This window comes from Prorops nasuta, unplaced genomic scaffold, assembly GCF_024137725.1.
Source record: "Prorops nasuta isolate Cenicafe-Biocafe unplaced genomic scaffold, Cenicafe_Pnas_1.2 PNAS00002, whole genome shotgun sequence".
NCBI lineage: Eukaryota > Metazoa > Arthropoda > Insecta > Hymenoptera > Bethylidae > Prorops > Prorops nasuta.
In genome coordinates this window covers 6,581,158-6,791,401 of record NW_027116799.1, presented here as the reverse complement: position 1 = coordinate 6,791,401, position 210,244 = coordinate 6,581,158, and the positions used below count along the sequence as shown (strand labels likewise).

The window sequence follows — 210,244 nt, the reverse complement described above, 5'->3', positions numbered from 1 at the left end:
TCTCCTTTTAAAAACTTTCTCTTTTTCTTAGTCCCACGCGCACGGTATACATATTGACAATCAGCGAGAAAGAATATTGCACGAACAGTACTATTAATTTTTCTTTTTTTTTTAGTAGTTCAATTCTACCAACTAACATAGCCAGTAAAATACACTTCTAGCCCTCTCGTTCCCTTGGCCTTGAAAAATCATCGTTTCGTTAATAGAAGAAATGATAAAAATAATATGGAGGATTTTCCACTTCCCAAGAACGTTAAGAGTAATAGGATGAGAGGTTAGTACCTTCGTTTTTTTTTTACTGTAATAGTTTTGAAAAACAGGAGTACGCTGATTGGCAGAGGTCATTGGTTTTCTCAGTTCGACTGGTGGAAAGTTGTTTTCAGTGTTTCAATTTTACCAACTACCACATAACCAGTAATATTAATTTTCAGACCCTTCATTCCCTTGGCGTTAAAAAATCATCGTTTCGTTAATTCAGAAAATGAATAATAATCACAGAAGATTTTCCACTATATACCCAAGGCCATTCGGGGTAATAATATGAGAGGTTGGTATCTTCGTTTTTCTACAGTAATAGTTTTGAAAAACAGAAGTGCGCTGATTGGCAGAGGTCAGTTGGTTTTCCCAGTTCGCCCAGTGGAAAGTTAAAGGGTGAGGGGGGTACCAGTAATGGAAATTTGTTCGTCGTAGCGTCGAACATACGTCGTGTCATATGACATATCGCCTCTTCCACCCCCCCCCCCCCCCTCCTCTCCCAATCTCCACCCTGCTCGTCCTTGTCCTGATCATCCTGCCTAGCTTCCCAATTCCTGCCAGCCCTACGGCTGACTTTTTTTCATCAACGCACACATAATGTACAACGCGCATCAACACCACTCAAACTCATGTATATATGCATTTCGATTACCGAGGAATATTTGCTGCGACAGCGCTTCCTTTCCACTGGGATCTCTTTCCCTTCGCAGTTGGCCCCACAACCGAAGAAAAACAATACTCCCCCCTCCTTCTCCATTAGAATTTATAAAAGATTTATTTATCAACCAAAACACTCAAATTCGTTCCTCTGCAAAATTGAAAAATATAGGTATAAGCACTGGTCGAGTAGGGGAATGATAAGAAAATTTAGGGGGTAATAGGAAGGGGAAATGGGGATGATGCAATTGTGAATATGAATTTCGATTATGGAGGAACGTTCACCAGGGTGTCTTTTTCCCCTTGCAGATATGTTCGGAGCAATTCACCGTGCGATTAGGTGGCCCCGTTGGGAGGTAGGGCTTCTATTTTGGCTCCTTTTTTACTTTAATGCCATTACTCGGCAAGATAAGAGAGGCGTGGGAAGATGAGCATGGCAGAATTTCCCAACGAAGCCACTGACTCCTACCTATCCATGGGACTATCACGATGGTTTAGCATGAGATTATTGCTGCTGTTGCTTACTCGATTATAGCCAGGGAAGCTTCTCACCTAATGCTGTACAATGGTTTCCTATATATACCTTTAAAATTCCACTCACACTACTTATTTCCTGCGGAAGATAAAAATCTGTACAGCCCCGATCGAGATTCCATTCGTTTAATAATACCGATTTCGAATTTTTAAATTTTTCAGTAGTATAAGCGAGAAATAAATGAGCCTGGACGTGGAATTTTAAAAAACGAGATTACCAAATGGAAATTCAGCTTTGGTAGCGTTCCAAAGGAGAATAAAATGAAAGTAGAGGAGGGGGTGTAATTGGATAAAGAGATTTTTAAGTCGTGGTATAGCGATGGATAATTGGCGGTGTTTCGTGGGATCCCGAAGGATAATTGAAACGTGCAATTACATGGCACAGCGAAGTCTGGATTGAAGGGGTTGGTACGAGGAGGGGGGAGGAGTAGATGAGAGACTTTGGGAATATTATGCCGGTGTGTTGGAAGCGGTAACGTTTAACGAAGAATTCACTGTGGTCCATTCGATACGCTTCCGAGCAATAGGTGGATAATCATCGATATGCATTCATGGTGACAGAGTAGATACAGAGCCATACGCCGAGTGAAATATTGATGAACGCTCTCGCGTATGTCAGTGTACCAATCGCCTTCTATCCCCTTTCAGCCCCCTGGCTACCCTCCTCCACCCCCTAACCTCCCCCCATATCTCCATCGCGTCATCGACAATCAATCCGATAGGATACAGAGTGTCCTGTTAAATGGCCACTATGCAAATCCATGGAGGGCATGGTTTACGAACTAATCTAGTGGCCATACACATATAGCAACAAGTATCAAACTTTATTGAATCTTGCTTGAATAATTTATCCAACGCTACACGGGGACCCTCTCTCCAGCCATACAAAACTTAAAAGCAAAATGATAACGGGTCCGCATCGACTGCACTCCAAATTCAATTTTGACCTAGCATAATCGTGAAAGAAACGTGGCTGAAATAAAAAGCAACAAGGTTCAATTTGCAAACTGGGAAAGTTGGAGAAATCGAGGGACTCGTAAAGTTTATTAAAAACGAGGGAAAAGTCGATAGCGTCGCGAGCTCGCTAGTCCGGGGGGGGGGGGTATAGGTATGTTGGAAGGGGGTGCAAAACTTCGAGTGAAAAGCGTCACGAGCACCAGGAAGATGGGTAGAATTTCTTGTGACCGATTCCCAGCCCGTGCTTCGGCATACGAGACTGACATTTGCTGTATTTTTCGATCGCTTGTGGTCGTGAACTCACACACACATTTCTAAGAGAGAATACAGAGTTCAAGTAAAATGTATTAAAAGTGTTGTGAAACGAGATAATGCCTAGGAAAATATAATAAAGGGCCAAGAAATAAATAGGAATGGAGAAGAATAGGGGATGAAAAGAAGAAAAGAAAGAAAATAAAGAAAATGGAGTAAGAGAGAGAAAGACGAGGGGTATTTGTGAGAGTCGGTGTGTAAACCAATATTGGCTACCAAGTGAGGGATGCGGCACATGCTGTGCGTTCTATTTGGTGGGCTTGAGATGAGGCAGGGGGGGGGGGGAGCTCCTCCTCGTAGAGCAAGCAGACTTCACCACACGAAAACGTCCAGGCTGTTTCCACTGCTCACGTTGTCCGATAATGGGCCACCGTGTCGATACCCTGCGACTTTTAGAAAAATGCTCTCCCAACGTTTGCTCGATAGAATGAAACCACCTATGGGTACGCCAAGTTGGTTTTATATATTTAGCTTCGCTTCTTCAGCGTTTTAACCTTCGTTGCGTAACCCTCCCATAAATTTTCATGCAAATTTAATTATTTTCGGAAAAACTTTCCCGCCAAAATTCTCAAGATCAATCGCCGCGAATCTACTGGAGTTAGCTGAAAGAAAAGCTTACCTAAACGAGAGACTTTGAATTTCTTATTCAGATTTCAATACAGCTCACCCCCTTAATCGATCGAATCCTGTTTTTTCGTGGAATCGTAAATCGATATTGATATAAACGTTGCGGGGCTTTGTGTTGTGGAAAAGTTCAGTAGAACGATGAAAATTCCGTTTGACAAGTTCTTTTAACCGACTTTGGGTACGAATCGTTTCTCCTCTAAGTTTATACACCATCGCATAACTAAAGATCCCACGACTCAACGCACGAGATGGACTACTGATCTTCTTTAAGTAGAACAAGTGGATTCGAGTCAGACTCGACTGGCATTTTTCAGCTCCGCCGTAAAATTTGAAATAAATAAAGGAAAAATAGAAGAGCGAGCGGATGAGAAGACGGATTGTCAAAGTAAATTTCGTGAGTTTACTTTGAAACAGTGGAGTGTAAAGTAGAGAGAGCTTAGTGGAAGTGGAAGACGAATCGTGCGTGTATCGAGAGTCGACCTTTCCTGGGAGTAAATGGCCATATCGACCTTTTAGTACCCATTGTGCGAAAGGGCACGCGGTGGATTTGTTCGTTGGCACATCTTTCAAAAAGTTTGAGCAATAAAAGGCCCGCGATTCCCACAGGACGTTTCACTCAGAAGGGAGCAGGAACGTTCTGAATCGCGGAGAGTCTTAGAGGACTATATCCCTCGCAAAATTTAGACTTTGATTTAATATCGACGTTTTCCTACGCGTGTAGGTAATTCGCTGCAGGATCTCTAGTTCGTGGGAGATTTAGTACATGGTGGTGAGAAGGGGGGAGGGGGGGGGATGAAAGGAATGAAAAAAAATCGAAGGAGAAAGTGTGACACTGAGAGAGGTAGCGAATGGGATTGGCGAATATAAAATTGAAAAGTGGTATTTAGGGGGTGATGGGGATGCCAGAGGCTTGAACTTTGGCAATCTCAGTAACTCAAGCGCGGAGCTACCGTTTCTTGAAACTCACCTAGAGGAGGCAACGGCGAGTACTGCGGGGATGTGATTGGTTTTGAGAACAGTTGACCTACCTAGCCTTACCCAGTAGCTCCCCGGGGAGCGGTCAGAATCATTATAACGCGCCGGTATCACGCGGCCAAACTTCCCTCCAAGCTATGCTATATATAGAATCACACAGTTTTCCTTTTTCCCCAAACTTTCCCAGGCGACGAAGTTGCTGACAAATGGGGAAATTCATACTATATATTGCCTATTCTAATAACAGTCCAGCACAGGAGAGCTCTTTGCGTCACTTGGCGCATAAAAGCTCCCTGGACGAAACTGATGATTATTTCGGAAATTCAGTGGAAAAGTCGCGACATAGCCAGACGCGGACCAAAAGCGGCTTTGCGCAACAAAACGGCAGGCAAGTGGCTGGGCAACGTCGAATGAAACGATATTAAAATCGATGCGGCAACAGATGTGCGAGGATAGCTTTACGGTGTTCGAGCCAATAACGAAAGTCATTAAATTATCTCTAACCGGTCCGGTGCGCACTGCGGTATTAACGGCCTGCTAATTTTATTATTTAACGATTAAATAAAAATTCGTATGGACACTTGGCTTGCTCTTTGAGTTTTTTACCTCGGTGTTACTAATATATTCTCCAAAGCAAAAAGTATAAGAGGGGGGGGGGGGTTGAAGGAGAAAAGAAGAGTGATACTTCGAGTTGAACTTTTCCCTTTCTCTCTACAGACTCTCCTTGCTGCAGCTTTTGCAATAATTCCTTTGCCTTGTCTATTTCTCGTTTTCTCCTTAGTAAGTCACTTTTCGTGACAATAACGAAAATCAGTAAATTACCTTTACCCGGTAAGCTACCAACAGCTGTATTAATGATTTGTTAATTTTATTATTTAGCATTTACATACGACTTCTTACAGGCACTTGATTCACTCTTTGAATTTTTCACCTCCGTGTAACTGGTCGACTTTCCAAAGCATAAGATGTAAGGGGGGGGGGGAAGAGAGTGATACTTGCAACCGAACTTTTCCCTTTCGCTCTGCTGACTCTTCTCGCAGCTTTCGCAATAATTCCTTTGCCTTGTCTATCTCTCGTTTTCTCCTTCTTGCCGGCCTAGCTAGGTCACTCTGCAGGTTGGATTAAAACTTGGAAAAGTTGAAGTTCTAGCTGTGTCGACGCGACGTGCCAAGAGTCGACTCGCTTCTCTCTAACTGTGGAGGAGATCGAGCTGGAAAATGGGGAGAGTGACTCGGTGCCCAGATTACATTGAAATGCGAGATGCCAGCTGCAGGGGCTTTCGCCAGATTGAAACAAGCATATTCGAAATAATTATTCGAATATAGATCCCCTGTCTACGTGGCAAAAACATTCGGTGATTTGGTATACGTATGAAAGAGTATCTATATTTAGAACACCAAAAAACAAAAAAAAATTACTAAATCGAATAAAATTGAAAACTTTTGTCCAGATCCTCAAACTCTTGGAATAATAACTGATTCACAACTGTATATCAATATAAATGATACGATAAATCAATAGACGTTGTTCTAACGATACGATAAGTAGAAAAATCCAAAATAAGTCAGACGAAGAAAAGTTCAAAACCGTATTATTCGACTGCTCGCACAACTTCCGAAGAAAGCAGCGGAAGTCAATGAGATACGTTCAAAGAGATTTAGATTTTAGATATGGGAGCGGAGATACTTGGCTCCCGCCGTGTGTGAAAACACAAAACCGTAAACAGGGGCTTAAATCACCGTGCACGCCTCCGGAAGGATCGACACACGTTACGCCAGGCGTTGGAAACGTTGGATACCCGGTGAACGTGGTGGAATGATGAGGTGTCGCATCGTATAGAGAAAGAGTGCTTTCGATCCGCCATCCCATCTGATTCTGTAATCCATTCCAAGGGATACCTAACCCATCCCCTTCCGGTCCCCCCATTCTCCCCCCTCCCCCTTCCATTCTCTCCTCACACCCTCGAATCTCAAAAATTTCTTCTCGATCATTTTTCCATCTCCTGCTCGAATCATTCGTTAAACTCGAAGAGGTGCATTTGAAACGCCGTCTTTTTATCTCGGTTTATTGTGAAAGATTCTCATTTCTCCATTCACTCCCCCCCCCTCTATCTCTCTTCCCCTTCTACCAGTGTTTATTTGTTACCATCCGGGTGTGAACGGGACATCAGTCTTCTCTGTCTTCGGCTTGGCATTGCTGCAGATTCCTCGAAGAAATTCCTGACTCGATTCGCTCTCTCGCCTAATACAAATACTGTCCTCCTCCCATACTTCCTCCCTCGCTGGCCTCCCTATATCCAATCCCATCCCCCAGGTCGCATTTTCCCTCGCGAAAAGCGTCGGTAAGGTGGAATCTTCGAAATTCAAATATCCCTCCGGGAGTGTTGGGTGGGGGTAACAGTCTGGGTGCGAACGGGACCAGGCTTGAATCGTGGAACGTTGGAAAATGCGAAAAACGAACGATCTGAGGACAGCCCTATATATATAGCAACGATATCAGGCCGTTAAAGTCTTTTCCAACAAAAAATTGCACAATTTTATACCGTACTCGAATACTGTCGTTGGCATATGCGGAAATCAACTGTAATACGCGAAACAACACGCTGTATTTATAGAAACTATCGTGCCACTTGTCACTTTGCACGATGTCGCTATACCTGCGAAACGACTTGTCTCGAAAAAGTAGCAGTGAAAAAAGAATACAAAGCTTGCTGAGAAAACTAGCGTCGAGAGAGTATACAGCGGGTGTGAAGGGTGCAAGGGCTCGGAATACTTTGCAAATGAAGAAGGCGCTGCCTGCTTGAGTAATACCTTTTCTGGGCTGGAACGTGTAACGAGCATAAACACCTTCCTTAATCAGTCTCTACGTTATTTCTCTCCAACTATTTTTAAACTCAACCTACAAACGTGTGAAAAATTATGTTTGCAAAGAAATCTGTGCTCGAGGTAATTCTGATTGGATCGAGTGAACAGGAAACTCATCGATTTCTCGTTTCCTTCCAAAATACATCAGATTATTTTTATGTTAACTAGATCTCACTTTAGTTTCACTAGAATTATTTCAAATCGTGGAGATAATACTTTATGCTTATGCTATATATGTCTGTGTATATATATAATTGTATAATAAAAGACTCTTGCGCTCGGGAGGAAGTACCACCCAAAGAGACGAATGTAAAAGGCCGAGCTAAGAACACTGTGAAATCTTGGTAAATAAAAAGGTTGAGGAAAAACAGTGGCAAATTCTAGAAAATTAAAGTAGAAATTAGTGGAAGTAGAGGAAACGTTGATGATGAGAAATTAGTAGACAAATGTAGAGGAAATAAAACGTAGTAATATTGTGACGAGTTATATATAATAAAATACAAAGCATTGAAAGAGGATCTATAATATATAATTTCTTTACAAAAATACAGAAAGAAATCATTGATCCAACAGTGCTTATCAAACAGAATTTCTAAGGAGAAAAATTGTAATGCAACGTTCCAGGCTATTAGAGGGAAAGAGGATCCCGTATAAGGCTAGCAGTATTTTCCTTGAAGAACTTGGTAGGACTTATTGAATGGGAAGTACAGTAAAATGAAAGGATGTAGAAAGAAGGGGAGGAGCTTTGGAAGGAAAAGCAATAAGCAACCTATCAGGGGGAGGTAAAACTGTGCCGGAAACGCGGCCTCTAAAATTTGCCAAATCTATATTCTAACCTGCTACAACAATCTGCCATAATTTTGCATTTCAATTTTTCCATACTGGAAGAAAATAAGGCCACGTTTTCTTCAAACTACGCATTACAATCAGCAAACACAATATTTCTAAAAATTGTTCAAATTCTCTTCCTGATAAATATGACCTTATGAAAATTGCAAGGTGATAAACCGAAGGAGAAAGAATTAGGAGGAGAAAAATGGGATGAGACTTAAAGAAACTGAAGTGCAGGCATAAGAATACGTATATGTTTAATAAATTAGAAGCTAAGTACACTGCGCTATAAGCGATTCCACTCGACGATGAATTCATAAGGAAAGTTTTGCATGGTCAATTGGCCCCCTCCCCTTCTATTCGAAGCTCCCACAACTCTAGGCAGCTTTTACCTAGCCATGTCTGTCTCATTCAGCTATCTCAGTGTACACTACGCTTGTTACAAACTTAAATTGCTCCACATCGAAAGTTAAGTCGCTCGTTCTTCGTCGTGGATCTGCCCCTTGCAAGCTCCCCCCCCCCCCCCCCCATTCCCACCTCGACATTAACAAGCAAGCAATATTTAACATTAAATTGAGATTTATAGGAAAAAGAAAAAAAGTAGAAAAAAAACGAAGAATTTTTCATGTTGACGTAACGTAAGATACGAGAGGGTTAAACACCCATGCAGTTCATTTAGCGAGTGGTCTTTCGTGACAGTGCAATAATATCTGCCCCTGACAAGTTTAAACCGTACACAGCTGCGGCTTGTGAGCCAGTAATTCAGTCAGATAAACGACCGCGTGAAACACTCGAATATCCCAAATTACTATTTCACGACCTTGAAATCACTCGATTATTATATCGTGTTGGTAAACTCGAGAAATTCCTCAAGTTTTACGAAACTTAGATTTTATGCATATATACATATAAATTTGAGAAGGGTTTGGCATTCTTGAAAGTCATATATATATATATATATAGGAACACAGTTTAGTATGCATTTATATAACGCAACACTAGCGATACACAGAGGGCCTCTGTTGATAATTGTGTTTTGCTCTTGACGTCTGACAACTGGTTAGGCCTTGCTTACATAACACTCACACACCAACCCACGCACACACGTAACCACTCACGAACGATCGGCCGCGAATTGTCAAATCGATTCCCGTTCCAATTCGGGCCAACGAATGTGCTAATCATGGCTTTGCCAGCCGGCATTGATCACCGTTCCACCATTGAACGATCCTACGACTCTTCGCCAAAGTATAATTACTCCACTGCGTTTCTACCCTATCCTCGCTTTATAGTCGTACAAATCCCTCGGTGAACCGTGCTTTCCAAACTGTACTATATGTATATATCAATTTATTCATACGTTCGCGCATTATCGTAGAATCGAAACCGCTAAGCTACTTCTACGCTGATGAGAAGTGTTTTTGGTAATCGTCTTACTACGAACCTATGGTGGACATCCTAGGAACATTCAGAACATGTTAGCATGATTCTCAGGAATAAACCTTTGTTATGTTAGGTAATAGAGGTTATCCTGACTAGAAAATTAAAATAGATGTATTTGATGATTATCGTAATACGAATCTACGGTGAACATCCCTGAAACATCCCGAGCATGTCAGTGATTCTCAGAAATAAACACTCGACATGCTAGATAATAAAGGTTATCTTGGCTGGAAAATTGAAACAGATGTATTTGATAATTATCGTACTACGAATCTACGTTGGACATCTCTGGAACATTCAGAACATGTTAGCATGATTCTCAGGAATAAACCTTTGTTATGTTAGGTAATAGAGGTTATCCTGACTGGAAAATTAAAACAGATGTATTTGATGATTATCGTAATACGAATCTACGGTGAACATCCCTGGAACATCCCGAGCATGTCAAAGTGATTCTCAGAAGTTAAATGCTCGACATGCTAGATAATAAAGGTTATCTTGTGTTTAGAGTATGAACTCTGATAGGGTAGAAATTACTCTAACACCAGGTTAATTTTTTTCTTTGTGTGTGTTCTATCGTGTGTTGGCACGTGATGTAACGTTTTCGTATCCTTGCGAAAACCGACTGACTGTCCGCTTACGCGACCACCCTTCTCGTCCCCACGGTATACAAAAGCTAGATGCTTATTGGTTCCGAACGCGTTATCTCCGTAGTCCCGAAGTGTACACGACGCGGACAGCCAATCAGGATCACCAAGTCAACGGACCATTTGTATATTATATTGTAGAGTCGTGCACGACTTGTATGTTGAATTGAATAGCCATGAGATATGTTAGTGTAGGTATAGCCTGTTTTGTATTTATATATCTAGATTCAAATTTTATATGGGTGTATCCCAACTATTGTTTTGCTATCCTACGTAACAGACTCCCCCGTTGAGAGGAACGATCAATCACTGCCCTTTGACACACTGTTTATTGAGGAACATATTTGTTGCTTTATTTATTAATTTTCATATCAAGTACAATCAAATTTTAAATATATGTGATGTAATGTTGTTACTTGTTAATAATCCAAAAAAAACTTAGTACTAAATACAAATATATGACTATAAATCAGGTAGTATACATATATATTTCGTGGATCGCTTAAGCATCCCACTATTGGTTTTCAATGTGACAGCACGTATCACTTCGTCAGAGCCTGGATGTAATTCATGCACTCGACCTAAAGCCCATTGTGAACAAGGCAATGTTTTGTCCTTGATAAGTGCGAGTGATCCAAGTTTTACTTTAGATTCTTCCTTTGTCCATTTATTTCGAACTTGTAATTCATTGAGGTATTCCAACCTCCAGCGTGTCCAGAAGTCTTGTCTCATTTTCGTCAAATGTTGCCATGTTGATAGTCGATTATCTGGAATAGAAGACAAATCTCCCTCTGGCAAGGTAGTAAATGTTCTGCCTATTAAATAATGTGCTGGTGTTATGGCTTGAAGGTCATTTGGGTCAGAGGACAGAGATGCTATAGGCCTTGAATTTAGAATTCCTTCTACTTCTATAGCAAAGGTGTTCAATTCTTCGAAGGTAACCAGCATCTCACCGATCACTCTTTTAAAGTGATGTTTAAACACTTTGACTGTTGCTTCCCAAAGCCCTCCAAAATGAGGAGCTAAAGGTGGAATGAAGTGCCAAGTGATACGACGATCGCTTGCAAACCTTTCTATAACATTTCGATGATTATCAGAGTTAAACAAAACATATAATTCCTTGAGCTGATTGTTTGCCCCGATGAAATTTGTCCCATTATCCGAATGAATATGTTCAGGCATGCCCCTTCGAGCTATAAAACGTCGCAACGCCGCTAGAAAACCTTCGGTAGTTAAGTCGCTTACCACTTCAAAGTGTACTGCTTTGATTACTAAACACACAAACACACATATATAAACCTTTAGTTTATTACGATTGCGGAATTTTTTCTCTTTTATGTGGAATGGTCCGCAATAATCAATTCCGGTGTGTGTAAAAGGTGTTGTTTGATTTACCCGGTAACTTGGTAAATTCGCCATTTTATATTGGGTCACATTAGAACGAAATCTGAAGCACCGCATGCAGCCCTTTATGATCCTTCGAATTTGATTTTTACCATCTATCAACCAAAATTTTTGGCGCATATTGTATAAAGTCGCTTGTATGCTTGTATGATAGTGCTTAAGATGACTTTCTCGTATTATGCAATCGGTTAAAGGATGTTTATTGGGAAGTAGGATTGGATGCTTTTGTGAGAACTTCAGATTTGCTTGTGTTAATCGACCACCGACTCTAATAATATCGTTTTCGTCCAGGAAAGGGTTCAGACCTGCTAGTTTTCCCTTATACGGTGTGGTGCTCTTCAAAGAATGCAGATCACTTTTAAAACATGTGATTTGTAACAGTCTTAATATACAGATCTCTGCCATGTTCAACTCGTTTGGCGATATAGCTCCCGTCGATTTATTGGATGGCAACCATCTGCGACAATTCGCTATAATACGAATTAATTTTGTATAGGATGAATATCTACTAAGAATTTCCGCGTCAACCATTCTAACATTAAAACAAACATTTCGCTTTATTTCGGGAGTCTCTTTTATTTCGATTCTAAGATTTGGCCACTGTTTTTCATCGCTTAGAAGCCATGAAGGACCTGAGAACCATATTTTATTTTTTACGAATTCATCTGGAAGTTGACCTCGTGATATGGCGTCGGCTGGATTGTCATCCGTTCTCACGTGTCTCCAACTATGTCTACTAGTCATTTCTTGTATACTCGCAACACGGTTTGATACATATGTTTGTAAGAGGTGAGGCGGCGTTCTAATCCAACAAAGTGCTATCGTAGAATCGCTCCAAAGAACTGTTTTACTGATAGATTTAATACCGAGCGACCTGGTGATTTCGTGACATAATTTGGCCAATAATAGAGAACCGCAGAGTTCTAATCTAGGTATAGTCGTAGGTTTTATGGGAGCTACTCGAGATTTTGCGCTGACTAAATGACAAACAACCTTTCCGTATTTATTTTGTGTTCGTAAATAAACGCATGCACCATATCCACTATTACTAGCATCGCAAAAACCATGGAGTTGGAAATCAGTACATTCAGATACGATTATATTGCGTTTAATTGTTATTTCGCCTAAGGATTCCCATTGCTTTACAAAATTTAACCACTTAAAATGTATGCTCGGTGGTATAGTTTGGTCCCAGTGAATGTTTGATTTCCATATGTCTTGCATTAACCTTTTCGCGAAAAATATTATTGGTCCAAGTAAACCCAATGGGTCAAAGATCCTTGCAATATCAGATAGTATCATCCTTTTCGTAAACCTTTCATTTTGGGAAATCGGAGATGGATTATAGCAAATCGCGTCATCGATAGTGCGCCAAGTTAGTCCTAATGTTCTTGATGTCGTTTCGGTTTTTAAGATAAATTCTGCTGTATTTTCGTTTGACGCTAAATCGTGTATCACATTGGTGTCGTTAGACGCCCATTGTCTTATTTCAAATCCTCCTGACTTTAACAGTGCAATAATTTCATCTCTTATTTCCCTTAATTCGCTTATAGAATCCGCGCCTGTCAGCAAATCGTCTACGTACATGTGTGTTTTTATAACCTCAGCAGCCCGCGGATAACTGCCCCTTTCATCATCCGCCAACCGATGTAGCGTTCTAATTGCCAAAAACGGTGATGATGCTACCCCAAATGTCAACGTATTTAGATCGAATGACTTTATTTCATCATTGTGGCGCCATAAGATGCGTTGATATTTCCTATCGTCTTGATGTACCCTAACCTGACGGTACATTTTTTCTATGTCTGCAGTGATAACATAAGCGTAGGTTCTGAATCTGATTAAATGGGTTGTTAGAGGTTCCTGAATCGTCGGCCCTGTTAACAATAAGTCATTTAAGGATTTACCTCCACTCACTTTGGCCGATGCGTCGAAGACGATTCTAACTTTTGTAGTTTGACTATTTTGTTTTATGACAGCATGATGAGGCATAAAATATTCTGAACCTTTATTTACTTTGGTTAATGACATATGACCTAAGCTAATATATTCATCAACGATACGTGTGTATTCGTTCTGTAAAATTTTATTTTTGCTAAACTTACGTTCTAGTAATAATAAACGTTTGAGAGCTATTGTACGAGAATCGTGTATGATATTGTTATTGTCCTTGAACGGTAGTCGAACTGTATATCGACCATCACTTTCTCGTGATGTGGTCATTGTGTAATGATTCTCGCAAAATATGTCTCCAGCTGATCGTGATTTACGATCAGGTAATTCTTCAACAACCCAAAATTGATTCATTAGTTTTTCTAAATTCATCAGATTACAAACATGGCCTATATCCCTTTGTTCACTAATGTTCCCAGCTACTAACCATCCTAGGCGTGTTTTTTGTAAATAAAGGTCTTCCTTGCCTACTGATAAATCGATTTGTCCTAATGCGAAAAGCGACATTGTCGTGCCTGCCCCGATTATTAAATCGATTGTTCGCGGTCGATGAAATTCCGGGTCGGCTAACTTCAAATTCGGCGGAATATTTATATGATCGCGAGGAAAAACATTTGCTGGTACTAAATCTGCTATCAACGGTAATACTAGACATGTAATTTCTCTTTGAAAGCATTCATGAATTGACTGAATCGTTATTTTCGTTATCCCTTTCGTATGGGTTCGCTGATTGTTAATTGTGCCGATAATCATTGAGTTCGTTGTTATCGGTAAATTCAGCTTCTGGATTAGAGTCTCAGACACAAAATTTGTCGTTGCCCCCGTATCAAGCAATGCGCGACATTTGATTAGGATCCCCTTGTAATTTTTCACGTGAAGTACTGCCGTAGTTAATAATTGTGGGGCGATTGGATATAGCGTAGCTATACTGTGTGCCGATAAGTTTGTCGGTCAACTATTCAACGCCCTTTTATCTTGCCGTTCTCTTTCATTCTCTTGTTTAGTTTCTTGGATCTCGTGAGTGAAGTGAATAAGCGTGTTATGACGCTTCTGACAGATTACACACCCAGACGATCTACAAGGTTTACCGCGGTGTGAACGCAAACAATTGTAACAAACCTTCGCCATTTTTACCGCTTCGATACGTTTAGGTATTGTTAGTTGCTTAAATGTTTCGCACTTAAATAATGGATGCGCGTTTTTATGACATACAAGACATTCATTTGTCGCGGTTAACATGAATCCCTTATTCGTGAAATTGTGTCGTTTTTTCTTTGTCGGTGAAGGGTTAACAATCGAGCTGTTCTCGGGAGGTCGAATTCGCTCCTGTCTCGACGCACAAACTGCTGCTTTATATAAGAATTCATACAATTTATCTAAACATGGCATTTCGTCTCTACTTAATGTCGATTCCCATTCCATCAATGATTCCTTTGGCAATTTATTCTCTATTAAGTGAATAGCTATCTCCGGAGAAAATATGACACCTAACGAATTTAATGATGCAATATGTTGTTGCATGTCATCCGCGAGTTTTGCTAAACCTATTGACGATACTTTGCTTAATATAGGTAATTCGAATATCATTGAGATGTGTTGTGAGACTAGTACCCTTTTTACTTCGTATGACCGTATCAATAAGTCCCAGGCTCTTTTGTAGTTGTCGGCATGAACTGAAAAAACTTCCAATTTCTTTGCAGCTTCCCCTACAACTACTGACTTCAAATAATGAAACTTATCGAGGTCTGTTAAATCAGGTCGCACGTCGATTACGTTAATAAACATGTTTTTAAACGAGAGCCAATTCTCATATTTACCGTCAAAGCTTTGAAGAGATATTTTGGGCAATTTTACTTTAGGTAATTGATTGCTATTCTCACTTATAACTCCGCTATCACGTTGTGATGTATTTGATGTCGAAGCCGTACTTGTGTTGTCTCTACCGCCCTGCAGTTTTTCTGCCTTATTTACAACGTCAAAATAACGATCTTGTATCGTTTGAAATTCTACGGTATGATCTTCATTTGCATCTAAGATCATAAGTTCGTCCGTCAAATCTTCTAGTGTTTTGTATAACTCTGACAATCTTTTAACGCGTAAATTAATAGTTCCTAAATCTATGTTATCTTTTTCAACAAGATTGCTTATTATTGTTAGTTGCGACTTGAACGCTGTGCGCTTTTGTATTATTAATTTGACTCTTTCAACCATTTTGCTATGATTTGGTATATTTTGAACTGACCCAAATGACTTACCAGCGTGTGGCACAAATACTCCTTGGGGGCGTTTTTGATTTCCTTCCTTTATCGTCTGAATCTGGATCTGCCTTTCTGAGTTTTCTCGTTGAATTTCTGATCCACACCTCACAGGAGGCACCAAATTTGTTTAGAGTATGAACTCTGATAGGGTAGAAATTACTCTAACACCAGGTTAATTTTTTTCTTTGTGTGTGTTCTATCGTGTGTTGGCACGTGATGTAACGTTTTCGTATCCTTGCGAAAACCGACTGACTGTCCGCTTACGCGACCACCCTTCTCGTCCCCACGGTATACAAAAGCTAGATGCTTATTGGTTCCGAACGCGTTATCTCCGTAGTCCCGAAGTGTACACGACGCGGACAGCCAATCAGGATCACCAAGTCAACGGACCATTTGTATATTATATTGTAGAGTCGTGCACGACTTGTATGTTGAATTGAATAGCCATGAGATATGTTAGTGTAGGTATAGCCTGTTTTGTATTTATATATCTAGATTCAAATTTTATATGGGTGTATCCCAACTATTGTTTTGCTATCCTACGTAACATCTTGGCTGGAAAATTGAAACAGATGTATTTGATAACTATCGTGCTACGAATCTACGTTGGACATCCCGAGCATGTCAGAGTGATTTTCAGGAGTAAACGCTCGACATGATAGATAATAAAGGTTATCTTGGCTGGAAAAAATTGAAATAAATGTCTTTGATAACTATCATACTATATAAAGTTACGGTGGACATTCCTAGAACATCCCGAACATGTCAGCGTAGTTTCCAAAAACAAACATTCGTCACGCTAGACAATAGAGAGGTTATCCTCGCTAGAAAATAGAAATAAATAACACGACTTCGTTTCGATTAGTGATTTATGGTTCGTGAAACGAAAATACGTCTCAAGTCCAAGGGAGATCAGGCGAGAGCAGTTGAGCTATACTTCTTCGAGGACCAGCTTTCCAATAATCCCACAGTGTATCGTAAAGAACGCGAGTGCTCGTTTTCAACGCTTCAGGGGTTGATAAACGCGAGTGGAGTGCTCTTCCGTAAAAAAATATAGAGGGATGTTCAAAAATGGGTCATCGAATAATTTCGTAATGAAGAGAACCGAGGGGGGGGGGGGGGGGGTAGGAAGCGGCGCGTGACGGACGACTCAAGGAAACGCGTACGCCGATCGTCGGCCGTTTTAACAATTCGTAGCGCGTCCGCGTTAACAGCGTTACGACAACAAGCCAGAGTTGTAGAAACTTATAACGAGAAAATAATGAACCCGGTTCAACGGGTCTGCTTGGAATGCTAGTCTGGGTACCTTTACGCCACCCTCATCCCCTTCCACCGTCTCCAACCATATCACCCCAGACCGATTCTCCACTTTACCTTTTCTTCGTCTCCATATCCATCCCTCCTTCCTTTCAACTCGATTCATCCTCGATCTAATCTACCAGTGCAGCTCTCTCGTGTCATCAATCCGTCTTCAACGCCCATTCCTTCCCTATTTCGCAAATCCCCTCCTATTCCATTGAAATAACAGACTTTTCTAAATCAGAGATTCAACATTTTTCAACAGATATATATCGAGCTTTAAATAAAAATTTTTCATTCGTGCAATTTTGTTTAGTGGGATTTATATTTTTTAGCAGGTATATCGAGCTATGAGTAAAAATATTTAATTCGTTGATCTTTTTTTCATTAGGATTCAATATTTTCTAACAGCTACATCGAGCTAGCGTAAAGTAAAAATATATTGATTTTTATTCAAGGTTTTTTTATATTTTCATTAAAATTCTTTCTTCGGATTCGTGTGTCGTGGTTTCAGCGTGTTTCACCACATGGCCGAGCGTTCTTTTTTGCAGAATTTTGAAGGACGAGACCGGAAGTTTGTGACCGAGCCTCTCGAAGGAAAACGTGGAAACTTCCTGAAGTACCCTTCGCATTCCACGAGATATAAGGGAGGATCTATACTATTACTTTGATCTTGGAAAGTTGTAGCTGCGCGTGTGGGACCAGGACGACCAAGTCGATGATATATTTAAGTTTGAAGTATGAGGAAAAGCTGAGCAGCAAGAAGAAATTTTCGTAGACCGACCAGCAAACGTTAATGCGATGCAAATTGAAGCTGCACTGGATCCTCCTGTATATAGAGCGCTATGTATATTTTTTTCTAACCTATATATATATATATACATCCTTATTGTAAATGCAATCGACTTTTATATACTGTAATTTGACATTACGTGGGAAAAAGGAAAACGATTCTCGAGGTCGGTAGATTTCCTAAAGCAGCGTGGGAGAAACGAATAGTCTGAGGATGAAATCGAATGGAGTAACGTTGAAGAAGGAATTGAGAACAAGAGGAAGGCATCATCAGTATAAGGAGGCTGCTGGCGGGTTTTCCGGTGGGCCGCCACGCCCGTAGTGCCATGCTGTAATAATACGTAATATCTTTACTGTTTTAGGCAGCCGCTCGCGTTATTCGGATGCCGGGCGTGCCTCGGAAGTTTAATTTCGAATCGTATTATATCCGCTGCGCGCGCGCTGCAACAGTGTAGCCCCTCAGGAGAAACACCGTTTAACGAAAAGAATTTAAAGACGGAAAACGATAAGCAGAGACAATAAGAAATATCGGAAGAAAATTCGAGGGAAAATCTAAAAACAAGTTATAAAAACTTGGCTGCGCGATTAGAAATTTGTAAAATGAGACATTAAAAGTATATTTTATGTAGGAAAATCGTGGGAGACAAAAAGGTAGTCTTAGGAAAATCGAGTGTCACTTGATAATTATAAGTTTAAAAGTTATAAAATAAAAAATCGCCATAAATAAAAAGTAATTTGAAAAAACAATGGTCTCGCGTGGACAATTTTCATTTAGCAACATTACCACCCCTCCCCAAGAGTCCAAGTATGAATCATCCCCCTGACTGACGAGTCCCTTCGAGGATTTCGAGAGGCAACCGTGAAAGAGAATTTTTTCACAGTGAATAAGTTTTGGCGATACTAAATAATTCAGTTTAACGTTTGATCAAATTCGTCGGTGTCCTCTGCTTTGAATATAGCACGAAGCGAGGGTCTCGTAAATTAGTTTTTAATAGAGTCGAAAGGCGATTTCAGGTTTGGGGAGATGGCACTAAAGGAAAGATGGCAACATTGCGTGGCATAAAATTTCGCTTAAAATATCCTGGGGAGCGTATAGAACAGGATGAAATGAGATTTGAATATCACGAGTAGCCAGGATAACGCGCGATGGTTAGGGAGTAGAAGGGAGGGGGGGGGGGGGTTAGCGTAGGTACGTATGTCTCGACCTGAAATTGGCCAGCGAGCAGGAGGCAGTTTCTCCTCGCGCGAGATATCCCTGGACTGCCGGCAAGCAGCAACCAGCAGCCAACCAGCCAGACAGTTTGTCCCCGACTACTTAATTAATTTTGCTAGCGCGCCGAAACGGACGTGAGTCCTGCCCTCTATGCTAGATCTCGTTTGAGAACCTGCCCATAAATTTGCACCGAGGACTTTATGTTACTGACAACGTAAATTCGCTCTCCTAGCAAAATTACAAAATGCATCGAGAAGCTCGACCAAACTTCTCTCCACTTTTACCTCATTGACCTGTTTTTCTCACAAATGTTAATAATACTCTTGACAATGATGTTGTATTAATGATAATGATGACGTGGTGCATCGTGAGCCCAATTGGATAATCGACGAATGTATTCGTTAAAGAATATTATTGTTGTGCTATATATGTGTGCGATTGGAAATTTAATCGTGACAGCGCAAAAGTCTTTGTGGCTTTATAAATTTGAACGATGTTGCTAGTGCTGCTGGGATTTCGAATTAATTTACTGGCAGAATGGCGCTCTCGATTTTATTTGACGTAACGCAATTACTGGCCATCGCTAAAATACCTGTTCATTTGGCTACTTGTAAATTGACTCATGCTGCAATTTCTCGCGCATTTATATTTATTATTTAAATTGGCCCATTACCTGTACCGCTCTGCATTACTTTTTACCGCGAATAGCTTTAACGTTCGTTCTCAGTGTGAATATCTTGTTGCTAGAAATATGTATACTTACATTTTAATACTCGTCATAAAAAGTGCTTTTTATACGAAATGCAACCTTGTTGCGTTTTTCAAAAAATACTCCGACCTCGATATGATCCACGAAACTAAATTCTTTCGCATAATTTTCCTGCCTTGCTGGTATGAAGGTTCTGACTGTAAGAATAATGTCAACTTATTTTTGTACATCGACTCTATGTATTAAACTGTGAAGTGTAAACAAATATTTAATAAAATTCAACTAAGACAAAATAGGTTATTTTTGATAAACAGAAATTAATACAAAGTTATAGTTTATGATAATGTGTTAATTTATAGGAATATATTGAGTGAAAATAATTTATGCATTTTTTAACATAATGAACAAAACATAGGAATTGCTGTACTCGATTTCATTGGGTTAATGGGTTCTTAATTTTCTCGGTTGCAAATCAAGAGATTTATAGGCAGGCCGCAAAGTCAGTCTATGGAAGTTGGACATGCGAGAGCGTTTCGTTCACTGTGATATTGCCTCGATTCGGTGGCTTTAAACGAGCAAAGCGTTAATGCACTTTGATCCATTATTGGGAACGCTATTGTGCAGAACAGAGCGTGTAAATAATTTCTACAATCTACCTCTGCTCTAGCAGGACGTACGAGTGTATATATGGTTTTTAAGGCCCCATATATAAATCCCCCCCCCCCCCTAGCTCTATTTCACTTCCTGTCAATGCAACATTTTAAAATTATTCTCCAGTTATTTTCCAAAGGAAAAAATTTAAGTATTTACAATTTTTTCTAATTTATTTTTCATAAATTTTAAAGAAACTATCGATGGACAAAGTAAGAATAAATATGGAAACTGTCAAATGATAGTGAAAGAGCGGAAGCTAATCCGAGTCAGCGATAAATGTGTCTCTTTAAAATTATTTGAAAAGGGAAAACAACAAGTGTAATTTTTCATTACAGATAAATACAACAATGTGGATTCATGAATTTTGTTTATGGTCGAGAATAAACAGTCATTGCGTAGAATTGAGCATGTAAATAATTTTCACAATAATATATCTCTCTGTTCTAACAAAACGTAATCCCCCTTTCCCCTCCACAACGATTTTATTCCATTCACTGTCAACAAAATGTTTCAAATTTGTCCGAAAAATTTCTCAAACAAATTAACATAATTATTAAAAATACAAAATTATTTCTATTTTATTTTTCACAACCTTTAAAAAAACGATCGATGAGAAAGGTAAGGATGACTATAAGGAAACTGTTAAGTGCCGGTGAAAAGAATGGAAGCTAATCCGGGTAAAGGGGGTAGGTGCATGGGTTTCCACGAGATATTTTGAAAAAAAGATAGATCGACGCCCGGTGTAAGTTTTCGTTGGGCAAAGTTGGCAATGTGGATTCATGGATTTCGGATATGGCTGAGAGTAAATGGTCGCTGCCGAACTGTAAGAAAGTCGAGTGTTGGTGGAGGGAAGGTGGTAGGGGGGAAGCGTGGAAAGGCTCAAAGCGGCGGAAGTGGAGGTAAGTGTAGTTTCCGGTACCATTACCGGGCCAGGCCGGTCCGTTACCCCCGTCCGAGTATTTCTTCTTGCCAACGAGATCGTGACTGGCTCACTCTGGTTACCCTGCAAAAGTCTCAACTACGTTCCATTATCTATCACGTGCAAGATTTCAACGTGCCATTATTCCTTCTTCGACGCGTGCTCCTAAAAGCTACATTTTTTCCAAAAATCAATCCACTCCAGCACTCGATGGCCATTTCTTCACCAATTATTTTCAAGATTGGCACTCTGTTCATCGAAGAGCGTATAGTTCAATGAGTTATGATACCGATGAGTGTTTAATTAGGCGGCCAGTACATGGTATACACTAGGAACAGATTTGAGAAATTTTATACAGCACGAGATAAAGACGATGACATTTAAATCCTGTGTGTGACTATTAGTTTTTTTTAGCACAATAATTTTTCTTCGACTCGTACTACTAAAAGCTACATTTTTCCAAAAATCAATCTACTTCAGCACTCGGTAGCTATTTCTCCATCAATTATTTTTACAATTGGCTCTCCATTGACGTATAGCATAATTTTGTTTCAATGAAAAGTTTGTAATTAGACGACCAGTACAGGGTATACATACCAGAATCAGGTTCAAGGAATGTATACTACAGTAGTATACAGCATGAGATAGAGGCGGTGCCATCTACATTCTGACTAATGGCCTTTTGGCCCGGAATTACTTTGAAGCTGTCGGCATGGCACAGAGGAAAATCAAAAGCTACGCCAGCCAACTCATAATCACTCAAGGTCTTCCACTTTTGCGTTTACTGGGCCAACCTGTGCAAACAAATTCAAAACGAACAGCCTCTGCCACCTGAAATTAGCAAGTCTATATTACCACTCGCCATTACCGATGTCAATTTCCCTCCGTTTGAATTTTTAACACCCTCGCTGCGCCCTGCTTCCCATTTCCCAAAAATTCAATATATTGTAAAATATCCAATTTCAAATTGATTTGTACTTCAGGTTGATAATTATCGTTAAAATCGAAATTCTATTAAAAAGAAACACCAGTAGGTGATTTATTTATAAAAATGATGCAAATAAAAATGTGGTAATAATTATTGAAGTAAAATGAGTATACATTGAGTTTATTTAAAAAAAGAGTAATTGGTTCTTTTTGTGAAGCAACCAAATAAAAATGTGGTAATAAGCATTCGAAAAAATGAGTGCAAATCAAGTTTACGTAAAAAGAGCAGTGATTGGATATGTTTCTGAAAAGCATCAAAATAAAAATATGACAGTAAGATAAAAAGAGAGCAGTGGTACCATTAATGTTATAAGGGATTTAAATATAAGAATGTAGTAATAAGTGTCTGAGTGGAGTGACTATACATCGAGTTTCATCCCTCTCAACCCCTCTTCATCCAGCTAATCAACGAACCACTACTGACTCGTCTAACCAAAACACTCTCTGGTTCCCTTACTTCCAAGAAACAGTTTCTTCCCATTTCCATCGCGGGATAAAGGATACGGGATCTACAAGACATTCCGATTTGATCACTTTCGCCGAATCCACCCCCCCCCCCCCCCCCCCATGAGAATATCGCATTACACTAAAGAATTCGGTGCAACTTGCAAAAAGAAGCAAAAAATATTGCTTCTTTATCGCTTATTTCTCAGAATGAGTTTCTTTTACGAAGAGAGGGACCAACCAAGGCAAATCCAGTTGTCCTTGAACGATAAATAGACGAGCAGGGGCAAGAGAGACTCTCTGGCAAATTCTCAAAGCGTAATGGCTTTAAACGAACGTGCTTTTATTATGGAGCGAATAAGGGACAAAGTAGAGGTTCTTTGTACGATGCAATCTGATTGGGCTAGAGGGACAGACAGTTTCGTGTAATGAGCCGGTCGGTAATGAGCGGCTTACCAAATCTAACGAAATTTCAAACAAACGCCCCATCGTCAAAGACTTTAATTGACCCTACTGAAATTCTGCAGACATCGATACCAAGTGCATCTGTGTTTAATTCTTGCTGACCAGTGAATACGTGTGTTATTTAGTTATCTAAAGGATTTAACCAAAAGATGTTTATATATAAATAAAATTATATTGAATTTTTTATTTGAGCTATATAAAGGTAAATGGACGTTGAGGATAAATCAGTGAAACGTTTCGTATATGCCATATCAGTGCTTAATTATTGCTGATCATGGAGACACGTATGCTATTATCGAAACGATTCAGCTAATAAAAGTTGATATATAAATAGAATTATATGCTTAAATTTATATCAAAGATAAAGGTGAATGGATATCAAGAATAATTCAACGATAATTTGTTCTATGTGCAATACCTGTATTTAATTCTTGCTGATCAATGAAACACATATGCTATTATATAAATAATTTAACCTAAAAGCGTTTACATTATTATTAATATATTGAAATTTTTATTTTAACAAAAATCGAAAGGATGTCAAAGATAATTCAGTGACACGTTTTTGTAAATGCAATATCGCACAGTTACAAGGGGCTTCTTGCCAGTCACGTTCACAGCTCGTTTTGCTCTCATCGTAATGGGAGCCAGTAACACTTCAAGCCAATAAACTGGCCAGGAAAATTTAAGATTACGAACTGGCGCGACAGTGCGCAGCTTTAATGCTTCGAGTTATTAAACACTTGGTGTATTAAATAGAAAGCTCTCTCAAGTGTTCCCTCAGTTTCGTGGTATCATCATTCGTATACACTTGCCACTGGTTATTCATTCACTTCGTCTCAGTCGATAATTTATTCTTCATTTTCTTTTATTTTCATCGGTCCAGTCCCTTTTCGAATCTCGCTCGATCTCTGCTATCGTGTCCCTTCATTTATCTTCTTTTAGCCAATTTTCCCCAAACGTCACTGATTTAGGCCCTCGCGACACTCAAAATCAATGTGAGATTGTGTTATAATGAATTATATGCGAGATGAAAAGCCACGTTTATCTTTGTCGTTGAGTTAATTAAATTAGTGAGATGAAGTGGGTTTTATTTATTAATCACAAATATAATACGTAAATAACTATTTTTAATACTATCGACATTCAAAATAAATGAAAGATTCATTTAATGAATTATACCCGCCATAAAAAGCCACGTTTATTTTTGTCGCTGAGTTAATTAAATTAGTCAGATGGGGTGGTTTTTATTTATTAACGACAAATATAATATGTAATACAACTATTTTTAATACTATCGACATTCAAAATAAATGTAAGATTCATTTAATGAATTATACCCGCCATGAAAAGCCACGTTTATTTTTGTCGCTGAGTTAATTAAATTAGTCAGATGGGGTGGTTTTTATTTATTAACGACAAATATAATATGTAATACAACTATTTTTAATACTATCGACATTCAAAATAAATGTAAGATTCATTTGATGAATTATAGGCGCGATGAAAAACCACGTCTATTTTTATCACTGCGACGATTAAATCAGTCGGATTAGGCAGTTTTTATTCTGTTCTAACTAATGTAATGCATAATACGATTCTTTTAAATATAATTGGCACTTGGAATCAATGTAAAATTGAATTAATGAATTATATGCACGATGAAAAGCCAACGTTTACTTTTGTCGCTGCAGCGATTAAATCAGTCGGATAGGGCAGTTTTTATTCTGTTCTAACTAATTTAATGCGTAATATAATTCTTTTAAATATAATCGACACTTGAAATCAATGTAAAATTGAATTAATGAATTATATGCACGATGAAAAGCCAACGTTTACTTTTGTCACTGCAGCGATTGAATCAGTTGGATAGGGTAGTTTTTATTTTTTTCATAATTAATTTAATACATAAAATTACTCTTTTAATTACTATCGACACTCAAAATTAATCTAAGATAAAATTGATGAATTTTTTAATATGTTAAAAATGCGAGGTGAAAGAATAGCACTTGCATTTTCCACCGCGGCTGTTAAATTAATTTAGAAGAAATGGTTTTCCGTCATGATCGTCGCGAAGGCTTCCGGTGAAGAATTCAACAAGAGGGGCCAATTCGTAATTCGTATTACAGACCAGTTGGAACGAAGTGGTGAGAAGCAGGAAAATAGTATAAGGGAAAAAGTTTATCGTCGCTCTACACGCTTCCCTTTTTACCTACACCCCTTTAATCCGCCATTTTTACGTCTACACTGATTTTCCTATGCCGGAAATGTAATATTCTTCTTCCTCCTCGTAGAAAGCGTCTTTCCGAGAATTCTTATTCGTAGAACTGAAAAACCACACTGTGGTCTGCAGAATTATCACTCAGGAGTCTCCCCCCCCCCCCCTCCCCTCAACCCTCCAAGGAAGAAGGAATAGTTTTTGGCACGTGTGTGTTCCGCATTTCCAACTGATACGAACTGAAAGAAAAATGCAGAAAAATCCGATACAACATTTATGCGAGATTCAGTGGCTTTAATCTATACCCTCCACTAGAAAAATAAATCTTACCCTTGAGACAAAATCAAAACTAAAGCTTTCTGAAAAATTCACGCGAATTATAATTGAACTTCCTTTATTTAATTTTCATAAATATTATCGGACTATTAATAAAGATGAAAGACTCAATTTTAGTTATTTATAATTAATCCTATACAATAAATTAATAATAAGTGAATGTCTGGGTGGATGAATTCTCACTGTGTCCGGTGGATTCACGTTATTTATATTTATGCAGCCTCGTAGACGCATATATATAGAATAAACTTAAGTTTTAGGATGGCGTGAGAGACTTGTAGGCCGAAACAACGCGCACTGTTCCGCTCTTACATTCCTGGGGGACAAACGGCGAATAATATCATGGCAAGGTATCCCTGGAGACGCTTCAATGCTAGCAACGTGGGATAACTTTAATACATGCGAAAAAAACTTTTCACCTCTCGCACAACTCCGCCCTTATTATACTTCTTTGTTATCTTAGCTGGTCTTCTTATAAATATTACCACCTTTTTCCCATTTTTTGTCTTAGTTATACTTCGTTTTCTTATATTTTGCTGGTTACTCTATTCTATTGCATATTCTTCTCACTTAGTTTTAACGTTTGTTTTTATAGGCTTTTCTATTTTTAATAAGATATGTGTTTTGCCAGAAAGAGAAATTAGAAATAAATAAAGTGTATTATTTAATTTTAAATGGCGCTACTCTTTAGTGCCAAAAATATCGAGAAGCGTGAGTGTTCGATCATCGACTCAATGAATCGGCAATTTCGTGTTTTACGAACTTCAAATTTGCGTCTCTAACCTAAAAAGTGACTCAATATTTATTCGTTTTTAAACAGTTCTATACATGTTTGTAAGACAATTGAAGGATTTTTAATAAAAAAATATGGTTAGGCATGCTTGTTCAATTGTTATAAACGATAATTCCACTGATATTGTCGTGCAAAAATACAGTAATCGCATTTTTTTAATCATAACCCAATATAAGAAATTTGGTACATTGCTATCAGTGAATCGTGAAGCCGCGATTAATCAATTTAATGGCACAACTTTTAGAATAAAGTAAAGATCTCTTCATATATCTTAATATTAGATTTTGTGATTTAACATAATTTGTATTTTTTAGAACTCTGTTTGGAAAAGAATCTTTAGAAATTCATGCTGCTGCCAGATTTATTGCTGACCACTTTGAAACTGAAAAACCGTTATTAATGTCAATTGGTCTAAAAGACTATGAATCAAAAACTTTGAAAGCCATTGTTGCTGCTATAAAAGAAATGAAAGCATTTGACGATAATTAATTTAGCTAAAAAATGAGTTTAATTTTTGGGCAATTAGTAATTGGGCCACCAGGAAGTGGAAAAACTACTTATTGCAATGCCATGTCCAAATTCTTAGAGAAAATTGGGCGAAAAGTTGCAATTATTAATATTGGTATACCTATAACTTTTAAGAAGTATTGGTAAAGTTGCTCAAGTATATTATAGTTAATTATCTATTTACCTTTTTTAGATCCTGCTAATGAGAATATGGAATATATCCCAAAAGCTGATATTTCTGAATTAATTAAGCATGAAGAAGTAATGTCAGTTTATGGTCTTGGCCCAAATGGGGCTTTGATGTATTGTATGGAATTTCTAGAAACTAATGTACATTGGCTAATTTCAAAAATTCTAGATTTCAAAGATTGCTACCTTATAATTGATTGTCCTGGACAAGTAAGTTAATCTTTATACAATTTTACATACAATATTGTTACCAATGCTTTCTTCATAGGTAGAATTATACACTCATCATAAAGCTGTGAGCAATATTGCTGAAAAATTAGGACAGAATTTGGTCAGACTGTGTAGTGTACAGCTAATAGATTCACATCACTGTAGTGATCCAGGTAAGCATGTTCCTTCAGTGTAAATTAAAATAATATTAACAAAATCCTTGATACTTTCCAGGAAAATATTTATCCTCTTTGATTCTATGTACCACCTCCATGCTTCAATTAGGACTACCACATATTAATGTAATGTCAAAGTTGGATGAACTGGTAAAGTTCAAAGACCGTTTGGACTTCAATATAGATTTTTACACCGAAGTACTGGACCTGAGGTATTTACTTGAAAAGCTGGATGAGCATCCATTAACTGCAAAGTAAGACCCTTATTGCACCTTAGATTATCACTAATAACTTTGTAAAATGGCCATTATTATTTTAGATATAAAAAACTTAATGCAGCTTTTGTATCATTGATTGAAGACTATAGTTTAGTGAGTTTTATCCCATTGGATGTATCCAATGAAGCTTTACTACTAAAAGTAAAAAATGCAGTAGACAAAGCAAATGGATATATTTTTGGAGGAAATGAGCCAAAGGATGTGCAAACTTTGCTTGCATGTGCAGTTGGTGCTACAAGTGAAACAGAAAAAATGTCAACAATCGATAGTTATTTTTAAATAAAATATATTTTGGTAAAGAAAATTTAAAATCTTACGACTATGTCAACATTTATATAATTTATATTTTAATTGAAATAAGAAATGGCTAAGCATTCTGATTAACAAAAATCTGAATTAAATCATCATAGTCATATGTTCTGTTTAAAAATGTGTCCGTCAATTTTAATCCCGAGATTGTCTGAAAAATAATATGTTTTAAAGGTATAATCAATGTTAAATAACAAAATTTACTTCAATTACTTACTATAATACCAGCTACCATTGATATTAAACATAGCGGGATATCAATAGAAGAGCCGGGCTTTAAAGTACCTATCATCGTATTTGATATTCCACACCAAGCTATAGAACTATTTGAATGTAAGCTTAATTCAAGATCCATATTGCGCTCCCTGTAAACAAATTAGCTTACAATATTTATACATGTTCAAGACGACGGAGGTATATTTTTATACTCACGAAGTATTAATTACATGGCATTTAAAATTGATGGGTTTTTCGAGATACACGTGCATAGGAATATCATTCATGGTAACCCTTAAGTCTCCATATTCAGGTGCCTAAAATTATACTGTTTAAACTAATTTCTGTGATAGAAACTTCATTTCGAAATTGAAATAATGTCGCAGAGATAAAATATAATTATTATTTTGTACAAGACAAACCATTCTCTGTAATTGGCTTGTTTGCAGCCTTCCTCTTTCTCCTAAATTACTTCTCCAAACAATATCTAATTTACCGACATTAGTAGCATTTTGCATCATTTTTAAATCTTTTAATAAAGTAGCTTGTGGAGTTAAACAATATAAATATTGTCGACTGCAGCCACTATCCAGCAGGTTAACTGAGCCATAAATTGATTCATTTTTATCATTGGTATTTAATGTAGATACTAAAAAAATTAAATAAATGGTAGACTTCAAGTTATATATAAAAAGACACAATGGTCTTGTGCCAAGTAGTAAAAGCAAGCTATACCTGAACGATATATAGAAGTAAAAACCTACCGCTAAATAAGTGCGAAGACTCTAGGGATACTTTTTCTAAACAAATTGGACCAGCAGTTAAATTTTGTATCTGAGCTTCAAGATATACTTCGTCTGACTATATTTTAAAAAATAGCAGCTATTAATGTATAATTTACTCTCTTGTAAGAGGATTATCAAATAATTTACCTCTGCATTGTAGAATTTTGTTTTTACATCTAATGGTTTAAGTACTTGAAATTTGAAATATTTTCTAAATGATTGTGGCGTAGAAGATGGATTTGTTGGGGTATAAATAACCTCACATACTAGACTGATAAAAGTATTTCTATAATAATTATCTTAAATTGCTAAAACTCAAAAAATTTAAAGTTGCAACTCACATATGAGTTCCGGTTTCTTTCACCTCATGATGAATTACTTCATCAACTGTATTATCAGGTGCTAGCTCTTTTACTTCAGTTTTATTGTTAGACAAAGAGATGGTTTGTGTGCCAGTCTGTAAATTAGCTGTAACTGATACATTTTTTACTATCTGACTACTACCATTATGGACACAAAGATAACTTGAAAAAATTTCTCCCAAGTAAATATTACTGCAATGTAAATTAAGCATTTATCTATTAAGCAAAAAATAATTGTAAAATTAATATTTACCAGCTCTTACCCAAAGCTTTGTGGTAATACCATAAATTGTCCAACAGCTAGGGTTTCCATACCCTGTAGGGCTGTACAATCATTTTTTAAATGATCATTTAACGCATTACCTGGTAAATCTGTTGACTCGCAAGGGACAATTATAGGAGTTGCTATTGTAGGTCTGGTTAGCCTCATAACTAAAATACATCAAAGAACGTATATTAAACAAGCAACACATATAGGAAATACTTATTATTGTTTCACTAAATATAAAGAAACCTAATATGTTTGGACTTTTTTAACCTATAAATACCTATTGAATCTCAAAAAAGCTTTATTTCAAGTACCTTTTAAAGCTAATAAATGTTCGCTTTTCGGCTTTGTGTCCATTGTTCATAAATTTCAACAATACCATTTAAAAAGTAAAAGGTTTATAAGTAGAAATGTCAGTTCGATATATGACATTTGACAGTACTAGGCTGCCATCAGCTGCCATACCACGAGCGGGCATGCATGATGCAATCATGCAAGCAGAAAGTTAGGTAAATAGCCTAAGAAACAACCAGATAATACAAAAAATTTTATTTGAGATATTATTATTATAAAAAAATAATAAAATGTTCATAAAAGAGTATATCAAGTAGGGGATTAGTCTTCCAGTTTTTATTCTGACAATAATAAATCTATATAGGCAACAGAAATTAAATCCTCGGTTTTCACGTTTAATTTTACCATTAGATCATCAGCAATTTGTTGCCCATATTCTTGAGTCTCGTCATCTTTTAATACAACCTAAACAGTTTTGGTTTATCTAATAAGCTTAACTTTATCAATTATATACTGTTGTTATTAATTTAAAAATAGTGAAAAAAACCTCTAGTTCCATGAAAATTCCATCCAAGCCTTCAACTTGGTCAACGTGAATTCGAGTTTGACCAACGAGAAATAATCTTCTAGTTTTTTTAACCACGCCAACTATTCCGTTAGATACAGTTAAAATTTCTTTTAATTCTACAGCCGTTTTAGAATCTAATGACAGCTTTTTAAAATCGCACAATTTCGGTCCTGCTATATTGGACCTATTATAGCAAATAAGTTCTCCATCGCCGTTCTATAATAAATTAAAATAAATAAATAAACATAAACAGTTTGGAAGTTAAGATATTTTTAACTTTTTTGCTTAATAAATATTTAATATTTTTAAGAAAATAAAGAAAAGTGAAATGTTTTAGGTTAAGCTATTAATAATGTACATAATGTGTATAAAAAAAATCATTAATGAAATTAACAAAGAAGTTCAAATACTATTTTATAAATTCTATACAAATCCTTACCTCAAATATACGCAACTTTAATCTACCGTGTTCAACTTTAAAAAAAGTATCACATTGACGAATAATCACGCCCTCGCTATTACTTAATTCCTCTGCTTTCTTTAAAATTATCTCTGGATTATAAGCCTTGGCTTTTATTTCAATGTTTCGCATTTTACTTATTAATATTGGAATGAACGTTTGAACGAAATAAAAGATCTTTTCACTTCTTATCAAAACATCGACTGAGAAACGAATAACATGCAAATTGCCGATCCAAATCATTCAGTCACATTTTCATCAACACGTGGTTATAAAGATTGGACAAGATCATACCGTAAATTGTATAACGCCATTATAATAATATAATATGAAATAAAATACAATACAATTTACTTCTTGAAAATATCCCAGTAAATTCAATAGTTCGTAGAATATTAAAAGAATATTTATAAAACATTGTATGTATTAAAATAAATAATCTTATAATATTCTACACACACACAAACTTTTGTATAATGGAATGCGGTTAATTTGATAATATGATGGTATTGCATGAAAAAACTGAATTTTACGAAATTTATTTATTATTTCATTGCTGTTGCTTGTTATAAATTGATATGAATAATTAAACCATATTTTTATCAAATGTGTATAAAATCAATATGTGAGATATATCCTGACTATTTTGAATATAAAATGTGCCATAAAAGTTAAAATTCCTCAAAAATGTAATATATACGATATCAATAAATAAAATGACTTCTTAAATGAAACATTAGTTATAGAGATTTGTGAGTAGATAGATTCTTATAATGCGAATATTATATACACGCTTAAAAATGATTGCAACAGAATATACAATTTAATAAGTATTTTAATGCAATAATGATAATAATATAATAATATTAACTTATAATGTTATTAAATATTTTATACATATACATAATGCTGTATTTATAAATGTTTCGTAGCTCATCATTAGGTAGGGAATTATTAGTGTTCAATAGTAGCCAAGATTTTATGTAAGTAGACAAGTTTTCCTCTGAAGGACTTAAAAAATACAAAGATGCTTTTAAATGTATGATATATTTTGGAGATAATAGATAGGCGACAGTATCTTGTTTATTACATTCCGATAATAATTGCCTCGCGTCGTGTCACATTTTATTGAATATGAATATACGTTATAATAAAACTAGCATTTATTAAAAGTTCAGTTTTAAAGTATATGCGCATATAAAAAAATGTGAAATATAAGGAACTCTTTCATATATTTAGTCTAAATAGCACCAAGCGGCGAGTATATAATTCTCTGCAATGTGATGATGTTAGTACGTATTTCGATAAGCACAAAAGTGAATAGTTTAAGGGTATTTCTTTATTCCTATTTTTGCCAAATATATCCTTTAAGTACCTTTGCCGGAATATTGTCAAAAATTTAACTTTCCACTCCGAATTAGATTGTGATAATTAGAATTATTACTTTCCTTTTGCGTCCATAGGTCTATTTACATAAAATCTTTGGTAAAGGCATTATTAATCATTGACCCATGATTTTTGTAAATAGATATCTAACATTATTGTAATCAGTAAACAGCTACCAGTCATCTGTAATTATTTTTTTACACAATTTTGATTTCTTTATGTACGACGATCCGAAAAAAGCGGATTCACTCCTGAAATGCACCAGATCAAATTATTATGAATTAATACGATGTCTTTCTTCAACCAACGCTATCGCCCATTACTGCTATTTCACCATCAACTTGAACGCGCTCCACTATGTTATCTATGTCCGTATCGCCACGAGCGTCAACAAATTCCTATAAGCAAATAATTACACCGATAAATTAATAATCTAAAAATAAATTAAAAAACATTCAACAATAAGATCTATTCTTACTTCATTATTAAGATCGTCGGTGCAACTTTCCTTATGTGTAGTTTCACCTGTATAATAAAGAATTTTTTCACTGAATCCAGAATGATCTGAGTAAATAAATTTATTATGAATTGAAACTTATTAACCAACCGGGTTCTGTTTGAGTATACATCGTGGTAGTAGGTGCATCAGAAAATTCTCGACGTTGTGCGTCAGAATCCAAAGCGTGTAGGCGCTCTCTACTTCTACGTAGCTCTTTCCTCAGTTTGTCTCGTTCATCTTCTATTTTCTTTATTACTTCCTGTATAAAAATATCAATACCAAATAATTAATACATAAATTATTTCTTTTCATAAAACATACAAATGCTTCATTAAATATTAACCAAAAGTTGCGAAAGCTGAGACGTTAATGAATGACAAACTGGTTGGATTGAAGCAACTGGTACCAATGGTTGCGTGGGAAGAGAATGGCTTCGTGGTACAGGACACCCTGTAGCTTCGCAAGCCGGTGAAACTGGAGTCGACGATGAACCACGTGACACAAGAACGCTTTCTATCTCAGTTACATTCAGTGCAGAGTTTAACATTGCAGCTAATTGATTTGCTAAATATTGAAAAAGTGACATTATTAATAGTTCTCTCAAACATACTAGTTTCTAAAATAAATTTGTGTCCTCGCACCTTGATTAATAGCCGCAAGAATCAATTCTGCTGGTTCTTTCTCTACACTCGATGGTTCTGCTGCTATATCCGCGACTTGTTCAAAATCTTCTTTCGGTATATTTAAAATATCTGCTACCAATAATTGCTTTTCCTCCAATGCCTTCTTTATTACTTCGTCTTTTCGCCTTAAGCATTCTGTAAATTAGGTATTTGAGCACGTCAATATCTCTTCAAATATACAACATATCATTGTAAATCACGAAATTATTTAAAACAAAAATTAATTTACCCATTGGTGTGAGGATCGGTTCAGCAATGTGTACAGGAGGCACTTCAGCATGAACTTCCACCGGATCTGCCAGTACAAATTGCGTACAAGTAGTTATACGCAAAGAATCAGCCATTGCACCTCCACCTGGAGATTCCGCCTGTGCTGGCTGTTGCTGTAACCGTTGCTGAGGGGAAGATTGCTGAGGAACGGAAGGTTCAGGAGCGGAAGATTCTGGCGTAGAGGCTTCAGCAGCTGCCTCTTCGTTTTCAATATTTGCAGAGTCATCTACGATATCTTTGTCAGGCTCCTGCTCTGCTTTCTCAGAAATGTGATCAGGTTCGGTAGAAGATTCTTCTATCGTAGGTATAGGCTCTTCTGGCAGTGTTGTGGAAGGCGTGGATCTTCTGCCATGCCTATCGCGAGACTTATAGGCCTCGGCAGCCTCAGAAATGTGCTTGCACCACAGTATTCTCTCAGCAGGCGAAGCTGCCACCAAATCGTAAATCTGAGCTTGATTTTGGGAAGTATTTACCAAATACAACGAATTCTTATCGACCGCGTTATGTCTAACCAAAACTGTGGACACCTTAACTATAGGGCTCAGGACCGAATTTGCCTGACTCGTATTGATGAACTTGAGAAGATACTTCTCGTCCTGGCGATGCAAAAGGAATATCGTGTCGTCCAGCAGAACAACGTGCAGATCCACAGGCTTTGCTCTGTTCTGCTCGGTTCTTCGCCATTGTAAGGGGCCTTCGTAGATCAGCTTGCGCTTCGTGATATCAAGATTCTTGAATTCTTGCACCGTTGGATGATCGAACTTGTCGAAGGCTGATCTATCAATGGTTCTCTGGATCTCAGCAAGACGTTGATAGTCTTCGGCTTCTCTGACAGCCTGATTAACCCTGCTAACAATCTCTTTGCTACGTTCCAGACTTCTCAGCACAGCAGCCCTCTCCTTTTCATTGTTCTCAGACGTATACTTCACTAGTTTCTCGAACAATAAGGGGTATTTAGTCAGCCTTAACATTCCAGTTAAAATATGGTCTTTCAATTGCAGTCTTCTGCACAAGGGATTAGCCTCGACGTCATTGAGGAACGCATTGAGCTTCGGGTCCTTCTTTCGTCTCTCTCGAAGAGCATCCAAAGCCACTTGCTGCTTCGCGCAATAAATCGATGCTGCACGTTCAAATGCCTCGCCAGTATCTCCATCGAACATTTCCAGCAGCAGATCACTCACGTCACCAACGCAAGGGTTCTCCTTCTTCTTACATTTCATCGCCTGATTGAATCGAGAGTGGATTGTCACCATCTCGTCCAAATTTGAGAACAGTAATTGTATCTGGTCTAGGGGAAGTACTTGTGATTCCAATAGGGGTTTATGGAAGACGTAGGAGAGGACACGTAGAGCTCGTACGTGAGATCTTTCAGTATGGAACAATTCTGAGAAAAAAAATTGCAATTTAATTCTTTTCCATCAACAATCTTATCGTTATTAAAAATAATACCAACCGTTAATCACTTCTTGCCTCTTCTTCTCAGCGACACTGAGTCGCGCAAGAACTTCCTCAGGAACCCCAACGCTCCATTCCGGAGGATCTGGTTCCACATCAACGTCGCTATCCCAAGAAGTTGAAGCGTTTGCGGCTCCTGCAGTGGGATGAACCTGTTCCAGACTCGTACTTGGACTATCCAAACTTCTCGTGGACAAACTACTGTTTGACGAACTACCAGCAGAATTACCCGGGAACGAACCAGGTGGCTCTCCACAGTCACTGGAAAAGGTATTAAAAAGTTAAAAATTCTGCATCTCGCTTCACGACAATTACCCTCCTACGTATTACTAACAAGAGCTTTAAACTTTCATATCACGAATGATTTATAATCTCAGGCTGACTTTTTTAACTGGGATGAACTTGAAGCTAATTGGTTTGAATAAAGAATAAACTCTCATTAGGAATGGTACCTTTCCGAGCGAGTGCGTCGTTCAGAAACCAGAAGCCTGTCATTATTCCCACTATCGGTTAGGACATCCAGAACGTTATCATCGGTATTGGAGTAAGTTTTAAGGATTCCGTCGGATGATTCAAAGGGCGATGAGGACTCCGTGTGTGAAACGGGGCTGGTTACGCTTTCGTCATTGCGAGAATGGGGCCGAGGTCGAATTCGTCGAGAGCTTCGTTGCCTCATTCTTGTATCTTGTTAGCCGGAACGGCTTCTACCGGGGGTTGAAAGGGATGAAATCGACTCGCATTATATTCACCCGTTACGTCTCAAATACTTGTGTAATGCACTTGCGCAATTTTCTACAGAATAGACACGTTTTTCCCATTAACATCCATCAAATTTATTGGAATAAGGTTTCTCAGGGCTGAAACTTTATAGACCAAGTTGTAAAACGATCCTTCAGTGTCTTATTCAAGGATTTAACAGAATGAATTATTCGCTTATGGTCTCCGTTCTCATCTTTTTTAATTATGAAGTATAACAGAGAGTAGATAAAAGTTTGCGCAATGATTTTCCTGACTTTTTCCAACACAATGATTATAGCAGTACGAACGGGTGGAAATTTCAGACCTAAAGGTTAATATTTTTCGGAGTGAAATAACAACCCAATGACATTTCAAGCTACCCTGACTTTCACTCCAAACGATACACAACCAGGAATATATTATGAATATATAAGTGACCTTGTTAAAAGTTCCTAAAATATTGATTTTATCATTCATTCACGCGGTGGTTGTCGCAGAGTTTCATCAATGACATTTTCTTCCGAAATAGAACTGAAAAATTCGAGTGCAACACCACGTGAATCGCGTCTACGTAAATCGATTTCTATTAAGGTACTGTTTAATCAAAGCCACTCCTTTACTATCGTCGTTATTGCAGTATTCAATTACTGTTACTCGCTTTATAAATTGTTTTCCAATTTCTCATGATCTACCAGCTGTATTTTACACGATAATTACCGAAGATTATGCTGTTAATTAACCTTGAATGACTCTCAAAGATTGAATTAATCATTACACCCAATTAAATTATTCAGTTCGAATGATTCTTCGCGACTGACATTTATCGCGGAATAATAATTGACTTTTGAACATTTTAAAGGAATTTTTCGTATTAAATACACAAAGAAAAAATTTTTTCATTCATTCCATCGTAATTCTTGAAGGATCGTGAAACTCTTGATCGTGGGGCATCAATGTTAATAAAGCAATATTGAGTCTGCGACGAATTTAATTCTTACACGATTAATGAAAGTTACGTGATTCGTGCCAGACTTTCGTCGCAGAATAACAATTGACTTTCGAGTATTTTGAAGAAATTGTAACAATGAATATACAAAAGAACGTTCTCATTTATTTTTTTCTATTCATTGCATCGTTAATCCGGAAGAATCACGAGACTCTTAATTGTGGGGCATCAATATTAATAAACCAATATTGAGATTGCAACAAATTAAATTCTTACACGATTAATGATTCATTACAAATTTTCATCAAAAAATAACAATCGACTTTGGAACATTTTGAATAAATTCTAACAACAAATGCACAAAAAAGAACATTTTCATTCAATTCTTTCCAGTCATTTCATCGTGATTCCGGAAGGATCGTGAGACTCTTGATTGTAGGGCATCAATGTTAATAAAGCAATATTGAGTCTGCGACGAGTTAAGTTCTTACACGGTTAATGAAAGTTTCGTGATTCGCGTGTAGATCGGTTTGGGGAGTGAAATATTTCTTGGAGAAGTAAACGAACTGGATAGGGAATGCGAGTGTCGTGGCTTAATCGGTGTCGATCGAGCCGAAGCTTATCGAAGCCGCTCCTTCATCACTTTAATCAACCCTAGGTATAGACACGGCGTCCAACTATGGTGTACGCGCGCCTGTGCACACAGCCATACTGCTTTAAAAACGCCAGAGTCATAGCTTGCGTGGGCGACCTGCCTAGAATCGCAATGGAGCTAAAAGTCGACTATTTTTAATACACTATATACCTTGATATATATCCTTTGCAAAACCCTCGCAAAAAACCAGTTAATTAAAAAAATCATCCTACACAGTGTTTCCCCTTCGAATTCGAAAAATTCGATAATCGATGGAGTTTAATTCCTGGAGTTTATTCCGTACGGAGTATCCAAACCCGAGGCGATTTTTTCATTTATACACTGCAAGATAAATAAGGTAATCCGTTGTACAGAATTTTACAGGTCCAATTATATAATTATACAAAAGACACGATATAAATTTTTACAATAATAAAAGATACTAAATTAAATATTTATCTCTCGTAGCTATCGATACGAGTCAATCTTTTCCTCAAAGAATTTTATATCCACTATCTCAAGCTCTGCCGAGTACCATTAAATTTTGAAATAATTCTTCATTTTCAAGCTGATTGGATTTTCTCGAGGAGGGAATCTTGAAAGAGAGAGAAAGAGGGGGGATGGAAAAAATTAGAGAAGGTTTTGTAATTTATCGGTGGGTTTAGTTTGTTTGCTCAATGGTGGAAATAAATATGGTTAGTATTCCTTGAAGAGCAAACGTTCAGCCGTAGAATCTAGCTCTACGCGTCAGGGACATGTGGGCTCTCCTCGCAGGCTCCAAAAATAGAGCAGCGATTATTATGTGGTTTTTGTACGTGTCAGTCAACCAGCGAGTCCCTCGAAGGTGCGGAAAAAGGAGAAAGAAGAGCGAGAAGTATCGAAGAGCCAGGAAGGATGGATGGGAGCTTAGGTTTTTCAATCATCGCTGATTGAATTTAATTGCAATCGACATGACCCGTATAGCGCTACTTCTTCGTGGAAACATTTCTATCCCAGTCCATTAAGCGAATGACGTATACACCCGTCTCCCTTCGCCAAATTAATCAATTGCAACTGCTCGATTCACCTCTGTATTCTTCCAAGTCTGAATCCCTAGCAACTTTCACCAGCAGCTCGAGAAAAATTTCTCCAAGACTCAACAAAAGAAACGTAAATAATCAGCGAGATGAAAAAAAATTTTTGGCTTTTTCTTTCTTTTATTTGGACAATCTTTCTCAGACCCATCGGGTCCGATCCGATTGTGGGGAAGAACGAAGCAGAGTTAAGCCGTTATTCGTCATTTACCGCAAAGCCGTGGCTCGTGTGCCACACACAGCAGCGCCAAATATGCGTGAATGTGACGCGTGGATAGCTGTACAACACGTGTGTCTCGAGTTTACCTATTATTACCCGGCTCAGGCTCAGCACGGGCGCTTGAACTTGAAAGGTCAAAGGTGATCCGACATTCGAACCGACGACAAATAATTCGACCATGTGTCATTGTCCCCGAGGAGCGGCTAAGAAAATCTTGTTATATTTCATAGAACCCTCGCTGAGATGTCAAGTGGAGAACGAAGAGATTGGGAGTATTTGCAGTGGAACGAATTTTTTTTTAATCGACCTAGGCGTTTCTGTTAGATTCTTTTTGTAGGATGAGTTAGCTGGGCAATGATTCTTTGGTACGGGCAACCCACGACAAGCTGGATTAACGTGAAATGAATTTTGTTTTTTTAAGAAAATTAGGAGTCTAAAGCTTGAAGCTTGTAATATTTTACGTGACAATGTTTTTCAGAGGAATCTTTACGATATAAAAGAAAGAATTTTGCAATCAAATCGAGAGGTACATGAATTTTTCTTTAATTAATTGAGACATTAGTGTTTTATGTTCTTATATAAAATAAGGTAAATATATAAGGGTTATTGGTGCAGTAAACTCATGACAAGCTAAATTAACGTGCACTGATTTGTTTGTTTATTTAAGAAAAGCAGGAATTTAAAGCATGAAGCTTGTAATATTTTACGTGACAATCCGTTTCCTGAGGGATCTCCAATTCACGAAAAAGACAATTTTGCAATCAAATTGAAGGGGACACGAATTTTTTTCTAATTAACCCAGAGACTAGTGTCTTATGTTTTTACATAAAATAAACTAAATATACAACAGTTACTAGTGCAGGAAACCCACGACAAGCTAGACCAACGTGCACAGAATGGTTTGTTTATTTAAGAAAGTCAGGAGTCTAAAGCACGAAGCTTGTAATATATTTTACGTAGCAACGCGTTTTCATTGGGGCCTCCAATTTACAAAGGGTCAATAATCTCAAAGACACTCGAGGTAAATCGAAAGTTCGACTTACGTACGTAGGTTCAATTAGCTTATGGATTAATCACTTGGTGAGTCCTATATATAAAGAAATTAGCTCGAATGAATTTAATTAATTCTTGGTAAGTCTTAATTGCGACTGGGTAATTTTTTCAGTTTACGAGAATAGAAAACTTTGAAGCTTTTATCGATCGGTCACACTAGTCCTGTGCACTATAAACCATCCGCTCTGTTGGTACTTTTTCATCATTGGGGGACTACTCGTGTGAGTCACCCATTTCGCGATGGAAACAGCGTCCACACATTCTACGCCTTCGCACTTTGTTTATATCTTCCTTGTACATTGTTTACGCCGTGTTAACATTAACTTCCCAATAAAACCAGACGCATCATCGATTTCCCTGAGACTACGAAGGAAAGCAGAGAAAATTCAACGATATCGCACATTCCCTTTCGATACATCCAGGAGTATAACCCTGAAGAACAAAAATCTTTGTAAAAACAGTGATAGGGTGCTGGAGAGGATATCCTGGCTCTGGGAGAGGATCGACGGAATTTGAATAATAAAAATATCGAAGGGAAGCACGAAGAGTCGTTTTTCTCTCCCAGGGAACCGGAAATTTGCATATTATTTTGTTTATACGGGAAACGTGACGCTATCGATGAACTTCCGGAGAGAAGAACTCGTTGATGGATCTTTGGCAAAATCAAATTCCTATGCTATCTCTACACTGAAATAAGAAGACTCACAAGGAACCAACACTCGACGTAGGAAAAATCAGAAAAATGAGAAATCCACACACTTTTGTATCTTCATGGTTTTTTCTTATCGTGCCACGGGTCGTTCATTGATTATACTTATAGTAATTATTTAATTACCGTGAATCACGTTTACAAATTATCGCGGTTGAACGGTTTAAAGAGTGAAATTTCAAGGTAGGTAAATATTCGGCTAAAATTGTCTAGAGTGACTAAATTAAGGTTGGAAGGAAATTTTTCTTTTTCCACAGGATAACAGTCGTTGGAGGTTCTCGACAACCGGAAGATAACGGTCTCGTTTAGGAATGATTCTGGCGGGTTGCAAGAAGGTTTCAGAGATGGTGGGACGGATTTTGGATCGAAGTTGGTCGCGTGGGCGTTTAGACCGATGAAGCGACGCAATAGCCATCCGCGAAATTGAACGTTGAGCGTCACACTGAAGGCCTGCTGGCTCCGATACACACCTTTACGAAACACAGCAAGTACCGAGGGATTCTGGCGAGTTTGCGCCGTTCGCACGTGCTTCTCTCCGGCGTGGCGTGGCGACAAAAAACCCCAGAAGAAGTTCGGGAATCTTTCAAACGCGTCCAAACCAATGCCAAAAATCTATAAGTACAAGTTTCGCGGTACGCGGGCAGTCGTAACTGTCATGCCAGATGACGATGACGCACCAAGGTCACCGGAATCAGCGAGATTCGCTACTACAAACGGCAAGCCGAACATCGCAATTTTTCGCTCGAGAACGATCATTTATTTCCCTGCAGACTACAATCATAATAATTTCGCTCGAAAATAAACGGAATTTCTCCTGAAAACTCTCCTCCAAACGTACCGATGAATTTGCCATTTTGCGAGAATAATAATAAAAAGCAGGAGCGATAAATCAGATTGATTTAATTTCGTTGTGGCAGATAAACAAGTCTCGCTTGAAATAATGTAACGGCAACTTTCTGCTAAATGTCGTACCAATTTATCAAAAGGGTGAATCAACCAGCTTGACGCTTGCCAGAAAACTGACCATTATCAGATCGTATTATAACGTTGCGAGCAGGATGATAATTGAGAATTATTACGGTCCTAGTAAGATTGAACAGTCTTCTGGCTGCCTTCTCTGCAATGTCGTTTACTATTTTAGTCCCTTGGACGAAAAAAGACAATTTTTTAACCAAGGTCGTTCGATCATTTTTAAATACAATAGTTTTACCGAAAAATACTCGTTGAATAAAACAGTTCAGTTTCAGGTAAGAGAACAAATGTCGTATTAATCATGATTTAATTTGAGAAACGATTGCGTCAAATTTTCGTATGATAGTTTCATCGAGTTATCGAAGGAGCTTCGTGGGAAAATTATTTTTTCTTATTTGTCAGCCTGAGACCATTCGTGTACCTAGTGCTGCATCTTAGGTGAATATTGCTCATATTAGTTCTGCGAAAATGTTATTCTAGGATCCAATGAAGCAGAAGCACTGAAGTGCTATTGCAATGGACCAAGAATATTTGTCTCGTGAGTTTTCCCACAGATTTGTCAAGAAACAAACACAACCAGGTACACAACACAAACAGCCCAAAACAGCACATCCTACTCACTTTGTTTTCGAGAGATTTGGATCGCTGGTCTTTCGTTTCTCTCGTAGCTGCCGCTGAAAATGAAATATTCCCATGAGTGAGACGTTCGATGAAGGAAAAATCAAGAATATCTTTAATAACAAAAACTATTGTTCTCTTACTTTATGATGTATCCGCTCCTTGTAACTTTCAGATCTGTTAATGTTTGACGTCTTTGGCTTATTGGAAATATTTTGTTGTACCCTGTGGATCGATAATACTCCAATTAAAGGTGAATATTGTGAAGTAGAATAATGAAGGAAAAGTGCTTGGATAAATAATACTTGCATTTCGGAAATGTCTTCTCTCGAGGAAGGATCGTCCATACTATCGGCGTGATCGCCGGAACCGTAAGCGGAAATGCGACCTCTTTCACTGTTGCTGCGAGAGTTTCCGGTTATGCCGCCTCCACGATGGTCTCCTAAAACCAGGAAAAATGTCAGTTACGCGATATAACTAAAATTGAAGAATAACGAGCAAATATTGCCAATATATAAAAATTACATTTTTCAATGGTTTATAAATAAAAACGAATGATCGATACGAGCCAGTATATATATATATATATATATATATATAAGAAAAATGCTATAGAAATATTTGAAATATCCAAGTGAACTGGGGCATGAGAATTATTTAGATTGAGATTGGCAAACAGGACATATTTGATTAGGGGAATACACGAAAGAAGAATTCCAGGAAAATCTCGAGTGGTGCACGAGCCAATATTTTTCGCCGCGTTATGTATATGCAGTTCGAGAGCTGCGATTCGCTCTAGATATTTAAGTGGCTGCACACCATCAGCCTGCTGCTGCTTCTTCGTTTGGCTTATGATCGAGCGTTTTGACTTTGCATTCGCTGCAATTATGTGTGCAAGGAACGTTAATCGATTTCGAAACTTTTACAAAAGTTTTAATTCACTGCTGAGATTTTTTTGCTATCACTTATTTTAACAGTGTTATTCCTGGAGAATCTCGAAAGTACCATTGTATTAGTATCCACGCTAGGGAATTCAAATGTAATTGCTATTTGGTTTAATATACCAATAGTCGATCATGCAAATTCGTGTAAAATTAGAAAACTTTTCTTTGGAGTAGATTGTGAGAAATAGGGAAAAAAGTAACCATTTTTTATTAATCGGAGTTGTAGAACGAGTATCGGTGTCACTATCATCGATGGTAGATCATTGAACCTTACTTAAATTTAAGAAACATTTTATGGAGTAGAATTTGAAAAATTGGATGAAAAAATAAATAAATATTTTTAATTGATAAGGAGTTTTAAGTGGAATCTGAAGGGAGTAACACAATCACTTTCACCAACGGTAGTTCATTCAGCCTCGCTTAAATTCAAATAACATTTTTATGGTGTAAATTTTGAAAAATTGAATGAAAAATAATTAAATACTTTAAATTAATAAGAATTTTGAAGAAGAACTTGAAGGGAGTAACGATCACTTTCACCAATAATGGACCCTTCAACCTCACTTAAATTAAAAAAACATGTTTATTCAGTAAATTTTTAAAAATTAGATGAAAAAATAATTAAACATTTTAAATTTATAAGAATTTTTAAAAGGAATCTAAAGGGAGTAACAATCACTTTCACCAACGATAGATCGTTCAACCTCGCACATAGATACAAAAAATCTATATTTGGAATAGATTTAAAAAAAAAGGGAGAAAAAATAAGCAAGAGTGAATTTGTGTGTGTGTGTGTGTGTGTGTGATTGATTGGAATATTTAGGATGAGTCTGAGGGGGGTCGGGGATAAATTTGGAGGGTTGGAATGCAGGAGGGATGAGGGTTGACTAGAGTGAGGAGTATTTTTAGCCGCGATGCGGTGTAGGCGCGTGTCGCGCAGGCCGGAAACTGCCTAGCGAGTTTTCTCTTCTCCTTCTGCTGGCTCGTGCCATGAAATTTTTTTTATTTTCCTTCCCCTTATGTCTGGTTCCCTCGCCCTCCAAAACTCTACCGGCATCCCCTCCCTGTCTGCTGCTATGCCATACTCCAACGACACGCTCCACGTTAATCTACCTTAAGGTGATGCTCCGGCTATAGTTAGAACGTCCTTTAGCCAACTTCCACTACGCTAACGCACTTCTCTGATAAGAAACTCCAGACTGATCCCCGGGCAACGGGAAAATTCACGTATACTCGTCGGTCCACAAAAATCTCGAACTACGCTCAACTAAAATTACCTCTAGGTATCGAGTTATGTGCGAGTAAAGCAATTATTAAAAAAATGTAAATTCTTTCTTACTTTCTTACCAATTTATCAATTGTAACAAATCTCGTTTTAAATTAAACTTACTAGAATAATAATAATTTTTAAAAACCTAAAATGTTTAATTTCTGGTTAACGAGGAATTTTCAAAATTATTATTAAAAATTCTAAACAGTTTCTTTTTAATAGAAATATTTTTTATTATTGAAAAAGATAATTGTTCGCCAAGTGTTCATATGCTACAGTTTTCGAATTTCCATGGGTTTATTATAGTACAGACCACCCGGTGCATATGCTACTTACCAGACACGGATTCATAAATTTTATTGGCAGAAAAAACTAAATTAAAAAATGTGAATGATAGGAATTTTTTCCGAATGAATTATTTATCATTACGGAAAGGAATAATTATTCGCCAGATGTTCGAGTCGTACAGTATTCGAGTTTCCACCGGTTTATTATAGTATAGACCACCCGGTGGATATGCTACTTACCAGACACGGATTCATAAATTGTCTCGGGAACAAAATATCCGGCCGTGCAAATCGCGAATATTGGAATAATTATTGGGCGATGCGCATGCACCTTACACACCTATCTAAACGTAATTTTCCATGTAAACAGAACCTTGGGCTCTTGGTCCGAGCTACTCCGGTTCTAATTCGAGCTTTACTACCGAAAGGCACGCGTGCTGCACTGGCGGCCACGCGTCAACTATTTCCACATGGAGAACACGTATTATAATCCCACAATCCAACTATCAATTCAACCATCATTTGCTTTGCATAAATGTGATAATGGAAAGTTACATTTTATGGGTATTATTAAAGAGAAAATTGTATTACAAAGTAAGGAAATTTTGCGTTTTACTGAATGAACTCTTTTTTTAAACTTTAATGTTAATTATTAATCGACTCAACTATTTTTACATATGGAGAACGCGTATTTTAATCCCATAATCTAACTATCAATCCAACCATAATTTGCTTTGCATAAATGTGCTAATGGAAAATTACACTGAATGGGTGTTATTAAAGGGAAAATTGTATTGCAAAGCGAGGAAAATTTTGCATTTTACTGAATGAACTTTTTTCAAACTTTAATATTGATAATTAATTGACTCAACTATTTCCGTATGGAACGCACATAGTGTAATCCTACAATCCAACTATCAATTCAACCATAATTTGCTTTGCATAAATGTGATAATGGAAAATTACATTTCATGAGTATTATTAAGGAGAAAATTGCATTAAAATGTAAGGAAAATTTTACGTTTGACTGAATGGAATAATTTCTAGATTATAAAATGTAAAATTGATTGATTAAATTATTTCCACGTGAAGAACACGTATTATAATCCCACAATCCAACTATAAATTCAACCATCATTTTGTTTGCTTAATGTGATTATGAAAAATTACATTTCATGGGTATTATTAAAGAGAATATTGTATTACGAAGGGAGGAAAATTTTGCATTTTACTGACTGAACTTTTTTCCGAGTTTAATATTGATAATGAATTGACTCAACTATTTCCACATATGGAGAACGCGTACTATAATCCTACAATCCAACTGTCAATTCAACCATCATTTGCTTTGCATAAATGTGATAATGGAAAATTACGTTTCATAGGTATTATTAAAAAGAAAATTGCATTAAACAGAGAGGAAAATTTTAGATTTTACTGGAGATAGAGTATTTCTTGGAATATAAAATGTATAATTGATTGATCCAACTGTTTCCACGTGGAGAACATGTATTATATTCCTATAATCACATCATGTTCGATAGCCATCTTAGCTATAACCAATAAAGAAATAAATAAAAATAATCCTACACAATCCAACTATCAGATCAACCATCATTTTACCTTACCTAAACATGATAATGGAAAACTACATGTTATACTCGTAATTAAATCGAGAACTGCAATTAAACAGTGAGGAAAATTTTGTCATATAACTAGATCAGCCTTTTTTGCACTTTAACATTGATGATCAATTTGTTGAACTACAATTAACAAAAAAAATGTTAGATTATATTCCCAAGAGTTCCTACGCTGAAAAAACTTGTTTTTTTCCAAAAGTGAATTAAATGAAAGCAAAGAAAATATTTGTGTACCAATAGATTGATCGATTGGTGAAATCGTTGGAAATTGGGTTTTGTAAATACAGAAATAAATCAAATAATTGATTATTAAGTAGTTGAAGGAATAATTTTTTAAGAGTCCAATTGATCGATAATGATATTTATTGGACGAGTGGAGATGATATTTAGGTCAATAATGATAGAATTTTACCAGCTACACTTGTTCCATTCTGTGGGATTTCTTCTTCGTGAGTTTTGATATTCTCGTTAGGAACAGAAACGTCAAGCCTGTCCAAACGCACGATTAAATCGGAATCAACGTTTTCCCGATTTTTTCTCACTGCCACTATGCTTTCCCAAACTTTTCCTGCTAGAGATGCTTTCGAGACACTGGAAGTTGGTGCAGATGATCTGGTTTTGGTGCTTTTTGATTTAGCCTTCTTGGCGACCTTGTCCTTGCTCACCTTCTCCAACAGGACAGGTGGACCTGAATTTTCACATTTTCCACACTTTTCACTAATCATTAATTCCATCAAGGATTCTCCTTCTTTTTTACGATTTGGATAAGCTGCACTTGCTAAATGGAGATTTCGTGTCGAGCCTAAAGCTCGTATAGTTTCAGAGAGTAGTAAGAGTGGGAAGCAGACCGTGAAGCAACGATCAAACCAGTCATTTACCTATTCTCCATACACTTAAATTTTCTCTGGAGAAAAAGTTCTAGTGAAAACTAGTAAAACTGAACTTCCGAGAGCTTCAATAATTTTCGTTATCAGATAAAATCTTTCATCTTTTCAACTATGACCTCCTTAAAATTTAATTTAATATTTTATTATAAAAAGATAAAAAGTATAGGAGCACAAAGAAAAAAAATTGACGAGTAAATATCAAAGCTTATTTGAATTACAAATACATGATAAAATTAAAAAATAACTGGACAAGTTCACGTGTGCACAGAGATAATATATAAATTCTAAACATGTAATATTCAATTGCAGAAAATAAGTAAATCAGAAAAAATGAGAAATCACAAAGAAAAAAATTGACGAGTAGAAAAGTAAATTTCAAATCATGTTTTAATTACAGTTACTGCAAAGAATCAGTACTTAATAACTCATCTAGTTCCCGCGCACATTGACGTGACACATTCACTGATAGGAAACACCGGTTACTGGATAGCGGTCAACGAGTTACGTTCGCAGCACATAAATGGCGTCCCTATTATTCATTTCACACGATAATTCCCACTGTACTTATTACGAAGACCACAATTGTTGCATCAATTCGAGTTAAAGTAGCCGAAACTAATTGATCATAAAACCGTCCGATCCTTTCCTATCGAGCCAGTGACACGAGTCGATTATACAATTAGAAAAAAAAATAAAAAGGATTAGCAGTGAAAGAGCGACGAGTTTTGGGCAAACCTAAGTAGGGTTCAGGAGTGAAGAAGCACCCTGTTGAAGAGCCCTCAAGGCCAACACATTTACAGGAGCAAATACAAGTACAGCAAAAACTCTTCCACCACACTCCAATACTGTCCACCAATCCCCATTGAGAATCGTCCAAGCGAATTTCAAGTGCAGCTTATCCAAGGCCAGCCAGTAGGGTCCGTGTATATATATATATATATATATATATATATATATATATATATTAAGAGGAGAAAAAATAGTAAAAAATTTCTGCGAGTGATAAAAAAATGGTAAATTCTATACCATCGTTTTTGAACTTCCGGTTGAATCTGTTCCTGTAGCGATCGGAGGACAGTCTGAGGTTGACGAAGCTGATCAGGGGCGAAAGGTTATTGGAGGTGGGGTAGCTGGAGGAAGCAGCTTCCCCCTCCAAGGGATCTAGCAACTGTTGCACCTCGACCATGTGCGATCCTTCTTTCTCCCCCTTCTTTTTAAAATCCCCCCTCCCCAAACGTTCTCTCTCCTCACAATCTATTATCAACCAACCAGCACAATTTTCACTCTCACCTCACCTTAATCCTCTCAACGACATTTCACACATTTTTTTTTTAACTTTCTAAAACTACAGGGGCTTGCAAAATAATCGTTGTCCCTTCGTTTGAATATTCTCTCTGTTCCAGTCCCCTCTCGAGATGCGCCGGCAGCTCTGCAACAGCAGCCGGCTAGACACTAATTTCTCCACCGCGAGTCCCTCCAACAGAACTGCTCTATGTACTCCGTTCATCAGTTTCCGGTCTGATCCCTCCCAACCTCCACCAACTCAACGCACACGCACTCTGGATGAGATTCCTTCTCTCACACATTTTTTATCCTAATTTTTTGCTAGTAGATACTGTATTTTGTACACTATATACTTTCGAAATTTATCAAGGAAGCAGAGGCAAGCTCGCGAATAATGAATTTCCTCTATTAAATATTCCCTCGTAATACATCGAAAGAAAGCAAACACGTCGTGTTGCGTAAAATAATTGAAGCCAGAGATAAGGGAATTTTTAGAACACGTTAAGCGTAGATAAGATGGAAATTGTTATTAGGTCTATACCAATATCAAATTCTCGGTAGTTGTAAAAAGTGTGTAACATTGTCGAAGGCAAAGTTCGTGTTTTAAAGGAAATTTTTAAAAATAGATTATTGGAATATAGAACTCGTTTAATCTTCTGATAAGAATTATATGCATGTGTGATATATCTATTAGAGACTAATTAGGAATGTATAATGATTTTTCTCGCAGCTGCTTCGCTAATGCTACGATCAGACAGGGTAGGTCGCAGTGGAGAAAAATCAAAAGAGTCGAGAGTTCAGTGTTTCGTAGGGGGTCAGTCACACTTTTCTTGATTTCCTTCCGTTCTTTTCTATGCTGGCGGATGGAAGGACGCGGCGCAACTGTTGCCAACGCGTGTGCAAAGTTTTACTATCGCTGGTTCTGCGCTGATTACGACGACACGAAAATGATAAAGATGCCCACGCTCGACACGCGCGTCCTCCAAGCTGGCCATCGACGATCGATCACTCACGAGTGCCGAGTGCTCATTTTCCCTTCTCGTCTTCCACGTTTCTCTCCCATCTCTCCGCAGCCAACTAGACACTTATTTTCGTTAACCACTCTATTTTTAAGTGGATCTACTCTAATTGATCGCTGAAGCCCTCGTGTGCACTGATCCATCTTCCTCTTCCAATGTAAAATCCAACGTGATCTGCGTACAATTGCGAGTAGAATCTTCTGAAATGGAATTTTATTAGAAAGAAGATTCATGAATCGAAATTAAAAGGTTCGAGGGATTATGAGAGAGAATATCGAGTAACCATTGCTGAGAACGACGCCAGCTGTTGCGAAAGACGCGGAAGGCAAACTCCCTTAATTGTCCCGATGATATTTCTATTAGCACTCGAAGCATTGACGTGTTTCATGACGTTATCTCTTTGCACGTCGATCTTCGCTGGTAAAAACAGTCTTGGGTGATTCCTCTTGCCAAAATCTCTCGACGATACATCTGTACTATCCTTGTATTGGAATTCCCTGGACGAAGACTCCTCTTTTCCCGTGCAATTGTGGTTTAGTTGGTTATGAATTTTTCGTGTGTCTTTGTTGCGATGATCGATGAGTAGCTTGATTGCAGTGAAATAATTCTATAGTTAGGATTAGAATTTCCTTGACGAAGACTCTTCTTTCTGTAACGGTAATTCAGTTGATTATCAATTTTTCAAGTATCTTTGCAGTGGTGATCGATGAATAGCTCGATTGTAGTAGAATAATTAAATGTAGAAGAGTAGAGTGAAGAGAGAGAGGGAGGGAAAGAGAGAATTATTCAGGAAAATTCGTTGTTGATATACATTGAGAGTTTCGTTTGAACTGCTACTCGGAGCAAAGTCTGCTGCAATTGGTGATATTGCTAGGCGGTGCGTGGACACGCGTCAGGGCCGTAACGATAAATTTGGTGGTCAGAGCAAACAGCGCATGTTTAATTAGAAAGAGATCAGAGATAAACCACATTCTGCCTACGCAGTGAAAATTTGATTATTTAACATTGGTTTTGATACATATGTAGATTTCCAAGGTCCTTTCTATTATCACTCCTTTTATTTCCATTGAAAATTGTATAAAGAATATTCCCATTAGTTTCACGATAATCTGTAGGATAATAATAATTTTGTTGACTCGAAAGCAAAAATGTTTACCGAGCTAAGAGAGCTTGACAAGTGAAGAGTCTCGAGAGAATATTTGAATACGATGAGTCATAGAAACTTTGCGATGAATTATTAATATTTCTAATATACTACAGGCCTAACGGGACCAACGGAACATTTCTAGTTGCACGGAATGAAAATGAATGGCCAACTTATACTAGGAATTGAGTATTTACACTAGGGAGTAACCTTGCGATACACTCGAATATACATATTTCATAAGTACTACGATACATAAACTAGGAATAATAGAGCGTAACGCCAGCTGACAATAATCCTGCCATGGTCAATTAGATTAATTAAATTAGTGTCAGCTAATTTACAATGATGAAAACACTGGAAACGGAGTTGGTAATTCAGTCGTTCACAGCAAATTTCTGGCCTTTTCCGGACGAATTAAACGTGAATCTTAAAAGACTGGCAGGCTCGAGAAGCTTGACATCTCGATTATCGACGATTGGTAAACAACCAAAATTTCACTAGTACGTTAAAAATAGCTTCGTTCTCATTCACAATTTTTAACTTGCTGCGAGTGAAATTCGTAAGGTGTCCAGCTTTATTAATGGTAAAATCTTGCGAATTGATGCGACGTGTAATCTTCTTGGCGGAGAGCTAAAAAACTGCGATTCCTGTGTTTCTTCAAGTTTATAAATCACAGTTGGAAATAAAAGTCTTGAGAGAGCCACCTCGCGACTCATTTCTTTATTAATCGTACAATTTTATAACATGGTCGTACGTACATTAACACGTCCGGATGTATCTCATGAAAGTAATCACAAGTTGGCACTGGACCAAAAATGATTTAACAGTTAGATCAGACGTATCCGACCATGTCAGGGAGATATAAACACCGGTAAATAAGACGCTAAAATGAGGCCATACGTTAGGTAAGACAGCATGTACTTCTGTCTACCCACACTTGCCCCTTCCTCACTTTTTAAGAAACATCTCGAGAAAAGTATGGCTCGTATCAACCTCGTTCATTCTTAATTGCACAAACGCGTGTAACTTAATTGGCATTTTGAGGCTCGAGAAAAACTCACCGTTTTCTCCATCTGTGAGTACAGCGCTTTCCTCCTCGCTTCGTTTGATCCTTTCAACTAAAATGACAAGAAACACATTTTAGAAACATTCGAATCGTAACACAATTATTTTGTAACAATAGAGAACATTTTCTTGTTGAATCTTAAACTTACTATGATGCATATGATTCTGGGAATGATGATGCGATGATGGAGGCTTTCTCTCAGGCCGAATTTTCTCCATTAGTTTGCTGATTCGATCCCCTTTTTCCTTCCTGACCAATGGACCTAGACAATTTTCATCGACTACACGTACACACTGGCGATGAACACTCAAAATACAGTCTGTAACAAATTTGGAGAATTAAACAAAGTATAAATATTGTATTGCTGTACGGAATACACCAAGAGGCTAAATCGCATTTCTCTTGCTTCAAAAGCTCTTGGTAAGTAATTTTGAAATGTCTTACGAAACTTACCACTGCATTGATATCCTTGAGGACTAATGCCGCCAATAATCAATTGACAATGATTACAGTATGTTACGGTAAAATATTGTTGAGCTAAAAAATGGTGGCCCCTAATCGTCATCTTCCTCGTTTTTCCTGTGAGCAGTCTTGCTCTTATATTTGATTTATCTTTTGCAACAAACGTCGGCACTCGCTCGAGAGATACTGGTCGAACTTGAAAAATTTTTGTGAGTATTGTGGCTAAACCCGCTGCTATTGTAAATTGTCGAAGCTCAACATTTTCTTTCTCTATGTCTTCTCTGTTAAAGAAAGTATAATTAATATCATTAATACACTTTACTGGAGGATGCTTGAGTTTTTATAAAACATAAACAAATACTTACAAAAAAGGCTCCATTTTAGGCAAGAGAAACGTTTCGATAATTTTGGTCTCTCTTGTCTTGTCGTTGACACTTTCGTCTAATTGAGCATCGCACGGGCCAAATAATGTACCTAAACCTGCAGTTCTCTTTTGCTGAAAATCAGCAAGTTGTTCGTTCAGCTCTTTGTTTGCACGCGTACGTGCTTTCACAAATATTGTACGCAAAATTTCTTCTTTATCAGATTCGTGTGAAAGAACGTCGTCTATTTCGCGTACAACACATTCATCTACATTGTGCAGACGTAACGGCTGAAAGAAACCGATTCATTAATATTTGTTGTTATCGAAATAAATCATAGAAAACGTTAAGATGATTTTTGATAACTTACTGCACCAGGTACTAGAAAACTAGAATGAATTTCATAAGCCCACTTTCTCATCTCTTTGGCGTTGCCATCTCTATATAAATCCGTTATTAAATAGAATAACTGTAAAATATGAGACATTAATATTCACGAAAATAAAAGCTACTCTTACGAAAAGCAAAAAGCTTACCAGACTGGAAGGATCACTGTTTGATAAAACATAATTAATAAATACAGCGAGATGTCCATGGTGCTCCTTTAGCCTGGTCAATGATTTAAATGGACCATGATCCTCTAGCTGTCCCTGTAAGACATAAATAATAAGTTTTATGACAATAATCAAATATTACAAATTAAGAAAAAAAGACATCGACTCACGACTTCTTGATCACTCATATCATCGTCTTCCATCGACATAATGGATTGTTGTATTGTTAATAAACCAGGAATGCTTTCATTCATATGAGTCTGTGGAAAAATACAATTAAAACATTGCAATGAATAGAAACCAAATGCAATCACTGAAAAAATGATGATTACATCGTTCAAAGTTGGAGAAGTGGAATCATTTCCTGGGCTAGGCGCTGGATAAGGTGGAGGTGGAGTTCCTGGAGGCGTGATGTGAGAGCGTTCGTCCATATCATTATCATTGTGACTGATAACGTGTCCAGGAGGTGAAAGGTCACTCATTGATTCACTTGCAATTAAACGTCTACTGGCTTCAGCAGGTGATATCATGGTTGCCCCCAATTGCTCTGGGCTTGATTTTGTTCTCTGATGCTTATTAAGAGAATTGGCTGAGCTCAAATTGGCGCCCTGTGAAAACTATTAAAAAAAAACTTTTTACAAAATTTAAACATACAAACCACTCAACAATTTACAATTATACTAAAAATTCTTAAACATATTTAATCAACAATTATACTATACAGTATACTTATAACTAAATAGATGGAAACTGAAAAGATATTGATACAAAACAGGCGTTTCTACGAATGTGGGCGAAATGCGTTATGCATAAAGAAAATAAACTAAAAAGCTGAAATAAAGTAACTGGATAAACGAAAATGGTAGGTAGATACAGTTTCCAGTCAGATTATGCATAACGAAGATCAATTGATAATGTTAATACAATTGCGTATTATCGTGTATTAGAGCACACGTAACGTGTTCCTGAGGTTTGATTCTAAAAGACGTTCGCATTGAAAGATGTTGTGGTCTAATGCGAACATGTTGAAGAATTGGATGACCTAACGCGAAGAGAGACAGAAGATAGAGAGTAGTAAGAGAGGGAGAACGAGAAAGAAGAAGAAAGAGATTGGGCGATTAGACTACTTACAGAGTTAGGTATGCCATGACTGGTGGCTGAGGGCGTTAAATGAGTCAGCAGTTGTCGCTCCAGCTCCGACTGGGCTACGTTGTGCGTGTTTGCGGTAGGTGGAGGTCTAGGAGGCAGCGGCGGTGGAGATAGGCTTTGCATGGATAAGGACTTACGAGAGGGTAGCGGTGGCGGTACATCACCGCTGCTATTACCCGAAGCTGGATAATAACCCGGGGAACACGAGGTGCTTGTTACCAACGAGTTAAGCTGTAAGACACAACAAAAGCTGGTTAGGCGCAGTTAGCCAAAGCCTAAAAACACCCTTGCGCAGCTGAAACTTTACACTTTTGGTTTGTTAATAATGTTATGCGCTTAATCTATTATCTATTCTTCGTGAACCATTGACGTATTCGTTATGCTCGACTGGGGGACCCGAGACAATAAAATATAACGTGAACAAATCGGTACGTTATCAAAAACAGAATTGAACTGAAGCTTGAGCGACTGGAGCAAACAAAAGTAGAACAAATACAATTGTATACAAAATTATGGCTAAATTCTTTCATCAGGCAGTCTATAAATTACATGAAGAGTACTAAGAGGTATTTCTTGCTGGTTGCGAATTCTGGTAAATCAGACGAGGCAGTACTCGACCATGAAGCCACTAATCTATGATTCGAAGCATAATTGTGATCGTGGAGACAACGGACCTGCTCGCTGTTCGTAATGGCCGCGAGTTGGTCTTGCAAAGTGCGAACCCTTCTCTCTGCGTTTGCTAATTCCGCTTGCACCGCCGTGATGTTATTTGCATATCCAGCTCCGGCTTTGGCCAAATCACTGCGCAACTTGTCCACGTAGCTCTGCTCTTTCTCCAACATCAGCTGGAATGTGTGAACCCGTTGGGTTTCCAGTTGCCGTTTCTTCTCGTGCTACAAAAATTCAATGCTCATCAAAATTTTACAAAACAACATGTATATATATATATATATATATATATATTTCTATAGATACAAGCATACACACATACATTCAATATGTTTATATCTATATACAGTACACAGTATTAATTTTAGCGTGTATAGAGAACTGAATATGTGAATATGTCTGGTGTATACACCGAATAAAGAAAAAGAAATTGTGAGCGTATCTTCGGAAGACTGTTCATCGACGTAGTGAAATGAACACTCTGTTAGATAGCTTTTGAACAGATCAATGCGGGACAGAAAGGAGATTCTAAGAGATTAAAGGCTTCGCTCTTACTTTTCGCGTCTTCGGTGTCGAGGTTTGAGGCATCCTGTGCGTTGTCTGCGGTAAGAAACAAAAGAAAAGAAAGAGAAATGAAATAATAAACGTGTAAGCGGGTGAGTGAGTGCGAGCTGCAAGAAAATCGAAGCAAACTCTTGTTATTTGAGAGTACAGAGTGGTGTCGACGAATTGGGTGGGGTTAAAAACCAGGTAAATATTGCAGAATTATGGAGTGTAATGTACTAATAATTATCACACATTTTTGGCCGATAAGAAACTTACGTCGACGGGTTGTGGGCCGGTGATGCGAGTGTTGCACGGTAGCGCACCACCTGCGGGGGCTGTGGAAGCTCTGTGGAGGGAAGTGGCGCTGCTTGTTTGGGGCGACGGTGGCGCCACCATAGCTGCTGCAGCTGAGAGGCTAGCCGGCCGCTGGTGCTGCTGCTGACCGGCCGCCATGCCAATCTGTAACGACGTTGCTGCGGCTGCTGCTGACTTGTTCGACCCAACTGGCTTCTGCTGCACCGTCAGTACCACTTGTGTCGAGGCTACAATAGTTCAAGGTCCTTGATTAGTCACTTGCTTGCCACGTTTTCAGCGCACCTTTCACGCCCGGCCCATCGCAATTTTCTCAGACGCCCATTTACTCGCCAAACAATCCCATCCTTAATACGCTCTTGAAAAACCTTCATCCTCCATTAATCATCCTGTCCCGAGCCACAACTGTAAACCCTCCGCCATCGCTGCTGCGGCTCAACTTTTCCTTCATTTATCTCCATAACAATGTGCTACTTTTTTGTTTTTATGTATATACGAGTGTACAGTATATAATAAACCACCGGTCCACTTTATTAAACGAGCTCCACTCAGCGTCTGCTTCCAAATGGTAATGGTAATTTTGTAATCGAGTCAGTCTGATGTTTCTTTTCAAAACTTGGAACGAAATGGGATGATATTTTATTATTCTTATGTGTGTATGTATGTGTGTACTTGGATCGAGATACCTGCGTTTACGCAACGATCCACGACAGAGAATTATCAACTGCACTCACCGTAGAACAGAAATACTCGAAAATTCATCTCTCATGAAATGCAATTCTGTGAGTCACCTGTGAATGACTCGTGCTTTCAAGATAAATCTAAATTGTTTGTGGAATATTTGAAACTCTTACATACAAGGTTTTTCCGAAGAAGTGGTGTTTAATAATCATGTTCTTGTATAAATAAAGCTCTACTGGTTCTTTCGAGCCATGAGTCGTTCGGGATTTCGTTGAATGATATAATATATTGTTAAAGGTTAATAATACTATTTGATTGAATCGAGCAGTGTCAAACAATGCGTAAACTTTTGATTGGAATTGTATACAATTTTGGTGAACAAAGCATGGATGATCAAGCCATTACCTAAATAAAGCTCCACTGGTTCTTGCTCCCAGGCTTCTTTCAGGTCGTAAGCTGTTCGGGTTTTCATCGAATGAAAAAATCTGTTATAACACGTTACTAATACTAATCAACTGAACCTAGCACAGTATCGAACACTACTTAAAAATTGATTGGAACTGTATAAAATTGTAGTTCACGAAGCAAAGATAACCAAGTTGTTATCTAAATAAAGCACCACAGCTTTTTTCAGGTCGTAGGTCGTTCGAGTTTTCATAGAATACTTCACTGAAAAAATCTATTGTAACTCGTTGAGTTCAACTGAATACAACAACACTGCTCAGAATATTAATTGGAACTGTTGTATAAAATTGTGGTTCACGAAACAAGGATAACCAAGTCGTTATCTAAATGAAGCTCCACAGTTTTTTTTCAGGTCGTAAGTCGTTCGAGTTTTCATGGAACATGACTGAAAAAATGTATTGTAACTCATTGAGTTCAAATGAACACAATGACACAGCTCAGAATTTTGATTTAAACTGTTGTGTAAAATTATGGCTCACAAAGTAAGGATAGCCAAGTCGTTATCTAAATAAAGCTCCACAACTTTTTCAGGTCGTAAGCCTTCAAGTTTTCATGGAATACTTAACTAAAAAAAATCTATTGTAAATAAATGGATTCAACCGAACACAGTAATTAATGCTCTTCAGAGTCTTGATTGAAACTGTTGTATAAAGTTGTGGTTTACGAAGCAAGGATAACCAAGTCGTTATCTAAATAAAGCTTCGCTGGTTCTTGCTCCCAGGTTTCTTTTAGGTCGTAAGTTATTCGAGTTCTCATCAAATGCCTGACTACAAAAATCTATTGTGACACGTTACTAATACTAATCGATTTAACTGAACGCAGCATCGAACGCTGCTCAAAGTCTTGGTTGGAACTGCGTAAAATTGTGATGCGCAAAGCAAGGTAAAGATTTCTCTGGCGACCCGAGACGGGGGATATTCGTGTAGCGAGAAACGCTCTCCCAGGTGTATATTAATATGAATGACGAGGTCCAGTGTTTACAGAACGCTGACGACTATCTTACCATGCTACGTGACCGGACCATGTGGATACTCGTTTTTCGCCCCTCTCGATTAACATAATTGCCAATCGATCAAAGATAGGATATCCTCGAGTGAGATCTAACACTGGAGAAATAAATGTGAAAGAGTTGTATGTAAACACGAAAAGAGTGCTTAACTGAAAGTTTACATGGGAAGGGATATTAATGACGATTGAGAATGTGTCATCTAATATAAATAAGAATGCATCGACCTTTGAGTGTTTTATATATATCTATATATATATATATATTACTGAGAATATATATCAAGCGATTCTTATAAATATTGTTCGAAAATTGCCAATGAAATATTTACTTGATATTAATGGAATAAAATACATGGAAATTGATTTAACTAGAATAATTTTCATTCAATTCAATCAGTTGTTTATTAAATAAACAAACCCCTTGTTGATCAAGTGGTCTATGCAATAAAATGGATTTTAAGAATTGCAAATTGACCGTTATCAAGGGAATGTTTACTGTATTGCTGTTTCGAATCGAAGTAGACAAAGCAGCAGCAGACGAAGAGTGGAAACGGTACGTATATAAACAGTCACCGCTATAAACTCCTGTGCTTACATCACTGGAGTCAGTCCGCGGCTAAAGCTTCTAATACTTACACTTTATGAGCTCGACAACATCCGTGTGCGTGGATTGCATAACGTTCACCCCGTTAACCTGTAAGGTCGATGCTGCTTATAAACTCTGTCTTCTATATATACTATATTAAGTACATATTCTATTGTCGTGTGTATTCGAAACGAACTCACCTTGATTATTTTGTCGCCCGCGTGAAGACCAGCCCTCGCCGCTGCACCGCCTACAATTAATAGCGGACACAAAATAGAGACTATTTTACAAATAGTTACGGTATAAGCCGTTGGCGCCTCGTTCATTCATCAGAGGACGCCGGAAATGAATATTTAGGAATCACAGGACTGTAAAGGATAATTGCTGGAAAGAAAGAACATCAGGGGGCAGTTTTGAGGTTCCATATATGTATCTACTATTGATCGGTTATTAGAGTGTAAACTCGGTTGGATAGATATGCAGAATAAGAAATTGGTTGTCGGTAAAGAAGAATACAGTAGTAGTAAGTATAATAGAGCGTACCTTCTTTGACAGAATTGACGTAAACGGGATTGTCGCCAGACACCTTCATCCCGTAGCCGGCAACGTCCTTATAGATGACGAGGGTGACGACGGGTGCTGCCTCAGCGACTCCACCCCCGACGCTGCGTCGCAACGCCGCCGTTCCATTCATCCCTTCTTCGATCTCCTCCTAGCCGCGCCTCACCTCTGCCTCTGATACTCCCAAACCACCGTATTACCTATCCAACAATTTTTCAATCAAATCGTGCGTTTTTTACTGCAGTGTCAGGCATTGCATTGCACTGCTGACTCCCTCCTACGCTAAAACTAGTAATTCTAATTTTTAATCATTCTAGTGGGTTTATGCCAGTTTAATATTAGTCGACGCGTAATCGATGCGATCATCCAAGATAAAGAGTAAGATGCAACTTCAGGAAGATACTTGTCTTTTACTGGTTTCAATCGACCTTAGTCAACTGTCTTACCTTCGGATTTTTGGTAGACGCGATCACGCAAAGCTGCTTCTTCTCTCTTTTTCTTTTGGCTATTATAATTAAATTAATACGTACGTCGGGTACAAGCATAGTTTCGATAAGGTTAAGATAAGAGAAGAATGAAGTACGGTAATAGTCTATAATAATAATAACACTTGTTTCTTTCAGGGGCTTATCAAGATCAGCAGGTGTTTCCTACGATAAGCGGCCAACTCTCATCTTGCGGCATTAGTCGAATGCAAATAGCTTTGCAGTTTATGCAGAGAAATCGTAGCACTAATCCAGTAACGCGAAGCATTTGAATCGTTGCCAAATATCTAATACGGTGCAGTTAATGTATTATCGCGAGTGAAAAATTCGCTTGCCTTCCTTCCAAAATATAACCTGCATTATCCACAGTTTTCGTATTTATTTAGTTTTTTCTCAAGTTTTAGAAAAGTTCAAGAATTTCAAATGATAATACTTTTGTAAAGTAAACAGAATTAACAGGTGTGGCGGCGTCGCTTCGAATCTTTTGAGAGAAAACCGGTGCCTTCTTTTATTCTATTTGCTTTGAATTTTTCATGCTCCTAACCTCAATATCTCGAACTCATTATTGACGAATGTTGCAAATGTCAATTTAATCAAATATGCAAATTCATCTCGTATACATCTCAATCTCCATAAAAAGACCAACAAACGTTCAAAACTTAAACTTACATTTTTTCGTGTTGTTGTAAATTTATTCAAAGTGATATCTCAAAGAGAAGAAAGACTAGATCATTTTACGCGAGCACTTGACATGCATTGCTTCTTCCAATCTGTTCTAATAACGAAACATTTTACAGCTTTATTTATAGAAAAAGCTGTGTCTGTAGCGCAAGAATTGTCGTTAATTTAATATCCAGAGAATCGCCAATTAATCTTGATTGGAAAAAAAATTTCCGCTGATTCCAAGAATTGTTCGCTATATAAATAACGAAGAGGTAGAATAAAAAAATTGACAGAATGAGAAACAGAGTGTTATATGTATATACATATATATGTATAGGTGTATTAGAAAGATAAAAGTGGGAGAAAAGTTGTTTGAGCATTGACTAATTAAGATTTGAACTAAGGGGATTACTATCGAGAATAAAGATATGTCTGATAATCGACGAGATAATAAACACAGCGAGAAAAATTGTTAGGTTTCTAAGAATCTTGAAGGAGTCGGCGGTATAAGGAAGAAAAAAGTTAAGCAAATGCGTACCTTTCATTTAATCCACTTTAAGGGTAAACACTTGCTGGATGAAAATCATCGAGCAGGTAAAATTGCAATAAAGCACAATATCACTTCACCTTGGCACTATGTCTTACAGGAATTATATCACAATTGTCATAACAAAAGAACACACATGAACATAGCTGGTGACGGGTAATTATTCTGCCTCTCGCACTTTCACAGCACATTCTGGTAACGCCTGATAATACATCATATAAAAAGGTCAATATAAAAAAGGGAGGCTTACTTATACATTATCCATAAAAAAGCATACAAATTCTACGACCGTTCAAAGGCACTGATACTTTTCTTACAAAATGCACATTGGATTGAACAAAAATACACTACTAACAAGTGTCAGCCATCTTGTATCGAGGCCGAAGCACAACCCAAATCCCATAGTGCATCGGGACGGCTGTGTCGCTGTCGAGTTCAGTATTTGACAAAACTAAAGAGAAAGGAGAGGCCGGACATTGGTGGTTTCATTCTCGTCAGCATTCCCATTGGCTACGATACTAGGCCATTCGTCTCTACGCAAAGAGATTCCGGAACAGGATTATGCCAATCGGCTTCCACTTTCTCCTTATTCAGCCTCCCCATAGTTCCCATTGGTTGAATTTCAAGAAACCTCACCAATAACTTGTCCACAAACTTCATTCAAATTTCAAAAATATATTTGTAACATTACAAGATACTTAGATTGCTGAGTTTAACAAATTCATTTTATTCACTTGTACAAATTGATGCACGAGAATCACACGATTATATAAAAAACAGTTGTAAAAATAAAATTTACAACATAAAATTGTGCTTTGTGACTAAAATTGAATAATACTGATTGTGCAGAGACAAACATTTCACGTGAAGGCACTCAACTCTTAAAACTATTCTTAGGCACTAGTAAATTATAATAATCATATAATATATTAATAATAAATATATTAATTTTACTGGTGAAGTAGCTGTTCCGAAACTACCCAAAAAAGGGTAGAAAAAGTCATAAGGCAAACTTATATCTAAATAAGGACCCCCAACAAAGTAATATTTGGACGGCTTTGATATATCGTGGAACGATACATAACTATAAATCTTATGGTTCAAAATATTAGTACAGTTGTGCTTGTTGCATTTTAACCAAGATGAGCTAGATATTTCGGAAAAAGTGATACCTATGCCTAATATTTTGTAATTGGTTAATGATTCTGGCTCTAATAATACTGAATAAAGCACATCAATATTAATAGATTTTAATAATCCTGTGCACTGAAACTCCTCATGAGTATTTAATCCCTTTATTTCAGTCTCAGGAATTTTATTTAACAAAATTTCTATCCAATTTGATGTACTGTTATCTGTAATATTACCGAATTTCGATACAAAAAACTTAGATTGACTAATTTGAGTAATGTTACGTAAATTATCACTGAACCAATAATGAAGAGTCTTATTGTATAATTCCTGGCAAAAATTAGTTGTCAAAGTATTACCTATGGCAATAAGCGAGCACTGCAGTTTAACATTTTCTCCAAAACGAATAATGTACCTATTAGTTTGCCCACACTCGCCATTTGCTTGAGCCAATGGCAAAGTTAAATAATGACTAGTTTTATTAAAAACAATCAGCCGAGTCTCTATATTTTTAGTTTTATTAAATTGAAACCAGCCAAAAAGTATTGGTTTTCCTAGAGTGTACCCAGGATTACCACTTCTGACAAATGAATTTTCTTCAGTCTTGTCAATCCATTCATGAATAACTTCAAATCTTTGATAAAAACTGCGAGTTACATTACCAATATCAAAGTAAGCTGTAACATTCTTGATCCCCATTGTACCATTATGATGAAAAATGTAACGTACACCTTTAACAATATTTGTACAAATATTGTTTACAGTACAAAATCCAGCTAAACTTGTATTCTTACAGAAATTCCATGAATCTTTGCAATAATAATTATCTATTAATAAACAAATAGTTTTAGGACACGTCTGCAATAATAATATGGAATTATCACTAAAAATGTAATTGAAAGCTGTTTAATATATTATTATTTTGTATCATTACTTACCATATTAGGCCAAAGATACGTCTCATTCAATAAAAATGGCATTGAAATTATGGAAAAGTTATTATATGTGGTAGGAAACAATCCCAAATTCTCATTGGACAATTCAGTTTGCATACATGAACTTTTCCAATCTTTAAGATACCGCAGCTTTTTGTTTAGCGAACAGATTCCTGTGAAGCCAGACTGTGGTACTTCTGTAAATAAGAGAATTAAATTCAGTAAAAATAAATAATATAGATTAGCAGTCATCTGAGAATCTATAACCTAATGGTTCTAATATTTTCTCTTGTAATTTCCATATGATATCTCCATCATGATAAGTATTACTTATATTATATTCAGAATATAAATTTGAATCATCAGCTGTCCACCTAGGTGCCCTTGATGTAACTTTGTTTTGTAGATCCTTGTAGCCTTTTATTACCTGTAAACAATTTAATATCTTTAGAAAATTTTCCTATACATTAGATAATATATAAAACATCTTACCATAGTATCGCTTGATGCATAAGTTGGAGGAAGATTGTCATATAAAATACAAAACAAATTACTAGCTAGCTTTTCCAATAAGAATGGGGTATTATTTCTTGCAATAAAATTTCTGTTATAGCAATACCGACTGTCATACAGTTCTGGATAATGGTCTTTACAGTGTGAAAAGGCCTCTAGCTGATATTGTTTGCAATCATTATCACAACAGCAATTTATGTCACATGATGATACTTTTACATCACAATCGCAGATCTCATTATTTCTTTTGGATAGAGTTTGATTATTTCTTAAATTATTAAAAATAAACATTTTTGTTGATAAAATTGGAGCTGAAGCTGCAGTTTCTATTGTTGTTGACTCTGATACTGTTTCTTCAATAACCAAATTACTAGTAACATTACTAGCTAAATTAATAGCATCTTCAGTTGCCATATCCTCATTTAATAATGTTGTAACCTCAATATTTGTACTTGAAGGAAATGACTCCTCACAATCAGTTTCATTTATACATGAAAATATTGTAACATCCTCCAATCTTACTGCTTGTACTGACTTTATTACAGTCAATCCAAAAATAACAAATAGTAAACATTTTGTCCTTGTGCTCATTTTGTATCACTATTTAATACTTTCTAATAACTAGAGATATAAATTATAATTGGCAACCAAACTTATCAAAGCTTCTTGAAATTATATGTATCTCTATATTAACCATACCCATACTCTCTGTAAGTAGTTCAAATCTATCTAAAGTGTTTACTAAAACACTTGGTGACTTAAGCTGCAGTGTCATTCCCAAAAATTTATCTTGAAGCCTATCTTTCCAGTTACCTAAGTCAGAAAATTATTTTAAATCAAAATAATCTTTTCAATCTAGAGGATTAAAAAATATTTACCAATCGGCTTCCAAGTGTGACATTTTACAGAATGATAGCCTGGAGATAAAGGAATACTACATACACCATAAGCATGAAATAGCAATCTTCCATAATTATCTCTGGAAAAAATTTGTAGTAATAGCTTTGGTGAATTCTGAAGCGAATGAGTAGTGTAATGTATATCTATAGGGTGATCCCACACTGGTATATTTTTATATAAGTCACAGCTTTCCTGAGTTTGTCCTTCTTCAGAACCACTGATAACTTTCCATGCATTACCTATGGAAAATTTTCAAAATAAATTATTTATCATTAATTACATGTTTATTACCAAATTATATACCAGCATGAAAACTCCATTTGCACGACAGACTCGAATGTTTGAAATTCCTCGCAGACGCAATTTGTCCGATTATATGCAATTCAGCCATGCCACAAATACATATTTAGAAAATAAATTTAAAATAATTATTGTTCTTTTATATTAATATAAAAATTATTACACTGGGTAAAAGCACACCCAATATAAGAACAGATAAAAGTAGTAAATAAACTATCGAATTAGTGTTGTTTGTGTTGAAACTTGGAAATGTCTTCAGTTACTTTTACCTAGTCTAGTAAAAACTAAAGGGAAGAAATCTAGATTCTAGGGGAAAGCTTCCCCCTACCTTACGAAAGTATGGAGTGAAGTTTGCTGAAATATGAATTAGAGGTAGTTTGATTTTACCATTTTACCAAGTAAATTTATTGCATCCTCTTTTACATCTCTTTACGGTTGTAAATGTCACTTATTAAATTACTAAAAACTAATAATGATGAATGATCAATCATTACAGATTATAAAAATTAAAAATATTTATTTGATGGTATACTACATTTTTATACAGATTTATATCACTCCTAGAATTCAAACCTCAGTGTATTCATCAGTCTTTTCATACAAGATTTGACTATCTAAACTAAGAAACTCGTTGCATTAAAAAAACAATCGAATTCGACAAATTAAAATAAAATCCTTAATTTAAAAGAAATAAAATAAGCTTTACTGAACAGCATCTGCTAATAAAATAAAAAAAAGATTGTGCGTAAGAATTTTTAATTATATTCGAATTCCTCAATATTGATATTTTTACTAATAAAACAATTCTCCGTTTTAGTAACACTTTTTACATTCAATGTGTTATAATACACATTACATTACTGCAAAGTTTTAAAATAAAATGCAAGCTGAGATGCCATTTTCTTACATTTTTCATTTGTTTCTTATCCATTTTTATACATTTGCCTAAGAATAGAAACAAATAAACAAAGAAAATTGTAAGAAAAATACATTTTAACTTGCATTTCATTAAAAAACTAGAGAAAGCATAACGCGTATTATATTATTTTAAATGTAAAAGGAATAAGCAAAACAAGTAAATTTAATCATTATTAATTATTACACATGTACACCTTATGATATTTACAACACTATATATATACTTATATACATGATATCCTGTTCTATCAAATGATAGAAATAAATTAAGCGTACATACAAACAAATACGAGAAAATACTGCTCCGGTTTGAATTGTTAATTTTCTTCGCGATTATACGACGGATTAAAATATAATAAAATAAAATTGCAGTAGAAATTCTAAAAGCAAATGAGAAAATAATTATGCGCCAAAAATTTTTGTCTTAAGTGTATACTTTGTAATGTAAACATCCATTAATCGCACAAAAACCTAAGGTGAAATTCTCGTCGCGCAATGCAAATATCCATTACCCTCCACTATTTTCTGTTATGAAAATGCTAATGCTGCTTTAATTTTTCTGAATACTTTACATCATATTTCAGATCTGTAATTCCTAATGTAGGATTAATATTCATGAATTGAGTAAGCGTAGTACAATTCACTTTCATTCTGTGTCCACCAACTACCATATACGTATTTATTTTAGCTAAATTAACCGGTTCTATAGGTGTTTTGTAGTAGCTGAATTGTTTGTTCTTATTATCAGGATCATGTTGATTTTCTAGATTGAATTTTGTATCTGACGAATATCTTGGAAATGAATTTGTAGATTTACGAGCGACAGCTTTACATCTTTGCTTCAAACTCGACTTAGTTGTAGACTTACGGGCTACTCTCCTGATCTCGCCTTTTCCTTTAGAACTCTCTCCAGAAGAACAAGATGTCCTTTCTTTCATGATTTTCTCCACTTCAACATCCAATTTCTGGGTATTTTTTTTTATTTCTTGATCCGAATGTTCCTTAGTACTGTGAGCTACTAAAAGTCCGGCTTTTTTAAACGTCTTTTCACAGTACTTACAGGTGAACGGATCTTGTGAACTAACGCTTCCCGTTTTCTTAAATTTAGATGGCAAATGGGAATGGAACATATTTTGATGGGTCGTCATTTTACTCTCCGAATCACAAAACTCTTCACACCACTGACATATCCAGCCCTCTTGTTCGGGATCACTTTTTATATTTATAGCGCTGCTCTGTTCAATATAAGCTTTTAATGTAGACTCAACGTTGTTCTCTGACTTAGCTAATTTAACAAAAGGTACCTGCACTTTTTTATACTTGAAAGGCAAATCTGATTTTTGATGCATCACTCGCCAGTGCTGCTCCAACATATTCAAATGCTCACTTCGCAAATTACAGTAAATACAGCTGTAAAATAATTTTTTTTCAGTGTTCGACGAACTGGTGGTTTGTACAAGCTCCTCTTCGATATCATTACTGTAATCTTCGATACGTTGTTTCTTTATTGAGCCCTCAATTATCTCTTCCTTTAAAAGCATATGAGGATGATTTAACTCCCAGTGCTCATATAATTCAGCTTTTTCAGAAGTAGCGAAGGTGCATTGGGTACATTTAAGATTTTTCGCTACATGTATGCGCATGTGAGATTTCAGCCCTGCATAGCTCAAAGCAGAAAATCCACAAATCTTGCATTTTTGAGAGCCTTCCTCGGTCTCACCATCATCCTCCCTGATATCGCTCATACTCTGCTTACGCTTGCGCTTTTTAGAACGTTTAGGACAGACGATACCGTATTCCTTTTCCCAAAATTCGTCGGTCAATTCTGGACCTCCTGCTGCTGGATTCTCTATAATTGTCTCTGGCTGTCCTGGATGCCTAAATTTAATATGCTGGCTCATCAAGTGCTCAGAATTCGTGCTACGATCACAATACGGACACAAATATCCTAAACGTTTTAAATGAAATATTTGAACGTGTAACTTAAATCCCCGCCATCTTGTAAATTTCATGTTACAATGTTTACATTGCAATGGCTTTTCCAGCTTATCTTTTACTTTCGAAGAACCAGCCTTTATGCTTCCGTCAGCACTCGAAAATGATTCCTTGTCATCTTCAGGCAAATCAATTACAAGGTCATCTTCATCTTTACTGTCATAATCATTATCCGAATCAGTTTTTATTTTTAAAATTTTAGTGTCTTTAATATCAGGACTTGTTGCATTCGATTTCGGTATTTTTGTTGGGGATTTAATCAAGGAAGACTTTGTGGATGATGCTTTTTGAGGAGACTGTTGACTCGTCAGTAATTTTAGCAGGCTGGTTTGTTTCACTAATAATGTATTAACCTGTTGAAAAATTATGATACAATTATTACTCAAAATATAATATTGTAAATAAAAGCTGAGAAATTTAATCACAAAAATTATACCCATTGCTCAATTGCATTATCTGGGGAAAGAGGTTTATGATTCAATGCTAGCCCTTCGTGACGTTTGCCAAAATGTTTTAATAAAGCAGTTCTGCTCACTGACAAATATCCACATTCGTTGCAATGCCATCTAAAAAAGTAAAATAAATTACAAAATTATAATTTATAATACCATCAACGTTACTGTAATTGTTTAAGACTATATTTACCTAGTATAATTTAACTCTCTGTACAAGTGGTCTCTCATGTCGTGCTTATATTTAGTTTTAAACTGGTTACACAACGTGCACGCATACATATTGCCAATAGGTTTCCCATAAGGACCAAATAATCCAACATCGGATTCAGCCAAGTTCGAAATATTTGCGGAAGTGTCACTAGCTTTAGCTTTTTCCTTTTCAGTTGTTTTACTTGTTTCAGAAATTTTCTCGCAGGACAACGATCTTTTGATTTTTTCTTTACACTGTTTATTTTCTTCTAGAGAACCTGATTTACTGGCCTTGACTTTTGCTGGTTTACCAGAAAGCTGCTCCTCGCTTTTTCTTTTGTTAGATTTAGAAGATTCTGCGTCTTCCTCCTCTAGAAGTATTCCACGAATGTGTCTGATTCTTGGCATATCTCTGCGCCAAAGCGGAGTCGTATCGAAAGGTTCGTCTTGCACTATTGGCTCAGTTGCTTCAGTAGACTTTTTATTAACACCTTTTATTCTTTGATAGACGATTATGTAATCAGCGTTGGGGTTATCCGCATGCTTGCTACTAATGTGCTGATCAAATATGATTTTTCCACCGTTTTTAAAATTGCACAGGGTACATTTGAATTGACATTTTTCATCGTGCGTATTTGTTGCATGCGACATCATATCGGCCTTATAAACGCATTTGTAATCGCACATGTTACATTTCCAATGATTCCCGTCGGGATCAGGAACCTCATCCTCGTTTTCATCTCGTTCTGAAACTTGTTGAACGTTGTCCGTACTTTCCATTTCCCGAATTACTTTAACGAAAGGACGGTTTTCCGGGTGCTTATCCGAAAGATGCCGTTCCACAACGTGCCTGGATAATAATTTGCTAATATCAAATAGTATAATATTAAGTTTCACTTAAAGATTTTTTAAAGTTCTACGTCAATTAATTGAGCTATGGCTCAACAATAGCAATTAATGGAAATAGAACACTCAAATAATTAGCGCAGAGCTTGTAGAGAATGTATGCAAGTGATTTATGCATAGCAAGGGAAGAAAGTGTGTTATATATTGAATTATTGTTATAAACCTGTGATAATGATGGTGATTACAGTGAGAACACTTATAAAGCCTTGCGTCGTGCATTTTCAAGTGAATACCCATTTTATCAATTGCTATATTTTGGCCTTCTTGACCCGGTGTCGGTGGAGGACAATGTGGACATCTAAAGTAAGGTTCTTCAGAGTGTAATGCTTTCAAATGGTACCTTAACATTGCTTCATCCACAGTCAAATAATTGCATCCAGCGACTCCGCATACATATCTAATAAATAGATGAATGTTTTCACAAAAAACTAGAATTATATAATTATTAAAAAAAATGTAAGAAACAAAGTTACCTTTTGTGTTCTGGCACAAATTTCGGTACAGCATCCTCTTCGGTATTGATAACGGGTTCTTTCAATTTTGCACCCATCCTTCCATTCTGGTGTGAGCTACTAGCTAGATTCACCATTTTATCAAACATCCTCTCTTTTTTATCTAAACATGGCACGGGATTCACAGGACCACTCTCCGGCACACTTTCATCTTTAGCATGCAACTGCAAATGTCTAATAATGTTTGTTCGAACCTTAGTTGTATAAGGACAAACGGCACATTGAACTTCACGATTATATATCGCTTGTCTTGGAAGTAAATCTATTTCATCTGGATTAAAGGTGAATTTTTCAACATCTTCTTTCTTATCAGAGTTCTTATCACTCGTCTTAGATTTTCTTTTCTTCTTCTTTTTATCCCCAGAATCATTCTGTTATAAAATGAAGAAATATTATAATCCATCTTAGATGGTTATACAAATTTTATGCGAATTTATATATTAAATATACTCACGACAGGTTGAATAATAAATAGACCGTCGGCTGAAGGATTTTTGGGATCTGCCGGAACCATTTTATGAAGGCTGTATTTATGTTTTGTTTTAATATGGGATATTGCTTGATAAGCCATTGCAAATCTAGTAACGCACAGTGAGCAACCAAATCTTCTCAATCCATGAATCTTTATGTGTTCCAATAAAAACCCAATTTTGAGAAAACTTTTGCCGCAATGCACACAAATGGCACTTTTGTTTGCATTGCTGTTTGCACATTCTTTAAGATGTTCTTTTAATGATGCAGCAGTCAAAGCTTTAAACGTACAATTCTCATTCCCACATTTATACAAGTCTTCTCCGAAGAATCCAGTACCTTTAATATCGTCTAAAGTTAAAGGCTTCTTCGACGTGGACTCAGCTTCCGGTGGATTGCTGCTGACGTCATTGGATGCATTAGAGTTTTCTGTACTGCAGCTAATAGACTGTGCACTTTCATTTTTGTCTATATCCGGCAACGAATCTTTATTCGTACTATTGTCGTCGTCACTTTTTATTTTTATCTTAACATCTTCCTTGGTTTTATTTTTTTCGAGTTTATTCTTAACTGGAGATTCAATATTTTCTAGGATCTCAATGTCGCTGTCGGAATTTTTGTCATTGACGTAAGATTTTGAAAAAGATTGATCGTAGAATCGATTGATATTTTTTAAGAAACCAGGATTGTCAAGAACATTAATACTCACAAATTCATCACAATAATTTACATTATCCGCCGGCGCCAAAGGATCTACCGCATCAGTCTCCTTGTACGAAACTAATTGCAATTCTGGCTCGGGTAAAATTTGGGAAGATTTCTGGTCTGTTTTTGCACTATCTGGAGAATCACCTTTTGCCTTCAACCTGTTTCCTTGAGATAATATAGCTTTACTGCCACTGGGGTTACTCATTACTGGATTATTGGTTTCAATTTTTACATCCTTAGCTAAAACTTTTCTTTTTTCAGTACTTTTTTCTTCCTTCTCTACCTCGCTATCAATTTCAACCACTGCTTCCGGAGTATAGTGCTCTTCCAAATTTTTAACAGCTAACTGATCAAGCACATCTACGGTTAACGAAATTTTCTGCACAAAAAAAAATGCTTTAGATTCAAAGCAACAAAATCGTAACAAATTTTAACTTATTTTAAAATAACTACCTTAGAAGTGAAATTACGTTCCAGTATCTGAGGTAGACGATTGGGATGAAGCAAACTCAAGTGTTTATGTATGTCATCAATACTATCCGTACCATTCAAACAATACAAACACTGATACCTGCCGAGACCATGCACCTTGTAATGCTACAAAAACATAATGACATTATAGATATAAATATTATCAGGAAATGGTATTCTTTTGTTTCCATTGTTTATCACATACCCCAATCAGTCGCTCATAAGTTGGAAAAGACAGTTCACAGATATGACATTGATATGCATTTAATTTTGGGTAATGAGATCTCAAATGAGTAGCGAATGTGTCAGCTACGTAAAAAGCTCGTCTGCAATCCACTGGAATAACAAAAAGAAATTATATATCAAATAGATAATTCTATTTTTTTAAATACTAACCATTATGGCAAATGAATGGTAACACAAAATCGCGACGTTTAATGATTTCTATCACTGGTGCTGTTTTTACATTCTTTCCTGTTAAAATACAAATTACACTACCCGGATGGGCTAATTTCTGAAAAAAAAAAAAAAAATTTTATATGATTGCAAAAATAATTACTGATGTAAATATGAAACAAAAACTGATTCGTACTTGATGAACAGTCACATAAGACTGAGCAACGGCCCTGTAAAAGCAATAATTACACTGATATCTACAATGACCATGACTTTCCTCTATATGCTGTGTAAGCTGTAGTAAATTTTCATGAATCACATAACAATATGGACACTTCTGATAATCATAAGGTGGAGGCATATTATTCTTCTGATATTCGACAGCATGATTGAGATAATGTTGATGAAAATTCACTGAGAAGTTTGTACTGAAGCTGCAATCTTTGCTCATACACTTGAAGAGTTTCAACAGTTTCCAAGGCTTCAACATTTCAGCATAAGCACACGAAGACTTTAATTTCTTTGCTGAAACCGTATCAACATTTTCCTTAGGCTTGAGAATATTAGCCTTTTTGAGGACTTTTACAATTTTATAATTCAAATTTGCCGGATTTATCTTGGGCGATTTAGATCCTGTTATCTTACCGATGGTAGTTTGTTGGCTGTCTAAGTGAATGGGTTTTGGAATTATTGGAACGTAACTGGTAGTTGCTTGAGACACTGAGGGGATTTTCACGGGATATAATTTTATTCCTTCTGCTGTAGTGGCGATTGGCTGTAGGCTTTTATTTGAAAAGTTTTTCACCATTTTAGGACTAATCCTCTTTAAGAAAAGCTGATTGGAATTCGTTTTGAGTATGGATATATTTTTTACTGGTGATTTCTCTACCGCTTTCCGTATGTTAGTAATCTAGGATAATATTTAAATATTATAAGTAATTAATTACTATAAATTCTTATTGTAAACTATTAATCGTAATCCTAGCTATACGTACAATCGGAGTGTTTAGTGGACTCGTTCCAGCAGCGGGAGCTAAACTGACTACATTTTCTATTTTAAGAAACGAGCATTCTTCGTCAGTATCAGTATGTAGTACGCCTCCTGTAGTACTGGAGTTACTTTCATCTGTATAAAAATCATGTATTAGCTATCTGAACTTTTCTCATTAAATTTTTAATAAAGCTTACCAACGCTAGAAGAACCAGCATCTTCTTGCTCTGGTAACGTGGGTATGGAAAGCATATCTCCACTCAAGCGTCTCAACCTTATAAAATTCTTAGGTGAGCTCTTATCATCGATTTCCTTTTGCTTCTGATCAGAACCTAACAATTTTTCAAGATTCTCTACTGTAGAAATTGGTACAACACTCGGTGGTTCTGGTATAATAGAGGGTGCATCGAAATCTGGCTCCTGTTTGATTTTAACCGCAGCAGGACAAGGCGGACAAGGAAGATTTTCCGATGCTGTCTCCAGTGGCTTTACGTTTTTCAATTGAGCCGCCAATCTCTGTATAGTCGTCATCATCGGATCTTTCGATGATGCATTGATACCGGAAGTCTCCTTTAAAATCATATTCACATCCGCCGATTCGGATTCGGATTGCTCGCTGCTCGAATCAGAATCATACATCGGGACCAAGCTTACAGTGTTCTCATTGTCACTCGCCTCATGCTCGCTATCCACATCCATTGATTCCTTAAAGGTCTCCACCTCTTCTTTCTTAGGAACATCAGTAGTATCTATCTTAATCGCAGAATCCAACGAAGGAACTGATTCAACCGAATTTTCAACATTAACCTCGGTAGTAGCCACACTTGTTTTTTCCTCTTCAAAAGTTTCAAGAACCGATGTTGAAGCCAGAGGAGGATCTGAACTTTCCTCTGGTTCTTCGCTCTCATTCAAATCCGTCTGCATTATATCCTTCAACTTGTCAGTTATAGAGAAGCCTCTGATGCTGGAATCCTTTCTAAATTTCATTCCAATATCTTCAATAATCTCTTGCATCTTCTTCTTGCGTTCCAGCTGCAACTCAACTTCCGTGTGCTCCAATTCTGGAGGACATACAAATGCATTGAGGTTCTCTGTAGGAATCGCTGCCTCGTTATCAATATTTATCATTTTCTGCGGGATCTTAGGTTGGTTCCTCTCACGCATCAGTGGTCCCGCATTGTCAGCCATGCGACGCTTTGGTCCAGGTCGTTTATCCTGTTTCTGTTTATCGCTCTTAGTCGGATCCCACTTGTACTCGGTCTCTTCGATCTTATCCTCCTCTATTTCTCCATCCACTCTCGCCACCTCTTCTTCAGCTTCCACTTTCACTTCCGGATGTTCAGTCGTGCTCAAATCGGAAGTCTCCGATGGTTTTTCAGTAGTAATAGTCTTAGAAATTATTTCGGTCATTTTCGACATATTAATTTTCACTATTTTCGCATTAGGATCGTTAGCGTGCCACCTGTTCAGGTGCAACTGCGTATTATCCATCTTTAGCTGTACAAAATTACAAGCAGAGCACAAGTACCCAAAAACCCCGTTTTCTTTGGGTATGGAGGCTTCGTAGATTGAATCGGCAAAAGATTGATTAGGTCTTCTACAAACTTTATAATAATGAGTCTTCATTGAATTTCTTGCTACGGATTCATAGTTACAACTAAGACATTTGAATCGATATTCCCCGGTATGAGTGGTCAAATGTTCGTACAAACTTTCTTTAGCCTCCCTAGCTTTGCCATCTGTTGTAAAAGTACAGAACCTACAGTACAACTTAATTACATCTGTATCTATCAACTCTTCTTCCTTCAAAGTACCCGTAACATTTAAAGCAATTTCAGCATCAGTTTTGGTCAATCTAGAAATCATGATCTCTTTTCCAGAGTGACTCATTTTATAGTGGTGAACGATATTTTTACCAACAAACAGACACAGTAAACAGGTATATTTTTGGTGACCCGACCATGTGTAGTCCATTAGTTGTTCTGGACCAAGAGTACTGATCACTTTTTCTATATCCTCAAAACTCTTAGTTTTCTTGGGGCTTCCATTATTAGATTTCGTTGGACTTGAAACTTCTTGCTTCACCTCGTCAACTATATGAATCTCTGATTTCTCAATAGTCAATTGTTCAGGAGCTGTAGAGTTGGGCTCGTTTGTTTCTGCAGGTTTCTCAGCTGACTCTTCCACATTCAGTTTAAACTCTTCTACCTCTATCGTAGACTCTAGAAGATGCGAAGCAGGATCTACGGTAGATTCGGCCTCTGCCTTTACAGTAGAGTCTTCTGCTTTTACAGCAGCATCCTCTGGTTTAACGGTAGCACCCTCCATTTTCATAGTAGTTGTGTGCAACATCGTTATAATGTCATCTTGTTTTACAATAGAAGTGTCCACTTCCTCTTTAACTTCATTCGTTTTATCAGGTTCACCCTCCTTTCCAGCTTCCGACTGAGAAGACTCCACCTGATTAGGGGTAGCAGCCTTCTTTCTCTTCTTCTTCGACACGATACCCAATTGCCAGCTTCCCCTCTTCTTCTTCTTTCTGGTAGGCTTTCTGGCACTGCTACTGGCCGTAGGGGACTCGTTAAGGTCATCATCGCCATCAACATCACTACCCTTCTCTCCTACAGAATTCTTATCCTGTCTATCGACCAAACCTACCAAAATATTACTCAACAATTCTTCGTTGGTACCAGGTGTGGCTTTAGTTGATCGTTTGCTAAACGTGGCGTTGCTGATCATGGAAATGTCAGAGGTCATGCTGGTATCGTCCGTAAAGGAAGCTGTATCGTCCATCTTGTCTTCGGACAAAGATGCTGCCTTCCTACCCCTCTTTGACTTCTGTTTATTTAATTTTGTCGTTGCCTTCTTGAGTCGGTCAGTTTGCTTTAGAGACTCGGCTTGTTTTTCAGGGTGCAGAGAAATGTCGACCGCAGCTGCCAGCTCAGATACATCAATGCCGAAGCTTTCATCGGATGAGCTGTCGAACATCATTCTTGAGTCCACTTTGCCTGCATCTGCCTTTTCCAGTAAAACTTTTGGCTCCTTAGACACGTCTTTTCCTGAACCCTTGCGACGTCCCGTTTCAACACTATTCTTTGAGACGTTAACATCCGAATTAGGACTATCAGTATCCTCCATAAGTAGTTCTGATCTCAGAGCCAGTGGCTGATCTTCCTCACTATCCGAAGAAATGATTTCCTTAGACTTAGCTTTGTTACTCTTCCTGCCTCTTCCTCTAGGCTTGTCGGAAGTTGCAGCTTTTGGAGCTTTATTCTTCTGTTTTGTGTTAGTTATTATTTGTTCTTCAGGCTGAGAAACTTTCTCAACTACCTTGTCCGAATAGTACAAATCTTTCTTTTTCGTAGGTGGCGAATTGGTTATAGCATTCGAAGACGAGCTTCCATTTTCTTTTACCTGCCTGCACATCCTGTGTCCAGTAGCATTTACCACATCTTCGCAAATAAACATTTCTCGAACATCTTCCTGTAACATTTCCAATGAATTTCTACGCCTAATCCTAGATTTATTGGATCTAGACTGTAATGATTTATCTTCATGAGAATAATCGTCCACGATCTCTTTGGAAACACCAACTTTCTCGACAACCTTTTCATTCTTATTGTACAAACCTCCTGTTTTAGAGCCTACCATAACCACGTCATCCTCCTTATCATACATGTTAATGACATTGTCAGTATTAGGTAATGGCAAAGTGTCTTTATTTTTAGAAATAGCATTACTTCTTTTGGAGGAGGATTTCTTACTTTTCTTATGACTTTTAACTGGTTTTTCCAACGAGCTTAGATTGCCAATTCTGTTAGCCAAAGGTTCTTCTTCAGAACTATCGTCAGAAACGATGACTCTTCTCTTTTTCTTCGGGTTCGATTTCTTCGCCTCAACTGCTCCTTCCTCATCAGAACTACTACTCTCAGACTCGGATTCGATAATCCTTTTAATTTTCTTCAGGGTCTTACGTTTCAGAGTTTTGCTCAACGTCTGGAAGAACGGTGTCTGCTCGAATAGCTTCTTGCCTTCGCCAGACTGCAGTGACTTTCTTATCAAAGCTTCTATTAATTCCTGTGTCACCTCTTCCACCTTCTTTGCTCCTCCAGCACTTACATTTTTAACAGAAGAAGAACTCTCTACCTCCATAGAAACATTAGAAATAGAATCAGCCTCAACATCGATAGTTTTATTAGTTTCCTCAGTAGTCACTGATGAAACAATTTCCTCCTCGGACTCCCATCGTTCGTGGAAGCCGCTGCTTCCCATTCGCTTAGTAATTCTACCATCGCTACTACTTGTTACTTCAGCAGTGGCCTCTTCCTTATCACTCCTCGAATGCGACGATTTACTCTTGGATTTACTACTACTACTCTTTTTAGAGGAGTGTCTGGAATTATCAGTGTCAATCGACGGTGCTGGAGTCCTATTTAACTTTGGAATCTTAAATCTTTGCAACCCAGACCCTTGAGGAGCCTTAGCTTTAGTGTCTATAACACCATAGAGACTCTCCAGAGGGGACCGCATTTCATCAAAACCTTTCTCCCTCTCCCTCTCCTTCACCTTTCTATTACTCTTTTCAGTAGCATGTTTATGAGATTCCTTAGGCTTAGGAACCTTCTTCTTCACATTAATATGCGGACGTTTCCTAGGATCTTTCTCCACTTCGTGCTTATCTTTGGAACTCTTGACAACTTTTATTTCCTTGATATCTCTAGAGACCTTAAAATCCTTCACAATTTTGGGAACTCTAGGATCTTTCTCCTTAACCTCTTTAGGAATACTGACAGGGACTGGTTTATCTTTGGCCAGCCGAGGATCTCTAACAATAGTAATATCCTTTGGTTGAACCGGAGGCTTCACAGGAACAGGGGGAGGGTGATCAGCTCGAAGTCGTGGATCTCTTTCGGACAAAGCTCGTACTTCCCTGATGAACCTCACATCTGAGGTATCGCGAGACCATTCGGCTCTGCGAGCACCTTGGCTCGCAGCAGTCCTAACAACCTCTATCCTATTTCTATCGTAAGTTGGTGCTCTTTGTTGACCATAATGCCTACCCCACAAACTAGGTGCACTGGACGAATCGCAACTTGCAACATTTTTTGCTGTCTCGCTTTCTCGACTAGGATTCTCATTTATCCTATTAGACGCATCCCACAATTGTCTGTTATGGGTAAAATCCTGTCTCTCGTAACCTGCCTCGTAAGGAATATTCTCTTGAAAATTCCTGAACTGAGGTCCAATAGGATATTGCGTTGGAGAGATTACCGGAGGAGTTATAAGAGTTGGAATAGTATTAGAGGTCAAACTAGCGGTTTGCTGATTGAACTCCTGAGGCTGACTAATCAGAGGGATTACCGGGGTAGTAGTTGGGAATCGGGGAGCCAAGTGGTTCTCGGGTATTTGTCCAGTAACGTTCCACAACTCCTGGTGCATCGGCATAGGAGGCGGCACGGGAAGAATAGGCACGTTTGATATGGCAGGATTCGGTGGTACCGTATAAGCAGGAGGCCAGGAGTTGGTGAACTCAGTGGTAACACTGGACTGCGGCATTTGTTGCCATTTATAAAAGTCATTGGTATCCACTCTAAAATCTGCTTCGGTTCTCCCTGCTGCGTGCGAATCGATATTATTCGCTACCTGAGCTCTCCGTTGATACAGAGGATTACCATGTTTCTCATAATTGTCTGCAAAACGCAATTCCGCTTTCGAAGTGGAAGCTGCCATTTGCGTTACAGGAGGAACCAATGTCGGTATTGGTTTTCGGCACTCCTTATCAGCATCATTAAGCGGGAATAAAACATTCTTCGCCGACTTTGGGTCTTTCTTAGCCTCTCTATCCTTTGCCAATTTCAACACTTCGTCCATTTTAGATCTTCTTTTCTCGCCATCCTTATCGCTCGCCTTCTCCCCCACCTCATCCTGAAGTAACTCCGCCAAATCCTCCATCGACAATGGCGGCTCAGTTAGAACTGGAGGCGGAGACACCAACAGAGATTTCGGAGGCTTACTTTTTGGAGTAAGAAATTCTTTTGGAGTGGGAAACTCTTTTGGTTTCGGCGAAGGCATTTGCTTTCTAGGAGACAGGACTTCGATATCCGGGGATTGCAGACTCATGTCAGGAACGTTCGTGGTGGATTCTAGGTCAGATTCATCGCCATAATCTACATTCATTCCTGACAATCCGTTCTTTTCCAGAACCGAAGTTAGTCTCCTAGAACAGCCTAGCGAGGGAATTGGCACTGTTGGTATATTTCTAGAATGCGACGCTGAGATCGACACATCGTTCAATCTCTGCGGTAAATTATCGCAAATTAATTTAACGGCACTCGCGACGTCGAATTTGGGCCAGCTTGACCTATTGCCCAGAACCTTCTCAGATTCTTCCAGTAAGTCCCATTCTGTAAACTCTTCATCAGTCCTGAAGTCGCTGTATTTATCCTCCATGCGTTCGGTCGGTATGATGATCGGCTCCCTGATGGTCAGGACTTCTGTTTCTTCCGGAGCGAAAGACTTGTCGTCATTAGCTCGATCTTCCGGAAAATCGTCATTGCGCTCGGTCGGAATTATGATCGGTGCACATTGCGTGGCCGAATCAGGACTGACCGGTGGACTAGGGCTTGCTGGAGTTTCCTCCAGGTTGTTTACCCTCTCTTCCTCGTCCTCAGTACTATGTCCAGCCCTCGAAGTGCTGTAAGACATATTTCATTTTGTAGCAGCGTACTCATGGTACATTATTTTGTGTATGTAAACCTTATTTGTGTGTTCTTCATCGTGTTCATAATCGAAATAAAAATAACCCTAGGTAGACGTTTATTAGTTTGAAGAGTCAAATGATTTTGTTTAAAAACCCGAACACTGATTAATTTTATAGTCGTGTTTCTCATTTGCTAATTGCTTTTTTATTCCAATCCTCCGCAAATTTTACTACGTCACAGTGTTACTTACCTTTTGGGATTTTCAAGTAGTATAAAAATAGTCTAGAAATTTAAGTGCAGTAGAACGTTACTGGTCTGTAAATTTGTAGGTCTTGTCCGACTCTTGTAAGTTCGTAAGTGTCCAAAACTGAGGTGTCTACCTAGTGTTAAGCTAACGATAACAGTCGCAGCTTACCTCGCGTGATTGGACGAATTATTTCTGGATCTTCTTCGATCGTTCTCACTGGTATTGTTTCCCTGAAACTCGTGTAAGATTAGAACAATTAAAGCACTAAGTAAAGCATGCACTACGAAAGCCTGAAAATGAAACCAAATGAACAAAATAACATTGATCGAGGTATAAGAGGAAAACTGCGACTACGAGCATTCGTAAAAAGCCAGTGAGGAAAACGAGTATAGTGAAACGTCTTTCTGTTTAGTGCAGTGAGTGATACTTTTGGATAAACCTCACCGAGTAATCGTGCCTGTGGTTGTTGTAAGTGTATGCATAATAAAAGATACCAAGTTTGCAAAAGAAATGAAGAAGCTGTTAACCTTTAGAAGGTATGATTCTTTTTTAAATCCCTATTAAGAATTACCCGAAAGTACCTAATAAATCATAGATGTATATGTATATATATAGATCCCTCCTGAGTAGAATCAAAATATTTACCGTTTTCGGTCTAGCGCGATACGGAGTACCTAATTTTTGATTCATTACTTCACGTAACGTTATAGGCAGTGCATATAAAGATATTTTAAACAAAAGCTGTATAATTTTTTATGAGCGATTTTAGTTGATATTACTGGTTTGACCTTGAGAGTCATTTCAAGGTCACATTAAATTTCCTAAGTGGTATTCTCTATTTTTAATTCCACGTCCTTGTAGCTGATCTCACGAGTTTTTCAAAAAACTATATGAATTTATTATTTCTTCCAGTGGCTCACTGGATATTTCGATTTGAAATTGAGGCAGACGATTGCTGAAGAGTGCCTCGACGCTTGGTTTACAGATAATATATTAAATTAAATAATGTTAAATAATAATATTGAACTGATTCAGAAAATAATTCAATTCTTTACAGCATCATATAATTTTTTTTCACTTTGTTGATTTTCAAAATTTATTAATCGTCGCAGCCATCGCCATTTTGGTTTATATATCGACTAAGCCGAACATATAAGCGACTCTGTAAACTGCTGCTTCTATCATAAACAGGTGAGCGATTCTGCGTAACAGTCCACGCACTACTTCAGTCAAACCTACAACTTTGTGCAATTTTAAATCGAGATATCTAGCGAAGGACTGGATGAAAGGATGAAGAGGATTCTTAAATTCCGTGATTCTTTTATCGATTTTAAGTCTTTAATTTTGAAGTAGATAGTTCAATTAAATTATAGCGTATAAAGTTTTATTAGATTAAGAGTTTCCCATGAAGTATATATATACGTCCGGTTGTATAAAAGGCTGTCTATTTAGGATTTCTGGTACCACTGAAACGCATATTTCCTAAGTCAGGTAATCATTTTGGCATTAGAGCGTCGAGTACTCGAAATAATCGGTAATGTACAATAAGAAATAATAATAAACCTAGCCAATACCATGTTTCTTCATGTAACCTTCAAACAGGTACTGAATGTTAATACAGTAACACTTCTGTATATATTTTCAAAAAGCATGAAGCCTTTGGTTTAATATTATCATTGTCATATTTACTACATTTCTTATGCTTTTACCTGCTGAAATTGTGAGTAAGACGCTTTGTATCTCAGAAACCAGGCATATATATATATATATATATAGACTAAATAGAAAACTTTTATTCTAATAATGTTTCATTATATAAAGGATATCGGGGAAAAACAGGGTTTTATAAAGATTTTTCTGTTTTTGACTTTATCTATTTAATTCTAAAGTAGTCTTATGATTTTTTATTAGTAGTTAACCCGTTCACTTGAAGTGTACAGTATACTGTACATGAAATAAATAGTTACGTTGTAAAAATAGATGATTCTCCTACCGACTTAAACCCTAAGTAAATTTTTCAAGTATAGACTAAAAAAGAAGAGAAAATAAATATTTACATTAAACTAATAGTAAAAGTGGTTATATTGGAACATATTTCTCACTTTCTTAATAAAAACACATTATATATTTTAAGGTTCTTATATAATTTCAAATGAACGGGTTAAATCAAAGTTTTTTTTTTAAATAAAAATAATTTCATTTATCATTTTATTCAAATCGTTTTATGTTATAAATTTTAATTTTTAGAGTCAAGAATTCGGTTTTATTCCGCTCTACCTAACGAAGCCCGTATATGTAGAGTAAATTTTCAAAGAGAGGGAGGGGGTGAGGGGATTTCAGAATTAAAAGCGATACCAGAAAGTATTAAAAATACCTATTTTGATAAGACATGCGATTATTTCTCTCATTATTTAAATATAACTCAACCATTCAACAAAATTAAAACAAAATATCTTCATTTACAATACTATTACGTTAAAGTTTAATAGTATTTCGGGGGGAGTGTACCACTCCTCCCAGATATCGCTGTATTCCTTATCATTTCCCATATTAATTGATTTTAAAGTTTAGGTTCTAAAACATCTAGTGTTTGCTCTCTCCTTATTAAGGCCGATTTTTATTATATGGCACCGGACCAGCACGGCACGGCACAACACATTGGTTGAAGGAGTATAGAAAATCATTTTCCTTAGCGACCAACTTCAGCCCGAGACACACTCTGGCTGGAGAAGAAGATTATGAAGGAAAATTTTATTTTCGATATATATATAGCTAACAGAGTATGAGATCTCTGGATTGTGTGAACCGATTTTGATGTTCTTAGGCGCAAATGAAAGCTTTTTCAAAACCATTTTTAAAAAAGCTTTACTTAAATAATGGCAATGGATTATTCGTGGAAAAAAATCGGTTTGAAAATTAGGACGCCCTAACTAGCTGTATAAGAGAGTAGTGCCTCGACGGCGGTATAGGCATGACTTTTTCTACTTTTATGTACTTGCCGTCGAGACACTACCGTGTCTCTTGATACTTTTCATTAAGCTTATGCTCTTTTAACTAATGTGCCGTGCCGTGCCGTGCTGGTCCGGTGCCGTATAGTATAAATCCAGCTTTATTCGTGTTTGGAAACTTTTTAGATCAGTTATAAGAATATGCAATAAAAAAGAGGAAGGTTTCACTTAAAAAACTGAATATAACATTCATGCAACCTTCCAATAATCTTTCATTGTTAAATTAATAATGCCTTCTTTTCCCCTTTCAAGATATACAACGTTTGTTTAAAATATTTCTTTCAGTGGATTTCTTCTTAAAGTTAGGGGGGGGGGGGGGTGAAATATTGAAATTGGTCACTTTGTATAAAAAAAGTGTCATATCGTTTTTTAACTGTTCTTGAGATTTTAAATATATATTAACAAGATTAAATTTGGGATATTTGAAGAATAGAAATTCTAAACATTATAAGTACACATTTCCTCAAAACTATAATTTTTTCTTAACACAGCGCCACGTTGATTTTTAACATTAAACGTACAGAGGATTTTTTATACACGCATGTTTATATTTAAAAAGGATCATTTGATCGCTAAAAAATAGCTTTAGTGTAAGGAAGTCTTTGTTAGGTTACGCGCGTCGCTTAGAAGTGCTGAAATTGTAGAGCCAATGCTTCTTATCGCAGTAGAAGATAGTTTACTTTTAGAACATGATCCCTGAAATTACTCACGCAACACAATACGCGCCAAGTCTGTTATCTTTTCTCTACCCTTTGTCCCGTTAGATAGAATTTTATCGAAATGAATCCGTGGCCAGTATTCCTAATGTTACACGCTATCAGCAAGCGGTGGTTGACGCGACCTAAACGGAAACTCTAGTATCATCCACCCATGGCTGACGAGGCGCTCAACGTGTTAAAAACTATTTCTTATTTATTAACATCTAAGCTACCATTTGGTGGTAAAATTAAACTTTTTAATTGTAAATTATACATATATCTACAAAATTTCTTGGTTTGTTTACTGTTAATACTTTGATACACGTTGTTGCATACATGAAACACTTTTTTTGCGGTTTTCTATATTCCACCGTTTTACTTACAAGATTTATTTTTTAAATTTCATTTTTATGATTCTAATATATTATTTTATATACCAGTGGTATTAGAATTTTTTATTCTGCAATTGGTATTAGCTGTATACTAAAAAAAATTAAACCGTGCATTTTATGAAAGAAAAGTCGTGTACCAAAGGACCAAGAAGTTCGTTTATAATAACACAGATTGCAAGCAAATATGCCATTCTTGGCCATTATAAAACACTTTCAAAAAATTACATAAAAAGTATACTAAGTGTGGGCATTTAACACATTAAATGTTTCAAGGATTTTTATACACACGTGTTTACATTTAAAAAGATCATTTTGACCGGCAAATGATAGCTTTGGTGTTAATACAATTTTAGAGTTACCACTTGACTTACACAGTGTGCCTGTTTTTATAAAAAAAAAAATAATGGCAAAAGACAAATACAACGTTTAGAACTTCTACTCTTCATTTATATTCATAATTCATGAAATTATGGTAATTAGTCCCATTTAAAATACAATTCTCACTCAGCGTTATCTATTATGTGATGTTTTATTTGAATTATCCTTCTATTTATGTTAATTTAGCAATTGTATATCATAACTCAAAACAAAGTGATACACATGATAAATTGATCTATGTCAACGTCTATGATTAGGTTTCCCGGCCCTCTAAAGGTTAAAATAAATGGATTGAAAGAGTAGATTTTTCTAATTATACATATGACAACATAAAATTGCGGCTGGCTTATAGAATTTCGAGCAGAATATTTATCGTATTTGTTGTAAAGATGAAAATAATCAGAAAGACAATAACATACATAAAGAGAGCTGCCGCTCAATATACCAAGTTTATTTACAATATTAATAAAAAAAATACCAGTGTTTTATCGAAAAATTCTTTTTATTGCACTTAATTAGAATTATCAAGCAAATTTTTGTAATCAAGCAGTATAATAAGTTTCTTGGACATAAATGTATCCATTAAATCTGAATACTATTTAATTTGTCCCGTAATGCATTAAAGGAATCTTAGCAAAAATAAAAAAAATCGCAACCGCATTTCACTGATGTCGAAACGTTGCATTGCAAAATTAAGTGCGTACTAGCAAATACAATATGTAGGATGATTATAGGTTTTTTCCAACATCAACAAAACCGTTCGTGGAATTGTCACATCCATGCGCAGAATTTGAAACCGCATACTGGCGCAGAAAATTGACCTTTTCGTGAACGATTTTTCGAGTTATTTCGTGATATTGGAACAAATACATCATATTAATAATTGGTTCATTTAATTTCAGGCTTAACACTAAGACCGTATTTAAAAATTCACTGCCAATAATATCGGTACTCAAATTTCTACATTTTATGTCGCATATCTTATAGAAATGACAGTACTGACAGTACTGCAAGTGAATTTTGAAACATAGCCCAAACCTACCAATGGATTTTATGTATACACGCTTTTATATATTTAAAAAGATTTATTTGAACGTTAAATGGTAGTTTTAGTATTAAACATCTATTGTGTCAAACAGAAAAACTTCAACAAATTTGAGTTAAATTAAATGAACCAAAGTCTAAATTATAAAACTTATTATTATATTTACCTGTTCCACTTTGGTATGCAGTTTCTGCAGGACATCTTCGCAACGTTGCAAGGTATCAATTCTCAACCTATATTTATCGTAACAAGACAACAAATTTATTTAAAGTCAAAAAAGGTAATTTACATGCAAATACTTATTTATTAATGACATTTACTTTCTTCTGCTGTTTGATAGAATTCCATGGAGGCTCTGCATTTTTTGCAATTGCGTTTCCCGCGATCTGTCCCTAACATTTTGCAGTCTATCAATCATTGCCTCCAGAAACGGAATGTATTTTTGCATTTCTGCAAACTTCTTGTCGTATTCATCCATGTCCATGAGTGGTTTGATTGGTCCACCTGCATCCACACAGAAAGCGAAACTTTTATATTGGCGTTTTAACTATAAAATTTCGTCTAAATCAAATGCAGGAAGGATTAGGTAGAAGGGAAATGAAAGCGCATAGAGAACGAAATTATTTTTATTACAGATTATATATATATATATATATATATATATATATATGTAAACAAATTTTTAATTAACGGAAGCCTCTGTTTATTCGTTTATTCCTCATGTACTTTTAAGGTTTAAAATAAACTCGCTGTATCCCTTTGAATTATTGTGATAATTTATTTTTATCAGAAAATGGTATGAAGTATTATAGATTTTTAAGGTGATGTCGATTATCTCAAAATATGCAAGATGTATTAGTATATCTCATTCATTAGTTCAAAATATGAAGGTTTGTAAATTGAAAAATTTTAAACTCGCTTCAATAGCTTAAATTACTTCACATCGAAACAATATCATATCTTCAGTAACATTCGTTAATTTTAATAATTATATTTTTTTTAATTTTCCAAGCAAAACTTACTTGAAACTTTATGATTGAATTAAAATGAAAACAAATTTATTACTCAAAATTCACTAATGGATGAAATTTGAATTTCGTACCAAACAAAATGGCCGCCTAACGGTAACTTCAGAGAGAAACCGGTAAAGCGTCATAACCTCCACAAAGGAAGACTAAAATTTACTTTGATGTTCCATGTGGAGAATTATTACTTTCCATCGTTAGATTGGTAATTTATCTTTATATTATTTATAATGGGAAAGGGTCTAAATAGTACCACATAGTTCCCATTGTTCTGTTTGTAAAACAGAAGTATACTTAATTAGGACGCACACTACACGTGAATAGTCACAAGAAAAAATATCTTGTAAATCAAATGCAAAAAGCATTTGTTTTATGGCTAGCACCAAACATATAAATGGACGCTCGACATAACGGACTTATAAAATGTAACATTTTGCACGAAACACGCATAACCCGGAAACCCATAAGTTTTACAAACAATTGTCAGTCTCATACAGGATCGAAAATGACTTATACAGATAAAAACTGTACATTTACAGATATTTGTCGTTAATTATGGCTAACGATACCAAAATTTGGCAGTAAGAAGTTGAAAGGTAGCCCTATTGCTCATGGCCGTTGAGCATACGATACGTACCTAACATTAAAAGAGTTATTCTTGAAGTATATAAAATAATAGGAATTCGCGGCTGGAAAGCAAAAAACTACGTAGTAAACACGGAAATTCCCTCTTAAATATTCTTAATCACTTTTTACTGCGCAGTTCCATGCGCGGGTTCACAATGCCGGATATGTTAGAACAGACACGACTGAATTCGCAGCAAGAGCTTTGGCTTGTATGAGCCTGTATAAGCCATGATGCTATAATGCTCGATAGCAACGAAGTCAAGCCGATAGATGGCAGGCCGAAAAGTGGCCAATACGAACCCTACCTCTTTCCTCTGGAATTAACCGCCTCAAGACTTTTACACTGATTTGCGTCTATTTCTCAGAAAAGATAACTATCATAAAGCAAAACTTAGCTGAAACAATTTGGAGCAATGCTGAAAATACTTGCATCACACAATTTTGTAAGCCTGCAGGTTCACGAGATTACAAACAAATAAGCCTTCCTTCTCTAGTGATAATGTTATAATTTTTATCCTATTTTAAGTTAATAATTTTTTTGAACTCCGTATTTCTAGTTATGTAGACTTCTTATTAAAATATTCTCTTTCCGAGCTATGTGTACTTGTAATAACTGAATCATTTAAACTTCCAAGATTTCTTTAGTTTAAGATGAACGTGACATCGGACAATTCCAAAATGGAGGAAGGGTAATACCGCCACGTGTAGAACAAAGAGCTGGCGTCGCATCTACACCGATATACCAAGCGAACTTAACGTGGTAGCATATCGTTCTTCCTTACTCTTCACCACATATCATAATCACAAAACAATTCGCCGAAATTTTGATCTTACCTAAGCACAATAAAATTGCTGCAACGATATCTTGAACTTGTTATGGACATTTCACGGAAGAAAAAAATTTGTAACACAGATTTTTGATTTAACCCAAATTTGATGTGACATGTTGTTCATAATATTAGTCACCTAACAATCTTTTGAGTCTACAAACACTCACACTTAGTTTCACTATTTGGCCTGCTTATAATTACAGGTCGTAACTGAATATCAACTTCCTACATCGTCCCTTTTTGCACTCTACATTTCTCAACTGACAAAAAAATGGCCGGAATACGATATATAGGATACTCACGCTTTTTAAATTGATTACAAATACTATTGTTTAATCGAGTACCCATTCCAAATGACTAAATTATCAATAACTTTCATTACAAATTAAGAAATCGATTATGTGGAGAAAAAACCAATTAATAACGTAAATGGCTCAAATTTCACCAAATGTATGCAGCTTTCCTAAAATTTTGTCTACATCTCACATTCGGGAGATAACTATGTAATGCGTTAGACGTTCTAATACGGAGAAATTAAAAACTCGCATGGATAGACACGTTATATTAAACGCAATTTAGTTGTCACATGAATAGCAATACCTTAACTTCTTTAAGTTAAATGATTTTCATCCTAGCCTCATACGAAAGAAAAGAGGATTACGTATACGCTTAATAATTAATGCTTTACCAGGTTCGTTTGACCACTTGATATTTACGAATTAAGAGCACACGAGATGTAGACGAGAATCTAAGCACATCGTAAAGTTTACAAGTTAGCAAGAGCTCTAGCGAAGAACGCTTGGACAGACGTTGTAGTAATACGTGCAAAGCTTACATGAACTGAACTTTCCGCAAGGCCAGCAATCGCGTCTCTCAGATGCACAGAAGCTACACAATTCCTCTAGCCATAGCAGTTTCGTGCTACGAGCTCACAGACTGGCACAGACAAAGAAATGGTGGCCCGAAGGGCGCCCTATCCACAATGGCTACCGCTTGTGGCGCCTGGTAAAATAATTTCGCAGCAACGAATATGTCGATATACTTCCTGTACCTCTTACCATCCACAAAACCTGAAAGGTTGGAAGCAGGTAGCTTAGGTTTTCCCTGCTCCTATTTGTTTTAATGGTTCGGGCTAAAAGGAATCTCTCATACGAGATGCCAATCCAGCTTATTCAATGCAATCTAACAAATTATTCTTTACTAAAACTTCTCCTTCTAGTGATCATTTCACAGACTAAAATGCCTACAGTTTCGAAAGGATTGGAAAATGACTATGAATAGTTTAGGTCTCAATCGTAACTTTTTTCTTCTCGGTAATCTGAGGTAATCCAATATTTTGTAAATTTGTTGGACCAAAGCTTTGTCTTGCAAAAATATATTGCCTTTATACGACATCGTAAGCCATGCCTATTACGAGTTGAATAAATAGCTGTTCTATCGTAATGGCGGAAGACATCGTCAATACGTTATTAATCAAAGCTTTAGCTAAACTTTCTATACACGATATTTATTAAGATTGAGACTGGACGAGGTAGAGAAAAATCACACTTTAGTTTGCACATTTTATTATAAGACAAATGCTACTATGGTTTGGGGATTATTATATTTTTTTTTCTCGAAAATGACGCATTAACCATTAAACTGAAGTTCCATAGCGTGACTTCTTTGTGTAGTCTCAAATTTTTAATAACTCTATTTGCACAACTTTTAAAGAGAAATTTATTTTCGAATAACAGTCAGTTATACACATCTGCTCTCCTCCTTCGTTGCTTATGCTTGCTTATGTTCTTCTGATTTTCCTCTGTAGTAGGCAGTAGGTAAACCGTCCCGTCCAATTCCTTGTAGCGTCTCGCGTTACAGTTCACCTACCTAGCAATACCTGAACTGAACCGTTCGGTTTCTATTTGCTGAATTTGCTCGGCTCTCTCGGCAGTCTTCGGTTTGGTTCGTGAATCATTCGGTTACTACGGAGATAACCGACCTTCAAACTTCGAATAAAAATATGAACTTACCGTTTTATCACTTCACTTGTTTCAAATAAAAGCAAATCGATTCTAAAAATCCTAGATCTATTAATAAATTATTAAAAATCAGTCACAATGCAGATGTGAATATATATTATCATGCAAATAAATTGGATATGATATAATTACACCTTTGCCTTTATTTGTGACAATTTTCTCGATTTAATACGACATTATAACTAATAATTTTATTTACATATTATCGGTCCGACGGACTAATAAACTTTATTCGTTTACGACTCTGCCTATTTACAAAAACTTTATCTCATGAAACAACTTTTAGTGCACAAATACTCGGAACACGATTTTCTTTGTGTAGCATTTTTAATTAACCGTAAGCAGAATTGTTTTGAGTAATTGTAAAATCTTCAGAATCAAAAATTGTATACATCGTCATAAAGAATTCTCCTTTTCCAAAGATATTATGCAATTTTAAATGCTGGTAATGAGAAATGGTTAATGAATTCCGTTAATGTCTTATAGTCAAAGCCCCTGACTGCAACAATGTTGTCAAAGTAATTTTTATAAGAGCCATTTGTTTTGAATATTGTTTGCTATTGATATATTTTTTTATGTTTTTCTCAATCGCGCTAAAGATGTACTTGATACATCTACGTGCGCAAATTTGCAATCTACGACCAAAGAATTTTATCAGTCAGAAATACAATATATGATTAGGAGTGCTCTCTGATTGGAATTAGAACAAATCCATTCTATATAAATGATAAAACGAGATTTCTTTGTTAAAATATTCACTCTGTGACTAGTGTTCTAATATTAGCAATGTCCGTTGATATTTAAATATTAGTGTATATTAATATATAACAAATTAATGTTACATTTTTCTACACTGTTGAACGAGAGAATTTGATTCTTTTTTCTCTACCTAGATAATGTTTCATTAAAGATATCTCGTTTAACTAATTCATTTGTAAGAGCTGGAATGTCCTGTCATTTTCTTATTTAGTTCATTAAAATGGTTTATCTAGAAATTTTCCAAAGTTCATTTGGAAAGAATTTATTCTAGCCCCACTCTTGATCATGATAATGATACTGTACTCTCACACTTCTACAAAGTATATATTATATATTTATTTGTATAATATATGCATGGTGACCTGACGAGTACTTATTCTCATATTTGTTTCACCTGTCCATTTAGTAAATGAAGTCGAAGCTCCTGTGGAATACAATTATAATATTTAACACTTCACTCAGTGTATTTAATCAAATGTAAAATATTAACGATTTATTTTCAATCAAAGTCGTATGTTTTATACGTTTGAAAAGATCTCTTGCGGGATACACAATAAATAAGCAGCTATACGGTACATAGAACAAAATCACGAATGGTCTGCACTAATACAACTGTTTTGGAGTATTAAATACGTATGTGTCCATGAAGTTTAGCAACATAACGTTGCTTCAATAACTATAGTACAGCCGTTAACAAATGAAAGTTGACGAGACGCTCCGCGTTATTTAACCTTTTAGTATCCAATGAGACGTCTATAAAGTATCTCAGTGATCCAGTAACTATCAGCACCTGTTACCCTTCGAACCATATACGATTTGAACTTGAACTGTGAACAGGCACTATTCAATAAATATATTTATTTGCGTGTATATATTTATATACTTCTTTTGTTACGATATGATTTCTTTGATCAAAAACATTTCAAAAATAATAATTCTTAACTGTAGAAAATATGTATACGTGTAATTAATGTTAAACCAAATTAAGCTCTTTTATAGATTTACTTAATCGAGGACAGTGACGGCTGAAATTAATATAATTCGAATTTTTTCTCAGTCTTGTTGGCAATAAATCTTAAAAGCTGCTTGAAACCTGACCTTCGCATATTTAATGGTATACTCTTTTTTTTCATATTTTCATGGTCATTCTAAGATTCTATTAATCCTGTACTTTATGCAATTCGCGAAGAACACAGTACAATACAGTTTTTATGTCTGTAAATCGCAATGGGCATCCTGAATACCTCCGTTTAATGCGTCAACACATTATCTAGAAAGAAAGCAATTATTTGCAGTAACGGATGCTCTTGTCACATATCTAACAAAGTGAAGACTACTTTTTCCTCATTTATTTTGTATCGCTCTTCCCCAGTCATCTATCATTCCTGCTTACATTATTAGGCTACGATTCCAAATGGACCTTCTTTGTTACAGACGAAACTCCTCAGGAATCCTGTCTCCCTCCTTTTCCTCTACTCTTTTTGTTTCTTACTCAGTAAGAATCGAAGAGACAGTCAGTTTTGTCACATGAGTAAACGTTCGAGAATCAATGACTAATATATCGAGAAGAAATTTCGACGAAGAAATTGAAATAAATACAAGAAATGTAGGATCCTCGTGCTTACGATCAAAATTACAACATCTCAGCCTAATTGTGCACTGTAGTTGAGGCATGTTGAAGTCTTTCTAATTCCTCTAAAGACAAAACGTTCGTCTGGCCGAGCTCTGGCAATTTACCAGCGCGAGCCTGTGCAAGCAGCTCCGGACTAAACCATCTCGCTAACTGATTGGACGTCGGTGAAAGATCCCCACCGTTGCTGCCTACGAATCCCATGGCCGAAGAGTTTTGTCGGCCAACTGTCATGTTCAGCTGCTGTGAGCGCATTACTCGTGCATCTGTGAAAATTATTTATTCAATTCGTACATTGTCTAACATCAAGGTCTAAACGCAAACACGCCCATACAAAAATTAACATCAAGATCCAGTAAAGGATGTAATAAATGATTAAAGCGCAAGGGCTCTCTTTGTCTTCCTTTCTCGCACTTATTTTTTACATTCTTAATATTAGGAAACAGGGGCAATAGTTAAAGAAGCTAGATTGTTACTGCTTATATTATATCCAACGTTCATGCCAATTAGAAGAAAAATTAAAGTTGCGATTAATTCAACTTTTGAACACCATTGCATATGTTTTGATTAGCTAGGGAAACACCTGCAAATCACGTCTGTTTTAGTAAGAGATTAAGGACTGGAAGGATAGTTTTCCAATGATATGGTGCATATCTATCAATGTTATTTTTAGGGTGTTTTAAGTCACAACAGAATCAACTCATCTTTCACCTGTTCGAGTAGAATTGAAGTTTTGATTCATCACAAGTTGCTGTGCCTGTGAGTTAACGTTTCGTTGTTGCTGTTGCATATTAGTAAGATGCGATTGAACCTGCTGCATTTTCATTTGACTATTAATAGTGTTTGGCTTCTGGTTCATCATCAGCTTTAGAGCAAGGTTATATTGAGGAAGATTAGGATGTGATAAAGGTGGGGTTGCTATCGTGTGTTTCGAACGGGCTGGATTTCCATAAGCGTTTGGAGGATTTCTGTGTTGTTGTTGAAAGTCAGCACTCCCACCACTGTAGTCAAATTGATTACCGGCGGTTCCAGTTCCACTTCCACCACCATTTCCCCCCTTTACTATTGGTCGTCCTAAAATAAACACATTTATGTAAATATTTTTTTTTGGTTAAACTCTTACTAGTTGAATGTAATATGTATAGATAAAACCATCTCAGTCATACCAGGATGTTGCTTTGCAGTAGGTGTATTCCACAGAGGCTGCTGCATGGGTTGTTGCTGTTGAGGCCGAATTGCATTTTGTCGAGAAAGAGAACCCTGTTGCGTAAGCAATTGAACAGCAGACTGCATTTGTTGAATTTGGCTAGCTTGACTTTGGCTAACCATTTTTGATGGCTCGTTGTTGCCTGTATATAACATATTTAGACATACATTTTATTGTGTGTCAAATAAAAAAATAATATAATGTAAAATAATATTGTTAATCTATACATGGCAATGGAAGCATCGAAAAACTATTACACATTTTTATCTGCTAAATTACATCATTATAAAGCTAAGCATGCCATGCTACTAACGTGCACGATTAAAAAATCGTTGTATTTGAAAAACAGCTTAAAAGTAATGAGAAGCATTTGGATGTTGGATTTGAAGGATTAATTTTATTATTTGTGCTAGGATCATGCAATTTATGTAGCAAAGCACATCATAAGAGAGAAAAAGATATTATATTACAATGGAAAGCAGAGTAGAAAAAGTTTCAAGCAAACGAATATACAATGATTTTTATTATAAAATCTATTTCAACACAATCATTGATTGAAATAAATTCATGCGATTAACAGCCATGGTTAAATTATAGTAAAAATACTAGTGAAAAATAAAAAAATGTTAATTATCGCATAGAGTGCAAAAATTTGATGTTAACATCAAGCAAAAACAAAAATCTAGTTTATTTCTTTTTGTATTCTAAGTATGCAGAAAATTAAGAGAGTTAAGAGAAAGATTTTTTAATTGAGGCAAATGATTTTGTGTATTAGTTCAAAGTGGTTGCAAACCCCTTAATATCATTCTATGGATCAACAGTTTCATCTTCTTCTGGAATTACCGACTCTATAAGGCTAGTTTTTTCTATTGCTACTGTATCTGCCTCATTCTTTCTCGGTAGAACATCGCAAATAATTCGCGAACTATTTTTATTGTCATTCGCGTTAGTCATGATACCGTTAATATTATTATAAGTAAGACCATTTACCTCCTTTTTCAAAGGAGAGTTATTGTTAGTATCTATATTGGGTACAACGACACCCAACATTTCAAATGCTTTAGCAACGCTAGTGTTATTGGAAGTTACGGTTTGAAATAATATATCATTAGTAACTTTAGGATCATATGGAACAAGCTGATTAAAGCGATTTCTCTCAAGCATTTTAAGATCATCCTTAGGCTTTTCGGAATATTTTATTTCTACTTTAATTTTGCAATGCTTCCGAGGAGAAGAAGTGATTTCTACTTGACGATTGGACTGATTCGCACCCTCAGAATCTTTTTCAGCGGTCATTTTCCGTAGAACCGATGTCGGAGTGAATGCAAGAGGCGTTGGACTCATGGTTTGCTTAGCTGGCGAGATCACAGGACTAGACGATCTCTGCTGCACTTGTTGTTGATGTTGTTGTTGCTGCTGCTCCTGTCGCTTACGGAAGTTCTCTCTCTGTTCTTCTAACTTCTTTTTTATCAGAGCATTTTGCATTATTGACTGTGTATGCATTACTAGCTCGCGCGGCGAGGGCACTCTGTGCTGTATCACTGTTAAAAGTACAAAGTGAAAAACATCGTAAAACTTCCAAAAATCCTGTAGCAATTTTTTTATGTTAAAATTTTCTAGCACAAGTTAAAAGGAAATTAAAACGTTCCTCGAGAAGTGAATCTATTTTAATAATAAAAAAAGGCAAATAAAAAAGTACTTGCAAAACGACTTTTCTCTTCTGGCCCTAGCTAATTTAAGACTACCTATCGTTCATCATCCCCCATTAATCCTGCTGCAACCATTTTCGCTACTACGTTACCTGGATGTTGCACACCTAATGTATTCGAGCTAGTTGCTAAGTTTGGTGATATGATTGGTGCTGGACAATAAGCTGCATTCCAAATAGCACAAGAACTCGTTAAAATGTATCAAAACTACTGAGTATTTACGCTAAAAAATTTCAAGAAGCCTCATATTTGATTATAACACACAGAGTTACAGAGAGAATGCGGAAAAGACTGTTAAGAGCTCCAATGGAATATGAATAAAAGAATAATACAGATTCTCATAATAAGATTCTATCGAAACAAACCAAAGTCTATTGATATCAAACACAGTCACTTACCATTGTTCATAGGAGATGGAATTCTTTGCTGTTGCTGTTGTTGCTGCTGCTGGAAAAGCATCTGCTGCAAAATGTGGTCTTGTGGCGTTGGTGCTGTAGGATGTGGACTAATTGTACGTGGAGTTGTACTCCCGTACATCTTTAAAATATTTACCAAGACTTCTCGATGGCGGTGCTGCATTACTGGATTCTATAGTAGCGAAAGATACAGTTAATTTGCCGAGTAAAAATAATGAACAAAGAAATAATTGTCTACTAATGAACCTGCAATTGTTGCATGAGATGTTGCTTAGTTATCTCTCCTTGTCGAAGACCTTGAATTATCGCCTGTGCTTCTGGTCTTTGTAAAAGTTCATGGCTGGATGGAGCATTATTCAGCACCATTTGCATTTCCGGTGGAACAGGGCTAACTCCCATAATTCTTTGACCTCCCATCATCATCGAGAACATATCGGAGTGTTGTCGCTGCTTCTGCTGTTGCTGCTGTTGTTGTTGTTGTTGCTGTTGAATTTGTAGTACTTTCATTAAATTCTCATGTTGAACTTGAGCTTGATGTGGATGTTGCGTAGGACCTAATGGACCAACGTGATTAAATGCTGGTGGATGATCCGCGATATGCTGCTGAGTCGTGACTGGGGGCATTTGTTTCATTTGCGAGTTCAACAACTAAACAAATAAGCATTTTATAATACGAATATATATAAAAAATGGATATGTCCGTACATGGCAATTATTTACCTGCATAAGTTTAATTGGTTGTTGTTTCTGGGGAATAGGTCCATTTGCTGCTGGAACAGCTTGACCACCTGTGACTTGAGCGAGCTATAAACAATACAAAAATTAATTTATATAACAAACGATAAAGTATTAATAATTATAAAGAAAATAAACACTAATACATAGTTACCAGTTTTTTAAATGCAGATAGATCTTCTTCAGTCTTATTTACACGAGTTGGCTCGGTCGAGGTTGTGGGAGGAGGGACACCACCTCTCATTCGAGCCTCCAATTCCTCCAAACTATGAATAACCTTACCACCTACTTCTGAATGAAACGACAATGTCATTAAATTCAAAATAAAGTAAAGATATATAGACACAAGAATAGAAAAAATAAGAAATAAATTTTACCCATATCCTTGATGTTGGAATTTTTCATCATCGGCACAACTGTCTCTACGGAATCTCCTTGTCCATTTTGATTAGGTTTATTTCCTCCACGTTGCAGCATTTCCAAGAGTTTCACTCCAGTAGCTGATGTAGCTTTATTTGTGGTCGTCGTCGCGGGTGAGATAGGCGCAAAGTACGTGTTTGACTCAGAAACAGAAGGAATTTGGATATTGGGCTCAGTTATATCGTTTAATAAATTATTTAGCAGTTCGTCCTGGATAGAGGTTCTTCGACTATCCAACTGTTGGACTGGACTTTCTCTCTTGAACCATTGGCTGAATCGTGAACAGGAACCACCATTTGAACCAACTCCATTCTTCAAGAAAAACATTAATTTTAAAATTAGGATAAATTAATCAATAAAAAAAGCAAGAGACTTCAGTATACTCACCGAAAGCAAGCCAGGAACACCAGGGAACGTATCAGATTTGAGGAACTCGTCGAGATTAAAATCAGTATGATTCTCTTCTTCATTCTTGCTAACATTATTATTCTCGACGTTCTCAACCGTGCTTTCGTTAATATCAGAGGTTTCCTTGGGAGATGGAGAGGCTGGCTCTTTTCTCTCAGAAATAGGCGAGTGAGGAACGGGAGCAACGTTAAGCGGTTGATCCATAGCTGTAGGAGTGCTTCGACCTTTGGGAGCTGCTGAATTGTTATCGCTTTTGACTTCTTCCTTCTCCGAATTTTTCTTTCCACGTTTTTTCTGAGCGGGTGATTGCTTCTTACTCTTATTGCTAATATTCAGAGCCTTTTCCTCGGGAATATCTTCGAATCCTCGAAGCTCTATGGTGTCGTGCTGGGAGGTAGGTCCAGAGCTGAACCATTCGGGCTCATCCAAGTCACGATTGTCACTATAAGTCCTTCTGCGATCGTTGTTGTATCTCCTATCACGTACGCGATCCTTATCACGGTCAACAAGATGATTTCTTTCATTCCTATCGAGTCCCCTGTCCCTGTCGCCAAAATCTCTACCAAATGAACGTCTCTCGTATCTATCTCTATCTTCCCTATCTCCTCCTCGTACATTCTCCCTCTCTCTTTCTCTATCCCGGTCTCGAAGATTATCCCTGTCCTTCAGGTCCCTGTTGTCCCTACTATCCCTATCTCGAATGTTACTTCCTGCTCCAGACCTGAAATTGAACTCTGTACGCTCTGGCTCGAGTTTCTCATTCTCCGATCTAAAGTCCCAAATGTCTCGAGTCAAAATCCTTCCGCTACCGATTCGACGAACAGGTTCTCGATGGCTCACCTGCAAATCCAATAATTTTAAATATCTTTCAATAGTTAACCCGAGCATAATACAATTTCATTCGTATAATTAATACATACGTTTACTTCAGTCTTCCCTATGGGACTTTCAGGGCGTCTCGGTGGTGGCTGACTAACGTTCACAAAACAGCCAGAATTGAAACTCCTACGCTGAGGACTCAGTACAATCCCGTCCTGCTCCTTACGTATCCTCTCTCGCGGATCCCCACTCCTTCGTTTATTATGACTATCTGCCACTTGATCGTTCCTTCCTGCTCGTTCATCCTTCGGTGGTGTCTCACTCCGTTTTCTATCCGAATGCCAACGCTCAGGATCTCGCATCTCTCTTATACTGAAAAGTGCAAAAGACCAGTCAATACCAAATTTATTCCTTCTTGAACGTTAATTCAAACGCAAATCAAATCTCTTTCTTGTATTTACCAACTGCAGGAGAAATCCAAGTCAGGTCTGCGCCTCGATAACGGTAAATTTTTAATATCCATTAATTCCTCCTACAATCAGATTTCAACTGTTAGCATCGTTATAATTTACGAATATTTGGATATCGATGGAGATATAATTACCCTTGAATACTGAAATTGCGGCCTCGTACGCCCTACTTCCATGATGGAGGTATCAGTCACCTCTCCCGCCACCGACATCGATATAATAGCTTCATCTCCTAAAAAAATAAGAAAATAAGTAAACTTCCTTAAAATTTCAATTTTAATTTCAAATGATTATAGAATAGTCTATGGATACAAGGAAGACAAATGTGTTTAAACAAAACTATTAATTCAACTCGCTTTAATTACAAAAATTTCCAAATTGTTTCAAATTATTCTTCTGAGAAATCGCAGTGTTTATCGTTACTTACTAAAAGCTAGCTTTTTCCAGGGATTCGAAGATTTATTTTTTCGAAACCATTTACAGGCCCTTGTTTGCGATACAAGGGTAGCATCCAAGTAAGGAGAACCAGTAGGTCCAACCAGTGGACGCTTACGCGGTCGCCGATACCAATTGGAGCCCCTGGAATTTTGAGAAGTCTCCAATTTCATTGCACCGAAGAAGTAGCGAAACTTGGAAAATTTTTGAATCTACGCTGCCCAAAACAACTCTCTTTATGTCGTAGTACGAGTAACCGATTCGGCTCAGTCCGGGCCAAAATATTTACGCTACAAAGGACGAAGCGGTCGAGCGAAAACTCGTTATAGATGCAGAATTAACGTAGAAATTGTCGATGGATTATTCACTATGATAAATGAGAGAATCGATGATTTTTCATCACCAAGAATACGTTCGAAACTCAAGTGATTTTTGAGTCAATTTAATATTATAATAAAAAAATACTGCTTCTCGTGAAAATTTCTTTGTATATCTTGTAGTTGACGGTTTTCTATTGGTTCGATTGGAACCCGAGTGTTGGCTGTACACTAGTTTTTCACAAATATTCTAATAAGATTTGCACAATTTTCGCCTAACTGGTGAAAGGTAACAATTGCCGATAGTTACTGATAGTTCGGATGGTTAAAGTCAAATGCGTGATACCCGCGATGCGACCCGATACAGTTCCCCGACCTGGCCGTCAAGCTCTGGCCCGACCTGATCCAATCAACGCTCGAGATTCGTTTTACTGCGCGAGATAACCTGCTATAGGTCGAATTTCAAAATTCAAAAAAATTTAAAGCCCTAGAATCAAACTGACTGAATAAGTCAAGGCTAAGTGTAAGCGAACGAGTTAAGAAGCTTTTAATCATTTGACGTCAAACATAAAATTTGTTTAAGCTTCATCATTAAGAGATTTCGCCAATTTTATTAATGTAATAAAAAAAATGTCGCACTTTCACGCAGAATGGTAAATAGATTCCTTTTAATAATATTACTCGAGTCGAATTTGTTTTTCCAAACATATGTGACGAAACATCTGGTCAAAAATATGATTGGATCCGGATACGGTTATATATACGAAACAATATTGTCAATAACCTAAGCAGATTTAAAGATTGTGTCGAGCATAAGGTACACTTGAAGATTTTAATAAGTAAGATCAAAAAGAGGTTTTCAGCTTTTACAAGTCATGCATGTAACAAATGAAGCGTTGAGAAAAACAATATGAATGAAATTAATAATTTACACTTTGTCTTCCTTATATCAATTTTTCGTTTGGCATCAATGAGAAATAAGTATATGGGTCCGATTTATACAAACAATAAACATAAAGGATATTATCTGTAGTTTAGTGAAATATAAAAGACCATTGTGTACCTTCATTCTTTGGAACTGGTAATTGCTTGTCACTTGACACAGATTCCACTGACATTCTTCACTGCCTTCTGACTTTTCCGAAAGTTCGATCTCTTCCCAAATTTTTGTATAACACTTACGCACCAGCAATCACTCCCGTACACACACACACGCACAAAAAACGCGACAAATATAATTGGAAATTTTTTAACTAAAATCCTTTTAATGTGACTTATCTACGACTGGTTCGCCATACACACGCACACACACGTATAATCTTATTGTACAGAGTTTACACCTAGCTATGTATACCTTACTACTGTTTAGTATCACAGACTGGTTAGCTTTTCTATATATCTTGTTTCGTTTCTCTCGCGAGAGATGAATATATGTGCAGATATATGTGTATATATATGTGTATATATATGCGTGTATATATATGTATATGTACACTATATATTACACATATATAAATATATTATAGAAATCGGTTGTATCAGGCGGGATCGTGTTGTTTCTCTGCGTACCGATCGTCTTGTTTTCCTCTCTCGTTTTTTGGAAGGAAAAAACGAGGAAAATGTAATTATTTGTGATGATCCAGAAACGAGCTTACTCCGAGTGATGCGAGGAACAATTCGGATGGGATTGCTGGTGCGATGGATTAGACCACGTGCAACCAAAAATCATCTCTCAGTAATACGGTGCGTTCTCTCTCGATTATCGTTAAAACCCCGATTTATCACACAAAACGTATACATACAACACTAATTCACTGCTATGCAAAAATAGAAAATGGCGCACGATCCCCACTTCCGTCGTTGTTCTCACTGCTTCCTTGATCCACACGAAGCGCGTTCTCTGAGAGGAACCTAGAACTCTCACCCCTACGCGTCTGCTCGTCCACCTTTCCTCTATTTTCAAATTGGTGTCGCTGCCCTTGCGGTGAAATTGCCAACTAAAAAAACCTTAAGCTCTATCACAATTCACAATGCTCTGCGTATGTAGAATTTCTCCAATATTGCACATATTTGATTTGCGTATTATTCGAATTAAAAATTTTTGTGTAATTTTTGTTTTCTCAATTCTGTTTTATTTTATCGTAATGTAAAATTTATATTGATATGTTTTATAGATTGAATATAATTATATATTTTAATCTTAAATTCGCCTTAATAATTGAAACTTTCCAATAAACACAATCTGACACAAATGGTACATTGCAGGTCACACAAACTGTATATTTGTGTCCGATGTGTCGATTTTTAAGGCCAATTGGAAAGCATCCAATATGATCCAATATTAACAGTTTTTACGAACACTATAGGGCGCGTTCACGGAGACGCTATCAACGCTACTCTGCGCACACACACATTTCAATCATTTTTCTATGCGCAGTAGCGTTGGCACTGCCAACTTGGCAGTGCTAAAAGCGTGCTCCGTGAACGCGCCTATAGGGACCGTGCACATCAACACAATGATAGAGAAGTGTCAATGTGTAACTATATATAAATTACACTCAAAAACTGCGAAAATTGACCGATAGTTTGCGCTGATAGTATGCATATACACCAATACACATTCTCATCTCACTGTCATTGTGTTCGACGGTCCCTTAGACGACCGCTAAACTATTTTCTCATCGCTTTAGGAACACCCGCGAACTTTTATACAAGAAAATTAAACAATAATTTAGTTTTACATACGTAACTTACATAGTACATAACATACACATGTATATGTAAAATGTGTATGAGTTTGGTATGAAGTTATTTAGCAGTATGTATGTTTATTTATTAAAATTTTCAAGGTCATTGTTATTTTTTAGATAATGGTCCAGTACAATATGAACAATTGAATTCCGTGGTTCACTTACGGTAATACACCAGAAGACGTTGCAAAATTTATATACAAAAATAAAAGCTTAAAAAACTATTAATATATTGTTCATAGTTATTTTTTTATCATAATGTCTCAAGGAAAAGGTACGTTCATTTTAAAATACAATTGCCAAAGTACAACTAAGTAAAAATAATTTATCTTTTAATTGTATTATGAAATAGATTTTTATTTTAAAGGTGAGGTTAATAATTTTCAAATTGTATTTGTGCTCTTATCATTAAATAACAGGTAGGAGAAGTCGTGGACATTTTTATAATAAGAATAAAATTAATGTTGGAGATAAAGGAAGAGAAATTCTGGAAAACATAGATGAGAATAATCCAGTTATCCTGCAGTTCAGGTCATATGCATCAGAGTTGGATGAAAAGCATGATCGCTTTGAGAGGCTGGTTAAAACTGGTCGTGATGTAACCATCGAGAGCAAGAGAATAATCTTTTTGCTTCATTCTATTGATAAGGAAAGTAAGAAGGATAGTGTATTAGCTGAAGCAAAAGCTAGATTAGAAAATTTAGAAAAAACTTTGTTCAAAAGTATTGCATTGGAGTTACAAAATGAGGACTTTTACCAATACCAAAGAGCATACCGTGCTGGTGTGGAAGAATACATAGAAGCAATTACATTTTATCAGTATCTACAAAATGGGAATATGCAAGACTGGATGGAATTGGAAAAATCATTAATTTATACAGTTTTAGACAAGACAAAAGCTATCTCCGATAATAATTCTGTGCCAATGAAAAACATAGAGATGTTAATTTTTCCCAATGAATATATTTTAGGAATAGCTGATTTAACTGGAGAGCTTATGAGAAAATGTATAAACAATTTAGCTACTGGAGATATAGCTAGCTGTTATCAAACTTGCAATTTTGTTAGAAACATGTATAAAGGTTTCTTAGGATGCTCTAGCTCAGCTGGAAAAGAGGTTTATAAAAAGCTTTATACCCTTAAACAGAGCTTAGCGAAAATGGAAAATGTTTGTTATACAATAAAAGTGAGGGGATCTGAAATACCTAAACATAGATTAGCAGATGTTGCTATAGTTGCCACCGAGGAATATAACGCAGATGACGAAGGTTACCAAGGCTACTGAACCATCAAAATGTTACATTCAAATACTTATGAATATCTATGTAAGATTGAATATATAGTATTATTAAGATAAATTTTTTAATATTAATACAAAATTGTTTTTTAGTTAACTTTTTATAATTTATTATAAAAATATATTTTCATGTAAAATATTTCTATGACTTACATATATAGTGTAATACAAACATATTTTTATTTATCTTACACTTAAATTTAACATTTAATCAGTCTCCCAATCATCACTTTCATATTTCCAGTCATCTGACATGTAAAGTTCATCATCATCTGAACTATCTGAAGAATCAAAATCAAATATAAATTCTAAATCAGAAGCATCAATTGATTCTGACAAACCATCAGATGATTCTTCTGTAGTGTAATATTCTTCTTCCCTAGGCCTAATATCTGGTCTTAATTCTGTGTGCTTATAAGTTTTCTTATGCTCTTCACTTCTGCGATAACACTTTATACCATAGTAACACTCAGGCCTGTTATCTGGTACTGCATAATCGGAGTCACCAGGATGACTAAATTTTTCCTTGTGAGATTGGTTTTTTCTATAACAGTAATTACTCAAATTATTGATGAAATTTTAAGTCACATATGTACTATACACATCTGAACATTATAAAGTAATTTGTCACATATCAGAAAAAGTTACACTATGATGTGTTCTTAGTTGGCCCAACCATGCTAGAATAACGCACATCTCTTTTATGTAATGACAAACTGTCAACAGTAACTGTGAGATTGCAAAGTTATGGTATTCCTGACATTGTCCAAACTTGATAAGTGACATAGTTATGTTAGTATGTTCAATTACATATCTATACCCAGGCTGATGTCTATATAATAATTATATATTGGTACCTGTAACATTTTATGCCATAAGCGCATTTATCTCTTGGTATAACTTTAGATTCACTTGTTGAGCAAGAAGCAATTATTTGATTTTTATTTGAAGAAGTACATGGTTGTTTAGATTCTGATGAATCATTTAAATCTACAATAGATACTGAAGTATCTTGTATAGCTCGTTCTTCATTCAGCTCAATTCCACTATTACTGACAAAATTATCAACAACTGTTACTTCATTACTCTGCATATTAGCCACTGAATCAGGTACTTGAGGCTTATTGGCTTCATTATTTTGTTCCATTGGCTGTAAATGCTCCTCTTCCTCTGGCAAACTTTAAAAAATATAAAAATAAGATCTACGTTTTGCATTTAATTTGTTTTTTAGATTAAAAGTAAACCTTGCTGCATAAATATCTTTGATTAATTCAGATAGCTGACTGCTGGAAAATTCCTTTCTTTCTTTGCTTGAATCTTCAGTTGAAGTAATGTTAAAAGAATTTTCATTTTCCAGACTGAATTCATTATCAGAACATAGTTTCTTTTCTGGAGGTACTTCATTTAAGTCGGAAGTATCAACCATGTCCTATAAAAGAAAAAAAAAATAAAATAATTGCATAAAGAAATGTACAATATGTATAAAGGAATGAATTACTTTTCTTTTCAAATTACTCTTGTTAGTTTCCATGACATATATAGAAGCAACTTTAAGTAAACATGTAATAGGTAGCAGAGAGCAAATATCACCAGACTTAATTGGCATTGTTTCTCCTAACTTAAGAAATTTCCATCTTGCACATCCCACAGATTTGATATAACATGGTAAAACCTGCAATACTAAAAAGCATTACCTCCGCAAAACAATGATTTATCTCACATTTCTTAAGGTTAGAATCTGCCATGTTTATATACAGATATATGTAGTTATTAGCCGGCTCGTTCAAGTTCAAGCTATTCAAACAACACGAGATATGTGTACAACACGAAAAAAGAAAGTACAGAATATAATATTTGAGTTTATGAAAAAACACAGTATTTTACATACAGAACTAATTGTCGTCTCTCCGTGCGAAGATAAATTTATGGTAACAGCACCCTTAATGTTTTCCACATCGTCCTACAAAAAAATGAGCGCTACCGTTTACCATTTTCTACTGAAAGTATATTATTACCTCAAACGTTAATTTAAACAAACTTGAGCAGTTTTTCTTCTTCTGATAATATTAATAATGTTGTTCCCTACATTCAAGTCAATTTTTTCCACCGTATCATCCTCGATCTTCATTATTTGCAATTTTTCCAGCATCTTCAACTAAAACTTTAGGAACGAAACAAGGGAAGAATGAAGAAATTAATACATGTATATATAATTAACAATGTAATGTTTCTTCATTTACAGTTACAAAGAATGTACAGTTTTATAAACAAACGAAGAGAGACATGCGCGTAAAATACAATAATATATATATTAAGTCCACGTGACGCCAGAAATTCTTTATGATATATTGATGAATTAGTTATTTTATTAATGAGGGTGTAACCAGCCAGAAATTAATTAATTAATGTTGATACAACATTTTAAGATTAGTTTTAATCCCGTCTCGTAACAAGGTATAGAAGTGAGGTTTTAAATAATTATGAAATCAAGTTCTGAAAATGAACGCGCCAAATTATGTGAAGAAATAGGAACTTTATCCGAAGCTGCGTTTTCAAATAAAACTTTTAAATTACTTTAATTATACAATATACATCGATAGAATAAAAAGAAACTACAAGATGAAAGACATAAAGAGTTGCATGTCGCCAAACGCTATTATAATAGCTGATACAATAATATTTGCGTAATCATTCAGTTGCGAAATTTGAGTACTTTTAAAGTCAATAGATCAAGTGCTTTTATCACAGTATATCTTTTATTAGGGATATTGCACGAAGGATATTTCAGTTTTTCTACTATAACGTAAAAACGAATCTCGGCCGATCGACTAAAATGTACGATATTATAATGCACAGTTATGTACACAAAGTGATCATCATAGAAATGATTTTATAAGAGCGGATATATTAACAGCGTTAATATGTTTTTTATTCTCGAATGAAAAATCAATCGTGAAAGTCAACAGCACAAGGATCACTGAAATTAGTATAAATGTATTATATAAAAAGAAAGTTCATATAATATTAAAAATTTGTTGGGAATGTAATCTCGTTGTGCCAGTTTCGTTAGAAAAATCTGTAATCCTTCAAAGGACAACGACGAATAAACTGCAAAATATTTGCATTATTTGTATAACAATCTAATGCAAAGTGAAAAAGCTTATTAATTCCATTTACATATATACATCGTTGTTTAAAGATGCTAATGCACTCTGGCCAATTCAATGAATGATTTTCCGCTTTTAAGTTCTTTTTTCTTGATTTTCAATATTTCAGTAAATGCCCACGATAAGAGTTCATATAAATGCCGCTATTTTAAGCTACTTCAAGGTTATTGATAACTATATGGACTAATAATGTTACATTTCACTTTCAATATTTTAACCACTACTCATAAATTAATAGATAGTATTGCCTTGTGGAATAGCTTTACTTGGAATACCGCGTATATGCTTATAATATTTAGTAAGTATCCATTTATATAATGATAATAATATTCATAATCTTCATCTTACAATATATCGCTGTGTACCCGAGAGCCAATAAAAAACAATTTACCTATCATGAATGAATAAATATCATATATTAGGCGACTGCGTGAAGCTTCCCCTTACAAGTAAGAAAAATCTATTCGTACCTCACCAGTAACTAATTTAAATTATCCTAATTTATGAGCTATGATTTTACTCATGCTCGGATTTGGCTCAGTCTTTTCACATTATTTTTAAAACGAGATAAGAAATTGTCACTTGATAAAAAATCATTACAAAAGTAGTGTCTTTTCATCGTCTTTCGCTATGCGAGGAACGATCAATTCTATACATATTTGAAGCTCTCAGGCGTGAATTATTAGTTTTATTTTCTTGTATTTATTTATCATCCAACGTGTCGTACACCAGTGGTGTACCTATAAAGATTTTGAATAAAGCAATACGAATCTTTTTAACCTACTTTGCCATATAAAAACTTATGAAACGTTTAAATATATTACTTTAGATATTAACAAAGATTTAAATTAATAAATAAGTTGCTCTAAAATTTAGATATAGTTATTATTAGAAAAAATAAAGACGATTGTAGATAGAGGTGGGTTGAGAAGACAGGGTAATAATACAAGATTCGCGGTGTTCAACTACCACAGTATTAAAGTTTCATAGAAAGTAGTAAGGGTGAAACAATTAACGTGGGCATTGATAATTAGATTTTCGAGTATTCATTGTTCTATTAGAGCTAGATTAAAGTATACCAACGGTGGTTGGTCACGCAAATCAAATACAGTTCCACTGACTTAATATTTACAATGTCTGACTGATTACAGTAATGATGTATCTCTAATTTTATCTATCGCGCGTAAAAATGAAAGCTCTCCGTATTCTGTCGCACACGCCTTTCTCTCGACCACTTTGCTACAGTGTAAAAGTATTTAATAGCTTAAAAAATTTCACGCGCCTCCAAATTGAAACTCGTGCGATGACTTACTCATTTAATACAGTTTTACTGGAATGATGCAACTAGTCCTGCTGCGCATGTTTAAATACAAGTATAATATGCTTAGATGGTAATATTTTTGTACACATAGGTACCTTCGCATTTGTATAAGTTCTTTTTTAAACTTTCAGTTGTAATTTTCTTAAGAAACAGATTTATAAATTTTTATATAATAACCCCTTTATTGTACAATGAAATCGTAAAGACGAAAAAATTTCATGCGCTTGGACCTATCGAATAATTTAAGGGGAGAGTAAGTCGTCTATTGGCTTTAATGAGAGAGGGGAGGGAATTGTTTTAAAAAATTTACACGGTACTGGAATAATTCTCGCTCGGCCAAACGTAATACAGGTGACGGTGATTGGTGCATGACTGAAATTCCATTTCTGGTGACTCAAGATCGTGCAGACTCTCCACGTACTCCTCAACTTCTTCGGCGATTTCCGCTTCTGGCTATACTATAGTTCCACCGCCTTCCGCTGGAGTAACAACATGAAGTGCATTTCCTATCTGTCCGATGCCTGGCTGCAATTAAATATCATATTATTCTGCATTCTATGAAATTAAAAAATAAACATACAAACAAAAAATAAAAATTACTTATGCCTGAATAATGCATAATATCTCGTCTCAAACTTGTGAAGCATATTGACAAAAAGCTTAGGCTAAGAATAAATCATTCGAGCGTTTGTTCTATTCTACTAATTCAATCTATGAAACGACAAAGAAATAAAAAGAAACAATAAGTCATACGTACCATGCGAAAACTCAGGACAGTTCTATCCACGATTCTCTCGCATCAGCCAAAGCATGGTACAGAACATTAATCTTTCCAATAGAAATAAAAAATTAATGTCCCGTTGGCTTAAAAAAATAAGCGCAAGCATCTTCTCGTTAATTAAATTATAATACAAATATATTTATTTGTTGTAAGAAGCAACGTATTCTAAATAAGGAGCTCGCGCAAATCGTAATACAAGTCAATAGGATCTCCGAAAAATGTGATCCTTATGCAGAGGATTAACTTCATATTTTTTTAATCTTATAACTGAATCGACGTAAAAATATAAAAATATAAATGATTCTGCTAATCCCCTGCATAAAAATTGTGAAAAAAATACAAGCAGGAAGCAAGCAGTAATTTTTCATTCATCTTTTTGCTTTATTATACAACAAGGCAACTTATTGTTTTCAACAAAGGATTTACTGTCACATTAAGATAATCTAGGGCAATAGTTTGGCTATGCAACGTGATAGCTCTCTATATTGACTGGCTAAGCTAGTAACATTTTTCTGGGAGAGCAAAAAGGGATTGAGGGGCCTGCCCTTTTACAAGATCCTCTGGGTAAATGTCACTCCCAAGATCCAAATTAAACATAAATATACTTTACTTATAGTTAATCTAACATATCTCTTCAATATCCATTCTGAATATATCTTGACCAGATAATAATTAGGCACAGATATGATTATAGACCCATACTATGAATGGACGTATCACAAACACACTCAAAATAACATGCACAATAGATTACTATTCTCATAACTCATTAGTCACTTTCTATCAGGAACTCGACAGTGTGTGTAAAAAAAATTTTCTAATAGTAATAGGCTCGGTTTCTAAGGCTTTAAAAATTGTCTACTATTGTATATATACAATAATATATGCTGATTAACTAATTTTATTAATACTGCGATAAATGAACGTTTGATCATGCTTATGGCGCGGTTCAATCTAGTATTAAATTTATTAATAAGATAAAAGTGCTTAGATTATAGAATGATCGAACAGTAAAAGTTAGTCAATTCATAGTATCGGTCTTCTTTCAATTTTCTGTAATCCCTATAAAATACATACTTTAAACAAAAATTACTAAGACCTCTAATGCTCTTATCAATGATACTTTCTATGAAAGACAGAAAACAAAAACAATAAAAATAAATTTTTACGGCCATACGAATTTTTGGCAATGATTTTCTCCTACGCCAATTGAATAAATACAAATTTTAACATCGCCGATAAAGTTCTTTTGATCTTATAAATAAAAATTAATTTTTTAAAAGTACGATTTTCTCAATTGGAGCAAAGCTTCATAGTCTTCCACAATTTCCTCCTAATAATTTTTCTATGTTCTATCTCTAATTATATATACAGTCAATGAATCCATAACTCTTAAAATCTACTTTACAGTGCTGTAATAATAATTGAAGATAGGCTACATCAGAGATCGTTAGAGCGTAGGGAATTGATATTGGTGTAGGGGATGCTGTGATGGTGTGGCCTGTGCACAGAGTTGCTTATGGTATAAGGACCTACCATGGGATCGGGTCTCGCCCAAGTGTATACGTATCCATCTTGGCATGCTGTCACAAAGCAATCTTTCCTAAACACTAATTCAGTCAATCTTTCGTGCGCCAGTTTTTTGCACACTAATGGCTCAAGAACTGGACACTCATCAAATCTGGGACACCAAGCTGTTCCTATTAATCTCATAGGATCATCCATCGTTGAACTAACTTTTTTGTTTGCACCAACCAAACTCCCACTAACACTGTTCATATTACTGCTTGAATTCGAATTGGTATTAGATTTATCTCCAACACTGTTTTGTATAATTGTGCTATTGGATGCACCACTACTCCTTATCGTCAAGCTAAAGTTCCTTTTATGATTATCACCCTTTTTTTCACCAAAGCCCAGTCCTAGCCTCTGTGTCAATGAATTTACAGTAGACACTGCTGCGTTCGTACCTGTACTATTATTACTACTTTCATTATTACCACTCACACTTTCTTTGATATTAATATTGTTTGAATTATTGTGTTTAGAATTGTTCAAATGGTGATTCGATGTCGCTCCATTGCCACTGCCGAATGAACCAACAGGGGGAAAGTTACTACTGCCTGCTACTGAAGGCCTTTGCTTGGCACATACAGGTTGCCTTAGAATATCTTCTGTGATATCCCAAAGGCATAATTGAGTGTCTTGGGACACACTACCCAGTCTATAGCATGTTCCTCCTGACATTCTCAATTCTGAGCTGCAGGAATTTCGATTCGAGTGAACTGTTTGGGATGTTGTTGACAGCCTATTAGTTTTTTCATGAAAATGGTCGTGATTGTTATGAGGCATAGTTTCATCATCCGATCCACTGAAATCCTGATCATGATCTCCATAAGATGTTGTGTAAGGATCAAAAGCTACCACGCTCACCCAGCTATGATGACCTTGACCTCTGGCTACTACACGTTTCTCGTGGAAGCTCCAAATTGTGACAAGATCATCTTCTCCTCCAACCACTACATACCTCCCATCAGGTGACCAACAGACGCATAAAAATCCACCAAAGTAACTCCTAGCAACACCTACAAGCTCCATTCTATTATATTGGAATACTCTTAAAAAGCCATCTTGGGAAACCACTGCTAAATTTGTGCCACATGGACTAAAGGCAAATTCATTTATACAACATCCTTCAGCTCCTATCACCCATCTATACAGAGGATTCCTAGTTGACTTTGTCTTACAAGTATATATGGCAAATCCATCTCCTGCTTTGAAAGATTGGTAATGTGGAGCTGTTGTACCACAAAGCAGTTCCTCATTATACAAATACAATTGGCCCGAACTATGAGAAACCAAAAATAAATTGTTTGATCCAGGAACCCACTTTATACATGTTACTTTACTTTTATCTATCAGTCTCTGAAAATGAAAAAATTTCAATTAGTCATTAAATATGAAAAAATGTATTAGTTGATTAATTTAAAGTTATGTAGAACTAACTGCAATGTCTAGAGCTCTAAACTAATGAACTATTATGAATTGCCTTGTTTATCATGCTCCAACAAGATAACACACTCATATCAAAAAGATTGGATAAGTACTGACAGCTTTTGTACACATTACTCAGAAATATCTTAGTATAGAGAAACTTATAAGTAATATGGAATACTGTGTAAGCTATTATGATTATCATAGTTAGAGATTAAAGGAAAAAAGTTTTATCAAGAATATATAAGAGTAACTATACATACATCCTCGTTGTACACTTTGCTCAGTTCCTTTTTTATTGGATCTATCAATTGTATTTGCCCTGTTGAAAAACCAACTAACAATGGTGCACTGTCAGCTGTAGCTGTCGTTTGATTAAAATTGTGGCAAGTTGGATTAGCTCCCTTGTATAATTTTTTGTCTACTGGTTTATTCAAATCCAAAGCCTAGAAAAATAAAATTTTGAAGTTACTGAAAATTACAAGTATTTGCACTGTAGAAGCATAGATATTTTATAAAAGAATACAAGAGCAGTAAAATTCAGAAGGAATACAAGAGAGGTTGTCAGTAAAGTTTCCATGTTTCCAGAGACTTGGAAGAAAAATCAGGAGGAGGTAATAAATCATTTCTGTGCAGTGGAGAACAAATAAGGCGCTTTGTGCGTATTATAAATAAAGATGTAGCATAGAGAGATGAGAAACTGTGACAATCTTGAAAGGTGTGGTAACTATTGGCAAAGATGGAGTCTGATTGGGGAATTTTTAGGTTAGGTCACGGCATGAAAATGAATTACGATAATTGCGGAGGGTTGACAAGATAAATAAATGAATTGCCAGAGGAAAAAGTTACCTTTTTAACACCTCTATAAACATAAACGTAAAGCTCCTTGCCAAAGTTGAAGCACATTCGATCGCCGAGACCCTGGGAGCCCGTGGGATCTGCTGGATCCGGTAAAGTAACGAAGGATACCCTGACGGACACGCTACCCTGGCTATTTGTATAGCCGACCCTGTTCGACCTGGAGTACTCCGACAGAGTCATCAGTTTGTACGCTCCTTCCCGCGTAACAAATTGTGTTTTCAAGTCCTCCTTCCCTCCACCATCCAGCTGCACAGCCATCTTACCACTAGCGGTGCGACGAAGGAGCTCATCAGACACGAGAAAAAGCTTCGTCGAGAACCGCTGTACTACACGTCTCTGCGAAATTCAGTCGGCAATCCCTTCTCTAGCTCTTTCCTCAACTCTCCTTCGAAATTTCCACAGCGAGCTGATTCCGGAAATTCCTTCTTCACCGGTGCTCTTTACACCTCTACGCTGTCTCTGCGCTGCGCTATCACAGCTAAGCTAAGGGCGCTTGCCGCTTCTGCCTTCTCCTTCTACTCAATGCTCAGCTCACTGTTCAACTGCTCAAGTCCCAAGTCCCAACACTCCCAACCCAAGTTCCCAACCCAACACGAAACGCACGAAACTATTCTCTCCCTCTCTCTTTTTCTCTCTGTACGAGTGACTGCGACTGTCTGCGAGTGACTAGTGAGTAGTGAGTCAGTTTGTAGTGTGTGTTGCGTGATTCTGTTTCTCTGTGTGTATCGTGTGACTGCATTTACTAGCCGCAACGCGCGCTTTCTCACCTACGTAACCATAAACCAACAAACCCTGTTACTTTACCCTATCTTTATAAAAATTCTCTTTACATCTACGTTCACAGTTCATTTTCTTTTTTTGTTCAATTATCAAATCGGAACCTCTTTTTAGTATGAGAAAGTAGAAAAATGTTAGGTTTGTACTTTAAATTTGTTTAACACTGAACCTACCAGAGCGGTCAAATGACCGCTTTTGAGGTCCGAAAAATAAATGTTTTTTAATTATTATATGATAATTATTTTGTGTTTATTGTTTATGCTAAATTCTGCATTAATTACAATCAACTGAAAAAGACTATAATGTTTATTTCAAAAGCGGTCATTTGACCGCCATCGGTAGAAATAGGTATATATAATATGTCGCTAGGTTTAGTGTTAATACTGCACCTTAATAGGAGAACTAATTCATTTATACGTCATCCTATTAATTATATAATTAACGCTCCATTTCTTATAAATTATTATCATTGAATTTTAATTCTATACAAATTCTATTTACAAATTTTTGAACTTAATTTAACGTAAAGTAGAAACAGTATTTTTATAAAGGAAAAGTAAGTGAAATAAGAAAATTTTATTTCAAAAGAAAGAATGCTTATCGAAATTTTTAGAGACGGTCCTGGGAGCGCCTTGTTTTTGATGCGTGCGCATCGCTGCTCGTCTGCTTACGAGCCCTGTCATAAACCGGATATTTTATAAACAACCGACTAAAGGGTTAATTAATTTTGCCTACTCACTCATTCGGTCTTACTTCCTGTCTTCCCTTTCTCCCCATATCACGCGCTCTTATGTAGTAGCTCTGTCATACGCAACTATTGACATCCTCGCCGGTAGATATAACAACTATTATACATTATTTGATAATCGCGGCTACGTTGAAAAATATTCAACAAACATATTTTATACAAAATAGCTGTTTTCCGGTTTAAAACACAATAACAACAATCTCATGATTCCTATTATTACTTAATAGAAACATATTGTAATGAAGTAGTTCAAATTGTGAGAAGGCTATAAGTTAAGGGGATTTGCGTGTTTTCTTCTGTGTATACATTATTGGAGTCCAAATCCATTTACATTCACTCGTTCATAATTCAATAGGACAACTTTTCTCTTTGCCAAGGGCCGCAGGCCCAAGCTTGTATATATAGTATATAATACAAGTTACGTGTATAGTTTGTAAATGTTACGTGCTGGCTCAAGGCTGGCTCACGCTCAAGCAGCACCATCTATGGTCCGAACCATTAAACAGAGCTAAGCTAGAATTTCAGCTTCAGCTTTAGTATTTTTCAAATGAAGATCAAGCTAAGGCAAGTATTAAAGGTTAAAGTGAGACAACTTGATATTAGCGGCGAAGACAAGACTTAAGGCCTGTGTACTACATACTACATACACGATCCGAGAAATGTGTCCGAGTTCTCGGACACAGGAAAAGTTACTAGAACTTGGATCGTGTACACGACGAAATGGGATCAACATCTCGGACAGAATCTTTGGATGAAAAATGCTGCAGGTACCATTTTTCCATAAAAGTTGCTAACTTCATACTTAATAAAAATCAGAAGGCCAACCTTTTTCAAAATAATTTATTATAGTATGTCTTCGCGCGGGTGCCGCAGGTTTGAAATAGTTCATTTTCTTTAAGATGTGTAACAAACGTAATAGGATCATCTATATAAACTATTTTGGATTTTAATTATTTTCAGGATTACTAAAAGCAAGTTTAAATTATTAATTTACTGTTTATATTGTTATTGTCTCATATTAATGACTTCTTTTCATAGGTTTTTAAATTATTCTGAAAAAACCTGTTCATAAGTTATTAAAATTTGTTATAAAAATCAATAAGGAACAAACAAAAATATTATTAACACTATATGAACAACATCCCTGCTTGTATGTTACAAAATCTGTTGATTATCATAATCGCAATAAACGTGATCAAGCACTAAAATTAATTTGTAACAGTTACCAAGAATTAACAAATGAAGTAATTACTGTAGATATTGTGAAAAAAAAATTAATAGCTTAAGGTCTCAGTATATTGAACAAATCAATAAGATTAAACAGTCGCGTATTAGTGGAGCATCGGCTGATGAAGTATACAAGCCTACATGGTGGTTATACGAAGACATGTCATTTCTAAACAGCCATATAGCAAGTAGATGTGGTGAATCTTCATTGCAGGTATAAGTCACTGAGTATTTTATTCATTTAAATAACACTGGTGTAAAGGAGAGGATTTAATTTGGATTTTTTATTTGATTTTAGACTTCTGATTTTCTACATAAGTCTGTTGAAAAGCAAACGTCAAATATTATGGATATTATAACAGAGTCATCAATGGATAAGCTAGAATACATAGATATGCAGAATCTTGTAAATAATAAAAACAATGGTCAGTACAAATAATTATAAGCAAATATTTTGCAATTATTTATACTAGTAAATATATTAATTTATTACTTTTTCTAGATGCCTGTGATAATAATTGCTCTTCTGCAACATCAAATTCTAGTAAATCAAGTCTGATACAGCGTAATAGTAAAAAGAGACGTACTTCACTTGAATTGTCCAGTGACCGATCAGATTTCTGGAAAAATGCATCTGAAGCAATAAAAAATTTATCAAATAACAAAGAAAATATTCAAGATGGGTTACATTTTTGGATCCTACATGTAGAAAGCGAATTGCGTAAAAAAGATAAAAAACGATTGAAATACTTAAAAGTAAGAATTATGAGTTTAATCGATAGTGATGATAGCGAATAAAGAGCTTTGTATGCCCTTTTTAAAAGATATTCTTATGAAGAATAACTATGTCGCCTTTAAGTACATTATAAACAATTAAAGATAAAATTGAAACGTTTAAAAACTTTATAAACATTTTTGAAAAACTAAATTAAATATCTTAATTATATTTGTGTTTGTTTACGTTACGTTGAATGTTTCAGTATATACTAATATTCATTATAGAAGGTACATGCTTTACTGAACTGTGTTATTAGATAGTTATTAAAAATATGTTCAATTTATATAAAAGATATTTATTTTTAAAACATGCAATGTCTACAATTTGATGTTACTTATATAAGTTAAAAGCAATTTATAAATGTTTTGAAACAGAATTATACGGAATTTTTTGAAAAAGCTAACTCATATCTTCCTGCCATTCAACTCTTCCATGTGTGTTAAAATAACGCTTAAATTCATCACGGATATAAATTGCATTTCTGGTAGGTCTAACATTAATAACATCCAAATTACGCAACTGAGTATTAATTCTGTCTGAAATATCTTCCAATGACTCTACCATCTATTTCTGTATGTAAATAAGCAGCATTTTCATGACAAAGAAAATTGTGTAAGGCACAACATGCAAGTGTGACAATTTGAACCTTGTCTACTGGTAAATACATTGGCGATAGAAGAACACGGAATCGATTTGCAAGTATGCCAAAAGTATTTTCCACAACGTGCCTTCCTCTACTAAGTCGATAGTTAAATATTTATTCATGGTATGACATATTCCGCAATGAATAAGGCTTTAATATGTGCCGCTGTAGTGGAAAGGCATTATCACCCAATATAACATACGGCATTGATTCGTGCATACAAGGTAAAGCAGTATCATCTGGTGTACTCAATGGATTTTCAGAATTATTTAATAATTTTGCAAAATCACTGTCGCGAAAAACACCCCCGTCACTCACTCTACCATTGATGCCAACATTTATATACAAGAATTGATGAAAAGCATTGACTATTGCTAATAAAACAATACTGTTCGATCCTTTGTAGTTAAAATATAACGACCCATCCTTTATTGGTGCCTTAAACTCTATATGTTGACCATCAATGCTGCCAATACAATTCGGTACGTTCCACAGTCTAAAATAACATTCAGCAATTTCTATCCATTCTTCTTTAATATTTGGTGTCTAAAAAATGTTTTATATTTAATATTTTTGGTAATTTTAAAAATTCTTATATTATATTTACCTTTAAATAGTCCTTGCGTAAACATTCATATAGAATTCTGCAGGTCTCTGGAATAATACGAGAGATTGTGCATGCTGCAATTCTGGTTGTATATTCAAGGCTTCTATAAGATTCACCACTTGCCAAAAATCGTAAAGTTAATGATAATCTCTCTCTTGGGCTGATACTTTCCCTCATATTTGTATTTTGACGTGTTACATATGGCTCTACTACTTGAACAAGTCGGTCAAACAAATCAATCTGCATCCTAAAAAACATTTTAAAAGAATCAGCATCTTCAAATCGTAATTCCTTGTGTGCTAAATTAATTGTCCCTCGTAGTTCAATATTTCTTCGAAGTATCCATTGTCGTGTCCAGATTGATCGTTTTCACTTTTGCTTTATGTACCTTTCTATTTCTTCTTCATGTTCTACAATTTCAGCTAATAATATGAGGGAAATTATTTTCTTCAGTTTTCTTCTCTTATAAATGTCCATGATACTTACAGGTCTTTTAATCTACACTTGTTAATACCATTAATATAATAACTTGTTTTATAAGACTTTCAATTGAATAGAATTGACTCTAACGATATCTGTAATTTATAAATATATAAATTATAAAAAAGATATGCAAATTATGTGTGTACAAAAAGTCAATTATAAATAAATACAAACATATTGAGTTTGATTATTTAGATATATCCGTGAAACTGGATGACACTTGACATAATTTAGAAATTAAAATTTAATAAGCACCACAGAACTAATTAACATATTCAACCAAGATATTCCTTTTTGCATAGTTTATATTAATACAAAAGTAAAATTTGATCTATGTGTATATAATATCGAAATTAATTTTCTTTTATGACTTTAGAAAATGTTTATCGGTACATAACCTTTCAGTTAACTCAGAATAAAAAGAATCTTCTTTATTTAAAAGTGAGAGTTGGTACTCCGTAAAAATTGTAAAGCTAACATCACAGTATGTTCTACAGCACCATCTGCATTCATCCGAGAATAAAAGTCTAGTGAAAGAAATTATGTCCGAGAACTTGGACACATTTCTCGGATCGTGTATGTGTACACAGCTACACAGGCCTTACTACACTAGTATGTAAACACTTCTCCACTCCAAAATGGCGGATGGGTCTCATTTTTCTTATTCATCTATTGGTAACGGACCATTTCATGTTGGCACTACATGATATTGACCAATCAGCGTTCTCAGAAACCATCATCCTGAGCGCTGTAGTCAACTAACACGAACCTCCTATATGCCGCCGTTAGAGAACCTCCCTGAATGTAGCCATTAACTTACTAGATTTGATAATAAATACAAAAAATGCGTTCTTATAATATCAAATGAGTTGAGGTATAATAAACTCAATGTTTATGTATTAATCTGTTAACAAATGAATTTTTATATTTATTATTGAGTTCAATAAGTTAATGGTTATTAAAAAAAAATCCTTGTAATTAAAAAAAAAATGAAAAAATTTTAAACTTCGCCAAGACCTGAACCCGAGCTCGCCGCGTGAGAAACGGAAACCTTATCGTCTGCGCTACAGCGCTCACTTGATGGATTAAAAGCAAATCGGCCTTTTAAGACTGACTACAATTCTTTCATTAACTCGTCATAAACGATCAAGAATTAACTGCAATAAAAAATACATTTATTTATACAGCATTATTGCACTAAATTTATTATGTTTTTAATTTGAAGCATATATTTTGCATGAAGATACGATAGTTTAATAGTGTTCATGCAGTACTTTAAATACAAAACTCTATTCATATGCTCCATTGTCATAAATTAATTAAATAATATTATATTTATGAGAGATTTGACCCGGTATTATTAGGAAATGAGAGCTCAGAAGAGGAAGAAATTGATCCTTTAAAAATTTTGTTAAGTACATTTTCCAATTCCAGTGATTTTAGGAGAACTGCTATAGAATCTGAGTCAGAATTTGAATCTGAGGAAGAAAAGAACAATAAAGATAAACTATCTTCTCCTGAAAATAAAACTGAAGATGAAAAAGAAGATATTTCAGAAGAGAACAAAACAGAAGAAATTGTTATAGAAGCAAAAGAAGTTGACGAAGAAGATGCTGAAACTGCGAAAGAAGATGCAGGTCATCTGAGTGATCCATTTTCTTTACACTTAAGAAATGATTTAAGTGATAACCTTTATGAAGCAGTTTCAAGTATACCTCAAATTATGGAAACCAATAAATTAAATTGGCCGACTCTTGGTAATATAGTTGTACAATTACCTAACCCAATTAGAAGCAATAATAATAATAGCAATGGTCAACAGAATTCTATATCATCTCTTATGGAGAAGAAGGAATTTGCCAAAAAAGGCAGTATACCTAATTTAATCACTAACTTTGATTGGAATAAATTACATGTTAAATCACAAATTCAGAATAATATCACTAGAGCAAATTATAAAATTATTAAAGCTTCTCCACATAAGAACCCTAATCCTTTAACACATCTCCAGCAGGAATTATTTTCAATCATGAATAATTATCAAGATGTGTTTTATCCAGAAAGGACATTTTCCAATTCTGAAGAGATTCGATTTGTTTATTGCTTGCATGCTATCAATCATGTATTAAAAATGAGGACAAAAGTGTTGCATCATAATGCAAAAATTCTAAAATCCAAATTTTCAGATATGTCTGATATCCCTGATGAGTACAGGGATCAGGGACTGGTTAGGCCAAAAGTATTGATCATTGTACCATTCAAGCATTCTTGTTTAAAAATTGTAGAACTGCTAATTGCAATTCTAATAGGAGAAGACAAAGGAGGATCAGTGATGAACAAGAATAGATTTATGAAAGATTTTAGTGGGAACGAGATTGCAGTGCCCAAAAGAAATCCTAAGCCTGAGGATTATGAACTTACATTTCAAGGAAATACATATGACACTTTTAAAATTGGAATATCAGTAACAAAAAAGACATTAAAATTATATTCAGAATTTTATTCTTCGGACATTATAATATCTTCTGTTTTGGGTCTGAGATTGTTAATAGGTGCAGAGGGTGAAGAAGAAAGAGATTATGATTTTCTAGCATCTATAGAATTGCTGATTTTGGATCAAACAGAATTATTTCACATGCAAAACTGGGATCACCTGATACACATGTTTGATCATTTGCATTTACAGCCTAAAAATCCTCATGGTACAGATTTTTCTGGGGTAAGGAGTTGGTGCATCAATGGCTGTGCAAAATATTACAGGCAGACTTTAATATTCTCCAGTATTCAGTTACCTGAGATACATGCAATCTTTAATAAAATATGCTACAATTATGCTGGCAAAGCAAAAATTGTAAATCCTATGTTAGGATTGATTTGCCAAGTGGTAGCCCAGATACCACAAATTTTTCATAAGTTCCCAGTGAATAACCATACTGAAGCTATCGAAGCCAGGCTGAAATATTTTATCAACAAAATTTTGCCACAGTATAAGGACAGTATTATGAATCATACATTAATCTTTATACCATCTTATTTTGACTATGTAAAGTTGAGGAATTACTTTAGGAAGGAAGAATTGCGTTTTGTACAAATCTACGAGTATTCAAAAGATGCAAAGGTTGCAAGAGCAAGAGATATATTTTTTCACAATGATGCGCATTTTTTGTTATACTCCGAACGCTTCCATTTCTTTCGGAGGATACGTGTGAAAGGCATCAGGCACATTATATTCTATGCTCCCCCTACGTTTCCGCATTTCTATAGCGAAATGTGCAATTTGATGCAGGAAGGATATCAAAATCCACGCTCAGGATCATCTAGCAATATGACTGTTACCGTTATTTATTCAAAGTACGACATACAGCAATTATCAGCTATAGCTGGTACTGAAAGGGCCAGCAATATGATAAACTCTGACAAATCTCTTCATATGGTCATGACTGGCAATTAAAAGTTTTTTACATTGCGTGTATAGATTGTTAGTATATTGTTGCGTTACACTTTGATTATTTTTGTAACTATTAATTGTAATAGTCAATTAAATTACGGGCTACAAATAATATAAGCGTCTTTTTTATTAACTCCCCTATATAGTTATAAACATTTTACTTCAACTATTATGTTAATAAACTCTGTAGCTATATGAAACAACTGGAATAACTGTGTATAATATACCTACACGAAATATTTTCTTTAAAGATTTCGTCGTTTTGTTTACATATGGATAAACTTTATAGTTTTTTTATCGCTTATCGTCTGGTATTGTCCTGTTCCACATAAAGACGTACGTTCAACAATGTCCTCTTTTCGTAATTCTGAAAGAAAAGTACAAATATTAGGAAAACATTGACAAGCTTTTATCAGTTTCAAGATTTATTATATACGCGAGTGGTATGAAATTAAATGATTGAAAGTTCAATATTTAGTTTTTTACTTGCTATTTGAGTGAAAAAAAGTATAGGTAGATGTAATTTACCCCTTTTGTTTAAAGAACGTCAAGTTATGATGCTTTAGATCGTCAGTTCAGTAAACATCAAAGTCAGTCGATTGTTTAACATTTCTCGAATGTGTTTTATGCTTTATGTATATATATATATATATATAAGTAATGTAAGCTGAGAGAGCAAGTGGCTCCGGCTGAACTTCGTGTATCAACAAAAAATAATTCAACTATTTATGGACTGTTTTGAAGTTCCCTATTGTTTTTGGGCCCGACCCAAGACCAAGAGTTTTTTTTTCAATTTCTTTTCGTAGTAATAAAAGAATCATTGTCGAGAATCTGTGTATACTATATACATATAATATGTAGACATAGCTTGACGTAACCTGAAGGAAGCCATAACGAACCGGAGTGACCCTGTTTCACTCATTACGAGAATCTAGGCAATAGGGATAATCGCCCATAGATAGATCTTAGCTTATTCATTAGTTCTACGGCTTTAATAATCGCGCCTCGTTGCATAGCCCTCTGAACCGCCACCCTATCTCAATTAAAAGAAAACTCGATTCAATCGAAGCGCGCTCCACTGAGATGAAACAAACAACTCCTCTTGAGCGCGGAAGCGCTAAATCAGCAAACAAACCTAAATTCTACACTCTTTTTCCAACCTTCCTGATCTCACCAAAAATTCTTGCTGTATATAAATGAAACAGAAAATTTATATTTTCAAATAAGTCTATTTTCTATATACAAATATAAGAAACTTTTGCTTTACCTCTTGATTGATAATATTATTTATCGTCGGTAGTTTGATTGACATTCGATTTGTTTGTCGAGGCTTGAATGACTGGCAACGTTGTAAATTTCTGACTTCGCGCTGTAACAGAGGTCGTTGTTTTGGTTGATTTCCGAGTAGAGAAGCGCGAACCATTCACGCGTCTCCCATCATTCCTCCAAATGTAATCAGTAGTCCCAGTTAAATTTCTTTTTCCCGAAATATCGCTTGCCGTTGGCAATGTTGGGATCGGATTGTGCAGAAAATTCGTGCTTCGCTGTGAAGTCATCGAGTTTCCTTCTTCCTTTCCTATTTGGGATTTTGATTGGTTTTTTCGACCACGAAGTATTTGTGTCAAGGTGTACTTTAGGGATACCAGAGACTGGTTAATTTGATCATCGTTTCCACTATCGTCGATAGCCGAAAAACTCTCAACGTCCACATTTTTTCTCATTTGTGTATGATTTGTGGAAAAATTCTGGAGCAAAAGATTCCTCAGTATTTCCTGAAGATGAGGTCGAGAATAATTTATTTGTGGGGAGGCTATCAGATGCTCGGCGTGAGGCTCGTTTATCAAATAATTATGATGGAGCAGCCTGGGATTCGGTGGGTGCCACAGGAATAAATAGTAAGCGCTCAATAGTACCGCAACAAAACTCACTGACGACATGTATGCCATTACTGTGGCAATTCTGATAAGCTTTTTCGATTTTTGACCTTCGAATAAGCTTTCTTTCTTTGCATCCGCACCTGCAGCACCATCTTGAGTATTCGCCGCGTCTCCCGCTCCACCACTTTCTTCCTTACTCATATTCTTTATTATATTTGTCTCTGATCAAATTATAATTTTTTTAAGCTCTCCTCATATTTATCAAAATAATTGGACGATACAACCGTACAACGCATGGCGTGAGAAATCCTGCGAGACTGTTCGAAGCTTTGAAAGCTTCGCCTTGAAGAAGCTCACCACGTGTTCAAAATCTGCGCACGCGTTCTTCATCGCTTCATTTTTATATGCTTAGAAATTATTATTGGTAAAATAAAATAATAGATCTGAACGAGTGTGGGCTTTGTGTAGTAAAGTTTAATATAGTTTCATTTTTTATTTAACTATTCTTTAATCTGTGGATTAAAAGAATAAAACATACTGAGCTTCGGGTATAATTAAAATATTTTTGTATAAAACTTCAAATTATAATTTGTACATTTACCGATATACTAAAGAATGCTTCGATTGTAGAAGCCTATGTCCTATACGTATAACTATGAAATTTGAGCTCTTAGTGTGTGTGCCGTTATGCCATATGTGTTTTATGATGTGAGATTTCTGGCATTACTGTGTGAGAGTGAGAGGCGAGAGCGAATGAGAATGTGGTGAGCGTGGTGAGCAACAGTGAGGCGAGCAAGTAGTGAGTGAGGCGCAACAGAAAGCTCATTCTGATATTATGTGTCATCGTACGAGTTCATGCAAGTCTTTGCACGTCAACATCGATGACAATTATTATAAACACTTGGAACGTTTGGAGTAAAAAACTCTAATATGTATATGTGATTAGAACTTATCCTTGACTGCTGAACTTTCACTTACAAGCTGAGATCATTCAGGGAATGGTCAGTTTGAATAGGAATTTGAATACTTCTGGTAGTGTGAGTAAACTAATTATCAAACTAATGTAATCTTAACTTGGTTCTGATCTCTTTAGTGACGTTAGTCATGAATGTATCAAACATAACCTTACCAAATCGTCATTTGGAGCATTAAATTCATTGGATTTAATTAAATTTTTCTGACATTTGTTCAGGGTGCTGTATTTTTTGATGCTTCTTTAAACATGGACGAGGAAGAAACTCTTCAGCCTGTTCTAACTTCGCAAGAGCCAGACAATTTTCAAAAGCTGAATACGGTTCCAATTGTGGCATTACCAATGATACTTGGAGTAAGTTTGTCGTGTGTCAAGAAAGTTGGCATTTTATAATCGTTTTTGTTTTTACAGATAGCTTTGGAAGTCATTGGGATCATATTCATATCAATTTGGCATGAAGAAGAAAGCAAATGCAATACATACTTCATATATTTGTATCTTCATTGCGCATATTGGCTAGTTGTTATGGGAATAGATCACATAATCAAGTCTAAGCACCATGATCTACGCATTTGTGGCTACCTTGATTTCTACCAATCGACCTATCAACACATTAGGGCTCCTCTCTTCATAGCTTCCTTGTGGAATACAACATATTTACTATTGGCCGTGATTCTGCATCATACCCATAAACAAGACTATGAACAATATTGTAGATCTTCTGAGTGGTTTACACCTCTAAACTATATCTACTTTTTAACCACCTTAGAGCTCATAATAATAGTGCCTGTATACATCAATTATATAAGTAAGTATTATGATCTGCTTCATTAATTAATTAAAATTCATTCATTGTAATTTTTGTTCCTAGAGAGAGTGATAAAATTTAACAGATTACGCTCACCGCCTGATGTTACGCGCGAAGAATGGTTAACTTCCTTTACCCAGGATTCTTATGCTGGAACTGGGGAGATTGGGTTCCAGAGCAGAGGATCCAATTTGAAAGAACTTCTGGAAAAACAAGCGGATTTAATTAGATATTTAAGAGATCATAATGTTAAGTTAAGTCATAGGATGATGGTACTTGCAACACAACATAGTAGAGGTACAGATGCATAATTGGTGAGCTAATTCTTTAAGATTTATAATAACATAATTCTACATAATTGAACATGAAGTACAGTTATGTAAGAATTTTTTTTTACTCCTATAATTCTATGATCAAGTTTTGCTTTTTGATAACAAAGGTGAGATAATACTTACAAAAAAAAAATTTTTTACAATGAGTGAATCATGGAACTGAGAAGAGTATGCTTAGTTGGTAACATTGAAATGTTTGCAATATCTACCAATGTGTCTTTGAGCGAAAGGCTGAATTTCTAATAAGAGAATTGTTACCAAAATTGTGAATAAATGGTTCACAATTTTTCTGTTTATATTTCTTAATGAATAGTCTGATTAGTTGAATGTTTGAAAGAAAGTTTTTTCTGGTTTGTTGCAAGCTTATTTTTTTTTTTATTATAAGAGATTAAATAAGAGAGCCAATTATTAAATATTAATTGGGCAGTCTTTCCTGTATCTTACTAATTGTAATTTTGTAAACAGTAGTACTAACTACATTTTCCCCTAGCATTATACATATGAACTGAGTATTTTCAATTGTCTGCTATTGGTTTGAACCAATGGAATATTTTATAATAGGAGTGATTTTCTTTTAATCTGCGTGACTTTAAACTATCATAAGATTGTCTTGACGTATTTACCAAAAGCAAGACTCGTAACATTTTAATAGAATTAGAATGTTAATAAAAATAAATAAGGAATTTAGAGTTCTAGGAGTTTTCTGTGATAGAGAGCTGGTTTGTGAACTCAATAAAATATAAGTATATTTTTGTCGATTTACACCAGTGATCATTATTTTACGCAATACATATCTCTTACAGCCTATATGCATATATAAATGCTAAACCATACAATTTATTTAACAAAGCAAAGATTTGCCCTAAAACTCAACAATGCTTAATGGTAATATAATACTAGACTTTATAAAAAATAACAGTACATTACATGTACGTATCTAGTATAATGCAGAACTAACAGTAACTTGTGCTGAGTTTTACAGAAGCAATCGAGCTCAGAAATGAAAGAGTATAACACTTTGCGAAGATGTCTCAAGTAGTTCTTCACTGCTGAGATCGTCATTGGAAAATAACTACAGTTGTTACTTATTTTTTTGTTTTTTGGCTTTTTTTTGGTTGTTGTTGCTTTTTACAAACATCCCATTACAAAATTGATAAATTGCATAATACATCGCAGTTATAATCGTATCTAATCTGAGGATAATTATAACGGTAATGATGAACAGTATCATTGCCTTCTAATACTTATAATCATAATGATCATAGGAATATTGCGATAGTAAGACCCTCAGCTTACACAAATGATTTAAATTTGTCTTACAGTCTTTCTCAATGCATCTAAAATATTTATTGCCTTACCGTATCGCTTCCTGTTTCCACTGCTTATTCATTTTAATTTATCTCTACGACTCTAAACAGTATACTGTCCAATTATACTCGTGTTAAGCCCCTCTCTAGCTACGTATTCTCTAATCTACCATCTAATTTTAAGTATAGACGATAAATGATTACTTATTTTTTCTCCCGTGCGTCAAGACTTCGTTTCAAATCGCAATCGAAGTCTGTTTGAGTCGCTAGATAGATACAGACACCGGGGAAATGCTTATCTAGATTTTACTCTGGCAATCATCAGACCTGATGCGATGCACATAGAGAATAGCTAGCAAGCGTTCAATAAGATTATTATCATGACTTATTGTCAATCTAGAGTCTCTTAACAAAAGGTTTCGACTAAAATTGCGAAAAATTGTACTTGCTTATACCTTGTTTCTTTGTATGTATGTATTTATGCGTTCAGTGTCTCGTAGAAACGTAGAAAGAAATTTATTTACAATGATGAGTGCTGCATATTACGACAGGTCTGAAGCCATACTGATCGTTATATATTTTTTTGCTCATTTATAATATATAAAATACACAGATCTCGATATACAATGCTAACTTGTGTTTCTGTAACACACCATTCTACTTGGCTACGAACGTAGAAGCTCGCGAACATCGCTAGATCGACTTTAGCTCTATCCTATCCATGCCTTAAACATTGTATTTCCCAAGCAAGGTATATATGTATGTATTACATCTGCCTATTACGTTTCTCTTACACGTGTACGATCCCTAAGCGATCTTTACGCCTCAATTACCTTGCCCAATCCCCCTCGTCTCGTACCCACCTTTCGCTTCTCATCAATCGAGTGCCTGTTAACGAATTCACTTGCAAAATTTGTACTATTCTTAGGCCAGGTGTTTCCAATAGAGTTTTAATCAGTTTAGTCTCTGATCATAGTTATCTCTTTGCATACCTGGCTATTTATTTTTCGCTTTAAACTTATCGCAAGCGCAAAGTTCAATTGTTATTGTCACGTCTTGAAAGTTCTCAGACTTTATTGTTCAAGATTTTTCTTTTTTTTTAGGATAAACTCGGAGGGAGAGTGAGAAAAAGAGAAACAGCAAGAGAGAGAGAGAGAGAGAGAGAGAGAGAGAGAGAGAGAGAGAGAGAGAGAGAGAGAGAGAGCAACTCGTCACAAGACTCTGGTTTACAACACCAGGAGTGGCGCAAATTGGGTCCTTGGAGGAGATACAGATAGAGAAGAGAGAAAAGAGGGATCAGAGTTACAGCAAGGGATTGGCCAGAATTCGAGAGGTGTTTTCGAAACGGCGCCAAGCATTGTATCTCGTGGGTTTTTAAAAGACCACGAGATTTGGATTACCAAACGGATGAGCTACGTGATCGAGGAAGCATCGGCCTCGTAGTGGATCACGAGGTCCGAGGATTCCCGTAGAGCATCGGCGTTGATGCGCACTGGTCCCAAGCCTAAGAACCGCTGGACGAGTTCCTCCGGGAATCACGCCTGCGTCGAGCCAATAACCGGGCCACCCGCACCGGTTGGCGAGGACAGCTGTTCCTCGGCCTCCATCATCTTCAGCTTTCTCACGACCTGCGCGTGTTCTTCCAGTAGACGCGCGAATTCGCCTCTTCTCGTTTCTGCTTCCACTTGGATCTGCTTGATCCTCTCGCCGGGACCACCCGGACTGTCCAACGGCGTCTCCGAGGAAGGAGTTTGCGAGCTGCTCTCGCTAGACATACCGTCCAAATCGTGTCTCTGCCTCAGCGTTGGATGCGAATCTACGTCATCTACGATAAAGCTGCAACAGGATAGTTTCTTCGTTATTATCAACCCTATTGTCAACAGGAGCTTGCATATGCATACCTGAATGCTCCGTGAATCTCTCGTCCAGATGCCATGGTTACCGCGATATCTGGCAGCGACCCTGCGAATCAATTATTTTATCCTCTGTATTTATGTGTTTGTATAAGTGTTAAGATTTATTTTAATTCGAGTAGAATCGAGCTAAAATTGTACTGCGAATTGGCTTTAGCCACTTGGGGTTTCTAGTTATTTGGCTAAACTACTGAAAATTATCCTGGCTGAAGGAGAGAGATAGATAGACAGAGGGGTATGTTCTCTTTCAAGGTTCTCTAGAACCAGAGAGGCAAAGAGGAAGCTTGACATTAACCGTATGACCTCTTTATACACATAGATAAATTCCATCGCGAATCATTGTGCGTCATCGTAAACTGTAAAGCGGTCTGTACTACTGGCCAACACGCATCTGCGACTCGTAAATCGCGCGACATTGCATCCGGAATAGCATTGATCAACCACTCGAATCTTTATCCATCGACGGACTGTCAATAAAAAGTGTATCGCTCAAATGGCACTTTCCACGAGATCACCGTGACCCAAATTTATTTTACCACAGAAACACAAGTAAAATTAATCGAAGTTTCTCGTGGAAGGAGCTACGAAAAATTGTAAGACACGAATATTATTTATCGATAAGAATAATTCGTTCTTCAAAATGTCACACGTACTTTAGATCGATCACGAATTTTAATCTAACGAACGACGTCGCCTACGTCAATGTACAGTATTGATAAGGTTCGAGTGACAGTTTCGGATGCTTTATCGCGTTATCGGATTTCCGGAGCTTCTGACTTTCCGGCTTGGCGAGGTTCAGCGGCCAAACCTCGACACCGGCACAATTGACAAACTCGCGCCTTCGTTCTTACCTCTGACCATTTGTATCCAGTTGAACGTAAGCTCGCTGCACTGTCGACGGTTGATTCTCGATTCGATTGATCAGAGCACGCGAGCCTTTCACACTGTACAGGATTCGCGTATCGCAGAGAGTGCAATGTAACGAACGGAAAATTTAACGGGAGGTGCTCGCACCACGAGAGCCTTACGCCGACTGATCCAGACGTCGTCCACTCTCCCTCTACTCTCTGTCTCTCTTGCTCTCTCACCCCTTCCCCTCTCGCTCTCTTACACTTACACCGTTCCCTCCGAACTATGGCGTCGCGATCTTCAAGCTCAAGTGCAGGGGGTGCAACGAATTTTACAACCACTCGCTTTTTTCCTGGATAATTCAACAAAATTCTATCACCCCCTCTCACTGTCTATCGAGCTTTCGACGATCAATGATTTTCCCTGGCTGAAAGAGAACACATGTCAGCGAGATTCGGATAAATCAGCCATTGAGAAACCTAGCTTCTCTCTTAACGTGTAATATTGTAAAATTTCGACTGTCAACCGGTGTCGATGAATTATTGAAGAAATTATCTGATGAATTTTCGCGACGATGCGCACACGTGGTGGTGGTGGTAGTGGGTGGTGGTGGTCTTGCGAGCTGGTATCGATTTCGGGAGATTCGTTCATAAAGGAATGGTCGATAAGGCTTGGCCAGACAAAGTCGCACGGAAAGTCTACAAGCTGCCGAAGGGTATTTTTGTCCGTGGATGTTATCGATTGCATATATACTCTTGTTCCTTCTCCGTTGCTCCTTGGTAAAAGCAGACGTACTAGAAATCGAGCAGCCTGCGCTACTCTCCCGGCTCAGAGTCCCGACTATTTCGTAACGACAGCGCACGAGGTAAACACGCATTGCCACGAGTAAACAGCCTCACTAAAATTGGAAGCTACCTCTATCCCGGAAGATCGATCTGTTATTATTTCTCACCCGAGTTTGGACGATGGGGTGGGTGCTACCGGAAGTCTTTGGCCGGTTTGCTAATAATCACCTTATTCAGGGTGATTTTAATAAAGGACTAAGGTAACCTAGCGAGCGGTACAAAGTCGAGATCGATATAAATATCCTGCTAATTATTCATCCATCGCTTTTAGGTACATCGCATTACGGGACGACGCCGTGAGACCTTAAAGCTGCACGAGGCGGATGTAAAGTGCAACGAGGAGTATAAGCCGATCGACGGAGAAGTTCGCGTGACTGCTGCTGACGATAGGAATGACGTCTGGTGATTCACCGCAATGCGTCACGCTCGATCGTCAAGACGATTAACGCGGCCGTTGTTGCTCCTTTGTCCACGTATCTTCCGCCGGAAGCTCGTCGCTTCTCCAGGAATTTTGGAGTCGCCCTGGTACTTGACCGCAACGCTTGGCCAAAAATATCCCAAGCCAATGGCGGCTCTCACTGAACCCGCTACTCTCGCTTGCTTTAGACTTATTAGCATAGCTGTATACACTCTCTCGCCTATAAATAAATAGCGCGAGCTGTAACGTGCACCATTTTCGAATACCGATGGGAATACGCTTCAAGTTCAGCGGTGTTTGGAGTTTGGAGAACGGAAGTCCTCTTCCGGTTGCGATCGTTTCATCGATATATATATATATATATATATATATATATATGTACATATGTTTCTTCGATCATAGAGCAGAGCTTTTAGATTTCTGGCGCGAAATTTTCTCTGCTCGTGCGTGCGCCAGTGGAGGTTTGATTATTTATCGAGAAGACCCTGCTCGGCAATCAGCCATTGTTTTTCAAGCGCAAATGGCCTCGTGATGTACCGGCCTAACGATGCTCAATCGTTTCCCCCACGTCTTCTGCCCCATCAGACTTGTTAAATTCGTTCAGCTTGTGTGTATAAAGCTGCAGCAGTACCGTGCTCGGCCATTATTACTGAGAATCTGTATCCTCGTTCGAGGGAGAATATTTTTTTTGTAACACACACGATGGGAGTTGGTTTGATTGGTCGAGGAGAAGAGCTCATTGATCGGCCAATTGTTTGAAAGAGACGGAGGAACGAGGGAGCCGAAGGAGAGATGAGATTACAGGAAGGTGGGTGGTGGTGGTGGGTGGTGGTAGTGGGTGGTAGTGCGGATGGTCTAAACTCGGCTCGTCACCAAAATGGCGGTGGCCCGGAGGGTTGGTAGGGCGCGTGTTTCACAGGCCAAAGCCAGTGGCGTAACGGCCGTTTCTACTTAAGACCAACTTGTTTCTCTAGTCCCTCGCTAGCCAAAGCCCATTATCCCCTGACAAATATGCTCGTCCAGTCGAACGAAGAGCTTGGCCTGGAAAGATCCTGAATTCTCGAGTAACGGACTATAACTCGAACAAGCTCGCTCTGCTCCGTACTTTCTCCATTTTCTCCACCAATTTTCTCTCCCCGAGAATCTCCTTCTGTTCCAGTTCGTATATCCAACCATGGAAATTTGCGAGAAAGCTGAAGAGAGAGAATAAAGTTCCCCCACAGCCAGGTTTGCTCGAGGGATAATCGTGTCGTGTTAAGCCTTGGAGAGATTATAGTCCCCGTGACATGAATTATCGTTCCCCGCGACAGGACAGAATGCTTCATTGTCAGCTCCTAAACGCTCTTCAAGGTCGCATCTCGTGTGCGATCCATAATCCGGTTATCTCGAAATTTCAAGCCAGCTTCAGGCACGCACCTACACCGCCGGCAGCTTCTCCGAGAATAGCCGATCCCTGGTGTTTCAAGGTCATCCGGGTGCGAGTAGATGGACGGCCGCGGGATTACGGGTCTCCGTGGATGACCTACAAAAATTAGAAACGCCTAAGAAAAATAAGCAATAGAGCGAGGGGTCCTTGACGCGTTTTCTTGATGGGCTCGAGTCTCCGGCCAGAGGGGTGAACTTCAAGGCTGGACGTGTAAAAATTGTGGATTAGTCTGGAAGATTTATCGTTCGGGCCTACGCCTGTGGTTGCTCGACTCACTCTATTGCCTCTCTTTCTCTGCTGCTGCCTACCCCCGGAGCCACTCTGCTGCTCGTTCCTCGTCGCTGCTCGGCCACATAGCTATAAGCCCAATGACGTCATAGCACGGCACAGTCGCGGTGCCGCAAGCTCTGCACTGACGTCAGCAACTACATTCTCCCCCACCCACCCCCCCTCTCCCTATATCTATCTCTCTCTCCGCCTATAGCCCCACAAGAATTCAAAACTCACCCTGTGCTGCTGCAGCGAAACTTGCAACCTACGACCACGAGTCTTATCGATTATCCCTGTTGACGAAAACGTCGATGATGATTTTCTTCCCACTATTATATATATATATAGCTATTCATACGTGACCTACCCACGTATATCTATATACGTTAGAACTATTCCGCTGAGCAGATGCAAATTTACACAATGGCGAGAGAGTGCAAATCCGGTGGAAGAAGTCTTGGAAAGCGCCCGATCATCCCCAACTTGTATCACCCCCCCCCCCCCCTTTTTCTTTCTCTCTCGCATGGACGACTTCTGAAGAAAATCTACGCCAGAAGGAAAAACAAGCATAATTATGCGGACTGTCTGAAAGTTTCGCCCCTGGAAAATAGAGTTTGCTGGGAAAAACTCTAAGACCGAGTGGATCGACTGGAATTTTATCCTCGGGAGCTTCTTGGCTCCCTCGCAGAGAGCTGGATTTACTTCTGTTAACACGCCGAGTCCACAGTCTAGACTATTTTGGAAAAGCACGCATCATTGACAGTGATCAACCTTCGAGCTCAACGCGGAGTTTAACTGGTGTCTGCGAGCGTCGATAAGGCCACTCGCACTTCTAGCTTGATTTAAATGAAAAGTTGCCGATGGGATGACGCTAGATATTTCTGCAGCGATGGCAAAAGTTTCCGATCCCTTCGTTTTTGCGCCCCACCAATCCGTAATCGAATTCAACCAAGGCTGAGAAACTTTTTCCACTCCAGCCAATTTCTTCATTGTTCCAGCGGTTCTCGCTCTTTGCTCTATAATTAGCAACAGTATCGATCAATCTACCAATAACTTTCCTGCCAACTTTCAGATCCCCCCCAAGAGCTCTTCAGCTCCTCATCCGCGTGTTCTTTTCAGCTACTCCCAAACGTGAAATATCGCGCTTGTTTTTCAACGCTCCGGGTTTCGGGGATCGACTCGAAAACCGAGCGTGTGTACTTTGATCCATCGCAGCTGTTCATTGATTAATGACAGTTATTGCGAATCAACGTGAAACGCGCAATGATCTTTTTATTGTCCGCTTGACGTCAATCCTCGACAGGCTTAAATTCCAGTTTCAAAAATGATCCACCGTCGAGAGAATTTAGCGTATAGCGAGGCTCTGTTCAAGCTTATGATGAATATAGAAGATCGATCCGAATGGGTGAAAATTGTGACTAGTGCGAGCGAAACGGTGAAGTTGCGATACGTCACAAACCGCGGCTGAAATTCGATTGGCCAGATTTCTTGTGACGCAATAGCTGCCTCGGCCTTTATGCTCGCGTCATTATTCCCAAGTTTTTCCTATCGACTATACAGTTACCGGAGCAGACCTCTCGAACCTATTATCTCCATCTCCTATGCGTAATAGATCTCAAGGTCAAATTAGGTGCACAGAGAGCGAAGAAATTTAATAATCAACATTTCCATTGGTTTGTAATAAGAGTGAAACAATTTTCAAGGGTGAAAATTCGCTCGGTGATTCAAGACCGACTCTCGACGACTTTCAACAACCTCAGCGTTCACTTAAGCTTGAGGAGAGGAAATATTTATTGCTCTCGAGCTATAGCTACTTATTATTGTTTCAGCGCGTATCGCGGTTTTCATCGCGTGCTTAATCGACTGTTTACATCGAACCGTAGAAAATTGCTCGCCACGAATTGCGGAAATATAAAATGCATCGTGCAGCCCTTAAAAATAGAACGGTTACGTTCACCGATGAAATTCTCAATACGAAGCACATTGTGTATACACGTGGTAAATCCGGCGCATTAATCTTTTCTACGTTGATCGGTTTAACTTTTAAAAAATTGATGGGAGCGACTAATCAAGTGCGCAATTCCTGTACTTTTGTTCTATTTGATTTATTGTTATACAATAGATAAAAAGAAGGCGTTTTGTGAATAAAGTGCACGCTACGTATATGCATAGTGCTAGAATATAGAAAGATGAGTAGAATTAACATTTATTCGTGGGTGTGTGCAATGCGTTTTTTGTATCTAGGTGATTTGCTTATCACATAATACAACGTGCGAGTGTTTGCGGCTATCGGAGCTCTTTCGTAGCTTCGCGTATCGACTTATAAATAACGCTAAATCCATTCTGGCGATAAGTATTCTTATACGAATCATTACAATCATTATTAAAATTCATTTTCTCTCACGCTCGTTTACAATAAATAATACTACGATCAAAAAGTATGTATATATGTATGTGTGTGTGTGCGTGTGCGCTTATAACAAATACACAAAATTAGAGTAGAAATAAATCTTCCCTGGGTTTCTCTGTTCAGTGAAACGAAAGAAGAAGAAGAACGGCAGACCCTGAAGAATCGCAAGTACATCGATAAAAAGGTTGCCAAATGAGGGACTGTTTATTCACAGTAAAGTTTAAATAAGAGAAGCATCGCATGCCACGCGCAGTTACAAAGACAACTCGATTGGTCGTTGAATGATCGATGAGGGTCGATCGTGGAAAATCCAGAGGACCTGGTCACGCTTGAAGCAACGATCGTTTGTTCAAGCTGACGTAAAAGCCCCGGAGAAAGCTCCTTGGTGAACCAAAAAACCCGGGATTATCCCATTTACGCAAAATAATAACAATAATAACAACAATAACAACGAGCGAAGTATAATGAGAAAAAGTTGCCGATCTTCGACAACCGATTCTTCCTCATAATCAACAGCAACTTCCTCCGCCGATGCAACTTCTTCGTGCATTACGTCCTCCTCCCCCACCTCCTCGTTCACAAATACCAAGTCACCGTAAATGACGAGGGGGAGAAGGAGGGAACGAACGAGTCGGATGAATTACGAGTCCTGGTCGCCCCAGCTGAATTCTTCCTCGACTTCCGGTTCGTCAAGGGTCATTGCAGGTTCATCGTTGGCCACGGGGGCAGCGTCGATGTGTTCCTCCTGCTCCTCTGTCACCTCGATCGTCACTGACTGCTCGCCTCCATCAGCAGCCGACTCTTCTTCAGCATCCGTAGCAACTTCCGGTGCAGCTGCAGCCTCTTCTTGCGTTATTTCTTCCTCAATCGCTGCTTCCTCCTCGATCGCTACTTCCTCCTCGACGGCCTTCTTTTCCTCCTCCTCCACTACCTCCTTTTCTTCCGTTACCACGACAGCCTCCTCGACTTGTGGCTCATCTTCGACCGTCGCGTTATCGTCAACAACCACCGAGTGAATCCCCTCGTGCTCCTCTATCAACGGCTCGTTGCAGCAATCCTTTGGTTCTTCTTCAGCGCAAACGTTCTCCTCCTCCACCTATAAATTATAAAATCTCTTTCTTATTTTATTCCCTCCAATTAAAAATATTTCCTCCTTTTCATCACTTTACCTTAGTATCCTCCTGCGTGATGACCTCGTATGGTTTCTCCTCCCTCTCCTGATCAGTTATCTCTTCGACATCGGCTGGTTCATCCTCGCAAACTTTAGGCTCTTCAGTAACGTCAGCTGCCGCAGCCACTTCAGCTAATTTCGTTGCCTCCAATTCCTGACGTTTGCTCTGTTCCTCCAACGATTTTTCGATTGCGATTCGTTCCTCCTCAGCTGCCTCCGCTGCAGCCACAGCAGCCTCTGCAGCCTCCCTGAAATATAAATCACACTCTGTAGCATTCGATTGGTGATTTTATTCGCAATAATATAATTTACGGTGTCACTCGGACCCTCCTCTCGAAGACGAGTGCGTCTCTTCGTCAATTAACCTAACCTATTCTGACCGTTCATGGCATCACTCCTTCCAGTGGCCTTTATTAGCTTAATGTCACCCCCCCCCCCCTCTACCCAAGAAAGACTCTCAGTGAACATTCCAAGAGCCTTCCGTATTATTTACTCTCGCTCCGCTTCACCAGCTGTTTCCTCCATTACTCATGAACTAATTTTGTATGCTTCGAGTCAGATCCATCGCGTCAAACAATTATTCACTTTGTTTTCTTTTTCTTGTTATTTCCAATGCACCTCGCACGTCAAGCCTCCCACCCTCTTTTTTATTTCTCATTTCTTCAAAATAGACGTTACAATTCCATCAGGTAAAGTACCTCTCTTCCCGCGCGATCCTTTCAGCTTCTCGGTGCTCCTCTTCCAGTTTTTCCTCCTCTGCTTTTCTCTCGGCCTCCCTCCGTTCCTGCTCGTTTATTTCCTCGGCGCGTTCTCGCATTTCCTGAGCCAACTTCAACGCCTCCCAAGCTTTCTGCTCTTCCAACTCCATCGCCAGTCGCTCTTCATCCGCTTTCTTCTGCCTCTCTTCCTCATACCTGTCGAACAAACCGAAATTAATCTTCGACAACTCTTCTCGATTCTGTAGAAAGAGAATTTTCTAATGGTACTTACAAGGCCTCTGCTGCCTGCTTCGCGAGAGCTCGACCAGCGGCTTTCAAAACCTCTTCCTTATCCGCTTTCCTCACTAAAATCGATAAAACAAACGTTTAATTACGGCTGCTCCAACAGCTAACCAATCAAATGTATAATTTTGTTTGTATATGTTCTTCTAATAAATTTATTACACTGTACAGACTGTTATTATTATTTTACAATACGAGTACACACAACGAATTTCGAAATCTACCAACGAGAGACACATCGAGGAATACGGTGGGTTATCGTTAAGAAACAACATTGAAGACGACTCGGGCCATCAGATGATCGTGCAGAAGCTTTCGTTACTCTCATTTGCGAATTGGTTCCTTGTCGCAATTTTACCACTCTTTTTCTATAGAAGCTTTTTTCACGGTCGATGATTATCCCGTCGATACATACCATCCTCTTCCTTGTCCTTGTGCTTTTTCGACTTCTTCTCTTTCTTTTTCTCGGCTGGTGCCTCCTGAACCGTTTCCGGTTCTGGTTCTGGTTCTGGCTGCACTTCCGGTTCTGGCTCAGCTTCCGGTTCTGGTTCTCTCACCGGTTCTGGCTCTTTCACCGGTTCCACTACCGCTTCCTGTTTCGCTTCGGGAGCTAAGCGAACATGGAAGATATACATCGACCACTACTCGTGTTAACCAGACTTATTAGTCCATATTGTATACTCTATCCATCATGACCAGTTAGCGAATCTTACCTTTCTTCGGCGTGGCAGCACTGTACTCGGTTTCTAAAGCGCGGGCTAAAATTAGATTAACATTTTTATTATTAACCGACCAATTCTCCGCTGCCGGTTAACTATAAAATGTAAACAACGCGATTTACAAAATGCTCTCTAATAGTGTCTAGCTAGCTGATTGATCGAGTCTTTAAAAGGACTAATCCAGTTGTGATCCTAACCTTTCCTGAGCTCTCTTTCCGTCATCGGTTGACCCGGTGCTGTGGAAAACATGAAAGAAGAACATGAGAACTACGAGTTCAGTCGCAGGCATTATGTGCTTTTAACCGGAGAAAAAAATAAAGTAAGGTTAGAAGCCAGTGCAGATACAGGGGGGCGTGATAGATGTGAACAAGGACGCAGCAAAACTTGAAAGCACAGTGTTAATATTCACCCTTGATTGATTTATGCAGATTCGAGTCTTATTTGCTCTTATTCTTGTTTATTGCTCATCCAATAGAAACCAGAGGATTAATGTGCGTGATTCGATGATGCTCCTTCGTCGCGAAGTCTGTCCTTGATTTGACCAAAGACTTATGTGGTTACGGCAAGATTATCGTTAAGATTTATATATGTGAGTGATCCAAAAAGGGATAAATCCTCGTAACGGTTCTTCTCGCTCTTGTAGGATTAGAACGGAGTTTTGAACGGGATTGATTATGGAATTAGAAAGCACGCAAGTAATAAGCTTACCTCATATAAATGAAAAGCCTATGCTTTAGGCCGTGGACTTAATGGTCTATGCAGGAGATAATGAAACATCCAACTTTCTACAACGGACATTATTTATTTTCAACTCTTGTTTTGTTTTTCTTTCTTTTCGTATGTTTGTTTGTTCGGGCAAATCAATATTCCGTTTCGTCCTTTTTAGTAAGTCCTAAGAAAATTTACGTATTGAATTAGAAGGGTTTGCGAGTTTTGTAATCACGAGAGCAGTCCCTCGCGAGAAATCAATGGGTGCACTGGTGTCTGTGTGTTTGTGTGGTATTTATATTGGGGAACGCGCAAAGTTCATCTGATCCGTGGTGCAGGGTGTTTTTTGGATGGTTTTATGTATCGTTTTGTACTATTGGTCGCGCGAATCAGAGAATGGATTGGCGTGGTAGATAGTCCGAGACGATTGTGCGTAGATGTCGCCACTCGTTCGGTGAATCCCCGTGCTACTCTTCCCCCTCCTCCTCCTCGTCGTCTCCCTTCTTGGCTTTCGTCGGATCCTCGTAGAGTTCCGGCACCCGGTCCCTCCAACCCTTGCCTGCAAATTTTCACAAAAGTTCCAGGACTCGTGCCATTCTTTTTCCCCATCGAAATTCCCGCGTTTTTGACGAAAAACTTGTGCGTGTCCACTGTTCGTCCTGGTCCTTCCGACCGAAACCTCTTGTGCCTCGCGCGCATTCCCCTTTATTTCTCGCTTTTCCTTCATTCGCTCGTCCCCTTTATTTCGCTTCTCTCTCGGGTTTCTCTTTTTTTCTCTCTTTCTCAATCTCTTACATAATTAAACATAAAAAATTAAAATTTTCTTTTTCCTTCGTTCCTCTATTTTTCACTTATATCCTTATTTTTTCTCTTTCTCTCTCTCTCTCTCACTCTCTCACTCCCCCACCCTCTTTCTCTGTTTCTTTCTCTTTCTCGATCTCGCTTCGTTTTATCATATTTATATCTTGATCGTTTTGCGCCAGTGGCCGACGTCGCTACGTAATTAGGCACAGTAAACAGAGAGGCAACAACAGAGAATTGTTTACGAAAAAAGGACACAAAAAAGAGAGAAAAAAGATAGTCAGGTACAATAGAGGAGGAGACTACAACGAACGAGGAAAAAAAACAGCAAAAATAAGATAAGCACACGTGATTGCGCACAACAAAAATACCCAGACAGTGTGTGTGAACAGAGTGTTGTCAAATCCAGAAAAAAATCAAAATAGACAGTGAAACGAGCCAGGGACAAAAACCAAAATAAGATGCACACTACGGCGTCGCGAGGCCGTTTTTTCTCCTACAGATCTAATTCTTTCGATTCCTCCCTTCGTCTCTTGCAAGGAAAACATATAACAATCAGTTGGAATTACTTTGCAAAAACCAAAATAAACATGGATATCGATTTTTCCTTGCAAGTGTACATAAACATATATCTACATAGGTGTTTCGTGTAAAGGTAAACGTGGTATGTTGTGTCTGCTACGTGTCTGTGTTGTTTGTTTTTATTTTCGAGAAAATCACATCTCCGAAATATACACAAGATTTATCTTAATTAAACGATGGTATTTCTCTTGTTCTATCGAGGGGATGGATTTTCCTACTTACAGGCGTTGGCTGCAGCCTGGCGGTTTTTGCTGTAGTAGCTGAGGAAATTGACGTCGTTCTTAATGTCAGAGGGTCGAAGGTCAGCGACCTTGTAATAAGGCCTTCTAACCGAATGGGGCTTGCCAGCGACGTACTTGACACAGGCCAGGTTACCGAAGTCAGCCCTGTCGGGCACCTCGTACCAAGAAAGCGCATCGAGGTCCTTTTTCGTGTTGTTTCTTCCGGAAAGCAGCCGGTGAACGTAATCGCCACACCGCAGTCGTTCCGGTACGATTTCCTCGGCAAAATCACTGAAGCAGAAGACAAATCTTTACGGTTAGAGTCTTGAAGAATTTTTTCGCTCCAACCAAAATCTTCGATATTACCTGGGAGAAGCACGAGGTACGTAAACGTGGATTCTGCGAAGAAGGGAGTCGACCCTGGCACGAATCTCCCTGGCCTCGTCGTCAAAATACTGTGAGGAACGAGACAACTTTTAGTATACGAAAAGTAACATTTTATATACCAACCCAAGTTTTTATTTATTTCCAAGAATTTACATATATTTATATAAACGTGTAATTCATTCTCGTTGTTTTTCAGTATTACAGAAATTCTTACAAAAATTTCTTCTGAATTCCGCTTCCACGATACAACTTTATTGAAAGATCAAGATTTTCGGATGAAGAACAAAAATAGATGTCAGAATTTGATGATCGAAGATGAGATTATGGCTCAGCTGATTATTTCTCTTTACGATTTTGCAACGATTGATCGTTTGATGATGATGATGATGATGATGAAGAAGAAGAAGTAGTAGTAGTGGTAAAAAGTAATTAAATGAATGATACTTAGCAAGGTAATTATCGCTGGTTTCCCTTTAGAGTTGATAAGGCGTGAGAAGAACGAAGAGTGAGATGATTGGAATGCAGATGAAGACGAAGCAGAAGAAGAGGAGCAATATAGAAAGTGTATTTTACCGAAAAACTTACGATGTTGTCCTTGGAGTTAAGGAACCTTTCGAGATGAGAGACGTAGGTTGGCCTTGGCAGAGAACGTATCCTTGCGAGTTCAGCTGCGAGAATCGACGGTCTGACTCGCGAGCGAACTCTTATCGGTATCAGCTCGCCCGCGTGATAAACGCTGTACGGCACGCTGTGCACGGGTGTATGGACTATGGTGACGAGCCTCTTGTGAGCCACGTATGGCATGTAAGGCGAGGATCTCAACTGGGGAGCAATCTGTGCTTTACTCTTTGTTGCTCGAACACAAAAAAAACTCGCGATTCTTCGCATGAATTATTTAATGATCCATGAAATCCCACGTGAGTCTTCCAAGCGCAGCCAAGCTCGCTACAGTAGATATTAACAGCACAGCTCTCCGATGTTAGAAACGAGCGTTCCCCAAAATGATATGCCGCTGATGATGATGATGATGATGGTGGTGAAGTTTGTTATTATACCAGCAAAGCGATCGTTAGAGCAGAATGAACGAGCAAAAGCGTTACAAGAATTTTTGAAGCATCTCGAATTTGTCTGTACACAGCACTATTGAACTCTAATTTCGCTTACCTGAATGAGCGTTGATAATGGAATAACGGCAGGGCCCTGATTATCGTATTGGATTGGCAGAGATTGATCCGGCGGCGGTGGGGGAGGAGTCACATGGGAGGCAGAATAGAATAGAAAGAATAAGAACACTCGGTTAGTGCTCCGATGTCTCAAATCTTTAGTCATACAATAAACTTCCGCTTAAGGAAACAGAGAAACGTGTCCCTAGACTAATCCAGAACGTTGTGTGTCTAAGACTGTAATCGTGCCGTTCCCCACTTCGGTTCCTGCATTCTTCTACATACTGAAAAGCCTCCAGATACGCCGGAGCACTCGCACTTTAAATAATCCAAAGCTTTACTACGTTTAAATGCAACACAAAGTCCTATTATAAAAAAGCTTGTCTACTTGAAAATTCGTCCAAGAAACTATATATGTATATAAATATACTATAAGCAACCGCGTCTTGGAGAATAAGACAGTTCAGTTGAGATAAATACTAGCTTAATCTACTATAAGTAAAACGTGAAAAAATCCGTAGCACTCACAATTGTATTAATAATAGAGGGAGGGGGGGGGGGGAGTGAAAGATCGTTTTGTTATCCAAGAAGAAACGCTAATAGAGCAGGGGTAAGATTGGTTAGAAGCAAAAGTGCAAGAGGGATAGGGGGAGGGGTGGGTGTATTTTTATTAAACGCGATAGGAGAAATGACGATAACTGGTACCACCGGGTAAACGACCGGAAGTGTGGGTCTCGTAGGAGGATCGATAACCGCCGGGGCCGCCGCCGGATGTCGATCTTGAGGATCTCTCGGTGGAGTAGGATCCGTATGGGCCGCTCTCCCTTTTAACGACGCTCTCCTCGGTGTGGCTCGTTCTCTGTGGACGCCGACTGTACGGGTCCAACGAGGATGAGCTAGTGCTGCTGCTATTCGTGTACGAGTAGCTGTACTGCTCCTGGGCCGATCTCATCCCCGTATCCGGATAGTCGCGCACCACGTAGTGCCGGGGTGTCTAGATTCGGGGTTGTACAACGTTTCAACCATTTTCGAGAATCTCCCCAAAGATCGACCAGATCAAACCATCCTTCCTACGAGTTTCCGGTATCTTTCATTTTTTTCTTTCTACTTTAGTCATGTTTGAATTGAAAATTACTGTATGAATATATATTTTTTATAGAGAAACCTGGAGCCTCGAACGACGAAACGATGCTTTGATCTGCTTTGGCTGGCACAAAGTTTGACGAAAAAAAAATGGTCGTGCTAAAGACTCACAAGAGCTGGCGGCTATCCAGGTTGAGCACATTAGTGTACATATATTTATATGTGTATATATATTATAGATTATAGCACGTAGGCTGTTACAAGTTATAAATGAAGGTAGTGGAGGTTGAGAAAGGTGAAAAGAGAGGGTGAGGGGGTAGGAAAAATAGAGAAAGAGGATCTAAAAGAGTGCGAGAGTGTTTGCCATTAAGATCACTGGGTTAATTATCATGCTTAAACCTACTTGTAGGAGCTCTTCGTTGCACCAAGAAATTAATGAATTTTGGGCAATTAGTTATGTAGTATACAAATTTTGGAAAATTGTAATTAATGTTGAAGGGAGGAATTCCTGGACGAGTTTGGAATTATTTCACACATTTTCAGTCTTGTATAAGAAAAGTGTTTTGAAGGGGGGTTGAGGAAAAATGTAGAGAGAGGGTGAAGGGGCAGGGAAAATATACAGAGGATCCAAAAGAGTGCGAGAGTGTTTGCCATTAAGATCACTGGATTAATTAACATGCTTAAACCTACTTATCGGGCCTCTTCGCTCGCATGCTCCTCCGAGAAATTAATGAGTTTTGGAGAATGACCCGTGCACTAGAATTTTTGGAAAATTCGTAATCAATGGCGAGGGAGGGATGCCTCGACGAGCCTGGAATTATTTCGCACACCTTCAGCCTTGCAAACGTCATTTCACTGACGTGCCGCTATTTTCGTCTCGTCTGACCGCGTTTTCCACCCTTTCAATGCCAAGTCTGCGTGCCCCGTACCCGCCACTTATTCTCGATCAATCCGTGACGAAAATAAAGAACCAAACGTATAAACTACGAGCGTGATAATTTCTCAGGCTAGCCTCGGTGGGATGGAATATATATATATATATATACATGTACATTGGGGAAGAAATATTACGTTATGGTGAGACATGGATTTTGCTGGATGGATTCTCTAATGGGATCGGCATCGATCTATCTCTAGACACACAACGTGCGACCCAATTATAAACGTAAAGCAGTTTCGTATGCATTAATAACGTCTCCTTGCTGAGATATTCAGGACACTTGGAACGCAACATTGAGCAATTTTCTTGCTGCCCTTGCCAAGAAACACCAGTCACGTGTATAGAGTCGTCTCTTAGTTTTGTACCGATAAATCTCCCCCTTGAGAGGAGACTCTCGGTGTCTCATTCTATATAGAAATTCCCATAAGATCGCTGCTAGCGGACCTCACTCTGGACTCCGTGCGAGATTACTATATATATATATAAATAACCATGCTTTGTTCAATCTCCATTTGTACACGAAGCGAGATGCTCACGATAAGGGATGAAAAATTGTAGGGTGCTCTGAGGTCTAGAAGCGGAAGGGTGCGCAGAGTGCTTTGCTCTTCCTCGAGTTCTTTGATGATGAAAGATGTGCCAAAACACGTATACACAGTACAGCATCTATCAAAACTTTATTTCAACACTATTCCCAACGCTGGGATTGCCAAGATTATATTAATGTTCGTTATTAACCTTTGAATATTCGTGTGGGATCCGCACCGCAACAGTTCCTTTATTTATATTTATATACGGGATGTAGAAAAACTCCCAGGCGAATATTCCAAGATTTTACAAATTGTATCTTCGTCCAACGGAGAAGGTAGGTTGTAATTTAATTCGAGTACAAATGTATGTGATACAAGTGTGACAATTGTGAAGAGATTATTTCGTTTCCAGGTTCACATCTCAAGGTCGTTTCCCAGGCGAATATTCCAAGATATTACAAATAGTGTCTTTGTACATTAGAGAAGGTAGATGGTATATTGATTCGAGTAAAAGAGTGTATATAATGTTTATACGAGTGTAATAATTATAAAGGGGTTCGTTGTATTTCAGGTTCGCCTTCGAAGGTCGTTAGAACCTGTACCAGGAGGGCTTCTCGAGGGCCCAGAGGATTTTCGTGCGGCCAGTTGCTGGTCCATAGGCGTGTCTCTGAGCACCAGGTTGTCTCGCGAGGACTCCCCTCTCGAACACGTGGCCCCTGGCCGCCAATTCTGCCGAGGCATCCAGGTTGACCTTGGAAACTGCACCACCCTCGATCAGCCTACGAGTGTGCTCTTCTTTGGCGACGTTCTTCCCACGTACCACTCCCTCCTTGTCCTTCAGAGTGACGTACTGATAGAACTCTTTTCTAGGGTCTTGCTGCTTACGACCCCAAACGGTGAACGGCTCTGGGACCAGGGATGGACGTGGCACGAATGGTACTTTCTCCCAGGGGAACGTCTCTTGCTTCTGCAACGATCCACTCTTATCGGGATTTGCCCTAAGTACTCCTCCTGCGTGTCTCTTTCTCAATGAGAGATTCTCACTTCCACACTTGCTCCTCCACCACATCACTCGTACTACCTGCACTACTCGCTTCTTCGGCTCGCACCCTCCATCGGCTAATTATATATTAATCAATCTTCGTTCTTTGCTCTTAAAATGCTATTCAGAGTCTCCTACGTATCATCATTAAACGACTCTACCTACTTTCCAACTTGCCTCAGACCTCAGAGCTAAGATAAACCATCCCAGCAAAGTCTGCGTGTCACGAAGATCATCGTGCAATTTCGTCAAACGCTTGGATTAATAATTTAACATCTCTTTCTCTCTTACACTTATACGGAAATACCAAACGGAATGCCAGCGCGAGTCGCGGGGCACCCCCGCGCATTCCAATCTCGCACCTGCACGTGTTTACACGCGAATTTATAGCTTCCCGACGACACGTTTGGTATTCGAGATTTTGCCAAAGCGATTCTTAGAATCGTGATTAGTCATTGATCTAAACTAGAGTAAATGATAAATTTCTATGTAAAGTCTGATCAGGGTGAAAGGTCTGGTTAAAATTAGGGGGGAGATTAGGGGGGGTTTTCAAGCGAGAGCGGAGGTTATGTCGAAAGCGAAGATGGCGAGCAGCCATGGCGGCGAGGCACAAATTACAGCATCTGCGCCGTATGAATTTCCGTAGCGACGAAAACTCTTCGGGTGGTGGGAGCGAGTCGTCCCGTCCCGGTGCTTCAGCGGTCTAAATTAGGACAGAGTAACGCAACACCGCGGCCTCGGCTTCCCTCTAGCCAACTTCAGCAGGAAATTCTCATCGATAACCGGATCATGGATTCCATCCGGAACCCTTGGAATTTCAACAACGGTCCTTCTCGTCCAACGCTTCGATTTCTTCGATAATCTCACGAGAATCTTCAACTTCGCTCGCAGCTCCACCTTCGAGATTCTTCTTGCTCGCCGTGTACTTTCGGTGTAGTACTATAGCGCGAGAAAAGAATCGCGCAGAAGTCATTGCTGCCCAAACTGGTCCGGCAATATCCGTGCAAATTCATTTTTCTGGCTCGAGATCCAAAATTCCTCGGCTCGTATGGCTTCTAAGTTTAACACTCCGACTCCCGGAAAATTGTTTGCAACGCTACTAATAGCTTTCCCTTCTGACCCCGTTGTCCTATCCTCACTGTATTTATAAAGTTTCCAAATTATAGCGGGCCTAGATAAGCAGCCAACCAAGTTCCTTCTCAGCGTCGATGTTTCGTTGAAATACAGAAATTGTTCCATCGCTAGCATGCAGAGTTTTTGTTAAACAAAACCTACGGTTTATTTTTGAAACACAATTCTCTTATTTACATTTGAAAATAGACACTGGCATAACAGAACGTAAATATTGTGTAACAGCTGCTCAATGCCATACGTTTTATTTACATTTGGTGTAACAAAATTTCACAAACAAAAATACTGGTAAACAAGGGGGGAGGGGGCAGTACGTGTACAGATGGAGAGAGAAAAACAAAATGACGGTTTCGTGTGGAATCTGGACACCGATTTTGGCTTTCGTGAAAAATCGGCGTACCTCGCGAATCGCTCGAGGCTGAATCTTCCTCGATAAGAAATTTTAGGATAACCTATATCCTTACTGAGACACCGAGTGCACGGCTTTTCCCCCAAGTTCAAGAGAGTATAAAGAAACTGGTAGTGACAGTGGTAGTAGTAGTAGTAGTAGTAGCGGTAGTAGTAAAAAGAGGTAGTAGTGGCGGTAGTAGTAGTAATAGTAGTTTAATGACGAGTACAGTGTGGAAGTAGAGACTTTTTCATCGAATTCGATCTATCAACAGCCACCAAAAAATATCCGGAAGCTCCCAAGGACTCTTACCACACTGATCGCTTTTGGCTCTGTCGTTGATCGAGTTCGTAAGATTATCTGAATCAGGGCTTGCTGATTAAATTGCACGAAAAAAAAAACTATGGGTACCAACGTTTCGCTCAGATACAACGGAATTAACCAGACAGTTAACGCGGGAACCAGATGACGTACGGTACACAATGCCTTTTAAAGTTAATTGGTCAACTTACAGAGGGTAAACGTAAGCGAAACGTTGATACTCGTGTTTTGGGATTCAAAGTTGTGCTAGGGTGTTTCCATGTCACACGGGCTCTTACACTGTGGTCGTTAGTGCCATTTAGCAAAACATTAATATTAAGACATGTAGTGAATTTCGCGTTTTGTCACAAGCCTCTACTATGTATACTAACCGAGATGCTGTAAGACGAGACGAGCGGCCGCGAGTAGGGTCGTCGGGTTGTGTAGAAGTCACTCTCGTAAACCATTTTTGCCAGTAGCTTTTTTTTCTCTGCGTTGAATTGACAAAGTCGTAAGGGTTCTCGGTTCGCGAAACTGCTTGTGTATTTTCGGATGGCACCACTGGCGAAAAGACCGGCTGATGCGGCCGCGATGGGAGTTCGTACGGTTCTGTTGCCCTCACAGATTCTCTTCTGGTATTCTCTCCTGCTCTCCTCTCTCTGCTACTTCATTCGTCCCTCCTGTTCAGTTCACCCCTCCTCTTTTCTTTCCAAGCCACGACCCCCAAAATTTCACACCCACACGTATATTTCAAACGCGTGCCACGGCCAATTCGCAGCATGCATCAATTGCCACTTTGCCACCAACGGTACAAATATCATTCAAATTATTTCTTTCCTTCGTCTGTTTTCTTCTCTCTCTCCAGCTTCCTTTCGTCGTATATATGTCTGTACGTATATTATAAAACGAGGCGTATGCATATAGGAGCCTGAGCGACTGCAGCGCCAGTCTTCGGTGTCATAACCTATAAAAATAGGCGCGCTTATAGGCGCCATCTTGCGTCGTTACGGAATTGCGTCATTTCTCCGACGTTTTGATGCATCGAAAGAAATAGAATTGTGTTAAGGTTGCCTCATCTCCTTTCGCCCTCTTTCTGCGTCAACGATGATGTTTTTTTTCGTCGAACGCGTAAGATGCTCCAAACTTTTACTACTTTTCCTTTTGCCAGCCTTGTAACACGATCAAACTCATCAGACCTCAATTGTGGAATTTCGCCATGCCATAAGAATAGGCTACGATCTCATCGGGATTACCGACGAAACAAGGTCAAGGGTTATTTTACAATTTCTCTCCTTCGATTAGAACAAGAATTTGCCCCTAATAAAGAATAAGCCATTGCGATAAGAGATGTATCTTCAGTGATAATTTGCCAACTGGAATATTGCCGGTTTAATCTTGTCCGCCATTTTAAAATTATCGATATACACCTGCTGGGCTGCTGGAGGAGAGGAAAAGAAACTCCGTTTATACATAGAACTGTGGATGGACGTAAAAGCTAAATTATATTTTTCCTCTGGTTATTTTTATATAGAATACGTCATGGTATTTAATCAGAGTCGCAAAAGCGGGTCACCTTCCGATATATGGGATATTTTACATATACCAAGAAGAACATCAATGTGATATTCTTGGAAATGAAAGCATTGAAAGCTCAACTGAAAAACAAAAGCATAATGTTGTTACATATGACAATTTTCTTTGGACACTTTATTCTTATTACCTCCGAAACCTTTCAACAATTTTTTAATTTATTTCGATGAAGTCTCGCAAACTTATTGAGCATCCTAAACAATATGCTCGCTATATTTGTTCAAAATATCATAGAATTTTCAACATTAATTTATTGTTTAATGTATATTTCATATGTACAACAGCCACTTGATGTACTGGGCAGCTATCCAAGTTCGACGAAATCTTATATCATAATGTAGCAGTTATAAATATTTTTTTCCTACTAACAATAAAAACTTAAATACTTCACTTTATTCCTATCAATAATATAACAATTGAAGTACTTTGAAGCAAAATCGAATAAATTTATTTTTCTGAGAAATTGATAAGTGGTAATTGTAAATTTTGTTTAAATATATTAAACAGGCCAAGAAGGTTATTACAAAAACTGGATAAACAAAAATTAAGTGTTTCATTTTCCTAAAAATTGCTCAGAATAATAAATTAACTAATAATTGTCACTGGTATAAGTTTTTTTTTTAAATGGATTTATTCATTTTTGCTTAAAAACTCGTCATATTATAACATATTCGATTTCATTAAAGTTCCCTTATTCTTTTTGAATAAACGGATCAATATTGACCACCAAAATATTGGCTATACATATACCTGCCATAAGGGTTCTATTGATTCCACAAAGGATTTTTAGGGGGCTCTAATTCTAACGGGACCCATATGAACCGTTTGACCAGCATTATTTACATCCGTCAGGATACGCCAGGACGTTAAAACCATTCCACTGAAAAATGTCAGTTTAGCTCGTTATGTGCCACCTAAGAGGATATTCCAGATGCAACTACTAGGAAATGCGCTAGTTCATTCCGTCGTTTACAGTTTACTTAGTTACTTTATTACACAGGACACTCGTGTCACCCCATCCAAGCTCTGCCTGCGTCTGGCAGTGGCAGTTCTGATTCTGGCAGTACGTGGTAGACAACAAGGAAGTGCGCTGCTGTGTACTCAACTCGCTATTCATTCGCTATTTCGCTCACGCATACGCCAAAACAGTAATATCTGAATGACTCAGATAGGAATCTTCCAATTGTTAACGAAGACTTCTTGACTGAAGTGTTGATTCACAAAAGTAACTATGTACTACTGTGGAATTAGATAACGTTGTGTTTGGTTCGAAGGATAAATCTAAATAGCAAAGCTATGAATATAACGAAGGCACATGTTCTCGGCTAGAACTGTCAATCTCAGCATCATCTTTCGAAAACAAAGAAGTGTCATCATCACTGCCAGATCAGTTTTTCATGATCGAAATGTCAGTCACCGGTGAAAGAGTCCAGGAATTGAACAGGAAGTTTTTGGATTTCGTGAGTAAGCCAGAAAACGTGGAAAATGCTACGAAGGAGATTTATGACGATCTACTGGATGAGGTTTTAATGGGCTTCGTTTTTGACATTCATAAAACAACAAAAACCGGAAGCTCTGATGTTGAGGAAGGGATTCCTGATGATGAATCTTACGCTATTGTTGGTAAGTCGGATTTTGGCAGAATTAGCTGTTTTAACAAAGCATTTGGCCGCAACGCCATGCAGGTTATGTTTATTTAGGCTGCTGATTCCATTGGCATTTTGGGTCTAATTGATACATTGGATTTTTACAGACTCACCTGGATTAGACGTTTTTGGTCAACATCCTGTAAAGAAATCCCAAGAATGTAACTGTCCCAATTGTGACAGAGGTGTGGCAGCATGTAGATTTGCAACACATTTAGAAAAATGTATGGGAATGGGACGTAACAGTTCAAGAATAGCATCTAGGAGAATAGCTAATAATTCCAAGGATCTGAGCAACTTTAGTGGAGTAATCAGTGACGATGATGATGATGTTGACTGGAGTTTGAATCATGACAAGCGTAAACGTAGAAAAGACCGCAATGGAATGAAGAGATCTAAGCAGCACAAATCCAGTCACAGAAATGGAGATAATCTTAGCGAGCATTTACACAGTAGTAATGAAAACTCGCCTTCTAATTATGAGAATATGTCTCTGGAAGATAAAAGAGTGCTTTTAACACAAATCTGTGGTGTAATATCTGAACACACAAAAAAATTATGTACCAGATCCATGCGTTGTCCACAACACACAGATGATCAAAGGAAAGAGATGCGTGCTAATTTAGAAATGAGCAGCAATAGTCAAATGAATCAGGACAGTATTCAAGTAGATGTTGACACTTTTGAAGATGGTGATGGACAGAATTTGAGAGAGGCTCTGACAGGGTGGGACAGAGAAGGGTCAAGTCATTCGAGTCCTGCTGATTCCACATCTACTAATTCCACGTCTTCCTTGAGCAGAAAGAGAGAAACAAAGAGCAAAGGGAAAGGAAAAGGATCGAAGCGCGATCGCGGATCTCCCATTTCTCAGGGCGATTAAATTTATATATTTTTAACTTATTTTTTAGAAGTTTTTTAATGTATACTATATATATAATATATATATATTAATGTTCCTATGCACTGTACAAAGCTTAAGAACATAATTTTTAGTTATTAATGTCACTTTCTCTCAGAAATGACGCTTGACTTAATTAATATTTAAGGCTTATATAATAAATTAAATTAATCATTCATTTTTTACACCACGTTTACTCGTTTAGTTCTATTCCAAATATTCCTCTCTTTTGAATCTTCCCGCGATAGTCATCAGACATGCGCATTATGAAGCGTTATCATAACCTAAAAGTTGTTGACGTTTTTAATGCTGCGTTTTACTGTCGTTAACTAGCGTACGTCTCCTGTATTTACTTTATACTTGTTAATTTAAGTTGTTGGAAATGGTGAACGTAGAAATAAATACTGGTACTGCCACCAGACCAGTTTTCAAAAATAATTTTTCGCTGACGACCAAAGAAATATGGAATTTTGTAGAAGAAAATGTCGTAAGTAATCAAAGATAACCTAAAATATTAGTTTTACATACTTTTCTTATTTTGCACAAATATATTCATAAGCGTATCATTGCTTTTAGGGTTTGTTGAAGGAGAACTTTTATTTGGAAAGTAATGGTCGACCAATTTATGACGAAAATGTTTCCTTGGATGGAAATGTAATAATTATTCCGAGGTTGCTGGGAGGAAAGGGAGGATTTGGTTCTATGTTAAGGGCAATTGGAGCTCAAATAGAAAAGACTACAAACAGGGAAGCTTGCAGGGATCTAAGTGGGCGAAGATTAAGAGATATAAATGAAGAAAAACGATTAAAAGCTTGGATAGAAAAGCAGGCCAGTAGGGAGGAGGAGGCAGCTGAGCGAAAGAAGAGAAAATTGGAAAGACTTTGTGCTGAACCTAAACATGAATTTAAGGATAAGAATTATGAGAAAGAAAGATCAGTATTAACAGAAAGAGTAGGAGATGCTGTTGAAGAAGGATTCAAAGCTGCTACTTCCGAAGCTGCAGAGAAAGTAAAAATTGAGGCAACAGTTAAACCAGCAAGAAAGACCATTTTGGATTTGGATATTGATTCTGATGAACTAGATACAAGTGATGACAGTGGGGATGAGGAACCTCCTTCTAAAATGAAAAAAGTAGAAAAAGTCTCAGACAGTGGGCACTCTAGTGATGAAACTGATAAAAATTCAAAAATGGCTGAAAGCGAATTTTCGGAATCTTCTTGCGATAATACAGAGAAAAAAACTGGTACAAAAAAAGATATAGAAAGAAATCAGGACGAAACAGTTACTGAAATAAGCGAAGATAGTAAAAAATAAAAAATTTGTATGCTTAATTAGTTTTTTTAATTACATTAATAATAATTTAAGTAAATTACTTGGTAAAAATATATTTATAATATGAATGAATTAATTAAACCTCTATGCTAAATTTATTAACCAATTTTAAGCTGGAGGACAAATTACTGAATAATTTACGTCCTGGCTAATTTGCTATGGAATTGCGGCAGAACTTACCTTTTGCGATACCGGGAATATTTTGTAATATAATCATTTGAATAGATTACAAAGATAATAAAATTATCATTCTCGTTACCTTGATACTTTTAGTTTACGTGTGAGTAGCTATGAGTCATGGTTCACCTTTAAGGATTTTCCTGAATTTGTCGATCGATTATGATAAGTACTTTCAAACTCTTAACTATAATTATAAGCAGGGATGCTTATTATTCAAAAGTTAGTAAACTGGTTACAGTGGAAGTATAATATATTATTATAATTACGGTACCCAAATATTACGTTAGTGGTCTCTTGTCCAAATAATCAATATTTAATCAAGCCATTTTCTCTACAAAATAATGTGTTGCTTTCAACATCTGCTTCCTTATTACCATATCTTTGTAATTATTACCACACAATATCTTGATAATAAATTATGATTTTAGCTATTTCCTTGTTGATTTTTCTAATCTCCCATTCTTGCCCTTTAATTAAACATTCACTGTTAAAAATTATTGCTTTTTCCTCAAAGTTTTGTTTACTTAATGAAAAAATCATTAAGCAATAGTAAGCAGTCAATGTATAATGTCGAAGCATTGCTACAATAAGAAGAATTATAATTGGGGTAGAGGAGGGGAAGTTTTTTCTCAGTGCCAAAACTGCTGGGAATCGGTATAAGTGGTGGTCGTCAGCTGATAGTAAGAAGTGGGGACCAGTCGTCCCTGGCTTCGGTAACTCCGTCATTCGTAATATCAGTCGGAACTCAGATCTCCGGCCTCTCCGGCTTACTGGATTATTCAATAAAGCCGACAGCAAAACTTCCTTTTATCGAATTCTGATAATAGCTAGCCTCACGATAGTGAGTGAGAAAACCACAATATGAAAGTAATCGTAACTTTGTTAATCTGCCTGGCGCTCTTGTCTATTCCGGCTAATGCACGTAAGTAATAATTCAAGCATCGATAATTTAATTCAATTATTCAGGATGCACCACACATTTTTACAACTTTATTGTGGCTTCCTCTCGCACGGGTTTTCCTCCTTCGAAACCTGTTCTCTCGAGTCAAATCGCTTCGTCACATCCAAACTATTTTATTATCCCTGAATCTCTCCCTGCAACTTTTACTCTTTGATGTCTCATTGTATACGCTTTACTCAATTTTTCTGTAAAAGTATACCTGTCAATTAGCGCGACTACTGAGGATAAAATTAACCGCTAGGTACAGTAATTGCACGTGTCATTACGCGCCATCGTTAACGGGAAATTTCCGAGCAGTGATTTTATCGTTGGAAAACTTGTAAAAATGAGGAAAACGTTTTTAAATCCTTACAAATATGAAAGAATTTTACAGAACTATCCAGACCAACGCCGGATTGTACGACACCCGATCAATTTCCTGGTAGGTGCATCTCGATTAGGCAATGCGAGCCTCTGTTGAACATTATCCGGTCCCAACCGCTTCGACCAGGAGCCATCGACTTCCTCAGGCAATCTCAGTGTGGTTTCCAAGGTAAAAACCCCTTGGTGTGCTGCACTATTTATGGAGCGCACGATATGGGTGGTGGACTGAGTACACCACCACCTACACAAGACTACATTTCAACCGGAAGTCCTCAAGATCCAAACAACAGATCGCCAGATCGTTCAGGAACGTCCACATATGACTATTCCAATAATCCTTTGCTTCCAACCGATTGTGGCCAAGACCTCAGCAAAAGGATTCTTGGTGGGGAAATTGCGGAAATCGACGAGTTTCCTTGGATGGCCTTGTTAGAATATCAGAAACGTATGTCAAAAGTCAAACGCCTTATCGTCATCCTCTTTCCGTTGTGTAACACAAGTTCGATGAAATGTTTCAGCAAATGGTAGAATAACGGCGTGCGGAGGAGTTCTAATCAATAGTCGCTATGTACTGACAGCTGCTCACTGCGTCAAGGGCAAAGATCTGCCGAAGAACTGGAGACTCACTGCTGTTCGTCTTGGCGAATACAACACGGATACCACCAGGGACTGCATCCAGGAAGCACAGGGGACACAATTCTGTGCTGATGACCCTGTAACAGTCGGAGTTGAAGAACAAATCGCTCATGAAGAATACAAACCTCTCTCCAGAGATCAGAAATATGACATTGCTTTGTTAAGGTTGACTCAGAGCGTGCGTTTTACCACTTACATTCAACCAATTTGCTTGCCAGCCAATGCCACTGTACCGGATACCAAGCTCTTTGTCGCTGGCTGGGGCAAAACCGAAATTTCGTCTGTTTCCAATGTTAAATTGAAGCTCAGCATCCCAATCGCTGATGGACAAAGCTGTCGTAACACTTACAGTAGTGCTGGTGTCAATTTAGGCTTTGGTCAGATATGTGCTGGTGGAGAACTTGGCAAGGATTCCTGCAGGTAAAATTAAATGTCCAGGCGAATTTTTCCTTTGTTCATGTCTACTGTTTTTTCCTCTACTACTAATGACTTTCCTTTTCCACTTTCAGAGGAGACTCTGGCGGACCACTAATGGGTATTGAGGGTAATAATAAATGGGCGGCCATTGGCGTTGTATCCTTCGGACCCTCTCCTTGTGGAATGGAGGGATGGCCCGGTGTCTATACCAAAGTCAGCGACTTTGTTCCTTGGATTCTCACCAAAATCAGAACCTGAAAAAATTGTTAATCATTACCTCCCCCTTCGAAAACCTCCTGCCATTTATTTAATTCCTCTTTAAACTTTAAGCTAAGTTAAGGTACTGGATTGTAAACAACAATTTAAGAGAAACCATACTTTCTCTATTTTTTTCATAAACAAGTTACAAACGAGTCTTCATTGATGTTTTATTCAGTTCCTTGTGCGTTTGCGCTGATAAGGAGTGATTCTTGTTGATTTTAACGGTGCATCGTTAATCGGGTCATAAGTTTATCTAGCATCACAGAAAATTAAGAGCATTGAGCATTGGTGTAAATCGGTGATGGCGTCAATGAGGAAAGTTTTCGCAAGGAGTGTGCGGTGAATGACAAAATTAACTTGGGAGACGGGGAGTGCATGGTTTGAGGAATGAAGAGAATTATTAGAGGAAAAGAAGAGCTTTCGGTTTAAGGTAGAGGATTGGCGAGATTGTAAATGGCGAACCAATGGTACAAGTCGGCGAGTGACAGCAGGTATCAAATCTTGGCCAATCATCGATGAGGCCGGCTCCAGACTTTGTGTTAGTAAGGACATTGGCGAGTTATTCCTCTCATCGCAAGAGCGACGTGGTATTGGTATTTCTAGTCATTCCGTCAGTAAACAGATTGAAAACTGGTTTGTCAGCAGTACCGGCCACACAGGCCACACTGACAGCAGTCCAGTCCCGCGCAGCCTGTATTATCGTTCTTTTTAACTTGCGATTCGAGAGGTACTCGTTCCTAGATAACCCTCGGCACGGTCGAGGTCGTATCAGGGAAAGATCAAAAGTATTCATAGTTTGGCGGAGCGTCATGTAAATACGCTAGAGTCAGTGATTCTTCGCTACTTTTCGCTATTACACATCCTCTTCTTCACTCGCAAAATGTTTCTTCTCTTAATCGTCTCTCACCTGTTCATCCAGGCCGCTGTCGCACGTAAGTTTCTATTAGAGTAATCATTTCATCAATCACATTGTCAAGAAGATACTGCTCCATTAGTTTTTCATTCTAATGACATCCACTCATTTATTGCATGTCCTATTTTCATACACGCTTCACTTTTACATCATGGAAGCTTATACGGGTTGTCAGTCCATTTTGCTCTTCCTGCCTCTTGTAACGTCAATGCAAGTGTTTCGCAAAAACCTACAAGACCAAATAAAGAAAGATCTTTCCTGTTAGATTTCACCTCCTCTGAGAATTTTTTTTTCAGTTTCTCTTTTTTTGTGTCCCTCACAATGTAGCGATTCGGTGATTAAGCTGTTCAAGTGCGCGTGACCTTGATTCATTATGATTAGACATTTTTTAAATGTAATCTCTCTTGTAGATCTTGATTGAAATAATGAAATGGTTTAATTAATGGTATACTTGTGTGAATCAATAGAGGACCGATGTCTGTCGCCAAGTAGTCAGATAGGCAATTGCGTCAACATAAGGAATTGCCAGGCATTGATTGATATACTGAGGAAGCCAAGACCTCTTCCCCAGGAAGACCTTGATTTCCTTAGGAACTCCCATTGTGGCTTCGAAGGCAACGATCCCAAAGTGTGTTGCGAGGAACGGGTAAGCTATCTTGTATAAATTCGCTGATAAAAATTGTTTACTTCCATCGAGCACGTGGGGTTTCCCCATGGGAAAATCCCTCGCATAACTCTACTCTTACTCATGATAAAAAAAGAAGCGTGGTCGATATGGTTTTCTTGCTTCTTTTTCAGACGACTACTACGACTGAATCTACAATGACCCAGAGTGACACAGGGTCAAATCCAGATCCACCAGATGTAACGAATCATCCGAACCTGGCCCTTCTGGATCATAACATTTGCGGCCCTTTGACACAACCGAAGATCTTCGGTGGTAATAAAACTGGCGTTTTTGATTATCCATGGATGGCGCTTATCGCTTACAACGTCGGTAAACCTGAAAAAGAATTCAGATGTGGTGGGACGATTCTTAATAAAAGATACATTCTCACCGCGGCGCACTGCGTCACGGGATTACCAGAAGGTTACTTACTTGATTCACTGTACTAAAAATTACTCTGGAAAAAATTAAAGTGTCTTAACGATGAATGTACGCAAACACAGGTATGGCTCTTGCTGGGGTTCGAATAGGGGATCATGATTTAGGCACCGAGCGTGATTGCGACAGGGATGCCGATGATGTTGAAGTAACATGTGCTGAAAGATACCAAGACTTTGAAGTGGACACTGTTCATTTTCATCCAGGATACACGAGAACCAGGCTTCACAATGATATAGCTCTGATACGACTGCGAACCGAAGCTGATTTTAGGCCAAAGAACGCCAGACCTATTTGTATGCCAATTGGTCCCGGCGCGACCATTTCGCAAAAAAAGGTAACTCGGTAAAAACTAGCTTTTAAACATGAGATTACAATATATTTCTGTAGGTGACGGTAACCGGTTGGGGAGCTACCGAGCTGGGACCCAGAAGTCAAGCTTTGCTCTATGTCCTACTGAAACCTGTACCAAATGAAGAATGTGCAGAGTCTTACAAGAGAGTTTCTCAGATTTGGTACAAACAAATGTGTGCTGGTGGAAAGAGTGGTAAAGACTCGTGTCTTGGTGACAGTGGCGGACCTCTCCAGGCCGCAGGTAGCTACAATAAGAGTGTTCGATATATTCAGTATGGAATTGTCAGTTTTGGCCTGAGAAGTTGTGGGACTGAAGGTTTCCCTGGCGTTTACACCAGAGTTCCTTATTACTTGGATTGGATTCTAGACACTATTAGGCCGTAAAAAAGATTAAACATCCTTGTGATTTTCTATTTAAAAAATCCAGACTCCTTCCCCATCAATTGTATTGACTAATTTTATTAAGAATTCAATAGTGTGCAATTGCAATGCAATATTTGTATCGTAGCACTGTATTTTTATTCTTATACTTAGAAATGGACGTGACATGTGTAGCATTATATTTCATAGAATATACGCGTTTTGTATGAACATCAAGTTTTTAATAAATTAATTTAAGTATAAGCGATTGAATTATTATTCGAAACTATTGCAGTCATTGTTGTTACGTTGATTATCCTCAACACTCTTACCATTACTGGATGATTCGTTACTCTTATCTTCGATAAGCTCAGCCTTCTCGTTTATTGATACTTTTAGTGGTCCTCGATCGTTCTTTCTTTTCGAATATCCTTCCAGCTTCAAAACCGATTCCTCCGAGCATCTCGATCCAGAAGACGACTTGGATGATTTGCGGGAAGATTTTTCTGAGGATAATGTTCTAGTGGAACTGGTTAAAGAGCCGGAAGTGGGTCTTGAATTGTTTCCATTGCTGTCGAAAGAATCTATGCTGTCGTTGCTCCTTTTCATTTTCTTCTTCATCTTTTTCTTACACTCACTTTTCTTCGGATCCTTCAAAGACGACTGGAAACTCTATGCAAGCATTCTAATTATATCATCCTACAGCATTCCTTCAGGATATCTATTTACCTGAGAATAACGCTCGAATAGCGTTGGTATTCGAGTCACGCGATCCAGCATCATTTCCATTTGCAGACGATGACGTTCTGCTTGCTCTCGAGCTTCTTCTCGACGAATCGATGCACGAATATCGATATCTCTACTTGGTTCGTGTCTTTCAAATACCATCATAGAATTATATTATTTGCAGATATTTTTTATACCTTCTGATAAGTTTGATTCAATTGATTTTTGAGAATTTACCTCGCTGAGGATCTCAAAGCTCTCCATGCAGGTTTTTGACCGATCAAAGATTCTCTGTACTTTACCAGATGTTCTCGTCTTTCCTCGTCCATGCGCTCCCGTAGCTTCCTCTCTAGTTTTTCCCTTAAAAAAATTATTGTGTGACTTTTGAGATCTTTATTCCCATCGTATTTATGATTTACTGATTTACCTAGAAGCCTGACATCTTAAAATCGCAGCTAAGTTAGTTCCGCCCACAGGAAGCGTAGATAGTGCAGATCTGGATTGAGAGGAATTTGGTGTAACGTTTGACAGATAAAGAGACTCTGTGCTATCCGTAGTTTTATTAATTTGTGTTTTTGGCGTATGAGCCCTCGATGATTCTAATTGCTCCCGTCGGGCCATTGATGGTGGAAGACGCGAAGATTTCATCAGTTCTGCAGCCCTTACTCTCTTCCTCAATTGCCTGGTAATTTTTGTTAATGAAACATATAATCATTAAATAAAAATTTGCCGCATTTCAAATAATCATTTAATTTAATATTAACCTGTAATATTCATCCTCCAACATTCTATCGTATATATCCGTCGCAAGGACGCTTCTTGGGACTGGTCTAGCTTTAAATTTGGTACTTGTGGGAATTGTACTTGTACGAATATCTGGACTTGACCTTGATAAAAATCTCCAAGCACGTCGATCACACTCCAACTTGAATGGCCGAACTTGCGACATCAGATTCAAAGCACTTTCTTCCCTAACTATGCGACTCCTGTTAACAAAATTGAATAAGTGTATTGTTCCTTTGTTTTTACTATATCAAAAATATTCCAGATAAAATTATGTGTGTAATAAAATTATTGCTAACCTTCTAGTATATGCTTCGCAGTGCATTAATGCAAAAAAAAAAGGCAAAAAATAAATTATACCAAAGCTCAATTTTTAAGATTCTCTGTTACAAGAGTCCAACCTTTCTTCTTTTTCGGCGATTAATTTATCATAAAGTGGAATTTTCGAAGTGATTGGAATTTTTCTCACACGTCGTTTTTTCGTTACTTTCTTCTTATTTTTTCTTTCTAAGTTTTCTCGAGTTTCCATTTCTGCAAGATCCATATATTTTTCAGCATCCTCTCTGAAAAAAGGATAAGCAAGGTAAATATGTGCTTTGTTATTTACTATCTTCTATTTACCTAAGTGTGAAGCTGAATGGCTTTGGCACAGTAGGATGCCATTCTTTGGAATTGTAAGGAGGTAAACTTTTTGTTTCTATGCCAACTTCTAGATCTTCCAAGTCACTATTTCCACAATCATCACTTTTTGATCCACTCCATGTACTCCAACTTTTGTTTGCTAAATGTATTTCTTTATTATATAAAGACTTGGCTTCTTTATCTTTTTCTATGCCTTTATGTCTGAAGACAAATATTTTTAAAATTATTTATGATCCTCTTTGGGATAATTAAAAACAATACCTGAATGTTAATAAGTCTTGATCATCTACAAGCCTAGCAAAAGATCCAGCAGAAAACAGCACAGGACTGTTCACTCTTGATTCTTCTATATAACATTTTTTACCATTTAATCTCAGGTCACCGCAGTCATTGGAAGAATCTCTGATATTTGTACTTAATCCAGTTCTTGATGTGGACAGTGCAGAATTTTCTTTTTCACTGTTTTCATGGAAGATACCCAAACTCTTCATATAAAGTCTTTGTTTCCTCTTTAAATATTCTACTTTCTGCTTAAATTGCTCATTTGTCAAATGATTAATCTGTTTATAATCAGGTATACTTTCAATAAATTTTAGAAATCCATCAATATTATCCCTAGGACTATCAGTACAAGTTTCTAGTATATCCTTCCCCCCTGTGGCAAAATTAATCTTGCGCTCTTTACTTAAATAGTCATTTTTATGAGCCTTAAATTTTGGCCGCTCATAGGAAGGTGTTGGTTGTCTACTGAATGGATCCACTGGAACTTTCACACAAGAATGACAAAAAGATGTTCCTTGGTGTTCCATTGTTCCATTAAGGATATATCAGGATGACTGTAATCAAATTGTAAGCCTTTAGCATTATTGGTAATGAGCCTATTTTATAGATATAAAGTAATTTAAGTTTAAACAAGTTATACCAAGAAAATTACCAATTATATTTAATGTTTTTTCTGTTGCGCCTTTGCCTTTGGAGTACTGTTTTGATGGATATATTCAGATAGTAGGTAGATAATAAAAATCATAAAATAATCAGAATGTATAATCAATATAACTTATCACTAGTATCACCATGGTGAACCCGGGTGAACCCTGAAATGCAAAGTGATTAATACCAATAAATGATAATTGTTAATCATTCTAAAATATTTAAAACTCTGACAATTAATTCCTTACCAAATAGTTTTACAAAAAATAGAACAGAAAAAACTAATTTCAAAAAACCACTATTTTATAAATGTAATACAATTAATACAAAAAGATTCTGATGATATTAACTAGTTTTCATTTATTCTTTACAATTATTAAATTGTTCTTAAAAGTGTTAGCAACAATCAATTATTTAAAAATTAGCAGTTAACCCTCTGGTGCGACCAAATAAGTATATAGTTTACGTGACATACATTGTAACGTTAGTGTTTTTAAGATTAGAGGGGATTGTTATTCATTGATATTGGTTTGGTATATGCGCATAGCAAGTTTACTTACGCTTACGGTTGCTTACGGTCCTCTCCTTACTACGGTCATTCAACGATTAGCTAAAGTGTCAAAAATACTCGGCGTCCCTTAGTTATTTTATAAAAGAAACAATTGATTTATGAAAATTTATGAAATTGTATCAATTATCTAAAGAATATACAAGATATATTTTCTGCAGGATGTATGAGTAAGCTCAGAAATTTTTTCGGTTTTATAAAAGAACCATTAACCTCAACAATGGCCGCTACAGAAACCACTGTTATTTTTGCCAAATTGGAAGCTGTAAAAGATATCAGGTGATTAAATAAATCGTGCAATTTCTTTTTTAGAGTTTATGAGATAGTTTAATCAATTTTTTGTAAAAAATTTTACTGTTTCTCGTTTTATCCTTTGTTTGACGTTTGGCGTCCCAGCGTTTGTTTGTTGACTATGGAATATCGTTTTGTTTTTAGATCAAAAACTCTACAGTTGGAAAAAATGAAACAAAGGATCCTGCAAGAAGTAGAGCTAACTGAACAAGAAGATAAATGTTTATTAGAATATAAACAAGAAATGGAATTATTAATGCAGGAGAAAATGGCCCATGTAGAAGAACTAAGGCAAATACATGCTGACATTAATGCAGTAAGAAGTAATTTTTATTCACTGTGTAAGCAATTTATCCATCCAGCAAAACTTAACATTGATTAATACATTTATCTTAGATGGAATCCGTAATAAAACAGGCTGAAGAAGCTAGAAATAGAGCTAGGGAGACTGCCAAATTAATTCACAATAATGATTACCAACCATTAAAGCACGATATAGACAGAATGCGTAGAGAATTTTTAGGTTTGGAAAGATTACCCGAATTATATGAGACAGAATCAGATTTAATTTCTCCAGAGTGAGTAATATCTTTTAAAAATAAATGGTTTTAACAGCTTAAGATTTATACCCTAACTTATCGTGTAGACGGTTTGTTCATAGTTATTTTGAACGACCGATGCAGAAAGCTGAATGGAGGGTAGAAGTTAGAGGAGAAGATTTATTGCCACCTCTTGGCCTTCATCATCCTGGACATCCTGGAAGTTCTGCACCATTTTTAGCACCACAGCCTTTGCAGGGCCCTAGTAAGCCAGAAGCAAGGCCACTGCCCCCAGCGCCAGGGCCACCTGCTCCAACATTCAGGTACCACTGGTACATTATAAATTTATATTCATTATTTGTTCAAAAAAAAATTATAGCTTGTACTATAATTATGCTCTTTTGTAGGCAACAACCACCACCTATGAAATCCTGTCTTTCGTGCCATCAACAAATTCATAGAAATGCCCCAATTTGTCCTTTATGCAAAGCTAAATCTCGATCGCGTAATCCAAAGAAGCCAAAGAAAAAAGATTAATTTTACATGAAAAGTATAATTTCATTCATAATCAATTATTTCATTAATCATTTTTCTAACTTGTAATGACTCAGATTTAAATATCTGTACAAGTGTATATGATATTCAGCTACTCGTGTGCTTATAAGATTTTTATGTTGTTTTTATTAGAGCTCATGTTTCTTAACAAATATAACAATGACATTATGTAAAACGAATCTTTTTTATCGATAAAAATAAATTTCAGGTTAATATTAGCTTGATCTTGTTTAAATATACTATATACTAACAAAAATAGCAAGGAAACAATTATTTTTTATTAAAAACATTTTATTCTTAGACACCAGTGAAAAAAATATATATAAATTATTCTATATTGCACGTAAATTAATGGTATTACTTATTTTTCCGGACTTCGATTATTGCATTGATTCACCATTTTCAAGTTTCGGTAAAAAATATTCAACAAGTAACTCCATGCTTATATTAAAATTGACATGTTTGTTTTATGAGCATTATATCATACCGACATCAACGATACTTAGGATCATTTAAAGTTCAAGTGTATCACTAAAAATATCACTATAATTATCGTACGTATCTACGAATATTAAGGTGGTTCTTGTCTATTTGCAAAAACTGCAAATAATTATTAAAAAATATATGTTGTTCTCCGAACTTCAAAAAATGTAATGCATTTTTTTCGTCATAGGTAACATAGGTTGCCGAAGAAATTCTAAAGAAAAACTTACTTGAAAAGTCTGATCTTAATTTACTCTTTATAGGAGACGGCGCGATTCTAAGTTGTAATATTCAGATTGCATCTCACAAAAACTAGACCAAACAAAAAAAGCCAAGGTATCAAAGTACGATTTTCGTACTTTTAAATGGTACAAAAAAAATGTGGTAGCCGAACTGAATATAAAGATATTAATTGTAAAAAATAAGAAAATGTAGTTTTTGCAGTGGATTCAGATGATTCAGACCGGACTAGTCAGACATAATTTACTTTCGAATTATATAAACTACTTTTTAATAATTGGAAAATTAATGCTAAATGATCAACTAATAGTTGAAATAGAATTTAAAAGAATATATTTCACTTTTATATTTGTGCTTAAAATATGTTTGACTAGTACGGCCTGAATCCATCGCAAGAACTACCTTAAAGAGTAAAATTGCAATCACAATTGACTAAAATTTAAGTAAATAAACTTATTAAATTATTAAGATTGAGAAAAAGTTTGTAAGATATCACACTGTGATTGAAGTACTTGACAAAAACCTTTTCGAAAGTTCGACAAATAAATTGCCTATAGTTTGTAAAAATGTAAATATCTGTATAAAAATATGTTTCTTTTTTCTATCCGTATTTAAGGTAACATTATGAAACTAGATACTCTGTGAATGGCAGTTGTTTAACCAAAGCCCGACTCTACCAATTCGATTTTCTAATAACAGATTTTTATAGTATAAATTCTTACAGTCCGTTTATCATGCCAATCAAATTGATAAAGCTTGGCTCAAGTAATCCTCTAAACTACTCGTGATTATCGTCAATTTCTTGGCCCATTTCTCTGTTTGACTTTTCTCCATCCACAGGCTCATTTTTCAATTTTACCTGAATTAGTGTAAGTGCCGTGCCGATTTCTTCTTTATCTTTCAGTTTGTTATCTTCGATTCTCGGAGGAATCAAACGCTGATTTACGATTTGGAGCCATATCATAGAAACGATGAGCATTACTCCAGTGATACCAAAGGTGTGATAAGTACCATATCTGGTATATATTACACTAACGAAAACAGGGCCTAAGACACGTGAAGCACAGCCAGCTCCTGTCATTAAACCCATCCAAACTCCCTGTGGACGTGGTCCAAGGACTTTACTAAAAATCGTTTGGATCAAAGTAACTCCAATGGGATATCCAACCGTAGTAAAACCATATCCTATAATAAATTGCAATGCAGTCATTTGTGGTGTATAACGACACCACTCCTGGGAACTAGGGCATCCTAGAATTTCTGTGCCGTTAGCATCCACTGTCAGATTATTATAAGCTAGAAAATAAATATTTATTTAATTTAATCTACCAATATAATATAAAATTCCGTACAATTAAATTACGATATCAACACTCACGTCCTAATTCAGCAATCTGTGGTGGATCTGGGCCCCAAGGAATACACAGTACCCTACCAATGATCATTACAAAGAATCCTCCCCAGAGCATAATTTTTCGTTCGGAGAATTTCTTGCAAAGAGGATTGATCATAGCAAAGGTGATACAGGCCACCACGGCACCGATGCTCATCATTAAGCCCATATAGTATAAAGCTTCCATTTTCGACCAAGCAAACTGATCCATTGTCAAAGAAGTTCCTAATCTGTAATACAAACAATTCGTCATTTTCCCTTCACACACATACAAACCTCTATATATATTAATAAAAACAAATTAAATCCGCACTCACGTCTCGAGAAGAACAAAATTAAAAACGAGAACAAAAAAGGCGCAAATTAATGTCCAAGATGCTAAATAATCAGGTTTAATTGCTTTCCACGTTTCTTCTTCTATAATAATAACATAAAAAGGACAAATAAATAAACTTAGAAGTTCTTTTTTAATTCCAATAAATCATAATCGAAATTATAAAATCTATTATATAATACTATAGATATTCAACCTGTAGCTTTCCCGTCATCCCTCATAGCTTCACGAATAGCAATTTTGTATTCAGTGAAGTTTCCAGGTAGAAACATGATGAAATTAAGAATTCCCATGAATACATTGATCCAACCTGCCATGGTGTACATATTAATTGGTAAGAAGAACAATGTAACACCCTTGTCTCCCAACGGTGTTACTGCAGCTTGCAAACCTGGACCAACGACGAAACCTAGTACCTATAAAAATAATTAAATCGTTAGCCAATTAACTCAGGTTTTGATTTTATAAATTTTTTTATTTACCTGTGCGAGAGAAACCATCGAGACAGCCTTTGTTCTTTCGGCAAGTTTTGTCGCTGCTGATAAATAAGATCTAGCGACAGCAATGTTGGCTGTAAAAAAATTAATTAGTAATTAATCACTCTATATTATTTCTAATTTCATAAGAACTAAATAAAGAAAATTATTAACCAGCACTGGCTCCTACGAGAAATCTGGCGGCTACCATGACAATTTTACCATCACCAGGCAAAATTTCTAACATGCTATATAAAGCGGATGCCAAGGTAAAAAGGGCCAATGTAATTAATAGAGGTAATCTAACAGAACCCCTTTTGTTTCCCCACCATCCTAATAATGGAGAGAACAACATTTGCGCCAAAGGATTCGCCGCCACCACATATCCCATAAACTCTTTTCCCGCGGTGGGATCAAGCTGAAAGCAAAATAGAATAATATTAAAATTAATAAGTTGTTTCAAGACTGAATGATGGCTTAATTATTTTTTGTCCTATTTTGCTTCACAGTTTGCCTTATCACGTGCATACCTTATCTAAGTATGGCCAGACTCCGGTTAGAATGATACTGAAGCCAAGAGACATCAAGAACATCGTAAAATAAATAATATAAATACTCTTCCATCTTTGTCTCCTCTCGGACGCAGTTTCCAGTTCATCGTCCATAGGAATTTCATCTCTGAAAAACTTGATCGATTAATATCTGTCAGTGACAAAGACTCACTTTTTTTAACGATTACTCAGAAAGCTAATATGGTAAACACACGCTTTGTTTGAACAGTGAGAGAAGGAGATGTAAACAAACAATTGCAACAAAGGTTCTTACAAAAACTTTTCCAAATTAATACTTATTTGTTTCGCAAGTAATCATTATTGAATTTCAAAGAGTGTAAATTAATAAGCATTCCTTACCTTTTGCTGCAAAGCTTTTTGCACCAATCCATTGGTCGTTTTGGTAATATTATTTATATATATATGTATATATATTGCTCTAAAATTAATGAGCTAAAAGATTAGACGTCCGCTGATTACGTTCGAAATTCTTGCTATCTCTTGTAACTATCTATAGATTTCAATTCCTGCATAAATATATATAGGTATGGAAATATCATAAATCGCTTTACCAGAATAGAAAAGATAACCGATAGTATGAATTTGTATCATTATTTACGATACGGGTGTGCTTGATCCTCGAAATGGAAAGAAAAAAGATAACGTTTTATAATGTAGGTCCGAAGAAAATCATCACATGATTTACAAAGGGGCAGAGTGCAAGGTTTATAATCCCCAAAGACAATAAAACAAGTAAATATTGGTTTATTGTAGACAATTTAATATTCAATTTATGCAAATTGATTCAATCGAGCAATCTGGAATATTGAGTTAGCACAATATACACGTTATAATATCGAGTTGGCTAAAAAATTACGGAAAAGCTTCGTGGTTCGTTGACTCTTAATTATATATTTTGCATAAAGCCTAGGAAATTTTAAAAATAGTCTAATGTAAGACAGCACAGAAATGAAGATGTTAACATATAAAAAAAAATTAAAGAATATTCAAGTTCTTTGAATGATTGTTCAAGCTGTTTCAAAGAGGAAAATCAACATGTATTATGAAAATGAGAATGAAAATGTTTTGCGAAGCTTATTGTCAAGCCAACAGTCGTGTTTACCTGTCATTCTTTGTTTCCAGAAGGTACATGGACCACCAGTTGCATTTTATTTTCTAGATCACCGAAGATCATCTGATACTATCAAGAGAATTTTTGGCTTGCTTCTTCATTGCACTGGCAAAATCGTCCAGGCCAGTAAACAACTAACGAGTATGTCTATTATATTAATAGAAGCCTCACTCCAATTTCATTGTACGTGGTGCATCATCAAACCAAGACGGACACTGCACTGCGCTGCACGCACACACAATACTTTCTCTCGCATTGATGTGACTTAAAGAGCTACTACCACGAGACGACGAGATACACTTTAAGCTCTTACTGGCTGCGGGATCTTTAAAAATCATGAAATGATAGTTCGACGAGACACCACCAGAGCAACAAATTTTAGAAGTTCTCAGCGACATCTTTCGATGGATGTATAAAATGAAAAAACGAAACCTCAGGTAATTATACAAGGTTTCTGGTTCTGGTGAAATTACACGTAGGATATTTCTGATATCAGAAGCTCTATGTGTAAACGACTTCGTAAAGTTGGATATTACTGAGGCACAAAGAGAATAGATTGTTGCTACGAATAATTGCGCATATATATCTTAGTAGTAAATCTCAAGTAAGTAAAAATTGCATCGGTATTATTAAACTCATCATTGATTGATCACCCTGTTCTTTGACATGTCATGTCTTTAGTTGTCAATTTGGAGTAACTGTAAATTATTTGTAGCTTTTACACTCCACATATCAATTGGATTAGCTTAAAAAATCTCGTTTATCTTCGTTTGGCCGTCATTTACTGTGATTTCTTCTTTTTCCCAATTACTGATTTGCATAGTCAACAAAAGTGAAAGCATGTTTTGCATATCTTTCTTTTATTCTTTTATTAGAACTTTCACTGCCCTGGCTAATGAGTAACACATGATTTTATGAAGATATTCTCTTTTTTGTAACCAGAGTGAAATAAAATATTCTTACATAAGATAGCAGATTTAATGTTAATTTTTTTCAAATGAACTTTACTCTCATTCATAAAATAATTTATACAGGTTTCTTATTTAAACTGTTTATATCCACAGAATGGTTGATGCAAATCCAGATAATTTACCTCCACAATCTGAGAGAGGATGGAATTGCTTGAAACAGCACATTTTAGAAAATAAGGCAAAAGCTTGGTTATGGGTTACCAGAGCACTAACTATTATATATAGCTTTGCATATTTCATTCCATTATTTGGGTAAGCATCTTTATCTATCTATACCTATTACCTTTTCTGCACATGCAAATCTAATAAAACATGTTTTGTTTTCAGGAATCCATACAATGCATACTATAAAGTATTAATCTGCAATGCAGCTACTAGTGCAATGCGTCTTCACCAAAGAGTGCCACAATTTCGGTTTAACAGAGAATTTTTTGAAATCATCTACCTGGAAGATTCTTCTCATTATTTATTTTATTCATTCACCTTTTTATATGCTGCTCCAGTCGCATGTATCCTTCAAAAAGTTTGATATTAATAGTTAGTAACAGTAAAAATAATTATTAGTTTCCTTAATATTTGCACAGTGGTACTAATACCTGTATTTCTATTTGCTTTGATGCATCTGGCAAGCTACTCCCTTACCTTGTTAGACGTACGTATTAATTTATTACCTAACATTTCCAGCTTATTGTGTAATAGCTTAATTAAAATTTTTTTAGTCATCACTGTTATTCATTACAATCTTCTTTTCATATTATAGTGTTTAGGACAGAACAGTTGGTGGGGAGCAAGACTCATGATTTCCTTGGTAGAGTTCCAGTCTCGGAATATTTTGCGTCTTTGCGCTCTTTGTGAAATAATTATTTTACCATTCACAGTCCTATTAGTTTTCACGTAAGGAGAATATTCGTTTTTAATCAATTAATTTCTAAATCTCTTGAATTTCAATAATTATTGTTTTTGTTTAGGGGACGTGCTGGTTTACTGACGCCGTTTATTTATTATCAATTTCTTAAATTGCGCCTGGCGTCACGTAGAAACCCATTTACCAGAAATGTGTTCATCGAGATTAGGAATGCCTTAAGCAAAGCGACCATGAATACAGCCATACCACAAATATTAAGAAAATTGATAAACGGCCTACTGATGCTCACTCAACAAATGGCCCCAGTGCACCAGTAGATGTTTAAGCCTATTTTATGTTTAAATCAATTTGTGTAAATTTTCCGAACTCTTGTATGGCACGTATCCTAATGTTATAGGATGCATTCAATGACATTTTCATACAATGGTATGCAAACAAATGGTGAAAATATCACAAAGAACATTCATTCTTTTAAGATGATTTATAGGTCTGTGAGAGAACAATCAAAGCTACACTGCAGAGAAACTGTTCAATGTGTAATTGTACATTTTTTTACTTCTAATTGTCAATTAAGGTACTTGTTAAACTTCCCGATGTTAGGTTTACCATCGACGGAAGGACATTTAATTTCTACTTTGATTTAAACTGAGTGGTGGAGTTTGATTATTTTATACACGGTGTTATCCTTGGTGGTAGATTTTTACAAAAATTATTCAGATAAATAATTCTAACAATTTTTTTCTAATTTCCGTTTCAATTATATTTACTCTTAGATAGGATAACTTACAATCATTTCTATTCAATCAATTTAAATGATTCTCAATTTTGTCCAAATTTATAAAATTGGTTGCATGTTCAATTTGTCTAGTGGGTAGATTATAAATTTTAGTGTTCATTTGAATCTTATATTCTTAGAGGCATTAAATCATTGTCTCATTAAAATTAAGTTTTCTTTTGTAATTTTACAAAGTAGAAAATTAATATTAAAGTAATATATTGCATAAGAGAAATTGAGAGAAATTACAAATATTTCATAAATAAAATTTTAATTACTGCAAAAAATTGAAGTCATTCTTTCCAAATAAATTCAAAACTTATTACAGCTATGACTGCAAAATGTTAATAAAAAAATTCAGAAGTTTCATTTTAAAATTTTTATTTATTCGTTAATTACACGCTGATTTGTGGAGGTTGAGGTAAATCCTTGGATACTTTTACCTCGGATGACGGTTGCGTTGGTGCAACTTCATCCTTAGGTTCAATGACAGAAACATTGTCAGGCAATGGTTTAGTTGGTCCATTCTTACCATTAGGATCCCATGGAAGCATAATCTTCACTTTAATACCAAGAACTCCCTGGCGTAATAATACGTGACGGGTTGCCGTATTCACGTACTTATTTGTCGGTTCACCCGAATGAATCATTAATCCATCAACAAATTTCATGGACTTTGCTCTCTGTCCACGTAACTTGCCACTAACTACAACTTCACATCCTCGAGCCCCAGATTCCATAATAAAACGAAGTACTCCATAGCAAGCCCTAAAGATGTATACAGAATTTATTGAATGAAGATACATATAATTGATAAGTAGATAAATAAAATTTCAAAAAACAAACCGTCGTACTGCAAGGCCTCCAATCAATTTGTATCTTAAGGATTCAGCCTGAGCAATAGCGCAGAGTCCACGAGTGGCCACTTTCTCTGCATATAAATCAACTTCTTGGTCTTTGAAGTTAAAACGCTTCTTTACTACAGAGGTAAGCTCTCTGATCCTGCGTCCCTTTTCTCCAAGTACACTTTGGGTAAGAGTGGCTAATAGGATGATTTCGGTACGGTTTGGTGTGACGCGTACCTCAACTCCAGAGTAACCATCCTCAGCCAGTTCACGAGTCAGGAACTCGTTCAACTCGGCCTTGAAAACTCCGTCTCCTACGAACTGTAAATGAAATGTACCATATATTGCCATGTTGGGATAAATATAACCTATAAATTGTTGCTCCTCACTTAAATAAAAGTACTTTAGATTTTATAATGAAATACAGCGTGCAGAAATATTAACACTTACTCCATTTATTTATAAACACTATGAACTATTCATTATTATTATTTTATTGGAGTAATAAAACTTTGCATGTGAACGGAACGTATGAGCGAGCATCCTAAAGCATCCATGGCAGCCACACATTAGGATGGAATAAGTTTAGATGCAAGTACAAAAATATTCATCCATGGATATTCATCGTCGAATATTTATAAATATTTTCTTAGAAAACTCCTTATAGAATGGTTAAAAACACAAACCTTCCTCTTCTTTGAGATCGACCGAGTCTCCATGTTTGACGTTGGAACAACAAAAGGACCAAAAAACTGTACTGGAAGCGGAAATACGTTTACTACACTCGGAATACCTAGTCAAAAAAGTGATGTAAAAAGAAAAATTGTTAAAAGATATATATAAATAAATACTTAGATTAATTTTAACAATAAATAAATGTTCTCTCCATAATAAATTTGAGATCACGATCGAATAAAAAATACTTCCATTGACCTCCCCAACTTTATGGCGGGATATTTGAAAAAAGGAAGTAAAGGAACTTTCACTTAGATTTTTCTTAAAGTTCCACAACAGATATGGAAAAATATTCAGATGACAATAATTGCTGAGAAATGCATTTAAGAGGAAAACAGGAGGAATGAAAGACAAAAAATTATAGTAACAGTTATATATTAATAGAAACTTAGTAGAGGCAAAATTGAATACTGTAGACCTCTGTATGCATTATGCGATGCAAATATATGTATAGGGGAGGCTGCGTCAACGGCTGTACTACACGCCACTACACGCTTGTACAATACGTCCCTGGTGTAATCAGATACGGGGTATAGGTGTATGTATGTGTGTGACGTTTATGTTACATTGAGTCAGAGAAGAAGTTGCTTATCCCGGTGGTGGCGTCGGTCGAGGAACGATGTCTTGCGCTTAGCATGGAGTGGAAAACACTCGGAAAAGCATTCTTAATAATAAGTTTAAGTCTTTTGGTAATTCCCATAAGAATCGGGCGAAACTCCAAGTCGGGCGCTGGTGAAATTAAGTTATTCGAAAGTTATGTCGCACGTTATAACAAAACTTACAGGCATAATCCGGAGGAGTACGGCAGAAGGTTCGAAAGATTTCAGGTGATTATCTCTCGTTGGATGAGTGCGTGTTAAGCTGGGAAAGTATATTGTATATACATATATAGATTTATTTACAGAAATCTTTGCGTGAAATTGAGAGATTGAACAGTTTGCGAACTTCGGAGGAAAGTGCTTACTACGGACTGACGGAATATTCTGATTTGGCGGAGGATGAATTTTTACAGAAAACTCTTCGTCCGGATATATCCGAAAGAGGTGAAAACTTTTTGGAATTCGTTATTTGCAGTGGCAGTGTTGTTTCAGAAAGCTTTTAATCCGACTGCTTGATTTTCGTTGAACAGGAGCGAGGCACAAAAGTAGTCCTCACCATCGGGAGCATCGGAAACCGGAAGTGGCTAATCGGCTTAAAAGAGCAGTCGCCGCCAGTGCAATACCGACAAAGGTCGATTGGCGAGCGAAAGGAGTTATTTCTCCCGTTAGAAGCCAAGGCTCGTGCGGTGCTTGTTGGGCTTTTAGCACGGTCGAAGTTATAGAATCCATGTTTGCCATTCAAAATGGCAGTCTTCGTCTCTTCAGTATACAAGAAGTAAGCGAAGAGCGCGACGCTTCTTGCAAACTTTCAACACAAGAAGAAATAATTCAAACGCTATACTATACACATATTGTATATCGCTTATCAATGCTTCTTTTGCTTGTTAATCAAGCGAACGAAATTTCCAGATGATCGACTGCGCAAGAAACAGTAACTTTGGCTGCAACGGCGGTGACATTTGTAGTTTATTGACGTGGTTAGTGGCTACAAAAGTCACTGTATTTCCTGAAGTAAATTATCCGCTAACCCGAAAAACAGAAAGCTGTAAGTTACAAGAGTAAGTAAACAGAAAACTTGGGCTGAACGAGAGCGAACTCTACTGCGTTATCTTGTCATAAATATAATATATATTACATCTAATCTATATAATCTATAATATAATCTCGAACATTGCAGTATCGCAACGAACAGATCAGGCATTCGAGTAAGCGATTTCACCTGTGATAGGTAAGAAGAATTGAATTTTCTCGTATTTTGGAGAAAATATTTTCGTGAGAAATGATAAACGAGCGTTGCGAACGGCTCTTTCCCTTTGCGCAAGTTTTCTGGACGCCGAGGATGAACTTTTGACAACGTTGGCTCAGCATGGACCGGTCGCTGCGGCCGTCAACGCTTTGCCATGGCAGAATTATCTCGGAGGAATTATACAGTATCACTGCGATGGCTCTTTTGCCAATTTGAATCACGCTGTCCAAATAATAGGCTACGACCAGTCTGCCAGCATACCTTACTACATCGTCAAAAACTCTTGGAGTACCTTGTTCGGGGACAAAGGCTATGCGTACATTGCCATTGGCAAGAATATGTGCGGTAAGGCCTAATTAACCTATTCGTGCAAATCATTCCTTCTTTATTTGCAATTTATTCGATTCGATAAAATCTAATCGAATTTTTCAGGCATCGCTCATCAGGTTTCAAGTTTAGACGTGCTGCTATAGTACAACCAAAGTTACGCCATATTATCCGACAATTTATTCATACATCTCTCTTATTGAATTACGAAGAATTTTCCTATATATTTTTGCTAATCGTGTAAAATTTGTGTATGAAAAATATCAGATTAAACGATGATGCTCTCTCGTCAATAATTATTATCCTCAGAGTTGTCTTGATTGTAGTTCGTGTGCCATGCGCTCCACGCGATGTACAGTTGTGTCTTCATCTTCTTTGATAAAGGTGGGATCAGATGACGTGGTATTAGAAAGGTGGACAGGTTGAACAAGTCCAAGAAGACTTTGTATCTGTCGCTAAAACAAATTTATCCCTTTACGATGATTCTGATTCAAGAGACAATTAGATGGATGCGTAAAAATTGATTTAGCCTCTCGTAATACCTCAGAGTAGATTTTAGGTAATGATATCCTGACGATCCTCCGGTTCCCAGCTGTTGAGAGCCGATCATTCTTTGAACCATGATGACGTGATTATCTGAAAGACAAGATACGAGTTAAAAAATCAATATACAGCTGAAGTGAAACTAGGGTTTCTATATAGTCGATAGAATCTTTCTAACATCTCCATTTAGTAATGAGAGAGTCTATGTCCATCAGTGCAGTGAGAATTTGATGAGGTTGGCTAAAGCGTGGTTCATCCCTGTACAACGTTATCATAATTGCACCCTGAAGTGCAGCGTGATTGAATCTTCTCTCGCCCCTTGAAACGAGGGCACTGTGCAGACTCTCGTTGAAGATCGTGTCGAAGACTGCTCGGCGCGAACGTAAACTGGCCATCAGGTACTTCCGGTGTTGCTCGCTTGGCTCCTTCTAATGGTAAAAGCGAGAAGAGAGAATTTGAGAGAAATGTATGGCTGGTGGATAGGGTAAGGAATCTGTTGAATATGAGCGATCATAGTTACTTGGGCTTCCTGTTCCTGTTGAGTGAGCATAGCCTCCACGGATACTCTGTATTTGCCCCAGAAGTCGAAGTCCTCTGGTTCCAGTCCTGGTGTCCTCGAGAGCCAACCCTGTACGAGGCAGCTGAGACTGGGCTCGTCCTCCGAACGACGAATGGCCTCAATGGCGTCAGGGTCTCTGCCAAACACTCGAGTGTAACTCTGATTGTACTTGACTCGATGCTCTTGCTTGACGCCCAGCTTGTTCTCCAGGAGGCGAAACTGCAACGATTGAAATCCTGATGCTGGGCAAAGGTAATCGCGAAATGCCATGAAATCCAACGGAGTCATCGTCTCGAGGATCGTGACCTGGTCCACCAGTAGCTGTCGAAGAGTCATCAATAACAAGGATTACTCGTAAAGCTAAGGATCGACTTTGCTCGATTTCGAAGGTTTCCCTCTCGGGGCGATCAATAGCAACCAAATCAAATATGGAACATTGATCGAGCCTCGATAGGTAAACCACACCAGGAGTCCAGCTTGCGGTATCGGAAAGATGTCGAGTCAACAGGATAGCGTACGTACGTACTACGTAGCATATTTAATACATATACTTATTTCTGTATTCATAGTCACGCACGCAAGCCAATGCAGGTGTCGTATATCGTCTAGCAGTATTATCTTACCAGAACACCATTGCTATTTGTAAGGTTCCCACATTCTCATCTATCTATTTCTGCGACAAACAGCCTGGCCAATGGCTACAAAAATTTCGCAATTCTATGATCCTATTACTTCCAACTATTTCTTGCACCGGAATAGGATCCGATAAAGAAGCGGATTAGCAGCAGCACCTCTTTCGAATCTCGCGAGAATTGAAATTCATTGTCTCGCCTAGATATCGATCAGTAGGTACTAATAAAATTAGTCGTTGGGGGCTCTATAATCGGCTTGTCGCCAAGGGGGTTCTTCACCCTTCACTGTCACTGTCACCCGCGAGTCCACCTAAAAATCCACCACACCCCACTTCCTTCCTCAAGTTTTCTTCTCGTCCAATCGGAACGAACAAACGGTGAACTGCAGTCTGCTATTGGCTGGGATCAAGCGGACCAAGCTTTAGTTTCCGTATTCTCTCTTCAGCCGCACTTTCCGCACTGCGTTTACCATTTCGAATCAATATTTTACACAGAAAGTTGCAGAAAGGGTAGCTATAAAAAAAATACTGCAATTAGTATAGAGCTTGGGCCGTACTTTCAGGATCAGGACAATGCGATTGAGCCTCTTGAGAATCTCCAGTGTTTTCGTCTCGTTGAGATAACGCGGTAAACCATTTCTAGATGACGAGGAGCCACTGCTGGAATTCCTGGTAGTACTCTCGTAGCCAATTTTCTCGCAACTGAACAGTTCACGGACAGAGTCGAGCTCGTAAATGATTTGCTTGAACCAAAGCTCGTAAGCTGAAAACAATCGTTCATTGGTTGTAAGACTAAAATTCTCTTCTCGCATTTTTGTGTACAAACATTTCAAGGAAGCATAAGAAAGAGAGAGAGTTCTCAATGTTAATTAAGTTTTTAATGTTAATTAAGTTTTTAATGTTAATTATATACTTCAGGGAGTGAAGCTCAAGTGTAGCAACATTAAACTACATATATATAACCAAATTAAAAGAATTCATTTTTTTAATTTAAAACTTTAATTATGTCTTTAAAATAAAGTTAGCAAATATTAAAAAGTGTCCAAGTGTTCTTTAAACAAATTTAAAAACTTGATAATTCAAGAAAAGTATACTCGGTGCCCTGTTCGCATGTTAAGCTCGTGGCACACTAGGCTGGATTTCATGCCAGTTTACTTGCTAGACTTGTTAGGACCAATGAGATTTTTACTTTTTTTTAACGGCTGAATCGTTATTAGTCTTCACAAATCTAGCAAGGGATCCAGTATGATGGCCGGCATAGTTTGCCACTAGCTCAACTTACTTTTATTATTTTGTGCGAGATTCTACCGAGTGTCTTGATATATATGTCTAGACCCTTTATTACCTTGATGCGTGACGATGAAAAGATGTTCGTCGTGCACTTTCGCGTTGTACTCGACGCTCAGCAATCTTTGAGCCGAAAGAATCTTGTCCAAACGAAGATACTCGCCGTACAATAAACCCGGTCCATCCGTCATGTGTTCACCCTCTTGACTCATCTCTTCCCTGAAATAAACCATTTTTCCCTCTCATTTTTATATTCTATATTATACTTTCTCTCTGTGTGGTTTAAATCGAGCAAATGCATTTATTATCGCGTTTCGGGACCAGGTCGCAAAAAAAGAGCAAAAAATTCTGGTGAGTCGAGCAGAGTAATCACGTACAAACAAGATGCTGCGGGCTTATCGCCTTCTTCTTGGTGTAAAAATACTCCAAACTTGTTATTGTCGCAATCCCAGAATTATCAGCTCGCGAGGCGAAAATCACATTTAATATTGGACGAAATTAACTGCTATATGCTTCTGGGACTCCCTCTGGAGGGTGGAGAGGGTGTGTGAAAAGGTAAACGAACGAACGAAAATAAAGAGGGGGAGAAAGAGAGAGAGAATGGTACTTACGAGATATCCGATAGAGGACACGCCATTTCCGTTTTATTCGTCGATATACCGTCGTTTATAGCCCTCTGCTTCCTTTCTTCACCAACGACAAAATCTTTTTCTCGTTATCAGGCTTGTTTATTACTGCAACAAGGATGAAATATATTCGGTGGATGGTATGTGTGAGATTTTCGGTCTGCTTGTTTCTTGCAGATTTTGGCGGTTTGGCGGTGCAAGTGGGTGACAGGTTATGTACAATAGAAGGTTTCTGCACTAACCTGATAGATTGTCGATCGAAGCAAGGGACTTGATGCATGTTAGCTGGAGGATGGTTGGAGGGCAACTAAAGAGCTACTAGCGAGTGGCCTATACTGCTGCCGATAGGACATGGCAATCCCTCGTGCAAGCAAAACCGCAAGCACGACTAAAAACATTGATGTGTACGTACACGTTCTCGTGTAAACAGTCTTTCGTAACGCGAATTGCGAGGTCCGATCGACCTCTCGCCGGCAAGAAAAATTCAATATTGGTCAACCGAGAATTACGTATCAAGTAATAGACATTTTTCTTTCTTTTTCTTGTTTATACTACACTCGTGCAGTCGTGCAACCAATACCGTTATCATTCAAAAAACACTCTGGTTCCCGCGCGCTGGCTGACATTCATCCAGATATACTTTTTCTCTCTCTCCCTCTTTATTTATATAGCATACATTGTATAATATAGTTATACATGTATCAGCATTTTATGCTCCAGTGCGCTTTTACGATATAAATAAAGATTTTGAGCGCGTGGAGTGAAAATGTAAAATCGATCGAGTATCCGATCAGTCTTGAGAAACTACCACTAGGTGTAGCTACCTGTCCAGCGGGAAATTGTGTAAAGTGTTGTTTAGCATCAGCTTATTAGACGGGAAGAAGAAGGAAAGCGTCGAGATGCAGCTTGCGTTATTTATGGTACAGAGCGCTAATGAGTGTTTCGTGTAATTACGAGAGGAATTATGATTAATATGCAATTATAAATTAAAACTGTATCGGCAGCAAGGAGTATTATTGATGGATTAAAGCCGCTTGATACATAGCGTCGGTATAGCATTAGCATTGGAGGATTTATATTGGATCGGTAATGCGCCGGTATCAATTGGTATTATAAATACTTTAAAGAGATAACAATGTGGGAGTGGTTGCACGGTATAGGAACCGTACATACACCAACGCAATGTGTAGTAGTGAATATGCATACTATCAGCGCTGTCTATCGTTAATTATTGTAATTTTCGAGTGTATTTTTCGTATACGTATACAGATTACAGCCACACATTCACACTTCAATATCATCAATCTTCGTGTTAGTGTGCACAGTGCCTATATTGCTTCGAAGAGTGGGTGTGATACGATACATTGGCATAATTATGGTAAGTGTATTAGTGTGGGTGCTGGTAAATAATGCTGCTAGCTGCTACATATAATTGAAGATCCAGTTTGGACCGTCGTCGAACTTGTCGTGCTCTCGGTTAGCCTGTCAGACTCTGTGGTCAATATAGATATATATTTATATATAGTAACTTGTAGAATACGGTAAGAAAAATATGAAATAATAATAAACTAGTAAAAATAATCGCTATATATTTATCTCAATGGTTTGATTGTATCAGTGATTCCAATAAAACAATTTCAAGGGAAAATGTCAAAGCCGATTTTCTATACCTTGGACATGAGTCCGTGTTGCCGATCAGTGTACCTGACTAGTGCAGCCATTGGAGTCGATTTTGAAATTCGAGAAATCGATATCTTCAAGAGCGAGCATCTTAGCGAGGATTTCGTGAAGGTAAGCCTGTGAAAATGGATACTCGTCTGTGCGGAAAATATACATATAGTATAATAAGAAGACGAAAGACTCTTGGCTGTTAACGCTTTTATAATCCCGTTTTATCCGTTCTTAATTTATTTTCACCTTTCCACAGATTAATCCTGCGCGCACCATCCCTACACTGGACGACAATGGATTTATTCTGGCCGACAGGTGAAACACTCGTTTTAATCACCAATTAAAATCGATCGATATAAAAGACACCGTAAAGTAATTAAAAAAGTTTGAGAAATCTCTTTCTGAATATTTCATAAAAAAGTTAGAAGCTCGTCAAGCTGCTTTTCAAGCGAGTAAACAAAATTGAAAAACTTTTCGTCTCTTTCAGCCATGCGATCATGTGTTATCTGGTCTCTAAATACGCCAAGGACGATAGTTTGTACCCAAAAGACATTCATAGGAGAGCAAAGGTTGATCAGTTTCTGTATTTCGACGCGAGCGAGCTCTTCCCTCCGTTGAAAAGAGCCTGCGTGAGTATACGTGTCTGTCATACTGTACCAACTGGTATACACAATACATGTGTAGACACAATCGCAGCTGTTGTTTACCAATTGCATTCCACCACCATGAATTTCATTAGCCCAGCGAATCTTGAATGATTAATCGGTGAGAAGCTTTCAACGGTTCTGAAGAGTATTATTTATTATTTCTCGCAGGCAGCGAAGGCGTTCGGATAGTAAAAAAGTTTAATTATAATTTTATCCATTAAAGATGGGGGAATGTACTGGAAAGCTTCGTAAAGGTGGTAATTTTATCTTTACGCTCGGCAGGAAGTTGCCGATAAAGCCCAGTTCTGTAGTACTTTAAGGAATAATTTTCGTATTCAATAGTTTTCCAAGGCTGTGCAGTCCTCGCTCGGTCGGTAACGGTGGGACATTTTCTTTAGTACTGTGGGATGTGTGTTTACGGTGAACGAGTGGGTTGAGGAAAAGGTTCGGGGTGGGGGTAGCGAGTAGTAGATAATGTGGGTTATGTCGCAGGACATAGGTAAACGTAGCAGTCTGCACGAGCAGTTTACGCACCTCTTTCAGTAATTCGGAAAAATCGAAGGGTTTAGCGGCGCACTATTTGATAGTCGACCAATGGGGTTTTAATGAAATTCACCTTTGCTAGGGAGAAATATTATGCTATTCTGGTAGGAAGTTACTACCAGCCGACGTGCTTTTATAGTGCTTAATAAAGTTGGCTAACTGCATATTCTTGTCGGTAATGGCCTGGCAGGTCCGCTTCTACTCACAATTTTTCCTCCTCACCGACCCTGCAGAACTCGCGATATTACACAATCATCAAATGCTGTTTTTATTAAATTTCGAATTATCATAAGACAGAAAAACACTTTGCATCCTCTTCACTTTTTGCTTTTCCCATATTTCTTTTCTACATCTGATTTTCTGATTCCTGTTTCTAGAAACCGATCGTCATGAAGAGGACTACAAGCGTGCCAGATGATCAGTTGGAGGCTATGAAGACACCCTGCGTTTATCTCGATGAATATCTGGATGGAAAAGTATTTCTCACTGGCGACTCTTACACCATTGCGGATATTGCCTGTTTCAATACGATCACCTGTATCATTGTAAGTCGAATTTTACAAATTGAGCTGGAGGAACGTTCCAAGAACGTTTTTGACACTACCCAGCGTGATTCGTTGGAATAATGGAAAAACGTGTGAATATAATAACCTATTCTTTCTTCGCTGTCTTTTCAGCCTTTTGTGTCCATGGAGGAACTTCCGAATATAGTCGCCTGGATGGAAAGATGCGAGGAGCAGTTTCCGGAATACGAGAAGTTTGGCGCGCCAGGATGCAATCAGTTGCAGGAATTAATTCGCCAGCAACTTTCTACCTCGACATAACAAAAATGGGGAAAAAATAATACAAGTTTTGCCAAATCGCCTCATGACATTATTCCGTTAATTTAATATTATATTCCTATAACTCGAATATCAATATTATTATGTAGAATGCAGAGCCGATGCGATAACCCTGCTTTCATTAATTTTATCCAATAGCTTTAATTAACTATTAGCTGCAGCTGAGCTGAATAAAAAAAAACGTCCTTCGAAATATTTTCCTTTTAATAGCGTAATGTTACACTGCCATGGTAATTTGATTTGGTTGGTGAAATGTTTTCCCTTTTTTTTCATTCAACGAGCATAACAATTTTTCGTTACCTTTGCTCATCGTTCGCTTCGTATCGAATTCGCGTAATCCAATTTTCGTGCATTAGCTGAAAATTATTCTGGAAAATTTGCTCGGTGATCATTTCCAAGCATATTTTGTTATCGATAAGAGAATAACGAAATATCATGGGACGATGTACGCCTGTGCAGAGTTGCGACTCTTAATCCGCAATTACAGCAAGCGTCAAGTCAGGCTGACTTGTTATTCCAGAAAAATCTCCAGACTAGGTAGTAGAGTGTCACTCATCGAGAATAACGATTATTTCATCCCTAACAGGTGTTCGCCTATTTTTATTGGATTTTCGTGGGGAAAAAGTAATGGAAAATTGCTGATAGCCTCCGTTCTACGCTCTCGAGGCGGCACAGCGAGCGGTAATATAAGAAAAAAAGAAGAAAACGGTTGCACAATGGAGTACCTAGCCAGGAGATCTTGAATTTCTCTTTTGAATTTCATAATAGTAATTTGGATCGAACGTTACTAAGGAAGGCATAATGAGGAAACAAATGGTTATTTATAATTATTCGCTATGAAAACTGAGAATTTGTAAGGATCTGTCCTGCTGCTTGAAGGTATTATTAGAGAGCTAACCGACCACGTAATTCTCGCGTAACCATTGACATTGAATCTTACGTGGATTCGCACGATGCTTTTTCACCGCTTATCTTAAGCAGCCGCGAGAGTCTTGACGCGTTCCGCTTTCGGTTACTGCTATTATCCCACCACCGTTCCATTTTCGATATCAAATTCCACGAATTAACAGCTTCTGTCTTTTCTCGAGAATTTTTCTTCTCGCATATATATATATATATATTTTTATTAGCTCGAATCGTTCATATTTTTTCCTAACCTTTAATCGCGCGGATTATAATGCACTCGAATGCTTTTAGTATCCAGTTCCCTCTCTCTATTGTCTCAAGGGATCAAGTTTATCGGGTCGAGACAGCATTTCAAATATTCGATTCCGTTCCTCGCAATGACAAAATGGAGATGGTCGATTTATTGCGCAACAGTCCTCGCTTTGCAATTATCTCCGAGGTTCGATTCTTGCAAGTTTTTCGATACTAGCAAATTTTATCTTCGTCATTCGTGAATTTCCGCGTTTGGCAAATATTGCAAGTCAGAAATAGTGGGGTATATACTATAGTGTAATATCGGTGTAAGAGTATGAACGGTGACCTTGGCAGAGGGAAAGATAGCACGGATTAATTACAGCCGTGAGGCCTAATATTCGCAATACGTGATTCTTCGAAAATCGTTTGCCAGTAACAACTAATTATCTCTCCTGTCGCAGCAACGTATTTTCGGCTCTGTAATGCAAAAACTGAACTTTGAATCTTCTCTTATATATATTATACACACACATATATATATATATATATATGCGGTGCTAAGAGGGATGTTCGAGTTGGTTATGCTCTTCTTTTATACATCTTTTATATTGGAACCCAAACATCACTGTAATAATTCCTAGTAACGTCACAGATCTCAGCTTTCACGCTTCTCACTCGCACTTTTTTTCATTCGCTCACAAAGGAGAGCTCATTCGATTGGGCTTCTGCGAACTTCCAGCTCGTTTGCTCGATGTTATTTTTCTCCTTTTACATCCCTCGCCTTTTTAGTCCTTTTTAAATACCTTCCAGTCGTGTCCTACCTCTTGAGCAGTCTGAGTTGTGATCGGGATAACAGTCTCCGTCTCTCTTGAAAAAAGGAGCAGGATTAGGCAAACTAGAAAATTTATAGAGAAATTAATAAAATTATTTCTTGTAAGAAGCGCGGTGCAACTATGGAAGAGAGGTTAGCTTGTAGAGGGTGCTCTGCATTGTCTCGTAACGTCGGCTAACCTAAAATTATTTTATAACACTGAGGTCACTTTCTAAAGTGTCTCTCTTTCTCTTCGGACAAAGTTTCATTTTAATGCGCAATAATAATCAAGCCATTTTAGAGTTTTTCCAGAAAGAATGGCAATGAACTGAAAAACTCGTATATTTTGTTTAATTGGTTTCTAAGATGGCTCCGTTGTTCCGTATTTGATATACTAGTCAGACATGTTTTAAATATCAACTGAACAAAGTTTTACTTTATAATTAAACAAACAACGCTAAAACACTATCGTCTTAACAATTAAAATGACTCGTCAAAAAATAGAATTGACTAAAAAATATCAATTTTTTATCAAAACAAATTAAGTTTAAAAAGAAAGTGAAACAGTATAGGTTATATAAAATTGCATGCGAAGTAAATATAAAAGTGGAATTTTTTTTTCACGTTGTGTCAACTATTATTTGGTGCTTCAGCATTATTTATTTAATTAAAAAGCAAAAAATTTATTTGTTTTACATTTAAAACATGTCTGTGACTGGTACAATAGATATGGAACGACGGAGGCACCTTAAAGTGTGTACGTACTTTGATGGACCTGGACCGGCAGTGGCAGTGATAACGAACATCCTGCGATGATTAGGTTTGGTTGGTAGAGACTGAAATTCGTATCGTCGAGTCGAAAGCTAACAAAGGGACGGAGCACGTTCAAAAGCGGCAATTAATCGGCAATTGGCGAGGAAATTTTCGTCAACGGTTTACAAGAGCATCGACTGACTTTCGTATACGTACGGTCGCGCAGGAAAGGTCAGCGGTTCGAGCCAAAATTGTTGACGTTGACCAGCTTTATTTGGTAAACAGATTAGTGTTCGGTCGATTTCCCTGTCAAACTTGGCGGACTAACAGAGAGCCCTTTTGTTTTCTTAGCTCCAAACCACATCGACTATACTTCAATATATATATATATATATATACATATACATATATATATCTAATAATCGTATTACGAGAGTAAAAGCAGATGCCACACGCGTTTTCCTCCTCGAGTGTTGCAATGGACAATTTCATGCTCAAAAATCGGGTCAGACGAGCACGAATTTCCAAGACGCGCGTGATCGGAATCGTCGAGGCCGGATATCTGCGATTCCCGCGAGTCCAACGATTCTAAGTCCCGATCCCGATGGTTTTTTCGACCACCGAAACTTTTCCTATTCAGTTCACGATCAGAATCGCGCGTTACGCATATAAACAAACGATTCTTAAGTTATGAAAAGGTCCATTTTCTCAATTCTCTCTGTCGAGTTTTCTCTTTTCTCTCTCTCTTTCGATAAACATAGGAGCGAGGCTGGCTGGTGTTGTGTTGCAGGAGGAGCCCCCCGGAACACGCTGACTGAGCCCCAGTCAAAGAATCCACCACGTGGATTCTCCCGTCGTCCCGCACCAAGCGACACCGATACAACACTAGCAAAAGTCAAACGACCGGTAGAGTAGTCGACGGTGTAAAGTTGCCAGTGCTAGTCGCGAATCGCACACACCTCCTTCCTCGACGGCGACGGCGACTCAACGACGAAAACGGAATTCCGAATTCTAAATTCCTACTTCATAAGCAGATTAGGCTTGGTTTGTTTTTATTTTACGACTGTGTTGCGCGATCAACGAGAGCCTCATTGGTCCATTCGAATCCAATCCGATGCTTCAACTCTGTGTACGTTCAGGGGACCTACCACGGTAGTTTTGTGACACTCGTGCTGCCTCGCAAAGGATCCAACTTATTTAATTGTTCATTCCAATGGCTTTATTCCATTCTCATCAATGTTAACCATTAAAAGCTTCTGCTAAAATCCCAGTCCACCGTTTGGATCGGATCGAGAAAATTTCGCTTCCGCCGGAAGGTAAGTTCCCCCCTCTTGAACCTACACTTTCTATGCTTTTGAATTTCTAACCTATATATCATTCCATCTATTATTCGTTGCGCTGCACTAAACGACTAAACCTCACCTCTCTTTCATACTCTTCTTTCTTCTTCCTTTTTTTCAGTCCATGTATCTATTATGTAATATGTTGTCAATTTTCCAAGTTGCGCGCATTGATAAGTCACGGCAACTCATTTTATGCAAATGATCGAAGGGGGAATCACGCGTTAATCGAATAATTAAAAACGCCAGTCGAGCGTAATTGAATAACTTAAAAAGCGACTAAAGACGACAATCTTTATCGTTGCGTTGCACTTGGCGGAGAATTGTTCCAGGAAGCTGCAAGGTTTCATCGCAGGATCTCCTCGACCTTTGACCTAATCAAATTTTCCTTCATCTTGTAGTATATATACGGTATACTATATAAAAACTATTGTATATAAATATACGCGTTCGTTCGATATCCGTCTAGAGAATGCAAAGTACAGTAACCTATAGTTTTTCCGATATTTTTCCTGTGAGAAAAATTACAGAATCGAGGCAACGATCAATCGCGCGGCTATTAACGTCCAATTTCGTAAACAAAGAACGAGGTTAACCTCAAATGCTCGCATTCCCGGCTCATATACGAATTCTCTTCTATGTATATGAATACATATAGAAATGTAATTTAAAAATTGGAGCAAAAATTTGTCCTCTATAGTTCAACTGTACAACTGATAAATATCAACACACGTGACACGGCTCTCTCGCGTACACCAATCTAAAGAAACAGGAGACGAGTAATTGAAAATATTAATAATGGAGTTTATCGGTACAGGCTCGCGGCTACGTCGTCGTCGGATCGCTCTCGCACAGTTTCACGCGTGTGTACACACACGTATGCGATGAAATTGAATGATCATTTTGCAGCGGTGCTTCGCATAATAATTATTTTGCTGAAACGAGAAATTACGGGATTATTTAACGGCGAATAGCGAGAAAGAGCGGGAGATGCTTTCGCTGGAAAATCACATGGCGCACGATAATTTAACGCTACAGTTGCAAAAGCTGCATTATAATATTATTTTCCACTCGTCGCACTGAACTTCCTACGTCGGTGAGGGAGAGGTGAACAAACTTCCGTTTAATAAGATCCGTGCTAACAAAATACGGAAAAGCGAGGTTATGACATAGTTGATACATTGTCGTCGGAGTGCCGCAATGGCGCAACAATGCTCACGATTATTCCGTCTACAATACGCCAATGCTGTATATGCTTACATTCTAAACAAGCTAGCGGAGTCAATGGGAATTTCACTCTGGGAACGTGAGAAACGACTATCAATCGAGCAAATCTCGTCTAATTCACTCTGTTGCTGACTGTTCAACAAAGAGAGAACAAACCGGCTCGATGTTCGATATTATAATGGAGTGGGGGGAGGGGGGTTACTAAATGCATCTGGCATTCAACGCTTAACCTTGAACCACCCAGGTATTTTTCTAAGCAATATCCTTCAGCGAATAAGATCGGAATTAAGGTGAAAGCTATATATACATGAATTACACAATTACACTCGTTTGAATTTTATCATCGTTTGGACCGCCTCTATAAATCCGATTTCCGTTACGCAACATACGGATGCCATTGATAAGCTTTCCATCAAACGTGAAACCAAACTGACGTCCCGTGCATTTGGTAATTTCATATCGCAGTTGGAATATTGCGCAATTCTTTTTCGGTATTTCGTAAGATATTGGTATTATGTGTTTGGCGTCGAGTAGCGCTAATTTGTATACCATGTATTATGATTGGCTCGTAAGTGGCGTAGGGCTACAATCATCTTAATGGCACAGCAGGACGTTGTTTCCAAATCAATTATTATCAGTAGGATCTTGATGATCCGTGCAGGCTGTAAGGGACACGTGATCGCAGGATGTTTCGTTTGAGATTATTTCGAGGCCACGCGACTCTCCTCCGCATGGGACCGACCGCAGCGCAGGTATACACAAAGAAAGGATGAATCTCCACCTAACCTTTCTTTCTCTAATCGATGCAATCCTGAGACACGCAAAGTCGCAATCCTCTCTCTCTCTCTCTCTCTCTCTCTCTTTTGAGGATTTATTTCCACAAAATTCACAAGAGTTTCACGCTTCACCGGCAGCCCTTATATCCTTTCTTAATAAATCTTACTGCTTGATTTCAGTGGAGATTCGAGAAAATGAAGGTCGATCAGCTGGGTCTTCTTCTCTGGAAGAATTACATCGTCCGGAAACGATCACCGGTGAGTAAAATTTTCGTCAAAGCTGCCCAAGCACGAAAGGGAGGTTTAGAGACTTTTTTCTTTTGCACAGGGTATTTTGACTTTGATCTTTGCTTGGCCCGTCGTGGTCTTCTTGATCCTCTTCACGGTCCGTGACAATATCGATCCGGAGTACAATCCAACCTGCCAATTTCCGGCTAGGGCGATGCCACAGGATGGCCTACTCCCGTTTGTCCAGAGTTTCATATGTAGCATTGGTAACCCTTGCGATCCACTCGAGGACTACGAAGATGTTCCTTCTTATAAAAATGCTAGGTAATCCTGAACAAGCGTTACTTACGGTTTTGATAAAGATTTTTTTAGGAATGCCCTAGGAAATTTTTATGGTGGTAATTTTAGAATAAATGTTAAGACTAAATCAGGCTTGCATATATATATATATATATGGGGAATTAATTTTTAAGGTGTATTATTTTGTAACCTGATCAAACCTTTAATAAAACCATGCATATCCTGAGAAGTTCTAGCAAAGATCTCCAATTTTTATGAAAATTTTTATTAATGCAATATTTTTTACATTTTCTAATATAGTCTAGGTTCTTTGGTCATGGAACTTCAACCAATGTTGACCAATGATACGATCCTTTCGGCCATTGGGACCTTGCCCAAAAGTATACAACTGCTAAAATCCATGGCTCAGATTCTGACGAAACCGGAAGTCAAGGCGTTGTTCGGTACGTTATACAATGGTTTTGTATAAATAATGAATATAATTATTAAGGAGGAAATTGTTAACTCTGCAGATCGAGGAATACAATTGGGAGACTTATTCAATAATCACTTAATGATCAAGGACTTGCTGAAGGCACAGCTTCCGGAAGCGAGCGAGGACCTGATCGATGGTCTCTTCGACTCATCCATAAAGCTAGTATACGTGAGTAGGGCCATCGTAAATCCGTGAATAATCGCGTGGTCCTTTTAAGCGACCCCTGATCTCCCAACGAGATTTCATTACCATCCAACATTTAATCCTACAAAATTAATATCCTCCTCAATTATATATAACGTTTCTCATTTTAGCTCATCGAGACTTTTGGATCGTCCAATGTGGATGGCGTGGTTTGCTCGCCGGAAAGCTTAAAGAAGTATCTCATACTCGTTAACGAGGACGACTACGAAAAGATATCTAGCATACTTTGCAACATCGATCCCAATGATATTCCTGATATTCTCGAAAGCCTTTCGAAGCATTTGGATTTCAGTGGTTTGTTGGCTATGGTGGATCGTGCCATGGCAAAGTTTCGGGACTATGATTTCTTTGACGATCTAAAGCGAGCAGCTCTCACTATTCTCAATTTAGAGACCACAAAGAAATACGTGCCGAACTATTTGAAAATTCAAGAGTGGCTTCCTTCGGTCATCATGATCTTCAAGAATGTCACCTTTAAGGAAATCGATCTCACTGTGTACGTCAATCATATTTCGGTTCATCGTTTGCAATACAAATTTTTTATTCTCATAGAGTTTTATTTTTGTTTATTTTCCAATTTAGCATCAATAAAACGTTGGATGTTCTCCAGCCTATTTTTGAAAAAACGCGCGGATGGCCGATAGCTAGACGAGGCTTGACTAATTTGGATAAATTGTTGGTTCTTGTGAAAGCAGCAGTGAAGAGGGAATCCAACGACGAGCCAAGTGATTTTTTCTCTACGATTGATCAACTATCGGGAAATTTAAACTCAATATCCTCGCTGCTAATGGATGAGAATATCACTAAAATCCTGGACGCCTCCTTTTTGGTCCTGCAGGATGGAATTAGGCTCACGAATAAATTACTGACTTTACACGAGAGCGATATCGAAGTGTAATGATTAGTATTATCGATAATTCCTTCATAATCTTAGTTTTAAAGTATAATAATTTATAGTAATATTTTTTATTTTTATATAACGAATTCTCGTAGGGCTGCTGAAATTATGGATTCATTAAAAAGTTTCTTCTCGGAGAATGTAGTCAATTCGATAACATACGTAGTTTCACTGATAAATAATATTGTGAAAATTACTCATCATGTGGCTGTGGTCCACGAAAATACATTGTCAAATATTTTTCAAGTAACGAAACGACACGAGGCTCTGGTTAAAAAAATGTTGATCAATTTCACTCCTGTCACTTATCGAGCTGTCATTCAATCATTCTCCAAACTGGATTTTCTAGAAGTATAAACAATGCATAAATTAAAATAATTTGAAAATCATAGCTTTTACTCACCATCGAAATGAAACTCATTTATTTCATGCGCAGAGAATGGTCGAAGCTGTGAAGAATGGTCCGATTGAGGATTACATCTGCGAAAATCCGACTTTGATAGAAATTTTTGGCATTATTCAGACCTTGGAAGGAGAATCCGACAAAGTTAAAGATTTGCTGTGCAACGAAGATGGGAAAAAATTCATCGCTGACATCTATGAAAGCTTCAATTTCAAGGGCTTCGGTGAAATTGTAGATTACACTATATACTATATAAATAAAATTTATTCGATCATAGATTTCATTGCATCCATAGTTTAACCAATAAAATTCTTCAGATAACGAACACTCTCTCCACTCTGGTCATGACAGCTTTGAGTTCTTCAGTACCTATCGAAAGGTCAAACTTGACTACTGTGGCGAGAAGTATAAAGTCTTTTATGAATTATCTGGAAGAAGCAAAACCGAGCGATCCCGAATGGACGAGGATCTTTGAAATTTCTGACGACTGGAGAAAAGTTTTTAAGGAGACCCAAGTACAGGGAAGAGTAGACATGTGAGGGAAAACGTGCAGTTTATTGGCAATGAAATTATCAGAATCCCCATTCATCTTTACAATGACTTTTGCTTTTTTCAGTCTGGGGATACATCTCAGTATAGCTAAATCGATAGGCTATCGTAGCCTGTCCTACATGACCATCAAGCCTCATCTGGAAAACATGGATGTACTCGGCGAAATGATTCTGCAGAATTTACAAGCAAATTCCAGCAGTTGGATCGAGGAAGTTCGAGATGAAAAGTATAATTTGATCGAAGCTTTCTACCTCACGGCTTCCGACAAAGAGAAGGTGCGGAACGGATTCAATTAGTTTTAATCAAAATCCTTCTATATAGAAATCAATTTCGTTCGCGTCCCAACAGTGGAGAGATATTTTTTGTCGAATTTATTTGATAATTAATGCAGCACTGATTGACAATTTTCCACAGAGCCTGAAAATCCTGGAATTCTCGAATTTCACGCGAGTCTATTGCGACCTAAGGAATCCCCCAACGAGTTTACTGAATTTCCCGAAAGGATCGAACGAGCAATTATTGAAAAATCTGACCTGTCGAATCGCGAGATCGGTCCAAGCAGCATTGGAATTAAACGTCACGGATATTGAATTCGAAGAGTCTACTTATAGAAGAAAAAAATCCTTCAACTGGACGGACTTTAATGAAAAAATCATGCAGATTTATTATTACATCGATAGCATCGTTCATTCGGAGAAGCCAAATGGAGGCTACGATATGGCGAGGTTGGAGGTGCTCAGAAAAGATTTCGCAAAATCTTGGACCAAGGATCTTAACATGAAGGATGCTTGGGAGATAAGGTTAGTCACACGAATCAACTTAAAATCTCTAATAAAGATACTCGTTTCTTCATTCATTAAATACTGAATTTTTGCAGCGTGGGTCTGATATGCAAGCTGTTTGACGTAATGGAAATGCCACTCTTCAAGATCCAGGCCCACGAAGATTGGAGAAACATGTACGCCGTTGCCTGGGTTGCCTCGGTGATATTCGAAAATATCGAAAGGGTGGTGGACCAAATACAGGAAAATGGACACTCGCTTCAGCCAACGGATCTTCTGTATGAGTTACCCCAAACAGAGATCCTTTTGAATGTACTGTTAAGGAATTTGTCCCCCATCATCCTGGACACAGTGGACCTCGTGAAGGTCAGACTGACGGGTGATCTGTTCTCGGTTCTCGAAGAGTACAGGTCTCAGGAGGAAAAATGGCCTTGTATAAACAACGTCAGTGTGGGTAAAGCCCTGGGTTTACGATTTGGGAGCCAGGAAGCCGTAAGGGAGATCGAGAGGATCGCTTGTAATCCTGGACTCTTCATCAAAGAGTGGAAGGAACAACCGATTTTAACGAAGGCCCGGAAACTCTTCCAGAAGGACGCCACCATCGAGTTTCCGGCCTTCAACTGGACCCTCGGTTACGGAAAGTTCCGCCGTTTCCTCGACAAATTCGATTTGCTCATCAACGACACTCGTCGGGTCGTTCTCCAAGAATATCCGGATCTTGATGGTAGCAGCCCCGTAACGGAAGTCAGGACTTTGGACGATCCTGAGAAATTCGAAGAGCGTACCGTTCTTGATTATTTGGATTCTGAACTAGACAGATCCATAGAGATTTTCCGCAGTGAAATGAGTCTTAGGGATATCTGGAAGGCACGAGTTACACTTACGGATCGCTTGCTGGCTGTCCTCAAGTTCACCTCTCACGTACTTCACGAGCTTCGTAGACTCGTCTTCAGCATCGTCGTCGACGAACATTCCGACAAATTGAGCTTGCTGTCATTGGCTGGTTTCACAAATGGCACTGTAGTCTCTATTTTTTATAATCAATTCCCCTACGTTCTGTCGACAATTTTCAACGGCCTCTCCGATCCTACCGTGAGCGAGCTGATCGGGCAACGACTTAACACCGACAAGCCAATATCCTGCGAAAATATTTTCGACTGGTGGCGTAACTCCAGTATTGGCCTCAGCTCCGCAGATTACGATGTGCTTATGAATTTTATTTGTCACTTGGATCCAGAAAATTTTAATGCGTATACCAATCTTTTCGTCACTGAGTCGACGATCTGGAGGAGTCCTATGAAAAGCTACAAATCTCGCTTAGCCAGTGCTTTCCTGGATTTTTACCATGTTTTCAGAACGGTCAAGAGGCTCTCCGAACGAAATGTTACAGTGAAAATGCCTTACAGTGTTGAATATTTTCATCTCACTGCGTCTAGTATGTTGGAGAGCTTGAGCAACCAAACTGGAGTTTTATTTGTATCTGAGGTAAGTTGAGGGATTGGGAGCTATAATTATTTTGTTATTTCTAATGTTTTATTATTTTTGCAGCACATGAATTTGAATTCGATCTTATCGACGTATAAACTATCTGTTGAGGGAGTTTCAGAAATTTTATTGAAAATGGCGGATGCTTTGAACGACAGAGAACTAAAAGATGGAGTTTGGCATACTTGGGATTTGATTAGAAATAGTGATGTTCGTCAGTTGGTAAAAATCGTTGAAGCGCATCCCGAGGAGGCGATCGCTTTGATGGCTAGTCTCGCCACGATCAGTCCAGCCACTGGGAAATTAATTTCGCCAGGAGAAGTTAGGAAAACTATATGCGGCTCGCACTTCGGTTCTTCAGATTACTGGAATCATCGAGACAGGATTAAATTTCTCAAGGATATTTGTTCTTTCGATCCTTATCAATTGATGGAGACAGCGACTAGTAGCGAGCTAGCTGTAAGTCGTAAATTGTTATTTAAATAGTTCAGCGTCTAATGTATGATACTATTTTAATTGTTTTTTCAAGGACGTTGTACTTGGCGAAACTAGCATTTTGCACAAAACAACGCCAATCAGTTTCTCTATGATTAAACTACTGGAAGCAGGGTTAAATATAGAATCAGGAGGATCGAAATTCATGATGAAATCCAATGTGATAAATGCTACAACTTGGAAAAAGCTGAAAGAGGAGACTTGGTCGATAATTCGCAAAGCGGAAGAATCTTGGATTCATTGGGTGCTCGCAAAGACCAACCAGGCCCTCGATTATTCCAAATTGGATTCCAAGGCTGATTTTATTTCTAAAAATACGCGTGGACTGGTAGATTCTAGTAGGATCTTTCAGATTCTCGATTTTCTCGCCGACATATTCACCGGTGGTGATCTTTGGCAAAAGCTGAGAACAAGGTACGAGGGTTCAAAGATCAAACCTCTGCTGAACTTGATCGAAGACATACCGAATTTGCTCATCACGACTGCTGACACTTTCCTCTCGTCCGAGAAACTCGGCGATTTCATCGAGAAACTCGTTCAAGGTCAGGTTGATCCCTGTGACATCGATAAGTACCTCAACGTTCCAGCTTTCATGAGGAAAAAGGGACTTCTCTCGACTATCACGAATTTCTGCAAAAAAATCGCCCTAAAAACAAACAGCTTGAGCAAAATTGATTTTATGCCTATTGATTTAAGATCTGAGGTAGTTTCCCTTCTTCTTCTTCTACTTATTTTTTGTCCTTTTAAATTTTTGCTCACATTGATCTCGGTGAGGGACGAGGAACGACTGATTGAAAAAATTCATTTCAGGAACGGTACATGATAATAGAGGGAAAATCTGAGCTCGATGGTCGTAGCACGAGAGTTTTCAATGAAAGTTTCTTATTGGAGAAATTGTACCAGCTGGAATCGACTTTGATCCGAGCATCCCTCGAGGGCTTCAGGACTCCGAAGTACCCGTTCTGGTGGACATCCTTCGAGGAAGGGACCCTCAAGGACTTTAACGCGCTATATAAGAGCAAAGTAGGGAAACGTTAAAAGTAATGATCGAAAGAGGATAAAAATAATCCTACAAAACATAATCAATTTCTGTGATTTCCTTATTTCAGGATTCGAGAGAGTTGGCGCATTCGATTGTTAAAAAGACGACAGGATTAATCAAGAATTTACTTAAAAATACTACGAATAACCAGTGAGTAATACTTCATGTTTTTCTTTTTCACCAGACTTGACAAATCTATTTTTAAATTACGTAGGGACTGCAGTTGGTGTTCAACTTTAATGATCGAGATTATCAATTCCCAGTTATCAATGCATTCGCACTATGCTGATTTGATGTGCAAAATGAAACGATTGAATAGCACGGAATTGGAGGATATTCTCCTGCGAGACTTTTACTGGAATAAAACAGTCTCGATGGTAAGAATGATTAAGCTGGGAATAGCTCAGTCTGAATTCTTTATTCCTGAAGATCTTCAACTGTCGTTCGTTCTTTCGCAGCTCAAGGACTACAAGTATTTGAACAAGAGGAAGACGTTAGATGAGTTTGTGGATAAAATCGAGGATAGTCTGCGATACATGGCGGATATAATTGTCGACTTTCAGAATGAAACTTACAAAGAGAGGGTCACCGAGTGTTACGAGAAATTTATGGGCAGACCGAATCCCAGGCCTGGATTGTTAGTTAAGAGTTTGTTTATTTTGCCTAAACTATTATCAGCATTTTGTATAGATAAATTTATATTAAAGCTCTTGACTTCTTTATTCTCTGTCTGGAAAAGGTACGTGCTGATGATGATCGCAGCTTTGGACACCCTGCAAAGAAATATCAATATAGTGGATACGAGAGCGACTCACGCGAAGATAACAAAATTGACGAGATTGGCGGAGAAGAGTGTGCCAATTTGGAAGCCGTTGGCGGAAGTGACGAAGAAGGCGGAGCAGACGAGCATGAAGGAGTTCCTGCCCGAAGCGATGATCAACGTGAACGCCATTCTAAACGATAGGGAACGCTCCCTGTGTCATACGAAAAGGGAGTGCCAAAACTCCACGGTTCTGTACAATTATCTGGTTTCCAAGCGAGCTGGTAAGGTGCTTCGTTACGACGCGAAGGCAGCCAAATATCCGGGCGTGCTGGAGATTGCCGATCGATTGTCGCGAACTTTGGATCTGGAACGAATCGATTGGGAGTTGAGTTTGTGGCGACAGGATGCTTCCTGGGAGCTATACTGGCTCAAGCAAATTTTGCAGCATCTGTCCATTGTTTTGGAGGAGAGTGGCAATCTGCTGGACGTTGCGAGCAAAATAGATTTCGAGGATGTCTCGAATCTCTTAGGCGTGCCTGATCTGGCGGATGGTGTGGTTAATATTTTGAAGGATAAGACGGTCGATAAGGTCTTCGACGGGTATATATATCCTTATATCTCATAGATTAGTATTGAATCCTATTGAATTATTGCTGCGACTAATTTCTCGCCAATCTCTTGCAGAATGAAGGAACTAGTCGAGGACGTGGAACCTTTCATAAGCGATCCTGAAGTAATAAGGGACCTTTACAGCATGATCACTGCCCTAGAATCCATGGAGATATTCAAGAACCTGGGTCTTCTAGATATGAGATGTAATACACCAACCCCTACTAAATTCTCTTTTCATACTTCATCCTTTTGAGGTACTTTTTTTCTATATTTCACTATAATTCTTCAGATCTCGTCAAGGATATGTTTGATGACTGGGAACAGGTCAGGACTTACTTGTCCAAAAAGCTAGGGTTCTCCAAGGAGGTTTCCATGACCTTGAGTCAAGCCAAAGTTGATATGATCTCAGTCTTCCTCAAGGAGAGACGAGCAGTCAGTCTCAAGGACACTGTTTGCTCTCCAGAGAAACTCGCCGATATGCTGAGCTTCGAACAAACGAAAATCACTGCCGAGGAAGTCAGTCAAGTCTTCTGCAAATTGGACGATGCAACGACTCAAAACATCTCAATTGCTCTGATCAAAAATCTCAATTTTGATTACATTTTTAGGAACGTAAGTTAAAATTCTGCGATAATAACGACTCAGTTTCCTTTATAAGAGAATTGCAAAGTTGTGATAACAGCTATTTTCCGATGATTCCAGCTGATGAGTGCCAACGTAAAAAATATTTTATCAAATGCTAATTTGACCGAAGCAGAGGGAAAACAGGTGATGGACAATATTGGAGTTGCTTCGGAGTTGCTGCCTCTCTTCAAGGACAGATTATCGTCGAGTTTGACAGCTCCAGAAACCGAGGAGTCTGAAACGGATGAGCCAGTTTCCAGTGAGATATTGCATTAAAATTTCAGTCCTGATTGATCGATTTCTTCCAGATTCTCATTATTCTTATTTCAGGCTCGCAATTTCTTCACGACTCGAGTGAAATGCTCTGCGGTAGGACCATGATGTCAGACAGTGGGGAATTTTACAAAATTATCTCTAGTATTGAGGATAATAGTCAGATTGATCAGAGGGAACTAGACTCCTTACCAAGTTAGTTGTTAGAAATTAAAATGTGTAGATGGGTTTTTAAAGGCTGATTTTTATTACAGCCAAATTTTGCAAAGACACCTACAAGAGTGTACAAGCAATGCCCGGTGGGAAAATCGTTTGGTCGTACGTGAAACCGCTGCTACGGGGCCAGATTCTCTATGCACCGGATACAGTTGCGGTTGGTAAGGTCATGAAGGTGGCCAACGAAACTTTCGTGCAGATGGAGCACTTTGGACAGCTCATGAACAGCTTCGTGAACACTCTGACATCGTTGGCGAACCTTTCCGAGATGAGCGACAGCCTGAGGGAGTTGCAGGACGTGATGTCTTCGGACGTGATGAAAATTGCGATTAAATCCCTCGCCGGTGGCAAATTCGAAGGTATACGTACACCTTTGCAAAGTTCAGATTTCAATCGGGCAAATCCTACATTGCTTCCTCCCCCTCCTTTTTTCCAATACTGTTGTTCTGTGTTTCATTGGCTCCTTTTTTTATCACCAGTCAAATTTCCCTGCAATAATTGGATTCGTTCGTTCCAGGTGATTTTTCGGAACTGAATCTGAGCGAGATTTCATGGCGTTTGAAAAAATCGAAGAAGATGATAAATATGGTAGAAATGTTGGCGGATCTGATCGATTGCGTGCTGGTGAATAGAGTGAGAGGATTCGGGAGCGAGGAGGAACTGGAAGCGGAAGCAGCGGTGCTGACAGAGACCAACGAGTTTCTGGCTGGTGTCGTCTTCCTTCAGGACGAATCTGTAGGATCGAGAGATCGTAGATCCACGGATCAAGAATTGCCGGACGAGGTGTCTTATAAGATCCGCATGGACGTCGATTACGTACCTTCCACCAGGAGACTGAAGACTCAGTTCTGGCTTCCCGGACCGGAGAGCAGCTTTATCGAGGATCTCAGGTACTTGAGAGGATTCATTCAGCTCCAGGACTCTGTCGATCGTGGGATCATTAAAGTCAAGGCTGATAAGGAATACAAATGGATCACTGTCACAAATCAGATGCCTTATCCATGCTGGAAATTCGTACCGTTAGTTTGATGTCTTCTATATATATGTATAGCTGATGGAACAAAAAGTCTTGCTGAAAATCTTATCCTGGTATTTTTCCACAGATTTCAGCGAACTCTTTATGAATCCCAGGGCCTTCAGATGTGTTTCTTCTTTGCCCTGATGATGGTCGTTGGGTCGGCTGTGAGGCACATTGTGTGGGAGAGGGAATCCAGAAATTCCATGGTCATGAGTGTTATGGGCTTGAAGCCCTGGAGAAATACTTGTGCTTGGTTCATAACGTCCTACATTGAGCTACTTATAGTTATGATCTCCATTGGCTTGATTCTTCTAGTTGGCCAGATCCTGCCAAAATCCGACCCACTGCTTGTTATGCTTCTACTGGCAAATTATATTTTTTCCATTGCCACATTCTGGTAAGTACTGTGTGTGTCTGTATATAATTGAACGAATCAAATAAATCTGAATTAAATCTTTCTTTTTAGCTACATGATATCCACCATATTTAGTTCAGCCAGTTTAGCAGCTGTAACAGCAGTTGTCATGTTTTTATTAACATATATGCCATACATCATCGTTATTGCCATGGAGGCTGCAATGGGTCTAGGCTACAAGCTGATAATAGTGAGTGGCTATAAATTCTTCTTGTAACTTAAAAATTAGCTAGTGGTCAGTTTATAAGAAGAAAGTTGTTTTTAGTGTTTGAGCATGTCGACCAGTTTCTGTTACGGCTGTCTCTACGCTGCTCGCAAAGAAGTTCAAGGTGATGGCCTCCAGTGGAGCAACATGTGGGAAGAGTCCAGCCCAGGTGATCCTATGTCACTGGGACTAGTCTTCATTATGATGACCATCGATGCTCTTATCTATGCTCTAATTGGCTATCTAACTACTAAATACACGAACTCAGGTAAAATTATATTAATCCTTTAGGGATTTCGTATCGTAGGTGGTAGGGACTTGGCGTAGTAACACCTTCATTAACGTGGTCAATCATTTTCGATCAAACATTTAACAAAAATAAGACTTTAGATCTAGGTTGATTTTATTCTAATTTGCACGAATGCACTAGGGAATTTCCAGTAGGTATATAAGTAGAGAAAGAAATACTATGAGAGGGTGAGAGAAAGAGAAGAAAGATTTATCCATGAAAGTGTCCACAGTGGGAGCATTACCAATCATTTTCAGACCAAGATTTTTGCGGGCTAAGATCCTCTAGTTTATGGTGGTCCAACAGTCATTCCCTTTATGGGAAGTCGAACTACTCCAGCTACGTCAACAGCCTCTATTTCACTAATGACGTCCTCCATCCCACAACCACTTATAAAGGTATCGCACCTCGTCACGCACACCTTGCACCTTGCATGATTATTAATGCGATAATCAATGTTTCCCTAAATGGTCGTGGCTAATGCCAACAGTATAACAGTATCCTATCACTAATTGATAATTGCCATTGGATAATGTTTGTCGCTTAATTACACGACACAACTAAAATTCTTCCTGATTGGTTTGGCTTAATCCTGCAATATTGTAATTCGTTCCAATAATAGGATTATTTGAAAATTTTATTTTATTTCTTTTCTTTTTCCTTTAATGTAGAAGACGATAGCGATGTAAGTAGTTTAACAGTGAGCAAGAAGCAAATCGGAGTCAGCTTTGAAGGAATTGGCAAAGTTTATCACACCAGTCATGGTGACATCGTTGCTGTGGATGATTTTAATCTGAAATTGTGCGAGGGTGAAGTGACGAGCCTTCTTGGTAGAAATGGTGCTGGCAAAACTACCATTATGTAAGTATCTTCTAATTCGTACTTACCTGGTCGATTATACAAATTGTCTACACATAGAAAATGATTGATCTTTAGTAAGATGCTTACTGGAATGGTTACGCCGTCTACTGGTGAGATTAGTCTGAATGGAGAGGAGGGCTGTAAACCGGATATTGGGGTGTGTCCACAGGAGAACGTTTTAATCGGTAGTTTAACTCCAAGGGAGCACATGATATTCTACGCTAAACTAAAAGGGTCTAAGGATGCTGAAAGTTTATCAAAGAGCGTTGACAAGTAAACAATTTGAATGAATGTCTTTAATATTATTTAAGAGGGTATACAAAATTATTAAACAGTATATCATAATAAAAATAACAATTTCAGTATGATGACATCTCTGGAATTGGGTCGTCAGGAACACGAGCCAGTGTCTCGATTATCAGGAGGAACGAAACGTCGATTATGCGTGGCCTTGGCTTTCCTTGGCTCACCAAAACTGGTGATTTTGGATGAGCCAGGCGCAGGAGTCGATCCTGCAGCTCGTCGCAGAATCTGGAAGCTGATCGACCAGAACAGAATTGGTAGGACTGTCCTTCTGTCGACTCACCACTTAGACGAAGCTGATATGCTCAGCGACACGGTGGTATTCATGCACAGGGGAAAAATCCTCTGCAGTGGCTCTCCTCAATATTTGAAAATGACCTATGGCCAAGGTTACGACCTTCATGTATCTTTCCCCCCTGGACACTTGCAAAACAAACACTTGGAAAATATTCAAAGCACTGCTAAGCAGTCCGTCGACAATGCTGTTGTGAAAAGTGTCGCTGGATCAGAAGTTGTTCTTACTCTCCCTTTCAAGGACAAACATGGCTACCTCAACGAGTAAATTGCATTTATATGCTATAAAACGAAAAAACAATGGGCAAGGGATTGAAGCATTCATCCCTTCAAATTTACTTTCAGTCTTGAACGTGCTCTGAAGTCTTTGGAAGGTAACCAGGAGACTCTTGGATATACCAGGCTGACCTTGGAATGCGACACTTTGGAAAAGGTCTTTCTGGATCTTTGCGGTAAAGCGGATAGTGGATCAAACTTTATGAAAGCAAGTTTGGATAGCGTGGCCAGTGTGGATCAAATAGGTGAGGGACGATCGCGTGTTAATAAAATTTCTTAAGATGCAAGAAGAGAGATGAAGGGATTTGTTTGTTCCGCAGGATTGTCGATACCGGAAGACGATATTGACTTGATCAACAACCGAGTAAACACTTCTTCGAGTCCATCGGCTTTCAGACAGGCAAAAGCTTTACTGAAAAAGAGGCTATGGCACTTTGCTAAGGATTGGAGGGCACCATTATCCGCACTTATTTTGCCTACGATGTTCGTCGCTGTTGCTATGGGATTCTCCTTGATAAGACCGCCATCCGAGGATGAGCCTCCGCTAAATCTTAATCCTAAACTTTACGATATTCATCCGACCTACTTTTATAGGTATACTTATTTCTCAACAGGCAACAGTATGCCATTATACTCCTAATAACATCCGATTTATTAAACTCTTATCTTGACCCTCTTTTAACAATCTCTTTTATATCGATCCTCCACTATGCAGCATCGATCAAAGCAAGGATCAATTCCTTCAGCAAGTATCCATACAACTGCACGATCAATTCGGAGACGATTATTCCGGTGCCTGGCAGACGACTCCAAACGTAATTATCAAATTTTCCATTCTAAATAAATAGGATGCATAATTCCATAGTATTTAAAACCATAGAACCAAATGATTTCACAGGATACCGGTGTTTGCGAGTGTACGGAAGGTCAGCAAACTTGTCGTGATAATTCCCAGGCAATGGAAGGATTGCTGCAAATCCTTCCTGGTCGTCAGACACTGGATTGGATAGTTACCACCCACTTGGACTACATAGAGAAACGATACGGTGGCTGGACGCTGTCCCATCACGAAGAAGATCCACTTTTCGTCGTTTGGTACAATAATAAAGGACATCATGCATTACCATCCTATCTAAACGCCATGAACGAGGCTATACTTCGGGCTTCCGGTTTCGATGGACGTATCAATACCTACAATCATCCTCTAAAATTGTCCAGCGATCAATTGAATCGAACATCCTTGTAGGCATTTTTCTCTCTCTCTCTCTCTCTCTCTCTCTCTCTCTCTCTCTCTCTCTCTCTCTCTCTCTCTCTATTTATCCATCTATCAATCTGTCTCGATTGAACGAGGCTTTTGAAATGATTTTATTGATCGTTTGGTGACGGGAGGGAACATTGTTTGACCTAGGCTGCAGCACGTGGCAGATGTCGGAGTGGCTTTGGTGCTGTTGATTGCATTCAGCTTGGTCGGTGCTCAAGGGGCAAAGGAATTGGTCCGGGAACGTTTGTCAGAGGAGAAGAGGATCCTGTATCTAGCTGGTGTTCATCCAATAACTTACTGGACAACAGCTTTGATCTGGGACATGATCGTGTGTATTATATGCTATACACTGAACAAATTCAATACACAAAATTCTAAAACTCCTATTTTATATAATTTTTTGTTATTCTTATCGTTTCGTCACAGGTGTTCTTAGCATCCATTGCACTAGCAGTGATGGTGTTCGAGATTTTTGGTCTCCCAGCCTACGTGGAAAGAGAAAATCTCGCTGGAACTTGTTTGTTGCTATTCCTCTACGCGTAAGAGTCCACTTCACCAGTTATACTTTTAAAGGGAAGAAAACAATGTTATATATATGATACCGTTTTACAGGTGGGCAGCGATACCCTTCTCTCATCTAGCGGAGAAGACCTTCGACGACTCGAGCCTCTCGAACATGGTGCTGTTTTGCGTGAACACCTTCATAGGAGTAGTCTGCTTAGCAACGATTCTGGTGATCGATATCCTAGGTAAAAGTGAAATGGCTCAGGAACTACGGGAGTTTTTGCACAAGATGTTCATGATACTACCGCAATACGCACTGGGCGACGCTTTAATCCAATTGTCGAGGAACGATATAACGGCGGAGCTTTTGACGCGCTTCCACATGAACACCTACCAATCTCCGCTAGGATGGGATCTGCTGGGTTTGCACTTCGTGTCCCTGGCGATGGTCGGTGGGATTTTGTTCGTGGTTAATTTAATAATCGAGAGCAGACTGCTGCCGGAAGTGAGGAAGAGGAAAGTGGTTTACGAGGTGGTAGAGGAAGACGACGACGTTGCTAAGGAGAGGGCGAGGGTGGAGAGTGGCCAGGGCAATGATCCGTTGAAAACCTTGAAGCTTAGGAAGGAGTACCGCAGCGTTTACGGTACTAACGTGGCCGTGCAGAATCTCAGCTTTGGCGTTCAGGCCGGTAAATGCTTTGGCTTATTGGGGGTGAACGGTGCTGGCAAGAGCACCACCTTCAAGATGCTCACGACGGAGGTTATTCCTACGGCTGGTAGCATCAGTCTGCGGGGCGCGGAGATTGGCAAGGGTCCACTTTGCAACGGAGACGTTGGTTATTGTCCACAGACCGATGCCTTGGACGGCTTCCTTACACCGCACCAGTGCCTCACCATCCACGCAGAGGTTTCCGGTCTTCATAATGTTCCTAGGGTGCGTACCGTGTACTGTCTAATGCTCCGCCATTAAGCTTACTCCACGATCGAGCAATTATCTCAAATTCCTCTTCATTCACCAGGCTGTCTCGAGCATGCTAAAGTGCTTCGACCTTCAGAAATACGCTCACCAGAGGGTGGACAGTCTTAGTGGTGGAAATAAAAGAAAATTATGCGCGGCCATAAGTATGATGGCCCCCGTCTCGGTTGTCCTGATGGATGAGCCTACGAGGTACGATTATTTTCTTCAGCAATCTCTGGGAATTACAATAATATTTACCAGGGAGGAATAATGAAAAATTTTCATTAACTTTAATTACACTTTATTCCCTGCTGGGTACACGAGCCTCTCTTTTGTAATTTATTAATTAATCTCTAAAGAGTCTCTATAACCCAGCTAATGTTAATTTCTTCACTTATCAGTGGTATGGATCCAGCCACGAAGGCTCTGGTGGCCAAAGCGATCCAAGGTGTAACGAAGAATCAGAGCTGCGTCATTTTAACCTCGCACAGTGTGGCCGAGTGCGAAAATATCTGCAGCAGGGTCGGTATACTTGCCAAAGCTGGTCTCAGGTGTATAGGAACACCTCAGCATTTAAAGCACAAGTAAGGATTTCCCATTTTGTCTCCTCTCTCTCTTCATCCTGCCTCATCCCACGCCTCCTCGCTCCTTCTCGGACATATTAGAACTTTTCCTCGAGAACTTTACGTTCCAGCAGCAAAAACACATATTTTTCCTGCACCCCTGCTTATCAAATTATACGAAATGCTATAAAAATTTCTCTAATGCTGCTCAGTGGCCATAAATTCATCTCGGCGTTATTCCTTCGGTCTTTATGCAGATTGCAGGCGCTGCAATGAAGTAATGGGGACGCTAAGAAACCTTCTTCTTTTTTTTTATATATATATTCGACAACGTACCATAGAACGGAGTATTAAAAGTTGGCTCTTTCCTTTCAGTCACGGGCTGCAGGTTTATAGTTATGGCCGTTACATCAAACGGTCATTATATTAAATGCTTTCGCGCACTTATGAATTCTGTATTGGTGGCTCGATCGCTTATGGGAATTTGAACGATCGATCCATTTAACATTTATCACCCTGAATCCGCGTTTTATCCTTACTTGTTATCGCCATTGAATAACGATTTGTTTTTACATGCCCCGATTCGATCGTCGGAATAACGAAATTGACGAGTGACCTTCATCGAAATTTCCACGGTTTCCTCCGTGGCCATCGAAAAGCCTCGTTTCTGCTAAATTCACATCAGCCATTTCCTCTAATTGAGACACATTAAACGCGATACGGAACGTTAACTTGCCGCTTTCCCATCCGATACACTCTTCTAATAACGTACAGTTCCCCCATAAATATTTAACTTTCAGGCCCTCTCCATTTTCAACGCTAAAACTTGCCCGAAACTTTTCTACTCCATACTCACCCTACGCCAATTTCCTCTACACCCCCTCCCCCCGCCCTATGCTTTTTTTACCCACCCTACCCATTTTTAGCCTTTCCTACGTGCTACCAAAATTACTATCCTTTTCTTTATCCTCATCCAACCATGAATAACAAACGGACAATTTTAAAAAAACATGCAATTTGTTCCCTGCACAGTACTTCCATTGATATTCCTGAATAAAAACGATAATAAAATATATGCTATGTATATTATTGTATTTATATAGTTCTGGTCGGATAAAACAATTGATTTTTACGGTAGAAATGGGAGATCGTGGAGGGAAATTATTGTTGTAGAAACGTGTACAGGGTGCAGGGAATAAAATTAAATGAAAAATGTGTTTGTGATGAAAACGACTGTTTCATTTCTAGCTGAATTTCGCTGTTTCGCAGAGTTAAAGTTTCGTGCATAGATAGGAGCAGAAAGACCGTTAGATTTGGTATTTTCGCTTCTCTTTCGCGCCCGGTAATCGAGAGAGCAAATTTACGAGAGAGCTTCACCGGCTGTCCAGCCTTTGCCACGTCGTAATTTATCGACGCTCTTGGCTGGGAGATGCGTCTGCTGTAAAACCTGACTGCGATAGACGAGCCAGCGCGTATCACTCGCAGCAAGAACTGCGATAAATTATTACGGATTCAACATAATCTTGACAGCTTTTAGCTTGAAAATGTCTCTTTGAATTTAAATGTACTATCGATAAACCAACCAACTCGCTGGGGTTGGATAGTTTTCATTTGGAGTTGAGAAATAAAAATATGCAGAAAATTCATGTTCTTTTTTTTCAGGTTTGGAGAGGGTTACGTGGCATTCGTGAGATTCGAGATGCCAGTGTCAGGCAAGGATTTGAGAAGAGCAGTCACTGAACTGCTGCCAAATGCAACGATATCCTCGAGACAGGCGTCAACCGCTCGAATTCTGATCCCGTGGGAAGATCGGTCGCTCAAACTGAGCACTATCTTTGCGAGGGTGAAACAACTTGCCAGCAAGCTCAACGTCACAGATTTCACCCTCACTCAGAGCTCCCTCGACCAGGTTCGAGAGTCGAATAATTTCTGTACAACAAGTAGAAAGTCACGTGCGAGAAAAGAGACCGTGTTCGACATCCAATCATATTTTAAAGTTTCGAGAAACCTGAATGGGATACACTGGGATATATGCTGTAATATACCGGGTGACTTGTTAGCAATGCTCCATACTATAAATTTGGATAGTATGGATAAATGTGAGAAAATAGTATTCCTCTACTAGTTTTTAATCTTATCCTCAACGAGAAGAAACTGTAAAGGATTAAAAACTGATAATTCAGCCCTTTTTACTGGCAGAGCAATCCCTCGATCTTGTTCCATTAGTCAGACTCCGCCAGAATTCTCCTCAGGTCCATATAAAACCTAGAATGAAGTAATTTTTAATCCGTCAAAACTTCTTTAGCGAAGGTTGTTTAAAAATGGTATAGGAAGACTTTTTTTGCATATTATACATACTATTCAATTTTGTACATTTTGTTATAATTTACCAGACACCCGGTATGTTTAAAGCTTCAATTGTCAGAAACAGATTTTTCTTCGACGTGGTCTCGTCTGTATATTCGAGCCTTCCAGCGTAGCAGTTATTATTATAATACACAAATTAGCCGAGCCATTTGCACATCCATTATATATAAATGCGCCGTTATAGTATATATATATATATATATATATATAATACTGATCGATGGTTTTGACGCAACGATGACGGAGGGAGGAGATTTTTCCCATGTGTCGAGCGAGTGGATCATTGCTTACGTTTTACTGTTTGTTCAGAGGTTTCGGTGGATGTAGGATTGACGGGGAAAGCCCCGATGCGGTGCCTTTCACCCACGATATTCAAAGGTCTTGTCTGGCGCAGATGATGCACTGCTGCCAGTTCTCGTTTTCGCCCCTCCCATTCTCAAGGATATTAATGGATCCGCAGTCCCTACCCCCTATCGTCTTCCCCTTCGACGTCGTGACGTGGCGTCAGCATCTATACTCACCACCGTGTACAACAACCCTCCCCCCTTGCTTTCACCGACCGGAAACTCCTCCAATACACACCAGATCGACTGGGTCGAATTTATTTCTCTCTTCCTCCTGAAGCAACAAACACATTCTTTCACCCAAAACCAAACCTTTTCTCATCTCACGATTAAGAGAATTCTCGGTTTATCCGGATTTACCAGTTTAACTCAATAGACGATTGCTGATACTTAGAAAATTTCATTTATTCTTATTAATTAAAACTGTTTAGTCCAAAATTTTGCTATTGGAATTCAAGATTCGTAAATACCTGAAAACTTATCCTTCAAGGTCCTGACATAGCCTCGGTATTTAAACTCTCTATAGTGCACAACTCCCCCCCCCCCCCCCTGCTTTCACCAAACTTCTCCAATACACACCAGATCGACTGGCTCGAATTTATTTCTCTCTTCCTCCTGATGCATCAAACACATTCCTTCACCCAAAACCAAACCTTTTCTTCTCTCACGATTAAGAGCGTTCCCGGTTTATCCGTTTGTACCACCCTAACTTAATAGCCAATCTCCGACACTTTGAAGCTTAATTAAACGTCATTAATTAAGATTGTTTAGCCCCGAGTTTTACTGCTGAAATACGTTGGTCGGTTATAACGGATCTCGTGGCAGTTTCAAACTTAATTAACCCCGCTTTAAAAAGCAAACTTTCCGAGTAATTATGTCCGTCACCGTCCGTTCATCCCCTCATTGGTATGTCCTATGCCCTCTGCAGTTTATATTATATCCACGATCTCTTCTAATTGGAGACTCCGGATGATGGCTTTTCTATAGCAGTGTATAATCAAACCTATAATATCTCAGTTTTAAAATATTACCCCCCCCCCCCTCCATACGTACATATATAGAATCCACCATATATAATTAAAATCTATAAAATCATTAAGTGTACCATATGCAGTTCATATAACATCGACGACTCTTCCACTTGAAGACTCCAACGATAGATTTCCTACAACAATATTAAAAAAAAGCCTATAATTTTCGAGTTTCAAAAAACCACCCGATAATATACATACATAAAATCCACCATAAATAATTAAAACGTCGAAAATCATTAGGAAAATGTACTCATTGAAAATAGAAGAGAGTCTCTCAGAGAGTCCCGCGAGCACTTTTTAAAAGTGGCGCGCATCAGGAGCACTTTTATCCTCAGCGTTTCTCCAAAATGTATAGCTCTATGACGTCACGTATTTCAACAGCGCATTTCGCCAAGAGCGCTACTTCCATCCCTCGTAGGATGTGCTTTTCTCGAAAAGTCTCAGCTCCTCGGCCAGTTTGTCTCGGGAGTAGTCCCTTGAAAGTCTGCTGCGGGATCGTAAGTAGCTGTTTCGTGGCTCATCCGATGCCGCGAGTTCGCGCTGCTCGACTTTAAAGTGTAATTTTGCCGCGAAGCTCGCTCGCTGGGGGTGAGAGAGACTGGTGAGAGAGGAACGCGGTCGCAGCGTCGCGACTCGGGGCTCTGCAGCCGTGGGATGATTTAAGGCTTGGCTAACATAAACGAGATAAATTTGGCAGTCCGCAGCCTCCGTGCTCTTTCAGCGGTATATGTATGTATACAGAGGGAGAGAGCACGTAAAGCGGACTCGTTGAAAAAGTTTCGAGAGTTTTATGGTTCCTCGTTGAAGTCCCGCGATTTCACACAAATTTCACTACCCCTCTCGTATTCTCCCGGATCATGTTCCAGAGCTTCTTTGCAATAAAAGGATGCTTCCTCTCTTTCTCTCTCTCTCTCTCTCTCTCACCCTCTCGTATTTCTTTTACTGTCTCTACACTGGATTCTCAAAGTTTTATACGATTGTGCGTTTCTAATTATTACTATGTATATATATATATATATATATACTTGGTAAAATGAGATGTAGCACTGCTATAGACGTACGTTGTTGGAAAGTGTAAATCATGTTTTATATTGGTAATCCGTGCTTCCAGGTGCTGGTAAGTTTTTCCGAAGAGTTGGAGGAAGAAACGCCGAGCAGTCAGGAAAAGAACGGTCAAAGCAACCTGGCCAATTTTCCAAACGCGTACTCCAACATGGACACGATTCATCTGGAAACCTTCTGAACGTGAAAGCCCAGCTCAGACCTCCCGTGTCTTGGATCGAAGCCAGTCGATGATACACTGGCGAACAATCTCTCATTGTTTACCCTCCGCAAAAACCACGAAGAAGACACTTCCACTTGTACGATCGACACCCTTGAACTCCATCGCACGTTATTCCCACAAAAAGAGTCTCATCCTACCTTCAAATTGCTCCAATCGCGCATCAATGTGATTTTATCGTTTTTATTATATTTTTTTATATTTTTTCTTTTACGAGTATATGAGGAGTGTTTCAGAGGCATTTTTACGCGAATGAATGTGATTTTATCGTCTTTAACCAACTTTTAGCGATTTTACGAAATTAGTCTGTACGATACCGTTAGTCTCGAGTCTAGTTTGTATATGTAGTATAGTACCAGTGATATAAGTATATGTTAGGGTGGTCGTTAAACAATTTTTGTTAATATTTAACTTTAAACAATAACTAATAGTTTCGCTTAAAGTATATCTATAGAAATTTGCATTTTATTAATTAAATGTGTATAGAACCATTTTTATTTTTTGTAAAATTTAATTCACTAGAGAGAATAGGTTCTATATATCTTTTAACAAAATTACACGTTTAACGATCTGCGAGAAATGCAGTTTGATAGCAATGAAACACGAGATGCTTTGATTTTTTCGCCCTAAAATGTTAACCCCTTTAATTTCTCATCAAATACCAGTGTTTTATACGGTTCTGTCGAAAATGTACTTTTTAACGAGCACTCTAGTATTATGTAGAATTAAACTTAGCTGTGAGTTAGTGTAGGTGGAGATAGCTCAATGTCACAGCGAAGAACAATAAGAAACTATTGTGCACAATTTTATATTTAATTAGCGAATAAAAGGATTTTTCTCTACTTATGGAGAAGGAATTTAAGCTGGAATTTTTCAGGCTTTCGCGCGGTTATCCGTTGGATATCGTTGGCGACGACTGCAAGATCGATGTCCTCGCAGCGAGGAAAACGAATAAAATTCTAAAGGGGAGCATTCACGATAAGGTTGCCGTCCAGTCCCAACAAGCCGATCGACAATCTTATATTTTTCTTTCTGAGAAAAGAATTTCACTACATACTACATATATATACATACACAGTATAGAAAAAAAAACTTTTGTAAAGCTGCGACACTATTGAGTTGGTCAGGCCCGATCATTTACGCGTTCAAAGTGAAAATGTGGCGAATCTAGAAAGCCTTCAGGTTAAACTTGAAATCGGATTAACCGTAGCTAAACAGCACTCGTTGTTCCGGCTTAGGTCGGTTTTAGCCGGTACGAGATCGCAATGTCGTTCGTGTTTACCCAAAACGTTCTACTTTCCCGTATAAATATATGTTCCGGTGCTGCTGCTGATATTTTGCGGAAGGTCAGCAATATATAAATATAATCTAGCGAGCACATGGAATTTGGTGCAATCTGGTTTCCACCGATTTATCAATGAAATCATTCAGCCTAGAAGCATCTTTCATCGTAATTTGTCGAGTGTACGATAGCGCGAGACTGTTTGCACCTAAATTACAGAGTGTTTTGCAGTGCTAGCATTATCGTGTATTCGATGTGTTCCCCCGCGATATACACGTATATATTACATATTCTCACCAGCATAGTACACATAGTAGATATTGTATACGTGTAAAATCGGGGGATGAGCAGTTTGGACGTTAGGCGAAGTTTCATTTGTACTATACATGTATATGTATATAAATACATATACATACACTATAGTTTACCTGATCCTAGTTTAGCGTACAGGAGGAACGATGCTGCAACTATGCCAGAAACGGCTAATGCCCGCCAGAAATGCCAGAAGCATCTTGAAATTCCACGTTATAACCTCAACGAGCCATTCGGAGAGGTTAGGGCCAATCGGGTTATCTCGCACCACCCATCGTACTGTAAAATCATACATTGGATGAATCCTTCCTTCTCTTTAAGTTTCA

General features: G+C 37.7%; 33 protein-coding genes and 1 pseudogene across 57 annotated transcripts; 14 read left to right on the top strand and 20 right to left on the bottom strand.

Moving 5' to 3' along the window:
- Window positions 1-10,564: 10,564 nt before the first annotated feature.
- LOC136780539 (uncharacterized) lies at window positions 10,565-16,481 on the bottom strand. Its single transcript, XM_066738974.1, has 5 exons — window positions 16,471-16,481; window positions 16,323-16,398; window positions 16,108-16,208; window positions 14,439-15,821; window positions 10,565-14,387 (listed from the first exon to the last, which is right to left on the bottom strand). The coding sequence occupies exons 1-5, from the start codon at window positions 16,479-16,481 to the stop codon at window positions 10,565-10,567; spliced, it is 5,394 nt and encodes a 1,797-aa protein (XP_066595071.1).
- A 9,946-nt stretch (window positions 16,482-26,427) lies between these two features.
- LOC136780532 (proteasome assembly chaperone 3-like) lies at window positions 26,428-27,035 on the top strand. Its single transcript, XM_066738961.1, has 4 exons — window positions 26,428-26,464; window positions 26,574-26,583; window positions 26,629-26,796; window positions 26,861-27,035. Exons 1-4 carry the CDS (start codon window positions 26,428-26,430, stop codon window positions 27,033-27,035), a joined length of 390 nt encoding a protein of 129 aa, XP_066595058.1.
- LOC136775706 (GPN-loop GTPase 2) lies at window positions 26,505-28,185 on the top strand. The gene is made up of 6 exons (XM_066730713.1): window positions 26,505-26,796; window positions 26,861-27,168; window positions 27,247-27,452; window positions 27,511-27,625; window positions 27,687-27,882; window positions 27,948-28,185. The coding sequence occupies exons 2-6, from the start codon at window positions 27,048-27,050 to the stop codon at window positions 28,183-28,185; spliced, it is 876 nt and encodes a 291-aa protein (XP_066586810.1). The 5' UTR covers window positions 26,505-26,796; window positions 26,861-27,047.
- A 40-nt stretch (window positions 28,186-28,225) lies between these two features.
- Window positions 28,226-30,333, bottom strand: LOC136775700 (trafficking protein particle complex subunit 13). Its single transcript, XM_066730701.1, has 9 exons — window positions 30,161-30,333; window positions 29,842-30,010; window positions 29,558-29,770; window positions 29,364-29,487; window positions 29,196-29,292; window positions 28,854-29,080; window positions 28,648-28,748; window positions 28,433-28,580; window positions 28,226-28,366 (listed from the first exon to the last, which is right to left on the bottom strand). The coding sequence occupies exons 1-9, from the start codon at window positions 30,201-30,203 to the stop codon at window positions 28,274-28,276; spliced, it is 1,215 nt and encodes a 404-aa protein (XP_066586798.1). The 5' UTR covers window positions 30,204-30,333; the 3' UTR covers window positions 28,226-28,273.
- On the bottom strand, window positions 30,177-31,576 carry LOC136775714 (uncharacterized). 2 transcript variants are annotated; one of them, XM_066730736.1, is made up of 4 exons: window positions 31,148-31,576; window positions 30,688-30,924; window positions 30,546-30,605; window positions 30,177-30,364 (listed from the first exon to the last, which is right to left on the bottom strand). In XM_066730736.1, the coding sequence occupies exons 1-4, from the start codon at window positions 31,409-31,411 to the stop codon at window positions 30,299-30,301; spliced, it is 627 nt and encodes a 208-aa protein (XP_066586833.1). In that variant the 5' UTR covers window positions 31,412-31,576; the 3' UTR covers window positions 30,177-30,298. The 2 variants fall into 2 exon arrangements, with proteins under 2 accessions (XP_066586833.1, XP_066586823.1); XM_066730726.1 differs by lacking the exon at window positions 30,177-30,364 and having other exon boundaries at window positions 30,386-30,605; window positions 31,148-31,571.
- Window positions 31,577-31,985: 409 nt separating this feature from the next.
- Window positions 31,986-61,375, bottom strand: LOC136783316 (rho guanine nucleotide exchange factor 12-like). Of its 2 annotated transcripts, XM_066743401.1 has the most exons (26): window positions 61,010-61,375; window positions 59,306-59,523; window positions 58,963-59,012; window positions 58,813-58,870; window positions 55,987-56,252; window positions 55,720-55,764; window positions 55,170-55,388; window positions 54,478-54,726; window positions 53,679-53,963; window positions 53,517-53,606; window positions 53,329-53,442; window positions 53,163-53,261; window positions 52,796-53,082; window positions 52,422-52,711; window positions 52,117-52,287; window positions 51,964-52,020; window positions 42,734-42,866; window positions 42,568-42,649; window positions 42,428-42,480; window positions 35,460-35,722; window positions 33,966-35,390; window positions 33,695-33,871; window positions 33,397-33,617; window positions 33,162-33,312; window positions 33,033-33,079; window positions 31,986-32,952 (listed from the first exon to the last, which is right to left on the bottom strand). In XM_066743401.1, exons 2-26 carry the CDS (start codon window positions 59,454-59,456, stop codon window positions 32,854-32,856), a joined length of 5,082 nt encoding a protein of 1,693 aa, XP_066599498.1. In that variant the 5' UTR covers window positions 59,457-59,523; window positions 61,010-61,375; the 3' UTR covers window positions 31,986-32,853. The 2 variants fall into 2 exon arrangements, with proteins under 2 accessions (XP_066599498.1, XP_066599508.1); XM_066743411.1 differs by lacking the exon at window positions 54,478-54,726.
- Window positions 48,650-51,940, bottom strand: LOC136782276 (uncharacterized). The gene is made up of 7 exons (XM_066741597.1): window positions 51,855-51,940; window positions 51,772-51,785; window positions 51,636-51,706; window positions 51,401-51,532; window positions 51,155-51,256; window positions 50,039-50,362; window positions 48,650-49,955 (listed from the first exon to the last, which is right to left on the bottom strand). Exons 1-7 carry the CDS (start codon window positions 51,938-51,940, stop codon window positions 49,746-49,748), a joined length of 939 nt encoding a protein of 312 aa, XP_066597694.1. The 3' UTR covers window positions 48,650-49,745.
- Window positions 61,376-61,524: 149 nt separating the features above from the next.
- tctn (tectonic) lies at window positions 61,525-64,188 on the bottom strand. Its single transcript, XM_066743423.1, has 4 exons — window positions 63,577-64,188; window positions 63,352-63,511; window positions 63,088-63,281; window positions 61,525-63,007 (listed from the first exon to the last, which is right to left on the bottom strand). The coding sequence occupies exons 1-4, from the start codon at window positions 64,186-64,188 to the stop codon at window positions 61,919-61,921; spliced, it is 2,055 nt and encodes a 684-aa protein (XP_066599520.1). The 3' UTR covers window positions 61,525-61,918.
- A 43-nt stretch (window positions 64,189-64,231) lies between these two features.
- Window positions 64,232-65,027, bottom strand: B9d2 (B9 domain-containing protein 2). Its single transcript, XM_066743434.1, has 3 exons — window positions 64,801-65,027; window positions 64,476-64,736; window positions 64,232-64,410 (listed from the first exon to the last, which is right to left on the bottom strand). The coding sequence occupies exons 1-3, from the start codon at window positions 64,886-64,888 to the stop codon at window positions 64,232-64,234; spliced, it is 528 nt and encodes a 175-aa protein (XP_066599531.1). The 5' UTR covers window positions 64,889-65,027.
- A 267-nt stretch (window positions 65,028-65,294) lies between these two features.
- On the bottom strand, window positions 65,295-80,557 carry LOC136780526 (uncharacterized). The gene is made up of 17 exons (XM_066738948.1): window positions 80,546-80,557; window positions 80,329-80,498; window positions 80,185-80,284; window positions 79,926-80,107; window positions 73,007-79,503; window positions 72,814-72,944; window positions 72,464-72,728; window positions 72,015-72,343; window positions 71,819-71,936; window positions 71,628-71,758; window positions 71,405-71,548; window positions 70,227-71,330; window positions 69,734-70,143; window positions 69,424-69,657; window positions 68,356-69,204; window positions 68,147-68,276; window positions 65,295-68,063 (listed from the first exon to the last, which is right to left on the bottom strand). The coding sequence occupies exons 1-17, from the start codon at window positions 80,555-80,557 to the stop codon at window positions 66,255-66,257; spliced, it is 12,615 nt and encodes a 4,204-aa protein (XP_066595045.1). The 3' UTR covers window positions 65,295-66,254.
- A 4,146-nt stretch (window positions 80,558-84,703) lies between these two features.
- Window positions 84,704-88,136, bottom strand: LOC136779485 (uncharacterized). The gene is made up of 4 exons (XM_066737112.1): window positions 87,765-88,136; window positions 85,599-85,805; window positions 85,445-85,511; window positions 84,704-85,054 (listed from the first exon to the last, which is right to left on the bottom strand). The coding sequence occupies exons 1-4, from the start codon at window positions 87,812-87,814 to the stop codon at window positions 84,962-84,964; spliced, it is 417 nt and encodes a 138-aa protein (XP_066593209.1). The 5' UTR covers window positions 87,815-88,136; the 3' UTR covers window positions 84,704-84,961.
- A 2,438-nt stretch (window positions 88,137-90,574) lies between these two features.
- LOC136779432 (eukaryotic translation initiation factor 4E transporter-like) lies at window positions 90,575-99,481 on the bottom strand. 3 transcript variants are annotated; one of them, XM_066737025.1, is made up of 14 exons: window positions 98,782-99,481; window positions 98,489-98,586; window positions 98,346-98,416; window positions 97,986-98,256; window positions 97,045-97,905; window positions 96,615-96,969; window positions 96,392-96,528; window positions 96,223-96,306; window positions 95,749-96,150; window positions 95,485-95,674; window positions 94,649-94,918; window positions 93,337-93,519; window positions 92,882-93,244; window positions 90,575-92,436 (listed from the first exon to the last, which is right to left on the bottom strand). In XM_066737025.1, the coding sequence occupies exons 1-14, from the start codon at window positions 98,960-98,962 to the stop codon at window positions 92,189-92,191; spliced, it is 3,714 nt and encodes a 1,237-aa protein (XP_066593122.1). In that variant the 5' UTR covers window positions 98,963-99,481; the 3' UTR covers window positions 90,575-92,188. The 3 variants fall into 3 exon arrangements, with proteins under 3 accessions (XP_066593122.1, XP_066593130.1, XP_066593139.1); XM_066737033.1 differs by having other exon boundaries at window positions 96,392-96,525; XM_066737042.1 differs by lacking the exon at window positions 94,649-94,918.
- Window positions 99,482-100,236: 755 nt separating this feature from the next.
- Trax (Translin associated factor X) lies at window positions 100,237-103,292 on the top strand. 2 transcript variants are annotated; one of them, XM_066737106.1, is made up of 3 exons: window positions 100,237-100,849; window positions 101,974-102,130; window positions 102,276-103,292. In XM_066737106.1, the coding sequence occupies exons 2-3, from the start codon at window positions 102,115-102,117 to the stop codon at window positions 103,139-103,141; spliced, it is 882 nt and encodes a 293-aa protein (XP_066593203.1). In that variant the 5' UTR covers window positions 100,237-100,849; window positions 101,974-102,114; the 3' UTR covers window positions 103,142-103,292. The 2 variants fall into 2 exon arrangements, with proteins under 2 accessions (XP_066593203.1, XP_066593198.1); XM_066737101.1 differs by lacking the exon at window positions 100,237-100,849 and adding an exon at window positions 101,792-101,906.
- Window positions 103,293-103,358: 66 nt separating this feature from the next.
- Window positions 103,359-105,374, bottom strand: LOC136779461 (aprataxin and PNK-like factor). 2 transcript variants are annotated; one of them, XM_066737087.1, is made up of 6 exons: window positions 105,192-105,374; window positions 105,042-105,113; window positions 104,652-104,825; window positions 104,398-104,582; window positions 104,011-104,331; window positions 103,359-103,697 (listed from the first exon to the last, which is right to left on the bottom strand). In XM_066737087.1, the coding sequence occupies exons 1-6, from the start codon at window positions 105,300-105,302 to the stop codon at window positions 103,361-103,363; spliced, it is 1,200 nt and encodes a 399-aa protein (XP_066593184.1). In that variant the 5' UTR covers window positions 105,303-105,374; the 3' UTR covers window positions 103,359-103,360. The 2 variants fall into 2 exon arrangements, with proteins under 2 accessions (XP_066593184.1, XP_066593190.1); XM_066737093.1 differs by having other exon boundaries at window positions 105,240-105,374.
- A 2,652-nt stretch (window positions 105,375-108,026) lies between these two features.
- LOC136779449 (WD repeat-containing protein 20) lies at window positions 108,027-113,161 on the bottom strand. 3 transcript variants are annotated; one of them, XM_066737075.1, is made up of 5 exons: window positions 112,266-113,161; window positions 111,680-111,862; window positions 109,959-111,347; window positions 108,399-108,469; window positions 108,032-108,166 (listed from the first exon to the last, which is right to left on the bottom strand). In XM_066737075.1, the coding sequence occupies exons 1-4, from the start codon at window positions 112,533-112,535 to the stop codon at window positions 108,410-108,412; spliced, it is 1,902 nt and encodes a 633-aa protein (XP_066593172.1). In that variant the 5' UTR covers window positions 112,536-113,161; the 3' UTR covers window positions 108,032-108,166; window positions 108,399-108,409. The 3 variants fall into 3 exon arrangements, with proteins under 3 accessions (XP_066593163.1, XP_066593172.1, XP_066593153.1); XM_066737066.1 differs by lacking the exon at window positions 108,399-108,469 and having other exon boundaries at window positions 108,027-108,166; XM_066737056.1 differs by lacking the exons at window positions 108,032-108,166; window positions 108,399-108,469 and having other exon boundaries at window positions 108,573-111,347; window positions 112,266-113,158.
- A 434-nt stretch (window positions 113,162-113,595) lies between these two features.
- LOC136776383 (uncharacterized) lies at window positions 113,596-115,827 on the top strand. 3 transcript variants are annotated; one of them, XM_066731865.1, is made up of 5 exons: window positions 113,596-114,569; window positions 114,652-114,773; window positions 114,841-115,243; window positions 115,328-115,454; window positions 115,532-115,827. In XM_066731865.1, the coding sequence occupies exons 3-5, from the start codon at window positions 115,190-115,192 to the stop codon at window positions 115,825-115,827; spliced, it is 477 nt and encodes a 158-aa protein (XP_066587962.1). In that variant the 5' UTR covers window positions 113,596-114,569; window positions 114,652-114,773; window positions 114,841-115,189. The 3 variants fall into 3 exon arrangements, with proteins under 3 accessions (XP_066587962.1, XP_066587971.1, XP_066587981.1); XM_066731874.1 differs by having other exon boundaries at window positions 113,596-114,675; window positions 114,763-114,773; XM_066731884.1 differs by lacking the exon at window positions 114,652-114,773.
- Window positions 115,828-116,333: 506 nt separating this feature from the next.
- Window positions 116,334-118,130, bottom strand: LOC136776378 (uncharacterized; annotated as a pseudogene).
- Window positions 117,907-121,004, top strand: LOC136780517 (U3 small nucleolar RNA-associated protein 25 homolog). The gene is made up of 3 exons (XM_066738936.1): window positions 117,907-117,987; window positions 118,038-118,152; window positions 118,905-121,004. Exons 1-3 carry the CDS (start codon window positions 117,907-117,909, stop codon window positions 120,989-120,991), a joined length of 2,283 nt encoding a protein of 760 aa, XP_066595033.1. The 3' UTR covers window positions 120,992-121,004.
- On the bottom strand, window positions 120,963-123,217 carry inaF-D. Of its 3 annotated transcripts, none has more exons than XR_010823918.1 (3): window positions 122,256-123,217; window positions 121,220-121,355; window positions 120,963-121,090 (listed from the first exon to the last, which is right to left on the bottom strand). XR_010823918.1 is itself a non-coding variant. In XM_066740349.1 (2 exons), the coding sequence occupies exon 1, from the start codon at window positions 123,064-123,066 to the stop codon at window positions 122,272-122,274; it is 795 nt and encodes a 264-aa protein (XP_066596446.1). In that variant the 5' UTR covers window positions 123,067-123,217; the 3' UTR covers window positions 121,027-121,355; window positions 122,256-122,271. The 3 variants fall into 3 exon arrangements, 1 of the variants encoding a protein (XP_066596446.1); XR_010823919.1 differs by adding an exon at window positions 122,124-122,174 and having other exon boundaries at window positions 121,027-121,355; window positions 122,256-123,066; XM_066740349.1 differs by having other exon boundaries at window positions 121,027-121,355.
- A 544-nt stretch (window positions 123,218-123,761) lies between these two features.
- LOC136781428 (transmembrane protein 192) lies at window positions 123,762-125,407 on the top strand. Its single transcript, XM_066740341.1, has 4 exons — window positions 123,762-123,902; window positions 124,058-124,192; window positions 124,250-124,646; window positions 124,710-125,407. Exons 1-4 carry the CDS (start codon window positions 123,864-123,866, stop codon window positions 124,955-124,957), a joined length of 819 nt encoding a protein of 272 aa, XP_066596438.1. The 5' UTR covers window positions 123,762-123,863; the 3' UTR covers window positions 124,958-125,407.
- A 291-nt stretch (window positions 125,408-125,698) lies between these two features.
- On the bottom strand, window positions 125,699-129,232 carry LOC136781464 (uncharacterized). Its single transcript, XM_066740374.1, has 3 exons — window positions 129,050-129,232; window positions 128,187-128,247; window positions 125,699-128,121 (listed from the first exon to the last, which is right to left on the bottom strand). The coding sequence occupies exons 1-3, from the start codon at window positions 129,057-129,059 to the stop codon at window positions 127,821-127,823; spliced, it is 372 nt and encodes a 123-aa protein (XP_066596471.1). The 5' UTR covers window positions 129,060-129,232; the 3' UTR covers window positions 125,699-127,820.
- Window positions 129,233-134,092: 4,860 nt separating this feature from the next.
- Window positions 134,093-147,224, bottom strand: LOC136781374 (uncharacterized protein CG45076-like). 7 transcript variants are annotated; one of them, XM_066740262.1, is made up of 12 exons: window positions 146,973-147,222; window positions 141,171-141,206; window positions 140,580-140,828; window positions 139,986-140,074; window positions 139,621-139,910; window positions 137,505-137,543; window positions 137,302-137,346; window positions 137,004-137,198; window positions 136,578-136,650; window positions 136,286-136,501; window positions 135,586-135,835; window positions 134,093-135,512 (listed from the first exon to the last, which is right to left on the bottom strand). In XM_066740262.1, exons 1-12 carry the CDS (start codon window positions 147,045-147,047, stop codon window positions 135,057-135,059), a joined length of 2,013 nt encoding a protein of 670 aa, XP_066596359.1. In that variant the 5' UTR covers window positions 147,048-147,222; the 3' UTR covers window positions 134,093-135,056. The 7 variants fall into 7 exon arrangements, with proteins under 7 accessions (XP_066596359.1, XP_066596366.1, XP_066596375.1 ...); XM_066740269.1 differs by having other exon boundaries at window positions 140,592-140,828; window positions 146,973-147,221; XM_066740278.1 differs by lacking the exon at window positions 141,171-141,206 and having other exon boundaries at window positions 146,973-147,224.
- Window positions 147,225-148,565: 1,341 nt separating this feature from the next.
- On the top strand, window positions 148,566-150,899 carry Sgf11 (SAGA associated factor 11kDa). Its single transcript, XM_066740316.1, has 2 exons — window positions 148,566-149,793; window positions 149,924-150,899. The coding sequence occupies exons 1-2, from the start codon at window positions 149,568-149,570 to the stop codon at window positions 150,694-150,696; spliced, it is 999 nt and encodes a 332-aa protein (XP_066596413.1). The 5' UTR covers window positions 148,566-149,567; the 3' UTR covers window positions 150,697-150,899.
- Window positions 150,900-151,013: 114 nt separating this feature from the next.
- Window positions 151,014-152,657, top strand: LOC136781422 (splicing regulator SDE2). The gene is made up of 2 exons (XM_066740329.1): window positions 151,014-151,201; window positions 151,291-152,657. The coding sequence occupies exons 1-2, from the start codon at window positions 151,097-151,099 to the stop codon at window positions 152,026-152,028; spliced, it is 843 nt and encodes a 280-aa protein (XP_066596426.1). The 5' UTR covers window positions 151,014-151,096; the 3' UTR covers window positions 152,029-152,657.
- Window positions 152,658-152,914: 257 nt separating this feature from the next.
- On the top strand, window positions 152,915-157,860 carry LOC136780509 (ovochymase-like). The gene is made up of 10 exons (XM_066738923.1): window positions 152,915-153,148; window positions 153,561-153,995; window positions 154,069-154,606; window positions 154,696-154,858; window positions 155,295-155,557; window positions 155,609-155,796; window positions 156,245-156,423; window positions 156,576-156,867; window positions 156,948-157,219; window positions 157,273-157,860. The coding sequence occupies exons 1-10, from the start codon at window positions 153,088-153,090 to the stop codon at window positions 157,618-157,620; spliced, it is 2,739 nt and encodes a 912-aa protein (XP_066595020.1). The 5' UTR covers window positions 152,915-153,087; the 3' UTR covers window positions 157,621-157,860.
- Window positions 157,861-161,248, bottom strand: LOC136781356 (protein FAM161A). 3 transcript variants are annotated; one of them, XM_066740223.1, is made up of 10 exons: window positions 161,238-161,248; window positions 160,682-160,841; window positions 160,009-160,583; window positions 159,727-159,948; window positions 159,507-159,668; window positions 159,087-159,308; window positions 158,750-159,004; window positions 158,560-158,682; window positions 158,326-158,470; window positions 157,861-158,268 (listed from the first exon to the last, which is right to left on the bottom strand). In XM_066740223.1, exons 3-10 carry the CDS (start codon window positions 160,554-160,556, stop codon window positions 157,873-157,875), a joined length of 2,073 nt encoding a protein of 690 aa, XP_066596320.1. In that variant the 5' UTR covers window positions 160,557-160,583; window positions 160,682-160,841; window positions 161,238-161,248; the 3' UTR covers window positions 157,861-157,872. The 3 variants fall into 3 exon arrangements, with proteins under 3 accessions (XP_066596320.1, XP_066596329.1, XP_066596311.1); XM_066740232.1 differs by lacking the exon at window positions 161,238-161,248 and adding an exon at window positions 160,926-161,199 and having other exon boundaries at window positions 160,009-160,602; XM_066740214.1 differs by lacking the exon at window positions 161,238-161,248 and adding an exon at window positions 160,926-161,198.
- Window positions 161,215-162,118, top strand: LOC136780506 (zinc finger C4H2 domain-containing protein). The gene is made up of 4 exons (XM_066738909.1): window positions 161,215-161,310; window positions 161,382-161,524; window positions 161,681-161,852; window positions 161,933-162,118. The coding sequence occupies exons 1-4, from the start codon at window positions 161,215-161,217 to the stop codon at window positions 162,116-162,118; spliced, it is 597 nt and encodes a 198-aa protein (XP_066595006.1).
- A 64-nt stretch (window positions 162,119-162,182) lies between these two features.
- On the bottom strand, window positions 162,183-167,548 carry Cln7 (CLN7/MFS domain-containing 8). Its single transcript, XM_066740303.1, has 10 exons — window positions 167,231-167,548; window positions 166,468-166,634; window positions 166,087-166,234; window positions 165,731-165,974; window positions 165,563-165,651; window positions 165,277-165,496; window positions 165,064-165,163; window positions 164,732-164,976; window positions 164,213-164,649; window positions 162,183-162,404 (listed from the first exon to the last, which is right to left on the bottom strand). The coding sequence occupies exons 2-10, from the start codon at window positions 166,497-166,499 to the stop codon at window positions 162,279-162,281; spliced, it is 1,641 nt and encodes a 546-aa protein (XP_066596400.1). The 5' UTR covers window positions 166,500-166,634; window positions 167,231-167,548; the 3' UTR covers window positions 162,183-162,278.
- Window positions 167,549-167,659: 111 nt separating this feature from the next.
- Window positions 167,660-170,086, top strand: Kr-h2 (Krueppel homolog 2). Its single transcript, XM_066740359.1, has 6 exons — window positions 167,660-167,843; window positions 168,304-168,462; window positions 168,538-168,719; window positions 168,795-168,862; window positions 168,971-169,104; window positions 169,179-170,086. Exons 2-6 carry the CDS (start codon window positions 168,305-168,307, stop codon window positions 169,390-169,392), a joined length of 756 nt encoding a protein of 251 aa, XP_066596456.1. The 5' UTR covers window positions 167,660-167,843; window position 168,304; the 3' UTR covers window positions 169,393-170,086.
- A 128-nt stretch (window positions 170,087-170,214) lies between these two features.
- On the bottom strand, window positions 170,215-171,456 carry RpS3 (ribosomal protein S3). Its single transcript, XM_066740366.1, has 3 exons — window positions 171,382-171,456; window positions 170,697-171,016; window positions 170,215-170,618 (listed from the first exon to the last, which is right to left on the bottom strand). Exons 1-3 carry the CDS (start codon window positions 171,412-171,414, stop codon window positions 170,246-170,248), a joined length of 726 nt encoding a protein of 241 aa, XP_066596463.1. The 5' UTR covers window positions 171,415-171,456; the 3' UTR covers window positions 170,215-170,245.
- A 558-nt stretch (window positions 171,457-172,014) lies between these two features.
- Window positions 172,015-173,880, top strand: LOC136783272 (cathepsin O-like). Of its 2 annotated transcripts, none has more exons than XM_066743313.1 (7): window positions 172,015-172,257; window positions 172,335-172,473; window positions 172,560-172,804; window positions 172,939-173,087; window positions 173,207-173,257; window positions 173,352-173,620; window positions 173,708-173,880. In XM_066743313.1, the coding sequence occupies exons 1-7, from the start codon at window positions 172,066-172,068 to the stop codon at window positions 173,746-173,748; spliced, it is 1,086 nt and encodes a 361-aa protein (XP_066599410.1). In that variant the 5' UTR covers window positions 172,015-172,065; the 3' UTR covers window positions 173,749-173,880. The 2 variants fall into 2 exon arrangements, with proteins under 2 accessions (XP_066599410.1, XP_066599401.1); XM_066743304.1 differs by having other exon boundaries at window positions 172,323-172,473.
- Window positions 173,745-177,760, bottom strand: vermilion (Tryptophan 2,3-dioxygenase vermilion). Its single transcript, XM_066743289.1, has 8 exons — window positions 177,491-177,760; window positions 177,234-177,356; window positions 176,681-176,841; window positions 175,893-176,098; window positions 174,666-175,025; window positions 174,324-174,573; window positions 174,145-174,238; window positions 173,745-174,057 (listed from the first exon to the last, which is right to left on the bottom strand). Exons 2-8 carry the CDS (start codon window positions 177,257-177,259, stop codon window positions 173,892-173,894), a joined length of 1,263 nt encoding a protein of 420 aa, XP_066599386.1. The 5' UTR covers window positions 177,260-177,356; window positions 177,491-177,760; the 3' UTR covers window positions 173,745-173,891.
- A 387-nt stretch (window positions 177,761-178,147) lies between these two features.
- On the top strand, window positions 178,148-181,125 carry LOC136783051 (glutathione S-transferase 1-like). 2 transcript variants are annotated; one of them, XM_066742860.1, is made up of 6 exons: window positions 178,148-178,789; window positions 178,891-179,039; window positions 179,176-179,234; window positions 179,407-179,548; window positions 180,487-180,654; window positions 180,787-181,125. In XM_066742860.1, the coding sequence occupies exons 2-6, from the start codon at window positions 178,896-178,898 to the stop codon at window positions 180,931-180,933; spliced, it is 660 nt and encodes a 219-aa protein (XP_066598957.1). In that variant the 5' UTR covers window positions 178,148-178,789; window positions 178,891-178,895; the 3' UTR covers window positions 180,934-181,125. The 2 variants fall into 2 exon arrangements, with proteins under 2 accessions (XP_066598957.1, XP_066598947.1); XM_066742850.1 differs by having other exon boundaries at window positions 178,150-178,789; window positions 178,867-179,039.
- Window positions 181,126-184,829: 3,704 nt separating this feature from the next.
- On the top strand, window positions 184,830-209,166 carry ldd (lipid droplet defective). Of its 3 annotated transcripts, none has more exons than XM_066742833.1 (44): window positions 184,830-184,971; window positions 187,179-187,256; window positions 187,327-187,550; window positions 187,827-187,969; window positions 188,039-188,169; window positions 188,316-188,701; window positions 188,788-189,099; window positions 189,199-189,454; window positions 189,540-189,737; window positions 189,824-190,041; window positions 190,123-190,333; window positions 190,473-190,858; window positions 190,936-192,325; window positions 192,389-192,784; window positions 192,855-193,523; window positions 193,631-193,843; window positions 193,930-194,012; window positions 194,077-194,239; window positions 194,321-194,499; window positions 194,602-195,225; window positions 195,310-195,440; window positions 195,527-195,849; window positions 195,940-196,120; window positions 196,192-196,329; window positions 196,389-196,709; window positions 196,868-197,369; window positions 197,454-197,765; window positions 197,835-197,973; window positions 198,049-198,256; window positions 198,535-198,675; window positions 198,949-199,138; window positions 199,214-199,411; window positions 199,502-199,999; window positions 200,081-200,256; window positions 200,332-200,605; window positions 200,727-200,826; window positions 200,910-201,253; window positions 201,420-201,600; window positions 201,699-201,811; window positions 201,885-202,710; window positions 202,796-202,944; window positions 203,136-203,318; window positions 204,960-205,206; window positions 208,154-209,166. In XM_066742833.1, exons 2-44 carry the CDS (start codon window positions 187,194-187,196, stop codon window positions 208,283-208,285), a joined length of 12,252 nt encoding a protein of 4,083 aa, XP_066598930.1. In that variant the 5' UTR covers window positions 184,830-184,971; window positions 187,179-187,193; the 3' UTR covers window positions 208,286-209,166. The 3 variants fall into 3 exon arrangements, with proteins under 3 accessions (XP_066598930.1, XP_066598923.1, XP_066598936.1); XM_066742826.1 differs by lacking the exon at window positions 184,830-184,971 and adding an exon at window positions 186,893-186,974; XM_066742839.1 differs by lacking the exons at window positions 184,830-184,971; window positions 198,535-198,675 and adding an exon at window positions 186,893-186,974.
- The last annotated feature ends 1,078 nt before the right edge of the window (window positions 209,167-210,244 follow it).

Bases quoted from the DNA above. Each gene is read 5' to 3' on its own strand.
- LOC136780539 (XM_066738974.1), bottom strand. The intron at 16,209-16,322 runs GTAGATTCGTAG...ATTTGAATCTAG, and splicing joins ACATGCTCGGGATGTCCAAC to ATATATAAATACAAAACAGG. The intron at 15,822-16,107 runs GTCCGTTGACTT...GCCTCCTGTGAG, and splicing joins TACAATATAATATACAAATG to GTGTGGATCAGAAATTCAAC.
- LOC136780532 (XM_066738961.1), top strand. From the start codon at position 26,428: ATGGCGCTACTCTTTAGTGCCAAAAATATCGAGAAGC. The intron at 26,797-26,860 runs GTAAAGATCTCT...TGTATTTTTTAG, and splicing joins GGCACAACTTTTAGAATAAA to AACTCTGTTTGGAAAAGAAT.
- LOC136775706 (XM_066730713.1), top strand. From the start codon at position 27,048: ATGAGTTTAATTTTTGGGCAATTAGTAATTGGGCCACCAGGAAGTGGA. The intron at 27,626-27,686 runs GTAAGCATGTTC...GATACTTTCCAG, and splicing joins ACATCACTGTAGTGATCCAG to GAAAATATTTATCCTCTTTG. The intron at 27,883-27,947 runs GTAAGACCCTTA...TTATTATTTTAG, and splicing joins GAGCATCCATTAACTGCAAA to ATATAAAAAACTTAATGCAG.
- LOC136775700 (XM_066730701.1), bottom strand. From the start codon at position 30,203: ATGGACACAAAGCCGAAAAGCGAACATTTATTAGCTTTAAAAG. The intron at 30,011-30,160 runs GTACTTGAAATA...GATGTATTTTAG, and splicing joins ACATTTATTAGCTTTAAAAG to TTATGAGGCTAACCAGACCT. The intron at 29,488-29,557 runs GTGAGTTGCAAC...TACTTTTATCAG, and splicing joins AAAGAAACCGGAACTCATAT to TCTAGTATGTGAGGTTATTT.
- LOC136775714 (XM_066730726.1), bottom strand. From the start codon at position 31,411: ATGATTTGGATCGGCAATTTGCATGTTATTCGTTTCTCAGTCGATGTT. The intron at 30,925-31,147 runs GTAAGGATTTGT...AATTTATTATAG, and splicing joins TAAAGTTGCGTATATTTGAG to AACGGCGATGGAGAACTTAT. The intron at 30,606-30,687 runs GTTTTTTTCACT...AAAACTGTTTAG, and splicing joins GAATTTTCATGGAACTAGAG to GTTGTATTAAAAGATGACGA.
- LOC136782276 (XM_066741597.1), bottom strand. From the start codon at position 51,940: ATGCCAATTAAGTTACACGCGTTTGTGCAATTAAGAATGAACGAGGTT. The intron at 51,533-51,635 runs GTACGATTAATA...GCAGTTTTTTAG, and splicing joins TACGACCATGTTATAAAATT to CTCTCCGCCAAGAAGATTAC. The intron at 50,363-51,154 runs GTATCGTAGTAC...TCCTAACTATAG, and splicing joins CTCTATTATTCCTAGTTTAT to AATTATTTCACTGCAATCAA.
- LOC136783316 (XM_066743401.1), bottom strand. From the start codon at position 59,456: ATGAATGGAACGGCGGCGTTGCGACGCAGCGTCGGGGGTGGAGTCGCT. The intron at 56,253-58,812 runs GTAAGTATTAGA...GAACTATTGTAG, and splicing joins TGTTGTCGAGCTCATAAAGT to CCTCGACACAAGTGGTACTG. The intron at 53,083-53,162 runs GTAAGTTATCAA...GGTTTCTTTCAG, and splicing joins GTTTTCTAGTACCTGGTGCA to CCGTTACGTCTGCACAATGT.
- tctn (XM_066743423.1), bottom strand. From the start codon at position 64,188: ATGAGCACAAGGACAAAATGTTTACTATTTGTTATTTTTGGATTGACT. The intron at 63,512-63,576 runs GTAAGATGTTTT...AATTGTTTACAG, and splicing joins ATGCATCAAGCGATACTATG to GTAATAAAAGGCTACAAGGA. The intron at 63,008-63,087 runs GTAAGTAATGAT...TTATTATTGCAG, and splicing joins CGTATCTTTGGCCTAATATG to ACGTGTCCTAAAACTATTTG.
- B9d2 (XM_066743434.1), bottom strand. From the start codon at position 64,888: ATGGCTGAATTGCATATAATCGGACAAATTGCGTCTGCGAGGAATTTC. The intron at 64,737-64,800 runs GTATATAATTTG...AATTTTCCATAG, and splicing joins CAAATGGAGTTTTCATGCTG to GTAATGCATGGAAAGTTATC. The intron at 64,411-64,475 runs GTAAATATTTTT...TTTCTGACTTAG, and splicing joins TCACACTTGGAAGCCGATTG to GTAACTGGAAAGATAGGCTT.
- LOC136780526 (XM_066738948.1), bottom strand. The intron at 71,759-71,818 runs GTTAGTATTTAA...TTGTTATTCCAG, and splicing joins ACCATTCATTTGCCATAATG to TGGATTGCAGACGAGCTTTT. The intron at 69,205-69,423 runs GTTTATAACAAT...ATTATTATCCAG, and splicing joins AATCACCATCATTATCACAG to GCACGTTGTGGAACGGCATC.
- LOC136779485 (XM_066737112.1), bottom strand. From the start codon at position 87,814: ATGTCCATAACAAGTTCAAGATATCGTTGCAGCAATTTTATTGTGCTT. The intron at 85,806-87,764 runs GTAAGATCAAAA...CCAATATAAAAG, and splicing joins AGCAATTTTATTGTGCTTAG to TTTCGCTTTCTGTGTGGATG. The intron at 85,512-85,598 runs GTAAATGTCATT...CGATAAATATAG, and splicing joins CTATCAAACAGCAGAAGAAA to GTTGAGAATTGATACCTTGC.
- LOC136779432 (XM_066737025.1), bottom strand. From the start codon at position 98,962: ATGAAATTGGAGACTTCTCAAAATTCCAGGGGCTCCAATTGGTATCGG. The intron at 96,970-97,044 runs GTGAGTATACTG...TTTTTCTTGAAG, and splicing joins GTGTTCCTGGCTTGCTTTCG to AATGGAGTTGGTTCAAATGG. The intron at 94,919-95,484 runs GTAAGTGACTGT...TACTTTTAACAG, and splicing joins TCCATCTCCTATGAACAATG to TGATACAGCACAGAGTGCCC.
- LOC136779461 (XM_066737087.1), bottom strand. From the start codon at position 105,302: ATGCTGGAAAAATTGCAAATAATGAAGATCGAGGATGATACGGTGGAA. The intron at 104,826-105,041 runs GTATGTAAAATA...TTAGTATTGCAG, and splicing joins GAGAGACGACAATTAGTTCT to GTTTTACCATGTTATATCAA. The intron at 104,583-104,651 runs GTAATTCATTCC...TTTCTTTTATAG, and splicing joins AGAGTAATTTGAAAAGAAAA to GACATGGTTGATACTTCCGA.
- LOC136779449 (XM_066737056.1), bottom strand. From the start codon at position 112,535: ATGGCTGTGCAGCTGGATGGTGGAGGGAAGGAGGACTTGAAAACACAA. The intron at 111,863-112,265 runs GTAACTTTTTCC...TTATTTTTCTAG, and splicing joins TTTATAGAGGTGTTAAAAAG to GCTTTGGATTTGAATAAACC. The intron at 111,348-111,679 runs GTATGTATAGTT...TTTCATTTTCAG, and splicing joins GCAAAGTGTACAACGAGGAT to AGACTGATAGATAAAAGTAA.
- LOC136776383 (XM_066731884.1), top strand. From the start codon at position 115,190: ATGTCATTTCTAAACAGCCATATAGCAAGTAGATGTGGTGAATCTTCA. The intron at 115,244-115,327 runs GTATAAGTCACT...ATTTGATTTTAG, and splicing joins GTGGTGAATCTTCATTGCAG to ACTTCTGATTTTCTACATAA. The intron at 115,455-115,531 runs GTCAGTACAAAT...TACTTTTTCTAG, and splicing joins TGTAAATAATAAAAACAATG to ATGCCTGTGATAATAATTGC.
- LOC136780517 (XM_066738936.1), top strand. From the start codon at position 117,907: ATGACTTTAGAAAATGTTTATCGGTACATAACCTTTCAGTTAACTCAG. The intron at 117,988-118,037 runs GTTGGTACTCCG...TATGTTCTACAG, and splicing joins TTCTTTATTTAAAAGTGAGA to CACCATCTGCATTCATCCGA. The intron at 118,153-118,904 runs GTATGTAAACAC...CGGTATTATTAG, and splicing joins ACACAGGCCTTACTACACTA to GAAATGAGAGCTCAGAAGAG.
- inaF-D (XM_066740349.1), bottom strand. From the start codon at position 123,066: ATGAGTAAGGAAGAAAGTGGTGGAGCGGGAGACGCGGCGAATACTCAA.
- LOC136781428 (XM_066740341.1), top strand. From the start codon at position 123,864: ATGGTCAGTTTGAATAGGAATTTGAATACTTCTGGTAGT. The intron at 124,193-124,249 runs GTAAGTTTGTCG...TTGTTTTTACAG, and splicing joins CATTACCAATGATACTTGGA to ATAGCTTTGGAAGTCATTGG. The intron at 124,647-124,709 runs GTAAGTATTATG...TTTTGTTCCTAG, and splicing joins TGTATACATCAATTATATAA to AGAGAGTGATAAAATTTAAC.
- LOC136781464 (XM_066740374.1), bottom strand. The intron at 128,122-128,186 runs GTATGCATATGC...ATCCTGTTGCAG, and splicing joins GAGATTCACGGAGCATTCAG to CTTTATCGTAGATGACGTAG.
- LOC136781374 (XM_066740244.1), bottom strand. From the start codon at position 141,335: ATGACTAAAGATTTGAGACATCGGAGCACTAACCGAGTGTTCTTATTC. The intron at 137,347-137,504 runs GTTAGGATCACA...ATCTAATTTTAG, and splicing joins GGAAAGAGAGCTCAGGAAAG to CCCGCGCTTTAGAAACCGAG. The intron at 137,199-137,301 runs GTAAGATTCGCT...ATGTTCGCTTAG, and splicing joins TGCTGCCACGCCGAAGAAAG to CTCCCGAAGCGAAACAGGAA.
- Sgf11 (XM_066740316.1), top strand. From the start codon at position 149,568: ATGATCGAAATGTCAGTCACCGGTGAAAGAGTCCAGGAATTGAACAGG. The intron at 149,794-149,923 runs GTAAGTCGGATT...GGATTTTTACAG, and splicing joins TGAATCTTACGCTATTGTTG to ACTCACCTGGATTAGACGTT.
- LOC136781422 (XM_066740329.1), top strand. From the start codon at position 151,097: ATGGTGAACGTAGAAATAAATACTGGTACTGCCACCAGACCAGTTTTC. The intron at 151,202-151,290 runs GTAAGTAATCAA...CATTGCTTTTAG, and splicing joins ATTTTGTAGAAGAAAATGTC to GGTTTGTTGAAGGAGAACTT.
- LOC136780509 (XM_066738923.1), top strand. From the start codon at position 153,088: ATGAAAGTAATCGTAACTTTGTTAATCTGCCTGGCGCTCTTGTCTATT. The intron at 154,859-155,294 runs TGAAAAAATTGT...TTTCGGTTTAAG, and splicing joins TTCTCACCAAAATCAGAACC to GTAGAGGATTGGCGAGATTG. The intron at 157,220-157,272 runs GTAACTCGGTAA...ATATTTCTGTAG, and splicing joins CGACCATTTCGCAAAAAAAG to GTGACGGTAACCGGTTGGGG.
- LOC136781356 (XM_066740223.1), bottom strand. From the start codon at position 160,556: ATGGAACACCAAGGAACATCTTTTTGTCATTCTTGTGTGAAAGTTCCA. The intron at 159,669-159,726 runs GTAAATAGAAGA...TCCTTTTTTCAG, and splicing joins CCATTCAGCTTCACACTTAG to AGAGGATGCTGAAAAATATA. The intron at 158,683-158,749 runs GTAAATCAGTAA...AATTTTTTTAAG, and splicing joins TTAAGATGTCAGGCTTCTAG to GGAAAAACTAGAGAGGAAGC.
- LOC136780506 (XM_066738909.1), top strand. From the start codon at position 161,215: ATGCGCATAGCAAGTTTACTTACGCTTACGGTTGCTTACGGTCCTCTC. The intron at 161,311-161,381 runs GTCCCTTAGTTA...AATTATCTAAAG, and splicing joins AAGTGTCAAAAATACTCGGC to AATATACAAGATATATTTTC. The intron at 161,525-161,680 runs GTGATTAAATAA...TTTTGTTTTTAG, and splicing joins GAAGCTGTAAAAGATATCAG to ATCAAAAACTCTACAGTTGG.
- Cln7 (XM_066740303.1), bottom strand. From the start codon at position 166,499: ATGGATTGGTGCAAAAAGCTTTGCAGCAAAAG. The intron at 165,164-165,276 runs GTTGAATATCTA...TTATTATTATAG, and splicing joins GGATGACGGGAAAGCTACAG to AAGAAGAAACGTGGAAAGCA. The intron at 162,405-164,212 runs GTAAAATTGAAA...ATAATGTACCAG, and splicing joins CGGCACTTACACTAATTCAG to TGGTACCTGAATGTTGGAGC.
- Kr-h2 (XM_066740359.1), top strand. From the start codon at position 168,305: ATGGTTGATGCAAATCCAGATAATTTACCTCCACAATCTGAGAGAGGA. The intron at 168,863-168,970 runs GTACGTATTAAT...TTCATATTATAG, and splicing joins ACTCCCTTACCTTGTTAGAC to TGTTTAGGACAGAACAGTTG. The intron at 169,105-169,178 runs GTAAGGAGAATA...GTTTTTGTTTAG, and splicing joins ACAGTCCTATTAGTTTTCAC to GGGACGTGCTGGTTTACTGA.
- RpS3 (XM_066740366.1), bottom strand. From the start codon at position 171,414: ATGGAGACTCGGTCGATCTCAAAGAAGAGGAAG. The intron at 171,017-171,381 runs GTTTGTGTTTTT...TTTCATTTACAG, and splicing joins CGATCTCAAAGAAGAGGAAG to TTCGTAGGAGACGGAGTTTT. The intron at 170,619-170,696 runs GTTTGTTTTTTG...ATACATCTTTAG, and splicing joins GGAGGCCTTGCAGTACGACG to GGCTTGCTATGGAGTACTTC.
- LOC136783272 (XM_066743304.1), top strand. From the start codon at position 172,066: ATGGAGTGGAAAACACTCGGAAAAGCATTCTTAATAATAAGTTTAAGT. The intron at 172,474-172,559 runs GTGAAAACTTTT...TTCGTTGAACAG, and splicing joins TCCGGATATATCCGAAAGAG to GAGCGAGGCACAAAAGTAGT. The intron at 173,258-173,351 runs GTAAGAAGAATT...CCTTTGCGCAAG, and splicing joins AGCGATTTCACCTGTGATAG to TTTTCTGGACGCCGAGGATG.
- vermilion (XM_066743289.1), bottom strand. From the start codon at position 177,259: ATGGCGTGTCCTCTATCGGATATCTC. The intron at 175,026-175,892 runs GTACGGCCCAAG...ACTCTTCGACAG, and splicing joins GCATTGTCCTGATCCTGAAA to CTACTGGTGGACCAGGTCAC. The intron at 174,239-174,323 runs GTTAGAAAGATT...CTTGTCTTTCAG, and splicing joins TCTCATTACTAAATGGAGAT to ATAATCACGTCATCATGGTT.
- LOC136783051 (XM_066742860.1), top strand. From the start codon at position 178,896: ATGTCAAAGCCGATTTTCTATACCTTGGACATGAGTCCGTGTTGCCGA. The intron at 179,040-179,175 runs GTAAGCCTGTGA...ACCTTTCCACAG, and splicing joins TTAGCGAGGATTTCGTGAAG to ATTAATCCTGCGCGCACCAT. The intron at 180,655-180,786 runs GTAAGTCGAATT...CTGTCTTTTCAG, and splicing joins ATACGATCACCTGTATCATT to CCTTTTGTGTCCATGGAGGA.
- ldd (XM_066742826.1), top strand. From the start codon at position 186,909: ATGTTTCGTTTGAGATTATTTCGAGGCCACGCGACTCTCCTCCGCATG. The intron at 189,455-189,539 runs GTATAAACAATG...TTTCATGCGCAG, and splicing joins CCAAACTGGATTTTCTAGAA to AGAATGGTCGAAGCTGTGAA. The intron at 194,500-194,601 runs GTTAGTTAAGAG...TGTCTGGAAAAG, and splicing joins CCGAATCCCAGGCCTGGATT to GTACGTGCTGATGATGATCG.